Raw genomic sequence first — 274,119 nt, 5'->3', positions numbered from 1 at the left:
TTACTCTGGTCCAAGACTCTCCCACAAGGGGAAATAATACCTTCTCAAGTCCCTTAAGAATGTTGAATAGGCTCGAAACATTAACTCTGCTAGACCTGCTGAGTTTCTCCATTGTTCTCTAGATTTGTTTTAGCTTAATTGTCCCCTTTTTTTCCCAATTCCCTTTCAAATTTTTAATAAATAAAATACTAGTGTGTTTCACTGATGTGAATAATCATTAGAACTCTTTGGGTCACTTAAAGTCACACACAATTTGCAAACTATTATTGTTTTGATAAGCTGTAACTCTGATTTTTTTTAAAGAAGTTCCTGCAGACTACAGTCCAAGAGGACAATGCTTTTTTTTCCCATTGGCTAGATTTATATAGGATATATAAATAAATATTTCCAGATGCTGCTGCTTCCAACCTCAGAAATCATTCAACACTTCACAATCAATGTAAAACTTTGAAATGCAGTAATGGTTTTTCATGGCAAAGATTTCAAGTATTCCCTACAAAAAAAATCTATGACACCAATACTACAGAGGCTGCTGCAGTTCATAAAGGCAGCTAAATGTCATCAATGAATAAAGCTTTACCCACAGCCTCAGTAAGAAAAATAAATAACATTAATATTGAATTTTTTGTAATCGATGTAATCATTTAATACCAATCCCACTGTCCAAACATTTTAAAAAACTGTAAAAATCTAAAGTTTGGAATACAGTATAAACTATATCTTTTCTAATATAAAGATCCAGCTATTCCAATCATATTGGACAAAAAATGCAGACTAAAGTTTTGATCAGTTTTGTCCTCTAATTCTCTAGACAGGAACTTCCCACTATATATCAAGAAAAGCAAGGTCTAATGAAAGCAGGATTAGAGGTCAAGCTTAAATGCCTATTTTTGCTCCCATCAGACATTTCCTGAAATACAATTGAGTTCACAGACATTTTCTTGGCTTAAGTCTTTGTTTTGCTGTTCACCAAAAGTATTGCAGATATTCGGTACAGTGGCTCAGTGATTAGCACTGCTGCCTCACAGTGCCAGGAACCTGGGTTCACGTCCAGCCTTGGGTAATCATCTGTATGGCATTTGCATGCTCTCCCAGTATCAGCCTGGGTTTCCTCTTAGGTGCTCTGGTTTCTTCCTAGAGTCCAAAGATATGCATGTTAGGTGGATTGGCCATTCTAAATTGCCCCATAGTGCAGGCCAGGTATGTTAACCATTGGAAATGTGGAGTTACAGGGGTGGATGGGATGTCTTCAGAGGGTCAGTGCCGACTTAATGGCTGAATGGCTTCTATGATTCTGCATGTATCTTATTGAATAGGCCATCCTAGACTATGTATTGTGTAAGGAGAAAGGAATAATCAGCAAACTACCTGTGTAAGATCCTTGGGGAAAAGTGACTGCAATATAATGGAATTCTTCATTAAGATGACACTTAAATAAAGGAAACTGTGATGGTATGAGGTGCGAGTTGGCTGTGATGAATTAGGAAATGTTACTTAAAGGGTTGATGGTGGATAGGCAATGGCAAGTGTTCAAAGTGTGCAAAGAGGAACCACGATACTTATTAATTCCTGTCTGGCTCAAAACTAAAAGGGGAAAGGTGACCTGATCATAGATAACAAGGGAGATTAGAGATAGCATTAGATCCACAGAAGGGGCATAAAAAATGGCAAAAACAAAAGCAATACGTGTGAGGATTGGGAGCAGTTTATATTTCTGCAAAGGAGCACAAAAGAATTGGTTAAGAGAGGGGAAAATCAAAACTAAGCTGATTGTAAAATATTCTACAGTTGTGAAGAGAAAAAGAGAACATATATAGGACCCTTACCATCAGAAGCATGGGAAGTTATAATGGGAATAAGATGGTGGCAGACCAATCAAATGCATATTTTGGTTCTGTCTTCACAAAGGACACAAATAATGCCCCAAAAATGTTGGGGAACACACGGAAAACGGTCCCTATGGATTAGAAGAAGGCTAATGTAACCCCACTATTTGAAAAAAGGAGGTAAAGAAATTAAAGGAAATTAAAGACCAGTTCAACTAATATCAGTAGTACTGAAAATGCTGGAATCCATTACAAAAAGTTTAATACCAGAGCACTTGGAAAACAGTGGCAGGATTGGATAGTGTCAGTATTGATTTACGAAAGAGATATCATACAAATCTGTAAGAATGTTTCAAGGTTGTAACTAGGGGTGTTGATAAGGGTGAGCCAATGGATGTCATTTACTTGGACTTTCAGAAGGCTCTTAATAAGGTCCTAAAGAAGCGATCAGTGTTTAAAATTAAAGCACATGGGATTAAGGTGTTGTGTACTAACATAGATAGAGAACTGGTTTGTGGACAGGAAACAGAGTAGATGTAAATGGGCCATTTTCTGAATGGCAGGCAGTGACTAGTGGAGTACCACATGGATCAGTGCTTGGACCCCAACTATTCACAATATATATTAATCATTTAGATGAGTGTACTAATTATAATATTAGCAACTTTAAAAACAACAAATGTGTTGTAAGGTAGAGGGGGTGAACTTTGAAGAGAATGTAGAGATGCTTCAGTGTGATTTGGACAAGTTGAGTGGGTGGGCAAATGCATTGTGGATTAAATATAATCTGAAGCTATCCACTTTGGTATCAAAAACATGAAAGCAGATTATTATCTGAATGGAAAGGGGAAGGTGCAACAAGACCTTAGTGTCTTTGTGCACCAGTTACTGAAAGTAACCATGGAGATTTGATTTGATTCATTATTGTCACATGTGCCGAGATACAGTGAAAAGTATTGCTTTGCATGCGAACTTTGTCATTTACATAAGTATATCAAGGTACTAGAACAGAATGCAGAATATAGTGTTTCCTCACAGAAAAGGTACAGAGAAAGATTAACTTTTAATATATGAGAGGTCTGTTCTTAAGTCTAATAACGAGCAGGCAAGAAGCTGTTCTTGAATCTCTTGGTATGTGTCTTCAAACTTTTGTAAGTATCGCCTGGTGGAAGAGCGTATAAATGGGGTGGGAGGAATCTTTGATTATGTTGGCTACTTTCTCGAGGCACCGGGAAGTGTAGATAGAGTCATTGGAAGGAAGGCTGGTCTTGGGCAGAGCAATTGGATGCTGTGTTGCATTTGGATGGGATGCTTTCCATGATGCATCTATAAAAATTGGTAAGAGTCATTGTGGGCATGCATATTTCCTTAGCCTTCTGAGGAATTAGAAGCATTGATGTGCTTTCTTGACTAGCATTGACATGGATGGACCAGGACAGATTATTGGTAATATTTACTCCAAAGAACTTGAAGGTCTTGACCACCTCCACCTCAGCACCATTGATACAGAAAGGGGCGTGTCCTCGACTCTGCTTCCTGAAGTCGGTGAGCAGCTCCTTAGGGTAGCAGGTGGTGAAGAAGCCAAATGGTATGTTTATCTTCACAGCAAGAAGATTTGAGTACAGGAGCAGGGTTGTCTTGCTGTAATTGTACAGGGCATTGATGAGACTACACTTGGAGTATTGTATTCAGCTTTGGTCTCTCTATCTGATGAAAGATGATCTTGCCAAGGAGGAAGTGCAACAAAGCTTTGCCAGACTTTTATGAATGGCATAAAGAGAGACTGGATTAGTTAGGATCACATTGGTTGGAGTTTAAAAAAATTAAAGGGGATCTCATAGAAACATATAAAATTCTAACAGAACTAAACGGGGTAGATGCAGGAAGGATGTTCTCAATGACTTGAGTTCAGAACAAGAGATCACAGTCTTAGGATACTGGATAGGCCATTTAGAACTGATATGAAGAGCAATGTCTTCACCCAGAGAAAAGTGAGCCTGTGGAATTCTTTCACAGAAAGTAGTTGAGGCCAAAACATTGAATGTTTTCAAGAAAGAGTTAGATATAGTTCCTAAAACTAACCAGATCAAAAGGTATGAGGACAAAGCAGGCATGGGGTACTAAGTTGGATAGTCAGCCATGACCATATTGAAGGACTGAATGACCTGCTCCTGCTCCTAATTTCTATGTTTCTGTGTTTGACCTTATGTATTTTTAAAGTGCTCATGAGGCCTTGTGACCTTGGTTTTCAAATGTTGAACTTATTCAACAAAACATAACTGCAGTGAAGCGGCCAGTATTTTACTGGCAGCATGGTTGTATTTGTTCTTAGAATTCTTGAGGAAGAGAATCCAAATGTTTTATCTTTCCATAAAATGTTGATGAGACTGGAAAGACCAACATATTTGTTGCCCATTCCTAACTGCTTTTGAACTAACTGGCATTTCAGAGGGCAGTTAAGAGTCAGGCACCTAGCTGTGGATCAATTGTGTAAACCAGACTAGGTAAAGACAACAGATGTACTTCCCGAAAGGGCTGTAGTGAACCAGATGGGGTTTTTATTACAATTGATGTTTCATGGTCACCATTACTGAGACTTGCTTTATATTCCAGATTTAAGAATTGAACTCAAATTCCACAACTTACGATGGTAAGATTAACACCAATGCCCTGACCATTAATGTGGCTGTCTGGATTATTAGTCCAATGATATTATGAACATGCTACCATTTTCTCTTTTCCCCGCACCTTACAGCAGTGCTGTCACTAACACAGCTAGTTATATTTGCCACAATAGGTCTTCGTGAGAATTTGCTTCCATCTTATTCCTAGACCTGTGGAAATGGATGACTGCACTAACCCATTTACCAAACTTCTCAGCTTCATTGTCAGAATATCATGTCCTACTGTCCTGTCACCTGAAGTGACCTTTCTTACTCCTCCTGTATTGTTATTTGTGTTCTCCACCAATAATCTTTTCTTTACCCCTTGTTTATCATCTACATGTTACTCTTAAGTGATTACGTGAGGCCGAACCAGATTATTTACCACCTCGGTGACCTCAACATAAATTTCTGATCAAATAGTCACACAGCCTCTAAGTTTACCAATTTCACATACAAGATGGAATATAGAACAGTACAGCACAGTATAGGCCTTTCAGCTCTCGATGTCGTGCCGACCTTTGATCCTATTGACCTACACACCCTTCATTTTACTATCATCCATGTGCCTATCCAAGAGTTGCTTAAATGGCCCTAATGTATCTGACTCTACTACCATCACTGGCAGTGCATTCCACACACCCATCAGTTTCTGTGTAAAGAACCTACCTCTAACAAATCCCCTAAATTTTCTTCCAATCATCTTAAAATTTTGCCCCCTTGTGATAGCCATCTCTGCCCCCTCATCATCTTGTACACCTCTATCAAGTCACCTCTCATTCTTCTTCGCTCCAATGAGAAAAGTCCTCGCTCCCTCAGCCTTTCTTCATAAGATATGTCCTCCAGTCCAGGCAGCATTCTGGTAAATCTCCTCTGCACTCTCTCTAAAGCTTCTTATAATGAAGCGACCAAAACTGAACACAATATTCCAAGTATGGTCTAAGCAGGGCTCTATAGAACTGCAGCATAACCTCACAGCTCTTAATCTCAACCCTCCTGCTAATGAAAGCCAACACATCATATGCCTTCTTAACAGTCCTATCAACTTAAATGGCAACATTGAGGGATCTATGGACATGGATCCCAAGATCCCTTTGTTCCTCCTCACTGCTAAGAATTCTGCCTTTAACCCTGTATTCTGTATTCAAATTCGACCTTCCAAAATGAATCACTTCACACTTTTCCAGGTTGAACTCCATCTTCCACTTATCAGCCCAGTTCTGCATCCTGTCAATGTTCCATTGCAACCTACAACAGTCTTCCACGCTATTCACCACTCCACCAACCTTTGTGTCATCGGCAAACTTACTAACCTACCCTTCCACTTCCTCATCCAAGTCATTTATAAAAATCACAAACAGCAGAGGTCCCAGATCAGATCCCTGCATCACCGCGCTCCAGGCTGAATACGTTCCATCTACTACTACCCTCTGTCTTCTATGGGCCAGCTAATTCTGTATCCAGAGTTGAAAATGTGTTGCTGGAAAAGCGCAGCAGGTCAGGCAGCATCCAGGGAACAGGAGAATCGACGTTTCGGGCATAAGCCCTTCTTCAGGAAGGGCTTATGCCCGAAACGTCGATTCTCCTGTTCCCTGGATGCTGCCTGACCTGCTGCGCTTTTCCAGCAACACATTTTCAGCTCTGATCTCCAGCATCTGCAGACCTCACTTTCTCCTCTTAATTCTGTATCCAGACAGCCAAATTTCCCTGTATCCCATGCCTCCTTACTTTCTGAATGAGCCTACTGTGGGGAACCTTATCAAATACCTTGCTAAAATCCACTTACACCACATCCACTGCTCTACCTTCATCAATGTGTTTTGTCACATCCTCAAAGAATTCAGTAAGACCTGTGAGGCATGACCTGCTCCTCACAAAGCCATACAAATCAGTTTCAATAAATGATATTTGCTGAAAACAATTAATATGGATTCTCCTGATTTACATTGATAGGAAATTTAAATACATTGAAGTACATAAAACGTTTGATTTTGAAATTCTCCATAAGAAATCTAAAATAGAAAATATTAGAATTTAATTGGACATTTTAAATTTGAAATGTCCAATCAAATTGACACTGTTTCAACATTTTGGTCTTTCTACTGTTGATGTATCATGGCCACCTAGTGGATGAACAAAACAGCAAATAAACCTGAAGTGGTAATTTCAGTACCTTTTGAATTACGATTCTTTCCTGCAGCTCACTAAAGCTGTCAGCAATTATTTTAATTTTATTACTGTGTAATACCAAATATTATTTACTACAGGTTTTCATAAAGCAGGTACTAATGCCAGGTAGTGAGCTGATAGACCCTTCTCATTGTAGCATGTTTGTCTACCATCACTGTTTTCTCCTGGCCACAGGTCCTAGGAGCAGTAAGCCATTAGTAGATGGAAGGATATGAGCAGTGAGCTAGGAATGAATAGGAGCAAATATCTCCAGTCATAAAACTGATAATGCATAGCAGGGGATGTCTCATTAGCAGTGAGCAGCAGACACCGTGCTGGCATGAGCTTGGAGCTACATAGAACACATATCTTGAGCCCAGTAAGTGTACAGGACAGCCTCCCATCTGAGCAGTGAGCTGGTGATGTATGACAGAGCTTACCCAATAAGCAGCATGCTACACTTGGCCATGATCATAGCCATTAGTTTGCTCTAGGGAGGAGTCAGTTCCAACTGTAAAAACACAAGTATGTAGCTGTTGCTGTAAGATAACGATTACCTCAGCCACTGGGCGTGCTTCAATTTGCAACATAACTGGGTTTGAGGATCTTGTTGTGCAAATAAGTCAACAAATCCTAGTTATGAATATTCATAGCATAACCATTCACAGAATATCCCAATTATAAATATTTACAAGTAACAAAAACAAACTTGTACTCTGTCAGATTCTATTCTTCTGCTTTCCAAAGTTTGTTTTTAACTTCAAGTGTCTCCCAAGGATTTACCCCCACCCAATCACCAACTGCTCTCCTGCTCCTCCAGTACCGCCTCCATGTTTTCATCAAAGGCTGCACTTACAGCCATGATCTGCCTACTTTCTGAAGTCACTTTCTAAATTATTTAAGATTAAGTAAGCCTTCCCAAATTCCATTCCTTCAACCATTACAGCACTGCCCCAGTCCGGTCCTTCTGTTTTCTTCTTGGCCCCTTAAAGTATTATTGAGCATCTTTCTGGACGTGAAGAAAGTGGCAGAGCGTAAATTGTTACTTTTAAGACATAAAGCAGGATTTTTCTGTTCTGACATTAAAAAATAGTGCTGCGCATGTTAAAATTAACCATGTCCATCATGCTCCAGGGTATGTTATTGTGCAATTGTGTGCTTTACACCTTATTGTACACGCAAGATTTTGTGCAAGTTCATTGGCAAATCGTATGGAATAATTGGGTAGGAAGATGTCGACTCTGCTGGGGACTTTCCAAAGTTCAAGGTTCAAGCGTCATATTGAAAGGCAACCTGCAGGTTGTCAGGGACATTACAGGAGCCTGTGAGTTTTGTTCCTAACCAGCTAATAAATGTCACAAAATACACAGAAATTTTCCCAGCAGTTTACTGACACCTCCTTAGAGATTCTGCGGTATGCTGTCTGGGAAAGAAGGGATCTCCCTGCTTAGTAAATGGCACTAGAAGGCCCTCTCATCGTACACATCCAGCTTGGTCACAGGCAATTGCACAGGATAGCTATTGTCATTAGCTCCCATTTCTGCCACCTCCAGCAGGATGCCACTACCAGACACAAATTCCCCTCCCCTCCTTGTCAGCCTTCCTCAGGGATTGTTTCCTTCAGAACACCTTGCTGTACTCCTCCTCCACTTCCAAAACCTCCCCACACCCCCGCAGCACCTTCCCATGCAATCACAGAAGGCGTAATACCAGCCCATTTACTTCCTCCTTCCTCCCTATCCAAGGCCACAAACACATCTTCCAGGTGAAGCAGAGCTTTACTTGCACTTCGTTCAATCTAGTTTACTGTATTTGCTGCTCACCATATGGTCTGTTCTACATTAGGAAGATGAAATGCAAACTGGGCAACTGCTTTGCACAACACCTATGTTGTGTCTGTAGAAATAATTCTGAGCCTCCTGTTGCCTGCCACTTCAACACACCACCATGTTCCCTGGCCAACATTTGTCTCAGGCTGCTCCAGTGAAGGTCAGCACAAACTGGAAGAACAGCATCTCATTTTCCACTTGTGGACCCTGCTATCTTCTGGACTCAGTGTTGAGTTCAATTATTATATGGCCTAAATACCTTCTCCTATGTCCTTATCCCAACCCACAGACAATTGTCTTTGTCACCACATCGACTACTATCACAAATAACCCATTGTCAACTACTTGTGATCCCCATTAGTAGCTACTGATTCTCCCAGGCTGACTTTTAGCCATTCGTTTGTCTGCCCAACTGCTGTTCTCTCTCTCTGGGTTCCTGCCCCTCCCCCAACCCAACGTCAGCATATATGCCAAGCTTTTCCTACCTACAAGCAGTTTGGAAGAAAGGTCAGTGGACGCGAAACAAAATGTAGAGAGAAAATACTACAACTTGATTAAGCAAAATGATAGCAAAGGCATTACACACGCAAACAATACAAGAAAATTAATAGGAATAATTTTACCTTGAAGAAATTCCGGATTTTTATTTAACAATCCATGGTACATGTCAAGAATCAAAATCAGTTCTAGAAATTTATTGTATAGAAACTGCTGAAGAAATTCAGGTCTCGCAGCATCCGGCAGAAGGAATCAGAGTTAACGTTGAGTCTGGTGACTCAGTTCCAAAGAGTCATAGAACATAGAACATAGAACATAGAAGAATACAGCGCAGTACAGGCCCTTCGGCCCTCGATGTTGCGCTGATCCAAGCCCACCTAACCTACACTAGCCCACTATCCTCCATAGGCCTATCCAATGCCCGCTTAAATGCCCATAATGAGGGAGAGTCCACCACTGTTACTGGCAGGGCATTCCATGAACTCACGACTCGCTGAGTAAAGAACCTACCCCTAAAATTCTGTCCTATACCTACCCCCCCCCTTAATTTAAAGCTATGCCCCCTTGTAATAGCTGACTCCATACGTGGAAAAAGATTCTCACTGTCGACCCTATCTAAACCCCTAATCATCTTATACACCTCTATCAAGTCACCCCTAAACCTTCTTTTCTCCAATGAAAACAACCCCAAGTGCCTCAGCCTTTCCTCATACGATCTTTCTACCATACCAGGCAACATCCTGGTAAACCTCCTCTGCACCCGTTCCAGTGCCTCCACATCCTTCCTATAGTATGGCGACCAAAACTGCACACAATACTCCAGATGTGGCCGCACCAGAGTCTTATACAACTGCAACATGACCTCAGTACTCCGGAACTCAATTCCTCTACCAATAAAAGCCAGTACGCCATATGCCTTCTTCACCGCACTATTTACCTGGGTGGCAACTTTCAAAGATTTGTGTACATGGACACCAAGATCCCTCTGCTCATCCACACTACCAAGTATCCGACCGTTAGCCCAGTACCCTATCTTTTTATTACTCTTACCAAAGTGAATCACCTCACACTTAGCTACATTGAACTCCATTTGCCACCTTTCTGCCCAGTTCTGCAGCTTATCTATATCCCGCTGTAACCTGCCACATCCTTCCTCACTGTCTACAACTCCTCCGACTTTCGTATCATCCGCAAACTTGCTCACCCAACCTTCTAACCCCTCCTCCAGGTCATTTATAAAAATGACAAACAGCAATGGTCCCAAAACAGATCCTTGCGGTTCATCTTGGAATGACGGCACTCCAAGATGAACCTTTTCCATCAACTACTACCCTCTGTCTTCTTCCAGCCAGCCAACTCCTAATCCAAACCTCCAACTCACCCTCAATGCCATACCTCCGTATTTTTTGCAGTAGTCTACCATGGGGAACCTTATCAAACGCCTTACTAAAATCCATATGCACCACATCTACTGCTTTCCCCTCGTCCACCTCCTTAGTCACCTTCTCAAAGAATTCAATAAGGTTTGTGAGGCACGACCTGCCCTTCACAAAACCATGCTGACTATCCTTGATCACATTATTCCTATCCAGATGTTCATAAATCCTATCCCTTACAATTCTCTCTAAGATTTTGCCCACAACAGAAGTGAGACTCACCGGCCTATAGTTACTAGGGTTATCCCTACGCCCCTTCTTGAACAAGGGAACCACATTTGCTAGCCTCCAATCTTCTGGCACTACTCCTGTAGACAACGAGGACATAAAGATCAAGGCCAATGGCTCTGCAATCTCCTCCCTGGCTTCCCAGAGAATCCTAGGATAAATGCCATCAGGCCCAGGGGACTTATCTATTTTCACCCTTTCCAGAATTTCCAACACCTCTTCTCTACATACCTCAAAGCCATCCATTCTACTTAATTGTACTCACATTGACAACAATGTCCTGTTCCTGATTGAAATCTGACGAAAAGTATTCATTCAGTGTCTCCCCAATCTCTTCAGCCTCCACACGCAACTTCCCATTACTATCCTTGACTGGACCTATTCCTACCCTAGTCATTCTTTTATTCCTGACATACCTATAGAAAGCCTTAGGGTTTTGCCTAATCCTACCAACTAAGGACCTTTCATGTCCCCTCCTTGCTGCTCTTAGCTCTCTCTTCAGGTCCTTCCTGGCTACCTTATAACTCTCAATCGCCCCAATTGAACCTTCACGCCTCATCTTTACATAGGCCGCCCTCTTCCATTTAACAAGGGATTCCAATTCCTTATTAAACCACGGCTCCCTCACACGACCCTTTCCTCCCTGCCTGACGGGCACATACTTATCAAGGACACTCAATAGTTGCTCCTTGAACAAGCTCCACATATCAATTACACCCTTGCCTTGAAGCTTACTTTTCCAGGCCACACATCCTAAGTCATGCCTCACAGCATCATAATTTCCCTGCCCCCATCTATAACTCTTGCCCTGTAGTGCACACTTATCCCTCTCCATCACTAGAGTAAAGGTCACCGAATTGTGGTCACTGTCCCCAAAGTGCTCACCTACCTCTAATTCTAACACCTGGCCTGGTTCATTACCCAGAACCAAATCCAGTATGGCCTCACCTCTTGTTGGCCTATCTACATATTGTGTCAGGAAACCCTCCTGCACACATTGGGCAAACACTGACCCATCTAACGAACTTGAGCTATAGCTTTCCCAATTAATATCAGGAAAGTTAAAGTCCCCCATAACAACCACCCTATTACTTTCACTCTTCTCTTGAATCATCCTCGCAATCCTTTCTTCTACGTTTCTAGGACTATTAGGAGGCCTGTAAAAAACTCCTAACAGGGTGAGCTCACCTTTCCTATTCCTAACCTCAGCCCAAACTACCTCAGATGGCGAGTCTTCATCCATCGTCCTTTCCACAGCTGTAATACTATCTTTGACAAGCAATGCCACACCTCCCCCTCTTTTACCCCCACCTCTGACCCTACTAAAACATTTAAACCCTGGAACCTGCAACAGCCAATCCTGTCCCTGTTCTACCCATGTCTCCGTAATAGCCACAACATCGAAGTCCCAGGTACCAACCCACGCTGCAAGTCACTGAACTTGAAACATTAACTCTGCTTTCTCTCCACTGATGCTGCCAGACCTGCTGAGTTTTTCCAGTACTTTCTGTTTATGTTTCTAATTTCTAGCATCTGCAATTCATTGGCTTTTTCACCAACTACTTATTTCTCTTCCTTCTGTAGCCACTAGTGCCAGAACAATCAAGCGGGAGGACCTAGAATCAGGGGATGTAGAGTCAGTATGGATAGAGCTCAGAAATTCGAAGGGTAGAAAGACCCTCATGGGAGTTATCTACAGGCTCCCAAACAGTAGTCTGGATGTAGGGTGTAAGTTGAATAAGGAGCTGAAAATGGCCTGTCGCAAAGATATTACTACAGTTGTTATGGGGGATTTCAACATGCAGGTAGACTGGGAGAATCAGGATGGTACTGGACCCCAAGAAAGGGAGTTTGTGGAGTGCCTCCGAGATGGATTCTTAGAACAGCTGGTGCTGGAGCCTACCAGGGAGAAAGCAATTCTGGATCTGGTGTTGTGCAACGAACCGGATTTGATCAGGGACCTCGAAGTGAAGGAGCCATTGGGAGGTAGTGAACATAATACAATAAGCTTTAATCTGCAATTTGAAAGGGAGAGGGTACAATCGGAAGTGACAATATTTCAGTTGAAAAAAGAGAACTATGGAGCAATGAGGGAGGAGCTGGCCAAAGTTCATTGATGCAATGCCCTAGCAGGGATGGCAGTGGAACAACAATGGCAGGTATTTCTGGGTATAATGCAGAAGATGCAGGATCAGTTCATTCCAAAAGGAAAAATGATCCTAAGAGGAGGCAGGGTGGCCGTGGCTGACAAGAGAAGTTAAGAAACAGATAAAGTCAAAAGTATAACATAGCAAAGATGAGTGGGAAAACGGAGGACTGGGAAGCTTTTAAAGAACTACAGAGCAAATACGCAGAGAAAAAATGAGGTACGAAGGTAAGCTGGCCAAAAATATAAAGGATAGTATAAGCTTTTTTTAGGTACGTGAAAGGAAATAAAATGGTTAAGACTAAAATTGGGCCCTTGAAGACAGAAACGGGTGAATATATTACGGGGAACAAAGAAATGGCAGAAGAGTTGAATTGGTAATTCAGATCTGTGTACACTGGGGAAGACACAAGCAATCTCCCAGATGTAATAGTGGCTGAAGGACCTGAACTGAAGGGAATTTATATTAGGCAGGAAATGGTGTTGGAGAGACTGTTAGGTCTGAAGGCTGATAAGTCCCCGGGACCTAATGGTCTGCATCCCAGGGTACTGAAGGAGGTGGCTCTCAAAATCGTGGATCATTGGTGATCATTTTCCTGCTGATTTAAGGGTGGCTAATGTTGTCCCACATTTTAAGAAAGGAGGGAGAGAGAAAGCAGGGAATTATAGACCAATTCGTCTGACCTCAGTGGTGGGAAAGATGCTGGGGTCAATTATAAAGGATGAAATTATGACACATCTGGATAGCAGTAACAGAATAGGTCAGAGTCAGCATGGAGGGGAAATCATGCTTGATTAATCTTCTGGAATTATTTGAGGATGTAACTCTGAAGATGGACAAGGGAGATCCAGTGATGTAGTGTACCTGGACTTTCAGGGAGCCTTTGATAAAGTCCCACATAGGAGGTTCGTGAGCAAAATTAGAGTGCATGGTATTGGGGGCAAAATACTGACTTGGATTGAAAATTGGTTGGCTGACAGGAAACAAAGAGTAGTGATAAACGGCTCCCTTTTGGAATGGCAGGCGGTGACCAGTGACCGCAGGGATCAGTACTGGGACCGCAGCTTTTTACAATATACATTAATGATATAGATGATGGTATTAAAAGTAATATTAGCAAATTTGCTGATGACACAAAGCTGGGTGGCAGGGTGAAATGTGAGGATGATGTTAGGAGATTACAGGGTGACCTGGACAGGCTAGGTGAGTGGACAGATGCATGGCAGATGCAGTTTAATGTGGATAAATGTGTGGTTATCCACTTTGGTGGCAAGAACAGGAAGGCAGTTAGGTAAAGGGGCAGTACAACAAGATCTAGGTGTTCTTGTACATCAGTCAATGAAAGTAAGCATACAGGTACAGCAGGCAGTGAAGAAAGCTAAGGCATGCTGGCCTTCATAACAAGAGGAATTGAGTATAGAAGCAAAGAGGTTCTTCTGCAGCTGTACAGGGCCCTGGTGAGACTGCACCTGGAATATTGTGTGCAGTTCTGGTCTCCAAATGTAAGGAAAGACATTCTGGCTATTGAGGGAGTGCAGCGTAGGTTCATGAGGTCAATTCCTGGAATGGCGGGACTATCTTACGCTGAAAGATTGGATCAACTGGGCTTGTATACCTTTGAGTTTAGAAGGCTGAGAGGGGATCTGATTGAGACGTATAAGATTATTAAAGGATTAGACATTCTGGAGGTAGGAAACATGTTTCCGCTGATGGATGAGTCCCGAACCAGTGGACACAGTTTAAAAATAAGGGGTAGGCCATTTAGAACAGAGTTGAGGAGAAACCTCTTCACCCAGAGAATGGTGGGTGTGTGGAATGCTCTGCCGCAGAAGGCTGTGGAGGCCAAGTCTCTGGATACTTTCAAGAAAGAGTTGGATAGAGCTCTTAAGCATAGTGGAATCAAGGGTTATGGGGATAAGGCAGGAACAGGATACTGATTGAGGATGATCAGCCATGATCATAATGAATGGTGGTGCTGGCTCAAAGGGCAGAATGGCCTACTCCTGCACCTATTGTCTATGACTCCACAGCCTCTCTTCATCAACACCATACCTTTGAGAATGAAAGTTATGGTATTTCGGAGGTTGCACCAGTGAAGTCTGGCACTTTGATCAGAACAAAGCTAATTACCCTGGAACATATATTAGCCAGACCTACATAAACAACCTGGTGATCTGAAGTGATCAACACCAACATAGGGCCATAGTTAGCAGAGGCAGAAACACCCAAAGCCTCAGACACTGAAAGGCCTTAAGTTGTAATTATTGTTGGTGCAAATTTGATAGGCTGGAGGGCCTTGTCTGTGCTGTATGACTCTATGACTGCCAGAAAGCAGGCACCTGCTGAGACCCATGCAGAAGACATGCCACTGTACCTGACCTTACTCTTGACTCTGATCTCCAGCATCTGCAGTCCTCACTTTCTCCTTAAGTGACATGGTCAATCTGCAGATAGGTAGGAAATAATGGAGCTCCTTACTAGAATGAAGTGTAAGACAGTGGAGTCCATTCGGCTCCTGACTAATACAGCAGCTCCAACATGAGTGCATGGCTGTTTCTGTAGTAAAGGGTGACCCAAGTTCAACAGAGCCCTCTGTGGCTGTTGGATGTGCAGTGTAAACTGCATTTCGTTGCTGTTGCCATGAGTACTCTGCATCAATGGCAAGGCGGGAGAGGTCATAGTACTTGGACCTCACTCTGGGTGCCCCTGCATCTTAAGGAGATGGGGAGGTGCCAGCAGCACTCACCAGGAAGTATCGCGCCAGTTAGGCTCCTCAGCAGCTTCACCTCAGGGCACTACAGACTCATCATGGCCCTCCAATTCTTTATACCAGCGAACCTGCTTGTAGCAGCTAAAGCAGTGGAGTTTCTCAGCAGGCCAGGGCCCTTTGGGCACAAAGCTTCCGCAAGATATCTGCTAAAATCTCCAAAGTCACCAGGGTATACTCGCCAGCAGACTGCTTCCATCCCAACTGCAAATGCTGGGACAGCACCTGGACAGACTAAAAACCTTATAAGGGTGTATCGCTAAGCAGTGTATGTTCTCTGCACTTGCACATGAAGCTCAAGGTAATGCCATCAAAGATGTTATCCTTGTGCCTGGCGAAGTCCCCAACCAGCATGTGCTCCATGTGATTCTTCAGTGCAGTGTGGCTTGAGAAGGCTGCTCCTTGTCACTGACATTGCAGATGCATGGAGGCATCTGGTACTGCTGGATTACACAGAACCCCTCCCTATGCACAGTAATCAGCCCGACCAACTTTACGTTGCTGTCCCCACAAAGTACACACATGGAGCATGGACTCCTCAAGGCTGCAAATGACTCAAGTGGCCTGGGAGTCTATGACTGCCTTAGCGTTCTACTGTCTGATATTGCTACATGCAACATCCTCCATATCAAATCTTGGATGGACAAAAGTGGTAGAGAAACCTTACAGGGTCTCCCCTGCCATCACTCAGAGGGCAGGATGATATGAGCTTTGTAGACATGCCTCTTTAGTGGGAATTGAAGGCACCTTCTTAGCTTTGACTAATCACTGGACTCCTGATCATTGGGGTGGCCTTTCAGTTGGTCATACATTCCAGCCATCATCTCCACCCCTTCCAGAAAAAAAATATTAGTTACTCCTCACAATTTGGGTGTGGCCTGCTGGAAATCAAAAGGGCTTTGGTTACAGTTAATTTTAGGATTAAGGTACTGAGGTTCAATATTTTGTTTGTAGCATGGAGTTACAGCTTCCTTCCTCTGACCCATGCTATGCCCTGATTCTATTCCTCTCCATGGTTTCACTGTCTGTGTTTCTCTGACAACCTCATGTTTCCTTGACACCCTCCCCACTTTAAGACTTTTTCTACTCTATCCAATCAGATCCCACATTACCAAATGAGATGACTATCCCATGACTGTAAACATTCCCTTAGCTAGCCAATACAACCAGACAAGTCCCCAGATTCGAGTTACTGGTGAGCCTCAACAATGTCATATAAGGTATAACCCTTGAACTCCCTTGTAATGACATACTGGATTGACTAAGACCTGTCCCCCAGATTGAATTTGTAAGATGCCACCGACTAAATGACCACTCAGATCTGAACTCTATTTTGCTCGATTTTCAATACTGACCATGACCCATTCCTGGACTGAAACGGTGCCAAGCTGCAGACTTGAATTGGACCATCTGCCTGACCAGTGTTCCCTTTAAGCTGATGGCTGTACAGCCATTCTGAAGTTTAACTGAGGTTTCGTACATGCAGATCAGCGTGCTGACACATTGGCTTCTGAAAACCAAAATTACCATCTCAGTATCCATCAGGTTTTGATGCCTACAGAGATCATAATCATTCAAGAATGCTCAAAGGGGCATGTCTGTCCTAATGTTTGGAATATCTGAGTGTTCAATTTTGTACAACGTGCTCCATAGAAATGTCCTGGAACTATTTTTATATTAAAGGCACTTTGCAAATGCAAGTTGTTGATTTATTAAATGTACCTATGCTCTCAGTACAACGTGCTTTGGTTTAATTGTTAGCCACAGCTCAGCTTGTAATACTTGGCTCTGAATCAGAAGATCATGGATTCAGCTCGCACTCTGGGATTTGAGCACAAAAAGAAATCAAGTAAAAATTGTCATTATTTCTTGATGTTCTAGCCAATGTTTTTCCATCAATCAACAACAAAAAAACAAATAATCTGGTCACAGTGAGAGCATGCTGTGCACAAATTGCCTGAAACTATTACAGTAATTACATTTTAAAAATAATTCTTTGGCTTTAAAGCTCATGAAAAACTGTTAAAACATAATTTTTTTTGTTCCAGAGCAAGAAGAATTTAGTGGGCCATCATTCAATAAGCACTATAACAGAAGAAACAACTATTGCCACTCAATGAACAAGGCAGCAACATGAAACATTTGGGAATATGTAACTTGAAGGATATATTATAGCAAGAATCATAAGTCCAAAGTTTTAGCCTTAATAAAAAACATGAATCATTCAGATGAATGAGGTATATTAAATATAAAGGATCTACCTAAAGATAAACTTAAGTTTCATCTAATAATTTTGTCACATATATTAACAATATTAGCATGTTCTTGAGCATTTGTTTTTGCATTAAATACATTGTACTGATTTCGTAGCTCACTTCATCATTTGTCATTTTTGTAAGATTTAACACTAAAATCCAATTAAACTCTTTTAGCCTAATCATAAGCAATTGTCTTTCAGAAAGGATAAGGCAGTGTGGTGGGTCCCTTGTGGTGCAGTGGTAGTGTCTGCATTTTATCTCTGAGCCAGGAGGCCTGGGTTCAAGTACCACCTACTCTGCAGGTGTGTCATAATACATCTGAACAGGTAGATTAAATGTCTAAGATAGCGTGAGAAACTGCAACAGATTCTTAACAGACTGCAGCAAAAGGCTAATCATTCACCAAAATACATACCACAAATGTAACGACATATAATTGAACATGACCAGTACGACTGAGATAAAGGCTTAATTGTGGCAATTCTCCGTTTTGCACCCGTGAAAATGATTCAAATTTACTTGGGCTTCATTGTAAGGAAAAGCATCTCATCTTCAGTATGTTAGTTAAATATTTGCTATCTGTATTTTTAGGCTGAAACTACCAAATGAACTTTTAAAATCTGATCAAAATTTATGAAAGAATATGCATGCACTTTGTTATAAAGCAAATTCATTAGCTTAACCTACTTAATACTTTTTTTCAAGATGGTGACGGAGTGAGGGAACTTTATATCTCTTTTTACTTTTGCTCTTTTTTTTCTTCATTTTCTTTTCGTTAAGCCTGGAAAGTGACGGGTGAAGAAGGAGGTCTCGGATGACAGCAGCAGTAACGCCAGGAAGAACCGGACATGGCACCACTCCAGCCCAGGGTCTCCCAGCGAGCAAAGATCAGGCCTGGGACAGATTTCCCTGACCCAGGGAAGGCCAAGCTCTAGGTCTACAGCAAGGCATGGATGCTCGAAGGAGGAGAAAGGCAGTCTTGGCCGGGAGTGGCGGTCTCCAATTGGGGTGGTCAACTGGTGTGGTGATCTTGTTCTGGTGTTGTGATCTTGTCCCAGCATGGAAGTCTCATCCCGGTGTGCAGATCTTCGTCTTCGGCATGCACATATTCCAGCAGCCTGGCAGGCGGACTTGACCAGGAGTGGTGATCTTGCCCGGCATGGTGGTCTTCTTCAGTGGAGACTTCTGTCCTAGTATCCAGCAGCCCATCGTGGAGGTCTTGTCCCAGCTGCACCTTCAGGGTATACGATCATGCCTTAATTGACTTTCCCCGAGCCCAGGAGCTATTAACTGAACAGTGATGAATTTTACCTTAATCTTAATTTTAATTCTCATAGAGTATGACTTACGCAATTGATGTAGGCATCATGGTGTAGTGACTTTCATGTAAAAGTGGCAGAAATTTTCTATTTAATTAATATATTTTCAAGACATTTGCAAACTAATGAGTGAATCTATTCACTTAAACTACATTATATACATGTATACAAGACAAGTGAGCCTTACACTTCCTTCTATCCACCAGGGACTTCAGTAGTGGTGGCACTTGGACCTCTATTTCAGATTCCATGATACTGGTCACACGAACCCTAACCCAGTGGTGAAAAGTCCAATGAGTGGGGCAAAGTCCTTGACATTAACATGATTCTGAATCTAACATCATGTGCTGAACCTCCACTTCATAACGACTATAGTACTTTTCCAACTTATAAACAGGCTTAAAAACATATCCAGGTGGCCCCATGTAACTACACAGTAGGACAGTTCCCACAGGCAATCCAGTTTTATGTGGTTACCTCCCAGTAAAAATAGGCTGTTTTTGCATTATGTCTGTTTTTTATGTACTTTTCCAGTTTCCTTCAATTGTCATGAGTAATTGACCCTTAATGTTCAACGCTCAGTGGTCTGGTTTGAGGATATTTTTAAGGCCAACACTACACTACCATCTAGAATTCCATATCATGGACTATAGTGGGATTTACATAATGCAATAACAGGAATAAAGCATGAAATGTGTTTAATTCTGGCACTTTACAACTAAATTCTTTTTATTGGTTCATGTAATGTTGGTTGCCCATGCCAAATTGCCCATGAGAAGATGGTGGTGAGCTGCCTTCTTGAACAGCTGCAGTCCATCTAGTGTAGAAGAGAGTTCCAAGTTTCTGACATTGAGACTGAGGGAATAGTGAAGGCATAAGGTAAGCACAGTGAGGAAGAGAGTGAGGATGAGCCAAAGATCTGGTGGGGATCTGTTTAAATATATCCAAGCATTGCCTAAATTTGCCGAGAAAGCTATAAAAGCCCTTTCACCTCATTTAAGAAGGTTGCTAAACAAATGAAGTGGCCAGTGACCATGTGGGTTTTGTTGATCCAAACGAAGCTGGTAGGTAGAGGTAGTGAGATATTTGCATCACCATCAGAGGAAGTATTGGGGCATCTGAGGAGGTCAAGAAAGCCACATAAGTGCATATAAGCTTGTGCCAGAAACCTACAGACAATGTTTCAGGAATCTAAGGAGAGACCCTGGTCAAACATACATTGAGTTTGAAAGGATCAAACAAAGTAATTTTGATAGGTGGATAAGGGCATTCAAAATAGAGCAAATATATGACATCTTAGGCGAGTAGTTTGGAGGAATTCTGAGAACTATGCAGAAGAGTGGAGTTAAATGGTAAAATTCACAGCTAAAATGGCTGATGATTATGAGTTGGTCCATAAATCAAAGTTTGGCTTCCAACATCAATTGCAATCCATAAAGGATAGAAACTGGAGAATCGAGAAATCCTTATGTGGTAAGGGAAAGGTAAATCTCAATGAGGTTCATCAGGATGACTTACTACAGGGTAAAAAGGAAACCCATAAAGGGAAAAGAGAGGTTAGAAAGCTCCGGTATTTTCACTGCAATAAAGTAGTGTTGTTGGGTTAAGAAAAGCACTGGGAAGATGGATGTATGAAAACTGGATAAGCCAGTGAATTTTGTTGAAATGGTAATGGAAAGCACAGTGGAGGCTAAAAAGCCGCACCAGAATGGACAATCTGGTTGGAGGTTGGTTGAGGAGGAAGTGCCAGATCTTCTTAAACCATTTTCCTGCGAAGGTAAAGTTTACTTGCATTGGCCAGGAACAGCAGGTAAGAAGTTACAGTGTTAAGAGATATGGGATCATGTCAATCTTTGATGTTGAGAGATGAGATGTGTAACTCAGAAGGAGTATTACTAGAAAAAGTGCTAGTATATGGAATTCACGGTGAGACAAGAAATGTTCACTTATGTAGAGTGAGGTTAGAGTGTCCAGTGAAAAGTGGAGAAGCGGTGGGAAGAGTACTGGAAAAACTCTTGGCTCCAGATATTAAATTTGATCTTGCTAATGATATAGCTGGTTCACAGGTAACAGTGCTGCCTACTGTGGTTGAAAAACCAGAGGAAAGTCAGGTAACCGAGGTATTATAGGGATTTTTCCTGACTGTGTAGAATCAAGTTCACAAAGTCACCTGTTGAAACAGGAGGAGAGATCAAAGAATACAGATAAGAAAGTTGAAGTTGAATTATCAGAGATCATGTTTGATCAAATGGTTGAGATAAGACAGGAAAAGTGGAGGTTAATGTGGATATCTTTAGCTCAGAGACATTAACTGAGTTACAACAGAAAGACGAAAAACTGAAGCAATTGTATCAAAAAGCATACATAGAAGAGGAATCTGAGTGTATCCCTGAAAGCTACTTTCATAAAAATGATGTTTTAATGAGGAAATGGAGACCATCACATACTCAGGCAAATAAGAGAAGTTCATCAAGTCATAATACCAGTGGTTTATAGAAAGAGGTATTGTGTGTGGCACATGAACTCCCAGTAGGAGGTTATTTAAGAGTAAGAAAAACTCAAGCTAAAATATAAAAACATTCTTTCTGGCTTGGACTACACAAGGATGTAGTTGAATTTTGCCAGATGGGTCATACGTGTCAGGTAATTGGAAAACCACGGGTAGTAATAAAACCTGTACCTTTAATACCCATTCATGCATTTGAGGAACCTTTTACAAGAGTCTTAATTGATTGCATAGGGCCCCTACCTAAAACAAAAAGTGGGAATCAGTATTTATTAACAAAATGAATGGCTACTAGATTTCCAGAGGCCATTCCACTACGCAATATCACAGCTAAAAGGATTGCAGAGAAGTTACGCAAAATTTTCACTAGATATGGACTACCCACAGAGATACAATCAGATGAAGGGTCAAACTTTACATCAAAATTACTCAAAGAAGTTATGGACAGCTCAAGAACAAAACAATTGAAATCCATTGTATATCATCCAGAATTGCAGAGAGTGCTAGAAAGGTAGCATCAGACATTAAAGACCATGTTAAGGCCTAATTGTCAAGTCTATCCAGATGATTGGGATAAAAGAATTCCATTTGTACCTTTTGTCATTGGAGATGCACCAAGTGAATCAACTAAATTCGGTCCATCTGAATTAGTTTTGGGTATGAAGTGAGAGGGCCACTAAAATTAATTACGTAGAAATTGATGAGTCAGGATTCAGAGACCACATATTTGGAATGATTAAATAGAGTGGAGGAGTTGGCCAGTCAGCATTTAAAAATATCACAGTATACGATGAAACAGGAAGTAGACAAGAAATCAGAAAATGGCAATTTTGCTAACAGAGATAAAGTATTAGTATTACTTCCAGTGATAGGTGAACCTTTAAAAGTAAAGTTTAATGGATCTTAACAAGTTGAATGGAGATTGAATGAGGTGAACTATTTGATAAGAACTCTAGACAGAAATAAACCTCACAGTGTGTGTCATGTGTATATGCTCAAAAGATATTTTGATAGGGAAAGGAAAGCAAGAGGAACATGTGTTACTGATTACAACATAGAGTGAAGAACCAAATTCAGAAGATTCTGAGTTGGACATTCCTCAAATTAAATTGAACAATGAGGAAGTTGTCAAAAATTGCGATTAACTGTTGAGTCGCCTTCCAGTGAAAAGTCAAAATGGATCTGAAAGAGTTATTACTATCGCATGGGGAGATGTGTGGAAATAAGCTGGGAAGTACTAACCTAATTATGCATGAAAAAGATATGGGAAATGCAGTTCCAATAAAACAATATTCTTATAAACTTAACAGTCTAAAGTTGGCACAGGTTCAAAAGGAAATTGAACGCATGTTCCAAAATGGCATAATCAAAGTGTTGCAGTGATGGAGCTCACCCATAGTAATGGTGTCAAAACCAAATGGTACCCAACGGTTAACTATCGTAAAGTCAATGCAGTTACAAAGTCTAATTCATATTCAATTCCATATTTGGAAGGTTGTATTGAAAAGTCAACTTCATTAGTTTCCAAAACTCCCCTCCCCTACCTCATCCCAGCTCCAATCCTCTAACTCGGCACTGCCCTCTTGACCTGTCCTACCTGTCCATCTTCCTTTCCACCTATCCACTTCACCCTCCCCACTGACCTATCACAAACACTCACCACCTGTATCCACCTATCACCTTCCCAGCTACCCCCCGCAGCCCCATCCCCACCCACCTATTTATCTCAACCCCCTTCCCACACCACATTCCTGACAAAGGTTTATGACTGAAACATCAACTCTCCTGCTCCTCGGATGCTGCCTGAACTACCGTGCTTTTCCAGTGCCACACTGTTCGACTCTGACTCTCCGGCATCCGCAGTCCTCACTTTCTCTCTGCATTGAAAAGGTGGGGCAAGCAACTTATATTTCTAAGTTGGACTCATTCAGAGGGTACCGGCAAGTAATTTTATCTGAAAGACCGAAGACCAAATTTCAGCTTTTGTAACATCGAATGGACTGTATCAGTTTAAAATCATACCATTTAGTCTGAAAAATGCACTAGCCATATTTCAAAGACTAACCAATAAAGTCATTTCTGGATTAAAATTTGCTATTTCTGTGTCCAAACCTGCAATCTTTCTACATCCTGCTGTATCTTTTGACAATCCTCCTCCTCAATCCATCAATTTTGCTGACATCTGCAAACATAAAAAGGAGATAATTGATCTTGAAAGTATGTTAGCTAGAAATATAAAAGCAAGCAGCAAACGCTTCTACAAGTATGTAAAGAGAGAATAGCTAAATTAAATTTGGGACCCTTAAAAGATGAACTGGGGAATTAATAACAGGAAGTGGGGAAATAGCAAAAAATGTAAGCAAATATTTTACACCCATATTAACTGTGAAAAATATCTTAAATATCCTAAAGATAACTTATAGGCAAAGTACTAATACCTTGAACGATGATGAAAGATTTTGTAACAGTCTCTTTCACAAAGGACCAAATGTTTGATAAACGAATGGGACTAAGGCAGACAAGTCACCAGGACCTGATAGCCTGCATCCTAGGAAATTGAAGGAAGTGTCTACAGAGATAATGGAGCATTGGTCAACATCATCCAGAACTCAATATATTAGAATTCTAGTATGGTTCCAGTAGAAAATAAAAATGTGTCTTCTTCCCTGTTCAAGAAGGGAGGGAGAGAGAGGAAGACAGTGTGGTGTGTGTGTGTGTCCATGCTCTTGAGAGCGATAGAGAGAGAGACAGAGAGAGAGGGAGAGTGTGTGTGTATGTGTGTGTGTGTGCATACACGCTTGAGTGGGAGTGTGTGTGAGTGTAAGGGAGTACATGTGTGCAAGAGCATCTGCATGACTGTGTGCAAGAGTGTGTGTGCTTGAGAGAGTGTGTGCACAAATGTGAGGGAGTATATGCCGGTGAGAGAGTATGCGTGTATGAGAGACAGTCTGTGTTTGTGTAAGAGTGTGAGTGTGTGTGTGAGAGAGAGAGAGAGAGTGTGTGTGTATGTTGTGAGAGAGAGAGACAGTGTGTGTGTATGCCATGTGTATGAGTGTGTTTGTGAGTGTATAGTGTAGTGGGGTGACCTGTAGTGCGACGTGAACCCAAGGTCCCAGTTGAGGCCATATTTGGTCCCCATGGCTGTTCCGTGTGTCTGAATAAAGAACTGGTTGTCGAAGGTGAAGGCATTCTGGTCAAGGATGAAGCAGATAAGTTGACAAATGGTGCTCGGAGATTGACAGTTGTTGGTATTGACTACAGAGACTATTGCAGCAATGCCATCATTGTGGAGGATGTTGGTGTAGAATGCCAAAACATCCATTGTGATGAGGAATGTTCCTGGTCTGATTGGTCCATGGGTGCTGAGTTTCTGTAGGAAATCTGTATATCTTGTGACAGAAGGCAACTTCTTGCTTTCAAACAACCACTAAACCTTAAACAGACGATTGTTCACAGCAAACAACCCAGCCTTCAGGACAACATCGACCACAACACCATACAACCCCATCATGGCAACCACTGCAAGACATGTCAGAGTGTCAACATCGATACCACCATTACACCTGGGGACACCATTCACCATGTGCATGGCAGGTACTCATGTGACTTGGCTAACATTGTACATCTCAGAAGCTGCAGGCAAGGATGCACCAATGCATGGTATATTAGTGAGATCAAGCGATGACAACTGATGAATGGACACCGCATAACAATCGCCAGACAGGAATGTTCCCTCCCATTTGGGGAACACTTCAGCAGTCAAGGATATATGGCTTTGGTTCTTTGGATGACCGTTTTCCAAGGCAGATTTTGGGATACGCTAAAACAGAGTCACCGAGCAGAGGCTGATAGCCAAGTTCAGTACCCATAACAATGGCCTCAATGGGGGTCTTGGGTTTGTGTCACACTACAGGTGACCCCACTACACTATACACTCTCACATATACACACACACTCTTACACACAATCACACTCACACATTTATGCAGACCCTATCTCTCTCTCACACACACATATATACACACACATGCACAGACACACACTGTCTCACTCTCTCTCCCTCACATGCACACACACACATGCACACACACACATACACACACACACACACATATAAGTCCATGGGTGAATTTGCACTTGCAAATTTATATTTGCAGATACACTCTAATTTGTTAAAAAAACACACAATCTGTTGGCAGTCAGCCCATCTGACATTTTATAAACTCACACTTTGGAAATAGAGCCAGTCTGACTCAAGGTTGGAATGCAGACAGTCTCTAACCTCACACCTTTAGTGCATTGTCTGAGCTGAGATGTCACTTTTTCTAAAAAATACCTTAAGTTATCTCATGAATGTGACTTGAAAGAAGTTCTGGGATTTACATGTTAATGAATCAAAACCTGCGACCCCATTCTAAATGATTAAGACTTAACAGCAATCCAGGTTTGTTCAATACATTGCATATTTTGATCTTTTACAATAAATTCTGTGTCCTGTGATCCTGCCCCACTAGCAACCTGGTAAAGGAGCAGTGCTCCGAAACCTTGTACTTCCAAATAAACCTATTGGACTATAACCTGGTTTTGAGTGATTTTTCACTTTGTCTGCCCCAGTTCAACACCAGCACCTCCACCTCATGACCTTTATTCTAATAAAACCTGAAGTTATCTTGGGGCAGGGATTTACACAATTGAAACCTGCACCTCCATTCTAACTGATCAAACATTTAATAGCCATCTAGGTTTGTTCAATACACTCGCATTAGTTGTATGACCCTTTGATCTTTTAATGTAAATTCTACGTCGAACATATTCTCTCTCAATAGCTGCCTGAGGAAGGAGCAGACTCTCCGAAAGCATGCAGTTTCAAATAAACCTGTTGGACTACAACCCGGTGTTGCGTGATTTTTGACAACTCCAGTTCAACATCAGCATTTCCACATATTGTACTATACTCAGAACATTTTTAGTCATTCATTGCTCATTCCTAAATCATACCCAATCTTCTGGCCTACTTCTAGGTTTTGCTATTTTGTATGCCCTAGTATTTGATTGGATCATCTCGTTGATCATCTTTATTAGAAATGGTAGTTCATCCTTCTCATCAAGTTCTTCTTTTCGACTGGAATGAATTTTTGCTCAGCATTATGGAATATCTGCTTAAGTATCTGCCACTGATCTTCCACTGAGTTTTCCCTTTGTCTATTATTTTAGTCGATTTTAGGCAACTCTCTCTTTGTAACTCTTGTAATTGCCCTTATTTAAATTGAGGACATTAGTTTGGCACTTGAACTGTTGCTGCACAAACAGGATTTGAATTTCTACTACTTTGTGATCACTGCCCACTGTAGAATCCTTAACAATGGGATTGTTTAATAATCCTCATTACACATTATCAGGTTTAAAATATACAGTTTCTTGGTAGGTTTTGCCACATGCCATTTGAAAAGAAACAATCCTTTTTAAACTCTGCAAATTCTTCTTCCATATTAGTCTTGACCGTATGATTTGTCCACTCAATACCTGAAACGTTGACTTCTCCACCTCCTGACACTGCCTGGCTTGCTGTGTTCTTCCAGCCCCCTGCCTGTCTACTTTATATACCCATAACAACTGTACTGCCCGTCTTACATAACTCCATTATTTCCAAATTTATACATTGTCCTACAATGAGGCAACTCTTCAAGGAACCTATAGACAACTCCATCTAGAATCCCTACAGTGTAAAAACAGGCTCTTTAGCCCAACAAGTCCACACTGACCCTCCCGCCCTTACCCATTCCCCTATCCTATATATACCACTGATTAATGCACCTAACCTACACATCTTTGAACACTATGGGCAATTTAGCATGGCCAATTCACCTAACCTGCACATCTTTGAACTGTGGGAGGAAACTGGAGCAAACCCACGCAGACAGTCGCCCAAGGTTGGAATTGAACCCGGGTCTCTGGCACTGTGAGGTAGCTGTGCTAACCACTGAGCCACCATGCCACCTTGTGACTTATGGTCCTTAATATTCCTTATGTCCCCCCAAACTGATTTGATGTCATGATCTATTGCGTCTATGCTACTAGATACCACCACACTGATACCTTAATTTATTAACAAAGCTATCTCACCTCATTTGCTACACTTCTGGAAGTTGAATACCTTGAATATTGAGTTCCCAGTTTTGTTCATCGAGTAACCATATGTCCATCTATCAAGTCAGATTTATTTAATTCTCTTTGCGTTGTCAACCGAAACTATCTCATTACAAATGCTGTGTGCATTCAAATAAGGGGGTCAGTTAGCTCAGATGGCTGGACAGCTGGTGTCTGATGCAACAGCCTGGGTTTGATTCCCACACAGACTGAGGGTGCCATAATGGACTTGCCTTCCCACTCTCTGCCTATTCCTGATGTGTAGTGACCCTCAGGTTAAACCGCCACCAGTTACCCTTTTGTAACAAGTAAGTGGGACAACAGCAACTTTACATTTATCCCAATAAAGAGTCTGAAGCATTGATCTTTTGCCATAATTACTGCCTCTGATTCTAATTTCTGCTCCATATATTTTCTACCCGCTTTATGTCACATTTTAATTATCATTTACCTCTTCATTTCTGCTTTCTTGTTTCTTTGTGATTTTCTAAGCTAATGTTCATCAAACCTTTTCCACACTCAACCCACAACTGGTTACTACAATTCGAAATATATGATTTGCCAGCACATTGGTCCTGCCATGGCTCAAATGAAGCCCACCTCAGGAGAAGAGTTCTCTATTTCCTCAGAATTGGAGCCAATGTCCCATAAAGGTCCTAGGGAGTGTTGCTGAACAAATAGACCTTGGAGTGCAGGTTCATAGCTCCTTGAAAGTGGAGTCACAGGTAGATATGATAGTGAAGAAGGCATTTGGTATGCTTTCTTTTATTGGTCAGGTAACTGAGTACAGGAGTTGGGAGGTCCTGTTGCGGCTGTACAGGACATTGGTTACTGGATCAGTGGTGCTGGAAGAGCACAGCAATTCAGGCAGCATCCGAAAAGATGCTGCCTGAACTGCTGTGCTCTTCCAGCACCACTGATCCAGAATCTGGTTTCCAGCATCTGCAGTCATTGTTTTTACCTCAGGACATTGGTTAGCCCACTGTTGGAATATTGCGTGCAATTCTGGTCTCCTTCCTATTGGAACATGTTGTGAAACTTGAAAGGGTTCAGAAAAGATTTACAAGGATGTTGCCAGGGTTGGAGGATTTGAGCTGTGGGAGGAGGCTAGGCGGCTGGGGCTGTTTTCCTTGGAGCGTTGGAGGCTGAGGGGTGACCTTATCGAGGTTTACAAAATTATGAGGGGCATGGATGGGATGAGTGGACGGGGTCTTTTCACTGGGGTCGGGGTGTCCGGGACTAGAGGGCGTGGGTTTGGGATGAGAGGGGAAGGATGTTGGAGGGATCTGAAAGGCAACATTTTCACGTGGGGGGTGGTGCGTGTGTGTGGGGTGGGCTGCTGGAGGATGTGGTGTTGGCTGGTGCAGTTGCGGTATTTGGGAGGCATTTGGATGGGTATGTGAATGGGGGGGTTTTGGGGGGATATGGGCCGGGTGCTGGCAGGTGGGACTAGATTGGGTTTGGAGATCTGGTCGGCATGGACAGGTTGGACTGAAGGGTCTGTTTCCATGCTGTACATCTCTATGACTCTAAATCAGAACCCATTTCCTTGACATCAATTTTTGAGCCACATGTTTACTTCTTTAATCATATTTATCCTGTGCCAATTTGGAAAATACTCAGAGGAGTAATCTAAAGATTATTATCTTTATGGTTCTGCTTTTTAACTTAGTCTGCACAGAAACCCTCAGTAAGATCTCTTTCTTAGTCTTCCATTTGAAGTGGACCATGACAAATTAGTATTTCCCCTCTTACTCTGGCTCAGAAGGGATGTTCTGCACCTTGGCACCAGTTAGACAAAACAGTCTATGGTGTGTCTGTATTGTTTTTTTAACAAGCTTATGATATCATTGATGTTTTTCAAGAGGGTTTGTAAAAGACAGAGGTTCTGATTTGTCTGGGTATTGGGATCTTTGCTAATGGCTAACAGATACTGCCTGAGGGAAGAGGAAGAGGCTTTTAGGTTTTTTTTGAAACAGTTGTACAATGAAAGGGAAGTGGCCAGCCTGGAATTCAATCCAGACATGATGAAGATCAATCCAGACAGATGTTAGGTGATGCATTTAGGCAAGTCTAATTCTAGAGCAAATTATACAATGAATGGAAGAGCCTTGGAAAAAGTTGATGGGCAGAGAGATCTGGGAGTGCAGGTCCATTGTACCCTGAAGGTTGCTGCACAGGTGGATAGAGTGGTCAAGAAGGCATATAGTATGCTTGCCTTCATTGGATGGGGTATTGAGTCTAAGAGCTGGCAAGTCATGCTAAAATTGTACAAGACTTTGGTTCAGCTGCATTTAGAATACTGTGTACAGTTCTGGACGCTTTGGAGAGGGTGCAGAGAAGGTTTACAAGGATGTTGCCTGATATGGAAGATGCTAGCTATGAAGCGAGGTTGAGTAGGTTAGGTTTGTTTTCATTAGAAAAAAGGAGATTGAGGGGGGACCTGATTGAGGTTTACAAAATCATGAAGGGTATAGACAGGGGGATGGAAATAAGCTTTTTCCCAGGGTGAAGGATTCAATAATGAGCGGTCACGCTTTCAAGGTGAGAGATGAAAAGTTTAAGGGGGATACATGCGGCAAGTTCTTCACACAGAGGTGGGGAGGGGAGGTGGTGGTGTTTGGAACATGTTGCCAGCAGAGGTGGTAGAGGCAGGCACGGTAGATTCATTTAAGATGCATCTGGACAGATGTATGAGTAGGTGGGGAGCAGAGGGATACAGATGCTTAGGAATTGAGTGACAGGTTTAGACAGTAGATTTGGATCGGCTCAGGCTTGGAGGGACGAAGGGACTGTTCCTGGGCTGTAAATTTTCTTTGTTCTTTGTTCTTCCAGTTCAGGGACATTTCCAGTTTGGTTTGGTTTTAGCTGGGGACCCAGAGTAACAGCTGCAGTGGAAAGAGGGTCCACGCTTCAGCAAATAATCCCCAGTGGATCCTTTCTCTCTCTCTCTGACAGTTCTCCTGTAAGAACCTGTGCTTGAATTTACTTTTTTGCCAAGGGATGTGCTTATGGGATGTTGCAGGAAATCAGATATCGTGTCAGTCAGGTTTTCAAATTATTGTTTTTCTAAATTGTGTTCTCGTTTGTTTGTGTTTCCTTCACTGGTATGTAAATAAATTCTGTTTTACTTGAAACCAAGTGTTTTGACCAGCTACATCACCCCTGGGATATCCACCATACATCTGTCGGAAACAACCAGAAACGTAGGGTTTTGAGGGAGTCTGGCCTGGTCCATAACAATGAGACTCTTTATCCTTGTGCAAAGAGTAGTATCCATTCCGCTAACTACACTATCCAATACTACTATCGCATTGCTCTTTTCTCCCCCCAGTTCAATGGTGTTCTCTGCCATGATGGTGCTGTGGTCAGTTTGCTCATTTACCCTGTAGTCTGTGCCCTCATTAACATGAGGGTAACAATTAGACAGAAGGATGCTTAAAGCTCCCCCACAGCTGAATTCTGAATCCCTATACCTGCCTCGCTCGCAGTGACACCCTTATGTCTCTGAGCATTGAACAAATTTTATATAATTAATGTAAAGATGAAACTTCCCCCTGAAACATGGTGTCCAGACACCTCTCCCTTAGCCCTGATGTTTTGCAGTATACTCTGCTCAGATTGCAGTTCATTAAAACTGAGCTGAAGCTCCGCAAGGAATAAACTCTGCTACAGGTGTGATCATTATGGATTACAGCAGCATTCATCAGCTCCTACATACTACAGGTACAACTCATCACCTGTCCAGCCATCTGTATTCTATTTAATTAAGTTGGATGTTAAATATTTTAAGGGTGAATTTCCTTACAGTGTTCTTCAACTGCAAATAACGTCTCCTGATTCAAACCAATTGGCCAATTAAAAGAGGTGCAGAAGAGACATCCACTAACCATCTACCTGTTTTACTTCAGTTGTGGCAAGTGGAAACACTTTAAAGGATTCTCTACCACCAGTTTTTATCTCTTTCCTCTGCAGCCCTTCTTATGCAGGACTGCTTTTCTCTTTATGAAGCTTTCACAGATGTTTAGAAGCTGCTGACCCTGGTCTCTCCCCTGCTATTTATGAAGCTGCTGCCTTCTGCTTTTTTGCACTGTTTCAGAACAGTGTCCTCTTCTGCCTTGATCTCATCTAAGTTTCTTCTAAACTCCAATGAATATAGACTCAGCCTATTTCCTCATAAGACAATCCTTCATACCCTGGATCAACGTAGTAACCTTGTCTCCACTATCTCTAATGCAACTGTATAGTCATAGTCATAGAATCATACAGCAGAGAAACAGACCCTTCGGACAAGGAGAACAAAGAGTTCACTGTTTCCCAGGTGTGATCTGACTAGTGACTTATGTAGTTTTAGCAATACTTCCATATTTTTATATTCCTTTCACTTTAAAATAAAGATGACAGTTAATTTGCCTTCCCTATTACCTGCTGAACTTGTATGGCAGCTTATTGTACTTTTTGTATGAGGACCCCCAATTCCCACTGTGCTGAAACTTTTTGCTTTCTTTCACAATTCAAATAATATTCAGATCCTCTATTCTTCCTGCCAAAGTGCATAATCTCACATTTTCCCACATTATATTCCATCTAATAAGTTTTTTATTCACTCACTTGATCTATCTCTATCCTCTATAGACTTTTTGTGTCATCCTCACCATTTGCCTTCCCACCTACTTTTGTGTCACCTACAAATGTGGTGATAATACAGTCACTTTCATCGCCTAAATCATTAATATGCATTGGAAATACTTGTGGTCCCATCAGTAATCCCCTATAGCACTCCACAAGTTACAGTTTGCCATCCTGAAAATAACCCCTAACCCAACCTCCTGTTCTCTGTTGCTTATCCATTTTTAATATACTACACCCAACACCACGGGCTCTACTCTTATTAAGTAGTATTAACCATGGTGCCATATTGAGTGTCTTTTGAAAATCCAAGTATACGATATCCACTGGTTCCCTTTTATTTATCCAGCTTGTAACCTCCTCAAAGAATTCTAATAAATTTGTCAGGTGTGGTTTCACCTCCATTAAGTCATGCTAACTGATTACTTTATGCCTTTCTGAATGCTCTGCTTTGCATCCCTTGTGGTAGATTCTAACAATTTCCTAGCAACAGATGTTAAGCTAGCTTGACTGTAGTCATCTTTTTTTTTAAATAAAGATGTTACATTGGCAGTTTTTCAATCCTCTGGGACTTATCCCATGATACAACTTTTCAGATATAGGGGTCTAAAGAGCCTTTTGCCCTACTACTTGCAGTAATACTTTTTGTCCAGTGTTAGTTATTATACACTCCTCTTTTTACTCCTCGATTATTTAATATTTTTGCAATGCTATTAGTGAAGACTGACGCAAAGTAATTATTCAACTCCTCTGTTATCATTATTTCTCAAGCCTTATTCTCTAAGTAGCTAATGTTCACTTTGGTCACTCTTATCCTTGTTATATATGTAAAGAAATAATATCATTTTGAGAATATCTGCTAGTTTAATCTCAAAGTTGATTTTCTCCATCTTTATGTTTTTTTTATCAGTCAACTATTACAAGTACACTCCAGGAATTCTCTGCAAATTTGATTTTCCAATCTATATGAAGATTAAAGACACCCATGATCAATCTACTACCTTTTTATGTGTTCGCATTATCTCCTGATTTATTCTCTGTCCTACAGTATACCTACTGTTGGGTCTAAAGACTATTCCTGCTTTAATCTTCCTTTCCTTATTAGTTTTTATCTCCACCCATGGGAATCCTACATCTTCTGATCAAAGATCACTTTTTTGATATCACATATTTTCTGTCTCAAACCAAAAAAGACATCCACCACATTTCTTCTTCCTGCTGTCTTTTTGAAAATTCGTATAACTCTGAATATTTATAAACCCCAGGTTGAATCTCCTTATAACCACATTGCTGATATAACCACAAGATTATATGCATGAATCTCTATTTGTGCCATTAATTCAATTATGTTATTCTGGATACTTCATGCATTTAAGTGATGCATCATTAAATTAGCCTTTTGACATTTTTTCCCCTATTTTGACTCTTTCCTGCAGTTTTTCTATGTTCACACATTCTGTCCCTTCCTGTTCCACTTTGGATACCATTATCTGGATTGGTACTCTGTAATGTTGCCATATCCTTTGCTTTGTAAATCTATGTATCCTTTCTCCTGCAACTTCCGCTCCTTTATTTAGCTTAACATCATCACTGCAGTCCTCGTTATTTGATTTGCCGGGCACTAGTCCGAGCACTACTCAAGTGAAGTCTGTCCAACCAGAACTGTTCCCCTCTACTCAGTACTGGTGCCAGTGCCCCCATTAACTAAAACCCATCTCTCCTCCACTATTTTACTGTGTACCAGTTTTTCTGAGATTACTATCTTATAGTTTCTGCTTTTTAATTAGTTCCTAACTGTTCAAGTTCTTTTATTGGACCCCATATCCAATTAATGTTATTTGGAGCAGCATGGACAACAACAATTGGATTTATCCCCTTTCACTTCAAATTTGTCTCCAGTTCCAAGGAGACGTCTTTAACCCTGACACTGAGAAGGCAACACAGCCTTCAGCACTCATGCTCACTGCTGCAGATATAGTATTTATCTCCCTAATTAGACTGTCCCCTGTAACATCTAAGATCCTGTTTCCTCCCACATCTTGAATTGCTCCCTTTACCATGGTGCCATGGTCAATTTGCTCATTCTCCACTACAGTTCCTAGTCCCATACACACAGTTTTCATGGACCTTGAAATTGTTGGACAATTGCAGAGTCCAAAGTTCTCCAATGTTAACCCCGGGTCCTCATATCTACCTCACCTGCAGTCACACCCTCCTGTCCCTGATCACAGACTGAATTTAAAATACTTAATCTGACTGAATTTAAAATACTTAATCCAGGGAACATTTCCCTTCTCTGCTGGGTGCAACATCTGCAGCTCAGATTTGAGATCTTCAAATCAGATCCAAAGTTCTTGAAACTGCAAACACTCACCACAGATGTATCCACTCTGGATCACTTAGTGTCCAGCAGCTCCTACATACTGCAGTAGCAATACATCACCCACCTTGCCATCACTATTGTATCTCATTTAATGTATTAATTAATTCTCTAGAATCCCTGTTCTTTACACTTTATTGTAATTCTTTTTACACCAGTATCTATCTTATACTTAACAAGCTATTCAAAGAAAACGAGAGAAAATCTAGGGGCCTAAACACAAATTAAAGACCTTAAAGGTTAAAGGTTGAAGGTTACAAATATTTGCCAAATACTCCTACTGTGGTAAGCCCACAGCATGGACTCAGGATCTGACTCAGGGGTCTTTGGCTGTGGCAGTGACAGAGCCTGAAGTGTGGACTCAACTGCACACTTGAGTTGTGCCCAAGAGAGGACTTCTGGATGTGGAACCTTGCAGAGACCTTGCAAAAGCCCTGTATTTGTATAAAAGAACCCTTATTCACAGGATGAACTCTATTTATGTAATTTCCTTTTTATCCTTTTGTAGTCTGGAGGTGAGGTGCTGGTGGAAACTGGGGTGGAAGGAGTGTAATTCTGAACTGTTTATTCCTTTATTTTTCTATTTTATTCCTTTTGTTTTATATTTTTCTAAATTATTCCTAAGAATCAGTACTTAAGAATCTGGCTCTAGGTACTTTTATACCTAAGATGCTGCTGTAAGTGACAACTAGTAAACTTTTCACAGTATTGAGGTACATATGACAATAAAGCTTATTTTAATCCTGCACACAATAAACTGCTTTCCCAACACATGCATCCGATTATGGTTCATGATATCACTCCATCACTGGTCTCATTGCAGGTAGACCTGTCAATCCAAGCCTCTTACCCTATCCCAATCACCTCTCTCTCTGGAGATTGACTCTTAGTTAAAGGATTCCCACCTCTGCCCCTCCCCCCCAACGCCATTCAAATTTCTACTTTGAACCAAATTCCCAACTTGGTGTTTGTTTCAGTCAAGTCAAGTCTCTGCAAACATGATAATGCTATGTACTGCAATTATGTTAAAATCATTAGTGCCTGAACCCTTTGTGATGTAACTCTACAGCTATGCAATGTTACACAAACTTATCATTAATGATCTTAACCTAAATCAATTGGCCTCTCATAATCTTTGCTCAACTGCGAATTTGTTTCTCTATGACATTTTGCTTACAACTTTTAAAATTATTTTGCTGAATTTGACAGATATTACCTATCCCAATTTTTCTTACATTCTGTTCCGAAAGAAAAGACCTCACACATTCAGTACTACCCAGATGTGATTGATCTAAGCCTTAAATTTCATTAACATTTAACTGCATCTCAGACTGTTTAATCATATATGTGTGTGTATGAACATTGTGTCTGATATTGTTAGAAGGATATGACATTTCTGTAAATGCCTGAATCATACAGAATGAAGAAACTTTCAATGAGTATTTTGTCAAGTGCAATGAACAAAACAAGCTAATAATCCTGCAGTTGGTTTGAATTTTAAATTTAAACAATGATGTAAGCAAATTGTATAAAAGACCTTGGAGTTGACACAAGCACCCAGGCTAGTTAGATATATCTGCAGATGGACTGAGAACTTCTATTGATAAGGCATTTGAAATGCAGTGTTAGGTAGCTGTCTTTAATCTCATACATGCAGCTTCGTACCCTGTTAATCACTAGTCTAAAGCAGACAATTTAAATGATACAAAATTTCTGATAATGAAGAGTGAGGGCAGCTATTAGCAAACTGAACAACCTTGTGTGAAAAGTTTGGGGAAATCTGACATTTCCCCAATTCTCTGAACTGTTCCTCGACATCTTTATTTTTAATCACTCTCTTCAGCTATTTGTGTTTCTTTGCTGATTTCTCTCTCTATTCACTGTGCACCTCAACCATATACACGATAGCTTCAATCTTGGAAATTGAGTGCTGTTACCTGCAGATGATGAACATGTGGCTGACCTTGCTGCTCCGACTTGTACCCAATAGGGCTATTGTTACAGGGTTAAAAACTTTGACTGTCTCAGCTAACTAACGGTCTCTTACACAACCTGCATATTTGGAGGCTACTTCAAGAAACAGTTACACAACCAGTTTCATGGGATCTACATGTAGACAAATGAGTGTGTGCAATTGTTTCAATATCACTGTTTCTGACCTTTTGATAAAACTGAAAAGAAAATATAGTACAGGTCAGTGGGTTTAAAACCTGTTCCATGCAAATCTGCTGCTTCCTCAATGACCTTGGGCAGTATGGTGGCTCAGTGGTTAACATTGCTGCCTCACAGCACTAGGGTCCCAGGTTTGATTCCAGCCTTGGGTGACTGTGTGGAGGTTACACATTCTCCCCATGTCTGTGTGGGTTTCCTCCCACAATCCAAAGATATGCTGGTCAGGTGAATTGGCCATGCTAAATTGCCTGTAGTGTCAGGTGCATTAGTCAGAGGGAAATGGGTCTGGGTGGGCTACTCTTCGGAGGGTCGGTGTGGACTGGTTGGGCCGAAGGGCCTGTTTCCACACTGTAAGGAATCTAACCATCAAAAAAAAACCTTCCCTGCATTATAGAGTCAGAACACATGGCGGCTGTACAGGCTGACATTGGTTTGGCCACTTTTGAAATACTGCATTCAATTCTGGCCTCCCTGCTATCAGAAAGACGTTGTTCAGCTTGAAAGGGTTCAGAAGAGATTTACAAGGGTGTTGCTGGGACTGGAGGAATTGAGCTATCGGGAGAAGCAATATCAGCTGGGGCTATGTTCCCTGGAGCATCAGAGGCTGAGGGATGACCTTACACAGATTTATAAAATCATGATGGGCATGGATAGGGTGAATTGCCAAGTGTAGGGGAATCCAAAACTAGAGGTCACAGGTTTAAGGTGAAAGGGGTAAGATTTAAAGGGGACCTGAGGGGTAGCTTTTTCATACAGAGGGTGGTGTGCATATGAAATGAACTGCCAGAAGAAGAATCACAACATGAAAAAGGCATTTGGATGAGTGCATGAAAAGGAAGGGTTTAGAGGGAGATGGGCCAAATGCTGGCAAATGGGACTAAATTAACTTAGGATATTCAGCATGGAAGAGTTGGACCAAAGGGTGTGTTTCCATGCTGTACAACGTTATAACTCTGCGAGGGAAGAGAAATGGTTGACTGACAGTAGCAGATCTTGCAGATGCTCCTGAGTTGAGGCTTTCTTGTAGATTTCTTATGTCAGGAGCGTAAGTTAATTTATTTTTTTAAATCATTTTTAAAATGTTTTATTTTGAAATTGTTTTTGAACTTCAAAGAAGAAGCTTTTCTCTTAAATAGAGTTTGAGTGGGAAAGGCCTCCAAGTGTTTGTTGAGTTTCAATCTGGAGAAACTTGATGTTCTAAAACTTTACACCAAAATAAATGTGAAGAAGAAGAGATTGTTTTACATATGAAGCTTATGGAGAGGCCTACACATGGATGGGTTTGGAGAGAAAGGTTTTAAACCTGAGATTGAAAGCTGATAGTTGGAGGACTTGAGGATGAGGCCTTTTTTTATTGTTTCAGCTAAATGCTTGACCTGTTTTAAGATTTATATTATTTTTAATCTTTTGCATGATTAAGGTTAAAATCTGTGGTAAGGAAGGATAGTTTATTTTTATATCTAATGTGCAACTGAAAGCTTCTTCTTTTTAGGCATTCAAGAAACACAGAGTGTGATATCCAGTAGATTTAGAGCAGTGATAACACAGTAGGATCAGTCAAATCATAGTGTCATAGAGTCATAGAGATGTACAGCACGGAAACAGACACTTCGGTCCAACTCATCCATGCTGACCAGGTGTCCCAATCTGACCTAGTCCCACCTGCCAGCACCCGGCCCATATCCCTCCAAACCCTTCCTATTCATATACTCATCCAGATGTCTTTTAAATGTTGCGATTGTACCAGCCTCCACCACTTCCTCTGGCAGCTCATTCCATACACGTACCACCCTCTGTGTGAAAAAGTTGCTCCTTTTATATCTTTCCCCTCTCACCCTAAACCTATGCCCTCTGGTTCTGGAGTCCCCCGCCCCAGAGAAGAGACTTTGTCTATTTATCCTATCCATACTCCTCATGATTTTATAAACCTCCAGGAAAACAGCTCCAGCCTATTCAACCTCCCCCTCTTGCTCAAATCCTCCAACCCTGGCAATATCCTTGTAAATCTTTTCTGAACCCTTTCAAGTTTCACAACATCCTTATGAAAGAAAGGAGACTAGTAGGTGACTATTAGGAAAGGTAAGAATGTACTTCAGAAGTCTCCTCTCTCAAACCAAATATTCTGTTTTGGGTACTGTTGAACAAGATAGTCTCTCAAGGGAAAGTAGAAATGGCAGTCAGATTTTGGGCATTAAGAATGAACCTTATATTGTACAGAAGTTGTCAAGATTTAAAAGAATTATTATTATAGGGGTCTGTCCTGTCAGGGGCACAGACAGGAGATTCTGAGGCAGTAAGCATGAATCTAGGATAGTGTCTTGCATTCCTGGTGCCAGGGTTAAGGATGTCTCAAAATGCTTGAAGCATATTGTCAAAGGGGAAAGTGAGAAGGTAGAACAAAGCTGGGGAAAGGGCTAAGGCTTTGAGGATTGAATGTAAGAGGTTAGATAAAAGGTTAAAAAAACTGAACCTCAAAAGCAGAAACCTCTGATATATTCCTGAAGCCAAGTTCTGATGAGGGAAGGAATATAAGGACAAGGGAGATAAATCAGTGGTTGAAGAGGTGTTGCAATGTGGAGGGATTCAGATTCTTGAATCATTGGGATCTCTTCTAGGGTAGAAAAGATCTGTTCTAAAAGGATGGGTTTTACATGAACTGGAAAGAGACCAATATCCTAACGGGGAGATTGCTACTTTTATATTGCAAGCCTATAAACTGTTAGAGAGGGGGGGATGGGTCCTTCTTAAGTAGCAGTGAAGATATAAAGACAGATAAGGATGGTTCTAAATCAGAAAAAAGCCAGGCAATTAAAAAAGACAGACAAGAAAATTAAGGGAACGAGGTAACTCTGAAGAATTAAAGTGCATTTATTTCAATGGAAAAGATCTTACAGGTAAGATGGATGAACTCGGGGTGTGTATTGGAATGTGGGACTGGACCGTCATAGTTATTACAAAAACTTGGTTGAGAGAAAGACAGGATTGGCAGCTCAATGTTCTGGGTTTTAGATGCTATAGGAAGGCTTGAAAAGAGACAAGAAAGGAGGGCAGTAGTGTTGTTAAATTGGAAAAACATTACTACTGTAATTAGAGAAGGTATTTCAAAGGAAATATCCAATCCAGTGAAAATATATGGGTGGAAATCAGAAATAAGGAAGGATCGATTATCTTGATGGGATTGTACAATAAGCAACCCAATGGTCAGAGGGAAATTAAGGAGCAAATATGTAGAGAATTCTCACATCTATGTAAGAATAATAGGGTTGAAATAGTAATAATCCAAACATTAGCTTAGACTGCCATAGTGGAAAAAGTTTGGATGGTGAGGAATTTGTTAAATGTGTTCAAGAAAAGCTTCTTCATCAAAATGCAAATGATCCCACTAGAGAAGGAGAAAAACTTGACCTTCTCTTGGGAAATAAGACAAGGCAAGGCAATGAAGTGTTAGTAGGGGAACACTTTGGGACTAATGATCATAATACTATTAGTTTTACTATAAGCCTTCCATAAAAGTTAAATTTCTTAACTGGAGTAAGGCAAATTTTAATGGCATGAAACAAGGACTTTCAAAAGTTGATTGGAGTAGACCATTTGCAGTTGGAGAGCTGATGTGTTTAAAAGTGTGATAATGAGAGGTCAGAGCCAGTATATTCCCGCTGGAGCAAAAGCTAAAATTGGGGAACAATGGATGAATAAAGATATTGAGGTTCTAGTCATGAAAAAAAGAATAATAGACACTAGATATAGACAACTGGGATCAAATGACTCTCTTGAAGAGTATAAAATGTTTAGGGACGTTTTTAAGGGGGAATTAAGAAGGCAAAGAATGGACATAATATTGCATTAGAAGGTAAATTTAAGGATAATCCAAGTGCTACAAGAATAAAAACAGCAACTAGATAGAGAGTCGGATCCATTAAAGATCAACTGGTTGTCTTTCTCTTGAACCTCAGGAGAAGGGAGAGATATTAAATGAATATTTCGCATCAGTTTTTACTGTGGGGAAAGAAATGGAGGCTAGAGAACTCAGGATATAAATATTGATGTTTTGAAAACAGGTCACATTATAGAAGAGGAAGTTCAACGTTTTAGTAAACATAAAAGTGGATAAATCATTGGGACTTGATCAAGTGTTTTCCAGGAAATTGCGGGGTCCCTAGTAGAATTATCTATGTCACCTATAATCACAGGCGAGGTGCTGGAGGGCTGGAGGGTGGCTAATATTGTGCCTTTATTTAAGAAAGTCTGAAGGAGAAACTTGTGATTCTGACATTGGCGATGGGTAAGTTGTTAGAGGTGATTCTGAAAGATAGAATTTACATGCATTTGGAGAAGCAAGGAATGATTAGGGATAGTCAACATGGTTTTGTGTGAGAAGAATCACACATCACAAACTTGGTTGAGGATTTTGAGGAAATAACCAACATTGATAAGGGCAGAGCAGTAGATATTGTTTACTTGGACTTTTATGGGCTGAGGAGTGGTGGAAGAGTTTAATTTGGATAAATGTGAAGTATTGCATTTTGGTAAAACAAACAAGGGCAGGGCTTATGCAGTTAATAGTAGGGCCTGGGCAGTGTTGTAAAACAGAGAGACTAAGGGATTCAGACACATAATTCTTTGAAATTACCATCACAGATGGATAAGATGGTTAAGAAGGCATTTAGCACGCTTGCCTTCATTGCTCAGGCCTATGAGCATGTTGAGGTTGTAAAGGACTTTGGTGAGGCCTCTTCTGGAATACTGAGTGCAGTTCTGGTTACCCTGTTGTAGGAGGGATTTTATTAAATTGTGTTCAGAAAATATTTACCAGAACGTTGCTGGGAATAGAGGGTTTGAGTTCTAAAAGATATGCAATTAAGTACATAAATAGGAAAGGTTTGGAGAGATATTGGCCAAACAGAGGCAGGTGGGACTAGTTTAGTTTGGGATCCTGGTTGGTGTGGATTAGTTGGTCTGACGGGTCTGTTTTCATGCTGTATGACTCAATGATTCTATGAGTATTTTTGCACAAAGTTCAGCACCATTCACAACACCTCAGATACTGAATTAGTCTACGTTTAAATGGAACAAGACTTGGACAATATCCAGGCTTGGGCTGACAATGGCAAGTAACATTCACAATTACAACCTCCAATAAGAGACAATCTAACCACCACCTTTCCATTGCTGTTTCCTCCACTATTCTGGGGTTACCATTGACCAGAAACCCAACTGAATTCACCATATAAATATAGTGGCTACAACAGCTAGTCAGATGCTAGGAATGCCACTCACCTCCTGTCTCCCTTTGGCCTGTCCTCCCACCGACAAGACACAAGTCAGGAGTGTGATGGAATATTTGCCACTTGCCTGGATGAGTGCAGCTCCAACAATACTCAAGAAGCTTAACACCATCCTAAACAAACCAGCCTGCTTGATTGGCACCACATCCACAAGCATCCCAGTCTCTCAACCTCAGTAGCAGCACTATCTTCAAGGTGAACTGCAAAAGTTTGCCACTGATCTTTCACCAGCACAAGGGCAGCAGGCATAGGGGAAACACCACAACATGCAAGTTCCCTTCTAAGCCATCCTGACTTAAAACATCTCATCATTCCTCCACTGTCGCTGGGTCGAAATCCTGGAATTCCCTCCCTAAGGGCATTGTAGGTTTACCTACAGCACATGAAAGGTAGTGGTTCAAAATGGCAGCTCATTACCATCATTTCCAGGACAACTATGAGCAGGTGATAAATTCTAGCCAGCTAATGACACCCACGTGCCACAAGCGATTAATAATTTTATATTTTATTGTTTAACTATCATGCACAAATGACTGTCTCCCTTGGTTCATGTTGAGATATGAATTTTCTTTTATTCGTCAGTGACTTTTCTGATAGCACAAGAACCACTTTTTTTCATTTACCACTCTTTCACATGTGGCAACTTTGCCAAGTGATAATTAAGATACTAATTCCACAAATTGTGGAGTTAGAAGTTTGGAGAGTTTTCAACTTCACTCATTTCAGCAACAAAAATACTCTTACTTGAGTCAACTGTTAAAATTATACATATTAGCTGGAAAGTGCTAACTAATGCTTTTAGAGCATAAAACACAGCATTAAGTGGAAAATTTGGACCAAAACTTTATAAACAAAATGTCTTGAGTAGCTATTGTAAAATTTGGGATGTCTTGAATAGACTGCTTAAAAACCAAACAATCTAGTCCAAAGCCAGTTAACATTCCATGATAACGTTAAGTGCAGCTTGTAGCAATAGTTCTCTTTACTGTGGGTGATAATATGGGCAATTCCCACATCTGAATAGCAAAAATATGTTCCAAATGTTAGCAATGGCTCCTGAATAGTATATTGAAAACTAGTCTTTGGTGCTGAAAATGTGTTGCTGGAACAGCACAGCAGGTCAGGCAGCATCCAAGGAGCAGGAGAATCGACGTTTCGGGCATGAGCCCTTCTTCGGGCTCATGCCCGAAACGTCGATTCTCCTGCTCCTTGGATGCTGCCTGACCTGCTGCGCTTTTCCAGCAACACATTTTCAGCTCTGATCTCCAGCATCTGCAGTCCTCACTTTCTCAAAGAGATGTACAGCATGGAAACAGACCCTTCCATCTGACTCGTCTATGTCAACCAGATATTCTAAATTAATCTAGTCCCATGTCTGTCAGCTTGTATTTAAAATTTGATATTGAAAGCTATGTTTAATCTGATATAAACAGATGTGCTTCTTGAAGAGGGAGGTATGCAGACACTAGCCTTGGTATGAAGTTAATGCCATCTTTTCTTGATTTCTATAACACTTGAGATGAATTGATTTAACTCAGGAAGCCTGGCTAAAAAGGGCATCATTTGTTGTTGAACATCAAAATAGAGCTACTACTTAGTGTGCATAGGTTAATCCCAGCCCAGGGCAGACAGCTCTGTAGACTGATCCCTGGGTATGTTTTAGATTTTTTTTACCAAGCTGCTCAGAAATATTTGTGCACACCTCTGGAGCAGTTTGGGACTTGAATGTAGGCATCTTTGCCCAGGAGGCAGGGGGCACTGCTACTGTACCACAAGAATACTCTGGGTGTGCTTAAGAAAGGGCTCAGGTGATGAGTTCTAGCTGGGCAGGCCATTGCCTGTTACCAAAGGAACTCATACTCAATAAGCTCTACAAGGAGATTAATTAGTGATTTCCTTTAGGCCTTTTAGGGGTCATGTCACTCTCACACTGAGAAAATTGAAAATACATACATGCAAATTAACACCAAGAGCAGACCCTTCAGTCCCTCTCACTTACTTTACAATTAAAAAGATTCTGGCTGAAATGATTGCAGTCCCAATTCCATATTCCAGCCTGCCCCCAATAACCATTGACTCCTTTCGTAGTCAAGAATCTATCTAAAATTATTCAATCACCCTACCTTCCCCAGTCTCTGTGAAGGAGACTTCCAAACACCCATGATCCTGTGAGAGAAAACATTTATCTGTACCTTCGTCCTAAATGTGAGGCGCCTTATTTATAAACTCTGACCTGCCCCTTGGTTCTAGACTCGCCCATAAGACACTTCCTTTCAGCATCCATCCTGTCAACTCTCACCAGGATCTTGTATATTTTAATAAAATTACCTCTCAAACTCCTTACTTTCAATGGGTACAGGCCTACTGTTTCCAGTCTTTCCTCATTACACATTCCCCCTCCTACCACACCACCACAGCATCTCCAGTTTTAGCTAAGTGAACCTTCCCTGAACTTTTCTAATGTATCTACATCATTTCTTAAATAATGAGACCAAGACTATACACAGTGCGGTAGATGTAGCATTACCAATGCTCTGTACATTTGTAGCAAAACACCTATACTTTTATAGTTCAAATGCCTTAACAAGATTCCATTTGCCGCCTTAAATTTGATTGTGAAGTGGATATAGGAATCTGCAAATTTAACACAGATTAGTGAGTATACAAAAGAAATTTGACAGATGAAGTATAAATGTGAACATTGACAGGAAAATAGAAAATGCCATCTTAATAACTTGCTGTATCTACATACAAACTTTTTATGATTCATGTAGCAGGATACCCAGATCTTGTTATAGCTCAGGGTTTGCAATTTCTGTCAATTTAAATAGCATACAGTTTTTCTATATGGGCCAGGTGCTGGCAGGTGGGACTAGATTGGGTTGGGATATCTGGTCAGCATGAATGAGTTGGACCGAAGGGTCTGTTTTCATGCTGTACATCTCTATGACTATGACTCTATTTTCCTGTCAATGTTCACATTTATACTTCATCAGCCAAATTTCTTTTGTATACTCACTAATCTGTATTCAATTTGCAGATGCCTGTGCCTGCTTCACAACCAACTTTCCTACCTATCCCTGTATCATCAGGAAATTTAGCAATCACACTTTCAAGACCCTTTATTAAAATTATGGAAATACATTTTAAATAAGAAAAGCCCCAACACCGAACTATGTGGCACACCAGTGTCACATCCAGTCAAACTGAAATCGACCAGTCCATCCCCCTTCATGTTAACGTGTACCACCCTACACCACAAGCTCTAATTTTGCACAGTAATCTTTTTTGGTGGCACTTCATCAAATGCCTTCTGCAAATCTAAGTGCATGACATTCACTAGTTCCTCTTTATCACATTACTCTTTATTCCCTCAACAAATGCTAATAAAGTCGTCAGATCTATGTTTCCTTTCACAAAACCATGTTGACTCTATCTGATTTCATTCAGATTTTCTAAATGCTTTGTTATTTGGTTTGAGTTATTATTGTCACATGTATCTAAGTACAGTGAAAAGATTTGTTTTGCGAGCAGTACATGCAGATTATAACATACAAGGCCATTCGGATCATAGGGTGATTGAACAGAGTGAGGTATACAAGGGTATGGCTGCACAGAAGGTGCACAAAAGCAGATCAACATTAGATTTGTAACCTGAGAGGGTCCATTCAGCAGTCTAATAACAGCGGGGAACAGCTGTTCTTGAAGCTGTTGATACGTGTGTTTAAACTTTTGTAGGCCATCTGTCCCTTCGAGTCTGCTCCGCCATTCAATAAGATCATGGCTGATCTTTTCGTGGACTCAGCTCCACTTACCCACACTCTCACAGGAACCCTTAATTCCTTTGTTGTTCAAAAAAAATCTATCTTAGCTTGAAAAACATTTGCTGAAGTAGTGTCAACCAACTTCACTGGGCAGGGAATTCCATAGATTCACAACCCTCTGGGTAAAGAAGTTCCTTCTCAATTCAGTTCTAAATCTGCTTCCCTTAATTTTGAAGCTATGCCCTCTTCTCCTAGTTTCGCACACCAGTGGAAACATCTCCTCTACATCTATTTTACCTAATTTGATATGTTTCTTTTAGGAACCCCCCCCCCCCTTACTCTTCTAAATTCCAAAGAATATAATCCCAGTCTACTTATTCTCTCCTCATAAGCCAACCCCCTCAAATCCGGAATCAACCTAGTGAACCTCCTTTGCACCCCTGCTAGTGCCAGTACATCCTTTCTCAAGTAAGGAAACTAAAACTGCACACAGTACTCCAGGTATGGCCTCACCAGCATCCTATACAGCTGCAATATAACCTCTCTGCTTTTAAACTCAATCCCTTTAACAATGAAGAACAAAATTCCATATTCCTTCCTAATTACTTGTTGCACCTGCAGACCAACCTTCTTTGATTCATGCACAAGGACACCCAGGTTCCTCTGCATCGCAGCACTTTGCAATTCTTTACCATTCAAGTAATAGTCCTTTTTACTGTTACGCCTACCAAAATGAAGTCTTCGCATTTATCAACATTGTATTCCACCTGCCAGACCTTTGCCCACTCACTTAAAGTATCTATGATCCTCTGCAAAATTTCACAGTCCTCTGCACACTTTGCTCTGCCACTTATCTTTGTGTCATCTGCAAACTTTGACACACTACATGTGTTCCCCAACTCCAAATCATCTATGTAAATTGGGAATAATTGTGGTTCCAATACTTATCTCTGAGGAACATCAGTTACTGATTGCCAACCAGAATAGCACTCATTTATCCCACTCTTTGCTTCCCGTTAGTCAACCAATTCTTTCCCCATGCTAATATTTAACCTGTAATGCCATGCATCTTTCTCTTATGCAGCAGTCTCTTGTGTGGCACCTTGTAGAAGGACGTTTGGAAATCTAGGTCCACCACATCTACAGGGTCCCCGTTGTCCACCATGCTCGGAATATCTTCATAGAATTCCAGAAGATTAGTTAAGCATGACCTGCCCTTCATGACCCCATGCTGCATCTGCCCAACGGGACAGTTTTTACCTAGAAGCCTTACAGTTTTTCCCTTGATAATAGACTTAAACATCTTGCCCACAACAGAAGTTAAGCTATATGGTCTATAATTCCCCATCTTTTGTCTACCTCCCTTTTTAAACAGTGGTGTCACAGTTGCTGTTTTCCAATCTACTAGAAATGTGCCAAAGTCTAGAGAATTTTGGAAAATTATCACAAATATACTTGCTATTTCCCCCACCATCACCTTTAGCACCCTGGGATGCATTTCATCAGGGCCAGGAGACTTGTCAATCCCTAGTTCCATTATTTTGCCAACACTACCTCTTCCGTAATAATGATTGTTTCCAGGTCCTCACCTTTGACTCCTTGTCAGTATCTGGCATATTATTCATGCCCTCCACTGTGAAGACTGACACAAAGTACCTGTTCAATGTCTTGGCCATTTCCTCATGTCCCATAATCAAATGCCCCTCTCATCCTCTAAAGGACCAATGTTTACTTTAGCTACTCTTTCTTGTTTTATATATTTATAGAAACATTTGCTAACTGTCACTATATTCTGTGCTAGTTTTTTCTTACGTTCTATCTTACTTTTCTTTGGATTTTGGATTTCTATTGACCTTTAAAGCTTTCCCAATCATTTAGTTTCCCACTGAGCTTGGCCACTTTGTACATCTTCTCTTTCAATTTGATAGCTTTCCTTATTTCCTTAGACCCCCATAACAGATTACCCCTTTTCTTACAGCCCTTCCTTTTCAATGGAATATTGAAAGTCCTCCACTGCTCCACTGTCCCACCATAAAATCTTTGTTTCCAGTCTACTTTAGCCAACTCCTCCCTCAACCTTTTGTAGTCTCCCTTGTTTAAGCACAAGGCTCTTGTAGTGGATTTTATCTTCACACTCTCCATCTGATTGTAGCAATGAGAAGTATAGATGGATGGGAGGTTGGATTGCATGATGATCTGGGCTTTGTTCACAATTTTCGTAGTTTCTTACAGTCCTGGGCAGAGCAGTTGCCATAACAAGCCCTGATGCATCCAGATAGACTGTTATGATCTTCTTAATAGATTTCAGCATTTTCCCTGTGGTAGATGTCCTTATCTTCCAATCTGATGGGACATTTCCTGGATCAAGGAAATTTTGGAAAATTAACACTAATGCATTGATGAAGAAAGCAGTAACTTCTTTTGACATCCCAGGAAGAAGTACATTGGGGTCCAGCAACTTGTCAGATTTTAGTTATAAACACTTGTTCTACTATCTTGGAATGAGACAGTGTTGAAAAAGTAGTCAATACAGATACCAGAAGTATTCTTATACACAGCAGCTTATATCACCAGGCAGCCAAAATGCTAGAGTGTAACGGTTTGCAGATAATGACAACTTGTACATAACAATTAAGAGGGAGAGAGTGGGCGCAGAAATTCATCTTAGGATCCCTACACTGTGGAATCAGGCCATTCAGCCCAACAAGTCCACACCAACCCTCCAAAGAAAAACCCACCCAGACCCATTTCCCCTATCCTATCTTTGTAACCCTGCATTGTCCCAAAGCTAATGCTCCCAACCTACATATCCCTGGACATTATGAGTAATTTAGCACAGCCAATCCATCTAATCTTTGGACTGTGGGAGGAAATCAGAGCACCCAGCAGAAACCTGTGCAGGCACCGGGAGAACATGCAGCAATGCAAATGACTGTTTCACTGTGCCGCTAGATCAGAGTTAGCCATTGTACGATGAGGTGCCTTCAGGCTTGCTCCCTCTGCTTTCTTTGCACTTATGGCTCTTAGTCTTGTTGATTTCTAATAGACCTTCAACTGATGTATTAGTCTAGTTGGTGTGCTTCAGTGTCTTGAATAGTATTTGATCCTCTGATCTAAGGCTGAAGGAAAATTTGAAAGGTAAGCTTCCAATTAACTTCCACCAAATTCTGAAACCAACAATTCTTAGTAAATATTGTGAGCATTTATGAGCCTATGGTTTTACCACAATATTAGGATCACATTTCAAGTGAATTAACCTGCGAAGATCTTCAGTGTCATGATCCAAGGTTGTCTGAACTGAAGCCTTCAGCCTGAGACAATTAGTTTTCTATAATTTTTTTAACCTAAGGCTAAATATTGGATTTTAGTATCATGAGTGGCAAACAAAACATTTTTCTCTATTGACCATAAGACCATAAGACATAGGAGCAGAAGTAAGGCCATTCGGCCCATCGAGTCCACTCCGCCATTCGATCATGGCTGATGGGCATTTCAACTCCACTTTACCGCATTCTCCCCATAGCTGATGTGTTTTAATATTCTTTGTTTTTCTCTAGGATAATTTGCTGGCTGGAAGAACTTAGAGATGTCCCAGTGAAATAAGATGTCTCCAGTGTGACATGCTACCAGAGCACCTGCCTGGTCTTTGAACTTTGGACGTACTTACCAATTGTTATGGGATCTGTTGATTGGCTGCCAAATTACGACAGTAGGTGCATTGTTATAACTATACAGAAAGATGGTTTAAAGTGATTTGGTCTCAGCTTGAGCTGGGGATATTTTTACAAAAGGTTTGTCAAAACAAAATGCCTATTTGCTTTGCCTACAGTAAGCAATGAGGGCCAAATGACATTGCATATTTGTTATGGTCCTGGACCAGATTGCTGAATTTATGTTACAATCTGCTTAGGAATCAGTAGCCACTTTATACAACTTATATTCTAACTACAAGAATTAGCCTGAGCTAAATATGGAAAACAGACAAACTGAAGCTAACTATTGCATGGAACATATCAAATAGCAAACGTAATCAAGACAGATTCCATGTGTTTCTCAGTAATCTCCACCAAACACTGTGGGTCACCAAATCTCATGAAAACTTCACATAGGATTTCAGTTCTTCACTTTTGATAATCTTGCCTTGAAAAATACCAAAGAGACCCTCTATCATTTGATTGCTCACATTCTGCTTCCTTTCCCTGGGATTCTAACAAAACTTAAACCATTATATTTGCCCAGTGTTTTGTTGTTGAATGAATTCATGTAAAAATTTGATCATACGTAACCATCAACTCTATGATATTTGGCCGTAAGAAACATAATTTTTCATATACCTCTTAAAATTGAAGGAAGCTCTTGTCAGGGATCAAATTGTAATGGATATTAATTACTTAACCAGTGATTGCTTTCATTAATGTGAATCTTAGACAATTCAAGTGAGCATTTCCCAGCCATCAACAAGACTAATGTGAACCACTTGTTCTATCATGACGCAAGTACACCAAGTACACAACTCAATTTAAACTGCAGATGTGGGATAGGGCAGGGGCAAGAGTCTGGGTCAGATGCTTTTCAGAGGGTCAGTATGGACCTGATGGGCTGAAGGACCTGTTCCTGCACTATGTAGGGATTCTATGATTTGATGAAAAAGTGGCTGAATGGGTGAGCAAGTGTTGAGAAAATGGTCAATTAATTATCCATGAAACCATCTGACACGATGACCTCCCTCCTCCTTTGAAGAAATGAAGAAAGATGATATTTCACAACTGAAGGTGAGTTTCAAATGGAACACATGATTCATGAAAAGTCCATCCATTCCAAGAAAGCATTGTTGTCTATGTTCATGAGGAAGTGTGGGTATGTGCAGGCGGTTGCAAAAAATGAATCTAAGAAGTGTGAATTTTGAGACCAGGAGGACTACAGGTATTAAAAAGTTTGCTCATCTGAGGTATGTTTGAATGTAGTCTGTGATGTGAGCTGAGCCCATACAAATGCAACAATTATTCCTGGCCTTCTTATAAATGTTCAGACTTTGGATGTGGGTATGAAGAATACTCTCAAGGACAGTATCCAAAGAATAGTTCAAGGTTGTATGGTGAAGAAACATTCACTCAAAGCAGAAATATGTGAGCACCCTCATTAGCAACAATATGCCAATGGGTCAGAGAAATTCAGAGAACTGAATTTGATCCCAATATTGTCAAAAATCAATTCTAAAATATGGAATAAATTCATTTAATGATTCATAGGACAATTGCTTGTGGAATGTTGATGAAAAATTTGCCAACACTGTCTGTGATTATATTAGTGATGAAGATGAGGATGATCCAAATTTGTCTAGTGGCTTAGATATGTTCAAGCACTTCTGAAAGATTTCAATATGTGGGTTATAATAAAACACATTCAATGTAATATTTTATGTAAGAAAATTCAGACTTCACAATTATCCACACTGTGCCAATGTAAACATTTGGATACAAATTCTCTTCCAATTGATAGGTTTGCAGAGAGATGTTCCTAACATCTGCCAGGAATTAATTCAGGAATCAGAGGAATTAATTTTATACTAATGACCCAAAATATCTGGGAGATGAAGAAAAGAAGAAGATTTTTAAGGCAAAGATAAATAGATTTTTGAACAGTAAAGAAATTAGAAGTTATGGTGAGTGGCGGGTAGTGGAGCTGAGTCCATGAAAAGAAAAGCCATGATCTTATTGAATGGCAGAGCAGGCTCGAAGGGCCAGATAGCCTACTCTTGCTCCTAGTTCTTACGTTCTTATGTAAAAGCATGTCCCTATGGACAGAGAAGAAACCAACCCTTTCAGGTGAGCAACACAGAGACATAAGAAATAGGAGCATGAGGAGGCCTGCTCTGCCTTGCAATAAGATCATGACTGAAATGAATTTGCCTTCAACTCAACTCCCTTTCTGCTCCACAACTTCTTTCAATTGAATAGTTCAAGTATATATCTTAACCTCAACCCTTGGATATATTCAATATCTCAAACTCCATAGGTTTCCGGGGTTAGCAATTCCAGAGATTCACAACTGCCTAAGAGAGAGGAAATTCTCCTCATCTCCATCTTCAATGGGCAAAGCCTTAATCTTTGAGGAGACACCTCATCAAATGCATTTTCTGAAATCCAAACACGACATCTACTGCTCCCTCTTTACCCAGCCAAAGTGTTACAACATCAAAGAACCCAAATAAATTTGTCAAACACAATTTTCATTTCATTCCAACACTTTGTTTCTACCTGACTGAATTATGATTTTCTAAATGTCCTGTCACTCCTTCCTTAATAATGGATTCCAATAAGCACAGAGTGACAAATAAACTTTTCCAAAGTTTGTTGCATTCTGCCTCTTCTTTTCTTCAATAGGGATCACTGGGATTTTTCCACAATCTAGCAAATTTTGAAAAGTTCCAAGCATTGCATCCATTATGCCTGCAGTCACTTCTTTTAAGATCTTAGGATCCAGGCCATCAGATTCAAGTCAGATAACAGAGACTCTGTTCCAAAAAGAATGAAGCTTAGGGGGAATAGATGGTACATGTAGATATTGAAGACAATTCCAGCCATACAACTGAGAGATGGTTAATTATAAGGATGATCTGTAATCCATTATAGGAAATACTCCATGTCCAGCAGAACATACAAGAAACACTGATAAACTTTGACATATTCTCATAGAGTCTGAGAGATTTTAAGACACTTAACTTTCACGGAAGTCTAAAACTTTCTTAACCAAAAGATTCTACTGACCATGTGTGGCTTAATGGTTAGCACTGCTGTCTCACAGCACCAGGGACCTGGGTTCAAATCTAACCTCGGGCAACTGTCTGTGTGGAGTTTGCACATTGTCTGTGTGAGTTACCTCCCACAATCCAAAGATGTGTAGGTTAGGTGAATTGGCCATGTTAAATTTCCCATATTGTTCAAGGATGTGTTGGTTAGGTGCATTAGTCAGGGAGAGTAGTTGGGGAATGGGTCTGGGTGGGTTACTCTTCAGAAGGTTGGTGTGGACTTGTTGGGCCAAATGGCTTGTTTCCACACTGTAGGGATTCTATGATGTGTAGGACAGTGATGCTTGGGCTAGGTTTAGATAGAGTGGGTTATCTCACAATATGTCAAATTAATCGGATTTGTCCTTGTATCTTTAAAAGATTTTGCCTATTGAGTTATTGGAATTGGAAAGTGGAAGTTCCATTGCATTCACCACCTTAAATATTCAGTTCAACCACCAACAACACCAATGGATGCACTGTATATCACTTTCAAGCTGTGCTAATGCAACTCACTAAGGGTCATTCAAAAGCACCCACAAACTAGCAGCCCTACCATTTAAGAAACAAGGGCTGCTGTGGTTCTGTTCGCCAAGCTGGGAATTTGTGTTGCAGACCTTTCGTCCCCTGTCTAGGTGACATCCTCAGTGCTTGGGAGCCTCCTGTGAAGCGCTTCTGTGATGTTTCCTCCAGCATTCAGTGTATGAGAAAGCCACTACTTGCAAGCTCATTTCCAAGTCATTTATCATCCTGGCTTGTAAATATATCACAGTTCTTCCATCATTGCCAGGTAACAATATTGGAACTCCCTACTCAACCAGTACTGGAATATAATTGTGTCACATGAACTGCAGTGGTTCCAGAAGATGGTTCACTGCGATTTTCTGAAAGACAATTCGTGTTGGACAATTTGCCACATTCCACGAATCAATGAGAAACAAATTACGGCTTTGGTGGTCCTGGTGAACCGCCGAACCAACAAAATCTGGGTTTTAATAATAAACAGAGAGAGGTCTGAAAAGGAGGGTGAATGAAATTAAGTGAATTCAATATCCTGAAGAAGGGCTTATGCCCGAAACGTCAATTCTCCTGTTCCCTGGATGCTGCCTGACCTGCTGCGCTGTTCCAGCAACACATTTTCAGCTCTGAATTCAATATTTGTCAATTTAAGTAATGCAATAAAAATAAAGACTGCAATGAGCACAAGAAAAAGCAAAAATGAAAAAGCAAGAAAAAAGCATAAAACTCTTAAATTTGACATTAATCAAAGTTTCTAGAACAATTTGTAATCTGAAAATATGAGACACTACAATTATAATTATTTATTTTCTGGACAGGAGAGGTTAGTTGGGAGTCATTAGGAATCATTGTTGTCTTCACAAGAGAACTTATGTGATTAATTACTGCACAGAACTATGTAATGCTTAATGAGCAATTAATCTATAATTAAAAGAAATTCATTACTGTGATGGGGAGGTGCTATTCTTTTCAAAACTAGCAATAAAGCAGCACAAATCAATCAGTAATTTATGGTGATTTGCAGTTTACTAGCCATCTCAATCTCATTAAAAATTGCTAACTAATTTGTACTTTAATACCAATGAATGTCATACACACACACCATTACTTTCTCAGCAATATCTTGGCTGTTCTATAATATCTGATGCTAAGAGCCTCTTGCAGTACTTGTGTGCAAACATGCTGAGGTGTAACTGGAACTTATGGAAGTTTTAGACATCCTTACTCTGTGCCAGTCAATATAATGAATATGTGACTGCTGCTGGTGTATTTTTCAGAGAATGATGGGGAGTTCCCCCTACTAGCATTAAAGCTAAAATGTTATTTTTTTATAGGAAGTAGTTTTTAAATTGTTTACCACACGCATCATAAAGTGACAAAGCATTTAGGTTGAGGGGACATCTAAGTAAGGGTGGGGATCTTTGACGATGGAAAAGCCTAAAGCTGAAATGTTTAACACAGATAAAGTTGTTTCTAGGTTACTGAAAGAGTTCAGACTCATAATCTGGCCCAGTCAGTGCGTGGAAAGCACTGAGGACACGATGAGAGTTTGAGATTGTGGATATCTCAATAATTCAGACATTTGGCAGAGAACTTCCATGAGTTTGAATTTTGGTCTTCCAGGTTACTTGCTCAGGGTGACATGCTCAATACCCCAAAGGTGCTGTACTCTTAACAGCTGCAAGATCCACAATTAACGGATCTCCTTGCCACTGCAGTGTAATCTTGGAGAAGTGACAGTACTGCTGGATACCTGGACAGGCAGATTCCTTCCGAAAGGTAAGCTTTATTTTGATTGAACTGAAAATATCATTTTCAATTTTTAAGCATTATTGAATACACAGAATAGCAGAAGACATAAATCCAATATTTTTTGTCATTCATTTTACATTTGTTGAGAATGCAGAGCACTGCTTAAAGCAATACAAATTCCAAGGGTAAGAACAGGTTGCACACCCTCCCCACTACTTCAGCTTGAAATTTAAAATGTTGAACTTAAAAATCATGCAACACCAGATTCTAGCCCAAAAGGTTTATTTGGAAGCACTGGCTTTCTGAGCACTGCTCCTTCGCCAGGTAGCTAGTGGGGTAGGATCATGGAACACAGAATTTATAGTAAAATGTCAGACATTTTCCATTTCAGTTTTGAAGTTTAAGACTCAAAGTCCAACTTGTCCACAGGAATACAGCTTTGGATATGGCCAGAAAAGATTCTATAACAATAGGTAAATGAATGCGGAGTCATCCGACCATTAGCTTGGATACATCATGAAACCAAATAACATGGCTCTGTGTACTCAATAACTGTATAGTGGATACCTCCATGCACTGGATAATTCAATGTACCGAATACTTCTGTGGTGTGTGGTTCTGTATACTTGGATAATTATTCGTGTCAAATAGTTTTGTGTCCTCCTGTTCCATTTTCGCTATGAACCAACTGCTCCCTGGTCTCGAGTTAGGGCTTTGAGTTGTACAAGCTGCTCTGGTCCAGGTCTGTGCCTTGCTCAGGTTGGTTACTTGATTTAATATGTTACCGTCTCACCTCTCTTAACTATTTTTTGTAGATCCACTAATTATTTAGACTTGCATGAAGAAACATAGATGGAACAATCATGAAAAATTTAGCCCTTTAATGTTCTCAATAGAAACCCAATAACTGGCTAATTATTTGTTAGAGCAATGTAATAAATAATTTAATAAGTAATAATTGGCATTGAACATACTGGATTCTGGCTAAGAGCCCATGAAATTAGTAAAGGCGTTTGCCAATGCAGATGGTTCTTGATGCTTGCTGTTCGTTCTATTGGACTGTTACTGACTGGGCATGAATGATCCATTTCCTGGGAAACATCCTTGGAGCTTAGATTCCAACCACTCAGCAACACAATCTCAATGTTGTTAAGATCTGTACTGTGGATAGCTTTGGTTGTAGGACAAGAGGATTTTATTTTCGGTGGAGATCCCAATGAGAACACTTTATGATTAATACACACCTCTTGTGTGTTATTTTATATAAACACTAAAACAGTTGAATTGAATGTTAAAAAAGAGCAAAATAGAAATAGTGCCAACAGGAATTTGATGTAAGTGTGCTAGATATTTGTGTCAAAATGTTGTATTTGTTAAGTATCCTGATACAGCCCCGATAAAAATGCCTATAAGTGTAACACCCAGCTGGGTCTTTCTGTCAATAGCTGATCCTTCCGCTCCCAAACTCACTTATTAAAAATAAATTAGATTATAATAAATACACAACTCAATTAAAAGGAAAGGCATTTATTTAGTACCCTGGGTCATCTCAAAATTCTTTATGACCAATTCAATATTTAAATGAAGTCTGACCACTGCGTAATTTTTGCCAATTTGCTGACTACAAGGTTCCACAAATAATAATGGAATAATGATCTGATAATCTGCTTAAGGTGTTGTTTGGGAGACTGAGGTCAGTACACCAGGCTGATTGACTGTAGAGCAGAAAATTACTAAAGTATTACAATCTGCAATGAAACCGTTTCAGACTATGAACTTTACTCAACTATTGAGACATTCATGTTTGTATAAAATAATAATTGGGACCTAACAAAAATACAAACATTGACTTTACACATAACTTAGAATCTAGAATTCAACAATAAATAAATATTAATGTAACACTGAATTTAAAAGTACACTCAATATGATAAATATAGCACTAACATTAAGAAACTCAAAACATCTTCACTTTGCTTTACAACAATGACCATGAGAGCTCTTGGGTTGTTATGTTAAAAAGAACTCATCTAATTTACTAAAGCCGTTTGGGGAGGGACCTGTGACATCTGCCCAGTCTGGCCTATATGTAACTCCATTCTCATACCAAGAGTTGACTCTTAAAAAGCTTGCAACAATTAAAATCGCCAATATGTCTTGTCTTGTCAGTATCACTTACACCTACAGAAAAAAATAAATTAAGTTTTTTAAATTCTGAGACATTTCAGTCATTTACTTCCAGGGGAAATACAATGTGTGAAATTGTCCTGAATCTCTGATTACTAAATATTGTTCTTTAACGGAGGAACCTGTATCGTTGTTTCATCATATGCTATTTACTTTTAAACTGCTGGTCAGTCAAAGTGCAGAAGAGTGTGTGTTTTTTTGTAGGTCTCCCTCTGGTGTGATATAATGAGCAGGTAGGGTTGGCTATAAATGATGTCACAGGGGAACCTCTTTGTCAGATTCCCACTGCAAAAATGCCTGTTCTAAGGCTGTTGCTCTAATACGTGCAAAACATGACACATGTAATGAGAAACATTACTACAATATAGACAATGCCTCTGTATCTGACCCTGTATCCTCTGCCTGACTCCTATGCTTATCCTAATATTATTTCCACAGTGCAATGATTTTGGCACTTGAATTCACTACTATTACCAAGTTGATACATTCAATAGCTTTGCCTACAATCTATACTGACCCCTCAAGCCTAATTCTTCTACAATCTATGAGTTATTTTATCATGAATGCTGGTCAAATTATTGAATCTCTTGCAAAGATTCTTGCAAAGATTCTCCTTGCTGACAAGGTAGATGATATACAATTCCATATCAATCTACTATTTCATCTTAAATTATTCAGCTCTGATCAGTAGCCAACCTTAACTCAGAGCTTCCATTTCATCAGCCATTCAGAAATTATCATGTTCCAAATGCCATTCAATCAGCTCCATCCTGCACATTTGCCTTATAATGTTTTGATCACAACTCGATATTTATAAAGAAATTTTAATTGTTTTTATTATTTTTATTAAAATAAAAGCTTTTAAAGTGATTCTGTGTTAGTGGGGAAGGCAGTGAAGAAATTAATCTTTGCTTGAGGCTGTGTTATATTCAATTGAGATCTTCTAACATTTTCAACCTTCTTTCCTCATGTATTTTCTTAAGATTTAAGAAGTTTTTCACCTAATTTCTTTTTTTTTGTCTGAGAGTACTGAAAATCTGTCTTCTTACCTGAGTTTTACATGTTCTGCTCTCACATTTGTTGTTCTTCTCTGAACACTGTTCAGCATATCAATGTCTTTTCAATGATGACAACCCAAAAATCACAATAAGCTGTGGTCTCATCAATACTACCAGTTCTGTGTTCTGGATTCTGTCCTCTACATTCCTGCAGATAGGATAACTGTGCTCCAGGCCTAAATATTTTCTGGGTAGCAAGAAAGAGTATTATACTGCACAAGCATTCTCCAATAGACGGCACGGTGGCACAGTGGTTAGCACTACTGCCTCACAGCGCCAGAGACCCGGGTTCAATTCCCGCCTCAGGCGACTGACTGTGTGGAGTTTGCACGTTCTCCCCGTGTCTGCGTGGGTTTCCTCCGGGTGCTCCGGTTTCCTCCCACAGTCCAAAGATGTGCAGGTCAGGTGAATTGGCCATGCTAAATTGCCCATAGTGTTAGGTAAGGGGTAAATGTAGGGGAATGGGTGGGTTGCGCTTCGGCAGGGCGGTGTGGACTTGTTGGGCCGAAGGGCCTGTTTCCATACTGTAAGTAAGTAATCTAATCTAATCTAGACACAGGAGCATAACATTAAGTAAAGTCACCTAATGATAGTGGAAAGAAAAGATTTTTATGTGATTATTAATTGATCATTGAAATTATCCAGTAAATATAAAATTCTTACCAATAAAGTGAATTTAGTACCAAAATGTGTGTTGGTGGCACTTGATTCTAAGCCATGTTGTTTCCGGGCCATGTAACCTATCATAGTGAAGATTCATAGAGGAATAAGACTCTCAGTACAAAAAGAAACTTGTAAGATTTAATGTATTCCATTGGAGGAACAATAATTGACTGAGAATGTACTGTATGCACTTAGCATTCTAAAAGGCATGAACAAAACATGTTGAATTCACCTTGGGGCAATAAAAAATGAACTAGAGATTGAGAGGATGTTATATTCTCCCCTAGTAATGGATATTAGCAGCTAGATTTCTATCAAAACTAATTAATACTGTGCTAATTAATCCAGTAAGTGCTGTAACAATTTGTAAATGAGAACAACATCTACATTATCAGATACATCATGGAATGTTAAATGCTGTGTTGCCTGTGTGATCTGTAGGCTGTAACTAGGTATAGTTGATCAATTTAATTGCTCTTTGAAAGCTCGGAGATCTTGCTCAACTATTTTTTGAAAGCTGCAGACAAAAAGTTAGAAATTACACTCTTGAAAGTTCTATCTTTATTCATCTTTCTCTGGAAATGGAATGAAAACTGGATAAAGTTCATTCCAGTGGAAATTATAACCTCGATATTATTGTTAGTGCTATTACCCAAGCACATTCCTTTGATTACTTTTCCTGTAATATTACAGCGCATACAGTTCCAGTGATTAAAGTATATTAGTCCATTTTACACAGTTAGTTATAATCTCAAAAAGGACTGTTTTACATTACGATTTGCATTCTTTGAAAGAACATTCAGAATATTACAAAAAAGCCAGAAGTAACACACAAAAGAAAATTGGATAAATATTTGAAAGAGACAAAGAGCAGGGGAGGGGGAGAACTGAATAGTCATAAAAGCAACACTATATTGAATGGCCTTCCTAGGTGCTGTTCCATTTTAAGATTCTGTGTTTCTATTGTGCCTGTATTTTCCTGTACGTGTCTTATTTGTTTGGTCAGTAATATTGTTATTGATAATTTTGAGCATTGTGTGTGGTTCGTTTGAATAGATCATCTCAGTGAACCAGTTTTTTTCCCCTCTTTTGTGCTCTTTTGAATTAAATTTCTGTTTCCTAATTTAGATGCTACTCATGGGCCTTTCACATCGAAACAAAAGATACGTTTGTTGAGTAATAAAAACAATTAAAATGATAAACCATCATACATTCAATTGCTGTTGTATCTAACTTTGGCAATTGAAGATTTTTAATTACACCTCTCCTTAAACTCTTCATACTACACTGCCCTCTAGTGACGATGACTTGTGACAAAAATACTAATCTATTTATGATAACTTCACACTGTCACTAGGGCTCACTGGGCTCACTGGTCGTGCCCCTAACTCTGAGCCATGAGGCTTGGGTTCAAGTCCCTATCTGTTCCACATGTGAGTAGTAACATAACATCTCTGGTCATGTTGACTTGAAAATACCTACACTGTCACTGGAAAAGTCAGAGTGACATTTAGGTGAATTAGCAACATTGGCACCGCTTACAAATCCATTTAAATGCCTGAATGATTAAGGAATTTGCACTTCAGAAACTGTCATCAACAATTTTTGTTGGGTCATGGGTGGATGCCTATGAGCTTTGCAAGTGTTATTAATCCTTAAATTAAGTTCACAATTAAAATATTTATTAAAAGTCTATGGTGGTTATTGTTGGGAATTTCTTACATGTCAAATAGGATACATTTTTGTAACAATTTTTCATTTTTCTCTCTTTCTGTCCTGAAGATGTGTGTGGTAATCCCGATCAGTTACATTACCAGCAAAGCTCAGGCTGTACACGAGTGACCCTATCTGAGCTTTGGTGCTATATGTTGGCAGATTCTTTGATTTGGATTCTTTCTGGTGTATATGGCTCAAGAGCCATATTGCAAGATGCATTTATTCAGAGAGCTGCTGGAGGTCACAATCATTAATCCAAATGAGTTGCTTATAATAAGCAGCAGTGAGGGAGTTTGTGATAACTGTGAGTTGGACATGTCATTTAATGAGTCAAGATTAGAGTGATGCTTGAAAAGCACAGCAGGTCAGGCAGCATCCAAGGAGCAGGAAAATTGATGTTTCCTGATGAAGGGCATTTGCCCGAAATGTCAATTTTCCTGCTTCTCGGATGCTGCCTGACCTGCTGTGCTTTTCCAGCACCACTCTAATCTTGACTCTAATCTCCAGCATCTTCAGTACCCACTTCTGCCAATGTTATTTAATGACATTGATTCCATTCATGTTGCATCTTTTTTTGAGGGTATTTAGTGCTGAACAAATCATGGCAAGTGTCATGCATGAAAAGGTGTACTGTTAGTGATATGATCGAACTGCAATTCTCTATCAGGAGATTTCTAAAAAGACAACATACTGAATTTTTATTAGAGAAATTATTTGTCAAATCAGGAATTTTTCAAATTTGAGCTCTGGAATGAAGGGACGCAGTGTGAAGCTCGGATAAAGAACATACACAATACATTCACCGTTCAGGCATTCTGTGTTCGGACAAATGGACCTGGAATTGTCAACATCGGAGCACTTGACATAGAGAGATACCTAGACAACTTTTCACATTGTTGAGTAGATACCAGTGTTGCAGCTGCACTAGAGCAGCTTAGCTATGGTTATGGCTACTTCTGGAGGTCAGAAGTTTGTCAACAATTGTGCTGAAGATTTGTGCTGCAAAAGTAGTCACACTTCTATCCAAGATATTGTTGCATAACTCCAACACTGGCATTTGCCTAAAAAGGTAAAAATTGCCTGGATGTGACCTGTGAACAAAAGTATAACAAAGGCAACCCAGCCAATTATCTCCCTGTCAGATCACTTTCAATAACCAACAAAGTGATGGAAGGAGTCATCTACAGTGTATCAAATGGCAAAGATAAAGGAATAACCTATTCATTGACACTCACTTTACGTTCTGCTGGGCCCAATCAGCTCTTTACCTCATCATAGCTTTGGTTCAAGAAGGACAAAATAATTGAATTCCAGAGGTAAGCTGAGAGTAACTGTCATTGACATCAAGGCAACATTTGATTAAGTGTAGCAGTAAGGTGCACCAGCAAAAGACAGAACTGGAGTCAATGGGATTCAGGGTGAAACTCCTCACAGGTGGGAGTCATACCTAGTGCATAGGAAGATATTGGGTTTATTGCAGGTCAATGATTTCAGCCTAAGGACATCTCAGCAGCGATTCCTCAGGGTGGTATTCGAGGCCAAAACCTCTTCAGCTGCTTCATTAATGACTTGGTCTCCATTATGAGGTCAGATGTAGATATGTTTGTTGACTAGAGCGATGTTAACTCTAGTAGCAGGCCTTGCAGAAAGTAATTAAGGTGTCTTTGACAGCACCTCCCAAACATATGAAGTATGCCACTTAGAAGAATAAGGACAGTAACTGCACAAGAACACCATCATGTCCCCATGTCCCCAAAAGATCCCCATCATGTCATGCACCAATCTGATCCATATCATTGTTGTTTCATTGTCACTAAGTCAAGGTCCTGGAACTAACTGTCAAACAATATTGTAAGATAACCTTCAGAACACAAACTGCAGAAAAGAATGACCACCACTATCCTCACAAAGGCAAGAGAATGCCAGCGATCCCCATGTCCCTAGAATGAGTATCTATATGGAATGATTCTGGTGGGAACAGTGATTGATCGTAGTCAGGCTGATTTAGGCTGAGCTCTAGTTCAATTGGTCTATCTTGGATTACTCAAATTAGAATAACACCAACTGGTTAGGTAATTGTACCTAAGGCATCTCTAATGGGTTTATTGATGATACAAACTTCAGTTATTCAAACGAGAATTAACTTAAACTTGGTTGACATCAAATGGACTGGGTATAAATGGAATAATCTTTGGACAGTGAATTCATCTCAGTGGTAGATTGTAGTTCTCACAACCTACTTGTGGAACATTTCGCTCAGCAGTGAAATGATGCTAAAGGAAAGACTTAAATCTGTTTTATTAGATTTGGATGTTGAAATGGATGTTCACATTGACTGATAATCTCTTTCAAATGCAGAACTAGCTCAATGGGTTGAAAATCTTATACTGTGATTTGCTCCACTTCTGGTTGTGGTACATAATGTTAAGAAAGTCTGTTGTTGAAAAATTGATGTATAGACGTAACTTGTTCCAATACATCACTACAAACCTCTAACATAAAAATTTAAAATGCTGGAAATACTCAGCATGTAGGACAGCATCTGTAGAGAAAGAGAGAAGAGTTAACGTTTCAACTTGATGCCCTTTTGACATAACTTCAGTTAATTATTCTAAGTGATAATCAAAACTCTGGAATTGCTTTCATCTCTCTCCTTCCTTTGAGTCTTTCCCTCAAATTACTCCTCACAATCAAGCTTTTATTCACCTGCTCTGAAATTGACTGATGCAGCTTTATCAAATTTTGTTTCCTATGTAGCAGTCTGAGATGCTTTGTGATGTTAATGATGCTTTTTAGTTCAAGATGCTGAAGTTTTAATTATTGATTTAATTTAGTGATTTTTGTATTTTTAGGAATGCTGTCACCAAACTCTGTCTAAGAAAGGAGAAGGATAATATTAATACACTGGGATAAGTGTTTCAAAAGTGAGCAACATGGCAAACAGAGGATCCTATGATCTCCAGAAGGTTAGATATTTACAAAGTCAAGGATTTAACATATTAACTGTTTCACTGACAATAGAAAAGCCCTGTCCTTGAAATGATAAAGGCACAGTCTTTGAAGAAATTTGCTGGAAGCTTTTCATGTATTTTATATTTGTTGAAGAAGCGATGCTCAACAGAATGTTCTATGCATATCACTTTTGTAACAGAGGGGAGGAGGTCTCTCGTATTGATTACTTGCCATATGATCTAGTCATCAATTTTTTTTTGTCCTTGTTGTTGGAGCAGTGTCCTCCCAGTTTGATGGAATTGTGTACTTTTGTCTGAGAACCAAATGTGAATGCCTTAACAAAGTGTTTTGGTCACCAAAGACAAAAAGAGTAATGTGAGACTTAGGTGCAAGTTATGGAAGAGAATAATGACAGAAGGTACAGCTGTGGATGAAGCAGCAGCAGGTATCAACATAATACAGTGATAACACTATAAGTGTGACCATGTTGGAGCATTATGTGAGAAAGGTGTGTCATCAGCACAATGGTGAACATAGTGTGGTGAAGTGCGAGAATGATATGGAACATGAAGAAATGGTTGGTATGGCACAATAGACACCATATCCACTGAGGTGAAGTTTAGCCCAGTGGAACATTCCCACCAGACTATAAGCTCGCACTCATTATTTTACATTCTTCAGTTTTATGTTTCCATGTGTATTCACCTGACATTTATATCAATGAAATCAAGCTTCCTCTCACTCACTTTAACTCGGTCCCTTTGATTAGTCTTCAAATCTGTAATATTCGGTTGGCCACATGATTTGTTTCCGGAGTGAAAGTAACCGTAGATATTGATTACATTTGTAAATGGTACAAATAAGGGGTGTAATCCAAGAGTAGACTTTCTGAGATTCTTGACCTATGAACCCATAAGCAGCTTTGTTTGGGTGCAGTTGGACAATTAAATGCCTGTAAATAGCAGTTCAAGAGTAGTGCAACCAGCTGGGATTTACAGATCTGAGACAACATGTGGGTGGATTAACTCACATCTGATGAGTGGATTGAAATTTGAAGTACATCAACAACGGTAAGAATTCCTCCACCTTTTACTCCCCAAATTCATCCTGCCCACAACATTAGCAGCCACATTAACCCCTTTTCCATATGAACCCACTTCTAGAGTCAAAGAGTCATACAGTACGGAAAAATAACCTTCGATCCAACTCGTCCATGCTGATCAAGTTTCCCAAATGAAACTAGGGGAGAAAGTGAGGTCTGCAGATGCTGGAGATCAGAGCTGAAAATGTGTTGCTGGAAAAGCGCAGCAGGTCAGGCAGCATCCAGGGAACAGGAGAATCGACGTTTCGGGCATAAGCCCTTCTTCAGGATTCCAGCAAATGAAACTAGCCCCATTTGCCTACATTTGGCCCATATCCCTCTAAACCTTTCATATCCAACTCAGGATTAAGGATCCGACACTGTTCACCTACCAACCCACCACACCGGTCAATGATCAGAGCTCTTCACTTCCCTGGGGTAAAGTGATCAGACATCCCCCTTCTTTCTCCCAACCATGCCCAATCCTTTCAATTGGTGCATGAGCCAAACTAGTCCTGTATCACCTTCTCCAGTTCCCCTTGCCCAATGACATCTGAACCTGCCACTCAGACTGAATTCCGACCAAAGAACCTGTCAGTGACACCAGTCGTACTGTGGGCGTTAAAACTTCACCATGTGCTGAGACATTCTGACTTCCAAGTTTCCTGCACTTTCCTGAATCCCCAAACTTCAAATTGGTCAAAAGCTCAAATTGACCTTTAGTGTGTAAGATACTTTAATATTTACAGGATCTAATGGTGTGAGCTGGTCTCCAATAGGATACTTTACCTGATACGTCAATACTTTTGATATCTCCCATACTTAAAAAAACTGGGTGTGGAGATCATGGTATTGAAGAATCCAACAGACATTTATTTCAACTAACTTTTATGTATAAATATTGCATTCCTCAGCCATATAGATGTCTGGGCTACTGTTATACTATGCGGTTACAACAGGGGGCATGTTTCCAGTAGAGTGTTATGCTTCAAGGATCAGAGGTAAGATGGAATCTGGTCACATGCTATGGTATAGTGATGGCATCATGAGCATATCTATTAAAGGCATACTGACATACCTACCATGAGACATAATACAGCATCCAGCTCAGCAACATTTAGGGAACACAAGAGACCATAACTATAGTATCATACTTAGCTAACACGTCAATATAGACTGTCAAATTCTTTTTTTATTAGCGGTGACAGTCATTTATGTTAATTTTGCATTGACGTGCTCAATATATAGATGGTAAATGGAATAGACACCTCAGCAAAAGCAAAAAGAATCAATCACTAGAATCCAATGAAGGTGACAATTAGAATATTTGTTCTCACTAGTACTTTGAGCATTGGAATTTGGAGGACCTTAGAAAATCATATTTCAAAAAGTCTTTAGACTAAGGTTGCATTACTTTGCCAATTTTCTGATATTTGGGAATGTTCAACCTCATCTGATGGAATACAATTGGCTTCCAATATGGAAATTTCAACTCAACACAGCAGGAGTAGTTTCCAATTGTGGAAAGCTAACTCCAGAGCTAATCAACATGAACATGAAATAATGAACCTGGCATTCCAACTGTCAATAGGAGGATTATTGAAGCAAAACAATAAGAAAGGAGATCTAGGTGTACTGTATCACAAACAATTTCCTAGCTTCCTGAGCTCATCTGCAATACACAAAGTATCATACAGTCTGCAGTTCACCTGAAGATATGAACATATGATTTTGGGACAAACTTCTTCACATTCCAATCCTCAAATCCTGATGTCTCACCACCTATGCCTATTTGTACAGTTAAGACAGTTAAGTGATGTTCATTGTTTTGCTTAAGGCCAGAAAGGATCCTTATTCTCCCAGAGCCATTAGAGGATACTTCAGTGATGAAGAGACAGATGACTTGGACAGAACTTTGGAAGTGGCGAGTTTTGAGGATGTTGACTTTGAGCCTACAGAGAATAGATGGAATGGTGATGATGATGATAGTAATTCTGATTGTGAGTAGACCATATATATTCTAACATTCTAAAAACAGGTTCAACTGGTGACTGTATTGCAGATAATTGTTAGTTAATATGAAAATAAAATTTTACAGTTAATTATCACAGAAAGGGAAAACCTGTTAATATATTGAAGTGATAATTTAGCAAATAAGTTACAATGTCTAGCGTATAGATGGGTGCAGGAGTAGCCAATTAGCCTATCAACCTGCTTCACCAATAATTAAGATTTTGGCTGAACCAATTCCACATTATCTCCACAAATCTTAAATCTCTTAGTACACAAAAAACTATCAATCCCTGTCTTGAATATACTCAATGACTAATGAGACTTAATTATCTCGAGCAGAAAATTCTTATGGTTAATGAATCTTGAAAACATTTCTCTCCATTTCAGTTTTGAATGACTGATGCCTTATTCTGTCTGTGACTCCTCCGTATATATATCCCAGCCATCCTCCCATCATCTCGTCTATTAAGCCCCTCATATATTCTACATGTATCAATTAGATCACTTTTCATTCTTTTAAACCACAGGGCATAGAGATCCAGACCACTTATCACTCCCTATAGGACAATCCTTGCAGGCAAGGAATCAGTCTAGTGAATATTCTAAGGTAATTATAACCTTTCTTGGCAAAGGGAGAACAAAACTGTGCACAGTACTCCAAATGTGGTCTCACCAAATTCCTGTAGAATTGTAGTAATGCCTCTTTGTTCTTGTAATACGCAAGCATAATAATTGCTTTCCTAACTGTCTTCACCTATCCACATTATAGTTATCTATGATTTATGTATAAAGATACCCAGGTCCCTCAGAAAAACAACATTTTCTTGTTACTCTCATTTAATAAAATCTTGTTCTTTTTACTTAATGTTTTATCTAATTTATTATAGTCCATCTATCATATTCTTGTCACCCAATCTTGTCTTTATCCCTTTGCAGACACCAGTTATCCTTCTCACAGCTGACTTTGCAGTTTTGTTTTGTTTTATCAGCAATTTCAATATATTGCACACAGTCCCTTCATCTTGCAGATTGTATTAAGGTGAGGGGCAAACATTGTACACGTAACAGCCTTCTAACTAGAAAATGGTCTGTTTGATAGATAGTTCCAAATCTATGCTCATACGTTATCTCCAGTTATGAGTTCTGATTTTGTTTAATATACTTTTGAGTGGCATTTTATCAAATGCTTGTTGAAAATTAAAATAACCTATATCCATTGCTTTACAACCTATCTGCCCTGCTAGTTACAATCTCAAGAACCTCTTAACAGATTTGTCAAATACTATTTCCCCTTCATAAATCTGTTTTGACTACTTATTTTTTAACTGCTTATTGTTATCATAATAATAGATTCCAGCATTTTACCCTATTATTGAGCAACTGCCTTTATTTTTCTGCCTTCTCTCCAGCACCCGCCACTGACCCACCATACCCCACCAATTCCAATGCCTTTCTTAAATAGTGCAGTTTAATGTCCAATCCATGGGAACCGATTTGAAGGCTAAAGAATTCTGAAAGGTCAAGAAGAAATGAGCAGCAATTCAAGTGCTGATGAAACGTCTCCTCTGATCTCCATTAAGAGCAAAAAAAGATGTTGGGCAAATGGTAGTGAAAGTGCTTGCTCATGACCAGCATGTCAATCAGTCACTGGAAGGGCAGATCCAACCAGAAAAATCTGATCAGTTATCAGCCACTTCCACAACCGCATTCGACTCAGGTATCAGACAAACATCCTGTACCACCTGTAACTGAATGAACTTTCAACATTTGAAACCATTTCATTCTTAAAGCTGAAGAGAGCTAGCTCCAGGATTAAAGATTTAGTCAGTTCCTGGACTCCAGGACTACTTCAAAGGTGTTGAAATATAAGGGAAAAGAAGTCTTGCTGCAGTTATGTGAATCTTTGGTGAGACCACCCACCTAAAGCATTGTTTACAGTTCTGGTTGAGCAATAATATATTTATCTTAAAGAGACTGCACTGAAGGTTAACTGGACTGATTCCTGAGATGAGAGAAGAAAAAATAGAATCATGATATTCACTGGAGTTTAGAAAAATGAAGGGTCAGGTGATCTCATTGAAATTCTATGGGGTTTGATAGGGTCAATGTCAAAAAAATAATCTCCTTCACTGGCAAGTCTAGAGCTAGTGAGTAGCATAGTCTTAAAATAAAGGATGTTCCATTTAGAACTGGGATATGAAGACATTTCTGCGCTCAGAGGGTTATGAGCATTTGTAATCCTCACAACCATTGATCTATGAATGCTCAGTCATTCACACATTCAAGATTGATGTTTTAACACTTCGGGGGTCCATGGTTTAAAAGGAAGAGAAGGGGGAAAGAGGTTAAGATAGAAGATTGGTCACGACGTTACTTGAAGAAACTATAAACTGAAGGGCCTATGATCTTTTCATGCCCCTATTTTGTATGCCTTTAGCTGATATTTCTGTGAGTTCAGCCTTCAGGATCTGAGGATTCAACTGATGTAGGAAAGAGTATTATAACATTAAACTCCAGGATAAAAGAATAAGTAAGATCAGGCTAAAAGAGTTAATTGTCAAATTTTCAATCACATTTTTTTCAACAGAACTAATTGTACTTACAAGTGTTTTCCCATTTCCATCCATCTAAATCTGTAAATTACTTTCAAGATATCAAAGAGGATGCTAAGACCAATTTTTAGGAAAATGGAACAAATACTGGCATTGAGCAAAACGATTTTATGGAGTCAAAATATTTTCTTGTTAATATTCCTTTTAACAAATCTCTCACAGACTTTTGCGAGTTATTGTCCTGCAGCCCCAAAGTACGCTCCAATCATAAGCCTGAAAAGAAGACAGCACATGGGGGTCAGGTAAAGTCTTGCTGTGTATATCACACTGTGTTTTCCAATCACTGAACATCTTAGCCATTACCACCTTAGTTTCACTGATCATTAATATGTCCTTGGACACTACATGCTGATTTCACCTGGAACAAAAAAAATCCATTGTCACTCCTGGGACATCCTGCATAACTCATACATCCATTTGTCAAAGTTTGTTGAGTTCTATAAGTCAGCAGATGCAGAGTTCAGGCTGAGATTAGAAGTAATTGAATGGTATTTGTGTACAATGTGCTGAACTTAGGGAGAGCAAGGCTTCTGTCTATATACTACAACTACCTCTGTCCTTCACTGAGGTCCATATCAAGCAAAAGACAAGGACATTTAATTCCAATGTTTTCCATTCCTCTGCAATCCTACCTTATTACAGCACCAATTGTTGCCTTACCTTTAATATAATTTGCTAAATTAGTTGTTAGGAACAAGATTAAAAGCTCTGGGCTAAGCAAATCAAATATTCCTTCAGACGTGACATGCTGTCTAGAGAGTGAGGAATCTGTAGGGGACAGAATGACTCATCAGGAGTGTCATTTAATTGACAGTGGTAAGTATCGCTCTAACCAGTCTCCAGGTAAGGGGCCTATTTCATCATGATTCCAAACAGAACATCACTAACTAGCTCCCATTCCTTATTCAATAATGCCCTACCTCACCTCCGTTAATCACACAATCGTTAACTAAATAAAAGGGATCCTTTTCCTCATGAATAACATTCCCAGTTCCTGGTTTATGTGTTTTAAAGGGAGCCAAATTAACCAGATAATTTTTGGGATGAAACAAAGAATGAATTGACTAATTACAAAATGCGAGGAAGAATAATAGAATGCAACACACATATACATACAGCAGATGAGAAATGCGGAGTGAAGATACACATAGCACTTAAAACTTAAGATGTAAATCAATCTTTGTCTTGTTCCATGAGGAGGAGACAATGAAACACGTGGCTGCTAATTTGTGTGGTTCTGGTAGCATAGATGTCAGCAGCTGAACAGTTGATCTGGAAGTTCCTATTTCTGCAAGTTAGCCAGAAGGATTTATTTTCTTTTTGACAATAGCTTTGCTGAGCTTGTGACTTGGTTCTAGTAATTGTAGAGAGAGAGAGAAAGAGTAAGAGAGAGGGAGAAAGAGTTATTTTCTTTCACTTGCAAGAGCAGAGGTGTCTAGCAAATGTGCTTCAGCTATGACCACTGCAGCACACACCAGGCTAGCACTAGAGCTAGAATACCAGACTATCACATGCAGAACCTGTCTTCAGTGTGTTTTTACGTCCTTCAGTTTCCTTGCAAGGGGGAAGCAAAGACGTCTCTCACCCAGAACTGCTTTCTTTTATCTCACATTGTAGCCATTATCTGGAATATAACTCACGGGATGTGGTTTCTGCTGTGTGGTAATTAGCTTCTAATATTCTGCAACCATAGGGAATTACAGTTTATTTTTTGCATTGATCTCTTCCATTGAAGTGTCTCTGTCGGAGGTTCCTTGACATCCCCCAGGTGTGACATTCCATAATCGCTCTCATTGAGTATAACATGAACAGAAATTTTCCAGTCACTAAAATACATGCACAGAATATATGTTCCACATGATTTTTGGCTTAAATGTCTTTTTGTTTTTATTGCTTAAAAAGAAAAACAGTTTTACTCAAAAGTATAGTATGTAAGTAAGTCAGGGCTATGGTCCACTACAATGAACTTTATTTGGAGAGGATTAATAAGTGAAGTGGAGAGGAAAGAAAGGTTGTGTGCAACTGATAGAAGCAGCAGTCTTGATTGGAAAATGGATTTTTAAATCCTGTGCTATTTTATATTCTTACATCAATTTTAAGTTTTCCTTGTTCTTTTAATGACCAATTCTTTTAAAATGTTCAATTTCTTCTAAACTCCAAGGTTGTACATTGAAATTTCCATGTCTTCTTCATTAACATTGTCATAAACATGCAGCACATTTGCAAAATCATTTCTTCTTAAAGCAATCTTTGAGACCAATAGACTGGGGTTGACACAGTGGCTCAGTGATTAGCATTGCTGTCTCATTTGGACCCGAGTTTATTTCCACCCTTGGGCAACTGTCTTTATGCAGTCTGCACATTCTCCATGTGTCCATTTGAGTGTCCTCTGAGTATTCTGGTTTCCTCTCACAATTCAAAGATGTGCAGGTTAGGTGGATTGGCCATTTTAAATTACCCATAATATCCAGGGATGTGCAGGCTAAGTGGATTAGCCATGTGGGTTAATGTGGGGATAGGGTAGGAGGGTGGGTGTGGCTGTGATGTTCTTCAGAGTTTCAGAGTGGACTTGATGGGCCTAATGGCCTGTTTCCATACTGTAGGGATTATTTTGATTCAGCACAAACAAATTCCCCTCACAGGACTCAGGATGTGATTTGGAAGCTGCTATAAAATAATAAAACCCACTAAATATCAATGTCAAGCTTTGAATGTGGCAAGTCACAGAGAGCAGGTGAGTGACCCATGTTGGGACATTACAAAAGCAATATGGTGGATGATCAATGAGACAGATCACATAGTGCAGGCTCTACCTGTAGCACTGATGGAACCAAGGTTATCTTTGCAATATTGACAAGAGTGGTATCAACAAGCATTCGCTGCAGTTATATTTCCTGATTCCTTCATGATTTCACTATATTTGAATTCAATTCTCCTGGAAATAAATCCCAATGCCTTCTTAGCATACTGGCTGTGCCACCCCTCCTCCGAATTTGGTTTGAATGATTTGTTCACCTGCATCCCGAGATCCCTTTGCTCTTCTAAGAAATTTCCTATTTCATATTCTCAGCTGCAGGTGACATTCCTGTTTTCCTATCAAAGTGCATCAACTCACATTTATCTGTACTTGCCATTTAACAGCCAGTTTTTCAATCAACTGAACCTTACAGGATATCGGCTAAGACTCAGTGTTGACAAATTTCATGAAGGGCTTCTCTTCAAGAGCCTTAGCAGGTTTCCAAACTCTCCTCACTATCTACACACCATTGCTTTCTGGTGCCTTGATAATTGTATTTCCCACTTGCCACAGGCAGAAGTGTTGAGCAGTGCTGAGACCTCCCAGCTTTGCTGGTAACAGTGCCAGCTTTAAAACTTTTTGCCTTGTAGTTGGTCAAGCATTGGCAGTTTGCAGCTGCCCTGTAGGTTGCGGTTTGTTTACCCTGGACATGACACACCCCATTTTGCCAAAGGGGCCCTGGAGGTCCCACTGGACAGTGGTACATGCAGTCTGTGTCCAGGGAGCATGGTGACCAATGGAGGTCTAGAAGAATAAGAGGTGAGCTGGAGTCACCAGGTAACTACTCTGACTTTCAAGTTGGGAATTGTCATTGTCTCATTCCCAACCAGCCGGTAGGAAAATGAGATAAAGCGTACCAACGAGTCAAGATGATGTAATAATTGATTCATGCTAACTTACGAAGGTTTATAAAATCGTGGGAGGCATAGATAAGGTAACTAGCAACTGCCTTCTCCCTAGGGTGGGGAAGCTCAAAACTAGAGGACATACTTTCTTTAAATGAGAGGAGAAAGTTTTAAAAAGTACTTGAGGGGCAACTTTTTTGACACAGAGAGTGGTTCGTGTGTGGAATGAACTTCTAGAGGAAGTGATGGGTGCAGGTACGGTTACAACATTTAAAAGACATTTGTATATGAATAGGAAAGGTTTAGAGGAATATGGGCCAAACGCAGTCAAGTTGGACTTGTTAAGTTTGGGAATTTGGTCAGCATTGACTGGTTGGACCAAAGGTTCTGTTTCCATGCTGTATGACTCTATGACTCTATGTAAATAGACCTCTCACCACTCACTGGAGAGAATGCCATCCTGCTGTACAATTCTTGTTAAAAATGTTGAGAGAAAATGGGACTTACTCTCAATGGTGGGAAGCTCCTCACTCTCAATCTCTTGCAGTTCTCCCAACTTTCGCAACAATTCCCATGTCATTCAGCGACTGGAAAGAATCTGCTCACGCTTATAATGTCATGTTTCAGTTTTCCTCAGTGTTAACTATACCCTTGGTACATTCTGCGAGTTTTGCTATTGAGTTACTCTTTCCTAATGCAACATAAGTTAAAAGTGGCAAGTAACTTTCGTACCACACAAACACCAGAAAATGACCATCTCCAACAAGAAAGAACCTAACCATTGCCCCTTGACTTTCAATGGCATTACCGTCACTGAATTCCTCAAAATTGAAAATCTGGTGGTTATCATCATTCAGAAACTGAACATCTAACTACGTAAATATAGTGGCTGCAAGAGCAGGTCAAAGACTAGGAATCTTGTAACACGTAACTCACCTTCTAACTCTCTAAATCCTGCCCACCTTCTAAAACACACAGGTCAGGAGTGTGATGGCATGCTCCCCATTTGCCTGGATGAGTGTAGCTCAAAGACACTGAAGAAGCTTGACACCATCCAAGATAAAGCAGCCCATCTGATTCTCGCCACATCCACAAACATTTGACTTTTCCACCACTGATGACCAGTAGCAACACCATGTACTATCTGCAAGATACAGTGCAGAACTTCGACAAGACCCTTCAGACAGCATCTTCCAAGCCAACGACTACTACCGTCTAGAAGGATAAGGGCAGCAGATACATGCAAACACTATCCTCCAAGCCAGTCACCATCCTGGCTTGGAAACATGCTACCATTCCTTAAAATCAATTAGGAGAAAGTGAGGACTGCAGATGCTGGGGATCAGAGCTTAAAAATGTGTTGCTGGAAAAGCGCAGCAGGTCAGGCAGCATCAAAGGAGAAGGAGAATCGACGTTTGGCTTAACGTCGATTCTCCTTCTCCTTTGATGCTGCCTGACTTGCTGCGCTTTTCCAGCAACACATTTTTAAGCTACCACTCCGTAAACATTGGTAGGCCAAAATCCTCAAACTCCCTCCCTACCTACGGCAAATGGACTGCAGCAGTTCAAAAGGCAGCTGATCACCACCTTCCCAAGAACAATGAGGAATGGACAAAAATGCTGGCTCATGAATATTAACAATAAAACAGATCTTTATGGAAAACTGTTTTAAACCTTTCTTCAGTTTAAATAACTGTCATTTATACTTAATGTAATGTCACTGGACCATCCATCCAGCAGTCCAGAATAATACTCTGGGGATATGGTTCTTATCTCATTACGGTGTCTAGTGGAATTAAAATTCAATTCATATATTTGGTATATAAATCTAACCTCAATAATGTGACCATGATAACTCTAATCGAGTGTGTAGAAATCCATCTGGTTCACTTATAGGTACAGAAGTAAGCCATTCAGCTTGTCAAACCTGTTTTGCTCTTCAATATAATCATGGCCTATCCTGCTATCCTTACCTGGTCTGCTCCACATGTGACTCCAGACCTACAACAATGTGGTTGACTCTTAATTTCTCCTGAAATTGGCCATTCATTTGAAGGGCAATTAGGGATGGGTAGCAAACATTTCCAGAAATATCCACAACCATGGAAGAATCAAAAGAAAACTCAATATAGCTGACATCTTGATGGTTAATTTTTGGTGAATTGTAACTGACTGATGACTGTTACCAACGATGTGGAAACAGATACTGACTCTCTTTTCTCTGCCTTTACTGTCTCCATGTAGTCATTCGAAGCGGAAGGAAGCCCGAAGCCTCATACCAGGTATAAACCCCGTCCGCCAGGAAGGGGCACTGTTGAATTTGAGTAAGTGATATCTCGGGGCTTGTTTATATCTATATAATTAGAAATCCACTCTAGCAGTCATTGAGAAGCACAAAACTGTGGATCCTGAATTATGAAATCACCACATAAAAATTCTGGAAATACTCAGGGAATGTCTGTAAAAAGGTGTTAATATTTTATATCTGTGACCCGCAACTTTTTTGACAGAACTGGGAAAAGTCAGAAATTAAATATTTTTGAGTAAGGGATAAATACAAGGACAAAATGAAGTTGTGTGACAGGATGGAAGACAGGAGAGATTGTTTTCTGTTTTTATTTGGGATATTCTTGCACCCGATGTAACTTCCTGACATCCCCAACATTCCCTCAATCACTGCAATCTCCTTTTTGTTTCAAATGGTGACTCTAAGTGAGATACCCAGCCTTGGTACCAGCGGGACCTTGTAAATCAGACGACAGGACAGTCACCGGACACTAATAGGCTACAAATTATTATTAATTCTTAGGATTTTAAAATTATAAATGCTATTTCTGCTTCAACATTCCAAGTCCTTGATATTTTCCAACTCCGTTTAGCCCATCAGCTTACTATCACCAGAGAGCATCATTCTCTTCATTATCAAACTTAGATTCAAACCTGATATATTTATAAAAATATGGAAGAACTGGGTATTAAGCTGGTTAGATTCTTGAAGAGACTGTGGGGCATTGGTAGACATGCATTTAAACTGGGCGGGACGGTGGCACAATGGTTAACACTGCTGCCTCACAGTGCCAGAGACCCGGGTTCAATTCCTGCCTCAGGCAACTGTCTGTGTGGAGTTTGCACGTTCTCCCCGTGTCTGCGTGGGTTTTCTCAGGGTGCTCCGGTTTCCTCCCACAGTCCAAAAATGTGCAGGTTAGGTGAATTGGCCATGTTAAATTGCCCGTAGTGATAGGTGAAGGGGTAAGTATAGGAGGTGGGTTGCTCTTTGGAGGGTCGGTGTGGATTTGCTGGGCTGAAGGGCCTGTTTCCACACTGTAAGTAATCTAATCTAATCTGTACAAGGGAATACACTGACTATTTGTTTGTTCTTCTCATCCCTGAGAGCAATGGAATATGTTGCTGGCTGGTTCAGTCTCTCTGCAAGTTTTCCAGAGGGAGCTGAGCTGATTTTAAATTGGTGCAGCGATTGCTTAATATAGAAGATAAATAACTTTACAGATAACACATATTCTGTGGAGGTTTTGATCTGCACAGGTGGCCAGGGAGGATTCCTCCAGAATTTATTTTCTTTTATCGATCCTGAGATTTCCTCAGATTCTATGCCTGTCCCAGGAGATTATGTCATTGTAGTGGGGGTGGTGTGGTGGATGGGTATGAAGTATCTAGCTATGGTGACCAGCCTACATTAGAGTATGGGGCAGGTTTAATAGGCCAACTGGTATTAATGCAGGTGTGGTTTGAATTGAAAGTCACTACAGTGTGGCAATAGATGAGTATCTAAGCCTCATTAGGTTTGAGGAGTTAGATGTCTACATTTAATATGAGTCTTGCATTTCATCATGTTGATTTTTGACTAAAGGATACAAGTGCAGGAAAACTAAAGTTTAGAAGAGCAAGGGTCCAAAATGATATATTCATAAAAATCCAGTCATTCCTAACAAAAAAAAATTAATGGGGGAATTCCCCAATTGTCTAATACAGTAGCGCCTCGACTTATGAACTTAATCCATTCCGGGACCCGGTTCGCGAATCGAAAAGTTTTGCAAACTGAATCAATTTTTCCCATTGTTCAGATAGCATAAGAATGCTTGAACGGCTGTTCACAGCACACGCGCCAGACGAACTGAATGAGATCACGTGGGGCCTGAGACCTTTTGCGTTCAACAAGCGCATAGCAAAGCAGAATAATGAAACCACATGGTCACACACGGGCTTTTTGCGTTCGTACCTTCGTTCGTACCTTGAATTTCGTACGTACGTTGAAGCAAAATTTTACGTACAATCCTGTTCGTAAACCGATTTGTTCGTGAACAGGGTCGTTCATATGTTGAGGCGTTACTGTAGTTACTTTACACCCTGCGCTGGATTCTCATACTATTGTTGTCCTTCGTTTTACAGCAAAGACATAAACCTTCCACAAATAGCCTCTGCAGATGATTCACACACTCAACGTAAGTAACTTGCTTAATACCATTACTCGTCAATCATTTCCAAGTTATTAATACATTAACACACTACTTCCCACTTTCATGGCAAGGCATGTCTTCTACGCAGAAATCACACTTTGTCAATGCCAGTAATTATTGATTAGTCATACAATAACATCCTGTACACAAAAAGTAGATCAAATCCAATCCAACCAGTTACTGCCCAATCAGCCTACTCTCTATCATCAGTAAAGTGATGGAAGGAGTCACCAACAGTGCTATCAAGCAGCACCTGCTCAGCAACAACCTGCTCAGTGACGCCCAGTTTGGGTTTCACCAGGGTCACTCAGCTCCTGATCTCATTACAGCCTTGGTTCAACATGGACAAAAGAGCTGAATTCCAGAGGTGAGGTGAGTGTGGCATCAAGGAGCCCTGGCAAAACTGGAATCAATGAGTATCAGGGGACAAATGATCTGATGGTTAGTCATACCTAGCACAAAGGAAGATGGCTGTCATTGTGGAGGGTCAGTCATCTGAGCTCCAGGACATTTCTGCAGGAAGCCCTCAGGCTGGTGTCCTAGGCCCAACAATCTTCATCTGCTTCATCAATGACCTTCCCTCTGTCATAAGGTCAGAAGTGGGTGACGATTCGCTGACGATTGCACAGTGTTCAGCACCTTTCATGACTCCTCAGATACTGAAGCAGTCTGTGCTCAAATGCCAGAAGATCTGGATGATATCCAGGCTTGGGCTGATAAGAGGCAAATAACATTCGCACCATACAAATGTTAGACTATGACCATCACCAATAAGAGACACTCTGACCACCGCCCCTTGACATTCAATGGTATTCCCATCACTGAATCCCCCATTGTCAACATCCTTGGGGTTACCATTGCCCAGAAACTCAATTGGACTCATCACATAAACACAGTGGCTACAAGGCAGGTCAGAGACTAGAGATAATGCGGCGATTAACCCACCTCCTGACACCCCAAAGTTTGTCCACCATCGACAAGGCACAAGTCAGGAGTCTGGCAGAATACTCCCCACTTGCCTGGATGGGTACAGCTCCAACTACTCTCAAGAAGCTTGATACCATTCAGGACAAAGCAACCCCCTGCTTGATTGGCATCACATCTTCAAACATTCAATCCCTCCAATACTGGAGCTCAGTACCAGCAGTGTGTACTACTTCCAAGATGCACTGCAGAAATTCACCAAAGATCCTTAGACAGCACCTTCCAAACTGACAACCACTTCCATCTAAAAGGACAAGGGCAACAGGTATTTGGGAACTTCACAACCTGCAAGTTCCCTCCAAGTCACTCACCTGACTTGGAAATATACCACCGTCCCTTCACAGTCCTTGGATCAAAATCCTGGAATTCTCTCCCTACCAGTATTGTGGGTCAACCCACAGCAAGTGGACTGCAGCGATTCAAGAAGGCAGCTCACCAACACCTTCTCAAGGGCAAATAGGGATGGGCTATCAGTGCTGGCTAGCCAGCGACGCCCAAGACCCACAAATAAATATTTTTTTAAATGTTAGGATCAAAAACATTGTACATGTATAAATAAGTTTCTGAAATATTCCTTAGGTCCTTAATAACAGTTTGCATAAGGAAGGCTGTTACCTTACAACATTGTTTTCATATGGATTTGTAATAATGGACTCTGTAATTGAAGATCAATAATGTGCTAACCCTGCATGCAGATTGCCTTCTTTGACTGTATGTCTTAGTTAATAAGATTTAGTATAAGATGCACATACAATATAAATCTCCACACATGCCTATGACTAAAAAAAGCTGTGTATAATTAGATTACAATCACATATCAACAGGAAATGTTGCACTTAACAGCTTCATCTGTACCTGTGATTAGAAACTCAAATAAAAGTATTGTGCTAACTAATCCCCAAAATTAATAGTCTCTTTGTTTGATAATATGTAAAGGTTTGGCTGAGCTACTGTTAAGCATCATCGGGAGAATAAGGAAAAGAAAATAGAAAAGAATTGGCATAGTGCCAATGTTCTACAGTTTAATTTACATAAATTATCAGTGTCTGATCATTGTTGGCTATGTGACTATCACACTGTACATTGGATAATCAGAAAAGATCAATAGCCATTCAATGCAGGGTATTATTACCCTCGTTTAATTCATCATTTGAATAAATTTAATATCAAATCTAAATAAAGAGCTTGGGATATCACATTGCCATCTGGGAAAACTCGATGATATACAGTTCAGTATAAACAGGATGCCACATGCTTTAATTATTGGTGTCTTTACTATCAACAAATGACAATGGAAAGACTGAAGTGCTTCAGTTTATGGTAACTACACTAACATTCTAGATAAACTGCAATCACTTACTGTCTTAAATCAAAATGACAGAAGGAAAAAAGCGATGCAGATTGAAATTACCTTTTAGTTATATCAGAAACGGCTACTGGAGGTACTTTGGATACTGCAGGTAAGGCAATTTCTTCACTGGGTCCTGAGAAATATTTGTCTACATTACTATAGGCTGGAAGAATAGACGAGCTGACTAAATAGGCTAAGGAAATAAATCAGAGGATCTATTCGGCATAACATTTATTTTTGGGTAAACTCATGTAAGATAAGATTATATGAATGGGTTTTCCAAAACTTCAATGCCTAGTGGGTTCTGGAACTCTGTGTTGTGTTTTGAGCAATGTAAGGGATTCTGTGCTGTTTAGTTCAAAGAGCTTTTTTTTTTGATATTCACCCAAGTGACTACAGCTCACATGTGGGTTTTGACAGGCCTACGATGAATAGGTTCTCAACTCTGGTACTATTCTAATAAACCTCTCCTGCACTGCTCCTATTGATATCCATGCTGCATTGCGCTATGCAAAACTGAATGCAATTCACCAGTTGAGACCTAACCAGAGTTTTGTCGTCGTTAAGGATAACTCATATTCAAACAATAATTCCAATGACTGTAATTAGTAAGGCATGCCCTGCAATATGTCTTGCAAGGAACTAAATGTAGCCAGGAGCTTGTTACATATTGTAAAATATGACTATGAAGAGAACATTACAAATCTTCATTGGACGTGATGTCATAAGCCCTGGTACAGGGAGGAACAAACAGAAAATGATGATCAATCAGTTTCACAAGTACAACAGACAATGGAGGAAGCAGTGGTAAACCAATTCTTTTCTTGGACTGTCGTTACATATCATTAGGACTCTGAAGAATTATTCAGCAATAGTACAGTTTACTTGAAATATAAAACTAAACAACGTAGTGAATTTCACAATGGTCTGTATCACTGTAAAGATCTCACAGTTAGGACATGTCGGGGAAAATCGCAGGTCCTGTTGTGCAATTTTAATTCCATTTACTTGAATTACCAAAAAAACTACTGCATCGATAATTTTCCAATGTACTCTGAATGGTCTCACAAAATTTACTTCACTGACTAGAAGTTTCAGAATGGTTGTTTGTGTCTCGTTTGAAGAAAATACTGAGATGCAGTGTATGTTTAATCTGATGCTTTGCTGTGTTTATCAGTAGTGGTTTGCCTACTAATAGACAATGGCATTTCTATATCATTACTGCTGTATAACCTACTTTTAAAAGGACAGTGTATAAAATTTTCTGCAAACTCTGCTGTGACATCAATTTATTTTTACCCATTCAGAGAATGTGGCCATCACTGGCAATTTCAGGACTTGTTGCCCACCCTTTCTTGCACTGGAGAAGGTGGTCAGTTGCTTTCGTGAACTGTGGTGTATGTATACACTGTATGTATAGCCACAGTGTTATTAAGGAGAATTGTGTAAGTCATTGATCCAGCAACAGTGAAGGATGATGGTGTATGACTTGGAAGAGAACTTGCAAGTGATGGTTGTTGCAGCTGCTGTTGTCCTTCTTAGTGTTAGAAGTCACAGATTTGGAAGATGCTTATGAAGGAGCCTTGATGAGTTGCTACAGTGCTACTTGTAGATAATACAAACATAGGGAATACTGGAGAAATTCAGCAGTTTCCGATTTACAGTATTTTGTCTTTATTGTAGGTAACACACACTACTCTGCCTGTGCATTGGTGGTGGAAGAGCTGAGTGTTTTAGGTGTGAATCAAGCAATACTTAGGTGTGGTGCTTTTTGAGCATTGTTGGAGTACACCCGTACAAGCAATTGGAAAGCATTCTAGCACAAGCTGACTTGTGCATTATAGATGGCAGACGGTTTTTGAAATAAAAGAAGTTTGTTACTGATCCCAAAATTCCCATTGTTATAGGAACACTTCCTATGTGGCTGGTTCAATTATGTTTTTGCTTAATTGTAAACTCCCCTCCCCTAACCTCTCTTCCTCCAGGCTGGCCTATTCCATCGCCAATCCCTAACCACCTGATGCTTGGAGGAAGAATGCCTCATCTTCCACCTTGGGACCCTGCAACCACACGGGATTAATGAGGAATTAACCAGTTTCCTCATTTCCTCTCCCCACACATTATCCAAGTCCCAAGCCTCTAACCCGGCACTGTCCTCTTGACCTGTCCATCTTCCTTCTCACCTACCCACTCCACCCTCCTCTCTGACCTATCACCTTCCTCCCCCACCTTCATCTACCTATCATAAGACCAACTATCTTCCCCCCCAAAACCCCACCACCCTCCCATTTTTCTCTCAGCCCCCCTGGCCCACAAGCCTCATTCCTGATGAAGGGCTTTTGCCTGAAAAGTCGATTCTCCTGCTTTTCGGATGCTCCCTGACTTGCTGTGCTTTTCCAGCACCACACTCTTGATTCTGATCTCCAGCATCTGCCTTCCTCACTTTCTCCTACTTAGTAGCCCTGGAATGATGCAAGAATGTTATAGGTGATCGAGTTCACAAAGAATAAGCTAAGACCAATGAATGTACCATTGAGGACAGCTATAGAACCAGGAGAATCTCCAGGATACTCAATTAAACTCTGTCAAGTGTTTTTCAACATCTGAGCCAAACAAATTGACCCATATTAACATGCCCATTAGGAGCAGGAGTAGGCCACTTGATGCTTGAGTAAGCGCTGCTATCTATAAGATGGAGCAGGATTGGATTGCTCTACATTTCCATTGACCATCAAATAAACTTTCATCCCATTACTCATCAAGAGTTTCCTTACATCTGTCTTTAAAATATCCAAATACACTCCTCTTTGAGGAAGACAGTTCCAAACACTCCCAATGACATCTGAGAAACAAAATTGTCTCATATCTGTTATAAATGAACAAACAGTGACCTCTAGTTCTAGATTTTCACACATGAGTAAACATGCTTTCAACATGCACCTTGTCAAGACCCCTCAGGATCTTATTTGTTTCATTCAAATCATCTAAATCTTTTGAATTCCAGCTGACACAAACCTAGCCTGTTCCACTTTTCCTCAGAAGCCAACCAGCCCATTCCAGGCATTTAATCTAGTAAACCTTCGCTGAACTACTTCCAGTGCACGTACACCTTTCCCTAAAAAGTGACCAATACTGTATACAGTACTCCGGATGTGATCTCACCAGTACCCTCTATAATTTGAAAGATAACATCCTTACTTTTGTATTCAATTCCCCTTGCAATAAATACCAACGTTCTCTTAGCTTCCCTAATTATTTTCTGTACCGCAGACTCTTCATTCCAACTCATCCATGCTAACCAGATATCTTAAATAAATCTTGTCCCATTTGCCAGCATTTGGCCCATATCCTTCTAAACCAGAAATCTAAATATGGTACATCTGCTGAGTTTCCCTTATCCACATCATGTGTCATTTAAACAAAGAACTTTAATAAGTAGTTGAACAAGCCATATTGATTCTGTGATTATCTAAAACTTTCTAACAATCCCCTTATAAGATCTTGAATAATAGCTTTTAATATCTTCTCTAAGATAGGTATTAATCTAACAAGCCTTTAGTTATCTGCTTTCTGTCTCCCTCTGTTTTTGAACAAAGGAGTTACATTTGCTATCTGCCAATGTAACAGAACCTTTCCTGAATCTAGGGAATTTTTGAAAATTAAAACCAACTCATCAACTATCTCACTAGCGCTTTCTTTTATGATCCTAGGGTGAAATATTTCAGGTATGGGAACTTAACAGCCTGCAGCTATTATAATTTGCTCAGTATCACTCCCCCTCCTTTCCATTTTCTGACTATTTCTGGGATATTATTTACATTCTTTATAGTAAAGGCTAATAAAAAAATACTTATTCAATTCAGCTGTCATATGCTTATTTTTCATGATTAGTTCTGCGGACTCATTTTGTATGTGACTAACACTGACCTTGTTAAATCTTTTCTTTCTAAAATGTCTCTAGAAATTCTTACTATCTCTACATATTTTAGCTAGCTTTCTCTCATACTCAAATGTTTCCCTCCTCCTTAACCTTTTAGTCATTCTTTTCTACTTTTGTATTCTTGCCCACTCTGCTGACCTGCCTTCATCTCTGCACAACTACAGAGGAACCTCAATTATCCAGCATTTGATTAACCGAATTTCGGATTATCCGATCGCAAGGTCCCAGTGTTTGGCTAACTATGTTATCCAGCATTCGGTTATCCGGCATTTGATTAACCGAATGATATATTCCCTGACCGTGTCCTTCTGATAATCAAGGTTTCTCTGTATATGCTTTTCTTTAAATTTGATATTACATTTAACTTCCTTAGTTAACTACAGATGATTCACCCTCCCTTGGAAATTTGGAGGATTTGATCTATAGGGAGGGGCTGAACAGGCTGGGGCTATTTTCCCTGGAGCGTCAGAGGCTGAGGGGTGACCTTATAGAGGTTTACCAAATTATGAGGGGCACGGATAGGGTAAATAGACTCTCTGGGGTCGGGGAGTCCAGAACTAGAGGGCATACGTTTAGGGTGAGAGGGGAAGAGACCTAAGGGGCAACTTTTTCACACAGAGGTTGGTACCAGTATGGAATGAGCTGCCAGAGGAAGTGGTGGAGGCTGGTACAATTGCAACATTTAAGAGGCATTTGGATGGGTATATGAATAGGAAGGGTTTTGGAGGGATATGGGCTGGGTGCTGGCAAGTGGGACTAGATTGGCTTGAGATATCTGGTCGGCATGGACGAGTTGGACTGAAGGGCCTGTTTCCATCTGTACGTCTCTATGACTCTATAAAATGTATTTATTATTTTGAAATAACACTTTAAATAGCTGCCATTGCATCTGTATTGCCCTATCCCTTGCCCTAAATTACCACTTCACTTTATCATGAAATTTCTAATCATATAATGAAGCTTTTCAGTAAGCATCTCAGACAAAATGTCACAAATTGACTTTCTTTAACTAGTTTCTGTCATTGAATTGTTTTTATGGAAACATAGATCCTATTTACAGGAAATAGATAAAGGAGCAAATTTCCTCTATGCAGCAGTCATAATTTCTTTTGGCTATTTTTCTGACCTCACTACACATGCTTCACTGAAGAAAATTTCTCCCTCTGTCAGTACCTATTTATCTGAAGTTACCAGTGATTATGGAGAAACAAGGCAAAACAAGGAAAAACAGGAATGAAGAGTAAACTATGAGAATGGCATTAGCAACAGTGTTGGTTGCGACAGTGATCTAGGAATTCTTAGAACTGGCGGTAACAATGCAGCTGCAGCAGCAGCAGCAAAGAACAGGCAATAACAACAGCTCAAGACCATAGGCTGGCCAGGGTGATGCAGCAGGACCAGCTTGAATGGAGTTGGTCAGTATTCCTGTACAGATTGATTTCCAAGCATGTCTCTAGTCCAGGCTATCCAATAAAGTCATCAATATCAGGAATCCTAGTTGTAAAGAGACATACAGTTTTGGAATATGATTTCCTTTGTCCTCAAACTGAATCTCTTGAAATACATATGAACTTCCCATGATGCAGTCTGAATTATTAGCTCCTCTGTCTCAGCTCAGTTCTGATAGTGATGGCATTTCTTGTTTGAAATCATCTTACAATGAATCGTAGGAGATTTGTTGAAAAACAAATCTTAAATGTCCCTAATCTAATTGGCATGCATTTACTTTGTGTTATGTTCAGTTAGACTGAGGAAAACAGACCAGATGTGAAAAGACACATTTTTACTTTATCAATTTTAAGCAAAGTATCAGTGAAAAAAATTACATAAATCTGAAAGCTATCATTGAATGATTAACTAAAATATTCTAATCATGACACTCAAGAATTTGTTTCCTGATTAACAATTTATTCTATAAATTGGGCTGCTCCTTGTCGAAATATCATGACTAACAGTGTCCTCCATCATGATGCTATACATAGCCATCATTTATTCCATAGAGTTTAATCACATTCTACATTTTTCTATTCTAAATACTTGGACACTGTTTGGTGAAAGTTTACTGAAAGTCCAATCAATGATAGTAAGCTCCATAAAGATAGGCAAAAGTAATGCAAAATGAAGAAATTACACCCAGTATGTTTAACTGTGTATCAACACAGAAATTATCTTTTAGAAATTTCAGCTATTCAGATTTCACTGTCCATTATTTTAGAAGAAGGAATTAAAATAAATGGGTGAACATCAAAATAGTGGACAAAGGAGTGACTTGTGAATGAGTTAAACTCTCACCCACTAATACTGGCAACAAATAGTGTGAAGCTGCAAAAATCTCTCACTCAACATTCTAGTTTGAGGCGAGAGGTAATAATTAGTATGGAAAAGGACAGAGAATTTAAGGCAAATAATATTCTGCTGAAGCGGTCAGTGTCTTCACCCCTGCATCCCACTCTGGGGCAGATGTTCATGGAAGGTACCACTACAACATAGCCGAACCTGTAAATCCTTCCAATGCGCTAATAGCAGACAGTAAGAGCAGAAGGGTCTTCTGCTCAGTCATGCTTGATGTGGCATGGCATCCCTTCAGTTGTAGCCGTTGGCAACAGGCCAGTTATCTGTTCTAGGACAACCTAGCTATGGATACTGACAAATGTGCATTATTTCTGCATATGAATCATGAGACTCAAAAGGTCCCTCTAAATCTAATCCAAGAGAAGGGGAGAAAAGGAAAGTAATCAGAAATTATATCCAGTATTTGATATATATGTTTAGCTAGTTAGTTAATACAGTGTAAGAAAAGACATAAAATAAAACAAAAATTGAAATGTTTGAAGTTTAGTCAAAAGTCTGATGTTCCCTCAAATGGAAAACATTAAAACATTTTGTCTGTTTTTTTAAAATTGTTCATCTGATGTTGATTCTGTTTTTGATTAGGTCCTAGAAGGAGTCAAGATAAAGCTGGCAGAGAGCCTACAGGTCACAGAGAATACAATTACAAGCAGGTATAGTTTTACTAGTGCCAGAACGGATAAAGGCACATCCCATCTCCACCAAACCTGTAAGGTCATCCTTATTAACATCTGAGGTCTTGTGCCAAAACAGTCAGGGCTGTCCTGCAGACCTTTGAAGCAGCATGTTGACATTGCCATACTGACCAAATTATACCTTTAGCCAATGTCCCAGATGGCTTCATCAATATCCCTGAATAAGTCACGTCCCACAAGCAGGATAGATCCAGCAGTGGTGGTGCCTCAATGGTGTACAGTCAGGATGAAATGACCCAGTGAATCCTCAAAACTGGCTCTGAACTGCATGAATTCTCATTGCATCAAATCAAGCATGGCTAATGAAATTTCTGACTTGGCCTCCTCCAAACTGTTGTAACACTCAGAAGAAACACAGAAGGTGATCTGTGTTGTGGTCTTTGATGTTCATCACTAAACACCAATGTTTGCCAACCTAGCAGAATCCTGAAGGACACAGCTGTCAGACTGCACTATGGCTCATGAGAATACCCTCAAGTCAGAAAAGCTCAATTGACATTATGCTCAGCAAACCACTTGTCCAAATTTGTCCATCAATAACACTATTGGTAGGGGTGACTACTGTGCAGTCTTTCAGGCATGATCCTATCTTCACATAGAGATGTCCTCTTTGTGTGAGATAATACAATCACCACTGAGTTAAATGGAATAGATGCAGAATAAAACTAGTTGCTAAAAACTAAATGGTGATGAGGTTGCGAACTATGTGCAACAGTAGCCAAATTGTATTTCACAAAACTAACCTCATGTCCCAGTATATCCCTCATTCTGCTATTACCATCAATGAAGGGGACCACCTTTGTACAATGGTTAATGTTTTGATTCTGATGTGACTCCTCAATCAATGAGTCACACTGGGAAATGCATTCTACAGTTCTGTCAAATTCCTCACTGAATTTAGAAACTATTAGCATTTAACATCACTTACTGGTCATTGCATGTATACAATGTGGAGTTTCATTACCAATGAAAACTTGAAAAACTAAGAAAGTGCATTATCAAGCACATGTACAAACACAGGCAGTTAGCTTACAAAGAAGGGAAAAGGGAGTGATGTCCAGAACAGACAGGCAGCTAAAAGCAGTTGCAGCTTAAATTTCTTGAAGCCCTTAAGCAGTGAGAGGGAAGGCTGACTAACTGCTTAAAGCTGTTTAACTGCTGACCTATTTCCACAGCAGTAAAAAAGTTTTCAGATATTCTTGAGGTCTGCATGAACAACTGTTCTTTCACTCGGAATTGATACTTTAAGTTGATGAGAGAAACAGGCAGAGAGAGTTTCTTCCAGTTTTTCCTGACAAATCCATCTTTCCTCATCTTCGCCCTCTACAGGGCAGAAAAAGCTATACACAAAGATTAACTTGCATATTCCTCAGTGCGCCCATTTTTTGCCCAAGTTGAATTGTCCATAGACATCCCCAAATCTAAGGAGGGATGTACTGGCCTTGGAAGGCGTCCAGAGGAGGCCCCTCATGAGTGATCCTGGGAGTGAAATGCTTGCCATATGAGGAGCAGTTGAGGATTTTGGGTCTGTACATAATGGAGTTTAGAAGTATGAGGGTGGTCTTTCATTGAAATTTATCGAATACTGAGAGGCCCGGACATGAAGAAGATGTTTCCTTTGGTAGGGAGATTATGTCCCGAAGGCATAGCCTCAAAGTGAAGGAACTTTAGAACTGAGATGAGGTGAAATTTCTTCAGCCGGAGGGTAGTTAATCTGTGGAATTCATTGCCGCACAAGGCTGTGGAAGCCAAGTCACCAAGTGTATTTAAGACAGAGATAGACATTCTTGATTGGTAAGGGGATCAAGGATTACAGGGTGAAGGCAGGAGAATGAGGTTGAGAAATATATCAGCCATGATTGAATGACAGAGCAAGCTTGATGGGCCAAATGACTAATTCTATTCCTATATATTATGATCTTTCATCACAACGTGTAACTTCCAGAAACATTTGGAATAATTGGAAGCTACAGATTTTAGTTTCATTGACTTTTTTGACGATACCAATTTTGGCTCAGACTAGATCCTTGTTTATTGAGCATTTCAATGACCTTAGCCTGGTCAGGCAATCATAGCAACCATTTTAGGTGAACATTTGTCCTTTTTAATGCTATGTTTTAGTCCCTGAGAGACTTAAGTATTAAAGCCAAATGATAGAAGTTAAATATTTATCATCCATTTTCCTGACAATCATAACAGTGTTTAAATTTTCCTCAATGAAGATATTCTCCTGTTCTTTCATTGCAGGAATCCTGTTATCTCCCAATTAGCAAGGCTCCTTTAATTATTTATTATTTGTACCATTATTCACCATTATCTCCAAAAAGCAGCATTTTCCTGTTTCTCCATTTAATTGTTTATCTCATTGAAGGAGTTGCCTTGTATATTTCTGTCTCCCAGTGAGGAGAGTTCCTGAATCCATTATTACGATGAATTTCTGGTCTCTGAATTTGCAAAGTATATCTGCGCAAGAGGATAAGACAGTTTTCACTGAGATTAATCATGGTGACTCGAAAGTACTCTGCTCACCTCCACCTGTGAAAACTTGTACAATTTATGATGACAATCACTTATACCCCTGCTTTTAAATTGCCCAAATTCGACAACCTTAATGGTAGAAAAAATGTAAAGCACATCCGTGTTGTATACTATTCCAAGCAACGATAGCAGCATCACTGGGAGAGATTTGGAGTATAAAGTTTTGAGAACCAACCTGAATCTGATGGATGTTACTATATCCAGTAGACTGAGGGCATTAATTAGAATGCTGTACCTTCAGCAAAGAGAATGATGATGCTCACCGTTCTGTGTCATTTCAATCCCTATTACGGTGTCTCAGATACCTCAGGTATTTGTTGAATTTGATGAACTGAAAATGGATGAAGCCGAACATCAATACTGGCAAGAGACTGGACGATGGATAAAGTATGAAGAGGATCTGGACAAGGATACAGACCGATGGGGTAAAGCGCATGTCCCTTCTCTCACCTTCAGGAGTCTCCTGGAACTCAAAAGGGGCATCAGCAAAGGTAGGTATATCTGCCAATGTAATCACCTAGTCCAATGCTAATCTGATTAATTTCTGCTCTACTTTACAAGATATGTTTGCAAAAGCCAGTCATAAACTGTGTTTGTTTTCATTCATAGGTGCTGTTCTACTAGACCTGAAGGAAACCACATTTATTGGTATTAGTGTTAACATAGTCGAAGAGTTGATTGCCAAGGATCAGATGAGGGCAGAAAATAAAGTCAGTGTGCTGAATGTGTTGCTGCAGAAACTTAGGTAAGTTGACCACATTTCCATACGATTCCTAATACTCAGGGTGAGCTGTCTGCAGCTACCTATAGGTTCATTATGGGGGGTAACTGTGAAAGTAAAAAATAATTACTATAAAGGTAAAAAGCTTAGTTTTAAGCCCTCCAATCTATTGAGTAACATTTCTGACTGACATCTTAATCTAAAGAATTGTATTGTTTAAACTGAGAGTCCTCATTACTGCTTAGAGACATTAGTAGGCTTCACCAACTCTATTTAGTTTATTTGCAATAAACATTAGAAAAGGGGTTTTGCACAATATACACTGATAATTTGCCCTCTTTGTGCCGTTAACCCCTTCAAGCCATTAAGCTAATGAGACCTACAGAACGAACAAGGCACAAACATCTGAAACCTTGTTAAATGACATTTCCGAATAAGTCAATGGCAGGCGTATTGATTAGCCTTTTGGTAATTTCTGACACAGTTCATCCCCAGCCTTGACCAGCATTGAGCTCTATTTTTATCCTTCTCACAGCAAATCCAGGCATCACTAAGGTACAATGGGCTATCAGCAGCAATAGAATTGTTTTCAAACACAAAAAGCAACCTCATGGCCTGGTATATCCCCTTCTCTGTAATGACCATCAAGCCAGGGGATCAACCATGCTATGCACAGGCAAGCATGCCTGGACCAGCACCAGGTATACATAAAAAATGAGGTTTCAACCTGGTGAAACTACAGCACAGGATTTCTTGAATGCCAACTAACAGAAGCAGCATACAATAGACAGAACTAAGTGATCTCACAATCAACAGATCGTATCCAAGCTCTGCAGTCCTGCTGTACCCAGTTATGGACGATTAAACAACTCACTGGAGGAGGAGGCCCCACAGATAACCTCAATGATGGGGGAGCCTGGCACATCAGTGGATCAGAGAAGATAAAAGATTTTACATGCATATTCAGTTAGAAGCACTGAGTGGATAATCCATCTCAGCTTCCCCCGAGGCCTCCAGTATCACAGTTAGCCAGCATTCAGGCAATTTGATTCATGCCATGTGATATCATGGAAAGGCAGAGGACATTGGTCATGGAAAACACTCCTGCAATAGAACTGAAGACTTATGTTGTACTCCCATCTAAACTGTTCCAACACAGCTACAATACTGACATATATCCAACAATGTGCAAGATTTTCCAGGGACGTCCAGAAACACAAAGCAGGACATATCCAGGTCCACCAGTTACCGCTCCATTACCCTGCCCACAATCATCAGCAAAGTGATGAAAAATGTTGTTGACTGTGCAATCAAGTGGGACTTGCTTGTCAATAACTTACTCATTGATACTCAATTTGAGTTCTGCTAGGGTCAGCTCCTGACCTCAGTACATGACAAAAGACGGGAACTCTAGAGGTGAGATGAGAGTGACATTAAGGTGGCCCTTAACCTATTGTGGCATCAAGGAGCCCTGTCAAGTCAGGAATCAATGGAAATTCAGGTAAATGCTACACTGGGGTTGGAGTCATGCATAGTCTAAAGGCTTTTGGAGGCCAATCATATCAGTCAGGAGACGTCACTGCTCTGCAACTGAGTTTCTTATGGCAGTGCCCTAGGTCAAACACATTTAACTGTTTCATCGTTGACGTTCCCTGCATCAAAAATTCAGAAGTGACGTTGGGTCCTAATGAACGCATAATCTTTAGCACATTTCAAGTATGGACAAAAGAGCTGGATTCCAAAGGTAAGGTAATGGTGACTGCCCTTGACATCAAGGCAGCATTGACTGAGTGTGGCATTGAGGAACCTGAACAAAACTAGAGTCAATGGGGATCAGGGATAAAGCTCCGCTGGTTTGAATCATACCCAGCACATGTGAAGATGTCTGTGATTGTTGAAAGTCAGTCCTTTCATTTCCAGGACATCTCTGCACGAACTTCTCAGGATGGTCTCTGAAGCCTATCCAACGTCAGCTTTCTCAATGATCGTCACCCCATCATAAGATCAGGGATATTTGCTGATGATTGCACAATGTTCAAGACAAATTGTAACTCCTCAGATTGGGATGCAGAAATATCCATGTGCAGAAAGCCCTGGACAATATTCAGGTTTGGGCTAATAAGTGTAAGTAACATTCACATGACACAAGTGCCAGGCAATGGCTATCTCCAACAGGAGAAAAAAATAACCATTTCTTTGAGATTCAATAACACCACTGAATTTCCCATGAGCAAGGTCCTGAGAATTACCAAGGACAAGAAACTGATAAATATTGCAACAGGAAGCCAACAGAAATTCTGCAGTGATTAACTCACCACCTGGCTTGCGAAGCCTTGTCCACCATCCTCAAGTTGCAAGTCAGGAGTGTGATGGAATGCTCTCTCCACTTGTCTGGAGCTTAATGCTATCCAGCACAGTGCAGCCCAATTGGTAGGCACCCCAACCACCATTTGCAACATTCACTCTACACACATGGTCAGCTCTGTACCATCTACAAGATGCACTGCCACAACGTAGAGGATTCTGAACAACACCTCTTCAAAATCCATGTGCTCCACAACATAGAAAAACAAGAGCTGAAGAAGCATGGGAACATCACGCTCTAAGCTAAGTACCAACCTGGCTTGGAACCATATGATTGCTGGATCAAATTTTGGATATCCCTTCTCAACAATGTTTTGGGTGTGCCTGCATCACGTGTACCTCAGGAAGTTATATCAATATCATCAAGGGCAATTAGGGATGGCAAAAAAGTCAACAATACATCCCACAAAAAAATCAAATAAACAAATAAATGAAAGTTGAGATCCTTATTTCTGTCAGAGGGAAGCAGGTGAGAATCACAATTGATTAGATTAGATTAGATTAGATTAGATTAGATTAGATTACCTACAGTAAACTGGCCAAAAATATAAAGGAGGATAGTAAAGGTTTTTTTAGTATGTGAAAAGAAAAAAAATGGTTAAGACTAAAATTGGGCCCTTGAAGACAGAAATGGGTGAATTTATTACGGGGAACAAAGCAATGACAGAAGAGTTGAATTGGTACTTTAGATCTGTCTTCACTGGGGAAGACACGAGCAATCTCCCAGATGTAATAGTGGCTGAAGGACCTTAACTGAAGGGAATTTATATTAGGCAGGAAATGGTGTTGGAGAGACTGTTAGGTCTGAAGGCTGATAAGTCCCCGGGACATGATGTTCTACATCCCAGGGTACTGAAGGAGGTGGCTCTAGAAATCGTGGATGCATTGGTGATCATTTTCCAATGTTCTATAGATTCAGGATCAGTTCCTGAGGATTGGAGGCTGGCTAATGTTGTCCCACCTTTTAAGAAAGGAGGGAGGGTGAAAACAGAGAATTATAGACCAGTTAGTCTGACCTCAGTGGTGGGAAAAATGCTGGAGTCAATGATAAAGGATGAAATTACTACACATCTGGATAGCAGTAACAGGATAGGTCAGAGTCAGCATGGATTTATGAAGGGGAAATCATGCTTGACTAATCTTCTGGAATTTTTTGAGGATGTAACTCTGAAGATGGACAAGGGGGATCCTATGGATGTAGTATACCTGGACTTTCAGAAAGCCTTTGATAAAGTCCCACATAGGAGGTTAGTGAGCAAAATTAGGGCACATGGTATTACAGACAAAATACTGACATGGATTGAAAATTGGTTGCTGACAGGAAACAAAGAGTAGTGATAAATGGCTCCCTTTCGGAATGGCAGGCGGTGACCAGTGGTGTGCTGCAGGGATCAGTGCTGGGACCGCAGCTTTTTACAATGTACATTAATGATATAGATTAAGGTGTTAAAAGTAATATTAGCAAATTTGCTGATGACACACAGCTGGGTGACAGGGTAAAATGTGAGGAGGATGTTAGGAGAATATAGGGTGACCTGGACAGGCTAGGTGAGTGGACAGATGCATGGCAGATGCAGTTTAATGTGGATAAATGTGTGATTATCCACTTTGGTGGCAAGAACAGGAAGGCAGATTACTACCTAAATGGAGTCAAGTTAGATAAAGGGGCAGTACAACGAGATCTAGGTGTTCTTGTACATCAATCAATGAAAGCAAACATGCAGGTACAGCAGGCAGTGAAGAAAGCTAATAGCATGCTGGCCTTCATAACAAGAGGAATTGAGTATAGAAGCAAAGAGGTCCTTCTGCAGCTGTACAGGTCCCTGGTGAGACTGCACCTGGAATATTGTCCGCAGTCTTGGTCTCCAAATGTGAGGAAAGACATTCTGGCTATTGAGGGAGTGCAGCATAGGTTCATGAGGTCAATTCCCAGAATGGCGGAACTATCTTACGCTAAAAGATTGGGGCGACTGAGCTTGTATACGCTTGAGTTTAGAAGGCTGAGAGGGGATCTGATTGAGACGTATAAGATTATTAAAGGATTGGACACTCTGGAGGCAGGATGCATGTTTCCGCTGATGGATGAGTCCCGAACCAGAGGACACAGCTTAAAAATAAGGGGTAGACCACTTAGAACAGAGTTGAGGAGAAACTTCTTCACCCAGAGAGTGGTGGGTGTATGGAATGCTCTGCCCCAGAAGGCTGTGGAGGCCAAGTCTCTGGATACTTTCAAGAAAGAGTTGGATAGAGCTCTTAAGGATAGTGGAATCAAGGGTTATGGGGATAAGGCAGGTACAGGATACTGATTGAGGATGATCAACCATGATCATAATGAATGGTGGTGCTGGCTCAAAGGGCAGAATGGCATACTCTTGCACCTATTGTCTATTGTCTACTGTGTGGAAACAGGCCCTTCGGCCCAACCAGTCCATACCGACCCTCCGAAGAATAACCCACCCAGCCCTGCTTCCCTCTGATTAATGTACCTAACACTATGGGCAATTTAACATGGCCAATTCACCTGACCAGCACATCTTTGCATTGTGCACCTGGAGGAAACCCATGCAGACACGAGGAGAATGTGCAAACTCCACACAGTCGCCCGAGACCGGAATCGAACCCGGGACCCTGGCGCTGTGACGCAGCCGTAATTAAACCTCTGTTCTCCAGTTCATAAAATAATCTTGATTGTGCACAGACATCATTTGGAAATGCAGTTGCTCAGCCTGTACGTAGTATGGTGGATTCCTTTCCTGTCCTCCCCATCCACGCACTCCCCTCCTTGACGCACAATGATTCCTTCTCTCTCCAGTAAAATCAGCAGTCACCACACTCCCCCGTGTGTTACTAATATTGACCAAACTGCACCTAGACTGAGTATCTGATCCCCAACTGTATTGTCTCATCTGATTTCAGATTGTGTATCAGTAAGTGCCAAAAAGAAAATGTGAAGTGAAACATTATACATTTCAGAGAAATAAATAATCTTTTTCACCACCCTAAGGCTGGTGTAAGAGTTTTGAAATTTTAAACTGATGTGTTTTCCCCATTTCAATATATACTTAAACATGCATTAAAATTATGAAGAACATGCCAGATAGATATCTTGAGGTAATCAAAATTAATAAATTAATTTTATTGTTAATTTATTCAGTAAAAGATACAAGTATTATTAAAAAGGTAAAATCCATCCTGAATTATGAGCATGTAGGCAAATAGCTTAAGCTAATTGTGAAGTGAAATTGGAAACCAATTACAGTTCTTAGATGGGGGGAGTTACAAATTTATGCATTTGTTATATTTTACACATTCGGATGTTAATCTGGAAGTTCTGGGATTGGAGCGTGGAGGATGGGCATTCTGTCTGAACTAATTTACTTGTTCTCTTTGGCATTGTTGCATGAAGCAAATATCCACATTTCACAGTTGTTTTGTTTTCCTCAAAGCTGATCATTTTTGCAAACCCAGGCACAGCACTTTTAAAGAGACAGAGAGAATATTGGATTGAAGTCATAAGACAGATAGTGTTATTCCAAAAAGAGAAAAATATAATATGTTAGAAAAGGAAAACTAAAGGAAGTTGGACAGGTAGAACAATGGTTAAAAAAAAAACAAATATTCAAATTTATAATAAGTGTAATAATAATGTAAATCAGCTCTTACCAAGTGCTTTGTTGCAGCTTTCTCTGTTTAACACATGGATTGTGTGTGATACCTGATGCTCTGGGGAGACAGGGGAGATCAGCAAATGAGAAAAAGTAGCAGAACCAATTAATGTATCAGGGTCTTGAAATGTTTACCAGGGATTAGTGAAAATCTTATGCTGACAATTGAATTGCTTTCGCCCTAAAAGTAGGACAAATACGGGTGAACAACTTTAAGTTAGTTTAGATTTGTTAAAAATTGTGTTAGTCTAACTTGTTTTGATGAAGTACTCAAGGTTGGAGGAATAATGTTTGGTCAGGACTCCTACACTTCTTCAAAACATTGGCATGGAACCTTTTAAATCCACCTAAGAAAGCAAACAAGATCTCATTTTAATGTACTGCATCTGACTGTCAGCCAAGACTTTTATGTTCCACCCTTTGAAGTGGTTGGAACCCATCACCTTTTGACTCAGAATTAACAGTGCTACTGACAGTCACACAAATAAAGGAGTGGAGGAAAGCAAGAAAATTATTTTAAATCATTGAATATGTTGGTTAATCCTCAACTGGACTGTTATGTTCAATTCTAGCCATTATAGTTTAGGGAGGATCTCTAGGCCTTAGAGGTGGTGCAGAAGAGATTGACTGGAATGGGACCTGAGTTGAAGGATTAGAATTACATGGAGAGAGTGGAAAAACTGGGGGTTGTCCTTTATGGCAAAGAAAATTGAGTAGACATTTGATAGAGGCATTCCAAATAATGAGTAGCTTTGATGGAGTAAGAAAAGAGAAACTTTTCCTCAAATGAAAGAAGAGCCAATATTCAAAGTTAAGATGAATGACAAAATGACTAGAGGTGACATAATAAAAGCGACTTTGATACCGTGGAGCGTTGTGATGCACGATCTGAAAAAATGGTACAAACAATTTCAACAGTAACATTTAAAAAGTGGCTAAATACTCGAAGAGAAGAGATTTATAAGGTAATGGGGAAACAGAAGAAAGGTAGGATTAAAGTGAAAGAATGTACGCATATGCTGAAGATCCGAAACAAAAACAGAAAGTGCTAGAGGAACTCAGCAGATCTGGCTGCATCCGTAAAGAGAAAACTAGAGTTAACCATTTGAGTCCATTGACCCTCATTGGACATCTCTATCACAGAGACAACATAGGCATTGTAGGCTGAATGCCCTTTTCTGATGCATCTTCTGTAATTCAATAGGTATAAATAGCAGACAATGGAAAACAATTTCACAAAATAAATATACTGCCAGTTTTTTCTCGAAAAGTGTGTAACGTTTTATATCAACATACAATAAATGATTTGAATGTTTTATAGTCATAGGCACCAAATGATTGAAGATGATGGAGCCCAGCTTACTTCAAGTGAACACGATGTTGAAACCCAACTCCATTCCCCAAGGAAAGAGGCAAGTCAGCATTTCAATTCCAAATTTGGTTGATAATGTTCACTACCAGGGAGCTCGTTTTAAAGGATTTTATTAGGATCTATGAGCAAAACATTCAGAGATGTTTATCAGTGGTGAAAATGAATAGTCCAACAAGTTCAACATAGAAATACAGATCACAATCTAAAAAAGACTCTTAAGTGTAGTGTTTCTTTCATAATAAGAGTTATTTGTAAAATGAGTTTGGATTTTGCACTATTGCACCCAGGAGCACTAGTGTAGTCTAGTTGGGAAAGCACTATGGAATGTTGTTAGAGAATGTACTAACTTGCTATTAACACATTTTTCATTTTAGCTAGATGTGCAACAAGATTATGCTATAACTGAAAAGTCCAATTCTGCCACTGAGCATCAGCAGTTTCCAAGGTTGAGATTACTCAGATTGTTAAGAATAAATCTCAGCAAATCTTGAAATTAGTTAAACTCACTTATCAACTTTGTGTTGATCATCCAACACAACCACAGACATTCATTGGCAAACTAAATCCCGAAGAACATCACACAGGAATGAAGCCAGCAGGATGTCAGAGTTACTCCCTGAATAAATACTCCTGTAGCTATTGTCTAACTACTTGCCCACTTACCCACTTCCATGAAACATAGTCAGTTTTACAAAATGCACGACCTAAGAAACTTCAAAGGCAATGATGAATCTACAGTTTAACCAAAAGAAACTTTACATTCAATGATTACAGGACCTGGTGATCTTGCCATTGCTTGTCTATTAGAGAATTGGCTTACATAGCTATTAGAAAAGAAAGACTCCTAACTCCATGCAGTAGGGTCATTCTAGGTTTTACCAATGAGGCTAGCTTCACCAAAGACATTAACCCAACCCCAGAATATGATAAAATTGCATGGTATTGTCAATGGATAACTTATTACTATAGTCATTCCCTCAAAAATGTGATAGTTTCATTCCTGTGCTACTCTGCGCTATACAAAAATCACGCAGTACAAATAACACTTAAAGTGTTGGCAATCTAATCATGTTATAGCCAACACACATTTTACATGTTCACGTTTTAGGACCAGCGTTCCCAATTCACCAATCACATTACGGCCAATTCACATTAAACAAAAGACATATTATCGCAGAACTGACTGTACTTATTGACATAGCACACTGTAAATTGAGCCCCACTATTTTCAGGGTCAAAGCAAATGTTAATTCTTTTAAAAAGTACAGTCTAATTTACCTGACTTTTGGCCCAAAGTGAATAGAGACCACATTTCTGTACAAACTAAAAATTAATATTTATTGCAAGTAGTTAAACTATAGCTACAGGTGGCTAGATATAAACCATTGACATATACCATGACTAACAAAGCTCTCATTCCTTTATAACTCTCCTGACACACAAACAAATCTTTCATCTACTGTTTAGACCCTTTGGTGTTGAGTTACCTTCTCTGGATGCTCCCACTGGTTTGTAAATAATAAGAGTGGCTTATTCCCTTGCAAAATGACTCTGATTTATCAATTTAGAAGTCAAAACTCATAGCAACCACTGCAGGAAAAGTAAGTGATTTGTGAAATGACTCCACAGAAGCCGATATCCCATCACCAAGCCATCCTTTATTTACATGTGCAAGTCGCTGACACTGATCCAGCTCCCTCAGAGCCAGCCCTGAGAGTGAACAGGATATCTGACACTCCTGTTCTTTTTTTTTTAAGTGCTAGTTTTTTTTCCCCAGCACCCATGGTGTGTGTGTGCAGGTGTGAGATACAGTGAGAGACACAAAGTGCACGAATCTTTATTCAATTTCCACCACCACGAAGAAAGGAAAACACCCGCGTGGCCAGTGACAAGCAGTGCCCTTCACAAAAGGCAATGCTGTGTGATCAAACAGTGAAGGGGAGGGCAGGGATTAAATCAAAATAGAGTTGGAGGGGGAAATAATGCACTCCACTCCCTGCGGCGCCTACCCCTCCCTAGACAGTCCTGTTCTTATCAGTCAGTCAGGGCTCCCTGATTGGACCAGATTAACAGCCCATATCATGGAAGTCAGATTCCATGAGGTCCACCTTGCTGAACTCATTATAATCACTAATGTTTGCTTCAGTTTAAACTGAGTTTTTGACTGCAGAGAACAGAAAGCTTATGGGCTGCCTTTCCTCTCTCTCTTTGCCTCCCCCTCCCCTCTCCTCTCTCTCTCTCCCTGTCTTTGTAACTTGTTTCCAGCTCCAATCTGCTCAGCCAGTTGAGAACCAACCATACAGATGTTAGTCAGCAAAGAGTCTCTCTCATTGTTGTGGTCCACATCTGAACAAAAAACAAACAACAGAGGCAAGACTAGGAAAGAGGACCTGTTCAGGGAGTATCAGGGGCTAGGAACCAAAGTAAAGAACAGGTCCTCAAGGGTTATAATCTCTGCATTACTCTCTGCATCATGTGCAAATTGGCATAGGGACTCAAGAATAAGGGAAATACATATGTGGCTAAAAGAGTGGTGCAGAAAATGGGTTACTTTTCTTAGGGCACTGGCATCAGCTTTTGGAACAGGAGGGATCTGTACTGTTAGGACAGACTCTACCTGAATGAGCAAAAAGGGTAGATAGGGTGGTCAACAGGACTTCAAACTAGAAAGGGTGGAGCAGGCAGGGAAGGGAAGGGTAACATTCCAAAAAGTATAATGACCAATAGGAAGCAAAGTTGCAAGTGAACAACTATGGGGGTGGATTCAAGTCCATTGAAAAATATGAAAAAAAATGAAAAGAAAGGAGAACTCAGGAGAGGATATTAAAGTCTCCAGCACACTAAATAGGACAGAGTGTTTGGAAAAGGTTCTGAATCAAACTTCAAACACACCAGATAAATGAGTAACACTGAGAAGAGGGACGGTTAATACAGAACTGAAGGTATTGTAAAAATCGAAATTGGCAGGAGTGATGTGGTCAGCATCACATAGATGTGGCTGCAATGGGATCGGGACTGGGAGCTAAATATCTATGGATTATAAAACCCATTGAAAAGACAGGCAGATGGGCAGAGGGGGTGGGGTTGCCTTGTTAGTAAAAACTAAAATTAATCAAAGTAGGGTCAGATGATGTAGAATCAGTGTAGGTAGAGTTGAGAAACCGCAAAGGTCATAGTGTCATAGAGTCATAGAGATGTGCAGCATGGAAACAGACCCTTCGGTCTAACCTGTCCACGCCAACCAGATATCCCAACCCAATCTAGTCCCACCTGCCAGCACCCAGCCCATATCCCTCCAAACCCTTCCTATTCATATACCCATCCAAATGCCTCTAAAATGTTGCAATTGTACCAACCTTCACCACATCCTCTGGCAGCTCATTCCAAACACGTACCACCCTCTGCATGAAAAAGTTGCCCCTTAGGTCTCTTTTATATCTTTCCCCTCTCACACTGAACCTATGCCCTCTAGTTCTGTGCTCCCCCACCCCAGGTAAAAGACTTTGTCTATTTATCCTATCCATGTCCCTCATAATTTTGTAAACCTCTATAAGGTCACCCCTCAGCCTCCGACACTCAAGGGAAAACAGCCCCAGCCTGTTCAGCCTCTCTCTGTAGCTCAGATCCTCCAACCCTGGCAACATCCTTGTAAATCTTTTCTGAACCCTTTCAAGTTTCACAACATCTTTCAGATAGGAAGGAGACCAGAATTGCACGCAATATTCCAAAAGTGGCCTAACCAATGTACTGTACAGCTGCAACATGACCTCCCAACTTCTGTACTCAATACTCTGACCAATAAAGGAAAGCATACCAAATGCCTTCTTCACTATCCTATCTACCTGCGACTCCACTTTCAATGAGCTATGAACTTGCACTCCAAGGTCTCTTTGTTCAACAACACTCCCTAGGACCTTACCATTAAGTGTATAAGTCCTGCTAAGATTTGCTTTCCCAAAATGCAGCACCTTGCATTTATCTGAATTAAACTCCATCTGCCACTTCTCAGCCCATCGGCCCATCTGGTCAAAATCCTGTTGTAATCTGAGGTAACCCTCTTCACTGTCCGCTACACCTCCAATTTTGGTGTCATCTGCAAACTTACTAACTGTACCTCTTATGCTCGCATCCAAATCATTTATGTAAATTACAAAAAGTAGAGACCCAGCATCAATCCTTGTGGCACTCCACTGTTCACAGACCTCCAGTCTGAAAAACAACCCTCCACCACCACCCTCTGTCTTCTACCTTTGAGCCAGTTCTGTATCCAAATGGCTAGTTCTCCCTGTATTCTATGAGATCTAACCTTGCTAATCAGTCTCCCACGGGGAATCTTGTCGAACGCCTAACTGAAGTCCATATAGATCACATCTACTGCTCTGCCCTCATCAATCTTCTTTGTTACTTCTTCAAAAAACTCAATCAAGTTTGTGAGACATAATTTCCCACACACAAAGCCATGTTGACTATCCCTGAATCAGTCCTTGCCTTTCCAAATACATGAACATCCTGTCCCTCAGGATTCCCTCCAACAACTTGCCTACCACCGAGGTTAGGCTCACTGGTCTATAGTTCTCTGGCTTGTCTTTACCGACCTTCTTAAACAGTGGCACCACGTTTGCCAACCTCCAGTCTTCCAGCACCTCACCTGTGACTATCGATGATTCAAATATCTCAGCAAGAGGCCCAGCAATCACTTCTCTAGCTTCCCGCAGAGTCCTCGGGTACACCTGATCAGGTCCTGGGGATTTATCCACTTTTAACCATTTCAAGACATCCAGCACATTCCCCTCTGTAATCTGGACATTTTGCAAGATGTCACCATCTATGTCCCTACAGTCTTCCATATCCTTTTCCACAGTAAATACTGATGCAAAATATTCATTAAGTATCTCCCCCATTTTCTGTGGCTCCACACAAAGGCCGCCTTGTGGGCCTCCAAATAATAGTTAGGATTTGGGGCATAAGAGATAGAAAAGGCGTGTAAGAAAGGTATGGTTACAGTGATCATGGGGGCTTTGAGTAAGCAGGTGGACTGGGAAAATCAGGTTGGTAGTAGATTTCAAGAAAAGAAATTTGTGGAATGTTTATAGATTTTTTTTGGAGCAGCTTGTGGTGGAGCCCATTAGGGAGCAGGAAATTCTGGATTTAGTGCTGTGCAATGAGGAGCTTGATGAGGAGCTTAAGGTGAAGGAACCCTTCGGAGGCAGTGACCATTATATGATAGAATTTACTCTCCAGTTTGAGAGGGAGTGGGTGGAATTAGAGGTATCTGTATTGCAGTTGAATAAAGGCAACTACAAAGTGATGAGGGAGGAGCTGGATAGAATTGACTGGGAGAGGAGCCTAGCAGGAAAGGCAGTGGAACAGCAATGGCAGGAGTTTCTGTGAGTAATTCAGGAAACACAGCAGAAATTCATCCCGAGAAAAAGGAAGCATACCAAAGGGAGGATGAGGCAACCATGCCTGACCAGGGAAGTCAGGCACAGCATAAAAACAAAAGAGAAAGCATATAATGTGGCAAAGGGCAGAGGATTGAGAAGGCCACAAAGACCAACAGAGGACAATGAAGAAAGAAATAAGGAAGGAGAAGATTAAATATGAGGTAAACTAGCTAGTAATATTAGGGAAGATCGCAAGAGTTTCTTTAGATATATAAAGGGCAAAAGGGAGGCAAAAATAGACATTAGGCTGCTGGAAAATGATGCTGGATAACTGGTAATAGAGAACAAAGAAATAGCTGAGGAACTGAATGAGTACTTTGCATAAGTCTTCATGGACTAACTTCCAAAAATTCATGAGAGTTGGGGAGGGGCAGAAATGAGTACAGTGGCCATTACCAAGGAAAAGGTGCGAGAAAAACTGAAAGGTCTGAAAGTGGACAAATAACCTGGACCAGATGGACTACACCTGAGAGTTCTGAAGGAGATAGCTGAAGAGATAGTGCAAGCTTTAGTAGCGATTTTTTGGTATCACTGGAGTCAGGGAGGGTCCCAGAGGACTGGAAAATCACTAATGTAACCCTCCTGTTTAAGATAAGAGTCAGGCAAAAGATGGGAAATTATAGGCCGACTAGTATGACCTTACTTGTATGTAAGATTTTGGAGTCCATTGTGAAGGATGAGATTTCTGAATACTTGGAAGTGCATGATAAAATAGGCAAAGTCTGCATGGTTTTATCAAGGGACATCATGTCTGACAGATCTGTTAGAATTCTTTGAGGAGGTAATGAACAGGTGAGACCAAAGAGAGTCAATGGAGGTTATCTATCTGGATTTCCCAAAGGCCTTTGATAAGGTGCCGCACAGGAGGCTGCTGAGTAAGATAAGGCCCCATGGTGTTAGAGGCAAGGTACAGGCATGGACAGAAGATTGGCTGTCAGGCAGAAAGCAGAGAGTGGAGATAAAAGGGTCCTTCTCAGGATAGAAGCCGGTGAGTAATGGTGTTTGACAAGGCTCAGTGTTATAACTACAACTTTTCACTTTATACATTAATGATCTGGATGAAAGAACTGAGGGCATTCTGGCTAAGTTTGCATGTGATACAAAGATAGGTGGAGGGGCAGGTAGTAATGAGGAGGTAGGAAGACTGCAGAAAAATTGAGACAGGTGAGGAGAGTGGGCAAAGAAGTGGCAGGTGGAATACAATGTGGGAAAGTGTGATGTCATGCACTTTGGTAGGAAGAATAGAGGCATGGACTATTTTCTAAATGGGGATAAAATTCAGAAATCTGGTGTACAAAGGAACTTGGGAGTTCTACTCCAGGATTCTCTCAAAGTAAACTTGCAGGTTGGGTCAGTAATTGGGAAGGCAAATACAATGTTGTCAGTCATCTCGAGAGGACTAGAATATAAAAGCAGCGATATACGTCTGAGGCTTTATAAGGTTCTGGTCAGACCACATTGTGAGCAATTTTAGGCCCCATACCTCAGGAAGGATGTATTTGCGCTGGAGCAGGTCCAAAGGAGGTTCACGAGAATGATCCCAGCAATGAAAGATTTAACATATGAGGAACAGAAAGGACTGTGGGACTATACTCGATGGAGTTTAGAAGGATGAGGGGGGGATCTAATTGAAACTTACAGAATACTGAATGGCCTGGACAGAGTAGACATTGGGAAGATGTTTCTAATGGCAGGAGAGACTAGGACCCAAAGGCCCAGCCTTGGAAGAACTTTTAGAATGGAGATAAGGAGAAATTTCTTCAGCCAGAGAGTGGTCAATCTGTGAAATTTATTGTCATAGGGGGTTGTGAAGGCCAGGTTATTGAGTATATTTAAGACGGAGAGAGATAAGTTCTTGGTTGCCAAGGGGATCGAAGATTACGGGGAGAAAGTGGAAAAATGGGGTTGATAAACCTATCAGCCATGATTGAATAGCAGAGCAAACTTGATGGGTCAAATGGCCTAATTTCTACCACTATGGTCTTATGGTCTCATTGAAAACTGCCATTTGCCCACAGTCCAATCAATTTCTTTTTGCCAATAAGAACAGCATCAATACATGCTCTCGGCTCCAGATTGTCTGCAATCTGAACTTCAGTTCGTACATGTTCAAAACATTGTGTACAATGCCAGGTTAGTTGCTTTTCAAGCTGTAGCTATTCTTTCAAACACTGGTTTTTAAAACAATGCTTATTTCAGACCATTTTTTTAAAAGCAAAAAATGAAATACACAGTCCTTACAAACTACGTCTACTATAGAGGATTGACTTAATTACAATATTTCTTTATTATGCATGCAATCTTGAACACCTCTCAACAATAAACGTTGGATTTGCTCTTTATCAAACACTTAAACTGATTACTTATGTCTTAATAAGGAGGACCCACAAAAAGGCTGGCACTCTCACCAAGGTTCTTTAATACATTGATACAGCCAAAACTCTACCATTTCCTCATATTTTTCCAAAAACCATCTTGGATCTCAGACATTGCCTGAAGGAAAATATTCTGCTGTATGCCAATCCTATTTAGCATTCCAGATTTGATTGCAGTTTGACAAATGAGGGTGAGTGTATTAAAATTACTCTTAAAATGTCCAGACTAATGATAATCACAGATCGAGATTATAACAATTAGGCTTGAAATGAAATGGAGAACTGTGATGGGCAGAATTAAGTTAATCTGTTAGCGTATTTAGGAAAGTACAATAAAATAAGATAGGACATAGGAGCATGAGTAGATTCGGCCCATCGAGTCTGATCTACCATTCAATGAGATAATGGCTGATCTGATAATCTTCAACTCCACTTTTCTGTCTTCTTCCCAAAATCCTTGATTATGTTACCAATTAAGAAATTGTCTAACACATGATTGAATGTACTTAGTGACACATCCTCCAAAACCGTTGATGGTATTGAATTCCATAGATTCATTACCCTCTAACAGAAGAAATTTCTCCTCGTTTGTCTTAATTGGGCGTCCCCTTATTCTGAGATTATGTCATTTCATTCTAGACAACTCACCAGGGAAAGCAACCTCTCCACATCTACTCTGTCAAGCCCCTGAAGATTCTTATTTGTTTCGATAAGGTTGCCTTTATTCTTCTGAATCCCAATGAGTGCAGCCCAAACTACTCAACCACTCGTTGAAAGAAAGTCCTTCCATGCCCAGTATCAACCAAGTGAATCTTCTCTGGACTGCCTTCAATGCCAATGTATCTTTTCATAGATAAGGGGACCAAAACTGTTCACAGCATTCCAGCTTTAGCAAGACCTCCTTCTTTTTATACCTTATTCCCTTTTAAATAAAGGCAAACATTCCATTTGCCTTTCATAATACTTGCTGATCTTGGGTGCCAGCTCTTTGTGATTCGTAAGCAAGGATTAGGCTGCGGCTATTTTCCCTGGCATGTCAAAGGCTGAGGGGTGACATTATAGAGGTTTACAAAATCATGAAAGGCATGGATAGGGTGACTAGCAAGGTCTTTTTCCTAGGTTATGGGAGTCCAAAGATTAGAGGGCATAGGTTCAAGGTAAGAGGAAAAAGATTTAAAAGGGACCTGAGGGGCAACTTTTGCAAGCAGAGGGTGGTGTGTATATGGAATGAGCTGCCAGAGGAAGTAGTGGAGATTGGTACGATTACAACATGCAGAAGATATCTGGATGGATACATTGGTAGGAAGGGTTTAGAGGGATATGGGCCAAGTGTTGGCAAATGGGATTAGATTAGTTTAGGCTATCTGGTTGGCATGAATGAGTGGGACCGAAGCTTCTGTTTCTGTATTGTACATCTCTATGACTCAATGCTTTCCAAATCTCTCCAAGTTTCTGTATTGTACATCTCTATGACTCAATGCTTTCCAAGTTTTGTCTTGTCTTTCTCCATCAACAAAATATTCAGCCCCACTATTCATCCTGCCAAAGTGCATAACCTCACAATGTCCAAAATTATGTTCCATCTGCCAGACATTTACTGAACCTATCAGTAGCTCTCTATAGCTTTTTTGTGTCATCTTCATCACTTGCCTTCCTGCCTAATTTTGTGTTACCCTCCAAACTTGGTGATGGTACTTTCACTTTCATCTTCCAGTCATTAGTAAATAATATAAACAATGTGTAACGTGTCTTCAATCCTGTTTGAAAACCAGCAAGTGATGTTCTTACCTTAATAATTTTGCAGACCTTTCTGTGATTATGAAAATGTATATTCATGAGTGTTTTCTTCTGGCTCCAAGAAATGTTTTTAAAAAAGGTTTGTCACTACATAAGCTTTAATACTTTGTGATGTGATGCAGGTACGCCATGAAAAGAAGATTCATTCAGAAATAATGGATAAAATAACCGAAAACACAGAAGCCACTATTGTTCTTGTTGGTGAGTGTGGTGATGGCCTTCCATGTAACAATATTGTTGTAATAAAAATAATTGTTTGAATTAAATCACAAAACGTTCATGTAAACTGCTGTCTTCCCTCCTTCTGGGAGTGAGAAGGGGCGATGTGTGATAGAAGTAAGTGGGACTACAAAAGTTGAGCGAATGCATTCCAACCAAAATTACAAACATTTCGATAAGCTTATAAAATTGCAGCACCACATGAGAGTGATCTGACTGGGCAGCGGGCAAGTCTCATGTTGTGCCATAGAATGAAGCTGGAGTTGCATTGCCATGCATTGGTTGTCCAATTTCTACCAAATATGATTTAAGCCATAACTATTCCTGCTGCAATTTCCTTCTACTTTGAGATATCCCTTGAGTCTATCTCTGCCAACCATTTATAGAAATGGAGTTCATAATCTAGGCTGACACGCAAGTGAAATATTGATCAACACTCTTTAGACAAAATCTTGGGGGGGGTGGGGCAAGGTTCAATCTGTTTGTGCCCTTCAAAAGAAACCACAGAATTCTTTTAAGAGTCTTGGTCAATATTTAAACCATGCTAAAGCCACCAAAACAACTTGACTTGTCATTCATTTTATTGCTATTTGTGGTGTGTGACGATGCAAACAAATAACTGTATGTGATATTATAGGAAAGTATTTTTCTAATTTATTTATCTCCTGCTCAAAGCCATTTTTCTAATATGTTCGATTTTCAAGTTGTTTATGATCTTGATTCTAATATGACTTCTAATACTCAACATTCAAAGTTTTTAATCGTGCATTCCAACTCCTTATGTGTGGGACTTTGCTGCTTTTAAGTATTGTTCTTGACTCTAAGCAGTTATATTTAGATTAGATTACATTACATTACTGTGTGGAAACAGGCCCTTCGGCCCAACAAGTCCACACTGACCCACCAAAGCCCAACCCACCCATACCCCTACATTTACCCCTTACCTAACACTACGGGCAATTTAGCATGGCCAATTCACCTGACCTGCACATCTTTGGACTGTGGGAGGAAACCAGAGCACCCGGAGGAAACCCACGCAGACACGGGGAGAACGTGCAAACTCCACAGTCAGTCGCCTGAGGCGGGAATTGAACCCTGTGAGGCAGCAGTGCTAACCACTGTGCCCAAGCCTTACAGCCATCACTGTCAATATGATCATTTCCATTTACCAAATTTATTTAAAGTGATTCAATTTTGATGTTTTAAACCTTTACCTTATATCACTATCTGCCTGTACTTATTTCTTTCCAGTGAATTCAAATTCAACACTGAATTTATTGTCATGTGTACCAAGGCACAGTGAAAAGCTTTGTCTTGCAAGCAATACAGGCAGATCACAGAGTTAACTAACATAGATAAGTAAATAATAGGTAAACAGTGGCAAAAACAAAAACACTGGTACAGTCAAATGTTAAGGGTTTGTGAGTCCATTCAGTATTCTAACAATACTAGGGTAGAAACTGTCTCGAAACTGGCTTGTGCATGTGTTCAGGCTTCTGTACCTTCTCGCCGATGGTAAAGAAACATTGCCAGGGTGGGATGGATCTTTGGGAATGCTGGCGACCTTTCTTTGGCAATGGACCTGTAAATGGAGTCTATAGATGGGAGTTGGCCTTTGTGATTGTCCGGAGCGAGTTCACCACGTCTCTGATCTTGAATGTAAGATCAAGAAAATGCGATTGTCACAGCAATGCAAATGGTGTTGAAATATTTGCAACAAAATGATATGCCATTAAATTTTTTTCATTAAATTCTGATGGTCTAGCAGTACAGATGAAAGATAAAATGCCCACTGTTGAAGCTGGAACCTAGTTTGTTACCAAGATTTAGCTTAGTTATGTATACAAATGAGACAATAAGAAATAGTCTAAGTAACCTCAATGTTTTCCCTTTCACAGGATGCGTTGAATCTCTGAAGTCCCCGACTATGGCCTTTGTGCGGCTGGCAACAGCTGTTCAACTGGAGTCAATTTTAGAAATCTCCATCCCTATCCGATTTATTTATGTGCTCCTGGGACCCAGCACTTCCAGGATGAACTACCATGAAGTTGGGCGTTCAATTTCAACATTAATGTCAGATCAGGTACAATAACTTCCCAAGGTTTTGAGACTTTCAACACATGCAATTTGCACCGTATTGTTCTGAGCTCCATGAACCGAACCAAATATTTCTTACCAAGACTGGAGCCCAATTACTGGCCATTGTCTAGTTTCTATTGGATTAAGTGAGTCTTTTACAATGTTATGATGCAGCAATAGCATCCTTACATCTGGTTCGGAGGCCATGTATTCAATATTAGATATTAGATTAGATTACTTACAGTGTGGAAACAGGCCCAACAAGTCCACACTGATCCTCCAAAGAGCAACCCACCCAGACCCATTCCCCTACATTTACCCCTTCACCTAACACTACGGGCAATTTATCATGGCCAATTCACCTAACCTGCACATTTTTGGACCGTGGGAGGAAACCGGAGCACCCGGAGGAAACCCACGCAGACACAGGGAGAATGTGCAAACTCCACACAGACAGTTGCCTGAGGTGGGAATTGAACCCGGGTCTCTGGCACTGTGAGGCAGCAGTGCTAACCACTGTGCCACCGTGCCTTATATGCACAGCAGAATTTGTTAGCCGTGGAAGGAACATTCATGACAAGGTTCAACAGGCTGATAATTATCCTGGAAACGTTTCCGCTACTTTTACACTACTTCCCAAAGGGAGAAAACACGAATGAAAACACGCAAAAACAAAAGTGAACTTGTTGCACAAAGAAATTTGTAAAAATGAAATATTATGTTTATCTGTATGAAAGAAGACACTACGAAAATGAACATCTCTTAACTTAGGTAAACTTATGATTTGGAGGAGCCAGTGTTGGACTGGGGTGTACAAAGTTAAAATCACACAACACTAGGCTATAGTCCAACAGGTTTATTTGGAGGCACCAGCTTTCGGAGTGTTGCTGCTTCTTCAGGTGGTTGTAAAGCAGGATCATAAGACACAGAATTTATAGCAAAAGATTACAGTGTCATGCAGCTGGAATAATATATTGAACAAACCTAGATTAAGTCTTTCATCTTTTAGAATGGGTTTGTTAGTTTCAGTTCTTTAATATGTAAATACCAGAAGTTCTTTCAAGTCACATTCTCAAGGTAGCTTAAGGTTTTACAACAAAACGTGCCATCTCAGCTCAGACAATGTATTAAAGGTGTGAGGTTAAAGTCTGTCTGTGTCCTAATCTTGAGTCAGACTGGCTCTATTTCTAAAGTGGATTTACAAGATATTACACGGATTGACTGCCTGTAGGTTATGTATTTTTTGAGCAAACTTTTGACTTAAAAGAAGTTCTGTGATTTACATATTAAATAACCAAAACTAACAAACCCATTCTAAAAGATGAAAGACTTAATCTAGGTTTGTTCAATATATCATTCCAGATTCATGACACTGTAATCTTTTGCTATAAATTCTGTGTCTTATGATCCTGCTTCACAACCACCTGATGAAGAAGCAGCGCTTCGAATGCTAGTGCCTTCAAATAAACCTGTGGGACTATAACCTAGTGTTGTGTGATTTTTAACTAGGTCAACTTAGGCAGAATGAAGAACTATTCCACTCATTGAAAGTTTTAACTGCTTTATAGGCTTAGACATTAAATGGTTTTGCATGTACTGTAACATTACAAGATTTTAATAGTCAGGGTGCCATCTCATCTTCTGACACTTAGGTAGATGTGAATAAGGCACCAGGGTTAGCAGATTATCATGAAAAAGTCAAGTATGGCTGTACTACAGTATCCTGGAATAATTTCAGTTATTGGATTTGTATTTTGTTTTGATGGAATTTTCAGTCTTTAAAATAATCATACAGCAGTCTCCGTATATACAGTACATAGCTATAACTACAGATTTTAAATACATCATGAACACAGCCCGATGTTTAGTGATTCAAGACAGACCGGGAAACAACCATTGACTGATTAATAGATTTTTTGTCAACTGACATAAAACTCCTCCCTGTTAGCAGAAATAATACAACCAACATCACTCAGATGCAACTTTGAGTTGATGTAATCAGACTGCACACTGTGTAACATTAGTTTTATGGATAAATGTTTTAGTAGTAAGTCAATCCCCATTGGAATTTCGTTGGTCATGTTCTAATACACAATATTGTATCGAAGGTTAGCTGTTCTATTTGACTTGGAGGTGCTGGTGTTGGACTGGGGTGGACAATGTTAAAAATAATACAAGACGAGGTCATAGTCTAACAGGCTTATTTGGAAACACTAGCTTTCGGAGCGCTGCTCCTTCATCAGGTGGTTGTGGAGGTTAAGATTATTCTCACAGAATTTATAGCCGAAGGAGTCCAGTGTCATAGAGATGTGACACAGGAAACAATCTTAGATTAAACTTTTTTGTAATGGGATTTACTGGTTTCTGTTCTTTGATATGTAAATCCCAGAATTTCTTTTAAATTACATCCTCAAGATAGCTCCGGTTTTTAAACAATTGGTGTGAAGTCTGTCTGTGTCCCAATGCTATGTCAGACTGACAAACACTTTCTGTATAGGTGAAAGTGAGGACTGCAGATGCTGGAGATCAGAGTCTAGATTAGAGTGGCACTGGAAAAGCACAGCAGGTCAGGCAGTATCTGAGGAGCAGGAAAATCGACATTTCGGACAAAAGCCCCTTATCACAAATGAGGCAGGGAGCCTCCGGGTGGAGAGATAGGTGGGAGGGGTTAGGGGCTGGGGAGAAGGTAGCCAAGAGTACAATAGGTGAATGGAGGTGGGAATGAAGGTAATAGGTTGGAGAGGAGGTGGAGAGCTTTAGGGAACATCTCCGGGACACCCGCACCAATCAACCCCACCACTCCGTGGCCAAACATTTCAACTCCCCCTCCCACTCTGCCAATGACATGCAGATCCTGGGCCACCTCCACCGCCACTCCCTCACCACCAGACGCGTGGAGGAAGAACGCCTCATCTTCTGCCTCAGAGCACTTCAACCCCAGGGCATCAATGTGGACTTCACCAGTTTCCTCATTTCTCCTCCCCCCACCTTACCCCAGATCCAACCTGTCAGCTCAGCACCATCCTCATGACCTGTCCTACCTGCCAATCTCCCTTCCTACCTATACACGCCACCCTCCTCTCCGACCTATCACCTTCATCCCCACCCCCATCCACCCATTGTACTCTTTGCTACCTTCCTCCCAGCCCCAACCCCTCCCATTTACCTCTCCATCCCGGAGAATCCTTGCCTCGTTCCTTATGAAGGGCTTTTGCCTGAAACATTGATTTTCCTGCTCCTTGGATGCTGCCAACCCCTCTGTATAGTTTTACAGAGTTTAACATGGATTCATGCAATTTTTGAGCACCCCCTGCACTCACACCAACACACGCACGCTCTCACACATACATCATCACACTCACACACACTTAACCAAGCTTACACACACATATATATACACACACACTCTATCACGTGCAATCACACCCACATGCACACTCTCAATCTGTCACTCTGACACGTGCATACATATAACCTTATGGGGTGAATTTGTTTTTGCAGAATTACGTTTTATTTTACTCAACAGCTGCATGAATCCATGTAAAACTATACGTGATTTGGAGACACCGGTGTTGGACTGGGGTGTACAAAGTTAAAAATCACACAACATCAGGTTATAGTCCAACAGGTTTATTTGGAAGCAATAGCTTTTGGAGCACTGTTCCTTCATCAGGTGGTTGTGGAGAATAAGATTGTAAGACACAGAATTTATAACAAAAGTTAATAGTGTGATGTCTCTGAAATTATATATTGAAAAAGACCTGGATTGTTTGTTTCGTATCTCATCTTTTAGAATGACCATGTTGGTTTCAGTTCTTTCATATGTAAATGGCAAAATGTTTTTTAAAAGTTACACCCTCAGGTGAACTTTAACAATTGGTGTCATGTCCGCCCAGATAATATATTGAAGGTGTGAGCTTCCCTATGTGAGGCTGTCTCTGCCGCAATAGTCAGACTGATTCTAATCTAAAAAACAGATTTACAGAATCTAAATGGATTCATGTAGTTTTTGAGCAAAGTAAAATGTAATACTGAAAGTACAAATTCACCCCACAAATTTATGTGTATGTGCGTGTCTGCGCGTGTGTGTGTGCGCATTTTGGGGGAGGGGGTTATGAGTGTCTGTGAGAGAGTCTGTGTATGTGTGTGAGTGTAAAGCGGTATAAGACTGTGAGAGGGTGTGTGTGGGAGTGTATGTGTGACCATATAAGAGATGATCTGAGTGAGTGTGTATGTCTGTAGGAGAGTCTGTGTCTAGGAGTATGTGTGTGTTTATGTGTGTAGGTGTAGGTGTGTCTGTCTGTCAGTGTGTGTCCGTCTGTGAGTGTGTGTGTGTATAGTGCAATGGGGTCACCTGTAGTGCGACAGGAACCCAAGTCCCGGATGGCCTCAACCAGGATTTTGGGTTCGTGTCACACTACAGGTGACCCCATTGCATTATACACACACGTACATAGACAGATGGACACACACGCGTGCACACACACACACACACTCCTATAGACCTTCTCTAATATGCTCACACATACACTCCCACACATACCCTCTCACAGACTTATATCTCTTTACACTCACACTCACATACATACAACACTCTCTCACAGACACTCATAAACCCCCATGCACACACACATACAAACACACACACATGCATTTATACACATATAGGTTTGTGGGGTGAATTTGTACTTGCAGAATTACATTTTACTTTGCTCAAAAACTGCATGAATCCATGTAAGATTCTGTAAATCTGTTTTTTTAGAGTAGAATCAGTCTGACCATTGTGGCAGACACAGCCTCACACAGGGAAGCTCATACCTTCAATACATTATCTGGGCAGACATGACACCGATTGTTCACTTGAGAATGTAACTTTTAAAAGAAGTTTTGTGATTTACATATGAAAGAACTGAAACCAACATGGTCATTCTAAAAGATAAGATACGAAACAAACAATCCAGTCTTTTTCAATATATAATTTCAGAGACATCACACTATAAACTTTTGTTATAAATTCTGTGTCTTACAATCTTATTCTCCACAACCACCTGATGAAGGAGCAGTGCTCTGAAAGCTAGTGATTCCAAATAAATCTGTTGGACTGTAGCCTGATGTTGTGTGATTTTTATCTTAAACCTATACAGAGTGTTTGTCAGTCTGACATAACATTGGGACACAGACAGACTTCACACCTATTGTTTAAAAAGCTGAACTATCTTGAGAATGTAATTTAAAAGAAGTTCTGGGAATTACATATCAAAGAACAGAGACCAGCATATCCCATTTATAAAAGATGAAAGTTTTAATCTAAGATTGTTTACTGTATCACATCTCCATGACACTGGACTCCTTTGGCTATAAATTCTGTGAGCATAATCTTAACCTTCACAACCACCTAATGAAAGAGCAGAGCTCCAAAAGCTAGTGCTTCCAAATAAACCTGTTGGACTATAACTCGGTGTTGTGTGGTTTTCAACACTATTCTATATGATTGCATTTCTGAAGGGGTTTATGTTCATCTTACACCTGTTCTACCCTTCCTACTGATGTCATACACAGTCTTTAGGATTTCTACTCCAGCTTTTGGAGGGAACAGAAGAAACTGAACCAGCTCCTTATGGCCTTATTAATTATGCCTGATTAACTGTAGTTGTACTTATTACTAACATGCAAAAAAAAAATTGTTGCTATCTGAGAACACTGCTTTTTCTACAGATACTAAAAGGATTGTGTCTTCTCCCACTAATCAGTAGACATGTCCAAGACAAAGGAGGAATTGGTACTTACCCAATATCACATATTAATAGAAGTGATAAATGTCTCATAGTGCCAGCAGAGATCATTTAGAAAACTAACATATTGCAATCACCATCACCGTGAAAATGAGAGAGGTGAAGGGCAAGGTTTTTTTATAACTGTTGATGGCTAATGACAGTGCAACCTTCATGTCAATCCCTGCAGGCAATTGCCAAACAAGACTGAAAGAAAAATCATAGAATACTGAAGATGCACAGTACAATGTCCAAATTAAATTATCTGCAGCTTCTCAAAGGAAACAAATTGTGAAAATCCTTCATTTCTTGTTTACAGCTCAATGTAAACCATATTGTCGTACAGTTCAGATCATCGAGTGGGCATAGAACTGAGGTTCAAAAACCATATAGGATCTATCAGGTCACTTAAACAAGTGCAAAGAGACAGCTTTCTAATGGATAGTGGTATGGATAGTGGAAATCATTGCAATGACATTTAAGGACATTTTAGATTAATTCTCATGTTTCTCCAGACATTCCACAAAGTGGCGTATGAAGCAAAGGATTGCAATGATTTGCTGAATGGTATCAGTGAGTTCCTGGACTGCAGTATTGTCATTCCCCCAACAGAAGTTCAAGATGAGGAGCTACTAAGATCTGTCATACCCTTTCAGCGTGAGATGCTGAAGAAGAGGCAGAACCAGCTGGAAGACACATTGGCCGAAAGAGCTGATCAATCTGGTAAGAGGCAGAACCAGCTGGAAGACACATTGGCCGAAAGAGCTGATCAATAAAAGTTGTATGGTAAAAGGAGCTTAATCTCTGCAGAGAAACATATCTTGCATATTTTACAAATTCAAGGAACAGAATCCTAAGTAAATTCCCCATCACCACATCTAAAGATCCAGAAATAAAAATCATTGAATCTTACAGCACAAAGGAGACCATTCTGCCCATACTAACACTTTGAAAAAGCTATCCAATTGGTCTCAATCCCCTGTTCTTTCCCTTCAACCTTATTTTCTTTCCCCTTTTTAGGTTTATCTTTAATCTTCATTTGGGTGATGCTGTTGAATTTGCTTCACCATCTTTTTAGACAGTGCATTCCAGCTAGAATAACAATCTTCATCTCCCCTTTTGATACATTAGCCAATTATCATAAATTTGTGTCCTCTGGATTGTTACACTTTTAATAGAGAAAGCAGCTTCCTCTTACTCTAACCAATGATCTTTTTTTATATGTTTGTATTGCACTTTAATCTTCTCTCTTGTAAAAACAGCACATAATTGAGAGCCCTTATTCCCTGATAACATGGAACACCATCATGCAGTGTCTGCATTTCCAAGATTTCTGGATCATAAATCATCTCATGTAGTGTCCTTATATAAACTAAAATTGATTGTAGGTAAGATGTCTTACCATTGGATATTCCTCCTGAAAGAAAAATCTTTGCTCAGAATTCTGGACATTTATGTCTTCCTCCTCTCCAACTCTATAGATTTGATTGAATATTGGTAAACAGTGAGAGAGTCAATATATCAACAAAGTTATTGTTGGAAAGAATTATGGTTCCTGATGGAATCGATTGAAATCAGATTGGGGTGTCACTGCTGCCTCGTCGTGTGACGGTCCTGGGTTCGATTCATCCTTGAGCGATTATCTGCATGGAGCTTGCATATTCCCCTCCACGTCTGGGTGGGTTTCCTTCCACAGTCCAAAAGTGTGCACGTTAGGTGGATTGGCCATATTTAAATTGTCCATAGTGTCCAGGGATGTGCAGACTAGGTGGATTAGCCATGGAAAATGCAGAGTTACAGGGATGGGATGGGTCTGGGTGGGATGCTCTGCAGAGGGTCAGTGTGGACTCGAAGGGCTGAACGTCCTGCTTTCACACTGTAGGAATTCTATGAGATGGTGGATTTTACTGTGATAAGGTACAAAATGTATTCTGAAGATAGCAGTTACATTTTGGATATACCTATATTTTGCATTGCATCATGAGTGAAAACCTCCATACAAGTAGATGAGAAATAAACCAGTGACTGAAGACATGGTAACTTCACTGGAAGATGGTTAGATTAAGATGCACAAGGTATTGCAGTTGTTTGGGTCAGGCTGTATTTCCAGTGGGTCTTTTACTGTTTGCTGTTATTTGCATGCTCTGTGTGATTGCGTGGTGATTCAGAACAAATTTCAGTTTTAAATTTGGCTGAGATTGTGGCCAATACTTACTCACTTTGAACAGCACTATTTTAGAATACAGCTTTGCCATTCTGATTACATGAAATCACTTTTTAGCACTTTGAAAGAGATGTTTAATCTCTATATTACTGTTTCCAGACAGATTAAGTCTTTTTTTTTATTTCTCTCTTTCTTTCTTTAAATACCCCGACACTACCGACTACTCATAGTCCCCAGCATCCATGTTATGTGTGTGTAGGTGCAAGACACAGTGAAAACATCAAGTGTAAAGAACTTTAGTAATATTCCACCATCAGGAAAGACATCTGCCTGGCCAAGGAACCAATGATGAACAAAACCCGAAGTGAGCAATGTTTACTTGAAAAAAGTGAAGGGGATGGTAGGGACTAAATACAAACAGAATTGGAGGGAGAAATAAAGCAGTCCATTCCCACAGTGTCCACCCTTCCCTAAAGGGGTCAAGGTTATTGGGGGACATCATGTGCTCCTTCTCCAGCGACACGTGGGCCCAAACATAACTGCGGAAGAGGGGCAGGCAGTCGGCTATAATGACCATCTCCACAGCCCGCTGCCTGGACTGGTTAATGGCCAGCCTGGCCAGGCCCAGGAGCAGACCCATGAGGAGATCAGGTTAAGGATCAATGCAGTAGTATAAAATCAGCGCTGGAGCTCAAAGCAGCTTTATGCATGAGAACAGAAGTTGCATGAAATGACTTCCAGGATTAGAGACCACAGTTCAATGCTATCATCAGAGTGGTGTGGATGGTTGGTACAGCTGTGAAGACAGTGTAAGTGAGTTTGGTCAGCAGTCATTGTGGATATCAGACAATGTGAGTAATAGTCAATGCAGATCCCAAACAACATGAACATCAAATGCTGTGGATATTGAGCAGCATGGCGAGTGAATTATGAAAATTAAAATGGCAGTAAACAATGTAGAAAAATATGAGCTTGAATGGATTGAGCTCAGTCTGAGATGTACAAGATTCTGTCAGTGCCACAAAGTGCGGAAAACAATGTGGAGCAGTTAGCAGTCAGTGCCAGAAACTGCAGATGGTGAGGGAGACAGAACAGCAATCACTATTGGAGAGATATGTGTAGTAAATTGTGTGAAATGCTATTGAATGGTGAAGCAAAGTGGAGTATGTGGTCAACAACATCAGATGGCATAGACAGAATTAAAGATCTTATTAAATATATTGCAGGATAATATGAACAATTATCCAAGAAACATTCACCCAAAGACCTTGTGAAAATGGCTAATGGGAAGCAGGTTGATTTTGGAATTACGTCCAACCTTTTTAACATAAACATATCTGTCATTACAGCTGCAAGACCAAAGCCAAGTGATGACGATGATCCTCTCAGAAGAACTAGGAAACCGTTTGGAGGAGTAATCCGGGATATCAAGCGACGCTATCCCAAATACCTGAGTGACATCAGGGATGCCCTGAATGCTCAGTGTCTGGCTGCCATTATTTTCATTTATTTTGCAGCTTTGACCCCTGCAATCACCTTTGGTGGTCTTCTTGGTATGAAATCATTGAGAGAATTAATCTCTGTCCCTTCAGGAATTCTGCAAATAAATATTAAATCATAGAAGAAATGTATGTTTATTGAAAGTGTCTTGCCTAAAGAATCTGATGGGGATGTCTTCAACTGGTAACTGCTTTAATGATGAAGGATTGAGTAACTATGCACATCAGCCACTGTCATCAATACTTGTCAGAATGATGATGATGAATGCAGCCTAGGTTTAAACAGAGCAGAAGAGCCAAACACAGCAGAGATCAGAGCCTCAAATTGAGGAATGAATGCCCAGAATCTCTTGAAGCAAAGGAGTATAGCATTGCAGAATAGAATACAATTTAAAGCATTACTAAATGTTAAAATATCTGTCCTGGATTACTCTAAGGACTGTAACTCTGATGCTAAATGTGAATGCAACAATATCTCATTCTTCTAAGATGCAAGATTTCATGTTTTTTTTGTTTTTCCCTTAACCTATTTTACTTCTCTATAATATCCAAATGTGTCAAGGACTTGAATTCTGTATCAATGAAGCTCTTTTGCAGGTCCCTCTCAAATTCTCAGTCCTGAAAATGATTGTATGATAAGCTATCTCCTTTTCTTCATCATTAACCTCAATCCTTCCTGACTCCATTACAACATGACATCAACACATTACTACCCATTGATGTATATGACTTCACAAGACTTTGTTTCCATGTCTCTGCATTATGGACTTCAGCTGTTTACCTTGGTTTCTCAATTTATTGAAGCACTTGACAAAACCTGTCACAGTCTTAAGTGAAACATAGACAGATGGAGCATATCTAAATATGTCCAGAAGCTCAAACTCTCATGAAATAGTGTGAATTTGTAGTTTTATTTTTTCACCAATTATTTGTTCAAGTTAATCGAGATATGACCACAGGTGCTATAAATTAACTATTTAAATTGATCAACTTCTTACTAAAAATGCAAGAATTATTGTCCAAATCTTATAGTCTGAAATCTGAATAAGATGAATCGGACTTACTGTTCCATCTTTAGGTCAAAAATTATACATTAGACTTAACTGCATGGTGGCTCAGTGGTCAGCACTGTTGCCTCACAGCACCACAGACCCAGGTGATTGAGTGCGGAGTTTGCATGTTCTGCCTGTCTCTGCATGGGTTTCCTTTCGGTGCTCCGGTTTACTCCCACAGTCCAAATATATGCAGGTTAGGTGAATTGTCCATGCAGAAATTGTCTGCAGTGTTTAAAGATGTGCAGGCTAGGTGGATTAGCCATGAGAAATGTAGGGTTACAGGATATGGTAGGGGTCTGGGTCTGGGTGGGTTGCTCTTCAGAAGATTGATGTGGACTTGGGTTGAATGGCCTCCTTCCCAGCTGTAGGCACTTTATGATTCTATGATAGATAGAGTCCTACAGCATGGAAACAAACTGTTTGATCCAACCAATCCATGCTGACTATAATCCCCAACTAATCTTGCCTGCGCTTGGCCCATATCTCTCCAAACATTTCCTATTCATGTACTTACCTAAATTTCTTTTAAGTGTTGTAACTGTATCCCCATCCATCACTTCCTCTGGAATTTCTTTCCATACATGGACCACTTCCTGGATAAAAAAATTGCCCCTCATGTGTTTTTTAAAGCTTTCTCCTCTCATCTTCAAAATATGCCTCACTAATATTAAATCCTCCCCAAAGGGAAAAAAAAACACTTGCCATTCACCTTATCCACACCCCTCATGATTTTATAAACATCTATATGGTTACCCCTCAACCTCCTGCACTCCAGTGAAAAATGTCCCAGCCTATCCAGCCTCTCCTTATAACTCAAACCTTCCATTCCCAGCAAACAACCTGGTAAATCTTTTCTGAACCCCTCCAGTTTAATAATATCCTTCCTATAACAGCTTGACCAAAATTAGACACAGTACTCCAGAAGAGATCTCACCAACGTCCTGTACAATCTTAATATGACGTTCCAACTCATATACTCAAAGGTCTGAGCAATGAAGACAGGTGCACCAAATGTCTTCTTAACCATTCTGTCCAAAAGTCATGCAAAATTCAAAGAATTATGTTGCTGAATAGCTCGGTCTCTCTGTTCTACAAAACCGCCCAGGCCCCTACTTATAATTGTATTAGTCCTGTCCTTGTTTATTTTACCAAAATGCAATACCTTGCATTTATCCAAATTAAACTCCATCTGCAACTCCTCAGCCCATTTCTCTTCTCTTTGTAATCTTAGATAACCTTTCTCACCGTCCACTATAATACCAATTTTGGTGCTATGTGCAAACTTACTAAACATGCCTTCCATATTCTCATCGAAATCATTTATATAAATGACAAACAAAAGTGGACCCAGCATCGATCCATGTGGAACACCGCTGGTAACAGGCCTCCAATCTGAAAAATAACTTATTACCATCACCCGCTATCTCTTGACCTTAAGCCAATTTTGTATCCAATTGGCAAGCTCACTCTGAATCCCATATTTTCTAACTTCATATGATATGGATGTCAAACTTGTGTTGTTTCTTGCTGGCTGATTCATTGTCTCAATGTTGCTGTGCCTAACTGTTCTTACTCTTGTTACCAGAGGAGAAGACAAATGGTAGCATGGGTGTTTCTGAGCTGATCATCTCAACAGCCATTCAAGGAGTTATTTTCTGTCTAATTGGTGCTCAACCCTTACTTGTATTGGGTTTCTCAGGTCCTCTCTTAGTGTTTGAAGAAGCTTATTATCGTGTAAGTCTCAAGTTTCTTATCTTTGTAAAGTTAGGAGCAAATTTTTAATCATGTTGCAGCTATGTTGAACCAACACACCAGCTGATTGGAAAGCATGCAGTGCACAATCATGCCCATTAACTACTTATAAACTGAATTGATTAGATAACCATCAGAAGTGCTTTACTCGCTTGACAGCATTAGAAATGTGGATGAACCAAATAAAAAGAATTCTCTTTGGCCTGCAGATAGATTACCCTTATGCAAAAGTCCAATGTTTGTATCTGGACACAGACTCCAAGAATATATATTCTTAAAATTCCAACTGTTCACCTTAAGCTTTAAGTCTTATTCTGAGCCGCACACTTGCACAATCAGGGGTTTACACACTGGGTGTGCCTGAAGGTTAAAATGGAAACTCGCCATCTTTCATACAGTTGCTATGCCTTGTATGCAAATAAGCATGTCAATTAAAACAGGGAGGGGAGTGGGACCCAGAGCTTAAATCATGATTTCCACAAGAGGCTTTGGAGAACCTGGTTAACCATTTGAGAAGCATGATTGATGTGGAACTGCCTCTCCAAACTAATGCCAACCCACAAGCAAGCAGGGCTACAGGTCCTAGGATGGTGAGGGTAGGCATTTGGGGTGGTGTTTGAGGCAACAACATGCGTGCATTAATCCGCTTCCATACAGTGGAGCCTGGTCTCTGATCATCTTGATCATCCCTGCCAATGTACTGAGACCTTGCACCATCAGGACTGTGTAGCAGTTGGTGTATAATGGCCACTCCATGTTAAAAGAATGCACGCACATGCTTCTTCCAAACGCTCATTCGTATCAAGTCCCAACTATTCAAGTGGATAATGTAAGTCTCCAACCATCAGAATGTGGATAAATATGAAGATGGTTCACAGCCAAATGATGAGTACAGTTGTACCTTAACTCTTAAACTGAGCAAATGGTATTAAAATGAATGATGCTTAATCACAAAGCTTTTGTGTCACAAGTAGTTGTTATTTTGTCAGAGAATGTATTACACTCAGATCTTCACTCTACATGCTTGTCTTCTAGTTTTCTACGACGATGAACTATAGTTATCTGACTGGTCGAGTGTGGATTGGATTCTGGCTGATTCTCATCGTGTTACTTCTTGTTGCCTTTGAAGGCAGTTTCCTGGTACGATTCATCTCCCGATTCACACAGGAAATTTTCTCCATCTTAATCTCCCTCATTTTCATCTATGAAACATTCAACAAATTATTCAAGGTATGTATAAACTAATCAAACTATGAAAGGGGAAGGAACTGAGTAAATGAGTCTGCACTCTGGTAAGTGGTCATTCTGGAGGCAGAATGACCAATTAATCCTGTGGGGTTATGAAACCCGAACTCTGATACCTTCTCAGCTCCACCATTTCAGTTTGAGTTCAGAGGGTCCATAGTCAAGCTTCTTACCCCACTGCCACTTGAGACACTTTAATTGTCAATCAGGGACCTTAACCCACTGCTCTGAAGTTAACATGGGACATGTGTCACCATACAGTCTGCCCAGTTAGCAAACCCATGCTTGCAGCTTATTAGCTATAGGGGGAGGGTATCCATTTTACCACAGGCACTTTTTGCTTGATTAAGAGACTGCAACTATCTAAATACTGCAACTACAAGAGGAGGACAAAGGGTGGGAAGTCTGTGGTAAATAATTCACTTCCTAATTCCCCAAAACATATTCCAGAAGGCACTAGTCTGGAAAGTGGTGGAAAAATCTCCACTTGCCTGGATAAGTACACCTCCTACAAAACAGATAGCAATCTCATGAATGAGTAGAATCAATTAAGGATAATCTGACTAAATAAGAATAGAGATATGATGAAGAAAAAGAGCAATTCATCTTTCTTTCATTTTTAATACATTATACACTTTGGCAGGAAGATAGAGGCATAGATTGTTTTCTAAATAGGGATAGGCTTTGGAATTCTGAAACACAAAGGGACTTGGGAGTCCTAGTTCAGGATTCTCTTAAGGTTAATATGCAGGTTTAATTGGCAATTAGGAAGGCAAATGCAGTGTTAGCATTCATTTTAAGAGGGGTGAAATACAAGACTAAGATGTATTGCTGAGGTTGTATAAGGGTCTATTCAGACCAAATTTGAATATTGTGAGTAGTTTTGGGTCCCAAATCTAAGGAAGGATGTGCTAGCATTGATGGGGATCCAGAGGAGGCTTATAAGTATGATCGGGAGAAAGTGAGGACTGCAGATGCTGGAGATCAGAGCTGAAAATGTGTTGCTGGAAAAGCGCAGCAGGTCAGGCAGCATCCAAGGAGCAGGAGAATCGACGTTTCGGGCATGAGCCCTTCTTCAGGAATCGCATTTCCAACGCCCCTCCCCCAAGTCCCTCCTCCCTACCTTTTATCTTAGCCTGCTTGGCACACTCTCCTCATTCCTAAAGATGGGCTCATGCCCGAAACGTTGATTCTCCTGCTCCTTGGATACTGCCTGACCTGCTGCGCTTTTCCAGCAACACACTTTCAGCTTATAAGTATGATCCCTGAGATGGAGAGCTTGTCATATAAGGAGCAGTTGGTGTCTCTGGGTCTATACTTGATGGAGTTTGGAAAGATGAGGGGTACTTTATTGAAACTTACAGAATACTGAAAGGCCAGGCGACAGTGGATGTGGAGAAGATGTTTTCACTAGAAGGAGAGACTAGAACTCGAGGGTAGAGTCTCAAAGTGAGGGATGACCCTTTAGAACTGAGATGAGGAGGAATTTCTCCCACCAGAGGGTGGTTAAACTGTGGAACTCAATTCTGCAGAAGGCTGCGGAGGTCAAACAACTGAATATACTTAAAACAGAGATAGTTAGGTTCTTGATTGGTAAGGGGATCAAGGATTATGGGGAGAAAGCAGGGGAATGAGTTTGAGAGATATATCAACCATGGTGGAGCAAACTTGATGGGCCAAATTTCTTAATTCTGTTCCAATATCTTATGGTGGTAGTGTCCAATAGTCTTAATAAGTTTTCATATTGTTTTATAAAATATTTCGGGATGAATTTAACTTTGCCTGTCTGGCAGTAGCTGGTCGTTGTCAGAACTACCCATGGCAACTCACTTGGCCACACCTTTACAAATCCCAGAGATTAGAATTTGAACCTGCTCTTCTGAGTAGCTAAGAAACATCGTGTTTTAAATACATGTAGATTCACCTTCAATTACCTCATCAAGGCTCAGCTGGTATTTGCCTCTCCTGTTGAGCCAAGCTAGTGGGCAGAACAGTCAGGACACTAAGAGACTCTGAAATGTGTATAATACTGCTCTATATTACTCTCCTTGTGGCTGATATTGAAAGTTAAAATTAAAATCTCATAGTACCAATGGCATGGCAGTTAATCACTCTCCTCTGCCCCTAACCATCCAATTCCCATCCAGTCAATATTGAGATTCAGTTTCTAATCATTGAAGACTGGTAAACCAAAGTTTGTGCGAAGATTTGTAGTTCGGGTGCTCGTTGTTGTGGTTCTGTTCGCCGAGCTGGAAGTTTTTGTTGCAAACGTTTCGTCCCCTGGCTAGGCGACATCATCGATGATGTCGCCTAGCCAGGGGACGAAACGTTTGCAACAAAAACTTCCAGCTCGGCGAACAGGACCACAACAACTGGTAAACCAAATCTGTACAAAACATTTTTCATTGTTACATATGAATTAGCCATTGAAATGCTGGAGAAGTCTGGTAGAATTACTTGCGCAAGCCATGTCACTTTAATGGATGTCCTTGCACTCTTATTCTACACAGAATGTGATGGCATTGCTGTGTAGGCCATGTGAGGAGTAAAAAAAAACAACTGATTTTTGGTTTTGATTGTCTCTCTTAATGTCAGTCTAGGCTTCTATTTAAAGGAATGAGATAGTAAGTTGCAATGATCATTAAAACTCTCCCAGCTGACTTACGCACATGAAAAGTTCCTGAAAAATGTCATATTTTTTATTCAGAAAAAAAGGATACATTTAATGGCAAGAAGTTTTCTTCACTCATTGCGGTTTTATTATTAAACAGATTTTTAAGGCGCACCCTTTGCTTCGTACTTACAATACGACCCCAGTGAATGACACACAAATTGGGAAGGTACCCGAGCCCAACACAGCTCTGCTGTCCCTTGTTCTCATGTTCGGAACCTTCTTCATAGCCATTTCCTTAAGAAAGTTGAAAACCAGTCAATTTTTTCCAGGAACCGTAAGTAATGTCACTAAAAATTTAACTTTTCATTATTTGACCAGAATAAACATTTTTAAGGAAATGCTTAGTTAACTCTATTTATATGGTCAAGATCAGTCTGAATGATCAGATAAATTGGACAGATTATGCTTTCAAAAATTAAATGTTTTAAGGTTATCTTTTTACAGATAAACTGATAAATGTTTTATACTGTACAGTTAATGTCTTAAGTACCTCACATGGAACCCACCTCCACCAGTTTCCTCTATATTTTATAAAATAGTGATTTATGAAAGTGGATTGTTTTATCCTAACACAGAATGTATTTTTTGTTTTAACTCCCACTGATTGTAGCTGTATCTCACATTAGTTAGGCTCCAGCTACAGTACTGTGTGCAGTTCTAGTCATTACCCTATGGAAAGGGCATAATTGCATGAGAGAGGAAGCAGAGGAAATGCACCAGGATTCACCTATAAAGAGGTGGTTTTCCTCAGAGCAGACAAAGCTGAGGGAGGGAATCTGATTGAGGTGTACGGTAGATAGATAAAAACATTTCCACTTAGTAAAGGAGTCAACACCAGGAGGCACAGTTTTAAGGTTTAGAAAGGATTTAAGGAAAAAATATTTTCACCCAGAGAGTTTTGGCTACCTAGAACCCACTGCATAAATAGGTGAGAGAGGTGGAAACCCTCAAGACACTTAAGAACAATTTAGAGAAACACGTGAAATGCCACTGCGTACAAGGTAATGGTCCAAGTATTGGTAAATGGGATTAGAATAGATGGATGTTTGATGACCAGCATGGACTTGATAGGCTGAAAGGCCTCTTCCCATGCTGGAAAAATTCTATGACTCTAATCTCTCTAGGCTATGTCACCTACATCAAATGATTAGGCCTCCATACAAACTCAATTCTAAATTCTGCTGATCTCAACTAATCCTTCAGGCCTTGCTGAGCCAATCTAATTCTACAAATCAAATCAGAATGTCCAAATACTCTTAAACTAATCAACTTCTGAGGCATACCAAACTACCCCACACTGGCTGAAGTTACCATGAAATATCTGCTTTCTTAACATTTCCTCTTACCTTTGCTGTGATGACCCTTAGGTTAAACCACCAGCAATCATATCTCTCTAATGAGACAGCAGCCATAAGGTCTGGTTAGATGATGAGTTTACCTTCTTATTGAATTTGACAATATGCATTTCCTTAGTATTGTCACATTGGTGTCTGTCATCTGTCATGACTGCTTTGCACAACTCTCATAATGAACAGAAAGAAAAAGAGAGGGAAAGGAAAAGAGAAAGAGAGAGAAAGGAAGGCTAATTAACTCCTATAAGCAGTAATGTGATAATGACCAGGTATTCTTTTTCTGTCATTTTACTCCATGGTCATCCAAATAGCAACAGAGCATAGCACTCATTCAGTATGGTACTGAGAGTCAATCTTAACTTTTAGGTTCTAATCCACGAACCACATGGTTCAGAACAAGAGTGCAACTAACTCGGCCCTGCCTGACAGCCAAATCAGAAATCCTTGTCCATGGGGCACTATAACTTCAGCAAGGATTGGTGGTAATTGAATTTTATGAACGCTTTGTTTGTATCCTCTCAGTCATATTTGACTCCCTATCTGTCTGTTGGATGAACTAACTGCTCCAGTAGCAAGGTTGTGAACTCTGTGATGTGGTATATCTACCTTGCAATGAATTGAGACCTATCTCACCTGTAACCACCCATAGCCTCACCACCAAATATATGAACTTTGCTATTCAAGAAGCATCCCCGATAATACAATAGAAAACTTTCACAGAAAAATCTCTCATTTGCACCTCAAAGCAATTTCATTGTTCCATCCAGTTAATCAAATGGGCAATGGGTTTTTGATCATTTATAGTAAACTTTACAATGGATTTCCTCCTCTTTTTAGGTCCGTCGCATTGTTGGTGATTTTGGTGTTCCTATTGCCATCTTTGTCATGGTGCTGGTGGATTTCTTTATTAAAGACACTTACACACAGGTCAGTATGGTTAGTCATGACTGTCTGGTCAATTAAGACTCTTCCTTAGCTGGGAAGGTAAGCAAAATTTCTTTGGGCATCGAGTTGGCTTTGAGATGACGTGGCTTACAGTGAGAGTCTGAACTGGGCGAAAGTGAGGACTGCAGATGCTGGAAATCAGAGTCTAGATTAGAGTGGTGCTGGAAAAGCACATCGGGTCAGGCAGCATCCGAGGAGCAAGGCAAAAGCCCTTCATCAGGAATGATTCAGCTGCCTGACCTGCTGTGCTTTTCTAGCACCACTCTAATCTAGAGTGAGAGATTGAAACTGAATTTGCCTTTAGTGGCAGATTCAAAATTCACTTCCAGATAGCAGACTGGTCCGTGGTATTTTATGAAGTTATTGCCAAGTGTGCAGAAGCTTTTTGATAGGATTAGGATGGGTGGGTTTTCTACAGTTAGCTTACATTCCTTTCACTGGACCCCTGGTTCAAATATCGAATTATTCCAGCTGAACTAGCAGATGGATGACCAGCAGTGCTCTATTGTAACAACAGAAACAGAAAGCCCTGGACATTCTCTGCAAGTCTAGCAGCATTTGTGAAGAGAACAAAACAGAACCAATGTTTCAAGCCATCAGAACTGTCAAATTTTATAGTCGTAACAAGCTTTAAGAATTACAGAGGCAGTGAATGTAGGGGTGGAGTGATTCTGGGATGGGCATGGGTAGAAAAGTTAAATTGTGAAAAGGCTGATGGTGAAGACCAAAAGGAGATGGATATGGAACAAATAAAGGAACAAATGTTGGGATTGGGGAAGTTTAAATGAGGAACATGGAATCATCACCAACAAATTCCACTCAAAAATACCCAAACACATGAAGAGGCTTCAAAGGTATTGTCTGAAATAATTTAAGTCAATGTTGTATCGGGAAAGCCATTATGTGCCTAAACAAAAGATAAGGATCTTCTTCTCGAGTTACTGTTCAGTTTCCCAAAGTGTGACCCTGAGTTTCAGATCATTTTAATTCTCTTATTGCTCCCACTTTGACCTGTCTGTCCTTGGTTTCTATACTGTTCCAATGAAACTCACGAAACTTAAAAAACTGGACCTGTCTTTCCCAATAGTAAATTTTACAGCCTTACAGTATTGATATTGAGATCAATGTTTGCAGGTTATAACCGTTGCCCTGCTTTTAATTTCTCTTTATACAGCAGCCATTGCTGATAATTCTATTTTTCCTGTTTAAATCTCCTTGAGATCCATCTTCTGTTTCTTTACTTGTTCCATTCCCACCACCTTTTGCCATCACACCTTTGACCTTTAATTGTAGAATTCCACCCTATTACCCACATTACCTTTTAAACTTTTGTTTTGCCTACTTTCAGCACTTCTGTACTTGATCAAAATGTGTTACGTCTTTAATTGCTTTTTGTTCTGACAAAAAGCTCATTGACCTGAAATGCTAACTCCACACTATCTCCACAGATACTGCTAGACCTGCTGCATATCTCCCACATTCCCTGTTGTTATTGGATATTTCTAGCTTTTACACCCGTGTGGCTGTGTTATATATTCCTGGTTAGTTGCGCTCCAGAGTACAAATGTGCATATTTTGGCAATCCTAAACTTTGGTTAAAATTGTAGAGGTCTACAGCAATGAAACAGGCCCTTTGGCCCAACTTGTCCATGCCGTGCAGTTTTCATAATTAAATTAGTGCCATCTGCCCATGTTTAGTCCATATCCTTCCATACCTATCCCATCTATGTACCTGTCTGAATGTTTCTTAAACGACAAGATTGTACTTGCTTCGACCACTACCTCTGGCAACCCATTTCAGAGACTCACCTCCTTCTGTGTGAAACAAATTGTCCTTCTAGACCCTTTTATATCTCTCCACTCTCACCTTTAACCTATGCCCTCTAGTTTTAGACTCCCCTACCATGGGAATAAGGCAGTCAGCCATCTACATTATCTATTCCATTTATGATTTTATAGGCCTCTATAAGGTCAACCCCTCAGTCTCCCACTTTCCAGGGAAAAATAATCACAGCCAATCCAACCTCTACTTATAACTCAAGCACCTGATCAACATTTGCTGAAATGGGATAAATGTGGAAAGGCTCTCTAGAGTGAGGAAATGAACATCATACGCTGTGAAGTGAAGCTGCCTTTATGTGGATTAATCAGTAATTTGGTTCTCAGTAGTTAAACATGAGATTGGCTTGTGAACAGGTCTGATATTGAGCTCACAAAAAAATTTGTCTCACTCAATGATGTTGGTTATCATATACATGACTGTTTATTTTACAAATCTACTTACTCAATTTAATTCTTCTCATTGTAGAAACTCAATGTTCCAGATGGTCTTCAGGTGACAAATGCCTCCCAGAGAGGTTGGCTCATCAGCCTGACTAACCGATTTCCTTGGTGGATGATGATATGTGCAGCTCTTCCAGCCATGTTAGTTTTTATCCTTGTCTTCATGGAATCTCAAATCACAACGTAAGTGCTTTGAAGGCAGTCTCTATGTCCTGAAGTATTGATAAATGTATATTTATAGAGTCATTGAATCACACAGCATAGAAACAGACCCTTCAGTGCAACTAGTCCATGGTGACCATAATCCCAAACTAAATTAGTTCCTCCAGCCTGCGCTTGGCCCTTATGCCTCCAAATATTTCTTATTCATGTACTTACCCAAATCTCTTTAAAATATATGGCTGTACCTGTATCCACTACTTCCTTTTGAAGTTCATTCCACACACAAACCACTCTCTCTGTAAAATGTTGCCCCACATGTATTTTTTATACCTTTCACCTCTCACCTTAAACATATTCCTGTGGATCTTCCTCCACCCAAGGCACCTACAATTCACCTTATCTATACTCCCCATTATTTTACAAACCTCTACAAGGTTACCCCTCTACCTCCTACACTCCAGTGAAAAAGTCTCAAACTATCAAAGCCTCTCCAAATAACTCAAACCCTCCTGGCAACATCTTGGTAAATATCCTTCCTATAACATGGCAATCAGAACTGGACACAGGATTCCAGAAGAGGCTTCATCAATGTCCTATATAACCTCAACCTTTTATCCCACCTCATATACTCAAAGGTCTGAGCAATAAGGAGAAGTGTGCCAAATGTCTTCTTAACCACTTTGTCCAAATGTGATGCAAACTTCAAAGAATTGTGTACTTGAACCAGTAGGTTTCTCTGTTCTACAATATTGCCCAGGGCTCTACTTTTAATTGTATAAGTCCTCCCCTTGTTTGTTTGACCAAAATGCAATACCTCACATTTATCCAAATTAAACTTCACCTACCACTCCATTGACCCAATTGATCAAGATATCATTGTTATCTTCCTCACTGTCCATTATACCACCAATTGTGGCGTCATCTACAAACTTACTAAACATGCCTTCTACATTCTCATCTAAATCATTTATATAAGTGACAAACAAAAGTGAACCCAGCACCGATCCATGTGGAACACCACTGGTCACAGCCCTGTATTCCAAGAAACACCATCATTCTCTGTCTCCTGCCATTAAGCCAATTTTGTATCTAAATTGGCAAGCTTACCCCAAATCCCATGTGATCTAACTTTACTGATTAGTCTACCATGCAGACCCTTATCAAAGGCTTTAGTAAAATCCAAGTAAACAAAGTCTACCAGTCTGCCCTCATCAATCTTCTTTGTTATTTTCTCAAAAAACTCATTCAAGTTTGTGAGACATGATTTCCCTTGCACAAAACCAGGCTGACTATCCCTAATCATTCCTTGCCTCTCTAATGCATATAAATCCGATCTTTCAAATCATCTCCAACAGCTTACCCACTACCGATGTCAGACTCACAGGTCTCTCATTCCCAGATTTCTCCTTACACCCTTTCTTAAACAAAGCCACTCCTCAGTCATCTGGCCCCTCTTCCATGTTTATAGATGATACAAATATTTCTGCAAGGGGCCTCGCAATTTCCTCACTAAATTCCCACAACCTCTTGGTATACCCAGATCAGGTCCCAGAGATTTATCCACCTTTATATTTTCTAATACCTCCAGCAATTCCTCTTCTGTAATGTGACCTGTATTCAAAATATCAATATTTATTTCACTGATTTCTCTAGCCTCTATTTCTTCCTTCACAGTAAAAACTGAGTTCAAAAGCCAACGTCATGTTCAATCCCTCGCTCATTCATGTTGAATGAGCTATGACTGAAAATAGAACCTGCAAAGTTCTTTGAAGGACTACAGCTGAAAGTCAGGATGAGAAATGGCATTATCCACTGTCCATTATCGTTTTCTTTCAAATTCCTTTGTACTACAAAATCATTGATGCGCAAGTTAAGTGGATTGGCCATGCTAAATTGTCCCAACGTGTCCAAGGAAGTGCAGGTTAGGTGAATTAACCATGGAAAATGCAGGTTTTAGGAATAGGGTGGGATGCTCCTTGAAGGGTCAGTGTAGACTCAATGAGCTGAATGGCCTCTTTCCACACTGTAAGGATTTTATGATTCTACAAAGGGATGTATCTTTGAATCTAAAATTATCAGAAAAATATTAGATTATGATGAGATCATTAGGTTTATTTATTGATTATTTTAATAATTGTTTGGAACAATTGAAAACACTGGCATTATTTACCAATTCTTCACTTTCTGTCACACTTCTGGTTTATGTTCTCTCATCTATACATCTGCTACCTCCAGATTCAACCATTCCCATGCTCAGCAGGCCAGTCTCCCATAGATTTCAATTTATCCAAAGCCCTTCTACTTGTATCCTAGTCCACACCAATTCAACATTAGCACAAAAGCAAAATGGGTAAGAGGGCTAATCCATGGATTACAAAGAGATAGTATATACACTGGTCAAGAAAAACAATAGGTCTAAGGATTGGGAACAGTTTAAAATTCAACAAAAATTCAACCAAGGAACTGATTAAAAAGGGGAAAATACAGTACTAAAGTAAGCTTGCAGGGAATATAAAGACTGACACTAAGAGTTTCTATAGGTACATGAAGAGAAAGAGATTAGTGAAAACAAACTTAGGTCCCCTACAGACAGAAATGGGGAAATGTGTAACAGGGGACAAAAAAATGGCTGAGCACCTGAATACATACTTTGGCTCTGTCTTCACAAAAGAGGACACAAATCATACCAGAAATGTTGGAGAGTGCAAGATTTAGTGGGAGGGAAGAACTGAGGAAGATCAATATTAGTAGAGAAATGGTGCTGGGAAAATTGAGGGGATTGAAGGCAAATAAATCCCTAAGGCCTGATAATCTACATCCCAGAGTACTTAAGGAAGTGGCTATAGAAATAATGGATGTATTGGTGGTCATCTTCCAGGATTCTATAGACTCTGGAAGAATCCCTGCAAATTGGAGGGTAGCTAATGTTACTTCAATATTCAAAAAGGGAGGTAAAGGAAAACCAGAGGATTAAAAACCAGTAAGCCTAATATTGGTAGTGAGGAAAATTCTCTAATCCATTATCAAGGAATTTATAGTGGAGTATTTAGAAGACAGTGGCAGAATCAAACAGAGTCAGCATGGATTTATGAAAGGGAAATTATGCTTGACAAATCTGTTGGAATTCTATGAAGATGTAACTAGTAGAATTCACAAGGGGGAGCCAGTCGATGTGGTATATTTGGACTTTCAGAAAGTGTTTGACAAAGTCCCAAATAAGTGATTTTTGTGCAAGATTAAAGTGCATGGGATTTGTGGAAGTGTATTGAGATGGATAGGAGACTGGTTGGCAGAGGGGGAACAACGAGTAGGAATTAATGGGTCCTTTCCAAATTGGCAGGCAGTAACTAGTGGGGTGCCGCAGGGATGGGTGCTAGGATCCCAGCTTTTCACAATATATGTTAATCATTTGGATGAGGGAACAAAATGTAACATCTCAAAGTTTGCAGTTGATAGCAAGTTGGGTAGGAGGGTGAACTGTGACGAGAACACAGAGATCCTTCAGCATGATCTGAACAGGTTGGGTGAGTGGGCAAATCAATGACAGATATAGTATAAGTTGGATAAATATGAGGTTATTTACTTTGGAAGCAAAAGCAAGAAGGCAGATTACTACCTGTATGGTTGTAAATCGGGAGAGGGGAGTGTGCAATTGGACCTGGGTGTCCTTGTGCACCAGTCGCTGAAGGTAAGCATGCAGGTGCAACAAATGGTAAAGAAGGAAAATGGTATGTTGGCCTTCATTGCGAGAGGTTTCAAGTACAGGGATGTCTCGTTGTAGTTATACAGAACCTTGGTGAGGAGGAGAAAGTGACGATGCTGGAGATCTGAGTTCAAAAGTGTGGTGTTGGAAAAACACAGCAGGTCAGACAGAACCGACGAGCAGGAGAATCAACGTTTCGGGCATTAGCCCTTCATCAGGAATGTGGGCAAGGGGGAAGGTGGGGAAGGGGGCTGAGAGATAAATAGGAAGGTGAGGATGGGGGCAGGGCAAGATAGCTGGGAAGGAGTTAGGCAGATGCAGGTGGGGATTGATAGTGATAGGTCTGAGGGGAGAGTGGAATGGATAGGTGGGAAGGAAGATGGACAGGTCGAACAGTGCAAGAGGATGATGCTGAGTTGGACAGTTGTATCTGGGTGAGGTAGGGTGAGGGGAGATAACGAAACTAGTGAAATCAATGTTGATGACATCTGGTTGGAGAGTCCCAAGGTGGAAGATGAGGCATTCTTTCTCCAGTTGTTGGCTGGCTTGGATTTGGTGGTGGAGGAGACCCAGGACTTGCATGTCCTTGGGAGACTGGGAGAGAGAGTTGAAGTGGTCAACCACAGGGCGATGGGATTGGTTGGTGCGTGTTCCCAGAAATATTCTGTGAGTTGGAGTCCTGGTCTCCCCAATGTAGAGGAGATTGCATCAAGAATAACAGACACAGAAGATGAGGTGTTTGGATGTGCAGGTAAACCTCTGCTGGATGTGAAAAGATCCTTCAGGGCCTTGGACAGAGGTGAAGGAGGGAGGTCTGGGCACAGGTTTTACACTTCTTTCAGTGGCAAGAGAAGGTGGTGGGTGTGGAGGGTGGTTGGTGGGTGGTGGGATCTGATTGTATGTGGCAGAAATGGTGGAGGATAATGTGCTGTACCTGAAAATTAGTGGGGTGGAAGGTGAGGACCAGTGGGGTTCTGTCTTTGTTGTGGTTGGAAGGGTTCAAGGGCAGAGCTGTGGGAAATGGAGGAAATGTGCTGGAGGGCGTTTTTGACCACATGGGAGGGGAAATTGTGGTCCTTGAAATAGGAGGCCATCTGGGATGTCCTGGAGTGGAATTGTTCCTCCTGGGAGCAGATACTGCAGAGGCGTAGGAATTGGGAGTAAGAGATCGTGTTTTTACAGGGGGAGGTGTGGGAGTCAGTGGGTTTGAAATAAGCATTCATCTTACATCAGCCTTGGTGAGGCCACACCTAGAATATTCTTCAGGCTCATTCCTGAAGAAGGGCCTGTGCCCGAAACGTCGAATCTCCTGTTCCCTGGATGCTGCCTGACCTGCTGTGCTGTTCCAGCAATAAAGTTTCAACTTTGATCTCCAGCATCTGCAGACCTCACTTTCTCCACACCTAGAATATTGTGTGCAGCTTTGGTCTCCTTTTCTGAGGAAGGATACTGTTGCTCTTGAGGGAGTCAGTGAATTTTTACCAGGCTGATTCTGGGGATGGCGGGACTGATGTATGAGGAGAGATTGATCAGGTTAGGATTCTTTTCACTGGAATTCAGATGAGTACAAGGCGGTCTCATAGAGACTTATAAATTTCTAACAGGACTAGACAGGGTAAATGCAGTGAGGATGTTCATGATAGTGGGTGTGGCTAGAACCAGGGGTCAGCGTGGACCATTTAGGATGGAGATGAGGAGACATTTCTTCACCCAAAGAGTGGTGAGTCTGTGGAATTCATTACCTCAGGAAGTAGTCGATGCCTAAACATTGGATGTCTTCAAGAGGCATCTAGAAGTAGCACTTGGGGCAAATGGGACCAAAGGTTATAGGGAGAAAGCAGGATTAGGATATTGAGTTGGATGATCAGCCATGATTGTGATGAATGGCAGAGCAGGCTCAAAGGACTGAATGCCCTCCTCGTGCTCCTATCTTCTATGTTTCTATGTTCCTGTCCCTTCATTATTGATCTAGTTTCAATCCCTCCAAATTCAAATTTAAAATGCTTATCCTTATGTTTAAATTCCTTTATATTTGTTAGTCCTTTGTACATTTCCATCTCTGTAAACCCCACTGCCCCATAACCATGCATCACACAGACCTCCATTTGTTTCATTCTGATCTACCGTGTTATTTATTTCTCTTTAATGGTAGCCTTTGGTGGCCTTTCAACCAGCCGGGATAATGCTGTGGAAATCCATCCCTAAGTCTTTTGACCTTCCTCTCTTCTTTATAAAACCTACTAATTTGTCTAAGTTTGAAGACCCTCCCTACTATCTTCTTGTATGGTCACACTACATTGTCCTTTCATAAATAATATGAGCAGATTCGAGGAGCCTTAGACAGGCATAAATTGGACACCAAACTACTGCACACTAATAAACATTGACTAGTTCAGTAGGTCTTCATTTATAACCTTCTTTACTCAGGTTCCAATTCCATGTGATCTGATATCAGTTATAATGTACTCTCACATCTAATGTACAGACATTAACCCCATATGTTACAAAGTAAGGTAGCCATTTCAGAATGATTATCTCTGGTTATAATCACTAAATAAATGGTTCCTTGTGTGAATAGTGATTCCAAATTGCTCTTAAAATGCAACCATCTAACTGGTTTGTTTCTCTTTCAGACTTATCATTAGTAAAGCAGATCGGAAGCTGGTGAAAGGCTCTGGATTCCATGTGGACTTGCTGTTGATTGTGGTAATGGGAGGAATTAGTGCCATTTTTGGAGTCCCTTGGCTCAGTGCTGCCACCGTGAGGACAGTTACTCATGCTAATGCCTTAACTGTGATGAGCAAATCTGTTGCACCAGGTGATAAACCCCAGATTCAAGAAGTAAAGGAACAGAGAATAACTGGACTTATGGTTGCTATTCTAGTGGGTGAGTAAGAACAAATTAGTCAGTGTACATTGTGATATGAGGAGCTGGTATTGGACTAGGGTGGACCAAGTTAAACCCGAGGTTATCATCCAACAGGTTTATTTGGATGCTGTTGGACTATAACCTGCTGTTGAGTGATTTTTAACTCAGTGCATGTTGTACAGCTGCATTCTTGATAATTCTTCAAAGGATTTTTTTTAGATCTTTACTGCAGCAAGCCTATCTTTCAGATGCATTACTCAGTAAGTTGTTTTGCAGGTTGACATCGCTTAGAAGCACTTATGACCTGAGAGATCAGTCACAGGGTCATTGATAATAATTTATATTCTAAGACAAATAACAGTATAAGGTTAATAATTTTTGGAATACATGCATTAAACATTTGTTGTGCATGCTTACATTTGTTGTTCATGAGTGAGTGGATGTTGTTTTGTTTCATTTTTAGATCTGTACAGGTTGTAGCTCTTCATAAAAATAAGAACTGTGGATGCTGGAGTTCTGAAACAAAAGCAGAAACGATCTAGCAAGATCCAAGGGTAGAAAGCAGAGTAAACATTTTGAAACCGGGGACTTTTCATTCAAATTCTTTAGTTTGTGATAGCTTGGATCAGTATAGCTATTCTCTACCTTTCTTTATCTACCTGTTGAGAAGCTGTGGTTATTTCTTTCATAATAAATTCTCCTCAGAATGTCTACTTAGAGCCAGATTTCTTAATGAGTTCCAAACTTAAAAATGCCCAAGCTATTGTATCATGCTTCCGCATTAGGTATTGGTTTAGCCTAGATCTGGAGTGGAGTCCCACTCATTATCTTTTATTCAAGATAATTAGCCATTTAACTGTTTCAGTTATTAGTACAGAGGGAGCTCAATCTTTCAGACTTTTTGTGATGTACTCACACCTCCAGGGAAACCATTATCGTGAATTTTCATTCACTCTTGGATATGTTCATTGAATTTGCAATGTGTCCAGAGATTTTTCTAGAGATAAGTATACTTTGTTCCAATGTCTATTGAATCCATAAGGGAAGGTAAATGGGCTACTGGAAGCCATTCCTAAGATTTGTTGCATCCATATTAACTTCCTTTACAAAATATGTACTATTATACCTCCAATTCATGACAATTGCAGTACGAGCAGAGGTTTTGTCAGGTAGCTGTGAGCAAACCGAAAATTTATTGTGTTGTGCAATTGGAACTATGATAATTGCACATTGTACAACAGTACCTCATCTAATCACAGAGTCACCTAAGGTACTTCCCAAAAATTAACTGCTTTAGCATGCAGTTATGTAGGTGAAAATAGTGGCCATTTTGCACTTAGCGACAGCATCAAAATCAGAAACAAGATATTGGGTCAAGGTCACATGTTGTTTGAAGCACCAGAGAAACGTTATGCTTTTTTTTAATTGTGCAACAAATATAAAGTCTTGCATTCCTTTTATAATTTTCACAAACTTAAGAGGTCCCAAGCAATTTACAGTATGAAGAAGTTACTCTGAAGTGTAGTTATTGTTGCAATGTACTTTGTTTTAGCTGATTTGCACACAGCAACATGTCACAAACAGCACTGTACATTCACTTGTAACCCCTTCAAGTTTCTAAAAAGGTCAATTAATAGTTTTCTGAAAATGGAAAAGTTGTCAGTGTTCAGACATCAATGAGCTGACAATGTGTATAAGACCAAGTACTGAATAACAAAGACTTTATTTTGACTGGCAGAGCAGTAAGAAACCAATAGTATCCATCACTTTGCACCAATAGCTCTCTCATCTGACCACTCCCTGCAAATTGTGAATCAATTATTTAGGCAAACAAGTATAAAACTTGGTTGTAAATCAATCCATTAAATGTTCTCTCAATATGTTGAATGGTTTAATTTTGCAGGTTTGTCTATTTTGATCGGACCTGTTTTGCGTATGATCCCACTTGCTGTTCTGTTTGGAATCTTTTTGTACATGGGAGTGACATCTTTGAATGGAATTCAGCTATTTGATCGAATACTCCTGTTCCTGGTCCCACCTAAGTACCACCCAGACTGCGTCTATGTCCGCAAGGTTAGTTCTTGCATTCAACGAGTATGATCTACCAAAGAGGCGAAAGTGAGGACTGCAGATGCTGGGGTTTAGAGTTGAGAGTGTGGTGCTGGAAAAGCACAGCAGCATCTGAGGAGCAGGAGAATCGATGTTTCAGGCAAAATTCATTCAGCTTCCTGATGAAGGTTTTTGCCTGAAACATCGATTCTCCTGATCCTGGGATGCTGCCTGACCTGCCGTGCTTTTCCAGCATCACACGTGATCTGCTGAAGAGGCAGATATTGATCACAATGGATCAGAATTATTTTAGATATAACAGTAAGGCTTACTGCCAAGTGTAAAGTAGATAGAAACTTTGTGCAAACACCAATGTGCAGTTAAGATCCAAAGTCAGTAAATAGTTGTTTAATTTGGCCTAATTCTCTAGTCATTATGCTGGTATCGCAATAAGAGACTTGGTATTGAAATACTTTGAACAGCTTGAAGCTGCAGTTCTTATGGGTAGATACCACTAAATTCATCAGAATTAATGAGGACTTGTCTATTCCACTAATTTTTAGCAGTGTGGAAAAGGCCTTAATTCATTTCCTACAAACTTTTTGATACTGAAAATTAATTGTTACAAATAGAAAGCTTCATTCCTTCAGATTTTAATTATTGAGATCTCTAAAAATTAACATAAATAAATTTGTTTTTACTTTTCCTATCTGTCACTTTTATCACACTGTTTCTGTTCATCCTATCTTCCTTTCACTCTTTATTTTGATTTCTGTACATGCTTGGGCATAGATTAAACATTCTAACTTGTTTCTGGTTCAAAATGAATGCCCTTCCTGAAGCACTTGATTAAAAAAATGCTTGCCTTTTTCACATAGATCTCAGAACTCCTCTGAGGCTTTTGCTTCAAGATCACTCTCTTAATTACAGGATATTCAGCACAAACTCACTTAGAACTTTCAATGACAAGTGCAGTGAATGGCTGGCCCCATCTATTGCTTACAAAATAGGACATTATGAGTATCGCACTTTCTTTCCAGGCTACCAGCAAAGTCAATGACAATCTGATCTAGAATAACTTGCAAAAAAGGAAAGGAACTTATTTTTTAACAAGATCATTTCTCACAGACTGAATGTTAAAGGCTTTGGATTCTTCCTGAAATGACTTCAAAATTTCAATGTTTGTTCTCTAGGTTCGAACCAGGCGTATGCACCTGTTTACTTTCATTCAGATCCTATGCATTGCAATTCTGTGGGCAATCAACAAGTCTGTTGCAGCCTTGGCTTTCCCCTTCGTGCTCATCCTGACCGTTCCCTTCAGGATGTTTGTACTCAACAAGATCTTCACGAAAGTAGAGATGAAAAGTGTAAGTATTTAAATACCTAAGTAAGAAAGCCTTCTGAACTTTCCTCCTGCAAGGTGGTATTAGCCTCGAGTGCCAAAATCCACAGGAACAATAGTTTGGCATCTGATGAAGAATTAAATGTTAATCTTCTCGACACCATTACAACTAAAAGAGAGAAGAATCACTTTGAAAATATTAGTTTTAAAAATAATGTGTTTGATCAATTTTGTTTGCTAGCTGTAATAATATGAACTGACAATTCATCTAATTGAGTAACAGAGTTTATGTACCTTTCAATTACCCTGGGCAGGCAGCACACTTTGATTCATAGGTGTGTTGGTCCATCAGTGAAGGTGGACAATTGGAAATGAATGGTCAGGTGATGAAACTTCCAGGAATACGTCCAACAGAATGGCAATTGAATAGCTGAGGCTATTTTCCCTGGAGCGTGAGAGGCTGACACTGACCTTATAGTGGTTTATAAAATCTCAAGGGGCATGGATAGGGTGAGTAGTCAAGATCTTTTCCCCAGGTTAGTGCAGTCCAAAGCTAGAGGACATAGATTTAAGGTGAGAGGGGAAAGATTTAAAAGGGCAACATTTTCATGCAGAAGTTGGTGCATGTGTGGAATAAGCTGCCAGTGGACGTGATGGATGCTGCCTGAATTGCTGTGCTCTTCCAGCACCACTGATCCAGAACCAGGTGATGGAGACTGGTACAACATTGAAAAGGCATCTGGGGGTGGGTACATGAATAGGAAGGGTCTAGAGGGGAATGGGCCAAGTACTGACAAATGGATAATTTTGGATATCTGGTCAGCATAGTTGAGTTGAACCAAAGTGTTTGTTTATGAACTATAGAAGACAGGTTTCTCCTGTCCATTCTTTATGAACCAGGCATACGTTGACTCTTTTTATCTGCTTGAGGGAACTTTTATGTATTTTGATGGAGAAAAAGTTTCAACCTCCTCTTGTTTGTTCTCATTGAGACATCTGCTCAATATTAGGGTTACATACTTAAAATGGAAGCAATTTTACATTGGAAAAGTCTCCTTCTCCTTGTTAAATCCTTTCTGCCATGTCCTGGAACTCAGAAAAGGTAGTGGATAATTAGGTTTAGGTTTTTCTGTTGTTGAGACCCATAAAGGTCATTTTTAAATTAAATTATGTTGATTTGTCATTGTACTTTATGAATATCAATTTTTATGAGAAAAATTTGCTTCAGTATTAGCAATTAATTGGCAAACCTAAAAACAAAATGTTCCATTGACATTACTAAAACTGAAACAAGACCCAAAATCAGAAACAACAAAATTTTGGCTAAATATTTGAATAAACTTTCCCTTCCAGTGGTGATCTGCAATACTCCCTTTAAGAACCATTGGTATACTCCCATTTCTAATTATCAATCCACAGTTGACTTTAGCTAACTCTATCCTCATTTCATTGAAATTCCCCTTATTTAAGTTTCCAACCCAGGTTTCTCACTCTTGAACTGAATATTAAATTATATCATGTAATGATGACTACTTCCCAAGGGATCTTTTATTTTAAAGTCATTTATTAAACCTGTCTCATTAACCATTATCAGATAAAGATAGCCTGCTTCCATGCTCTACAGAATTATTTCCAAAGCATTCTATGAATTTATTTCTGTATATGAAATAGTATGGAGCCTTTCCAATTTGATTAACCCCAATCAATATAAGATTAAAGTCACCCACATTTATTGCTTTTTTTAATGACATCCTGAGATACTTATTCATATCCTCATCATGTGCTTCCTTTTAACACAGGGGTAAACAAACCATGACTAGATTATGGCTTTGTTGAGCATTTTCATTCTGTTCATATTCCCACACATTCCAAGTTCCCTGTTGACTTACCATTTAAATTCTCCATCCCTCTCATTGTCTGACTCCTCTATCCTTGCAGTTTTACACTGTTAAAATGAAGCTCTGTATAAGTTCATGAACTTGTTACCTTTCTAGCCTCTGTCAGCATTATTTACATTGATTCTCTCAGACCCTAATTATTGCTCTTATATTTCCTCTAGCAATAGGTGCTAATAATAGGGAAAGGGGTGACAGTGTTTCTAAAGATAGGTAGACAGCATACTGATGCTTAGTTTGGGACCTTATTGGAACATCACAGATACTGTGGTCACAGCCTTGTAAGAACCTGCTTTCCTTCCTCCACCGAATTATCTTTCTTTCCTTTCTGCCTAAACTCCTTTAACTCGCACATTCCTTGTATTTTGTATGTGTCATTTTGTTTTTGATTTCTCTCATTATGCCTTCTTTGCCCCCAGTTAATATAACTGCTGCCTTTTCAAGATTTCTGCTTGTCACCCAATGACTTAAAATTATATTTCTTTGGCTAATTTTCTGATAGTATATTTTCATTTTACTACAAATGCATTTTTCTTCCCTATTTTTGCATTCTTTTTAAAAAGCTCTTCATTTATAGTAGCTTCCAAAATTGACATCAGGTCGAACACTTGAGATGTCAATTCCTGTTTGATGCTGTCTGATTTTGAGCTTTTATGTTTTCAATGTGGATAGCAAGTTGATAACGTGCCTTTCAATAAAATGGTGGGACCCACAGGTGCATCAAGATGGCAGAATATATATCCAACTTGGAATTCAATGAAGTAACAATGCTTTGATTTGTTTGATTTGCAGTTGGATAGTGATGAAGCAGAACCTACCTTTGATGAGAAGGAAGGAAAGGACGTTTATGATGAGACAATGATGCCAAATTGAGGATGTCAGGCCCTTACAAGGACAGAACTTTGCAAATGGCGGCTTACAAGACAACAGAAACACTCACCTTCGTCTTACTTATTCTTCTTTGTTAGTTAAGGAAAATCTGCTTAATAGCCAAAGATGATGACGAATGACTCTAGTCTAATTTTCTAATTACATAATCAATGCTTATTTTAGTCTTAGCTTTAAAGATGTACAAAGATCAAATTACAAGATAAAAACCAAAAGAAGTGCTCAGATTGCTGAGAAAGGGTCACCAGACCTGAAATGTTAACTCTGATTTCTCTTCAAGATGCTGCCAGACCTGCTGCACCTTTCCAGCAAATTCTGTTTTTGTATCAAATTACAAGACCAGCAGGTAGTTGGGGCTAAATGAAAACACATTATGATCATGGCAAACTGATTCCGAAATCTGATCACTCTTTCCCCAAATTTAAAAGACAACTTCAGAGACTCATTGACAAGAAATAAAAATTTATACCACTTGCTCAAAGACTCTGCAGTTTTCTCTGTTTAAACCAGGGCACAAATGGAATTTTAAATATTAATTGTTGGTTCCATTTGAACCCAACTTACTAATGCCATTGCCCATTTTGATTCCAGTTGCATCCCAAATAATGTAAAACAAAGAACTGCAGATGCTGAAGACCAGGAACAAAAAACAGAAATTGTTGGAGACATTCAGCAGGTCTGGCAGCATCAGTGGGGAGAAAGCAGAGTTAACCTTTCAAGTGTGGTGACCCTTCATCAGATCCTTCATCTGATAAATGGTCACTGGACTGAAAATGTTAACTCTGATTTCTCCTCACAGATGCTGCCACTCCTGCTGAGTTTCTCTGGCAACTTCTGTTTTTGTTCAATCATAAATAATGTTACTGTGGCTCTAGATAATGATATTGAAGAGTTATTGCTGTCAATTACATTATATTCCAAATGTGCAATTGTAAATCCAATAGAATGTTATTTTTTAAATATGTTCTCCTATCATTTTACAGGGTAAGCTCAGAACATTTAAATTTTCACTCTATTGTACATTTTGGGTTATTGAGTTTCTATAAAGCAATCAAATATTCCTTGTAAAGTAAGTTATTTTATTCCTAATTATTTTATCAATTCAACTTTCGAGAAATCAGATGAAATTTACAGTTTTGAATCAAGCGTATGATGGAAAATGTCCTTTTAAGCATTTTGTAGACTGGAGATTTACATTGGGGAGTTCATGGAGTGGTAGCAAGCATGGAGGGCACAATCACCAACTTGTCTCTTCAATGTGCGTTACTTAGATGTCCCCCAAATCCATTGCTTTTAACATAGATGCAGGCAAGTTCATGAAAGGTTGGGGTCGGAGTTTGTAAATTTGCCAACCCTCTCGTGTCTATTGTGGTTTGTGAAAGAGGGTTAAGCATCCATCCAAGCCCTCCCCTAAATCTCTCAGGGTATCATGTGATGCTCTGGAACAGTTCAGTGACTAATTTGTTCCTCAATCCATTTAAAAAAGGAAAGTTCATACTTTAAAAAAAATTCATTCAACAGATTATAAATGCTCTTTTTTTTTTAAATGAATGGCTCATCTCCAAACAAAAGCAGTTTATATTCTCTGTCGAATATTTTAATCAAGTGAGATGCTTTTTTCTAAAATGCAGTTAGCTTCAGTCAAGTTCCAGATAGGTTGCCTGATTCCTTTGCGTGCTGTTTTTATTTTGGTGTTTACTTACTGACACATTTTACTCTTGATCCCTTTGACAAATGTACTTTGTTGATTCATCCCTCACTTCTCATTAATGAATCCTACTTCCCAACACAGTGGAGGTTGATGCCTGACTGAAATAGCAGTTTCCTGTATTGGACTCTACACAACAGAGAAACTCCTTGCGTTTAACTGGGCTTCATTTTCTGATTTGAGTTTGGATGTTCATGTACAGGTTAACTGCATGATATCTCAGAGAAAGGAAAAGCAAGCCATAAAAACACAAACATTGCATCACTTTCTAAAAATGCAATTTAAGATTATTCAACTTTTACTTAGGCATCATTGAAAAGGATTTCCTGCATCATATTAAATAGTGAACATTTGTGAAAATATATTGTGATTCTGAGAGATGAAGGGATGGAGATGAAAACATCTTTCTGATAAATTCATAGTCCTTTGATTACTAAGTGGTGTACTTCTTTCAGTTTGTATTGACTTTTTTAAAAATAAAGATTATATATGTTTAAACAGTCTTTAACTGTCTTCTTTTTTGCCTTTCATTGTCATTTCTTTATCCTTCACTGTCATTTGGTGAAAATCCTGGGACTCCCTCCAAAATGGCACTGTGGGTGTACCCAACCAACACAACCACAGCAGCTCAATAAGACAGTTCAGTCTTTTTTTTTCAAGAGCAAATAGAGAAGGCACCAAGTGCTGGCCTAGCCAGTGATGCCCATATCCCATGAACAAATAAAAAGGACAATGAATCCCAGTCACCCAATATCTCTAAAAATAACAAATAATCTTCAGATTCTTGCTTACTTTCTCTAGCTTCAATTTATTACCTAATCATTATTGACTTATTCAATGTACCCCGATATATTTAAAATGTTTTGTTTTAAATAGTTCCCTACTTACAGATTTACAATATATTTTATAAAACTTTTTTTTGTTACTAAGAGTTAAGAACATCACCGCATTTGTTCAAAACAACCAAAACACCACATGAGGGCACTGTTGACTGGTTCTTCACTACCTGCGATGCTGAAGGTGGGCCAAACATAGTATTTTCACCCATCCATCTGTTTGTTTGTAAACAATATAACTCAAGAACTAGTGGCCAAATTTCGAGGATACTTGGTAGATACGTAAGGTATAGCTAAAGAAGGAAGTGTTTAGTTTTTTGGAGGGAAAGATGCAGTCCAAGGATCTTTTAACACTGGAAAACCGAGCAAATGACTTCTTTTATAATAACGTTGTGAATTGACCGAGCTGTTTTGTTGTGAGTTGTCACGGCTGTTAACACGTGAGCAGGGTTTTCAGAGCAGGTTACTGAATGTAGCTTGGCCTTAACCTCTTCAATGAGTTAGAAGCTCTCAATGAAACCATTTCTTTTTTTCAGCTTTGTAGCTACAGTGCATCAACCAGAAGGCAGACTTGAGACCGAATTAAGACAATGTGGTTGAATATTGGGCTCTACCAAATAGAATCATCCAGATTTAATGATCACTTTATTAGTGTTTTCCAAACATGGAGGCACATTTGGTCATTAGGACACTATGTGGCATTCAATTTTACATGTATAGGTATTGTTGGTAGAGAGGCGATTTCTTCCTCAGATAGAAAAGCAATATCTTGATCAAAACACATAATACGCAAATAGTCTGTAACTGTGAATCAAGTGGATCTTTTTAGACTATGGGAATGGAGAAATGGATACTTACTGTTCCCTCACCTTGTTTCATTCTGCCTTTAGTGAATGGTTGGGAAAGCTAAGTGCATTTAAAAATCCTGGCCTGGATATTTAAATAATCTAGGGATTAGTTACATAACCTTTCAAGCTATTTTACTGCAACCAAGAAATGTAGTTGGGTTTATTGCACATCACTAACCAAAGCTGGATTGATCAATAGCTGCTGCAAGTGCAAACCAACAGCTTTGCACTTGGTTTCCTGGAAAATTCAGATCACCATATAACAGGATTTGGTCTTTCACCTTTTCACTCCCTAGATTCCTGGAGTCCAGGTTGGCTGAAAAGGTCACAGCAGTTTGCTTGGCAACCTTCATCTCAATGATCTCCTCAATAGTACCTTAAAAACTCCCTTATATGGCACCGAGATAAATAACCAACTGCCACATTCCATCTCTGATCTTTGTTTTGAAATTGCCAGCCGTGTGTTACAGGTGTTTATAGAAGGAAGGAAAGAAGGAACAGGCACTGCTTTGACAAATATTACAAAATACAGAAGTTGAATCATGAAAAAAAATAAAGTCACCATAATCCTACAAGGCCTTAGAGCTACTTTGTCATTAGAGAGAAAGGACTGCTGCTGAGGGTCACCATATTTCAGGCAAGGGGAGAAGTTGAGAAGCAGAGTCCTTCATGGTAATCACAGCTGGTATGGAACTTTAACCTGCATTATTGGCATCACTCTGTATCACAAACTAACCATCCAGTCAACTGAGCGAAACTCCCAGTCACAGCTCATTGAAAAATACGAACCAGAGGGAAGTATGATTTAGATTAAACTAGGAGAGGCTCAAGGCACTGGTATTAAACCCTCGGAGTGTGTTTGGATGTGCTCAGTTCTTTACGGTTGTTCTGAGGTCTGCAATGACCTCAATTTAATTTGTATATTCACTCTGCCATGTGGTTTATTTCAACTTCAAGAGAAAACTGGATCCCAGAATTTGTAATTCAAAAATGTCAAAGTATCTCCAAGGATCACTTTCAACATTTTAAACATTTGCAATATGATTGGTGGGACTATCCATCTTTGAAAGCAAAGCAACATTGAAAGGGGCTAAAGCGTCTTCTTGTTTTGAGGTCAAATGCCCGCAGAAATGAGTCAACATAAAATCTTTAAAAGACAGCACACTTAACCTACATTAAAATAATGTACTTCCTCTTACATTCCATATAAGAACCACACTCTGTTAAAAAGAAATTGCCCCTCAGGTCCTTTTTAAATCTTTCTCTTATCTCCTTAAATATATGCCCCTTAGTATTGAATGCCCCTACCATAGGGGAAAGATCCTTGCTATTCAGCGCATCCACAGTCCTCATGATTTTATAGACCTCCAATGCTCCAATGAAAAAGTCCCAGTCTATCTAACCTAAATCTCTTCTGAACCTTCTCCAATTTAATAATATTCTTCCAAAGCAGAGTGACCGGAACTGTATGCAGTACTCCAGAGGAGACCTCACCAAAGTCCTGTACAACCTCAACGTGACATCCCAACTTCTATATTCAAAGATCTGAGCAATGAAGGCAAGCAGGCTAAATGCCTTCTTAACCATCTTGTCTCATATGATGCAAATTTCAAAGAATTATGTACCTGAACCCTGGGACTTTCAGTTCTACAACACCACCTCCGACCTTGTATAAGTCTTGCCCTTGTTTGTTTCACCAAAATGCAATATCTTGGACTTACCCAAAATATACTCCGTCTTTTTAATCTTAGATAACCTTCTTCACTGTCCACTATACCATGAATTTCCATGTCATTAACAAACTTACTTAGCCTATCTCCCAAATTCTCATCCAAATCATTTATATAAATAACAAACAAAAGTGGATCCAGCACTGATTGCTACGGAACACTGCTGGACACAGCCCTCCAATCCAAAAACAACTCTCCACCACTACTCTCTGTCTCCAACCATCAAACCAATTTTGTATTCAATTGGCAAGCTCACCCTGAATCCCATGTGATCTAACTTTCCTAATTAGTCTATTGGAACCTTGTCAAAGGCTTTCCAAATCCCACGTAAACAACATATACTCTGCTGCCCTCATCAATATTTTTGAACTACCTCAAAAACCTTAACCAAGTTTGTGAGACACGATTTCCCTCACGCAAAGCCATGCTGACTATCTTTAATCCATCTTTGCCTCTCCAAATGCATGTAAATCCTATCTTGCAGAATCACCTCACCTTACACACCACCAATGTCAGAATCACAGGTCCCCATACGTGCATGCAAGGTCTCTTGCAGCTCAAACACAAGAATCAGGTCTTGATTGATATGATGATGCTGTTATTTTGTCCTTGGATAGTTTTTTAAGAGAGGTCGTAAAAGCAGAGGTGCTAAAATATCTGGGAAGACCCTAGTTTAACAATGGCAGGGGAGCGGCCAGTTCAGGTTTCTCTAGTTTGGTTTAGTTGTAGCAGAGAAGCTGCTTGCAGTGGAAAAAGGTTCCAAGCTTTAGTAGATGATTTCTGACTGTCTTCTCTCTCTGAAATCTCTCCTGCCTGTAAGAACGTGAGCTTGAATTACCTTTTGCCAAGGGGTGTATCTATGGGATGTTACCGGAATTTGAACAGCTCCTTAGTTAAGTTGCTACATTGAGTCAGTTGCATTTTCAAACAATTAAGTTATTCTAAATTCTGTTTTCTTTTAGATTAGGTTAGATTCAGTTCGATTCGTCAGGGACCCAGGTTCGATTCCAGCCTTGGGCTACCCTCTGTGTGGAGTTTGCACATTCTCCCCGTGTCTGCATGGGTTTCCTCCGGGTGCTCCGGTTTTCTCCCACAGTCCAAAGATGTGCAGGTCAGGTGATTTGGCCATGATAAATTGCCTATAGCATAAGTGGTGAATGTAGGGGAATGGGTCCAGGTGGGTTACTCTTCGGAGGGTCGGTGTGGACTTGTTGGGCCGAATGGCCTGTTTCCACTCTGTAGGGAATTGAATCATTCACGTTTCATCTGCAGTGTTTGAATAAATTCTGTTTGCTTAAAGTGGAGGGGTTTGACCAGATGCATCACTCCTGGAACACCCACTTACCATCTTTAAAATAAGAAAAAGTTAGGGTCTGGGCTACCTTCTTAAAAGATTTTGAGGGGATCTAGCCTGGTCCATAAAAACTGGAAAATGAAGCTTTACATTCTTGATGTCAAGAATCTCCACATTAACCCTCTCACACAATTTTCCCAACTTTGTTGCAAATGTCCATGTCGTTCCCCCATGTCCTGGTCCCGAATCACATTCTGCTTCCTGGCTGCCTGTTCAAGCTCATGAGCTTCAAATCCCACTCAGTCTAGTATCCAGCTTCCCACTTTACAACCATCACCAAATAAGGGAGGCATTGGCCTTGTGTTATTATCACTGGACTGATATCTCAGAGACCAAGGTAACGTTCTGGGGATTGTTGTGGACCAGGCCAGACCTTTCAAAACATTTCAAGGTAGCCCAAACCCGAACTTTGCTAGTTGCCAGGAGAGATTCCACTGATCAAACCACAAAACACTTATTTACAAAATTACCGATTGGACACAAACAAAAGAAAACAGAATACAGAATAACTTAACCTATCCAAAAACCCAACAGGTTATCCCAACTTAATGATGCTGTTCCAAATATTTGCAACAATCCCCATAAACACTGCTTAGCGCAAAAGGTAAAACCAAACATTGGGTCTTACAGGAGAGACTTCAAAGAGAGAGTACCAGCATGGTCCTTCTTCTTTGGGTCCAGCAGCTTTCTCTACTACTTTAAAAACCAAACCAAACCAGAGCAAAGCCAAGCTGGGAGAACTGGCCACTCCCCTTTCACTGTACAAGTGTTTATTTTAAAATTTGAAGACCTTCTGCCTGACACTGTATCTGTTAGCTAATATCAAATTGGCCTTAAAATCCTTCAACCCCACACTTTTTGGAGTCTGTGTCATTTACGACCTCTCTGAAAACAAAGCCAAGAACAGCATAACATTATTAAAAGAGCAGCTTCATCACAGGATCCAGGTTCGAATCTTGCTACAGCAGGTGGTGGAACCCGAATCCTATGAACATCTGGAATTAAAAATCTAACAATGACTATGAGTTGATTGTTGGAAATATGCATCCTGTTCACTCATGCCCTTTAGGGAAGGAAACTATTGTCCTTACCTGTTCTGTCCTACATATGACTCCTGATACACAGCAATGTGGTTGACTCTCAAATTACCGTCTGGTTAGTTAGGGATGGGTAATAAATGCTGGGCTAAACAGTAACGCACTGTGAATAAAAAAAACTCTAAAATATTTGACTTTTGTTGGCGGAATGAATCAGACATGATTGCTCACTCTCTGCAACCACTACCAATGAGTGAAGCCGAACCCGTTACATTTTGCCTTTGATTATGAGAAAGGTGGTCAGTTGTTGCTTTACCTGAAATTGGATGAATGAGTGCAAGAACGATTGGCTTAACAGCGCTGCCCTATTACTCTTCACCCCCTCCCTATGGGGTGGCATTGATTGTTGAATGAACCACCGAAATGCTTCCATTTTATGTATTTAGCAATTCATTTTGTTTGCAGTTTTTCAACATTATAGCAATATTGTAAGATGAGTGTTAGATTAAATTGAGGGATGGTAGATATAGGACAGATGTCAGAGGTAAGTTCTTTACTCAGAACAATAAGGGCGTAGAATGCCCTGTCTGCAACAGTAGTGGACTCGCCAGCATTAAGGGCATTTAAACGGTCACTGAATAAACATATGGATGATAATGGAATAGTGTAGGTTAGATGGGCTTTAGATTGGTTTCACAGGTCGGAGCAACATCAAGGGCCAAAGGGCCTGTACTGCATGTAATGTTCTATTCCTAATTAATTTCACCATCTGAAATCCTCATTCACAGTTGTCAACACCAGACTCAATGGGCAAGAAATGGGAATAGCTTTGTCCATCTTAAACTTGTACGGTTGGGTCATTATCTTTTGTATTTGATTGTTGTCTGAGTGCATTGACACTCACATCCCCAGGGTTTCTGCCTGAAACTGACAGGTTTAGTTATTTAAATCCAGGGGTTCTGTGGATTGGAGCATCTCAGTGTGTAAATGAAGTCCTGTCAGCTCTATCTAGTTATTTTGGATCAAGAGCCGGCTGAGCAGTAATATCTAACTGGAGGCCACTGAAAATAGGCTGAGAAAGTTATTGACAGCAAATAAAGTGCAGGCTGCTGTCACTCCTGGCTCCTACCTTCCCCGCTGATTTCAACATTGCCACTTTGATGATTAGAAGCTTTATCTGAGGGTCTCTGCTGGCACTAACTAAATTGCTACCATTGGTGTAAGTGTTGGTATTGGGGGAGGCAAGGGCCTTATAGTATTATTGCTGGACTGCTTATCGAGAGACCCAGATAATGTTCTGGGGACCTGGATTTGAATCCCGCCATAGCAGTTGGTGCAATTTAATTCAGTTTTTTAAAATTTGGGATTAAGACTCGATTGTTGACCATGAATCCATTGCTGACCATGAATCCATTGTTGACCAAGAATCCATTGCTGACCATGAATCCATTGTTGACCAAGAATCCATTGCTGATTGTCAGAAAAACCCATCTGGTTCACTAATGTCCTTTAGCGAAGGAAACTGCCATCCTTACCTGGCCTGGCTCGCATGTGACTCCAGACCCACACCAATGTGCTTGACTCTTAACTGCCCTCTGGGCAATTAGGAAAGGACAATAAATGCCGCCCCTGCCAACAACATCCTCATCCCATGTATGAATAATAAAAAAAACTGGGGAGTTTCTGAATGCCCCCTCGTTGTCTGTACCTTCCTGTTTGAATGTAGTTAAGGCCAATGCCAAATTCAGCCTAAACCCTGCTCAGGCACAAAGACTGCACTGACTTACCACCCATTTTGGGTGTAAATCCAGTTTCTCCCCAATGTTTCCAAAGATCATAAACCTCCATCTCCCAGGACAAAGTCCAGTTGAGCAGCACTTTAAACACTCACTCTATCCACAACCAGTCATATATGTTGCAAATTGCCAAGGCTCCTTTGACAGTACCATACATGCCCTGACCTCTACAACATTGAATAACCATGGCAGCAGACTCATGGGGACACCATCACCCGCAAGTTCTCCTCCAGATCCATTCCTTGGAAAGGTTCTGCTATTTCTTCACCAGTACTGTGTCAAAATGTTGGAACTTCTTCAATTAAGATTCACTTGCTAAATTTCTTCTTCCTGTTCCCGGCACTGAATTTGCCCTCAGGTTCCCATTCCCTACCAGTTTACCTCCCCAGGCATCCCCAACAGCACTCACAAATCTCTCAGCTCTGATGTTTATCTCAGTCCTGCTCAGCCTACACCACATAGACTGAAGCTGTTCAGGAAGGTGGCTCATCACCACCTTCTCAAGGGCAATGAATAGAGGGTAATAAGTGCTGGCCCTGACACTGATGTCCACATCCCTGAAAAATTAAAAATAACTGCATTAACTTCAACTGATTGTGGACTCCATTGCACCACATTCTATTCCATATTAAGCACCATCCATCAGTTGACACTGCCCATGAATATATTGATTATCTGTAATTCCTCCTCTATGGAACATGTGGTATGTACATTCACAAAGGTTTTGTTTGCACAAAACGATGCCATTACATGTTGTGTGGTCTTCCCCGCTTCACTCAGTAGCAAACTAGCTAAATGTTCTGGTATATAATAAAATACTTTATTTCCTGTCAATATGAACATGTTAATAATGGTTAGGTCCTGGAGAGTGTTGCTGAACAAAGACACTTTGGAGTGCAGGTTCAGACTTCCTTGAAAGTAGCGTCACAGGTAGACAGGGTAGTGAAGAAAGTATTTGGTATGCTTGTGCTTATTAGTCAGTGCTGGGACATCATGTTGCAACTCCACAAGACATTGGTTCGGCCACTATTGGGATACTGCATTCAATTCTGGTACCCATTATATAGGGAGGATGTTGTGAAACTTGAAAGGGTTCAGAAAAGATTTGCAAGGATGTTGGAGGGGTTGAATTGTAAGGAGAGGCTGAATTGGCTGGGGCTATTTTCCCTGGAGCGTCAGAGGCTGAGGGGTGACATTATAGAGTTTTATAAAATCATGAGGGGCATAGATAGAGTGAATAGCCAAGGTCTTTTCCCAAGGGTAGAGGAGTCCAAAACTAGAGGGCATAGGTTTAAGGTTGAGGGAAACAATTTAAAAGAGACCTAAAGAGCAATGTTTTCATGCAGAGGGTGGTGTGTGTACAGAATGAACTGCCAGAGGAAGTGATGGAGGCTGGTACAATTACAACATTTAAAAGATAGCTGGATGGATACATGAATAGGAAGGGTTTAGAGGAATATGGGCCAAATGCTGGCAAATGGAACTTGATTAATTTAGGATATCTCGTCGACATGGGCAAGTTGCACCGAAGGTTGTTTTTCCATACTATACAGCTCTATAAGTATGCCAAAAGTGAAGCATCATCAAGAATGTCACATCAAGTGCCTTTTTTTTCATAGTGTCCTTCTCCTTGAATCCAAAACTTAGGCCAAACAGCAATAGCACTCCTACACACAACGTTTTTTTTTCTTTCCAACTTCAAATGCCAAGTCCATTTTAACAAGAGACTGGCATCTTTTTCACATTTACATATCACTGCACCTACCTGAAGAGCCAATTAATTTGTCTCTGTATTACAATGATTTATGATTCTCAAGTTCTTGTAGGTTGCCCTGTACAAAAGCTGTAAGGATGCCACTGGCGGGTTTGAAGCATCCTCTTGTGAAGTGGATACTGTCTGTTGCAATGAGTTGGCATCGGGACTCAACACAAAAACAAACTACTTCTGAGTACCTTGAGTATAGGTCTCTATCCCCTCTTCGACTAACTCTAAACCTTTACATTCATAATTTATTACTGCAGCAAATTCGTCATCAGATTGCTGAGGCACTGAGACCCATTCTGGGGTATAAGCTGAATGGACGACAACTGTACAAGACCAAGATAAATATCCTTGCAGAGAGATTTGGGGATGGGGACGTGAGAGTAAATTCAGAGCACGGAGCAGGAAGCAGAAATTTTGCAAATGACCTATCGGAAAGATGTTGTGAAACTTGAAAGGGTTCAGAAAAGATTTACAAGGATGTTGCCAGGGTTGGAGGATCTGAGCTACAGGGAGAGGCTTAACAGACTGGGGCTGTTTTCCTTAGAGTGTTGGAGGCTGAGGGGTGACATTATAGAGGTTTACAAAATTATGAGGGGCTTGGATAGGATAAATAGACAAAGTCTTTCCCCTGGGGTCGGGGAGTCCATAACTAGAGGGCATAGGTTTAGGATGAGAGGGGAAAGATATAAAAGAGACCTAAGGGGCAACTTTTTCACGCAGAGGGTGGTACGATTATGGAACAAGCTGCCAGAGGATGTGGTGGAGGCTGGTACAATTGCAACATTTAAGAGGCATTTGGATGGGTATATGAATAGGATGGGTTTGGAGGGATATGGTCCGGGTGCTGGCAGGTGGGACTAGATTGGGTTGGGTTGTCTGGTCGGCATGGACGGGTTGGACCAAAGGGTCTGTTTCCATGCTGTACATCTCTATGACTATAACTCTTAACAAAAGAGGAAGCAGGAATTTAAAAATGTAATATGCAGGAATATGGAAGGATAAAGGATATAATATTTAAATACATGGAGAACATCAAATAAAGCTGAGGTCACAGATTGGTACATGGAAGCATGATGTCATGCTTGGGGTGGCACGATGGCTCAGTAGTTAGCACTTCTGCCTAACAGCACCAGGAACCTGGGTTTGATTTCGTTTTGGGTGACTGCCTGTGTGGAGTTTACACATTCTCCCCATGTCTGTGTGGGTTTCCTATGGGTGCTCTGGTTTCCTCCCACAATCCAAAGATGTGTAGGTTAGGTGCATTAGTCAGGAGTAAATGTGAGGGAACGGGTCTGGGTGGGTTACTCTTCGGAGGGTCGGTGTGGACTTGTTGGACTAAAGGGCCTGTTTCCACACTGTAGGGATTCTAAGAAAATCATTGTTCCAACAAAAACTTGGCTTGAAAAGGGGCAAGATGGCAGCTCAACATTCCTGCATATAGAGTTTTCTGGCAGGATGGAAAAGGGGATAAAGAAAATGGAAATGTAGCATTGTTGATCAAAGAATTCAGAAGAGTTATGAAGAGAGGAGAGACCATATAAGTTTGAGTTCATAACCACGAATAGGGCAGCTACACTTTGAGCAAATACATAAGACCTACAAATAGTGGGAAAGAGTCAGAGGAGAAAAATAGGTAAGTAAATGCCTGAGTGCATAAACAATAGGCAATAATATCTGAGGATTTCAACTGCCCAACTATTACAGATTCACAGAATTATTACAGTACAGAATGAAGCCATCGACCCACAGTGCCTGCACCAGCACTTTGAGCAAGCATCATAATCTGGTGCCAATCTCCTACATTTTCCCCATCACCTTGTGAACTGAGATACAAACAGCGTAAAAGATACAGAGAGCACAATTATTCTTGTCCTGCATTCAAGGCACTTTTCTCGACAGCACATAACAAAGCAATTTTAAAATCTAAATATAGTTCTAGAAATTAAAGTTGATCAGATTTGTGTGACCATTTTGGAGACAGTAATTATAACTGCTTGTTCAGAATCATAATGGAAAGAATCGAAGATAGAACTGGACAGTTACTTGAACAAAGTTAGCGGCAAGTTAATGGGAAGCATTTTTTTCTGAACAAGACTTAAATGTTGGAGAAATAGGAACTGAAGTTGACTATTCATGCCCTCAAGCCTGTTCTGCCATTCAATGAGATCAGGGCTCATCTTCATACTTTGGCTTAATAATTTTGCCTAACATTGACATTTTGGCAGCGTAGAATTTGAACCTGTGCACCAGAGCATTAGCTACCACTTTTGGTTTCTAGACCAGTCACATCACTATTACACCATTACTTCTTTTGAGGCATGATTGGGAAATTTGCAGATAATCTACTCATCAAACAGCTTTCTGACTTTCACTGTGTAATTTTAAATGTCATGGTACACAAGCAGATGAAATGTTAATTCTTTTCATTGTTTTAATTTTTCGACTGGGAGTGCAACCCAGCTCCAGTTCATCCATTTTCAAACTTAACAGAATCATTATGGGCGGCACGGTGGCACAGTGGTTAGCACTGCTGCCTCACAGCGCCAGAGACCCGGGTTCAATTCCCGCCTCAGATGACTGTCTGTGTGGGTTTCTCCCCGTGTCTGCGTGGGTTTCCTCCGGGTGCTCCGGTTTCCTCCCACAGTCCAAAGGTGTGCAGGTCAGGTGAATTGGCCATGCTAAGTTGCCTGTAGTGTTAGGTAAAAGGGGTAAATGTAGGGGTATGGGTGGGTTGCGCTTCAGAGGGGCGGTGTGGACTTGTTGGGCCGAAGGGCCTGTTTCCACACTGTAAGTAATCTAATCTAATCTAATTAGTGATAAGAAATCCAGATATTTGTTTAATGATGCATGTGACAGGTTCCATCACTGCAGGAATGCCATAATCAAGCCACTGGAATGTTGAAGGTGCACTTAGATAGGCTGGTGACTTCTTAGAAGAGGCCTGCTGAATTAACAGCAGTGTGCATCAAGCTAATGATTGCATGGTAGAAAGAAATGCAAGTGGATGAAGGCAAAGGAGTTCATTATCAAATGGAAGAGAACTTAAAAGAGGAGGATGAAGCTGGGCCAACCTCTCAGAATCAGTCTGGTCCATTTTGACTCAGAATACACTAATACCATGGAAGCATAACAAATTAAGTCCTTTAGTCCACCCCCATCGCAAGGACAATAACCCAAAACCCAACTTCATGTTGCATTAAACAGTCATGCAACTACTCAATGACAAATTACATATTTGCTCAATGAATCCCATCATGTGTTGACATTCATCAATAAGCAAATGAAAGAATTCAGAACATTGTAATAATGGGCAAGATGTGCCAATGCCACTATAGAATCACAGAGTCATGGAGATATACAGCACAGAAACAGACCCTTCAGTCCAACTTGTCCATGCCAACCAGATATCCTAAATTAATCTAGTCCAATTGCCAGCATTTGGCCCATATCCTATTCATAAACCCATCCAGATATTTTTAAATGTTGTAGTTGTACTAGCCTCTACCACTTCTTCTGGCAGCTCATTCCACACACACACACCATCCTCTGTGTGAAAACATTGCGCCTTACATCCCTTTTATAAAATGTTTCCCTTCTCACGCTAAAACTATGCCCTCTATTTTTGAACTCCCCCACCCCAGGGAAAAGACCTTCTCTATTCACCCTATCCATGCCCTTCATGATTTTATAATCCTCTATAAGGTCTCTGATGTTCCAGGGAAAACAGCCCCAGCCTATTCAGCCTCTCCCTATAGCTCAAACACTCCAACCTTGGCAACATCCTTGTAAACCTTTTTTGAATCCTTTCAAGTTTTACAACATCCTTCCTATAGCAGGAAGACCAGAACTGCACATGGAATTCCAACAGTGGCCTAACTAACGTCCTGTACAGCCGCAACATGACCTCCCAACTCCTATACTCAACACACTGGCCAATAAAGGAAAGCATATTAAACACCTTCTTCACTATCCTATCTATCTGCGACTCCACTTTCAAGGAACTATGAACCTGCACTCCCAAGGTCTCTTCGTTCAGCAACATTCCCCAGGACCTTACCAATACATGTATGAAATTAATTCACATGGCATAACAAAAATAGGAAACTTAACATTTTTACCAAACGCTCACATGCAGACACTTGGTGCATTATAATTTCTTGAACTTAAACATTTGACAATTTCTATATAGTGCAGTCCAAGTCACATCAGCAGACAATGTCCCTGCCCTGTCAGCTGAGATATACCCACCTGGCCTGTGGATTTGAGAGTTCCTGAGGCGGCTGCCAAATCATGCAGATCTGGTCATGAGAAAGAAATGGCGTGTGAGGTTCTGGCTTGTACAACTACAACACTGTCACCAACCCAACAAAGTTGGAAGTTGCACATTTATCTCCTGTCCAAAAAGAGAGCAAGACAAATTCAAGCTTGTAAATTATTGATCCATTGGTCTATTCTCAATCATCACTAAAGTGATGGAATGCGCTATAAAAATGCAATTGACAGCATTTAGCCACCTATACTATACTTAATAGTTCTTAGTTTGAGCTCGTCCAGGGTCATTCAGCTTGACCCCATTATAGCCTGGCTTGCACAAGGGATGATAGAGAAGGCTGGACGTTCAGAGGAAAATGAAAATACTTTGAGTGGTGTCCCCACTTTCCTCTTCCTTTCACCATCATTGCTTTCCCAGGCCAGCACCATATCACTCATAATAGCCAATTGGCACGTTGTAAAATCTTTGCCATTTTTTAAAGTGATATTCAATTTGCAATTCAAAATCTGAATTGAGAGCATTTCCTGTAAATTCAAGCAAATGGTCCCACATCCCAAGATGGAAATTCTCACAGTTCCATACCACCACCAGGTTACAAATTATCAAACCAAACTCTTTCATCCATTGTGGAGATAGCACCCTACATATCCACCAGTATACTGAACTATCCAAGATTGGCACCCATACGAGAGAGACAGTACCAGCTATCGTATTAGAAAGGTCATCAGGCTATATCCCATTAAGGCCCTTTGTGAGAAACCCAATCAGCACTTGGTGGGAGTCGTGGCAGCAGTCCCACATTTGCAAGACAAGGAGGCTCAACTATTGTCCCAAATACAGAATAGTGGGATACAACAATGAATGGGTACAGTATGCTCCTTTGGTCAAGTACACAATCCAGAGGGGAAATCAGACATATGCAGTAGACCTAATAGGATAGTCTCAGGCCTATGGATGGTAGTGTTATCCTATTCCTGCTTTGACAATTGGATATTAATGTGGATTTGAGCTCAAACATGAATGTGAAGTAAAGACTGGCCTGTAGGCCAACCCTGAGCAATGACCTGAACAATAAGGGCCAAGGATAATATTGTGTAACAAGAGGCACTGCTTACCAGGATGGGCACTAGCAATGAAATATTACCCAATTGATTTTCCACTTCGTATTTAATTGACAGACACAAATCAATGGGGGCAACATCATAGCCTGTAATGGTCCAGAAGGAAGAAGAATTGGAAATAATAACAGAACGCTCAGATCTGGAAAAATATGTGAAAAAAGAGGATGTACCCATTCCCACTACAAGGGAGTATCAGTTAGAATGTGAAAGAAAGTTATAAACAAGGTTAAAGACATTGTGAAGAATCTTATAATAAAACAGACCTGGTGGGAGAGGATTTAGTACAAGGGAATGAATTCACATATTCACCAAAACATAAGGACAGTGTCTCATAGCTCAGTGATCCTTCAGGTATTATTTCTCTATTGTGTACAGTAATAAACTGTTGGAGAAGGGAAATCACCAATAGAAGGGAAGCCACAAATTACCTATGTAGCTCCTCTGCTAGCAAAAAGAAATACATACACAGAGAGAGTGTGAAGCAGGCATGGCAATCCAGCCAGGAAGTCTGACCAAACTACTGCATGGTCACCAGCCATAAAATGGCCATTCCAAAATCAGGGATTTCATTGAACATTTGGGCATCAGTACACCCACAATGCTTGACTTGGAAGGGAGTTCCAGGATTTTGTCCCAGTGACAGTGAAGGAACAGAGATGTATTTCCAATTCAGTTTGATGGGTCATTTGTAGAGGAAGTTGAATGTGGCACAGTTCTGCTGTCCTTGCCCTTCTAGCTGGTAGAATGAGATAGATTTAAGGATTATCTTAGAGGAGGAAGGCAAAGTAGAGACGTTAAGGGAAAATACTCCAGTACTTGGATCCTGAGCAATTGAAGGCATGATCACCAATAGTGAGGCAACTAAAATCAGTGATGTTATAGAGAACAGAATTGGGCGGCACGGTGGTTAGCACTGCTGCCTCACAGCACCAGAGACTCGGGTTAATTCCCGCCTCAGGCGACTGTGTGGCGTTTGCACATTCTCCCCCTGTCTGCGTGGGTTTCCTTCCACAGTCCAAAAATGTGCAGGTTAGGTAAATTGGCTATGCTAAATTGCCCGTAGTGTTAGGTGCAAGAGTAAATGTAGGGGTCTGGGTGGGTGCACTTTGGCAGATCGGTGTGGATTTATTGGGCCGAAGAGCCTGTTTCCACACTGTAAGTAATCTAATCTAATCTAAACACAGGTAGCTTGGAGATCTGTAGGTGGTTATCAAAGTTATACATGGTTAAGACTAGCACGGGATTTGAAAATAAAGGGTGTGAATTTTAAAATGATGTTGCTTGACCAGCAGCCAGTGTAGCTCAGCAAGCAGAGGGTGATAGCACTTAGTATGAATAAGGATAGGTCAGAATTTTCAGCAACCTTAAATATACAAGGAGCAGAATTGCACAGGGATACTCTAGATGTAACCAAAACGCGGCAATATTAATAAGATGGAAATAAGCGGTCTTAGTAATCGTGTAACTATGAGGTCGGAAGGTCATCGGAGCCAATGTGAGACCAAGGTCCCGAACTGAAAACAGAATGGTTTTAACACAAGGTTGTGTAGCTCAGAATGGTTTTATTTCCCAGTGTTAACAGGGAACGGCAATGAAGGCCGTGGTTAGTTTAGATTGGAGCACGGAAAACAATGGTTTTACTCTGCACAACTTTGATTGGAACAAATTGATTGGTACAACGTCATTGGCGATGTATCCTATTAAAGACTATCAAGATGTGTACGGATTAGAGGATATTGTGTGAGTGACACTTATAACAATTCTCCAAAGATCTCAACACAGGAAACAGACATATAGTGAATAGGAGCGTACGATAGTGAAGGTTGATTCGTTTCGAAATAGAAATTGGTACACATAACTTTAACATTTGTGTTTCCATTCGAAACGATGTGATAGAGGTAAAAGGCCGTGTCAGGAGCTGTTGAAGAAATCACATAAATTCATCGTTTGTACGTTCTAAGGCTCCATTCTATTTGTATTTCTATCAGGCTCAAATCTCATTGAATACAGTAGAGAGAATTCATAACTGTTGTAGGATGGCCTCTGGATCATAAACGCTTGTTGGACGGGACTGGGTGTTAGTTTTCGGCAGAGGAAAGCCAAAGCGACGGAGAAGCACTATCGGTCCGATTTAAGAGAACTCGGCCTTTAGTCCTACTTTTTAACCAGCGAGAGCTGAGCTGAGGCGGGGAGGGAAGTAATGCAATCCGTAGGTGGGGCCACTATGTGCTGTTCTTTTGCAACTCTCAGCAGCTGGTAGTAACCCCGGGAGCAAGTGGGGCATCTTCTTTCCAGAGGGCCAGGTAGAACGGAAGGGGGAAAATAAGCTAATTTTTAAAAAAAAAATACAGAACAAAGCTACATTGAGCCATTGATTCACTCCTTTTATGGAATAAAATAGTAACCATTCAATCCAGCCTACACTTTAATGGTTGCTGACTCCAAATCTATGGCAACTGCAAGAATTCCGCACGTCGGAAAATCGCAGGCGGAAATTGCTGACGACATGGAAAGTGCGAAATTATCAATAAATAATTAGGTCTCTTTTTCACTCGAGCGCTGTAAATTTGCCCCGGTTGTAACTCATGAGTGAGACTTGGCTATTACTCGTTGCTTAAAACGCTTTTATCAAATGTATGCAAAATATCAGCTTCTAAAGGGGCAAGGCTTAGTGGAAACCTCCCCATTAAATCGTCACGACAGGAGGCACCAACGCTGTGATGGACAGGTGCGCGGAAACTCCTCCATTCCCAACCAAGCCTTGTTTCATATTTCCCTTGGTCTGGGCTCTCTCTCTCCCCCCCCCCCCATCACTCTTGCGACATAACTTATGTCGATGTAGTTACAATGTGACACAGCGTTCAGTGCACTCGCCCAAGACTGAAGATTGCCCCAACTTTTACGCTGAAGCAGGAAGATTTCGCCGGGGACTCCTGCAACGCGATTGGGATTTGATCCGCTGTTTCCCCCCTCACCCCCGGTCGTCGGAAAATGTCCACACAAGGCAACCGTTTTGGGGTTACCACAACCGAGTCTGGCTTGGAGGTGCAAACTCCCCCCCCCCCCCGAGCCCTGGTTCAGAGCTCCTGGATAACTCGAGCGTACCCTTCCCATTTCAACGAACTGACAATACCTTGGTGAGCAGAACAGAAAGGGTAACTTCCAATTTAATTTTTCCTTTTTCCCTCTTCCCCCCCCCCAAAAAAAAAACCTTTCCCTTTAAAATTCCCGCCCCATACTGTGGAAATTCATTAATTTATTTCAGGCAATTTTCATCTCCATTGGCTGGGCTGGGGATGACGCGCGAGACAACAAAAGGTGGAGTTGGAAATTAAATAAAAATGTAGCAAAGAAAGCTCGGGCTCAATGTTCTATGTGTAAGCGCCGCACTTCACTGCAACTAACTATTTAACACTAGCAATTAGTCCGGGGAACAAACAACACTCTCTGCTGTCGCTCTTGGTGCAAGAGAAGTGGCTTTTTTCGATTCAGTTTAACCACAATTCTCACCCCCGCTAACTCAAAGTAGCAGCAAACTTCACCTCCACCCTTAAAAAAAACTTCGCGTCTTGTTGGAGAAGATATTCTGCTGCCTTGAAAGACAGGGGTGGGGGGGGGACATGAGGGAGGAGAAGATGGTGTTTCTCTTCCTCCGCTGGACATCTATATGGTTTCGCCAAAACACCCACTCTCAGTGGGACACCTCTTCTGCTTCGAGAGACGGGCTGAATGTAAGGCGGCTTACAACAGCAGAGCAAGTCGGTGGAGAGCAGGGGGATGGGGGAAGGAGCTGATCCGGAAAAAGGCGATTGGAGAGGTCGGAAGTATCGCGAAGCATGCCGGCTCTCAACGGGGACTAGAAAGCGTCCACGCCCGGGGCCAGTGCCGCGGATCTGGCGAGAGTTCAGAGACAGCTTCCCTTGTGTTTTTTTCCGCAAGACGGAGCGGTAAGGGCTCTTTTTTTTCCGATTAAAGCATTTCATTGTATTTTTTAACCTCCTTTCAAACCTTTTATTAAAGGGAAATGGCTGGTAGTGGAGAATTTTTTTTTCTTTTTAAAAATGCATTATAAAAGAGTACGTGAGCTCCTGCCAGTAGAGCACAGTCTGAGGGTGAGCGAAGGGGATCTGCAACTGGGCTGCACCGACACATACACAGGGCGAAGGGGATCTGCTACTGGGCTGCACCGACACATACACAGGGCGAAGGGGATCTGCTACTGGGCTGCACCGACACATACACAGGGCGAAGGGGATCTGCTACTGGGCTGCACCGACACATACACAGGGCGAAGGGGATCTGCTACTGGGCTGCACCGACACATACACAGGGCGAAGGGGATCTGCTACTGGGCTGCACCGACACATACACAGGGCGAAGGGGATCTGCTACTGGGCTGCACCGACACATACACAGGGCGAAGGGGATCTGCTACTGGGCTGCACCGACACATACACAGGGCGAAAGGGATCTGCATTGGGCTACACCGACTAGGGGAGGGAAGAATCCACGCTGGGGCTCTGGCGAGACAGTGGACTCAGCGCTGGGCTCTGTCCTGACAGAGATCCTCGTATTCTGCCCAGCCCCACACACACAGAGGGAACTCGGCGCTGGGCTGCGCCTACAGAGCAAGAGAGAAATACACGACGTTGGGCTCTGCCCAGACAGAGTGAGGGCTCGGCACTGGGGCTGTGCCTACACAGCGAGAGACGGCGCTGGGCTGTACTCAAGATACAGCGAGAGAGGGAGGGGGGAGGACATTCGGCGCTGGGCTGTATCCAGACAGTGAGCGCTCGGTGCTGGGCTGCCCTCGGACACGCAGTGAGTGAGAGGAGGGCTTGGGGCTGTGCTCAGACACAGAGAGAGAGTGAGGGCTCGGCGCTGGGGCTGTGTTCAGACACAGAGTGAGGGCTCGGCGCTGGGCTCAGACACAGAGAGAGAGTGAGGGCTCGGCGCTGTGCTCAGACAGAGAGAGAGAGTGAGGGCTTGGGGCTGGGGCTGTGTTCAGACACACTGTGCGAGGGCTCGGCGCTGGGGCTGTGTTCAGACACAGACTGTGCGAGGGCTCGGCGCTGGGGCTGTGCCGACACGGTCACGCCGTGGAGCCGCCTCTTGTCGCCAGCAGCAGGAAGCTGGTTGGTTCGAGTGGCCGCGCCAGGGCAAAGCTGTCTCGGATTCACTCTGCCTCTCGGTTCCGGCCCCTTTTGTCTCTGGCGGCTTCTCTATCCCCCCCTCCCCTCCTCCTCCACCACCCCCCTTCCCAACCCACTCCCCCCTTCGCTCGCCTCCCATTTTCCATCCGCTCTCCCTCCCGAGCGGAGTGCGAGGTTCCCGGGCTGCCCCCACCGACTCGGACCGCTCATCAATCGGCGTTGGCTCGCTGGATCTCTCTCTCTCTCTCTCTCTCTTTCTTTCCAACCCTCCCTTCCTTCTCCACCTCCTCCTCCTTTCTCTCTGCGGATCCTCCCGCTGCAGTCGCTTCTCCTTTTGGCTCGCCCAGATTTTTGTTTGAAAATCTCTTTCCTCCCTTTCTTTAACAAATAAGATCTTCGGAAGAGAAGGACGGTGAGTGCTGGGGTTTTTTTTTTCTCCCTCCTACCCACCCCTCGTGCGGTGGAATTTTTTTTTTCGGGGAAAAATAAGCCTTTTCTAAAAGGTGAGGTTGGGTTTGCATTTTTGTTTGGTTGGGGTGGGGGAAGGGTTGTATTTTTGTGGCGGGGTTTGTGCCGCGCTCTAAGCCGGGCTACAGCACTCACATGGCGGATCGGAATCCGAACACGACTGCATCGCACCCCCCCTCCCCAAAGGCTGGAGACAGAGTCCATTGGGAGCACGCACAAAATCCTCAACGTTATATATGTTTCAAATCTTGAGTTTTTACTAGTGCTGGAATTTTTTTAAAAAATCATTTTATCAAATGCAATATGTTTTTTAAAAACAAATTCCCCCCTCCCGGCATTTTCCGCTCTGGTTGCACCGGCTTGGTCTTAATTTTTTTTAAAAAAAGATTATTATAAAAAAAGGATGATGTTTTGTATTCTGTAACATGGCCGTGCCCGAGCTCGCTGGAGCCGGAACTGGGGCGCCATGTCTGGGAGCAGGCTGCAGCCGCGCTCCGGTGTCACGGCAGCGGGAAGGGGAAGGGAGCCTCCGGGAGGGATCGGGGGACTCGCTCCCCCCGGGGGTTGGGGGGGGTGGTGGTGGGGGAAAGGAGGTAGGGAGTCGCCGCTGACCTTGGGAGCCTCCAGCCTGGTGCATTGAAGCAGGGAGGGAGGGAGTTGTTTTTCTTTGCAGAGCAGAACTGGGCTGGGGCGGTGGAGGACACACGCGGAGAGAGAGGGGGGGGGGGGGAGGGTTGTCGCTCTTGCCTGCCGTCTGCGGCTCTCTCAGCCCCCTCCCTCCTCCGTGCCTTTCCTGGAGGTGGTGCTCCTGCTTCAGGCGCTGCAGTAATGGCGCTACGTCCTCGGTTCGCTCTTCTCTTTCCACCCCTCGGCTCCTTGTTCGCTCAGCCAGCTCCCCGCCCTCTCCTCCTCTCCCTTCCCCTTTCTCTCCTCCTCTCCCTTCCCCTTTCTCTCCTCCCTGTCCCTCCCTCTCCCTGTTTCCCCTCTGTTTCTCCCCTCCCCCCCTCTGTTTCTCCCCTCCCCCCCTCTGTTTCTCCCCTCCCCCCCTCTGTTTCTCCCCTCCCCCCCTCTGTTTCTCCCCTCCCCCCCTCTGTTTCTCCCCTCCCCCCCTCTGTTTCTCCCCTCCCCCCCTCTGTTTCTCCCCTCCCCCCCTCTGTTTCTCCCCTCCCCCCCTCTGTTTCTCCCTCCCCCCCTCTGTTTCTCCCCTCCCCCCCTCTGTTTCTCCCCTCCCCCCCCTCTGTTTCTCCCCTCCCCCCCCTCTGTTTCTCCCCTCCCCCCCCTCTGTTTCTCCCCTCCCCCCCCTCTGTTTCTCCCCTCCCCCCCCTCTGTTTCTCCCCTCCCCCCCCTCTGTTTCTCCCCTCCCCCCCCTCTGTTTCTCCCCTCCCCCCCCTCTGTTTCTCCCTCCCCCCCCTCTGATTCTCCCCTCCCCCCCCTCTGATTCTCCCCTCCCCCCCCCTCTGTTTCTCCCCTCCCCCCCCCTCTGTTTCTCCCCTCCCCCCCCCTCTGTTTCTCCCCTCCCCCCCCTCTGTTTCTCCCCTCCCCCCCCTCTGTTTCTCCCCTCCCCCCCTCTGTTTCTCCCCTCCCCCCCCTCTGTTTCTCCCCTCCCCCCCCTCTGTTTCTCCCCTCCCCCCCCTCTGTTTCTCCCCTCCCCCCCCTCTGTTTCTCCCCTCCCCCCCCTCTGTTTCTCCCCTCCCCCCCCTCTGTTTCTCCCCTCCCCCCCCTCTGTTTCTCCCCTCCCCCCCCTCTGTTTCTCCCCTCCCCCCCCCTCTGTTTCTCCCCTCCCCCCCCCTCTGTTTCTCCCCTCCCCCCCCTCTGTTTCTCCCCTCCCCCCCCTCTGTTCCTCCCCTCCCCCCCCTCTGTTCCTCCCCTCCCCCCCCTCTGTTCCTCCCCTCCCCCCCCTCTGTTTCTCCCCTCCCCCCCCTCTGTTTCTCCCCTCCCCCCCCTCTGTTTCTCCCCTCCCCCCCCTCTGTTTCTCCCCTCCCCCCCCTCTGTTTCTCCCCTCCCCCCCTCTGTTTCTCCCCTCCCCCCCTCTGTTTCTCCCCTCCCCCCCTCTGTTTCTCCCCTCCCCCCCTCTGTTTCTCCCCTCCCCCCCCTCTGTTTCTCCCCTCCCCCCCTCTGTTTCTCCCCTCCCCCCCCGTTTCTCCCCTCCCCCCCTCTGTTTCTCCCCTCCCCCCCTCTGTTTCTCCCTTCTCCCCTCCCCCCCTCTGTTTCTCCCCTCCCCCCCTCTGTTTCTCCCTTCTCCCCTCCCCCCTCTGTTTCTCCCCTCCCCCCACCCCGTTTCTCCCCTCCCCCCACCCCCGTTTCTCCCCTCCCCCACCCCCGTTTCTCCCCTCCCCCACCCCCGTTTCTCCCCTCCCCCACCCCCGTTTCTCCCCTCCCCCACCCCCGTTTCTCCCCTCCCCCCACCCCCGTTTCTCCCCTCCCCCCACCCCCGTTTCTCCCCTCCCCCACCCCCGTTTCTCCCCTCCCCCCACCCCCGTTTCTCCCCTCCCCCCACCCCCGTTTCTCCCCTCCCCCCCTCTGTTTCTCCCCTCCCCCCCGTTTCTCCCCTCCCCCCACCCCCGTTTCTCCCCTCCCCCCACCCCCGTTTCTCCCCTCCCCCACCCCCGTTTCTCCCCTCCCCCCCCCCTGTTTCTCCCCTCCCCCCCCTCTGTTTCTCCCCTCCCCCCCTCTGTTTCTCCCCTCCCCCCCTCTGTTTCTCCCCTCCCCCCCCTCTGTTTCTCCCCTCCCCCCCTCTGTTTCTCCCCTCCCCCCCTCTGTTTCTCCCCTCCCCCCCTCTGTTTCTCCCCTCCCCCCCTCTGTTTCTCCCCTCCCCCGGTTCTCCCCTCCCCCGGTTCTCCCCTCCCCGGTTCTCCCCTCCCCCGGTTCTCCCCTCCCCCGGTTCTCCCCTCCCCCGGTTCTCCCCTCCCCGTTCTCCCCTCCCCCGGTTCTCCCCTCCCCCGCTCCCCCGGTTCTCCCCTCCCCGCTCCCCCCGGTTCTCCCCTCCCCGGTTCTCCCCTCCCCGGTTCTCCCCTCCCCTGCTCCCCCGGTTCTCCCCCGCTCCCCCCCCCGCTCCCCCGGTTCTCCCCTCCCCCGCTCCCCCGGTTCTCCCCTCCCCCGCTCCCCCCGGTTCTCCCCTCCCCCGCTCCCCCGGTTCTCCCCTCCCCCGCACCCCCCGGTTCTCCCCTCCCCCGCTCCCCCCGGTTCTCCCCTCCCCCGCTCCCCCGGTTCTCCCCTCCCCCGCTCCCCCCCTCCCCCCGGTTCTCCCCTCCCCCGCTCCCCCCGGTTCTCCCCTCCCCCGCTCCCCCCTCTGTTTCGCCCCTCCCCCCTCTGTTTCGCCCCTCCCCCCTCTGTTTCGCCCCTCCCACCTCTGTTTCGCCCCTCCCCCCTCTGTTTCGCCCCTCCCCCCTCTGTTTCGCCCCTCCCCCTCTGTTTCGCCCCTCCCCCCTCTGTTTCGCCCCTCCTCCCCTGTTTCTCACTTCCCCCCCCCTCTGTTTCTCCCCTCCTCCCCAGTTTCTCACTTCCCCCTCCCCCCACTCTTTCACCCTTCCCCCCTCCCCCGACTGTTTCTCCCTTTCCCCCCGTGACGTCCCCTCCCCCCGTGACGTCCCCTCCCCCCCCCCGACTTCCCCCCCCCCCCCCGACTTCCCCTTCTCCCTCCCCCCCCCCCGACTTCCCCTCCCCCCCCCCCGCCCGACTTCCCTCCCCCCCCCCCGCCCGACTTCCCCTCCCCCCCCCCCGCCCGACTTCCCCTCCCCCCCCCCCGGTGACTTCCCCTCCCCCCCCCCCCCGGTGACTTCCCCTCCCCCCCCCCGGTGACTCCCCCCCCCCCCCCCCCCCCCCCCCGGTGACTTCCCCTCCCCCCCCCGGTGACTTCCCCTCCTCCCCCCCCCCGGTGACTTCCCCTCCCCCCCCCCCGGTGACTTCCCCTCCCCCCCCCCCCGTGACTACCCCTCCCCCCCCTCGTGACTTCCCCTCCACCCCCTCGTGACTTCCCCTCCCCCCCCCTCGTGACTTCCCCTCCCCCCCTCTGTTTCTCCCCTCCCCCCCCTCTGTTTCTCCCCTCCCCCCCCCTCTGTTTCTCCCCTCCCCCCCCTCTGTTTCTCCCCTCCCCCCCCTCTGTTTCTCCCCTCCCCCCCCTCTGTTTCTCCCCTCCCCCCCCTCTGTTTCTCCCCTCCCCCCCCTCTGTTTCTCCCCTCCCCCCCCTCTGTTTCTCCCCTCCCCCCCCTCTGTTTCTCCCCTCCCCCCCTCTGTTTCTCCCCTCCCCCCCTCTGTTTCTCCCCTCCCCCCCTCTGTTTCTCCCCTCCCCCCCTCTGTTTCTCCCCTCCCCCCCTCTGTTTCTCCCCTCCCCCCCCCTCTGTTTCTCCCCTCCCCCCTCTGTTTCTCCCCTCCCCCCCTCTGTTTCTCCCCTCCCCCCCCGTTTCTCCCCTCCCCCCCTCTGTTTCTCCCCTCCCCCCCTCTGTTTCTCCCTTCTCCCCTCCCCCCTCTGTTTCTCCCCTCCCCCCACCCCCGTTTCTCCCCTCCCCCACCCCCGTTTCTCCCCTCCCCCACCCCCGTTTCTCCCCTCCCCCACCCCCGTTTCTCCCCTCCCCCCCTCTGTTTCTCCCTTCCCCCCCTCTGTTTCTCCCTTCCCCCCCTCTGTTTCTCCCTTCTCCCCTCCCCCCTCTGTTTCTCCCCTCCCCCCACCCCCGTTTCTCCCCTCCCCCACCCCCGTTTCTCCCCTCCCCCACCCCCGTTTCTCCCCTCCCCCACCCCCGTTTCTCCCCTCCCCCACCCCCGTTTCTCCCCTCCCCCCACCCCCATTTCTCCCCTCCCCCCACCCCCGTTTCTCCCCCCACCCCCGTTTCTCCCCTCCCCCCCCTCTGTTTCTCCCCCTCCCCCCCGTTTCTCCCCTCCCCCCACCCCCGTTTCTCCCCTCCCCCCACCCCCGTTTCTCCCCTCCCCCCACCCCCGTTTCTCCCCTCCCCCCACCCCCGTTTCTCCCCTCCCCCCCCCTCTGTTTCTCCCCTCCCCCCCCTCTGTTTCTCCCCCTCCCCCCCCTCTGTTTCTCCCCTCCCCCCCTCTGTTTCTCCCCTCCCCCCCTCTGTTTCTCCCCTCCCCCCTCTGTTTCTCCCCTCCCCCCCTCTGTTTCTCCCCTCCCCCCCTCTGTTTCTCCCTCCCCCCCCGTTTCTCCCTCTCCCCCCCCCGTTTCTCCCTCCCACTGGTTCTTCGTTCTCCCCTCCCCCGCTCCCCCCGGTTCTCCCCTCCCCCGCTCCCCCCGGTTCTCCCCTCCCCCGCTCCCCCCGGTTCTCCCCTCCCCGGTTCTCCCCTCCCCCGCTCCCCCCGGTTCTCCCCTCCCCCGCTCCCCCCCGGTTCTCCCCTCCCCCGCTCCCCCCCCCCGCTCCCCCCGGTTCTCCCCTCCCCCGGTTCTCCCCTCCCCCGGTTCTCCCCTCCCCCGGTTCTCCCCTCCCCCGGTTCTCCCCTCCCCGGTTCTCCCCTCCCCCGGTTCTCCCCTCCCCCGGTTCTCCCCTCCCCCGGTTCTCCCCTCCCCCGGTTCTCCCCTCCCCCGTTCTCCCCTCCCCCCGTTCTCCCCTCCCCCGGTTCTCCCCTCCCCCGGTTCTCCCCTCCCCCGCTCCCCCCGGTTCTCCCCTCCCCCGCTCCCCCCGGTTCTCCCCTCCCCGGTTCTCCCCTCCCCGGTTCTCCCCTCCCCTGCTCCCCCCGGTTCTCCCCCGCTCCCCCCCCCCGCTCCCCCCGGTTCTCCCCTCCCCCGCTCCCCCCGGTTCTCCCCTCCCCCGCTCCCCCCGGTTCTCCCCTCCCCCGCTCCCCCCGGTTCTCCCCTCCCCCGCTCCCCCCGGTTCTCCCCTCCCCCGCTCCCCCCGGTTCTCCCCTCCCCCGCTCCCCCCCTCCCCCCGGTTCTCCCCTCCCCCGCTCCCCCCGGTTCTCCCCTCCCCCGCTCCCCCCTCTGTTTCGCCCCTCCCCCCTCTGTTTCGCCCCTCCCCCCTCTGTTTCGCCCCTCCCCCCTCTGTTTCGCCCCTCCCCCCTCTGTTTCGCCCCTCCCCCCTCTGTTTCGCCCCTCCTCCCCTGTTTCTCACTTCCCCCCCCCTCTGTTTCTCCCCTCCTCCCCAGTTTCTCACTTCCCCCTCCCCCCACTCTTTCACCCTTCCCCCCCTCCCCCGACTGTTTCTCCCTTTCCCCCCGTGACGTCCCCTCCCCCCGTGACGTCCCCTCCCCCCCCCCGACTTCCCCCCCCCCCCCCGACTTCCCCTTCTCCCTCCCCCCCCCCCGACTTCCCCTCCCCCCCCCCGCCCGACTTCCCCTCCCCCCCCCCCGCCCGACTTCCCCTCTCCCCCCCCCCCGCCCGACTTCCCCTCCCCCCCCCCGGTGACTTCCCCTCCCCCCCCCCCGGTGACTTCCCCTCCCCCCCCCCGGTGACTTCCCCCCCCCCCCCCCCCCCCCGGTGACTTCCCCTCCCCCCCCCGGTGACTTCCCCTCCTCCCCCCCCCCCGGTGACTTCCCCTCCCCCCCCCCCCGGTGACTTCCCCTCCCCCCCCCCGTGACTACCCCTCCCCCCCCCTCGTGACTTCCCCTCCACCCCCTCGTGACTTCCCCTCCCCCCCCCTCGTGACTTCCCCTCCCCCCCTCGTGACTTCCCCTCCCCCCCTCGTGACTTCCCCTCCCCCCCTCGTGACTTCCCCTCCCCCCCTCGTGACTTCCCCTCCCCCCCTCGTGACTTCCCCTCCCCCCCCGTGACTTCCCCCCCCCCGTGACTTCCACTCCCCCCCCGTGACTTCCCCTCCCCCCCCGTGACTTCCCCTCTCCCCCCCGTGACTTCCCCTCCCCTCCCCCCCCCCCGTGACTTCCCCTCCCCTCCCCCCCGTGACTTCCCCTCCCCCCCCGTGACTTCCCCTCCCCCCCGTGACTTCCCCTCCCCCCCCGTGACTTCCCCTCCCCCCCCGTGACTTCCCCTCCCCCCCCCGTGACTTCCCCTCCCCCCCCGTGACTTCCCCTCCCCCCCGTGACTTCCCCTCCCCCCCCGTGACTTCCCCTCCCCCCCCGTGACTTCCCCTCCCCCCCCGTGACTTCCCCTCCCCCCCCGTGACTTCCCCTCCCCCACCCGTGACTTCCCCCCCCCCCGTGACTTCCCCCCCCCCCGTGACTTCCCCCCCCCCGTGACTTCCCCCCCCCGTGACTTCCCCCCCCGTGACTTCCCCCCCCCGTGACTTTCCCCCCCCCCGTGACTTCCCCTTCCCGTGACTTCCCCTTCCCGTGACTTCCCCTTCCCGTGACTTCCCCTTCCCGTGACTTCCCCCCCCGTGACTTCCCCCCCCCCGTGACTTCCCCCCCCCCCGTGACTTCCCCCCCCCCCCGTGACTTCTCCCCCCCCCGTGACTTCCCCCCCCACCGTGACTTCCCCCCCCCCCACCGTGACTTCCCCCCCCCCCGTGACTTCCCCCCCCCCGTGACTTCCCCCCCCCGTGACTTCCCCCCCCCCCGTGACTTCCCCCCCCCCGTGACTTCCTCCCCCCCCGTGACTTCCTCCCCCCCGTGACTTCCCCCCCCGTGACTTCCCCTCCCCCCCCCGTGACTTCCCCTCCCCCCCGTGACTTCCCCTCCCCCCCCCGTGACTTCCCCTCCCCCCCCGTGACTTCCCCTCCCCCCCCGTGACTTCCCCTCCCCCCCCGTGACTTCCCCTCCCCTCCCCCCCCGTGACTTCCCCTCCCCTCCCCCCCCGTGACTTCCCCCTCCCCTCCCCCCCCGTGACTTCCCCTCCCCTCCCCCCCCGTGACTTCCCCTCCCCCCCCCCCCGTGACTTCCCCTCCCCTCCCCTCCCCTCCCCCCCGTGACTTCCCCTCCCCTCCCCTCCCCCCCGTGACTTCCCCTCCCCTCCCCCCCGTGATTTCCCCTCCCCTCCCCCCCCCGTGACTTCACCTCCCCTCCCCCCCCCCGTGACTTCCCCTCCCCTCCCCCCGTGACTTCCCCTCCCCTCCCCCCGTGACTTCCCCTCCCCCCCCGTGACTTCCCCTCCCCTCCCCCCCCGTGACTTCCCCTCCCCTCCCCCCCGTGACTTCCCCTCCCCTCCCCCCCCGTGACTTCCCCTCCCCTCCCCCCCCGTGACTTCCCCTCCCCTCCCCCCCCGTGACTTCCCCTCCCCTCCCCCCCCCGTGACTTCCCCTCCCCTCCCCCCCCCGTGACTTCCCCTCCCCTCCCCCCCGTGACTTCCCCTCCCCTCCCCGTGACTTCCCCTCCCCTCCCCGTGACTTCCCCTCCCCTCCCCCCCCCCGTGACTTCCCCTCCCCTCCCCCCCCGTGACTTCCCCTCCCCTCCCCGTGACTTCCCCTCCCCTCCCCCCCCGTGACTTCCCCTCCCCTCCCCCCCCCGTGACTTCCCCTCCCCTCCCCCCCCGTGACTTCCCCTCCCCCCCCCGTGACTTCCCCTCCCCCCCCGTGACTTCCCCTCCCCCCCCGTGACTTCCCCTCCCCCCCCGTGACTTCCCCTCCCCCCCCGTGACTTCCCCTCCCCCCCCGTGACTTCCCCTCCCCTCCCCCCCCGTGACTTCCCCTCCCCTCCCCCCCCGTGACTTCCCCTCCCCTCCCCCCCCGTGACTTCCCCTCCCCTCCCCCCCCGTGACTTCCCCTCCCCCCCCCCGTGACTTCCCCTCCCCTCCCCTCCCCCCGTGACTTCCCCTCCCCTCCCCTCCCCCCGTGACTTCCCCTCCCCTCCCCTCCCCCCGTGACTTCCCCTCCCCTCCCCCCGTGACTTCCCCTCCCCTCCCCCCGTGACTTCCCCTCCCCTCCCCCCCGTGACTTCCCCTCCCCTCCCCCCCCGTGACTTCCCCTCCCCTCCCCCCCGTGACTTCCCCTCCCCTCCCCCCCGTGACTTCCCCTCCCCTCCCCCCCGTGACTTCCCCTCCCCTCCCCCCCCGTGACTTCCCCTCCCCTCCCCCCCCGTGACTTCCCCTCCCCCTCCCCCCCCGTGACTTCCCCTCCCCTCCCCCCCCCGTGACTTCCCCTCCCCTCCCCCCCCGTGACTTCCCCTCCCCTCCCCCCCCGTGACTTCCCCTCCCCTCCCCTCCCCCGTGACTTCCCCTCCCCTCCCCCCCCCCGTGACTTCCCCTCCCCTCCCCCCCCCGTGACTTCCCCTCCCCTCCCCCCCCCGTGACTTCCCCTCCCCTCCCCCCCCCCCGTGACTTCCCCTCCCCTCCCCCCCCCGTGACTTCCCCTCCCCTCCCCCCCCGTGACTTCCCCTCCCCTCCCCCCCCCGTGACTTCCCCTCCCCTCCCCCCCCCCGTGACTTCCCCTCCCCTCCCCCCCCGTGACTTCCCCTCCCCCTCCCCCGTGACTTCCCCTCCCCCTCCCCCGTGACTTCCCCTCCCCCGTGACTTCCCCTCCCCCTCCCCCGTGACTTCCCCTCCCCCTCCCCCGTGACTTCCCCTCCCCCTCCCCCGTGACTTCCCCTCCCCCTCCCCCGTGACTTCCCCTCCCCCTCCCCCGTGACTTCCCCTCCCCCTCCCCCGTGACTTCCCCTCCCCCTCCCCCGTGACTTCCCCTCCCCCTCCCCCGTGACTTCCCCTCCCCCTCCCCCGTGACTTCCCCTCCCCCTCCCCCGTGACTTCCCCTCCCCCTCCCCCGTGACTTCCCCTCCCCCTCCCCCGTGACTTCCCCTCCCCCTCCCCCGTGACTTCCCCTCCCCCTCCCCCGTGACTTCCCCTCCCCCGTGACTTCCCCTCCCCCCCCCCGTGACTTCCCCTCCCCCCCCCGTGACTTCCCCTCCCCCCCCCGTGACTTCCCCTCCCCCCCCGTGACTTCCCCTCCCCCCCGTGACTTCCCCTCCCCCCCCGTGACTTCCCCTCCCCCCCCGTGACTTCCCCTCCCCCCCCGTGACTTCCCCTCCCCCCCCGTGACTTCCCCTCCCCCCCCCCCGTGACTTCCCCTCCCCCCCCCGTGACTTCCCCTCCCCCCCCCCGTGACTTCCCCTCCCCCCCCCCGTGACTTCCCCTCCCCCCCCGTGACTTCCCCTCCCCCCCCCGTGACTTCCCCTCCCCCCCCCGTGACTTCCCCTCCCCCCCGTGACTTCCCCTCCCCCCCCCCGTGACTTCCCCTCCCCTCCCCTCCCCCCCCCGTGACTTCCCCTCCCCTCCCCTCCCCCCCGTGACTTCCCCTCCCCTCCCCCTCCCCCCCGTGACTTCCCCTCCCCTCCCCCCCCGTGACTTCCCCTCCCCTCCCCCCCGTGACTTCCCCTCCCCTCCCCCCCCGTGACTTCCCCTCCCCTCCCCCCCCGTGACTTCCCCTCCCCTCCCCCCCCGTGACTTCCCCTCCCCTCCCCCCCCGTGACTTCCCCTCCCCTCCCCCCCCGTGACTTCCCCTCCCCTCCCCCCCCGTGAATGCCCCTCCCCTCCCCCCCCGTGACTTCCCCTCCCCTCCCCCCCCGTGACTTACCCTCCCCCCCCCGTGACTTCCCCTCCCCCCCCCGTGACTTCCCCTCCCCCCCCGTGACTTCCCCTCCCCCCCCCGTGACTTCCCCTCCCCCCCCCCGTGACTTCCCCTCTCCCCCCCCCCCGTGACTTCCCCTCCCCCCCCCGTGACTTCCCCTCCCCCCCCCCCCCGTGACTTCCCCTCCCCCCCCCGTGACTTCCCCTCCCCCCCCCCGTGACTTCCCCTCCCCCCCCCCCGTGACTTCCCCTCCCCCCCCCCCCGTGACTTCCCCTCCCCCCCCCCCCGTGACTTCCCCTCCCCCCCCCCCCCGTGACTTCCCCTCCCCCCCCCCGTGACTTCCCCTCCCCCCCCCGTGACTTCCCCTCCCCCCCCCCGTGACTTCCCCTCCCCCCCCCGTGACTTCCCCTCCCCCCCCCCGTGACTTCCCCTCCCCCCCCCGTGACTTCCCCTCCCCCCCCCGTGACTTCCCCTCCCCCCCCCGTGACTTCCCCTCCCCCCCCCCGTGACTTCCCCTCCCCCCCCGTGACTTCCCCTCCCCTCCCCCCCCCTCCCCCCCGTGACTTCCCCTCCTCTCCCCCCCCTCCCCCCCGTGACTTCCCCTCCTCTCCCCCCCCCTCCCCCCCGTGACTTCCCCTCCCCCCCCCGTGACTTCCCCTCCCCTCCCCCCCCGTGACTTCCCCTCCTCTCCCCCCCCCTCCCCCCCGTGACTTCCCCTCCTCTCCCCCCCCCTCCCCCCCGTGACTTCCCCTCCTCTCCCCCCCCCTCCCCCCCGTGACTTCCCCTCCTCCCCCCCGTGACTTCCCCTCCTCCCCCCCGTGACTTCCCCTCCCCTCCCCCCCGTGACTTCCCCTCCCCTCCCCCCCGTGACTTCCCCTCCCCTCCCCCCCGTGACTTCCCCTCCCCTCCCCCCCGTGACTTCCCCTCCCCTCCCCCCCGTGACTTCCCCTCCCCTCCCCCCCGTGACTTCCCCTCCCCTCCCCCCCGTGACTTCCCCTCCCCTCCCCCCCGTGACTTCCCCTCCCCTCCCCCCCGTGACTTCCCTTCCCCTCCCCCCCGTGACTTCCCCTCCCCCCCGTGACCCCGTGACTTCCCCTCCCCCCCGTGACTTCCCCTCCCCCCCCTTGACTTCCCCTCCCCCCCCCTTGACTTCCCCTCCCCCCCCCTTGACTTCCCCTCCCCCCCCCTTGACTTCCCCTCCCCCCCCCTTGACTTCCCCTCCCCCCCCCTTGACTTCCCCTCCCCCCCCCTTGACTTCCCCTCCCCCCCCTTGACTTCCCCTCCCCCCCCCTTGACTTCCCCTCCCCCCCCCCTTGACTTCCACTCCCCCCCCCTTGACTTCCCCTCCCCCCCCCTTGACTTCCCCTCCCCCCCCCCCTTGACTTCCCCTCCCCCCCCCTTGACTTCCCCTCCCCCCCCCTTGACTTCCCCTCCCCCCCCCCCGTGACTTCCCCTCCCCCCCCCGTGACTTCCCCTCCCCCCCCCCGTGACTTCCCCTCCCCCCCCCGTGACTTCCCCTCCCCCCCCGTGACTTCCCCTCCCCCCCCCCGTGACTTCCCCTCCCCCCCCCGTGACTTCCCCTCCCCCCCCCCGTGACTTCCCCCCCCCCCCCCCGTGACTTCCCCCCCCCCCCGTGACTTCCCCTCCCCCCCCCGTGTGACTTCCCCTCCCCCCCCGCGTGACTTCCCCTCCCCCCCCCCGTGACTTCCCCTCCCCCCCCCGTGACTTCCCCTCCCCTCCCCCCCGTGACTTCCCCTCCCCTCCCCCCCGTGACTTCCCCTCCCCTCCCCCCCGTGACTTCCCCTCCCCTCCCCCCCGTGACTTCCCTTCCCCTCCCCCCCGTGACTTCCCCTCCCCTCCCCCCCCGTGACTTCCCCTCCCCTCCCCCCCCCGTGACTTCCCCTCCCCTCCCCCCCCGTGACTTCCCCTCCCCTCCCCCCCGTGACTTCCCCTCCCCTCCCCCCCCGTGACTTCCCCTCCCCTCCCCCCCGTGACTTCCCCTCCCCTCCCCCCCCCCCGTGACTTCCCCTCCCCTCCCCCCCCCGTGACTTCCCCTCCCCCTCCCCCCCGTGACTTCCCCTCCCCCTCCCCCCCGTGACTTCCCCTCCCCCTCCCCCCCCGTGACTTCCCCTCCCCCTCCCCCCCGTGACTTCCCCTCCCCTTCCCCCCCCCGTGACTTCCCCTCCCCCTCCCCCCCCCCCCCCCCCCCCCCCCCCGTGACTTCCCCTCCCCCTCCCCCCCCGTGGCTTCCCCTCCCCCTCCCCCCCCGTGACTTCCCCTCCCCCTCCCCCCACGTGACTTCCCCTCCCCCTCCCCCTCCCCCCCCGTGACTTCCCCTCCCCCTCCCCCCCCCCGTGACTTCCCCTCCCCCTCCCCCCCCGTGACTTCCCCTCCCCCTCCCCCCCCCGTGACTTCCCCTCCCCCTCCCCCCCCCGTGACTTCCCCTCCCCCTCCCCCCCCCGTGACTTCCCCTCCCCCTCCCCCCCCGTGACTTCCCCTCCCCCTCCCCCCCCCGTGACTTCCCCTCCCCCTCCCCCCCCCGTGACTTCCCCTCCCCCTCCCCCCCGTGACTTCCCCTCCCCCTCCCCCCCCCCCGTGACTTCCCCTCCCCCTCCCCCCCCCCCCCCCGTGACTTCCCCTCCCCCTCCCCCCCGTGACTTCCCCTCCCCCTCCCCCCCCGTGACTTCCCCTCCCCCTCCCCCCCGTGACTTCCCCTCCCCCTCCCCCCCGTGACTTCCCCTCCCCCTCCCCCCCGTGACTTCCCCTCCCCCTCCCCCCCGTGACTTCCCCTCCCCCTCCCCCCCCCGTGACTTCCCCTCCCCCTCCCCCCCCGTGACTTCCCCTCCCCCTCCCCCCCCGTGACTTCCCCTCCCCCTCCCCCCCGTGACTTCCCCTCCCCCTCCCCCCCGTGACTTCCCCTCCCCCTCCCCCCCGTGACTTCCCCTCCCCCTCCCCCCCGCGACTTCCCCTCCCCCTCCCCCCCGTGACTTCCCCTCCCCCTCCCCCCCGTGACTTCCCCTCCCCCTCCCCCCCGTGACTTCCCCTCCCCCTCCCCGTGACTTCCCCTCCCCCTCCCTCTCCCCCTCCCCCTCCCCGTGACTTCCCCTTCCCCTCCCCCTCCCCGTGACTTCCCCTTCCCCTCCCCCTCCCCGTGACTTCCCCTCCCCCTTCCCCTCCCCGTGACTTCCCCTCCCCCTCCCCCTCCCCGTGACTTCCCCTCCCCCTCCCCCTCCCCGTGACTTCCCCTCCCCCTCCCCCTCCCCGTGACTTCCCCTCCCCCTCCCCCTCCCCGTGACTTCCCCTCCCCCTCCCCCTCCCCGTGACTTCCCCTCCCCCTCCCCCTCCCCGTGACTTCCCCTCCCCCTCCCCGTGACTTCCCCTCCCCCTCCCCGTGACTTCCCCTCCCCCTCCCCGTGACTTCCCCTCCCCCTCCCCGTGACTTCCCCTCCCCCTCCCCCTCCCCGTGACTTCCCCTCCCCCTCCCCCTCCCCGTGACTTCCCCTCCCCCTCCCCGTGACTTCCCCTCCCCCTCCCCCTCCCCGTGACTTCCCCTCCCCGTGACTTCCCCTCCCCCTCCCCCTCCCCGTGACTTCCCCTCCCCCTCTCCCTCCCCGTGACTTCCCCTCCCCCTCTCCCTCCCCCTCCCCGTGACTTCCCCTCCCCCTCCCCCTCCCCGTGACTTCCCCTCCCCCTCCCCCTCCCCGTGACTTCCCCTCCCCCTCCCCCTCCCCGTGACTTCCCCTCCCCCTCCCCGTGACTTCCCCTCCCCCTCCCCCGTGACTTCCCCTCCCCCTCCCCCGTGACTTCCCCTCCCCCTCCCCCGTGACTTCCCCTCCCCCTCCCCCGTGACTTCCCCTCCCCCTCCCCCGTGACTTCCCCTCCCCCTCCCCCGTGACTTCCCCTCCCCCTCCCCCGTGACTTCCCCTCCCCCTCCCCCGTGACTTCCCCTCCCCCTCCCCCGTGACTTCCCCTCCCCCTCCCCCGTGACTTCCCCTCCCCCTCCCCCGTGACTTCCCCTCCCCCTCCCCCGTGACTTCCCCTCCCCCTCCCCCGTGACTTCCCCTCCCCCTCCCCCGTGACTTCCCCTCCCCCTCCCCCGTGACTTCCCCTCCCCCTCCCCCGTGACTTCCCCTCCCCCTCCCCCGTGACTTCCCCTCCCCCTCCCCCGTGACTTCCCCTCCCCCTCCCCCGTGACTTCCCCTCCCCCTCCCCCGTGACTTCCCCTCCCCCTCCCCCGTGACTTCCCCTCCCCCTCCCCCGTGACTTCCCCTCCCCCTCCCCCGTGACTTCCCCTCCCCCTCCCCCGTGACTTCCCCTCCCCCTCCCCCGTGACTTCCCCTCCCCCTCCCCCGTGACTTCCCCTCCCCCTCCCCCGTGACTTCCCCTCCCCCTCCCCCGTGACTTCCCCTCCCCCTCCCCGTGACTTCCCCTCCCCCTCCCCCGTGACTTCCCCTCCCCCTCCCCCGTGACTTCCCCTCCCCCTCCCCCGTGACTTCCCCTCCCCCCCCGTGACTTCCCCTCCCCCCCCCGTGACTTCCCCTCCCCCTCCCCCGTGACTTCCCCTCCCCCTCCCCCGTGACTTCCCCTCCCCCTCCCCCGTGACTTCCCCTCCCCCTCCCCCTCCCCCGTGACTTCCCCTCCCCCTCCCCCTCCCCCGTGACTTCCCCTCCCCCTCCCCCTCCCCCGTGACTTCCCCTCCCCCTCCCCCGTGACTTCCCCTCCCCCTCCCCCGTGACTTCCCCTCCCCCTCCCCCGTGACTTCCCCTCCCCCTCCCCCGTGACTCCCCCCCCCCCCCCCCCCCCGTGACCCCCCCCCCCCCCGTGACTCCCCCCCCCCCCCCCCCCCCCCCCCCGTGACTCCCCCCCCCCCCCCCCCCCGGAAGGAAGGGGTCGGGGACGGTGTTAGACTCGAGTGGCATGCCGCAGAGAGACATAACTTGTAAGGGGGGTGGGGGCGAGTGCATGTTTACTTCAGCTCAGCTCCTCTGTCTGACCTTGGTCTCATCTGCTCCATCAGGTAGTTGAGTTGAACCTGTGAAGAGTGTGGAGCAGCATGAACGGGGAGACAACCATGTCTGCCACTGTCGAGCTGAGTGATGCAAAAGAAGGTGAGCACACAGGAGTGTATGTTATGATCTGAAGACCCCAGGGAATCTTTATTTTCTCCCAATAAATTCTTAGCTGCATACAAATTAAATGGTACTGATGTCTGCCACTGCCTATTTCATACACAGAATGGTAGTATTTGGACAATTCATGTGAAATTTATCTTTGCACACCAAATCACCAAGTCATCAATAAAGCAATATTCATAAATGTAATGAGCTGAAAGTACCTGTGTATAGCAGCTGCATTTTGTGGCCTTGGCAAAGACTTGATTTGCAATATCAAGTGGAAATATTTACAGAATTGGTCAAAAATGGCATTAACAGCTGTGATCTTTATATCTAAAATGATGGAAGGAATTTATTAATCATTTTGTATTTAGCTAGGACAATAGGAATTATATCAAGCACTATTTATGTTCCAGATATTTGTTAAATTGGCTGCAGTCCTATTACTAATACTACTAGTAACACTTTGTGCTATGTTATTACATAGTTAAAGCACAAGTGATTCTCTAATGACATACTGGGTGCTGGAAACCTGAAAAAGAAAGAGTGCAAGTTGTCCTGATGAAAGTTTAGAGCTGAAATGGTGACTGTCTTCTCTTTCCCCCAGAAATACCATCTGACCGTAGCACCTGCAGCAATTTATAAAATTACTGCTCATCCAGATGCTAACTGGTTATCCTTACAAGGAACATTTTGAGATTTTGTAAGCCTTTAAACATTTTTGTTGATTTCTGCTTCAAAGATTTTCAAGGGTTCTTTTGGGGGGGGGGGGGTGACCTTTTGGTCAGACCGCCTCCAATTTCATCATTCTCCAAGTTTAATCAGCTTACACCCTATTTCAAAAGGGCCTGTAGTAGTTGGTTCCTAACTGATAAGCATAATTGTTCATATTTTATTTAACAGCTTTTTTCAATATATGAATTGTATTCCAAAATGTGCTACATATTTCATTATAGGCATTTGGGCAAAAAAAATTTACAACATCCCACAATTAGTGCTTGTATCCCAAGTCCTCCTTTCACAAGATAGTACTGTTCAGGTCAAGTAAGGAATAGAATACAAGGAATATGTTACTTCTGGAATGGATAGAGTACAAAGCACATTTTTAGCTATACTTTACATTGACCGATGAGATTGAGAACATTCTGTTTTACTATCCATGAATTAAAAAGCACTTTTTTGCCTATGAGCCTCAAGCCAAGCTCGTGAGGAATCCATATATTAGATATCCTGTTTAGTTGAATCGGACTCCACTTTCTCTATGTTGAGACACATTAGCTTATTTGGATTGAGTTTAGACATAGATTTTCTTAAGCCAAGAGTCATGGGCCATAAATATGTAGGCCATTAACTAATTCAAATCCAGAAGTGTCCCAGCACACTGATTTCTGCTGGGTTGCATTGATTCCAGTGTTCCAGTGGTGGCCATGGTATCTTGAAACTATGTTAATTCCAAAGGTAATAATTCCCAATCTTTTTGATCCTGAGGAAGAAAGCAGCAAGCTGGAAGTTTGAGCCTCCAGTAAGAAGACAGGTATTATGAGCTTCTCATGATTTAGTGTTGATCTTGTGCGTCAAGTTCATTTATATCATCCTGATTGCAGCGCAGATGTTTTCTACATAACATCACCATCAACACACCAGTTAAGTGAAAATGAGAGGTGTTAAGTCATGCACAAAATATTAGCTCAGAGTTTGCAGATAAAGTAACAGTAATATTGCTAGTGTTTGGCAAGGCAGCTTCAAACGAAGCATATCAGGCAATTAAATATGGAAGTTGCTGAGTGAATTTTCCTGCTCCTTGTGGAGGCTTCTCCATATTGTATCTTCCCTGTCTTCGAACCACCAAGTGCGTAAAGTCTCCCTACTTGCACACTAAGTATAAATGCTCCCTCTAAACTGCCCGTGTACATGGCTATGTGCTTTTCTGAACTGAAGTGCACAATGAAGAAAACTTCAATTTTTCGAATAATATGGTAAGTCTTGACTGAGCAACCTCTCGCTCTGAAAATTCTACTGATGTGATGTCTCATTTCTTCAGGTTTTAGAAAAGTATAAAACACTTTTATTGTCTTATTCTTTTCTTTGTTCTTTCATTTTGTGCAGGATTTGGTGTTGAATTAAATACTGTAAGTTCCACTTTTGATTCAGGTTGTACGTCTCGGTAAAATTCTCGAATTGTGACTGAGAGATGAAACGTTGCTTGAACTATTCGGTCCAGATTCTGGGCGTGTTTTTTTGGATGTCTGATCAGCGCAAAGTCCACAAAGTGTGTGAACAAGTACAGTGAATGATGCCCACTGGCAAAATCTGAACGATTGTAATGTAAGCTCTCCATTGCTTGTTTTCAGTCATGCTCAGTGCTGTCTCATTTGATATCGCTATGAGGGAATGTTGCAGGTCAGCATACCTTGCTCAATGATCATGTCTAAATGATGATTTGATGGTTTCCACATGTTCCCCAAAGATCCCACAAGTTCCAGCCATGCTGGAGATGTTTGAAATCACACAAGGTAACTTCTTCCTGATATATATACAATGCATCAGTTTTAACTGCACAAAACACAAGGTAGTAGGTAAATTAATGATTTTGAGCATTATGCAAATCGTGCAGATTTCTTCAGAATAGTTGAGGAGAAAGTGAGGGCTGCAGATGCTGGAGATCAGAGCTGAAAATGTGTTGCTGGAAAAGCGCAGCAGGTCAGGCAGCATCCAAGGAGCAGGAGAATCGACGTTTCGGGCATGATTCCTGAAGAAGGGCTCATGCCCGAAACGTTGATTCTCCTGCTCCTTGGATGCTGCCTGACCTGCTGCGCTTTTCCAGCAACACATTTTCAACTCTTCAGAATAGTTACCTACGTTGCAGCAATGTTTGATTGGCCTGGGAATGTCAATAATGACAGGATGAAAATCAAATGTTTTTGAATTAGGATCACGGTGCATTGAATTGCTAAGGTAGTCAAGACAGTTATTGATCTAATAAGTCCAGGACATCATTGCAGGAATTCCATGGTAGTGTCTAGCTATTTTTGGCTACTTCACGAATGATCTTCCCTCTGTGCTAAGGTGATAAGTGGGGAATGTCTGCTGATGATGGTACATGTTCTGCAACATTCAGGTACTGACGTAGTCCGTAGTCGTCTGCAGCAATACGTTGATGACGTTCTGGCTTGAGCTGATGAGTGCAAATAACATTCACGTCTCACAAGAATCAGACAATGGCCATCTCCAGCAATAGAGAACCTAACCATAGTTGGAAGACATTCAATGGTTTTGCCATCACCGAATTTCCGCACTATGAGCATCCTGGGGTTACAATTGATCAGAAACTGAAGTGAACTAGCTACATCTGTACTGTAGCGTCAAGACAGACCAGAATTTAAAGTTCTGCAGTGAGTGGTTCCTTTCCTATCTCCCCAGTCTCCGTGCTTCATCTATAAGACGCAAGTCAGGGGATGTGAAGGAGTGCTCCCTACTTGCCTGAATGGGTGCACTTCCAATGACTGGAAGTTTGATGGCGTCCAAGGCCCACTAGACTGACATTCCATCTACCACCTTCAATCATTAACTCCCTTCATCAATGTTTAGTGGCAGCAATGTGTAGCATCTACAGGATGGAGGACATTACTAAAACCTGCAACCTCATAGATGGGCAGATTCAGCCAATACATGGGAAGACCACCACCTGAAGTTTCCCATTTAGCCACGTACCATCCTGACTTGAGAATATATCGCTGTTCCTTCAATATTGTTGCATCAAAATCCTACTCCTAGTGGCACTGATCACGACTCAGGAGGGCAGCTCACCTACCAGCTTCTGCAGGGCCATTAGGATGGGCAAGAAATGTTTGTCGAGACAGTGACATCCACATCCCATGAAGAAATTCAAAAGAAATGAAGAATAAGCATGCAAGATAGCACACCGGGTCAGGGATCCATTCCACGGTGTACACCTGGACCATACAAGTTGCAGTGGTTCAAGTGACTGCATACTCCTATCTTCAAAAGGGCAATTAGGGATGGCCATCATTGCTGGGCTTGCCAGTGATGATCATTCTTATGAAAAAGAATCTGTCTCATGCTGCTTTGTCACATGTTAGATAAGACTTAAGTTTTAGAGAATGCATGTGGATTGGAAAAAGTGAGGAAGGGAAATACATCAATTATTAGATGTTATGAGCCATCAAGTAATATGTCAGTGGTGGAGCATGGAAGATAGTTCAGGAAAATAAGCAAAGGAGCAGAACAATAATGGGTGAATTTGAGGACCAACTGAGATAAGCCTAACCCATAACTTCAAAGTGCAGAAGACGTTGCAGTGCATTCAGAAAAAGTTTCTTGGATCAACCTTCAGTTGAACAATAAGTATGGAGAAAATTAATCATGGCATTATAACCTTTATGGGAACCAACCGTCACAAAAGACCATGTAACGTAGGGCATTTGGTTCCGATTAACAAAACAACGTTAGCAATGAGCAATAATATCCAGAAATGGTAGATATTAATACAGTTAGGTGCAAACCGGATTCACCATTGTAGTGAATCATGGATAAACAGACTAAAACTGAACTGAAAGTTAAAGACTTGTGTGAATTACTTCTGATGAGATAATTAAGCAATTAAAAATACGTTTTGGAAGCTCAGAAGGGAGTATGATTATCTGGTAATAGAAGAAAATAGTAAACTTTGTGTTTCCAATGGTTGGGCCAGAGTGCTATTACCATACTATCCATGTATTCTACTCCATATTTCAGGGCCTGTTGGTTAGCAGTGATAAAGAATGAGCCATTTTAAGTCTTAACAAGCATGGGTACTTGTCTTAATAACATTATGTACTTTTATTGCATGGCAACAATAGTTACAAATTACATCAGCTAGTTAGATTTTGCACTCTGCCAGTCATGAGCCAGGATAACCCATTGGATGCTATTGTGGTCGAGAGCTTGGGACTCTTTAATTTTCCACCTGAGACTGAAATGACATCAGTCCATGCGAAGCCGAATGCAATCTCCAGCATTGACACTTTCTGAATCATTGCCTTAAACAGGGCTTTTAGAAATTGGTAAAATAATGGAGGTTGGGCCCACTGGGATAAGGCAAGGTATCTGGTGCAAATGGTGATCATGTATCATAACTGATAATTGACATGTTGCATCCTCAGCTATAACGAATAATGCAGATAAATAAAGTTTCTGGTGTAGTGATGTTTCCCCGTCATTTGTGTTGTTGACAGGTGTTTCTGCCTTTAAGAGGGTGAGGGAGCAACTCCTCCAGTTCTGCAGTCACAAATCCATCTCCTCTACTCTGCTAAAGCAGTTTTCTGAGATGTTGATTGTACTTTACTGTGTTTCTATGCTTTATAATTACAGGTGATGTCTTTCATCTCTGACATGTGAAACCTACTGTACAGGTGTAAATAAAAATAGATTGGGGTTTTTCACACCTGACTGAGTCTTGTGGTAAAAATGTCAAAATCTCCTACACTTGGAGTTATACGGGACAGAAACAGACTCTTTGGTCCGATCAGTTGATGCCGACCAAAATCCCGAACTAATCTAGTCCCACCTGCCTGTGCTTGGCCCATATCCCTGCCAATATTTATTATTCATGTACTCATTTAAATACCTTTTTAAAGGTAACTGTACACACATCCATCATTTCTGGCAGTTTGTTCCACGCACAAACCAGTCTGCGTGTTTTTAAAAGAAACATTGCCTCCATCATGTCCTTTCTTAAAACATTTCTCCCCTGGTGGGCGGCACGGTGGCACAGTGGTTAGCACTGCTGCCTCACAGCGCCAGAGACCCGGGTTCAATTCCCGACTCAGGCGACTGACTGTGTGGAGTTTGCACATTCTCCCCGTGTCTGCGTGGGTTTCCTCCGGGTGCTCCAGTTTCCTCCCACAGTCACAAAGATGTGCGGGTCAGGTGAATTGGCTATGCTAAATTGCCCATAGTGTTAGGTTAAAGGGGTAAATGTAGGGGTATGGGTGGGTTGCGCTTCGGTGGGTCGGTGTGGACTTGTTGGGCTGAAGGGCCTGTTTCCACACTGTAAGTAATCTAATCTAATCTTTCCTTAAAAAATATGCCCCGTAGTCTCGGAATCCCTCTGAAAAAGACACCTGCCACTCACCTTGTCTATACCTGTCGTGATTTTATAAACCTTTCTAAGGTCACCCCATAACCTCCAACGGTTCATGGAAATTGCCTCAGTCTTTTCCTGTCTATTTTTATATCTCAAACACTCCATTCTCAGCAACATCCTTAATTTTTTTCTGAACCCTTTCGAACTTAATAATGTCCTTCCTATAACAGGTCGATTAGAACTAGACAGTACTCCAGAAGAAGCCACACCAACATCCTATATAATCTCAACACTGCATCCCAACTTCTATACTCAAAGGCCTTAGCAATGAAGTCAAGTGTGCCAAATGCTGCCTTATCCACCCTGTCCAAATGTGACGCAAACTTCAAAGAATCTTGTGCCTAACTCCCTAGGTTTGTCTTTTAATTGTATAAGTCTTGCCTTTGCATTTCGGTAAAACTGAAAATGTGTTGCTGGAAAAGCGCAGCAGGTCAGGCAGCATCCAGGGAACAGGAGAATCGACGTTTCGGGCATAAGCCCTTCTTCCCTGGATGCTGCCTGACCTGCTGCGCTTTTCTAGCAACACATTTTCAGCTCTGATCTCCAGCATCTGCAGTCCTCACTTTCTTCCCATTTTGGTAAAACAACCGATACCTCACATTTTCCAAATTAAATGCCATCTGCCACTCCTCAACCCATTGACACAATTGATTAAATTTCTTTGTAATCTGAGGTAACCTTCATTGTCCACGATACCACCAATTTTGGACATATCTCTGTTAACCATGCTTTCTATGTTTTCATCTAAGTAATTTATGTAAATGACAAAAGTGGACCCAGCACTGATTGTTGTGAAACACTGCTGGTCACAGGCCTCCAGTCTGAAAAATTTTATCGCTATCACAGCAAAAAGGACTGTATCATTTAACCTGGTTCAGTCCCTTGGTCCTGCATGCATTAACCATGTAATGTTGATGTGGAGAGGTTTCAGGTTGGAGATGGTTCAGAGGTTTCAAAGAGAGAAATGCACTACAAATTGAACTCTACCTCCTGTGTATTGTGGATGAGAACATGATAGTTTAGTAAAACTGGCACACTGGGCCAGAGATGCATTTGCCCCTCCAGTATTACACAGGGGCAAGAGGTATAAGTGAACCTCAACCATGATCTGTGTGTGTTAGTGACTTGACCGCCTAGAGTGTGGACTAGTGATCTCTGAGAGTTATAGCTTTGAGAACAGCAGTTAAACATTTCTGCCCTGCTGGTAAATAAAGTGAAAAAAAACTGAGTATTGACAGCCATCTCACTTTGAAAGAAACCAGAACAAAGGAATTTCAATCAACTGGAAGGTCAAGATGCTGACTTAACTGCCAACATCAATGCTATCAATAGTATCTATTGTGTGACAACTACTGTATTCAATCTTTGTTGTTCAAACTGATCTATTTTTTTGTTTGGACTTTTCTAATTGTGTTGCTTTAATTCTCATTTTAGTAACTAATAAGTTAATTCTTTTGTTGAGAGAGCCTGGTTAAATTGGTTCCTTTCAAAAAAAATCATTTGACCTGGGAGAAAAGCATTCATGGAGAGGGATTTCTTTGCAAGTTAACCTTGTGACCAACCACAGGGGCAAGTGAATAAAGTAGAAGAGCTAATTCATCTCTCCTCACCTGGGAGCTGCTCAATTTGGCATATTTCATCTGGAGCCATAATAACTTGAACCTCACCTTGAGGTCTGGTAATGGCAGCAGAAACACAGCATTGACGTGCTATATCATTGTTAAGTGAAAGTGCAGCAGCTGCCTGCCTCAAAGATGCCAGTTCCCATGAATTGACAGGATAGGACAATCAAGACCAGTCAATTATTCCTTCACTTGCAGTAGGCACACTAAATTTAAATTCAAATTGACAATCCCTTCTTTTCTTTTCCTCCTCCCCACCCATCCCAATGAACCATCCCCAATCCAACTTTTTATTAAATGCATTTTTAGATGTGTACTAGTGTACACATGGGCACTGACTATCTTTAGGTTACCATCTTTAGGTACACAAACCACAGATTTTTTTCTTAGAGTCAAGCGTACTGTATAAAATAACTTGCTTGACCCACATCTAAATTTTGGATAAATAGATGTTGGTCCATCCTGGGCCCTAATTTTTATTTTCTAATTTGATATAAATGCTTTGAACTCTAGTATCAGGATCACAATCTTGAAATATGCCAACAGATGGTAATAAATAAAATGCTATAGGAAGATTGAGCAGGTTAGCAAAATGGGAGTTAAGAGTGTACTTAGGGTGAAGTAGATTTTTTTGTAAAAGAAGCAGTGGATTATTTAACAGAAAAAAGCTGAAAGATCCTGGGTATAAAGTGGGAGGGGAGGGAAATTGAGTATCAGTTGCATAATTAATTGGGTAGGTAGCACATTTTGGGCATTATAATTGAGGCAGTAAATTTTAAAAATGCTTTCGTTCCATAATATGCCCATTCTAGCAAAGTCATTAAAGATCACATCACAGATTTACCCAGATAACATCAGGGATGGGTGAAGCTACATTGACTATTTTCATTGGTGTCCAGAAGACTTAATTAAATTGATAAGCTTTTAATAAGAGATTTGACTAGTGTGAGTAGCAAAATACAGGTTTCCTCTGGTCAAGAAGTCAGTGGATAGTGGCCATTAATTTAATATTACGGGGGGGGGGAAAATATGTGAGAAATGAGAGCAAAATAATTCCCTGAAGTAGCCTTTTCGCTTGAAATAACCATCAGATTTATTGACTTTTTCAAGGAAGGTGAAATTGTCATACCACTTTGATCTTTCCAAACATAAAAATAGCCATGACGCTGATCTTAAAAGATCTTGAAGTAAATACATTGTGCACATTGTGCTTGTTTCCTCTGGTGACATCTTCCTCCCTTTTACGTACTTGTCTTGCGTTTGTGCAGTTGTAAAGTAAGTGGGAACAGCAGCAGAGATAAAAAACCACAATAAAATATTTTGTAAAGATGAGCTACCTTAAAGCCAGAAAAGACTTGGTTGGTGATCCTAGAATGTTATCCTTTCTTGTCAGCAACTTGCCAAGGTACATAGGAATGTTTTTTTTCTCACAAAAGGAAGAGGTGTGAGCCTAATTTGGATGGTTCTGGATGGGTGGGATTATCAACATTGGGGATTATCAACATTGGGGCTCTTGACTAAATTCAACAGAGAACAAAGCAATGTGTGAACTTTCAAGACTATGCTTATTAGAAGGAAAGTAGGTTTTATGCCATTCTAATTTCCAGGATAACTTGCAAGATGTGGTGGAAAAGGCAATTCCTGCAACTCAAACATTTGCTGCAGTATACTCTAGTAAATATGTATAAAGTTCTAATTAGTTTTGTCTAACCACTTCCTAATGTATTGAATGTTCCCATTTTCACACTTCCCTCAAAGTGTCTACTCGGGTTATGTTTGACAGAGTTTGTTCTTAAGAACTGTTTTCTTCATCAGTTACAGGTCTGATTTAGGTTCACAAAAATTCCATTTAGAAAAGTTACAGTAGAAAGTAGGTGCAGTATTTTGAGAAGAGACCTTAATGAAACAAAACATTAAACTTGTATTTGAAAAATAAAATGTTTGTAGAAATCTCAGTTGAAATTTTATTTATTTTGGATACTTTTCCCAGAGCATTACATTTTTGATAGAGATTGTGCAAAGAAATCACTATGTTTGAAAACCTGAGGAGTATTTTTCATGGTTTGATTTTTCTTTTGACTTCAACTCTTGCTATTGCCCAGTGCTCCTACTGAAGCATGCGGGGCTGAGGTATTATTAGCTTGACTAAGATGGAAAGACTTGCCACAGAATGGTGCTTGACATTGGCACCTTTTCCCTATTAAGTTCTTCACAATTTCAAGTAAGTTGGATCTGACTGGGGTATATTAATTCTCTTTTTAAACCTGTTAACAAATATTTTTCAAATTCAGTGTAAGTTTGGGCGGCACGGTGGCTCAGTGGTTAGCACTGCTGCCTCACAGTGCCAGGTACCCGGTTTCAATTCCCGCCTCAGGCAACTGTCTGTGTGGAGTTTGCACATTCTCCCCGTGTCTGTGTGGGTTTCCTCCGGGTACTCTGGTTTTATCCCAAAGATGTGCAGGTTTGGTGAATTGGCTGTGCTAAATTGCCCGTAGTGTTAGGTGCAGGGTAAATGTAGGGGAATGGGTCTGGCTGGGTTGCTCTTCGGAGGGTCAGTGTGGACTTGTTGGGCTGAAGGGCCTGTTTCCACACTGTAGCTAATTTAATCTTTGCAGTGTGGTTTTCTTGATTCTCGTAAGACTTGTCAAACTGAGCCACTGGTGACTGAGATTTATGATTTTTCTTGCATTTGTGAATGACAGACACAGTTAAGTCACATTTGCTGCAGGGTTACATTGACCCACCAAGCCAAGGGTTTCTCTTTAATGTGTAAAAGACAAATTAAACAATTTGGGCTTTTGATCATGATCTGTTTGGTATCCATCTAACTGTCATCACATTACAGCGTAAAAATGATCTTTTGCATGATATTTTAGATAAATGGAAGCTATCCATCCAAATGGGTTTGGTGCTGATGAGTTCATCTTGGGGATCTTTGCTAATTCAAATTTTGGAGGGAACGGGTCTGCGAACTACATTGTTGTTGAGCTTCAGTAGCATTTAACAACAACCATTTATTGACATTTTAAATTCAGTGCATCTGGCTTTTCTACCTACTATCTTTTATTCAATTTAAAGCTGTATTGTTCAGTCTCTTTGACGGGTGTCATTTGTTTAATTTAAAGGTATTTCTGAAATTGTGACATTAATGTTCATCCCAGTGCAGCTGATTTCTTTCGTTGTTCCACAGATTGGCCAAAAGAGGACATCCTTGGCCTACTGGATAGCATGAGGAGCATTGTCCCTTCTAATGATGTGATGAAATTCAAAACAACAGAGTCTCACATGGATTGGAATAAGGTGACTTTTGCCCATTACACAGCAGAGATGTGCAAACAGAAGTGGACAGAAATCTCACATGAAGTAAGCACGAATGTCGTTAGTGTTTATAGCTAAGAGTATGACTTTCCTTTTAAACTACTCAGTATTCCAAACAACTGTACTTCAGCCTTCGACATGTTGAATTTTAGTTCAATTATTTGCAATCCGTTGTCTGAATAGAGCCCACGTGACAGTTCATCAGGAATGTAAATCCTCAGAACTTTTCAGCATTGTTTGGGGTGACAGTTTGATTTATTGCTCAATGAGTTGGGAGATTTTTTTTCTTGGTGTTCCCTTCGGTGAATGTCAGGAAACTCTGCAATACCTGAGGTTTATTTTCTGCCCAAATTTGGGGTGTGGAAGTTCGGAAATTGAACAATATATTTCCAGCACCTGTCAGAAAAGTAGAAATAGCAAGTTTAGAGATCCTTTGGTCCAGTTAATAGATCATCCATTGGTTGCCATTTATCTTCATTTCCAAATGATTAAAGTTCGTTTACAAATTATTAGAAACAAGATCTCAGAATAAGCAGGTAGAAATATGGCTGAAAAGGACATGATTGCTAATATTTAGTGAGCACCAATAAGATCAGATTACAACTAGTGTTCAATAAAATCAGAACAGTCTAATGGATGGTTTGAACAATAGGTTTTTAAGATTTGATATTAGCAAATGAATGGCAGAAGCTATTCAGTATAGATAAGAATGGTGCTGCGCATGTAGGATTGGGAAATTCCAGATGCAGCTTTACCAGGCAGTGAAAGTCATTTAATGGAGCTAATGTAGCAAACAATGCACCAGAAGTGAGATGGATATAAGTAAAGTAAATTAGACTTTCGGGATGGTTCTTCTCGGGTCATGGAATACAAAATTAATACTATGCTCGGACATAGCCGATGCACAAGACATTCAGTTTTAGTAAGGAAAAGATATTCTGAACACCTTGGGAGATTATACCAACTCTTAATTATGAAGATGTACTCCAATAACTGGGTGATTTTAGTTTGGAAATAAGGTATTGGAGGGGGGATATGTTTAGGTGGTGTTTAAGTATGTCTCTGTGACAATGATGGCAGGGTGACAATGATATCTATAAAATCCATACGCAGAATTAGGTTAGATGGATATAGACTTAGAGACTCATTGCACTTGTTAATAGTGCAGTGAAAGTAGTACTTTGGGACATTCTCTTATTACAGTACTAAAGTATTATAGATAATTCAGGTTGGCTGACTTTACTTTAGTAGGGGAGTTTTTCATGAAAAACTTATTATTTTCCCTAATATGTGGGACACTGAAATTGCACTGCCTATTAGATTGGATGACTTTGGACTTCACTATATTATTTCCCCTTTTTGATCTTGTTGAACTGAGTCCCTCTGGCATCCTCCCAATAACCTCTGAGATGCTGTTTCAGGATGAGCACTTGTATGTGAATGGCTGGGTGGAAATCACATGGCTAATGTGTCTAATGGGTTGTTAACTCTTCAGTGGATAAGTGACCAATGTCGTCTTGTATTTTTTGAGTATGGAACTTGAAAATGGCTGCTTTTTTTCCTGGAATTTTTAAACTTCGTTATTCAACCTGTGTTTTAGGTGAGAAAGTTCCGTACTTTATCAGAACTCATTATAGATGCGCAAGAACATGTGAAGAATCCTTATAAAGGGAAAAAACTCAAGGTGAGCGTTTGACCTGCAGAAACAAGCCTGAACGTTTATCATTATTTCTTGTTGCAAAAAGAAAATGTGATCATAAAACAACATTTTAAAATTTATTTTTATCCATAATATTTTGGAAGCAGGTGAAACATTCACTGTCAAGTGGCACAGTGGCTGGGTGGTTAGCACTTCTTCCTCACAGCACCAGGGACCCGGGTTCAATTCCAGCCTGTGGTGACTATTTGGAGTTTGCACATTTTCCTGGCGTCTGCGTGGGTTTCCTCTGGATGCTCCGGTTTCCTCCCACAGTGCAAAGATGTGCAGGCTAGGTGAATTGGCCATAGTTTTCAGGGATGTGTAGGTTAGGTGCATTAATCAGGGGTAAATGTAGTGTGAAAGAGTAGGGGAACTGGTTCAGAGGATCAGTGTGGACTTGTTGGGCCGAAGGACTTGTTTCCACACTCTAGGAATTATGTGATTCTAAGTAATTAGTATTGCAGCCACTAATTCCAAACAATTCCTGAGGTTTTGCACTGAGCAGTTCACCCTGATTAAAACTGCAGTCTTGTAACAATATATTTGGATATTGTAATTTGATACATTTCCACGACTAGTAGCCTGACCTTTTGAACTTTCATTTGACTTACTGTGTACTTGTAGAAGCTACTAATTAGGAGCATTGGAAGAACTGGCTTCTGGATCATTATGGGTGGGGTTAGGAGCGTATTGAGTAAATAGAAGCATTGGTGATGCACCTTGAGTCCTCCAATTTGTTTCCAGAATCTTGTTTGTTTCTGGAAATCTGCCAAGGTAAAGTACACTCAATTTTCTTAAGAAAACCTGAAAAAATAAAGGAATCAAATCATGACTCAAACTTAATGGAAGCACCTGAAAAAATTGCATTTTCTTAGCATTTATAATTGCGGATAATTGACTGCTTTTCATGTTGCAGAAGGGCTTATCATCTCGTTGCGAATTTCTTGTATTGTGTTGGGGATAGAAAACTCAGCTGGAAAAAAATTTCATGCACCTTCTTTGGGCATGTTTGCAGTTCAGATGATGTAGGGCTTCTATCTATTCTACATGACATCCCCATTACTAATAACCTGGGGATCACTGACCAGAAATTGAACGGGACTTGCCATATAAATAGTGACTACAAGAGTAGGCCAGAGGCTAGGAATACTGCACTGAGCAAGTCGCCACCACACTCCACGAAGCCTATTCATGATTTACAAGACGCAAGTCGGCAATGTGATAGAGTATTTCCCATTTCCTTGGGTGGATGCAGCTCCAACAATGCTCAGAAACCTTAATACCATCTAGTACAAAGCAGTCCGCTTGATTGGCACCACATCTACTCCCTGCACCACTGTTGCTCAGTAGCAACCGTGTGTACTACTGACAAAATGCACTGACAAAATTCATAAAAGATCCTTGGATAGCACCTTACAAACCCTAAGGCACTACAAGTTAGAAAGAATGAGAGCAACAGATACATGGGAGCACCACAATTTGCAAGTTCCCCCCACGCCACTCTCAATCCTGACTTGGAAACATGTCACTTCTTCAGTGTCGCTGGGTCAAAATCCTGGAATTCCGTCCATACTGGCGTCATGGGTCTACAGTCAGCAAATGGACTGCAGCAGTTCAAGAAGGCAGCTCACTACAACCTTCTCTTGGGCAATGAGGGATGGAAAATAAATGCTGACCCAGACAGCAATGCTCACATCCCATGAGTGAATTTTAAAAACATCTGTTCTGTGTGCTCATTGTGTCATGTTTCACAGAATTTTGAAGAATGCTTAGAGCAGTTGAATTAGTTTATACTATAGTATAATATATCTGTGTAATTAAATCTATTGCCTTATTCCCTTCTGAACCTTGGATTGGAGGTATTGGTTTTTTGGCTTTACAGATACCATATCAAGATCTATGGATCAACTGCAGATGGTATTAAGTAAGAATTTCGCATTCTGTAACAATATATATTTATCTCCTGCTGAAATTTGTCACTCTCCTACTCTGTCAGGCAGTTTGCTTGGAGCAATCAAGCTGTCCCATTCAAATGCAAACACACTTTGCAATTGTTTCAGATACATGTACCAAAACTTGCGAGTGGAACAGAAAGCTTCTTAAAATCTACCTTTCTCGAGTGCTATTTTAGCCTGAAGAGGAGGTTTGCTTTCGGGCCTTTTGGAGGAAGGTTCTTGGTAATAGTTAGGGGACACATGTTTGTAGGTATATGCTGCTAGTGCCATCAGAGATTAAATCTTTTTGTAAAACAAAATGTTTCCTCACTGCCATTAGTCACTTGCATTCGTATTATTATGTGAATTCAAGACTACAAGAGGTCTACTGTTGTGCTCTGCATTTGAAGCAATCAGTGACTAAAGTAATCTAAAAGTAAGAGCTGTCTGCTCCTAGTATATAATACTATTTTAATTTTAATTGGGTATATGTTACTTCCCTTTCATCATTACTAGGTCAAAATGCTGAACTTTCTAATATACCACTGTGGATTTCAGTGGTTCAAGGAGCTAGTGGTAGGGCATTTGGGGGTGGGCAATAAATGCTGCTTGCCAGCAGTCCCTTGATTAAAAGAAGTATGATATGGTTATCACTATTTTAGATTTGTGAACTGGGATTTCTTTCACCAGTTAGTCCTTTAAGCATTGCTGGTGCCCCCCTAAATCCTAGTGTGCCTTGGACAGCACCTTACAAACCCACAGGCACTAACATCTAGAAAGGATGAGGGCAACGGATACATGGGGACACCACTATTTGCAAGTTCCCCACCACACCAATCTCAGTCCTGACATGGAAACGTTTCACTGTTCCTTCAGTGTCGCTGGGTCAAAACCCTGGAATTCCCTCCATAATGGATTTAATGACAGCACATGGACCCCAGCATTTCTGTGTCAAGATAAATGCTAAGAACCTCCACAGGCTATTTGGCCCAACAAGTCCACACTGACCCTATGAAGAGTATCCCACCCAGACCCATTCCCCTACCTTATTACTCTACATTTACCCCCAACTAGTGCACCTCCCATTCCTGAACACCGCGGGCAATTTAGCATAGCAATTCACCTAACCTGCATATCTTTGGATTGTGGGAGGAAACTGGAGCACCCGGAGGAAACCCACTCAGACGTGGGGAGAATGTGCAAACTCCACACAGACCGAGGGTGGAATCAAACCCGGGTCCCTGGCACTGTGAGACAGCCATGCAAACCACCGTGCCACTTGAATTATGGAGCCCTTACTCTATAGGCAAGCCTCTAGAAGTGACTTGTGGATTGCCAACAGGTCTGTCATCTGAAATTCTGTCAAATAAAAACCATAAACTCTTGAAAGAATTAATGTTATTTGTATATCAGGCAAGCTGTATAGCATGATATACATATTTCTGTAGTAGGTTTTTAAATAATTTTGCTTTGTAAGCATAAATTTTAAAATGGAAGCCCATTTCGTGTTTTGTGGTATTGATTTACTGAAATCTAGCTCAGCTACATGGAGGCTTACTCTAATTTTTTTTTTAGAAAGCTGTAAAGATAGTTTGTCACTGAGCTGAACGAATGATGGGATTGTATGCGCACTCAACGGAGTGAAATTGTAACATTCATATTCAGCTATTATTCTTGTAGTTTTATCTCTGGTTGTCAGGCTACAAATTTGTAATGATACAATCAATAATCTGGAAATGACCCACTCACAAATGAGATCAGTGACATTAGATGTCTGGCGTACTGAGGCTAGATGTAAATTATAACGTTTTATTACCTTGAAAAGCATTGGGATTCAAATCGATCTACTTAAGATAATTGGACAAATGTTTTTGTGTAAGAATCTCCAAACTGCAACAGAGGACCTGATACTGATCTAAGCTGTCCAGTTGCAGTCTTGAGTACCTCAGTGGCCAAATGGTGATGAGAACGAGTTTAGCATAATGTTCTGTGTAAAGTAACAGCTGTGGCTACTATATTGTATTAATTTGTTCAGGGGATTTAAATGGTGCTAGCTGTCCCATTGTTTATTTCCCATCCTTAATTGTTCTTGGAAAGGTGGTGGTGAGCTGGGCTTTAGGCCGACTGCAATATATTTCATCTCTGAACTCCTGCAGCGATACCTTGATGATAAGTGACATCCAATAACCACAACCATTTTGTTTTGTGCCAGCTAATGCTCCCAACTAACACACTATTTTCCCTCAATTCCTGTTGTCTCAAGTTTTGCCAGTGCTGTTCGACGCCACACTCCGACAAATGTGTTTCCTCATTCTGGAATTCACCTCTTTTGTGCATTAAGAGCTAAGGCTGTAATGAGGTCACGAGATGACTAGCCACAGGGAACCCAACTGAGCAGCCACAAGCAGGTTATTTGGTAGCATTGTTGATGATCCCTTCCTTCACTTGCTGTTTTAAAAGTAGATTGATGGAGCATTGATTGGCTAGGTTGGACTTTTGTCTTGCTTTTTTGTGTACAGGACACAGGCAATTCTCTCCAGACTGGATAGATGCCTGTGTTGCAGCTTTACTGGTACTCAATGGCTAGGGGTGTCCCCAGTCCTGGAATATGAGTCTCAAGTGCTATTGACGGAATATTGTCATGGTCTGTAGTCTTTCAATGTTTAGTGCCTTAACAGCCATTTTCTTTTAACAATGTGGAGTGAATTGAAATTGGCTGAAGATTGACCTCTGAAATAGTGGGGAATCTGGAGAAGGCCAAAGTGGATTGCTTGACACTTTTCTGGCTGAAGACTATTGTAAATTCTTCAGCCTTTTCTGATGTACTGGGCTCCCCTGATGTTTAGGTTAAGGATTTTGTAGAGCCTTCTCCAGTAATAGTCCACCACAGTTCACAACTAATTGTGGCACAACTGCAGAACTTAAGTTGGTTGTGGAACTGTTTGGTTCTCTCTGTCACTTGCTGCTTATCATATTGGTATGCCAGTAGTCCTGTGTTGTAACTTTGCCAGGTTGGTCCTCTGGTTTTAAGGGTGCCTGGTGCTGCTCCCAGTGGCATGTACCTCTGCACTCTTCCTTGGACCAGGGTTGATATGAGTTTGCAGAACGTGGTAGAGTGCAATTCTGCTGATGTCCAGGCTTGAGTCACTAGATCTGTTTGAAGTCTCTCCATTTTGCACAGCAGTAGTTCCACAGCATGAGGATGGGTAACTTCAATGTAAAAACAGAACTTTGTCTTCAGAGGAACTGTGGGATGGTCACTTTGACCAATAATCTCTTGGTCAGATGCACCTGCGGCAGGTAGGTTGATGAGAATGAGAGCAATCATGTTTCGCCAACCATGACAGACTCAGTCTAACAGCTCTGCCCTTTAGGCTGGTGTTGCCTCCTCCCCAGCCTACATCTATGACTCTTCTGATGTCCTCCACCACTTTAAAAGTTGCCTATGTCATGTCCACAAATTCCATCTTTTTACCATGGATGTCCAATCTCTATATCTCTTGATGCCTGCCACAGTGACCAGGGAGGGCTGTCCTCTTCATTGGGTGGAGATCTGTTTCCATTGACCACTCTCTCCTGCTTTTCTGAGCTTGCTCTCTTATTGAACCATTTCTCTTTGAATTCACCTTACTTCGTGCAAGTGTTCTTGTGGGTGCCCTTATGAGTCCTAGCTATACCTGTCTTTTAATGGGCTATGTGGAACATCTAGTTCTATTTGGTCCTCTTCTCTCAGTTCTTGCTCTTCGGCACATTCCTGACTGCATCACTGTCATATTCTGAACTTGCCTTGAATTGGAAAATTTGCTTCAAATTACACCCTCCCTTCGCTTCTCATGGGCCATCTGCACCTCTCCTTAGCATCTCTGAATCCTTTTCTCATGATGCAGGTATCACTAATTAATTATGTAGCCTATTGACTCCCATGGTGAGTTCCTCCATCTCCTTGGCAACTATTCTTATGATGCAGCCCTCCACACAGTTTCTGAGAATGCCGTCTTTTATCTTCAGCCAAGGGTTCTAACCTCCCTCTAACCACTGAAGTTGTAATGTTCCTCAATCGTGTCCACCACATTTCCTGCATCTTTGCTCCCATCTCTTCTCTCCTACAGCCATAATGTGGTTTCCTATTCCTTCCATTCCATCCATCAGCCTCCATATCAGCAGGTCAGTTTCCAACCTCCAGCATGATACAACCATCACGTACAACCTCCTTCTACCTTCCATTTTCAGAACTTCATAGGGGCTTTTCTCTTTGTGCTGATCTCTTCTTCAGTCAGTTCTTCCTGCAGCATCTTTATATGCAAATCAGGGGATGCAGCACCTGCCCTTTACTTGCACCATCCAAAGTCCCCAGTACTCCTTCCAAATGAAGCAGGGATTTACTTGTATTTTCAATCTAATCTCTTGAACCCACTGCTTACAATGTGATCTCTTCTAAGTTAGAGATCCAGAATGCCAGCTGGCTCCTTCTTCTTGTGAACTGTGGATCACTCAACGTACTGAACCTCTAGCGGCCTGATCTTCCAGTTCTCCATCTTGTTCTCATACTGACATCTCTGTGCTCAACTGTTTCAGTGAAGCCCCCAGTACACTTGAGCCACAGCGCCCTCTCTTTCGACTGGGGTTTTTACAACTTCCTGGACTCCAATTTCAGAATATAAATTGTTTTCCTTGATTTGATTTGTATCCCTTTTGCATATTTCTCTTTTTAGTTTCAAATACAATGCTCCTGCTCAGTGCACATCTCTTGTTTCTTCTCTTATCCATCAAAGTTCCCTTTAGCCTTGTCATTGACTGTTTTATCCTCCATCTTATCACAGGCCTTCCTTTGACATTGTGATGCCCACTCCTGGCTGAAAACCTACTATGTAGGTAACTTTTTGGAGTTCTGATGCAAGGAAGGTCATTGACCCAAAGTGGCTATTTGTTTCTCCCATTGATGACGATCTTCTGATTATTTCAGTATTTCCTTGTTTTATTTCAGAATTCCAGCTTCTACAGTAATCTGCTTTTCAATTAAGTCTATTTGAATTAATTCCAAGCTGAAAACACTTCAAATTGGAATTGTTGATGTAAGGTTTAATAATATTACGATGGTGGGTGTGGGGAATGATGAGTTGCGTTAGTGCAGTCAGTGGATGCTTCTGATGGCTGGGGCGTTCACAAATGTAATATGGAAAAGTTAGGTTGCATGCTTTACTCTGCTTCTAAATGTTAAATCTGAACTGGCAGCGCACTAAGCACTTTTCCACTTTTTTTAGACTTTCTTTGCTGTAGTAATCGCAAGGAGGTTCCATCCATCTCTGAGCCACCACTGCCAAATCACAGTAGAGTAACCTTGAAATTGTAGATATTCTTTAACTGTGGTAATTACAATACAGTCAAAATGAATTTGGATTATCTTGTAGATTCTATCAATTTGTAGCAGCCATTTTATTTCAGACCTCTATAGAACTTAGAAAATAAATGTTTACTTCTAAGTTTCCTCTCATCCCAGAACTCGTAAGATAAAATGAATAATGCACATAAACACTGAATGGAATGAGTGGGGATAAATAGACATAGAGCGGTTGGAGATGCAAATGTTTAATGACTTGAAAAATCAAGAGGAGATAAAATGAAAATACCTGGTAGAACATTTGGACTTCGGGAAGTAGAGTGCTAACACTACCAAATTTTTCAACTGTAGTCCACTCAAGACATTAAATGAAGGGTATCTCGGACCTTTGAAATGTGTTTTAATCAAACCAACCTAGTAGAGAAGGAGGAAGAATAATTAAGGAATATATTTAACATCTGCTGACCATGTTTGATATTTGTGACATTCTGCTTGAACCATTTAAAAATCTTGAACTAATTTTTTTATTTATTCATGAGATGTGGGTGTCACTGGTAAGATTAGCATCTCTAATGGAAGTCTAATTGCCTTGAAGATGGTACTAAGCTGCAGCTTTGAACTGCTGCAGCCGAACCTTTCTGTAACAGTTGGTAAAACTGGCTTACTAGGCCATTTCAGAGAGCTTGGAGAATGTTTGGAGTCTCAAGTGGATAAGCAGATTTCATTCCATAAAGAACATTGATGAATCAGAAGGGTTTTTACAACGCTTGATGGTTTTATGGTTACCATGACTGAGGTTAACTTTCAGTTACTTTTATTTAAATTCAATTTATTCATTAAAGCATTTCCAACTGCTGTGGTGGAATTTGAGTTCATGTCCCAAAAGCATTAACAGGATCTCTGGGCCATTAAAACATCAATATTACCTTTTTGCTGCCACCATCTCCTCTTTGCAACTTTGGTGGCATCTTTGAGCGTGAAAGCATTCTGTAAATTTGATGTTGCAGTGGGTACGTAGGTGGTGATGCAGTGCTGGCATGAAGTGATTATCTCTTCCATTTTTTTTACAGAAACATCCTGATTTTCCCAAGAAGCCCCTCACGCCTTATTTTCGATTCTTTATGGAGAAAAGGGCAAAATATGCAAAGCTTCATCCTGAAATGAGCAACTTGGATCTGACTAAAATTCTCTCCAAGAAATATAAGGAGCTGCCAGAAAAGAAGAAGGTTAGTGCATCTCACTGTGCCAACACTGGTGCTTACGTTGCAAGAGGAACTTCAGATATGTTCATGATTCGGAGATGCCGGTGTTGGACTGGGGTGTACAAAGTTAAAAATCACACAACACCATGTTATAGTCCAACAGGTTTAATTGGAAGCACACTAGCTTTCGGAGCAACGCTCCTTCATCAGGATTGTCACAATCACCTGATGAAGGAGCGTCGCTCCGAAAGCTAGTGTGCTTCCAATTAAACCTGTTGGACTATAACCTGGTGTTGTGTGATTTTTAACTTCAGATATGTTGATATTAAGAATAGGAATGCAAGCCAAAATATATTTGAACACAGTAGCCTCCTTGAATGCAAATACTAATTTTTTTTGTTGCTGTAGATGAAATATATTCAGGAGTTTCAGAAGGAAAAAGAAGACTTTGAACGTAATATGGTCAGATTCAGGTAACTTTCAAATAATTGAATTTGCATCCCTCCCTTAAAATTTTTTTTAAAAATTGCAAAGCTTAATATTTCGCTATGAATTCATTTGCTGTTACAGTAGGCTCAACTCTGTATGTGATTGGTTATATGCATGTTTTATAAGATATTAAATGGAGATGGAAGATGGGCAAGACATTAAAATCCATGCCTGAAGGATGGATATTGAATGGGGAGGTGGCAAGGGTAGGAAAGAACACCGGATAGAGCTGAACTGAGCCATTTACTATATATTTGGATAACCACGTTGCTGTCTAGTTAATAGATGGGATGAAGCAATGGCTCCTGGAACTGGTTAATCAAAATTAATTCACCACCTGCCCCTGAGTAATGGAAAGAGATTTGCCTTGATATGCACATGTGTAGTTTCAGCTCATCAAATAATGCGGTGTAGTGTCAGCTAAATTTGCAAATGTATTTTTGTTTGTTTTTCCAAAGAGAGGACCATCCTGAACTGTTAGAGAATGTGAAGAGAACAGATGTTCCAGAGAAACCTAAAACACCCCAGCAACTCTGGTACCTTCATGAGAAGAAGGCTTTCATGAAGCTGCATCCACAGGTAATGGACTTGATTACAGGTCGGTCTGCAATGACACGATAGTTGGGTTCATCTGTAACCTTGCACTGTAGATTATCACACTATGGAAAACTGCCATAGAAAATCATGCAATAGAAGCTCGCTACAGAAAATTGCTATACTTATTCAGTATACCATTTGCGTTATCTGAACAATGTCCACAATTGATCAATTGCATTATCGCCAATTTGCATTGATGAAATGCGAGTTATACCAGAACAATCTGATTTGTCTTTGCAACCCACTAGTTGGAGATGAATAATTAGATACATTTTCTATGTTCCAATCTTGCTTCCTCTGGTGGTTCTGTGATCATGATTTTGTTAGTCTTGCCATCAGCTGTCATCTCTCTGTAATGAGACAGCAGCCCTGTAGTCTGGTAGACTATAGAGATTTTACTTTTAATATATTTAATTGTTATCAATTCAATTAAATATCAATTTTTTTCAAGTGTCTTCTGTGGACATTCATTTAATTCCCATTTTTAAAATTCTCATACACAACTTCACTTAAAAGACTTGGGCATCTGTGATTCTCACATGAAAACTCTTCTTGCTCATCAATGCCAACCAAATATTAAGGCTCTCCCGTATCTCCAGGAAATGTGATGGGATGGGTGCAATGTAATATCGGATTATCTGATTTAGTGCAATGTAAATTGTTGGCTTGCTGCTTATCCCTCACACTTGTTCATCTCCACCCCTGTTTGCGTTTCATTATTCCTGCTGAAGTATTGTTGCACACACACTGTATCTCATGTTTAACTACAATTTTTGGCAAATTCAAGAATACTGTCGCAGAAGATCCAATTCCAATAAGGGAGATGACCTCCCACCCAGTTCTCTGTCCAGCCTCCCTTGATTTTGCTTCATGATGTACAAATATTACTAGTTTGCAGTTTTATTATTCTCTTTGTGTCTGTCATTGCTACTGAGTTGATTGTTTTTAAAATGATCACTTTTTATCATCTTGTGTCCATGCATCTGATGAGGAGCTTGAAATCCTTGCACCAGAGACACTTTTGGGTCATTTGGAGGATGCAGGGTTTTGATGGTGCTCATTAATCTATGGCTGTTGAGCCTTGTTTGTAATAAAGGTCCGACACCAGCCCTGCTGATTTAAGGGGAGGCAATTGGGGTGTTCAAAAGTTTGTAATTTCTTGAGCTAACCGTTGATGTCAGCTAAGCTGAAGAAACATCTGGTTCAAATTCTCATAATGTCACTTACTCAGATGTGTGGAGATACTCAGTCTATATTTTAGCTCTGATTAATATTATACTCAATATCCAACATTCAGTTAATATGCCCCTTCCGTTTACAATGAGTCAAACTGAATAAATCCTAGGGCCACTTTATACCTTCTAGGGAGGTTTAAGTTGTATCAACAATTTTTGAGGATATTTCATCTCATACTGCAGCAGATTAGTTCAACTAATCTGATCCATGCTCTTTGGCTTTTATCTAGACTCTTAATTGTTTTCATAGCATTGTTTCTTATTAGCATCACTTAGCTCCTATAGCAATACATCCTTGAAGCCAACTATATATTTTGATTATACGAACTGAAAATTGTGGTCAGACAACAGCTCCTGAGAGGGAAACATATTTAATGATTCAGGATTTTGTTGATCAGAAGACCTATTATGTTTATCTCTTAACAGGGGGAAAAAATTGTGCCTGAATACTTAGCAAATGGCACATTTAATGTGAGCATATTTGAAGATTAATGAATGACAGCTTATGTCAACATTTGAACAAATGGCCACATCGATTTAAAAAGTTTGAAGCATGCCCCTGGTATGTGACTTGCTGCGGGGGAACATTAGTTATGATTCAGCCTTGTATTATTTGACCACAGCAACAAGACTAACAACCAGTCCTAAGTTATATTTGCTAAAAGTGAAGTTGTGTTGTGACTGTTTGTCAAAAGATGCATCTCTGAGGTTAGAAACCCTGTATCAGTAAAACTGGTTTGTTTCCCCAGGCAACTATGAAGGATGTTAAAGAGGCACTGGGGAAGCAGTGGTCCCAGCTATCTGACAAGAAACGACTCAAATGGATTGGCAAAAGTTTGGAGCAGCGTGAGCTCTATGAGGTAAGTAGATACTGGCAAAAGTGGTATTGCTTCGCTTGTAAACCTACAGGCCTCATTGTGTAAGGCGGTCCAATGAGGATGGAGCTGTTTAGATGATCTTTTTGCAATTTCCACTGAGGGGTTGTTCTTGTGGTTTGATATGGAGGAGGCAGTCTAGCTGCAACATCATTTGTGTGAGAAATGCAGAGGTCCAAGCTCATGGTGGGGGAAGAAGGTTGCAAGGCCCCAACGCCCATGTTGGAATCTGAATTGCTTAATTTAATCTGCCCTTTAGTCCTTGCCTGCCGGACCTATATGTGGGTCCCCACTACGTGAGACTTTTCCTGATGTAATGCTTAAGTATCTCTGAATGGTCTGGCAAAATCATTCTGTTCAAGAGCACTCGAGATGAAGTCAGATACGGGCCATGCCAGTGTCAGCCACATCCTGTGAAATAAATAAAGGAAGGAAGGATAAGAATTCAAATGTAATTGTTGAATGTCCAAATACCCACAATTTAGTATGCGTTGTGTCTAAGATTTATGGTTCTGCTGTTCAGTCTAATTGGAGTAGAATGTACCAAGCTTCGGCATGGTGTTTTGGGAAGGTAAAAAGGCAGATGATCATTCTGGGCCACTGCTTTAATGATTAGCAGTCCATCAATACCTGTTTGTGTTTCCCTTTTAAGTTGTAGAATTGTCCAAGCAGTATGGCCTAAACTGGCTATCTAGCATGGGGTTGCGTGTTGATGTATCAAATTCAGAGTAATGTTAGAAACACACGCTAGATCTCATCTATTGAATACAAACTAAAATTGTGCAAAATCAATCATGTATTATGCTCCTTTATTGCTACTCCGAAAGCCCTGCTATGGTCAGGAGAAAGAATGATCCAAGTTCAACTTTATTGTTAAAGAAAAGAGAGAGAATCTGAGGAATTGGTAGAGGCAGGTGCAGTTACAACATTTAAAAGACTTGGACAGGCACATGAATAGGAAAGATTTCGAAGGATGTAAGCCAAGTATATGCAAATGTGACTAGTTCAGTTTAAGATCTGTGTCCAGCATGGACAAGTTGGACAGAAAGATCTGTTTTTTTTTGTGCTGTACAACTCTCTGACTCAGTGGGTAACCTGTGAGAGAACTCTTGAGCCTTTTGTAAACAGCTAATAAAATGGAAGATGGAATTGGTTAAGGATTTAAGAAGAAATCCTCTTGTACAGAATGGGCAGCTTTGCTACGTCCTAATGTGTAATGGCAAAGCACTGCAATGCTGAAAATCTGGGGGGGGGAAAGAAGTATTGGAAGAACTCGGTAAGTCTGTCAGCATTGTACTGAAGAAGAGTCATATTGAACTCAAAGTTAACTCTTTATTTCTCCACAGATGCTGCAGGTGAGTTGGCCTAATATTGTTACAGAAATGTAGAGACCATTATCCATGTCACTTGGATGAAAGTAGCTTAATGACAGTCTACATGGGTTTGTTAAAGGCAAATTGTATCTGATTAGCTTTATTTGATGCCTTTAGTTAAATACTGAAGAGGCTTGATGCAGGTTGTGCTGTTGTATCTGTGGTTTTCCAAATGATATTTGATTAAAGTGCCACAGTTTTGATGTGTCAGCAAAGCTTAATGGATTAAAGAAAAGGGTAATGGGAAACAGGGCGTGTAACAAAACAGAAGAGTTTTAGTGAATTAAGAACTGGGAAAAGGCTGGAAATATTCAAATCAGGCAGTATCTGTGGAGAGTGAAATAGTTGACATTTCAGTTCATTATAGGTGATACAATTTTGCAAATTACCAACAGTGAGGAAATTAGCAAACTTCAGGAATAAGTAAATTACATTTTGTGGAGTGAAGTGCAAAGTTCTGTAAACGCTTTATGTGGGAAAGTCAGTAACCAGAGGGGTGAGATTAAAATGATTGACAAAGATGTCCAAGGAGAGACAAGATTTTTTTGCTTCACTTGGAAGAATTATCATTTGAAAAAATGGGAGGAGCAGGTTCAATTGACAGAAACTAGATCTTTGCTTAAAAAGGAAATCTTTGCAGGCCTGTGGGGGGAAGCAGTGCAGTTGGGCTGATGATCTCCTTCATGAGCCTGGCAAAGGCAGCCTATAGTGTATGGTGGAATGAAACCCTCATTGCCTCAGCAAATGTATAGTGAATAGCCATTTGGGCAGATTGCAGGAAGGCTATGGAAACCTGCCATAGAAGAATGAATCTGAAGCAGAGCCACAATGTTACAATGCCATTTGGCCCGTTGTATCTGCACCAGCTCTTTGAAAATGTAATCTCTTAAAAGGACTGGAAATCCATTTTGTAAATAACACTAATTTTGGACAGGTACATGCTTGTGATAGATCTGGAGGGACAAGGAGCAGACACAGGCAAATGGGACTAATTCAGTTGTGAAAACTGGGCGGCATGAACAGATTGGCCAAAGGGTCTGTTTCTGAGTTGCAAACCTCTGACTGTGACTAATACTGAAGAGTTACAGGCAGTACTTAAGATCTAATTTAGGACTGGAAAAGAAGACGTGGAATTAATGAATAAATTTCAACATGGATTACCTTCTGCTTGCAGGAAGCAATGAGAGATTATGTTATACGTCACCCAGAACAAAGCATCAATCTGGATGACTTGACCAAAAATACTCTGACTAAAGCTGAGCGACAGCTCAAGGACAGGTTTGATGGTCGACCCACAAAGCCACCACCGTAAGTGTCCACCTTAAATGTGTGTGAAGGGAGAATCTTGAAAGTTGTAGGATTTGAACCTAGACTTGCAGGTGGCTCAAAAAGGGGGTTGAAGTCATAATTGATTTTGAAGTAATTTATTCAGCAGTTTGGATATGGTGCATGCACTAAAGTAAAGAAGCACACAACTGTTAAAAATTGAGAACAGTTTAATAGTTTTGGATTTGATGAAAGGATTGGAGATGCAGATCCATGTGGCTATCTCTTTAAGGGGAGGGTATCCTCTTTGAGCAGAAGAATGGATGATGGTGGTCTCTATAACTGGGAGTAGCTATCTTTCAGCTTACCAAAGTGGGGCAACATTTCTTCTTGGGCCACCTCCAATCCAAACAGGACAGAAGAATTCCCTCCCATGCATTCATTTTCTAATTTATTTCTGGAAGTTGTTGGGCTACAGAATCCTAAAAGCTTCAATGAAACCTCCATGTTCCATGGCATTCAAGTCTGGCTGATTTAAAGTCTCTAGTGTCAGCTGTGCTTCAGCTGAATCAATGTTCTAGGTTGAAATCCCACTCCAGGACATGAACACAAAAATTACGGCTGATGCACACACACTGTGTTTCACAGTATCAAGGGAATGCAGAACTTTTGGAACTGCTGTCTTTGGGGTGAATTGTTAAATGAAGGCCACATTTCTCCAATCAAGTGGAAATAAAAGATCCCATGGCATCATTTTGATGCTCAGCAGGAGAATTCTCCCACATGTACGGTTAAACGTTTATCCCTCGATTAACATGCACAAACACATTTGTCGAGTCATAACCACATAACTGTTTGCCACTTTTTCCGAATTACAACAATGACTACACTTCAGAAGCTCTTCGTTGTCCGCAAAATACTTTGTGAAGTTTGATCATGAAGATGTCTATATTTACCTCTTACTTCATGGACTCCTTAGCACTCTTGTATATCTGCACTGTGTGCTTCCTGAAGCCAAAATAAACTTTCTAAGGTTTGGGTGCTCAGGTGTAAACAGAACACTCCAGATGCACTCGAACCAGGGCTTCATACAACTGTAGTAAAGTCTGACTCTTATAACCGCAAACATTCCGTTAGCCTCTTTTGATTTCTTTTCTATGTGACCACATTTTCCAGATCTGTAGATGGAAGCCTCCAGCTCGAAATCCCTCTGGGAGGAGCTCCACTTTTCCTAATGGGCTCTGTTGCCTTGTGGTTTAAAATGACCATCCCCTTGCTGTGTCTGCACTGAAATGTATCAGCCACAGTTTTGCTTACTTGCTTCATCTATCAATGTATCTCTGCTGTTTTATGCTCCTGTCTACACTGCTCATCATACAACTAGTTGTTCTGGTATCGGCAAACTTGTGGATAAACCTCTTTTGTGTTTTAACATGGCAAATTAATATGTTGAGTATTTGAGGCCCTGACTCAGGTCTTTTTGGAACATTGATAGTCACTTCTTCCCAATTTATTATTCCATTAAGTCTGCATTTGACTGACTGTGACATTCCGGAATCCTTGCAAAACTGAAGTCAGTGCGACTCTGAGGGAAAACTCTACTGGTTGGAGTCATAGCCGGCACAAAAGATGGTTATGGTTGTTGGGGGTCAGTCACCTCAGCTCCAAACATCTCTCGTAGTTTTTCAGGGTATTGTCTTGGGCTCAACCATCTTCTGCTGCTTCAATAACCTTGCCTCTATCATAAGGTCAGAAGCGAAGTGTTGAGCTTGGTTAGTGAGTCAGAAATTGAAGCAGTTAATGTCCAGGATTGGACTAACAAGTGACAAATAATATGCATGCCACGCAAATGCCAGCAAATGGCTATTTACAAGAGAGAATCCAACTGCTGCCCTTTGCCATTCAGTGGCATTACCAACTATGAGTCCATCACCACCAACATCCTTGAGGTTCCCATTAACCAGAAACTCAACTGGACCAGCCAAAGACATACAATGGCTGCAAGAGCAGGTCAGAGGTTAGGAATCGGGCAGCAACTCACCACCTCACTCCACAAAGTCTATCCACCATCTAGAAGGCACAAGCCAGGGGTGTGATGGAATGCTCCCCAGTTACCTGGATGAGTACAGCTCCAGCAACACTTCAAGCTTGACACAATCCAGGACAAAGCAGCCTGCTTGATTGGCACCACATCTACAAATGTTCAGTCCCTCCACCAATGATCAGTTGCAGCAGTTTGTACCATTGACAAGATACACTGCAGATATTCATCAATACTCCTTAAACAGCACCTTGCAAATCTACAACCAGTACTATCTAGAAGGATAAGAGTGTCAGATATGTGCGGACATCGTGAGGTACAAGTTCTCCTCCAAGCCACTCACATCCTACTTGGAAATATATTGTTGTTACTTCAATGTTATCTGGTCAAAATGCTGGAGCTCCCTCCCTAACAGTATCAAGACTGTAACTACACCAAATGAACTGTAGTGTGTCAAAATGGCAGCTCACATCCAACCATCAACTCAAGGGCAAGGTGGACCAGCCAGCAATGCTTGAGTCCCAAGAATGATTTGTAAAATCCCTATGTCTTCTGTTGCCTAACTGCTCTTCAAACTGGTTTGATAACTTGCCTTCAGTTTGATGAATTTCACCATCGTTATCAAGGCCCTGTCACATTTCCTGTACTTTACTGTCACCTTTCCCTTGAGCCATGATAAGGTTCCCACATCTTCAGCAGCCATCAGCCAATCTTCTTAACCGAGGAATCAATTTCTCTCCTTTGCCTTGCAGCTACCATCCCCTCCTTTCCCTTTTCAGTAGTATGTAATGGATATTTTCCTCTGTGATGCTTTGATCTATTCCTGTTGACCCCAGCACCCTGTCTCTTTCCCATGGTATCATTCCATTAGAAACTTGAGATGTAATGGTAGCCTTTTTAGATCCTCACTCCTTGCCATCAAAGCTGCAAACACTGGTCCAGATGATGTCATCTTTTACTACTTACACTCTCGTGCACTATTTGTTGCTTCATGAGAATATTGGAGAGGTTTGGGTGACTACCTTGCATCAATCCATGAAGATGACCCTCAGCTTCTGGGAGCACGTCCTTTTAATTCTCCACCACATGGTTTGTGATGAAATCTCTCTTCTTGGGCTACTGCGTTGTTCCAGTGAAACTCAACTTAGTGTTGAGCACCAGCCTTTCTGTTCACCTTTGCAGCGTTCACAAATTGAGATCAACCATTTTGAGATCATAAATGGTGACCCTCACTGTTTCCTTATCCTTGTTTTGATGCTTCTCTTGCTCTCGCTCAGCAGTCCACACATTTTAAGCACATTCATTTGTTTCTTTTCTTGCCCCATCATTGCTCCCTTTGCCTTTGCAAGTCTAATTCTTCTGACATACAATCTCTACTGTCTGTCACAGACTTCCCTTTCTTCTCGTCCCACCCACCCTTATCCAAAACCCTTTTAACTTTTAACAGTTCTGACAAAAGATCACAAACCTTAATAGTGTGTGTAGCCGCAGATGCTGCCAAGGTTTTTTTCTCGCACTTACTGATCTTTATTTTCAGATTTCCAGGGTGTGTAGTATTCTACTTTTCCATAAAATGTTCTCCTGTTTACAACTTCAATTGTTTTCTCAAAAACCTACTTTTTACAATTCTGCATTGGCTTTCTCTATGGCTTTCTCAGGCGTAAAGGGGAAATCCTTAGTGCCTCAGTGATTGGTTTATTCTAAGTTCCCATTCTTAGGCATGTCATCTCAAATGCTTGACTCCGAAACATTTGAGTTTATGGGTATAACCTCCAATACCATTACAGGGATGGGAATGTTCTAAACAGTGGGAGAAAACAATACCACATCACGCTCTCCGTTTCTGTTTCAGGAATGGCTATTCTCTCTATTGTGCTGAGCTAATGTCCAACATGAAAGATATTCCCAGCACTGAGCGTATGGTACTGTGCAGCAAGCAGTGGAAGATGTTGTCTCAGAAAGAGAAGGATGCATATCAGAAACGATGTGAACAAGTAAGAAATTTGGCAACTTCTTTTCCAAGTGTTCAAAACTTTTAACCCTTTTAAATCAAATGTGATCAACGATGAGTAATGCTTCATTTTCAGTCTTGTTTTGATTTGCTTCCCATTCGTATCGACTCACTGTTCTAGTGAAATTGGCTTTTGTGGTGAAAGGAATAATTAAACAAATTTTATAGCTCTGTCTGTTGGTTCCACTCTGTTCAAAGAGTTATCTGTGCTTGTTGGGAGAGGGCTTGTTTCAAAATTGATTGTTTAATGCTGTCTTAACTTGGATTAGAACAGTTGAGACCATGAAATTATCAGATGTTGATACTTAGACTTGTTTTGTTACCTTCCCACAGAAAAAGAAGGAGTACGAAATTAATCTTCATCGGTTTTTACTGGTAGGTACCATTCTCTTATCTTGTCATATGACTGTGGCAGGTGCCAGGAATGGATTCTAGATCCTAATCTGTTCTCTTTCAGTGGTGTATCTTTCACTTACTGTTAGCAAATGGTAGATGGTGGGCTTGCCCCCCCCCCCCCCCCCCCCCCCCCCTTTCTGTACTGAGTTATGATTTCCATGATGGAAAAACATTAAGACTTTTATCCTGTCCGATGGCAGAGCCTCCCTGAGCATGAGCAACAAAGAGTCCTTTCTGAAGAAAAGATGATTGGAATAAACAAAAGAGCTTCGAGCACCTTGAAACAAGGGGGAGTTAAAGGCATCCCATCGCCACCTTCAGATGCCTCAAAGGTGTGTGTTCAATAATTTCCTTTTGTTAATAAGTTGGTTTGTGTCTGAGTTGAGTATGTGAATTTTTTTCAGAGCAATGCAGGCAACCTTGCACACAACAATGTATCAGTCCATACGTGAACAATTTACGTGTACTCTTTTGCACTTTTCATGAGTTAACTGATTCTAAAGGTGCAGTCATAAAGGCTGTTTCTTTTGATGGCAGGGAAAAATTAACTTTGGTGATTTGAGTGGCACATGCTATAGCAGTACTGACAACACTGAGTCAATCATTACTCCCATCACATCCAAAGTACCAATGCTGGGTTGAACTCCTGCAAATCCCCCCACTCCCACATTATTGACTGTCAGCAACCTATGGTGTAAGGAATTGACCATCAAATCCGAACACACCCTTAACACCATTTGTACACATTGCACTCAGCCTGCAAGCGCCTAGATGTTTAGTTTCACTTGTGACACTATTGCTGGTTTTTTTTTCTCTGTGGAGCGTTGAAGCTGGCCTGATCTTGGCTTGTGATTAAGTGGTCCCACGCCATCAAATGATGCAAATTGTTACAGAACCAGTGAGTCACAGTAAGGATGTTTGTCTAAAATTTTAGTGAATAATCTTTGTGTGTGGTTTTGTTTAATTTGGGCTGGAATTGCACTGTCGTTTTAACACTTTTTTTTTGGTGGCACTCCCTGGAATTTATACTGATTTAATGTGGTTATCAGCATTTAAAAAGCAAAGGGTTTGATTTGTTTGATCCGTTAGATCACGTTGTTTCTGCTGACATTTTCCATTGCAGTAAGTAGATAAAGTTTCACAAACTGCCTCCTGTATCATTAGGTCTTGTATTTGTTATTGAATTGTCAGCTAATTCCAATGGTCATGCCTGGAGTTTAGAAATTTTTTTGGGGAAGCAGGGGAGCGTCAAGAATAGATAGAGGAGGAGGGAAAGAATCTGTTGTTATAGATCTTTTATTTTCTCCAGGCTTTAATGAGTTGGCTTGTGAAAATGCTGTTATTCTGCATTTATGTTTCTTCCTATTTTTTCAGTCGATTACTTCTTGTGCTTAAGATTCTTTACCCTGTGAAATCGCTCACTAAATGTCTTTTCCTGTCTCTCACAATTTATCTGAATCAACAGCTGACTGCATTTAGGATGTTTTCAGTGGTTTTGCTCTTGGGGGAGTTTTCTGGATATGGCCTGAATTGATGATGGGAGGTCACTGGCAGTTGTGGGTGATGCTGCATTGCTGTGTTAGTATTTAAACTGGATGACACGCTGCATTAGCTCCTGTGTGTTCCTCACCGAAAGGAAATGTTTATGGCAAGAATGTGAGTCTTGTAAAGTTTAACACTGATATAGAAATTATTATAGCTAAATAGATGGTGATCTTATGTGCGCTGTGGTGCAAAGGCTGATTGTTGTGCCCTGCATGTGTGTTGGGATCTTTTAGTGTGCTTACTATCAGACTCCCACACTTTTTTTCGAAAGCGTTGAAATGTGAAAATGCTCCAAATGATTGTCTGTCGCTGATACTTGGCTGAATTTGCCTTAATTATCTGATTGAAAATCTGTGCTTGCACCCTTTTTTAAATGTTTTGAAATAGCATTTTTTATTATTGGCTTTAATAATGTGTATTGAATAGCATCTGGATTGCACTGGCTTCTTTTTCAGGTTTTCTGTATTTGGGGTGACGCTCCAGATTCTCCGATCTGTGTTGTCATAATGGAGCTGATCACTCCCACAGAATTCTGTTCAGTGGCTTTTACCTCACCAACCGTTCCTGCACCATCATACATTCCTTCCTTTGATGTTTCTGTAGATCTGTCATAACCTGCTTATTGCCACTGCTCTTCTGATATTTGCCCCAAATTCATGTTCTGATTATTTGAGTAACAGATTGAGCTGCTGTTTTCTGTCTGAGTCATTTGACCCATGAGTGTTCATTTTGTCAACTTACTCACTTGGTCTCCTTTCTGACTGAACTAGTTTGGAGCCTTTAAGTGACAACTTTACATGCAGTTCTTTAAGCTCAAAATATATCTGTGCATATATATCATTAATATACAATCAGCAAAATAAAAAAACAACAAAAAGCCATTCATTCGTAATGCAATTTCAAGGAAAGGCAATGAATTTGCAATTTCAATTCCAAGGTATTGATGCCTGAGAGCATATAGTTGTACATCACTGTTGAGCTTAGAACAAATGTTAGAGAAATTAGCATTCCTGGCAACATGTGTAAAGCGAATTTTTTTTATTGATGTTCTCTTTACAGGTATGTTGCCAGACCTGCTGAGTTTCTCCAGCATTTTCTGGATTTGTTTCAGGTTTCCAACATACTCAGGGTTTTGCTTTTATTGAAAGAAAATGCTTGCCTGACGTCCAAAGAGTTTTCAGTACAGAGGCTTTTCTTTGGTGTTGGCAAATCTCTTCTTCTTATTGTGGACCTCTTGCTGGCAGTGTGCTGCTTGTACTTTGGCCTAACATGCTTTCCAGCAGCAAGCTCTGCAATGCTTAGGGAGCATGGAAATTAGGAGCCGTGTGGAACTGAAGTTTAAATATGATGTTTCAACATTACTACAGATGCTCTCTTTAGTTTGGGGATGATACCTTCATCTTTAGGTTTGACCATTTCTGGGACCTGTTGTCCTTGTCTGGTGACCTACACAAAGTTCTTTTGGCAATTGTATGTCTTTGACTTGGGGCTACTGAACAGAATCTTTATGCTCTTTGATCAGGATACTCCAGGAATTCTGATTTTAAAACTGCTTTAAAGGTATTTCACAGAGGTTCATCCATACATTACATTCTTGTCTGTCTCTCGTAGCTCATAGTGTGATGATCTTGGTTATGTAATCATCAAATGATTTGAAAATTAATTTCAAAATGGTTGTTATTGATACATTTTTAATACTCTTCTAGATGCTTTCGATGCTTTATGGTGCGTATTTATGAACATTGGTATATATCTATACATATATCTCAAGATCTGGTGTGTGCTGTAGACTGACGATAATCTGGTTCATTTTCCATTCCTAAACCGTGCTTTAGGTATTCTGCAGTCTGTATATTTAATTCTTACTTATGCTGTCTTCATTGTCAAATGAAGTGCTTAAAGCTAGGGCATCAGGAGTGGGAGAAATGGGAAGTAATAAGTTTGCAGACTCTTGAGTGGTAACATGGTAATTCCTATACCAACCAAATGTCAGTGGATGAGACTTGCACCCATTGCTGTTTTCCTAAAAAAAAAGGCCATTGGGTGGGATAGCATTCAAGTCCAGTTATGTTTTGTCGGCTTACTGTAAACTGCTACCTTTCATTTTTCTGCTGTATTTTTCTGATCATGATTTTTTTTGTTTTCCTCACTGCCTTCAATGGTGTTAATTCCAGATAATTGAGATGATGTATCATGGTTCAGAATGTCTTTTCACTGGCACATCTCCAAGCAGAAGGGAGTGCTTCATTAACAAGTGGCTAGAAAAAGATGTTTAATAATATCAAACTACTGTAATGGCTGAGAAGTTGCACGTAATTAGAATGAACCGAGCACTTCTCAGGTCACCAAGAGGCCACTACCTCTCTTGTACTATGGTTCAATGTTCAGCTGAATAAATATCTGAAGAGCCTTAATAAATAAGTACCCAAACAGTTTGGTAAATGTGTGACTTCTTTCTGTGGTGTGGTCTCTAATTTACTGAACAATCTTGTCCTTGCCCCAACAGTTTGTGTGCTGAAGTATTGGCTGGGCATTATTATCTTCAAGTGGGAAGATGACATGCAAGCATTATTCCAAAGCCACAGTTGTATATGTTGACAGTTTGACACGGTGCACTCAGTTGTGATCATGAATCTGCCTCTTGCTGCAGAGTTGTGGCTTTACAGGATTTAGTTAAGATTTCCACACCCAATGCACCTATTATTTTGCAGGGAATTCTTTTGTGTCCAAAGCTTCATGATGTCGCTTGATGTAGAACTTCTATGCATTATCTGTTTATTATTTTTGAAAGGTCACTAGGCAATCTAAGGGAGAGAATGAAAGTGGTTTTGCGTAATGCTGTCCCTTCCTACAGTCAACTGAGTGGAATTGGAAAGGGGACAAGTGACAACAGGAAATCTTGAAGCTGAATCGAAAGTTACTTTTAGACACTTGGGGCGGGTCTTAACGCATTCTTATTGTGCATCAGAAGTGGTGGTAAACTTTTTACAACATGGGACCCTTTGCAGAGAAAGGGGTTTCAGGTGCAAGGATTATAAGGCCTGGCAGCTTGAAGGTAGAATGGGAAAGGAAGTGGAAGACCAGCTGCCAGAATGAGCACATGGTTAAAGGGTCTCTTCTCACATTTATTATCAGACTACTTCTGACAAACCAAAGCGTCCGATCTCTGCCATGTTCATTTTCTCGGAAGAGAAGCGCAAGAAGTTGCAGGAGGAGGAGCCAGAGCTGTCGGAGAGTGAACTGACAAGAAAATTGGCCAGGATGTGGACAGAGCTGTCTGAGAAGAAAAAGGTAAAAATTATTTGGCTGATAGATACAATATGAAGATCTAGGCAAGGGCAGGTTACAGTATAATATTTACCAGTCTAATATTTGTGTTCAGACTGGAGTACAGCGCATTATATACTTGGTGAAAGAGTTTAGTCAGTAATGAATAAAATGTTTTTGAGTTGTGTGTGTTAGTTATTTCTAGATCTTGAAATTCATGGCCCAGGTTTTAAAAGGCAATGGGTGCAGGTTGGCCTTTTGGAAGGCAGAATCCACTGGTATTTTAGATGCACTGCTTGAATGGATTGAAGCAGCACAGTTGCGCTTGAAGCCCTTGAAATGGTGATTGCAGCAAACGTTCTGTATGTCACTGTGGAATTGGTTAATTCCATAATGTATGCACCCCATTCCAAAACTAAAGCTTTACATTTGTGATCTGTAGCTCATACCTAAATTTGAGATATCAGCAAATGGTACTGTGGTCCAAAGTTAACAGTTGGTAGAACTAACAGCAAGTAGGCAATCGGTGTGAACTGAAAATCGTCATCCCCTATTTTAATCAAAATCTGAATCTTAGCTCTGGAATGAAGGAACTATCTCTTGCATTTGTGTTCCATTCTTTCTGGCCATCTTTAAAAGGAAGACAAATTCCGATGGATATTTGTCCCTTATGGAGCTCCTATATATTTTCCGTGTTTTTAGATTAGATTTCTTACAGTGTGGAAACAGGCCCTTCGGCCCAACAAGTCCACACCGACCCGCCGAAGCGTAACCCACCCATTCCCCTACATTTACCCCTTACATAACACTACGGGCAATTTAGCATGGTCAATTCACCTGACGTGCACATCTTTGGATTGTGGGAGGAAACCGGAGGACCCGGAGGAAACCCACGCAGACACGGGGAGAATGTGCAAACTCCACACAGTCAGTCACCTGAGGTGGGAACTGAACCCGGGTCTCTGGCGCTGTGAGGCAGCAGTGCTAACCACTGTGCCCAGACTTTATTTTTACTACTTATGACTGCAGCTTTTATCTCAACAATAATCTGGTGCATAGGCATGTAACTATGTCAGAGGGTCATTTTCAGTGAATTATTTCCTCTGTATGGACAGTTTCCATATCCTTCCTTAGGAAGGATAAGTTTTTCAATGCATCTGTCTTGTGGAGGACAGCAGTTGTACTCCTGTATGGGAATTTAAGTGCTGTGATGCTTTGTTTTTCCTCCTTTTATATCCAGTCTATCCATAAGTTTCCCTGAGCATCCTTTTGTGCTGCTCTTCACACTACAATGTGTTCAGACTTCACCTGAGAAGTTGTCATGCCCAAACAATGGGAATTGTATGTTCCTCTCTCATTTAAAAGGTCTAGTCATTGGAGCACCTTTTTATTCCTGCTTGTTATGTAATATTGCATAGTGTATGTTGTGAAATGACTGATTTGAATTGGTTTACATTTTTTGACATATACAATTGTTACCAATTGTATCATCCAAGTGTTCAGTGTTTTTATTTAGGGAAATAGTATTTTTTACTTCATCCTAGCTGATATCAGCCAGTGCCATAATCAACCTTGGAGGAATTCTCCACCTTGCTGCTTACAGTGCAAGGTTCCTGCAGTTGGTCAGTGAGTGAGTGTGTTGTGTGCTAAGGTTTGACTGATTTCGATAAGATACTGTATTAGCTAATGTGAGGTGTTGCACTGCACTCAGTGTCTCTGGCATGGAGCAGGTTATTTAAATTTTGGTTTCTGATATATTTCCAGTTGGCCCTTCTGTAGGCTGCTTGTATAGAAACTGAAATGCTCGGGTGCTTCAAAGGCCATCTTACAGTCTTATGACATATCTGACACAATCTATCAACCAACACTCCCTACTTCTAATGTTTGCAAGAACTATGAGAGGCTAATTTTCTTGTTGGTTGCTGGCCTTTCCCTATATGATGGGGAAGTGAAAGATTTGCTGCTTTGAACCAGGGTGATGAGCAAAATTCCTGTTAAGTGCCATGTATGGCTGTCTTCATTTTCGTTATAATCCCATCTGTATAGATTAAGGTTACGACCACAGTCAATGCAAGCCATTAACTGAAGTCCGTCATCAAACTTCTGAATCAATACCTGGAATAGAAAATCATTCAGCCAGCGGTTTGTGGTTTGAATCTTGCTTTTTGAAATGTTTGTTTGCATTTGATTTTTCTGCTGACTAGATGATTCTTACTCCTGAGGCTATTACACCGGTTCATTTCTTGTGAAAGTGAGAGGGGTTTCTGATATGGGTTCCATGCTGTATGTGCCTCTGTAATTAGACAGCCGTGTATTAGATGAGCATGTGCCTCATGGGTTACAGGTTATACTTGAGTGGATTCTGCTCCAGTAAGGAGCATTCAGTCTTGCACTTGTAATGTGGCTAAAGAGTAGCTCATGCAAAAATCTCATATGGCACGCAGCAGCCCTGAGGAGGTTCAGTTTGCCCCATGTGTTGGGTGTGTAGGTGCTCTTATGCTTGAAGCTGGCATTAAAATTAATCCTGCATATCTTTTTCCTCCCACTTCTCTCCTTTTATTGTGTCAGGAGATGTTGGATCATGATTTTAGTTGTGATATTGTTTACTTGGATCTTTAGCATGGTAATTCTCAATGCTGTCTGCTTACCCTGCATGGCTGTTTTGGTGGTTCAGTTTGACATGAAATCAAGAATTCAATGATTCAACCAGGTCTCATTACTGAGTCATACCTTTTCAAGTCTTGTTTCTAGTCTTCAAGCAACTTGAAAGGGTTCAGAAAAGATTTACAAGCATGTTGCCAGGGTTGGAGGATTTGAGCTATAGCGAGAGGCTGAACAGGCTGGGGCTATTTTTCCTGGAGCATAGAGGCTGAGGGCTGACCTTATAGAGGTTTACAAAATTATGAGGGGCATGGATAGGGTAAATAGACAAAGTATTTTCCTTGGGCTGGGGGAGTCCAGAACTAGAGGACATAAGCTTAGGGTGAGAGGGGAAAGATATAAAAGAGATCTAAAAGGCAACTTTTTCATGCAGAGGGTGGTATGTGTATGGAATGAGCTGCCAGAGGATGTGATTGTACAATTGCAACATCTAAAAGGCATTTGGATGGGTATATGAATTGGAAGGGTTTGGAGGGATATGGGCCAGGTGCTGGTAAGTGGGACTAGATTGGGTTGGGATATCTGGATGGGTTGGACCGAAGGGTCTGTTTCCATGCTGTATATCTCTATGACTCTGTCTAAATCTTGCAATGATGACCATACTTAGCTTTTGAAGGACATGTTAAACGTTTCTACTTCTGTTTATTTGAGTCTGTTTGAGGCTGTATTTGCGTATTCTGGAAAGAGTTGGTGCAATGTGGGAAATAAGCTTCTATATACAGGGTGTTCTTTTGATTGCCAAAAGCATTGTAGGAATGTAGAATTATTCGTTAGAAGGACTACCTGATCATTTATTTGTGGAGACTGAATGTTGTCTGAAGATATAGGATCATATTGCAGTCACTGCTTTAACCTCCCAGCAGATGGTAGCTCTGATCTAACCGTAGATTGCGTTGTATTCGGTGGCCTGGTTGGGTTGTTTAATGGAAGGCGTTGTATTTTGAAGGATCTAAAATGATGTTTTTGCTGCAACAGGAGAAGTATCGGCGCATGGAAGCAGCGGCAAAGGCCGAATCGGAACAGAAAAAACAGAGCTATGGAAAAGATGGAAAAGGCTCTGCTATGCGAGGGAAGCTGCCTGAGCCACCCAAGACTGCAGAAGAGATCTGGCAGCAGAATGTGATTGGAGATTATTTGGCCAAGTACAGGGTATGCACTGGGGTAGTTGAAAGAGAGGAAATGAGCACTTGGAATGGAGGAGATGGGATAGGATAAGAATTAAGCTGCCTGCCAAGCTCCACAAGGACAGGATTGCGAGAATGGCAGATACCCTCCCGATCGTATGAGATAATCCAAGTGCAAGCTTTTCAGATGGTTCAGTTTTTGGCTGCACATTTGTTTTCCATCTTGTAAGAATTTTTTTTTGCTTTTGTGAATGCTGACTTGAAATATTATAGAGTGGCTACATTAGCTCTGCTTGATATGTTCCATATGTTTTTCATACCCCAGAGGAGATCTATCCACAGCAGTGTACTCTATCGTGTGGATTTTTTTTTTGGCTTCCTCCTCCTCCTCCTCCTTTCCTGCACCAAGCAGCACATGTTTTGCTGAATTGTTCTGAAATCCACGCTGTAGTGCTTCAGCTTTTTGTTACTCGTTAAAACTGATTTCTGCAGCTTCACACAATACCTAAGGATCTATGCTATGTGGTTTATACCCTTCGATTACAGTAACTTTGTTTATTCTTGCTTTCTTCGCTGTATGTCAGTTTTCATTTGAAAACGTTTAAGTTTGCTTTTTAAGGTCTGGCAGCTGACAAGCAAAGTTTTTGTTTTCATTTCTGAAACTACCTTGTTCAACCCATCACATGTATAAATCTCCATCAACAAATGGGGGAAAACCATTTTAGATTAGATTACTTACAGTGTGGAAACAGGCCCTTCGGCCCAACAAGTCCACACTGACCCTCCGAAGAGCAACCCACCCAGACCCATTCCCCTACACCTAAAACTAACACTAACACTAACAATTTGGACTGTGGGAGGAAACCAGAGCACCCGGAGGAAATCCACGCAGACACAGGGAGAATGTGCAATCTCCACACAGACAGTTGCCTGAGGCGGGAATTGAACCCGGGTCTCTGGCGCTGCGAGGCAGCAGTGCTAACCACAGTGCCACCGTGCCGCCCAAATCTGAGCACGTCGTTTTTGTTAGGCCAGTGTGACCTTTGCTGTTTATCCACATTCCTCCTCAACACCAGAATACACTCCGACCTTGCTCATTTCCTGTTGTCTGCAGAAGTTCTCATGATCAAAGTGTTTCCTGGCTATTAAGGCAATTAATTTGGACTGGGAAAGAGTGTATATTGAATACATGTCCATTAATCAGCATTGCGGGATATTTTCTGTTTTTAAAACGTTTCAGCGAGTCTTGAATTCTTCAGCAACCAATCAATATGATGAAACACCTTCCCAAACCCAGCAATGCGACGGACCAATTTGTCACGTGGAGATTTTTATGGTCGCAATGTCCAGCTTTGGTGTCTGTGTAAAGTGCCTTCTGATTCTGGTTCTTAGGGTGTTGTCAATAGCTAGCTCTAGATCTGCAACGACCCAGGAAAGTGGAAACCATGGTTGCAATTCTGCATCTGTTCAAAATGCACCTCAGACCCAAAAAAATCTTCTGGTTAAAAGATTGCTCCTGGTTAGCCATACTGATCCACGGACTAGTTTAATTAAAAGGCTGAAGATTGTTTCATTGTAGTTATGTTCTGCCATGAATTGATTCTGGAGCAGCCACTGCCAGGAATTGGCTGACAGTTTTGCCTTTAATATAAAAGCACCTGCAGGGCTCCTGCGAGTTTGAGGGGACACAAGCACTCGCCATAGTTTTCTTAAAATAATCTGTTTCAAGTTGCTTAGACTCTATTATTTACCTCCAGGCTTGTAAGTTGTAGCCTGCTGAACTGCTAACACAATGTGTTTTTTAGTTAACCGAGCTCAGCGTATGATTATATTGGAACATAGCTCTAGCAAGTACCTCAGTCATCTTCTGCAGTGCCAGTATTTTGTAAAGCCTGTATTATTTCCCTGAAGGTTGATCTGAGGAATTATTAAATTAATTTCCATTTCCAGCTTTGCTATGATATTTGCAAGAAAGTTTCACCTGGACAAGTCGGATTCCAAAGTGAAACCTGTCTTGATAGACTATAATTTTGTTTTTGCATTTAATTACTATGGTTGTCAGTCAATGAATATATTTGCAAACGACTGCTTTTAAGACAATTTTGAAAGATTTTATCATAAATTGCAAATGAAAAGTCCAGCCCTTCCTCAGAAATGTTCTTTAGAGACACAGCCCCAGTGAATTGCCACTCCTGCCTTCACTTTAAAATACCTTGGTTGACTGAAAGAGATCACAAGTGTTCGATTTCAGCAACTTTCTGCACTTTCATCAGATGTGATTCTCTTTGTCTCTAAAGACATATAGACAGGGTAATTTTCTGCCTTTGAATATTTTGAAGCTGCTAAAATGGATTAAGGTATCTCTACAGCTCTGTTGATCTGGAGACTGTCAAAAACTGAACTGCCGTTCTGGTGTAGGCCTTGTCTGCCAAACTCAATCTGTAGGTCCTTTTAAACAAAAACTCAAGTTAACAATAAGCAGCAGTTATCTGACCAAGTAGATTTATTGAGTCATGTAACTTAAGTTATATGACGCTGCTTTGATATATATTGCATTTTGGTTTTTTTTTACCAAAGGTGGTTAATCATAAAACAAACTGTAGCAAACCCAATCTCTGCCTACGTTTTTTGTGCTGCTCTGGTCATGCTCATCTGCAAACGAAACACATGGGTTACAGTATCTGTTTGTGATGTCTCTAATTTTAGATTCTTGGCTACATACCAGGTTTCTGCCCTACATCCGGATCTACTTAAATATTCAAAGGTGAATAATCACAGCCTAGCCTGAAACTGATCTCTTGATTTTAACATTCCATATACTGTCACAATGAGCTAAACCTGGGGAATTCGTATCAACGGCCTACACACTGATGAACATTGTTTGGCAGCAGCCATAGCTATCATCCTTCCTCAAATCTGTTTTTTCATTCCGATAAACTATTCAATCTGATGAATAATACTTCAGATTGGATGCACAAGTTTGTAACATATTGTTGCTTACAGACGAGGTTACACGTTCCATGAACGTTTTTCACCGCGATCACCAGCTGAGCCAGCGTTCTGGAAGACTTGTGACCAGAGACTGAAAACGATTGGTTTCTTTTCTAGTGTATCAGATGCTTAAGTCTGATTTCTTGTTTTCCTCTACAACTGTTCTTGCATTTGGAACTGTTCAGCCTGCAAACCAGGACATTGGATGTCATCAATATGACGTGCATGATCGCACATCTTTGTGTCCAACCTACTCAGCATTTGTACAATCTACAGTGCTGTCTTCTACGCACTTTGCATAGTGCAATCCCTTCCAGCCTCAGCCAATGTTCTGGAGGGTTAATATCCCACCCTCCCTTTTTGATAGACACACCAGTTATGCCCAATAAATTCTTTTGGGATTTGTTTAATCTATACTCCAGTGAATTGATGGAGGTGGAGCATTGCAGACACATTTAGTAGCGCATGCTATCAGATTGATTGTAATCTGAATGAGTCTTGACGTTGCAAAGAATGCTGGGCTTCACGGTGTGTTTTTTTTTTGTTTTTTTTAGAATGACCGCACTAAAGCTGTCAGAACGATGGAGGCTACTTGGAGTGCAATGGAGAAAAAGGAGAAGTTAATGTGGATTAAAAAAGCAGCTGAGGATCAAAAGCGATATGAGGTACTTTCCTCTCTGTTCGTCTTAACAGCAAGTTCAGTACCAAGAAGACTTACTCTTGACTGACCTAAGAATCGAACTACTTGCTGTTCATCATCAACCAGTTTAGTAGCAAGTTTCTAACTTCAATACTTGTGTTTCTGCAAATGTGTGTTGCAGTTATTGTGTTGTGTTCAGTGAAGCAAATATGAAGTGTCCGTGCTTTACAACAACATCACCTCTTGTATACTTAGTTCAAAAAAGCATCTCTTCATAAGCTGAAAGTTTAACATTGAGCTCTTAAGCATCATGTGGAATCAGATGGAGCTGCCTCAGTCCAGTAGCTTAGGCCTTAACATGTGCAGTCTCCAGCCACATGGATGCCAACGTATATGTGCAGTGGATGGATGCTGAAGTCAATAGCTAGCTCTAGTCTTAATTTGTTGGATCATGAGTTTTATTCTGCATCTGATTGACAACCTCACTTAACTCAAATGCTTGATGCAGTAGTAAGGAAATGCTGTGGATGTTTTGGTAATAGTTTTACCAAGAAAAACTAGCTGATCAATGTTTATAGTATAAGAAACATTTCAGTTCTGGTATTGTACATCGGTAAGGAGAATAAGAACACTCTTTTAATTGAGTTCATTTATTAACTGAAGTTAAGGCAAGTACAAGGTGAGAAAATAAATAATAATCAAAAAAGTTGTTCTCATGAAATGTGCAACAGAGTAAAAGTCTGTTTGACTGAGGACCTTCAAGTAACTATTTGAGAGATGAGACACCATCAGCATAAGTAGACATCAAAGCAGAAGATTGGGAATGCCATTCATATTCAAGATGTTGGACTGGGGTGGGCAAAGTTAAAAATCACACAACAGGTTATAGTCCAACAGGTTTATTTGGAAATAAGCTTTTGGAGTGCTACTCCTTTGTCAGGCTCCTCCTTACGAAGGAGCAGCGCTCCAAAAAGTTTATATTTCCAAATAAACCTGTTGGACTACAACCTGGTGTTGTGTGATTTTTAACTTTCTTCATATTCGATGTCAAGTGACAACGTTTACTTAGCAGTTGCATTTCATTTGGCTCATTAAGGTAATATTGACTTGGAACTATTCACATTTTTTCATGATTACGGTTTCGACTTGCCTGTGTATTTTTGTGCCTATTTTAAATATAATTTGTGCAGTTCTTGTCCATTTATTTCCAATTTATTGGAAAAATCAAGTAGGGAGAAAATGTCAAATAATGCAATAGAAGCCTGGTCCTATTTTTCTGCGTTGGCTTCATCCCAGAGCAGTACTGGCAGCATTTGGTTGGTTCCATAAAGCAGTCCTGTCAGTCAAAGGAGCCATATACTCTGTATCAGTCTTAGTATAGAGATTACAGGGACAGATTGTAGTTCAGTGCTTTCTCTTTGAAGCAACCTGATGCTATTGCAATACTGTAATATGGAGAAGTGGAGCATTCTATAAGGAAATCATGTGTTAAAAATATTTTTGACTGAATTGCCAATAATACTGTCTTAGTTTATACTGCTGTCAATCAAAATAATAGCCAACATCTCAGAAATGCCAGTGCTTGGTTCAGTGATGTTGGACCAGCCAATGAGGACTGGGAGAGATGGACTCTTTGTGATTTCACATGAGGTGGAATCTAATTGGCTGTTAGAATTGCCTTGCTGCTTTGTGAAAGAAAATGAGATCGCACAATACATTTCTTAAAATCTTGATATTGCTATTAATCTAAAAAATGCATTTCTCCTTATAATTAACTTAAGGTTTTAGCAGATTTGTATTAGTGTCTTACAAGTTTAGTGGTATCAGTAATATGTTCACTGATGTCAAGAGCATTCCTGGTTAAAGGTGTATTTGAGCAAGATTAATCCATATGACAAAATAGATGGTAATAGACTGTCGAAAGTCAGTAGTGGCCATCATGCCACTATATTTTGGATACAAAACCTAATTGTCCTACTGGTTTCTCACTAGTATTCATTCCATACATATTTCAATAACAATCTGCATACCTCTATCACTCATAACATTATAACACCAAAACATTAATTGGAGCAGCATCCCGAAGTATTTGTCTGTCTTACTCAAGCAGCATGTTTGACTGGTCTGGGCAGCTGGTGTGTTGTACAAGAGAGGTGTCCTTTGGCTTAAGCCTCATTAACTAAGTAAAGGTACATTTCCTGTAGGTGCTGCTGAATGGCATTATGAGGAAATTTCCTCCATACTGCTTCTCTAGGGATCACTATTGATTAAAAATACAAGTACATTTTTTAGCTGATTTTGTTTTCCCCCACAAAGTCTAAGTTGTACTCAAAATATAGTAGCACCAAACCATTAAGACTTCCGGTCTTCCAGTGTTAGGAAGGATACTATTAAGTTGGAGATGGTTCAGGAGAGATTTACTAGGATGTTGCTGGATGTAGAAGGTTTAAGTTATAAAGAAAGGCGGGGCTTTTTTCACTGGAGCAAAGGAAGTTCATAAAACCACGAGGGGTATAGGTAGGTGTCCTATCCCTAGGGTGGGGGATTTCAAGACAGGGGGCACATTATAAAGGTGAAAGAGAGATTTTAAAAAAAGACATGGGCAATTTTTTGTTTACCACAGTGTGGTTCATGTTTGGATTGAATTTCACGAGGAAGTGGTGGATGTGGGCACAATTACAATGTTTAAAGGGTACTTGGATAAGTACATAAATAGGTGGTGTTTGAAGGGATATGGGTCAAGAACAGGTAGGGACTAGCTTAGTTTGGGACTTTATTCATCATGGACTGGTTCGACCGAAGCTTCTGTTTCTGTGCTGTGTGACTCCATGTGCAAACTGGATTAGAACAGGATTGGCTCCATAAGAAGCTCTCTGTGGTGGAAAGACTATTTATCTACCATCTACATCCCAGCATATGGTTGGATGGCAAATTAAAAGTGGCTGCAAGAACTATCACATCTATGCCTAAGTTCCTGTTTTTGCCCAGATGATGCACACTTTCGGAGGCTCTCATTTGATAATCAGCAGCAGCAAACGCACTTGGTCGTATTTCCCATTTCTTCCCTATCCCTTACCCATACTTGGGCCAAATGTTTCAGAATTGCTACTGTGCCATTTCTTTTACTGCACCCAGACATCATTGTGCACTGGGAAAAGATGATTTTTTTGATCAACGGTCAAAGCATGAAAAAGATTGAAGTATTCACTGCCTCACTTTTTATTACTTTTATTACTGACACTTTCTATTTTATAAATATCATTTTGTATTTCAGAAAGAATTAAGTGAAATCCGAACACCAGCAGCCAACACAAACAAGAAAATGAAATTTGAAGGGGAACCAAAAAAGCCACCCATGTATGTATCTTCATTTAGTATTCTGTCATTGGGTGTGAATTAGACTTAAACCCTGAAATACTTCGCAAATTCTTGCAGGATGCCTATAATTAACTCAATCACAATGATAAATTATGAACTTTGTTTGATACCTGTATTCTTTACAAATAAACATTGTAATCGAGTAGAATCAGAAGTGACATATGGGAAGATTGTTTTATGGTCAGAACCAGAGTAAACAAAGGATTAAGGGGCATTGCTGAAGGTAGTGTGATGTAGCAAATTATTTTCCTGCATCACTTGGGAGTCTTGTGAAGCTTTGACTACCTTACCAGTTCTGCTTTAAATGCTGATGGATTTAAATAAAATTTCAGAGAAAACTGTATAGAATATTTTGCAGAAATTCTCATGTGTGGTAACTGATTTATCAAGGGGAAAAAAATAACAAAGGTTTCACAACACCCTTCTGCTTTCCAAGATACAATTTATCTAAAATATTCGCTCTTATGAGTTTATATTGGCCAGTTGTGCTGAGAAGGGTTAATAATGACTGCTATTTCAGGAATGGTTACCAGAAATTTTCCCAGGAACTCCTCACAGGCGGTGAGTTGAACCATCTGAATCTGAAGGACCGGATGGTAGAGATTGGTAAAAGATGGCGGAAAGTCACCCAGGCTCAGAAGGACCGTTATAAGAAAATGGCAGAAGAACAGCAAAGCCAATACAAAATCAATCTAGAAGCCTGGCTTAAGGTAGGTAGCCTGCACTATAGACTAAAATAGGAGGGATTTTAGTTAGAGAGTTTGGATCCATTACCAGTTGAAGATTTATCTTTCACCAGTCTGTGAATGGGCTTCTGACTGAATAGATTTAAGAGTAACTAGCTTCTACATCCAATCATTGACCTGATAGCAGGCTTTGCTGGTTTCTATTTAGCCAGCCTTTGGTTATCTTCCTTTACCTCCAGCCTTATTAACCCAATACCATACAGAATTCAAACTAAAAACTGCTCAAAATACTCAATAGGTCTGGCAGCATCTGAAATAAGAGAAACAGAGTGAATGTTAGTCCAACAGAGTTCATCTTGTCTTTGCTACTGCCGTGCCATGCCTAACTGAGGCTGTCCGTCACTAACCTTTCCTAATGCACTTTCAGTATCTTTTTCTTATTTGGGAGATCATTCCTATAAGCAATTTCCGTGTATTTTCCAAAGTATGCACGTATCTAGTCTTTAGGAGACCAGTATTGGACCACATCCCAATATGAGATGATCAGTGTATCATCAAGCCTGACATCACCTCTTGTGGATTTGCACTCCACTGTTCTAATTAAACATTCGAATTGTTTTCATTCATTCTTTAGCTGCTTTTTTTTCCACAATGAAAGAAATGTATCATCACAATCATTCATTTTCACTAGTTTATCTCTGCTGTTTTCATTTTTTAAATATACAATACTTTAAAGTTCAGTGGTGAGAAATGTATTTGCCATTTAGTTGTCCAAGTGCATAACCGTTCTAAATCTTTCTGCCAAATCTTAACTGTGGTGTCCATCCCTAGCTCACTGTCCCATGCCATCTGTAAAAGTGTTGAGCTCTCAGTTGGTGTCTGCATTTTACAGTCTGAAATCTAATCACTTATCCTAGTGATGACCTTGTCAACGCATCATCACAAACCCAGAATCCAAGCTGAGCTTCTAATTATTCTGTTCTTAAGTCCAAATTGTTATCATCTTCCTATTGTATCCTAATTCTTGTGGATTTGAATGAATTTTCCATGTTGTAATCTTTCCTCTAAAGCTGAAAAGTTTTTTGTTTTTCTTTAACAAGCAAATACAAAAGTTTTTTTTGCCATCTCATAACTGCTTGCTGATTATAATCAGCCCCATTGCATATTGCTTAAAAAGGAACTGTTAATGGGGGCTATGTGGTCCGAGCTAATGATAACTTTGTCATTGTAATTGCTTTTTATTTGAAGTGGAGAAGTGCAATATTTAATTATGCATATTACTTTATTTTCATAGAGCTTATCGCCCCAGGAGAGAGCCATGTACAAGGAATACACTACAAATGTAAGTTGATAGATTGACTACATTTTGGCAATCATTGTATTCAAAGCTCAGTAAGAAGTGTACTTTTGTAGGCTCTCTACTTTGACTTCACTTTATGTTGGAAGAAAAATATTGTTTTCTATTGACTAATTATTATATCCAGGGTTATACCACCCGAATGGCCTGCATACAAATGCCTGATCCAAATCTTGGCTTAATGATTAATTTAAAGTTGAAAATTAGAGTCATAGAGATGTACAGCATGGAAACAGACCCTTCGGTCCAACCTGTCCATGCTGACCAGATATCCCAACCCAATCTAGTCCCACCTGCCAGCACCTGGCCCATATCTCTCCAAACCCTTCCTATTCATATACCCATCCAAATGCCTTTCAATTGTTGCAATTGTACCAGCCTCCACCACTTCCTCTGGCAGCTCATTCCATACATGTACCACTCTGTGTGAAAACGTTGCCCTGCAGTTCTCTTTTATATCTTTCCCCTCTCACTTAGACTTATGCCCTCTAGTTCTGGTCTCCCTGACCCCAGGGAAAAGACTTTGCCTATTTACCCTATCCATGCCCCTCATAATTGTGTAAACCTCTATAAGGTCACCCCTCAAAAGTCTGATATTTGAAATGTAGCTTTTGTGTTCCTGGGTAGTGGTAGTGAATGTGATGGGGTGGGGGTTTCAAGACAATTATAATGATTGCAGATTTTTAATATTTTGATATTTTTAATGTTTCTGTAATGCCTTTGACAGAAACGCAAAAGTTCTGCAAAAGCAGCTAGTCCAAATCCCAAAATGAAAATTGCATTACAAGCACAGAGCGCAAGTGTAAGTATCTATGGAGTTACTGCAGCTTTGGTTTGATAAAAGCGCCTCATGTATTCTTGTGGCTGAGCTAATTTGTAAGAGATGCAAGCTAGATAATGTGGCAAACTGGTGAAGTGCAGTGCTGTTATTTTTAAAATGGTTACCATTTGCAACGGAGTTTACATCATGAGTGTTGAGGGTGATCTAATTCCCAGCTTTTTTTTAATTGAATTCAAATTCCACCATCTGGCTTGGCAGGATTTGAACCCAGGTCCCCAGAATATTAGCTGAATTTCTGGGTTAATAGTCAAGTGATAATACGACTAAGGCATCACCTCCCCATGCAGTTTGAAATATGCTTGTCTTATAAATTTCATGCATAGAGAAAAGCAGTTGCCTATGTAATATATAATTTACTCTGAACAGCCTAATTATAAATTGTTGTTGTGTACCCTTGTTCTGGGTTGCTTCATCAGTGGGAAAAACCTTCTCTGTATCTACATGATCTTTTTATAACCTTAAAACCCTTAAATCATGCATCGACTTTTTAAATCCAAGGGGAAGCACCCTGTGATTATATAATCTATCCTTATGACTTAATTTTTTTTGTCTTAATAATTGTCTACTGCCTCCAAAGCTCCAAAGTAATCCTTCCTGATATACTATGTCCAAAACAGATAGGGTCTGACAACCTAAAGCATAACTGAGCTACAGCAAACACTCAGAAGAACTTTGCACTAGGATGTTTGAGCCTATGCATAAGTGTTTTAGTGGATTGTGTACCTGGGCATTTAAACTCCTTTTGTTCCAGTTTGTTTTTCTTTAATCCAAAATGAATGTCCTTGCACTTCCTGCATCAAACTCTGTTACAGTTTTGCCCATTCACTTAGTCTTCCCATGTCAAATTTTATAACTTCTAGTATTCATCTGCACAGCTTCTACACCTTTTCAGTTTGGGGTTAGTTGTAAGTTTGAAAAAGACATCTCCTCCATCTAAGTCAATGTTAGGTTCATGGAAGAGATCCACTATGGGAGATTCAGTGAATCACATTCTGCCAATCAGAGTACAGCGCAGATAATGCCCTTTCCAGTGAAGGGTAGCTGTTGTATGCTTACATTTTACTCGTACTACAGCTCTACATTTGACTGAACGTGTACTATAGAATGAGCCACAGGAAATATTGGCAAGATTCTACAGATGAGTTGAAGCCTTGATGGTTAAATGCACCATCTGCAAGGGTATTGTTAATCAAAGAAGAAAAAGTGGCACATTTAGTTGGCACATTTAGTTGCTAGTCACTGAATTTGTTGAAATATGCAAAAGGGTCCTACAGTTAGACTTGCCCTGATTGAACATTTTGTTCATTCACGGATTGGGTGCCAGCACTGGTTGAGCCAGCAGTTGTCACTTAACTGCCCTCGGGGCAATTAGGGATAAGAGTCAAAAACATTGCTGTACCTCACATGTAGGCCAGGTCAGGTAAGGGTGGTAATTACTTTCTCTAAAGGACATTTGTGAACCAGATAGTTTTTTCTCCACAGTTGACAACAGTTAGACTAATGGTTATTTGACTCATGTTGAATTCAAATACCACCATCTGACATGGCAAACCTAGGCCCCCAGAGCATTACCAGAAATCACCAGAATCTCAGTCTCTGGTTTGCTAGTCCAGTGACAGTATCTTTTGTAAGAACATGTAGATCATTGCCACATTGTTTGGACAGATTCATACATGGGATATATCAGCAAGCAGTCTTTTTTAAAATTCCTCTCTGGCAAAGTGAACATATTGACAAAGACAACAATTTTGCTTCGACTTGAGCCAGTGGCAGTTAACCTTCATGATTTAGTAGCATATTAGGTTCAAAGTTTGTAGCAATAATTTTGTATTCTTTAGTATTTGGACTGGAGTGATCATTTCTGAATTTCTTTTTGGGAGCTGTAATAAAACTTATGATTTTTTGAGCATGGAAATCTGAACCATTCAAAAATGATGAAGTTAACATATTCAACTGTTTGATCTTTAGTCTTCAACATGGATTTTATGAACCGTATCTTGTTAAAGGAGAAATTAACTCGAGTACAAGTATTCAGAGTTCCTACTGATTTCTGCAGGAAACTGAGGATTCTGATGAAGAGGATGATGAAGAAGATGACGACGATGATGATGACGATGATGATGAAGAAAAGGCCAATTCTTCAGATTCTGATGACTCCTCAGGTTCAGACAGTGATGAAGAAAGTGAGGAAGAGGATGATGCAGATGAGGTAAAATAAATTGCTTTACTTCTGCAATGTGCTGTTTAGGGGTATTGAATGGACTATTCAAGAAAATTAAGAACAATGTTTTCTGCCTTAGTACTTCCTCCACCCCTTAGTACTTCCTCCAGTCTTTGCCAGGCTGAAAGTTTCCTTCCTTCATCCTAATGGTTTACCTGTCTGAAATCTAATTTCCTAAACAAATAAAATGATGTCCAGAACTTAACATGGAATAGTTATTTAATTCAGAAATAAGAGGTTGACTGATAATTTATGCCTTCTCTCTGAATATTACATTTAAGTGAAAGAAGACAGGCTGGAAATAATTTTATCAGAGTAAATATATTTGATGGAATTTTTGAACAATTTCAATATTCCTTGTAATATTTCTTTTAACTATTAAGAGTTGGCAGTTGAGTTTAGCCACTTTTTTTAAATAAGACAGAGAAAAGAGAAGTTAAGACCTAAGGGTCACAATTCAAATTACCTTGGGTTGATACCTTGTTTCATCTCTCCTTTCCGTTTATGGTCTATTTAGAATATGTAGGATGTTTCCATTTCAAACTGCTTTGACCTAGGTATGTTAAAATTTATCAAATGTGGCTAGATGCCGTGGAGATCTTTTTCACTGTGTCTTGCCGCCTAATATGTCAATCAGATTGAAGCCATCTCACCAATTGAACATTTTCTCAATGAGTGGCTAATGTGAAGTCTTAAAATCAGGAAAGACAGCCGTTGTCCATTCAGTCTGTTGAACCTGCTCTACCATTCAGTAAGATAATGACTGGTTCTGAGCTTCAACTCCACTTGCCCTTTCACTGCCCATTTCCTTTGATTTGTTGAATCTCAAGAGTGACAGTTAGAAAGGTGACCAAAAATCTATCAATTTTAGCTGTAAATAGATTCACTGAGCACCACAAAGTTTCTGGGGCACAGAATTCCATAGATTCGCATCCTTTTGAGTAAATAAATTTCTTCTCCGTCCAACATGGTCAGCCTTTATCCAACAGCTGTTGCTCCATGTTCTAGATTCTTCAGTCAGTGGAAACAACCTGTGTCCACCCTATCAGGCTCCTTCTGAATCCTGTACTTTTCATGAGATCACCCCCTTATTCTCCACTCCAAAGAATACAGACCTAACTTATTCGGCCTCTTATCGTTGGACAACCTTCTCATCCCAGAGTCTAATTAATGAACCAATATTGCCTCTAGTGCGAGCTTATCCTTCCTTAAATATGAAAACCAAAACTGCACACATTATTTAAGATGTGGTCTCAATAAAGCCTGGTACAATTGAAGGTTATTAGACACCTGGACTGGGACAGAGATCTCTTTAGACAGCATTGTCTATGACTTGAAGGTAGCCTCTGCTCAACTCGAGTGGGGAAAGGCCTCTATGTCCTAAAAAATAAGCTGTCCCACTTTCTTCTGGCTGGAGAGGCAGATGTGATGGGATCACCATCTTTTGTGGCCTGAGAGAGAGGAAAATCTGAATTTTGCAACCTAGAATGTTGGAAAACAGAAGGATAATCTCAACAATCTTGGAAGAAGAACTGCAATTGCATCCTGTGGACTGTCAAGATTCCAAATTGACATTGTTGCCCTGATTAAGACCATCTTCCTGGTGCAGGGCAGCTGAAGAAGCAAGCGGCAGATACATTATCTATTGGCAAGGCAGCAAGTCTCCAAGAAGTCATCATTACATTAACTGATCTGACTCAAGCACCACATTCTTCAGATTCGATGAGATTACCATTAAACAAATGCTAGTGTCCTCCTTGAAGCCAGCCCTGCAAACTTGCAGGCAAAGCTCCTGCAAACATTAACTACACCGGACTGAAAAATATTTCCCCAGCATACACCTATTTGCTTGATGCTCAAATGGCCATTATTCCAGGTGAGGACAAAGTAAACACTCTAAATACACTCTCTGAAGCTGTCTTTGAAGCACCGCAACATCAAGTTGTATCTTGCTTTGAGTCCAAATACCTAAAAGATGTGGCAGAACAGCAAGGAAAGAAAGAAAAAGAAGCCAATCCTACTGTCTGGTTCCACTGCTTCAGGTTGACTTGCTGTACATGCCCAAAGATTTGCGGGTCAAGAATTGGGTGTCTGAGATCCCACCGGGCTTGTTGGGATGGCGGAAATTAAATATGCAGCACATTCCCTTGGATTCCTTCACAAATATGGTGCACCACACAGCAGACCTTTTTTTTATAAGACATGGCAGCCCTTTTTGAGTTATTTGGACAAAGATCTGTCTGCTATCTTAACTAGGGTGTTCGTTTAACCAGGATGGTTAGGTTTGCTGAGCCCTGGAGGGGGGACTCTTAAGTTAATCCAGTATATATACGCTCCTGTTGTTTTTTTTTTCGTCTGGGAGCTTTGCATTGAGTGTAGCTGTTTAGTGTTCTTGTGTGTTTTTTTAATATTTTATTAGTCATTTATTGGTGTTGTTTTGCACAGGGTTTGGATTTGTTTTGTATTATAGGGTAAGTTATTAGATAGTTGTATTGTAATTTGCGTTTTTTATTATACTGGTATTTGTATATTTTCAATAACTTTATATTTCTGTAAAGTCAAAGTTTTTTTTTGACTATTACAAAAAAAAGGAATCTCCCTTAACGCCCACAGCAGAAACATCAGCACCTCAATAAATGTATACATGAATGAAGTGACAGTCAACCAGAGTTGCTTGTATTTATGTAGTTAACTCCTCAATCCCACTTTAACTGGCAGAAAAACCTTGATCTACAGATAGATCTGTAGAGTTCTGAGGGAGGTGGCTGAGGAAATAGCAGAGGCGTTGGTTGAGATCTTTCAAAAGTCACTGGAGTCAGGGAAAGTCGCTGGAAGATCGCTGATTGGAAGATCGCTGTTGTAACCCCCTTGTTCAAGAAAGGATCAAGAAAGGATCAAGGCAAAAGATGGAAAATTATAGGCCAAATTAGCCTAACCTCAGTTGTTGGTAAAATTCTAGAATCCATCATTAAGGATGAGGTTTCTAAATTCTTGGAAGAGCAGGGTCAGATTAGAACAAGTCAACATGGATTTAGTAAGGGGAGGTCATGCCTGACAAACCTGTTGGAGTTCTTTGAAGAGGTGACCAGTAGGTTAGACCAGGGAAACCCAGTGGATGTTATCTACCTAGACTTCCAAAAGGCCTTTGATAAGGTGCCACACGGGAGGCTGCTGAGCAAGGTGAGGGCCCATGGTGTTCGAGGTGAGCTGCTGGGATGGATTGAGGATGGGCTGTCTGACAGAAGGCAGAGAGTTGGGATAAAAGGTTCTTTTTCGGAATGGCAGCCGTGACAAGCGGTGTCCCGCAGGGTTCAGTGTTGGGGCCGCAGCTGTTCACATTATATATTAATGATCTGGATGAAGGGACTGGAGGCATTCTAGCGAAGTTTGTCGATGATACAAAGTTAGGTGGACAGGCAGGTAGTACTGAGGAAGTGGGGAAGCTGCAGAAGGATCTAGACAGTTTGGTAGAGTGGTCCAGGAAATGGCTGATGGAATTCAATGTGAGCAAATGTGAGGTCTTGCACTTTGGAAAAAATAATACAAGCATGGACTACTTTCTAAACGGTGAGAAAATTCGTAATGCCAAAGTACAGAGGGATCTGGGAGTGCTAGATGAGGATTCTCTAAAGGTAAACATGCAGGTTGAGTCCGTGATTAAGAAAGCGTATGCAATGTTGTCAATTATCTCAAGAGGTTTGGAATATAAAAGCATTGTTGGGCTACTGAGACTTTTTAAAGCTCTGGTTTGGCCCCATTTGGAGTACTGTGTCCAGTTTTGGTCCCCACACCTCAGGAAGGACATACTGGCACTGGAGCGTGTCCAGCGGAGATTCACACGGATGATCCCTGGAATGGTAGGTCTAACATATGAGGAACGGCTGAGGATCCTGGGATTGTATTCATTGGAGTTTAGAAGATTAAGGGGAGATCTAATAGAAACTTACAAGATAATACATGGCTTGGAGAGGGTGGATGCTAGGAAATTGTTTCCATTAGGCAAGGAGACTAGGACCCGTGGTCACAGCCTTAGAATTAGAGTGGGTAAATTCAGAACAGAAATGCGGAGACATTTCTTCAGCCAAAGTGTGGTGGGCCTGTGGAATTCATTGCCGCAGAGTGCAGTGGAGGCTGGAACGCTAAATGTCTTCAAGGCAGAAATTGATAAATTCTTGATGTCACAAGGAATTAAGGGCTACGGGGAGAATGCGGGTAAGTGGAGTTGAAATGCCCATCAGCCATGATTGAATGGCGGAGTGGACTCGATGGGCCGAATGGCCTTACTTCCGCTCCTATGTCTTATGGTAATGGTCTCTGCCTGGATCTGTAAGTGATTCTCCAACTAAATGAGCTTTGTTTCTGCTCAACTTCACTTAGAAATTGCAGTGACTTTTCATTTTTCATTTGAAACCCATATTCTTACCAGGTTTCCCCTCTTTGATTATTTTTAATAATAAAAATGTGTAGTGCTAATAACTCTTTATTACTAAGCATCGTCTGATTTTTCTTTCTAGAATGCAGATGATGATGATGACGATGACGAGGGTGAAGATGATGAAGAAAATCAGTCTGACAGCAGCAGCAGTTCTTCATCAGAAGAGTCCTCTGACTCAGACTCTGACTGAAGTGCTCTGCTTTGATCTTCCAGGCAGTACTAAAACTATCAGCATAAAGAGCCCTCATGCCCGCTACCAGGACTGTTTGAGACAATTGGCAGAAGCAGACGTTCTAAAATCTGATGTGATCCAGCCATCATTGTCCAGTCAGTTCCACGGACAAATTAACTGGGCTTTCCTGAGTTGTTTTCAACTCATTGAAAACCACTAGTGATGCAAGTAAGAATGGACCAAATGGAGAATTTGTAAACAGTTTTGTTTCTACTAGAAAATTCCTGTTACAATCATTCTGAAATGACTCTCCATCCATGTACTGCTGAGTGATATTCAGGGCTCAACTTTTTAAAAACTGACATACTGATTCTCTGGTATGGTTTGGAGTACATCTTACGTAATCAGAAATATAGGCACACAAGATCAAGGCATTTGTGTGTTTGAGTGTGAATTCACTTACTGCATTCAAAGTTGGTGTTGGGTTTATCAGGTCATTCATACTTGCATTGCAATGCTTTGAATTTTTAATTGTTTTAAACAAAAATATGGTCACTAAAGTTGGATCCTGCCTCGTTTACCTGCTACCAGTTCTGGTCCACTGTTGAGTTTGTTTTGCATTTAAGCAGAACCGAAATATCGGGGTGGTTAGATAGCAAGTATCGAAGCCATGAATTCTTTAGTATTTCCATAAGCGGGGTATCCTGATCTTTTACTTTGGGAAGGGCAGGGCATGCTTTTCAAGGGCAAGGGTTGGGCTCCTCAGTGGGAATGACCAGGATCAGATCTTGTGTATAAGCACAGGCTGATCTGATTCAGTGAAGGGTATTTTGTGATGTTGCAGTTTGTAAATATGACATGTTTTTTGAAGGAGATTTCAGATTCCCTATTTTGTGAATTACATCTCTCCTTCGTAATATGAACAAAGTCATTCAGTGGTCTGCACCAAAGCAAGTGCTCGTTTGTTTTAACAGCAGAGGATAGAACTAAGCTCCTGTCGCCCAGTGCCCTTCAAAATTGCAAAGGAATCTGTTGTCCTTACAAGCCACTTTGTTCTGGTTACTTAAAACTTTGTTTTTCTGCATGTGTAGTCTTTCCTTAATGTGTTTCCTTATGGAGGATGTGACTGCATTACTGCAGAGAAGCCCAAGTATTTTGTATCATTTTAGTCTGTCAATCTGATTTTGAAGAGTCATAATATTGGTGCGAGTTGATCTTGATGTTCTAGATGCAGTTTAAAGCTTGCAGCGTAAACTGCAAATAGCATTTTTGTATTTTTCAAATTCTGTTTTGTCACTTCTGAATGGAATGTACATTAGCTCTCTGGTCATCAAACCAAATGCAAAGCATATTGTGAGAAGTTTTAATGAACAGTTTCATCCTCCTTTGAATTGTAGAGTTGAAAGATTGTACTGCCGGAGTCCTTTTTCACAAGAGACTGCACAGAGCTGCTGGGGTCGGGTCCTGTATATAACTCCCTTGAGTTTGGAACACTACAGTACTGACATCTCTTTTACAGACAAGCTCAGCACTTTCTTTTGCATAACTCATAATGAGACTATGTTGTGTTTGTCATTTCTTTGCACACCAGAATTAAGGAGTAATTACAAATTCAGGGATTGAAAAAGAATCTCTCTCTTCCTAGCATGGGAAGTGATGTGAATAAGTTTCTAAGTCCCAGCTCATTAAGAAAGAGGCACAATCAGAATCTGAAGTCTCAACAGCTAAACCGTGCCCTCCATTATTTTCTCATCATTGTTAACCTGTGAGAGATTAGCATGAGAGCAGAGGGAAAGGAGGGGAGAACCCAAAGTAACTGAGCCTTTTACTGACTGCAGCTTTGCTTAAACTCCGGATCATGATTTGAATACCTTGTCAGCTTGTGCCCATTTCAGAGTGGGGTGGATGTCTTTTAAAGGGTACTGAAAGAGGCACTTTGTTGTACTTGTGTTGGGTTTGAATGAGGATGTATGGTATCTGTATATAATGTCGTTTGTATTTTGCAGCTTTACTTTTCCATTTTATTTTCTGATTCTTACAGTAAGGTCAGGAGCACTGGGCGTGTGTACTGTAAGAGGTGAAATGAGTGCATTTTTGCACTCAATGTGAAATTGTGCTAGTAACCCATACGTACCATGTTACTTTTAGCTTCTGTGATCTTCTGGGAATTTTTCTAATATTTAAAGATTGTTTTGTAGAGAGAATGCCTCACTGATTTGTATTTGCTGATTCTTGTAATTTGATGTTGGAACATCTGAAACATTTTATAGGGAAAGCGTTCCTTTTGTTCAAGTGGTTATAAGCAACCATTAAAAATATGAAAACACGGTTGCTTTATGAATACCATTATTTAATACATAGGATAATTTCATAGGATTTTGGCCATTGTAATGAAGTGTAGCAGTAAAATGCAAATATGCTTCATTTCCAGCTGCCACATTTTCTTCAGTAATCGCCACAAATGGAGACTGATGTTCAAATTCCCAAAACATACTGTACATTTTCTCTTAATGAGAATTTGTAAGGGAGAACTTAGGAATGGTATCCTTTATGGATGGATTCCTTGTAAAGGCTAAGTGTTTATTTCAATTATACATTAACAGGGTACATTTCAATAAAATACTGCAATACGTTGCAACACTTTCGGAGTGATGGAACACCATTTCGAAAAGATGACTATTCATCAAATAACAAAGTTGTACATGTGGGCACCTTTTTCATGGCTTACAAACATCGCAAAACAATTCAAAAATTACATTGCCACTGCAATTACACTTCAAATGTAAAGAAATGATGAAGCCACTTGATATATAGTCTGTCAAAGTGCAATAAATGATCAAATGGGTAGTTTGAAGTGTATTGAGGCTAAATATTGGTTATAAAACACAACTGATCTCTTCAAGTAGTGCAATATCCACCTAAGGGTACAATAGGGACATTCAACAACTCCTTTCAAAAACAGTTGTCTGTCCAGATTATGTACTCAAGTCTCAAGTACAACTTCAATCATGACCTCCTGACTCAGACAAGAGTACTACCAAGTGCCAAAGCTGACATCTGGTAGCTCATTATATATTACAGTGCTATCCATTGAGCTGTTGCTGTTGAATTATGGTAAGCTACTGTGAGGAAGAGGGGAATCTATCCCTGTTAATGATTCAGACAGCAAAAACAAAATCAAGTATGTTGAATCATTTTTCGTCTGGCACAAAACCCACATCAATGGCAGCAACACCATAGAGCAGAACATGGATTCAGGTTCAGAGCACGATGAATTTATAATTACCATTAGAGGTGAGACATGGAGGGAAGAGAATGAAAACTAGTCAAAGAGCACCATGAATATTGCATTGGTCCACATGCTCAAATAAGAGAATTGAAACAGTTGAGCATTTTTTCCCTAATTTGCAGGAATAAGCAATCTTGAGGATATAACAATATTGTCAATAAAAAAAAAACTAAATACAAGGTTTGATTTTTAATTCTTACTGCTGGGTGAGAGATCTTAACTCTTGAACAATTTGAAAAATCAGAAGGGCAATACTTTAGAATATTTTGTGTGCACAAATATGGAATTATAGACAAGCAAAAATTGATCTTACACCAAAAATGACTACTGTTTGTTGATGTTCACAGATATTGTGATTATTGTTGGGATGTGAATCTGAATAGGAATCTGGTTTTCCTTGTTATGAGACAACCTATTGCTCCTCCTTTTCTTATATGCATCTGGTTGTATTCTGGGACAACTGAGTGGAAATATATGGTCAGAGCTCCAATTGTCTATCTAAGCTATATGTCATCAAACATTGCAGACTGGTGAAAACAGCAAGAGTTGAGCTTTCTGATATTGTGCAGGAAATTAACACTTGGATCACATTTGTGATATTCCACAAAATGGACTGCAATTTGGAAAATGTTCTTGCCTGCCTTATTAGAAAAACTGTTAAATTAAGGATGAGACCTAATGAATTACTAGATACATTAACTCTGCGTTTTCCCCATAGAGCTGCCAGTCTTCAGTTTCACCAGCAACTTCTGTTTTAGTTTCCATTCTCCAGCATCTGCCATTTTTTGTTTTATATTAAATTGCAGATTGGATTCATAAACCTTATTGTGATGAGTATGGAAGATTGAGGGGGGTGAGCTCTATTATCTGAAATGTAAGGATTTGATGTAGCAGGAAAATGTCCCCCCCAGGAGAGAAGCTAAAACTGAGGGGATATTGAGAGGATCTAGGATTCCTGAGGGAGATCAGGCACCATTCACACCAGAATAATAGAAATCATGAATTTTGTTTCCCCTTAAAGCTAAGGATGTTGTGACAATTGGTCTTTGGTTTTTGTTAGGTAAGATTATTGAAACATGAAGAAACGGGAGGGCTTAGGTTAAGACTTAAAACATCCACTATCTCAATGAATGGTGAAGCAGAGGTGAGAGTTGTTCCTGTTCCTATAACGAGAATGTACTTAAGAGTCATACAAAACAGAAACGGGCACTTCAGTCCAATTCATCTGTGCTGACCTGACCTAGTTGCGTTTGCTAGCATTTGGCCCACATCCTTCGAAATCCCTCTTGCTCATGTACCCATCCAGATTCCTTTTAAACGTTGTAATTGTACCAACCTTCACCACTTGCTCTGCCAGCTAGTTCCATACATGCACCACCCTCTGCATGAAAATATTACCCCTCAGATCCTCTTTAAATCTCTCCCCTACCCTCTGGAAAAAGACCTTGGCTTTTCATTTTATTTATGCTTCTTATGATTTTATAAACTCCTGTAAGGTCACTCTGGGGGGAGAAAAGTCCCAGGCTCTCCCAAGAAACCCTCCAACCCCAGCAACATCCTTGTGAATCTTTTCTGCACCCTCTCCGGTTTAACACTGAGGGGAAAAAAGAGATGGTGTTTTCTCTGCATTTTGCCAAGTGAGCCATGAGGATACAAATGCTACAGGAAGGACAGAAAGGGAGGTAAGAGAGGAGGGGGAATGATATTTTTGATAAGGGATAGCATTACAGCTGTACTGAGGGAGGATATTCCCAGAAATACATCCAGGGGAGTTAGTTGGGTGGAACTGAGAAATAAGAAAGGGATGGTCACCTTATTAGGATTGTATTATAGACCTCCTAATAGCGAAAAATTGAGAAACAAACTTGTAAAGAGATCTCAGCTATCTGTAAGAATAATAGGGTGGTTATGGCAGGGGATTTTAACTTTCCAAACATAGACTGGGACAGCCATAGTGTTAAGGGTTTAGATGGGGAGGAATTTGTCAAGAATGTACAAGAAAAGTTTGAACCAGTAGGTATCTACTACAGAAGGTGCAAAAGACCTATTCTTGGGAAATAATGCAGGGCAGGTGACTGAGGTGTCAGTGGGGGAGCACTTTGGGGCCAGCAACCATAATTCTATCAGTTTTAAAATACTGATGGAAAAGGATACATCAGATCTAACAGTTAAAGTTCTAAATTGGAGGAAGACTAATTTTGACAGTATTAGGCAAGAACATTCAGACGTTGATTGGATGCAGATGTTTGCAGGCAAAGGGACAGCTGGAAAATGGGAAGCTTTCAGAAATTAGAGTCAGAGATGTACAGCATGGAAACAGACCCTTCGGTCCAACCCGTCCAGGCCGACCACATATCCCTACCCAATCTCGTCCCACCTGCCAGCACTTGGCCCATATCCCTCCAAACCCTTCCTATTCATATACCCATCCAACTGCCTGTTAAATGTTGCAATTCTGCCAGCCTCCACCACTTCCTCTGGCAGCTCATTCCATACACGTACCACCCTCTGTGTGAAAACGTTTCCCCGTAGGTCTCTTTTATATCTTTTCCCCTCTCACCCTAAACCTATGCCCTCTCGTTCTGGACTTTACCCTATCCATGCCCCTCATAATTTTGAAAACCTCTATAAGGTCAGCCCTCAGCTTCTGATGCTCCAGGGAAAACAGCCCCAGCCTGTTCAGCCTCTCCCTATAGCTCAAATCCTCCAACCCTGGCAATACCCTTGTAAATCTTTTCTAAGCCCTTTCAAGTTTCAAAATATCTTTCCGATAGGAAGGAGACCAGAATTGCATGCAATATTCCAACAGTGGCCTAACCAATGTCCTGTACAGCCACAACATGACCTCCCAATATGAACTCTGTGGGAAGCTAGAGAAGTGATTGCTGGGCCCCTTGCTGAGATATTTGTATCATCAATAGTCACAGGTGAGGAGTCAGAAGACCGGAGATTGGCTAACGTGGTACCATTATTTAAAAAAAGGTGGTAAGGACAAGCCAGGGAACTATGGACTGGTGAGCCTGACATCGGTCGTGGGCCCATTATTTGAGGGAATCCTGAGGGACAGGATTACACTTATTTGGAAAGGCAAGGACTGATTAGGGATAGTCAACATGGCTTTGTGCATAGGAAGTTATGTCTCACAAACTTGTTTTTTTTTTGAAGAAGTAACAAAGAGGGCAGAGTAGTGGAAGTGATCTATATGGATTTCAATAAGGCATTTGACAAGGTTACCCATGGGAGACTGATTAGCAAGGTTAGATCTCACCGAATACAGGGAGAACTAGCCATTTGGATACAGAACTGGCTCAAAGATAGAAGACAGGGGGTGGTAGTGGAGGGGTTTTTCAGACCAGTGGAGTGCCACAAGGATTGGTGCTGTGTCCACTATGGTTCTTCATTTATATAAATGATTTGGATATGAACATGGAAGGTATAGTTAGTAAGTTTGCAGATTACACTAAAATTGGAGGTGTAGTGGACAGCGAAGAAGGTTACCTCAGATTACAACGGGATCTTGATCAGGTGGGCCAATGGGCTGAGTGGCAGATGGAGTTTAATTCAGATAAATGCTACATTTTGGGAAAGCAAATCTTAGCAAGATTTATACACTTAATGGTAAGATCCTATGGAGTGTTGCTGAACAAAGAGACCTTGGAGTGCAGATTCATAGCTCCTTGAAAGTGGAGTTACAGGTAGATAGGATGGTGAAGAAGGCGTTTGGTATGCTTTCCTTTATTGATCAGAGTATTGAGTACAAGAGTTGGGAGGTCATGTTGCAGCTGTACTGGACATTAATTAGGCCACTTTTGGAATATTGCGTGTTATTCTGGTCTCCTTCCTATTGGAAGGATGTTGTTCAGAAGGGTTCAGAAAAGATTTACCATGATGTTGCCAGGGTTGGAAGATTTGAGATTTCGGGAGAGGCTGAATAGGCTTGGCTGTTTTACCTGGAGCGTTGGAGGCTGAGGGGTGACCTTATAGAGGTTTATAAAATCGTGATGGGCATGGATAGGATAAATAGACAAGGTCTATTCCCTCGGGTGAGGGAGTCCAGAACTAGAGGGCATAGGTTTAGGGTGAGAGGGAAAAGATATAAAAGGGACCTAAGAGGCAACTTTTTCACACAGAAGGTGCATGTATGGAATGAGCTGCCAGAGGAAGTGGTGGAGGCTGGTACAATTGCAACATTTAAAAGGCATTTGGATGGGTATATGAATAGGGAAGGTTTACAGGGATAGGGGCCAAGTGCTGGCAAATGGGACGAGATTAGGTTAGAATATCTGGTAAGCATGAACGAGTTGAACCAAAGGGTCTGTTTCCGTGCTGAACATCTCTATGAACATCAAATAAACATAAATATTAAATCTGTTGATAAACTCTAAAATCATTGAGACATTTGAATGACAACTTTTTATTTTCTCCCCAGAAGACTAAAAAGCAGCCCTAAGTTCCTATAGCTATATTTCCTATTCCTTTTCTTATTGGAAAGGCAGTTAAATTAAGAATTAGTTTGAATGAGTTACTGGATACCTTAGCTCTGTAGGGTGATAGCAGAGTTGCCAGGCCTACTCAGTTTCATCAGTAATTTTTTGTTTCTGTTCTCCAGCATCAGCAGTTCTTTGTTTTATATTAAGTTGTAGATCAGTTGCATAAAGCTTATCATTGAGAGTATGGAAGATTGATGGGGTGAGCGCCATTGTCTGAAATGTGAAAAGATTTGATGTTGTAGGAAACCCTCCCTTTAGGTGGGAAGCTAAAGCTAAGAGCATATTAGAGTCTAGGATTTCAGAGGGAGACCAGGCAGAACTTACAAACCAGCGTAGTAGAAATTTCACTTTTCCAGCCACATTCAGGTATTTGAGTAATCTGAATCCAGGCAAACAAAAGTTTAGTATCTTCACATCAGAGTCACTTTTAATATTAGTTTCGATTTGGCTTCTTTAGTACTGGAGATAACCAGGCTTCATCCAAGTACTATCTTCCAGTTGAGCTCAGTCTTTACAGACCAGTGCTAGGATAAAGTTCAACAATTACAAACACTAAACTGTTAGTGAAGATGAAGGTGAGGTCTGAGACCAGTCTCTGACTGACTTGTATGTAGCTTTGTGCTTTACACAGCAAGGCCCTAGAAGTTATACCTAAGTTGGTTTGCATCCAGCTCCAAGAACAGTCTGAAAATTAACAGATACCATTAATAGATGTCTATGAAAATACTGTATTTGGGATCAGAATCTCACCTTGTATTTGCTCGATAATCATACTGGAGTATAACATGTCATTCGACCTTCATATGATGGTTCTCTGAGCTTATAGCAGCGTTACCAAGTTATCCAGGCTCCTTTTCAACACAATTCGGCCTTGGCCCATTGTGCTCCTTACAGCAAGGGTCCACTGCAGGTGACAAGTTATATCAGGCTCGGTTTCTTTCGAAGATCTAATGTGGTATTTGACTTCTGGGGCAGCATATATAACCCAATGCACGAATCTTTCGATTTATATTCGGCTACCCTGCTCAATCACTGTTCTAATTAATCGCCAACTTCACAAAAAGATTGAGGCAAATGTGCTTTCTGGCAGAAAGAAATATAAGGAAAAGTTACAGCTTTATTCCATTCAATGCTTCCCTGGGATTTGGAACATTTCTTCACAATATGATATTCATTGCATTTGAAGAAAATACTTTGTATAAGTTGCATATCAGCCAAGTAAGTTTAAATGCATGAAGTAGCGAAGTTACTGTGGACAGTTGTTAGTATCATTTACAAGAGCTGCATAATAGATACTAAAACGACTGGAATATTTTACTTTACCGGGAGAACGTAGATGGGAATACCCTCAAGAAAACGCGAATGAAACCTGGAATTCTAATTGTTTGCTGGAGTCACGAGAACGCAGAAAATCCTACTTCATAGGGCACTGTTCTTTGTTCAGATATGAACGATGTGTTGGATCTCTTAGGACGACACGAGACATGCCACGTTCTGAATTAAAGCGATGGTACCAGTATTGTATTACACCGAGGATGGAATAGTGTGTCTTGCATTAGCGACAAATACGCACATTTTAAACGCCTTCAAGATGCAGTGTTTGGATGGGGGCTGGAATTGGAACACTTTCCCGCTGCAGGATCCAACTTGCATTAATTGCAGTTAAGTGTTTCAATTGCTCCTGCTCCGTCTGGGAGGTGGTCACTATGCAGCGAGAGACATTCCCATGGAGCGGGGGGGATGCCACTTTTCTTTCCAAAGTTAAAAATCACACAACACCAGGTTATAGTCCAACATGTTTAATTGGAAGCGTCGCTCCGAAAGCTAGTGTACTTCCAATTAAACTTGGTGTTGTGTGATTTTTAACTTTGTACACCCCAGTCCAACACCGGCATCTCAAAATCATTTATTTCTAAAAGCAGGTTGCACTTTGTTAACGGTTCAATGTTCGAATGCAAGTGCAGTCTGTTTCTAGTAAAGAACTCTCCTGGCCAAGTGAGGGCTGTTGGGACCCCGGGAACTGGGTGCAGAGCTTGTGGCCGTTTTTCTGTAACCTGCCTCTTGAAGCAGCATTACTCGCATAGCCAAGGGAGGAGTCTCTCTGCAGCCTACCTGGAGCAGTGAGCGACAAAGGACCCTCTACGTGGCCTGCCCTGGAAGCAGCATTGTTCCCTTAGCTCGGGGTCAGTGAGAGAGAGGGGGGTCTCTGCAGCCCGCCCTGGGAGATGAGGTATAGACGGTTGTCTCTACAATCCGCCCTGGAGGCAGCATTGCTCCCCTAGCCCGGGGTCAGTGAGGGATACAGGGGTCTCTGTGCAGCCTGCCCTGGTAGAGTGAGGGATAGAGAGGTCTCTCTCCAGCCTGTCCTGGGGGATTGAGGGCTCTCTCTGCAACCTACCCTGGGACAGTGAGGGATAGAGGGCTCTCTCTGCAGCCTGCCCTGGGACAGTGAGGGATAGAGGGCTCTTTCTGCAGCCTGCCCTGGGACAGCGAGGGATAGAGGGCTCTCTCTGCAGCCTGCCCTGGGACAGTGAGGGATAGAGGGCTCTCTCTGCAGCCTGCCCTGCGACAGTGAGGGATAGAGGGCTCTCTCTTTCTGCAGCCTGCCCTGGGACAGTGAGGGATAGAGGGCTCTCTCTTTCTGCAGCCTGCCCTGGGACAGTGAGGGATAGAGGGCTCTCTCTTTCTGCAGCCTGCCCTGGGACAGTGAGGGATAGAGGGCTCTCTCTTTCTGCAGCCTGCCCTGGGACAGTGAGGGATAGAGGGCTCTCTCTTTCTGCAGCCTGCCCTGGGACAGTGAGCTCTCTCTTTCTGCAGCCTGCCCTGGGACAGTGAGGGATAGAGGGCTCTCTCTTTCTGCAGCCTGCCCTGGGACAGTGAGGGATAGAGGGCTCTCTCTTTCTGCAGCCTGCCCTGCAACAGTGAGGGATAGAGGGCTCTCTCTTTCTGCAGCCTGCCCTGGGACAGTGAGGGATAGAGGGCTCTCTCTTTCTGCAGCCTGCCCTGCAACAGTGAGGGATAGAGGGCTCTCTCTTTCTGCAGCCTGCCATGGAGGCAACATGCCTCCCCTAGCCCGGGGGGTGTCAATCAGGGTATTAATCACTCCACAGCCGTGCAACCAAACGTGAAACGGGCTCTCTTCCGCCCTCTCCCAGGGATGCGGCAGGCACCGCCCATCCTCCAGGCGATTGGTCTGACGGTGGAGAAAGCTGCTTTCCATTGGAGAATGTGGCTATCAATCTCCGGGCCGGGTGGGCGACACACTTCCGCTCACAGGTTTGGCTGCACGCGGCCTTGGGCCGGAGTGAGAGGAGCTGGGGGGCGGGGGAAGGTGGGTGAGAGCCCGCTGGGCCCGGCCCTGGGGAGGAGAAAGCGGGCGGTAGCCGCCATTGCAACGCCTCCAGCGGCGGCACCGTGACGTCTCGGTATTGGAGGGGGCGCGAGGGGTGGGAGCCGGAGTCGTCGCTCTGCAAAATGGCAGCTGGGGCTTGAAGTGCGCGTGCGCCCCGAGCCCCCGCGAGCGACAGCAGCAGCAGGAGGAGGAGGAGGAGGGGCCGCGTCCGGCGCCGATTCGGAAAGAGCTCAGTTCAGGCACCGAGGGAAATGCAGCGCGGCCTTGCGGTCGGGGGCGCTGCCGGGCTTCGGAGCTGCACCGTCCGGGATTAATCACTCCGGAAGCGGCCGCGCTAGAGATGCATCTGCGGGTAAGAGCCCGACCCCCCCCCCCCCCCCCGGGGTGGGGGGAGGTTTGCAGAGAGGTGACTCCCTCCCTTGGAGGAGGGGGTTTAAGGGTTAACCTCGATCCCCCACCCTGGGGCGTGTAGTTTTAACCCCACACCCTAGTGGGTGTAGGGTTAACACCTCCCCCGGGATTGTAGAGAGGTAACCCCCCCCACCCTAGGGGGTGTAGTGTTAACTTACCCCCACCCAGGGGATGTAATGTTAACTCTCTTCCCCCCCCGCCACCTCCCCGATTGCAGAGGTATCCCCCCCAACCTCTGGGTGTTGTGTTAACCTACCTTCCCCCCCCCCCCCCAGCCTGTGTTGTGTAGGGTTAACTCCCACCACACCACCTCCCCAGGGACTTGGAGAGAGGCAACAAACACTGGGTGCTGTAGAGGGGGTGGGGTGCAGAGTGGTAACCCCAGGGACTGTGGTCAGGAGGAGTAACCCCAAATACCACCTCCCCACCACGACAGCTTTATGGGCAAAGGGGCCCTAGGTCGGAGATGACATACTCTTTTCTTCCCCCTGTCATGCCCAAAGATCTGGGACTGATGGGACACCAGCCTTGCTTTCTCCTCCCCACGCCCCCAGGGGAAAAAAAAATCTTGCCCCCAGGGCAGAGCAACCCCTTGTATCTAGCACTGGGACATCCTGGAGAGGCAGGAGAGCACCCTGGGAATTGTAGTCAGAGAGAGTCTTTATATATTGTTTGGGTTGCTTCCTGGGAAGTATCTGTTGGAATGGTTTGAAAGTTGGATCTGGGGTCATAGTTTAAGAAAGAAGACCATCAAACCAAGCGAAAAAAAATTCCGATCCAATAAGAAAAATTTCATTAAGCCCGGAAAGAGAGCATGGCAGTTCCTTTCTAAAGAAATGGTTTGTGAATAGTGCATTATAAATGAGGGGTGACAGAAAAACTCTTGTTTCTTTACAATGTAATGTGAATTGGCCTGTTTTGTATTCCACAGAATATTCAATTCTGAAGATCTTTACTGTTTACATAATGTGCATGAAAAGCACTAGGTCCAAGCTGAGCTGTTGGGATTTCTGTTGTGGCACAAGCCATTACTTTGGGGCCTTGTATTCAACAACTAGGATGCTGCTGATACATTTTCCACATCTTTTGTATTTAGGATCATTTTTTCACCATTCTGCTACTTTCCCCACCCACTCTCTTTATCTGTAGCTTCCCCTACCCCCGCGTTTCGTCCTGAAGAAGGGTTAATACCCAAAAAGTTGACCTCCACCTCGTGATGCTGGTTGGCTTGGAAGGAGGTTCTTCCATCCTCCTGTTTGTCTACTTTGGATTCCAGCATCTGCAGGTTTTTTTTGTCTCTAACCACTTAATGGTGATACAGTTCTCTTGTGACGAATGTGTAATAACCACATTTATGCCAAGGCCACTACAATGTGTTCAACATAGATTTTATGGAATAATTACTAAATTAATACTTGCATGCATCTCAGATCTGATTGCTGATACATTTAAAGCAAAATGTTGTCAGCATCATTTCAAACATAAATACTGTCATTTTATTAAGTAATTGTAATTAATATCAGTGCAAAATATTAGCAGCCAATGGAATTTTTAATAATGCCTTTGAGAAGACAACTAGTGGTTTAACTTCCTATCAGATTCCTAACAGATTATTATTTTTTTTCCCCTCAGTGATCACCTTGTTACTATGTATAAAGAAAATACTGCAGAATATTAATTGCCAATGAAAATGGAGGAAATGTCATTACCTGGCCCGGAGAACAGCAAATCTGAGGTAAGGAGTTGGAGGTCTGGGAGTTGACTTTTTTTGATAACTGTTGCGGTGTGTTCTGGTTGTACATAGTTGCTTGACTTTAATGGGGCATGGATATAAGGTAAATCCAGTGATTGATGTTGCATGTGCTGAGAGAGGGAATATGCACTTGTTGGGATTGAATGTTGTGAAAAGATGTACAGCTATGTTCTGTGAGCGAGTATATGTTGCATATGATGTGTGCTTATTACACAACAGTACGTTCAAAGTAATGAATGTATGGGTTACCTTAGCATCTCTTAAGCCACAGCCATTGCTTTGTGTTGCCTATTATAGAATTGAGTCTGGTGATTTCTTAGTGATCATCTTGTGTTTTATTTCTGTTCCGGGTTTGGCGTGTGTTTTGGGCTTTTCTTATGACTGTAATCTTCTCCCAAATTCTTGTCATTGTACCCCTCTTTGATGCCCCTTGGTTTTATTACAGTCTTTGAACACACTTCCAGCCATTTCTTCTCTTCCTGTATGTCTGTTTTTTCTTAGTTTGAGTCTGTCTGCCACTCTTCAGTGTCTACAATTGACTCCATTTCTCTCTGTGCTTTTCATGCACTCATAGATGACCTCCCTTTATCTGGTCATGTGTTTCTAAGGATTTATTAAAAGTATTGGTTTCATGTCTGAGGCAGTAATCAAATGAAATTGGTCAGTCAGATGTAGCTGAATTTCCTGCTGGGAAGCTGAGCTTCTTCACCAGGGTGCCAATTTTACAGGTTCCATTGGTACCTATAAATATGGTGCTCCTGCTGTTGGTTAACTACAATAGTGAAATAACCATTTTCTCCTGCTACAGAATCCATTTTAATCTTTGACTATGTTGCCACTCTCATTCTGATGCCTGATGTGGAAAGTACAGCAGGAGTATGCTGTTTTTAAATGTTCATCCTATTGGCTGATTACTCTTGGATATTTCTCAGTTTCTTCTTATTTCCTAATCTCAACATATGCTTCTTCATATGGAAAGCTCTTAATGTGCTGTGGTCTTCTGACCCATGCTATCAAGCAAAAAGCTTGAATTGATGCTATGACTGCCATGATATGGAGAAGAAACAAGCAAGACATCCACTACTTTTGTCTAAGGAGCACTTTTTCTTCATCTTTTAAACCTCGGTGTCCTGAGAAGCAGCCATGGATAACTGTTTGGATTTGCTCTGCGAGATGCAATCAGAATTCATTTTGTCCATTTATTTCCAACTTTCTATGCATGAAAACTCATAACTACAGGTTTGTCCAACGTTTAATCTTGCGATGATACCATTTTCTGCTATTAATTTAGGGATACATTGAACTCTTTCACCTGACCAGCCATCTTTGTTCAGTCCCAGGCATTTGATCTTCTCCTGTGAAGCTCACTCACAGATGTCTGATGTTCTCTGTAACGGAGTGTACAGATTCTTGGTCTCTGCAACTTGAACATATTATCCGTCATCATTGGAGACTTTCAAAGTGAGTTTGTACCCTGCCAATCCACTGGTAGGAGATCAATGGGACAGCACCATCTTTTTATGTTTTAGAGCATTCTAGAGTCAAAGGAAAGAATACTTTGAGCAGATCTTGAACTTTGAAGGAGGTTTTTCTTTGGCTACAAGTGAAGGTTGTCATCCAGAGACCTGACAGCTCCTCAGATATGGAAAGTGAATAAAGTGGCTCCAGACTGGCTGGTGAGTACGCTAACTGATTCCAACTTTTACTTTTAGTCAGTGTTTCCAAAATGTGTGCCAGTCACTGGGTGCATGCCAGTCACTGGGAATTGAATCTGCCCATGTGGACCACTCGCACTGACTAAACTTGGAACAATTTTGCTCAGCTTCTCGGCATCATTTAGATGGGCCTAAATTTCTGCTCTCTAACCTAACAGAACAGATGACGAGCGAAGTCAATTCATAGGAAGGTCGTTTTGTGCAAACTCTGCAGCCATGCCCAAACTGAAGAGGGTATCGTCAGAGAAGAAACAGAAATACTGGCGGCAGCTAAAACGAGACCAGAGGCAGATGAGCAGAGAGCACAGTGACCAGGCCATGGATTTTGACGCTACCCCTGAAAGTTCCACAGAGCAGGCCAGTACCACAGCATCCTCTTCTGTTCTTATCACCAGGTTACATAGCTCATTGTCCCAGTGTTGAATTCTTTTGATGTTTATCACACGCTTCTTTTATGTTGAGGATGCATTTTTGGTTTGTTGACTTAATAAACATTCTGTCTTCAATGCTGGATATCTGTGTATTCTGTTGCTTCATCTTTTTGCAGTTTTATTTTAAATGGTAACACCCGATTGTTCACCAAGAGATTGCTACTAAGTTAAGCCCCTTCAGAGGCGTTGCCACCATTATTACAAGGGGGCATTGTCTCAGGATAAGGGGTCAGAAATGGGGAAAACTCTCTTTCTTTTTACTCTTGCATATCTTTTGAATTTCTACTCCAGATGGCTATGGTTGCTCAGTCATTGAGTATATTCCATACTCTGATCAATAGCACCTAGGCAACTAAGGGAATCAAGAGATATGGGGATGAATTTTTAAAAAAAGAGCTTAATGTAGAAGTTCAGCCATGATTTTATTGAATAGTGGAGCAGGCTCAGGGGAGCATGTAGCTTTCTCCTTATATCTTTCTTTTGTTCTCATCATTCCATCTTTTCTGGCTTCCAATTTCCAGGCACCAAGAGCCTCAGGTTCATAAATGTATCCTGCATGGGCATTGCCTGTGTTTATTGGTGCTTGGTCTCTCCTTGTGGCATTTCCATTGGGTCTCAGAATTGTTCTGCTGAATAATGAGGAATAAACCACAGTTTGTTTCACAGAAAGTTGCTCTCGTTGATCAGTTTCCCCATGTACTTGTCTTTATTGTCGAAATGGGGAAGGTGGGTAAACAATGGCTGCCATCACCCAGGCATTTAAACGCATGATCTGGATATAATCGACAGGGCTTTGAAAAGTGTAATCAGTAAATATATGGTTTAATTAGAAGGACATTTGGCAGCAAATTTACACCTTTGGGTCATGCATGTCATTAGCCTGACTGCCATCTGTTGTTATCCTGAGTATATTAGCATATTCAAGAGCAAAATGGTAAACCTATATATGTGTCATTAACTTTCACCTCACCATTCATGCTTGTGTGACATCATGATATTTCTGTGTCCAACTTGTGGTTTGCTGCTCTTTTCTGCAGAAGACCTGTTGGAATATGTTTGGGATTTAATTTGGGATTAAGAGGTCAGTATAAGCTTGAAAGTGGTTAAACGCCAAGAGGACCCTGTTTAAGGCTGCTGGCGTGGTGTTTCCCTGAAACCTACTCTCCTTGTCAGGCCAACTTAACATTGATAATTCTTTAAATTTAAACAGCTTATTATTTTTCTGAAAGTTGCTTCTTTTGTGGTGACTATTGATAAAATTTAAGAACTGTTTAAAACCTAGTTTCCTCAGTAAAGAAGCATACGTGAAGCAAGATTAGTAGCTTCCTTTGTGTCTGCGGCCAAATTAGTTAATGGCCTCAGTGTGTTTTACTGAATCTCTTTCCATTTACCTGTGAGCTTTGTGTTTCAGGCCGTAGCTCATGAGATCTATTCTGATCTCGTAGATGATGCGTGTCTGGGACTTTGTTTTGAGGTGCACCGAGCTGTAAAGTGTGGTTATTTCTTTTTGGATGAGACGGACCCAGACAGCATGAAGGATTTTGGTAAGTGTATTTAGAATGGGTGCTTTCCTTGATTAATCAATGAGGGGTTATTTTGTGTTTATCATTCTTCGGCAACAGCTTGGAGCAAAACTAGCGAATAGTTAATGTGTAGGCTTAGCGAAGAAAGGCAGTGCCCCAATCTGGTGCCAAGCCAGAAGTATCAGGGACCTTAGGTTCAAATTTTGGTCAGGGTGGCAGATTGGATAATGTAATTAGTTGTAGATCCCTTGAGGGCAGGATGAAGAAAAGCCAACTAATGGTCCCAAAGTGACGCATGCTTGAAAGATTGTGTTTGGGTTGAGCTATGACAGAATGGCAGGCCAACACTCAAACTAGTAAACTTTAAAATTGACGGATGGCTGCCCTTAAATTAGCATCTATCAAATTGAGCTGGTGTGACCGAGCTTCAGGAGAGGGAGAAAATCAGGTCAGTGACTCGTTAAGTAAATACTGCATTTTGCTCAGTAACATCTTGCCCTGCAGTTCCTATGAATGTTTGTGCAATTTTAATTGAGCAATAGCTAGTAGTTTTGGCTAAGAATTGCCAATGCCTATATTAAATGATCAATTTATCTTGGTACTGTTATTTATAATCTTAAATGAAGGTAATTTTAGGTTCTTCATTGTTATCATCCATGTGCTGTGTTATCAAGAAGACTTTTGGAAGAAATTATTTTGAATTGAATTTTTAAAAATTGAATAATCAAATGTGCCCCTTTCTCCACAGTATGTTTCATCATCCTGGGTTTCACTTCTTTGTCCTCTTTGTTAATTTCATTCCCAGCCATCTAAAACTCTCCGCAAACTTTTTGTTCTGATTGTTTGTTTCTTTTACCTTTTGAGAAAAGTTAAAACACTAACTTTGGTTAGAATCCATATGTGGGGGGTTCTGTCAGAGTCGTAATCTAAACTGAATATTTGATCTGCAACATTGCAAAATCTTGTCCACTTAGAAAAATGTAAAGGTTTGTGAGGAAATCCATGTTTAGAAAATTGCAATATGTGAACTGCAAAATCCTGAAATTATTTTTAAAACTTTTACCAAAGGAATAAGACAGATGTTCTATTTATAAAATGATGTTACCCAAAACTATACTCAGGAGACCCTGCCTGAATTGAATAAATGATGGAGGAATTAATCCTCGACTGTGATTACTAGCTGTTTGCTTATATGATGAGTGGTTAGTTAACAGTGCAAAAGATTATCGCTTTGGTCCATTAGGAGCAGTTTACGAAAATCTGTCTTTACAGGATTTTGTTTTATTCTAATACTAACTTGGAGCCATTTTTGCAAAATCCTTTGGGTTTGTAGCTGAAAATAAGTTGAGAGCAATTATTGAGGAGCACAGTTAAATATCCATTTTCTCAACCTGTGCTTTCCTTAATCTTGAAGAGAGACCAACATTTTTGGTCTGATGACAGGACCTCATGCCTGAATGCCAAATCCTCAGGTTTGAACTATACATTAGAGAGGATAGAGTAGTTCCCTCCAGGCACTATACTCCATCTTTAAACACTTTCATACAGAACAGGTTAATGTGTTTCCTATGTCCTGCACACACATGGAGTTCTTTTGCTGAAATTATCCAAGGCTCTATCTTGTTGCGATTTCATAACTTGGAATCCCTAGAACAATGAGATGATTTGATGTTTTCAGAGGAGTATGATAAATTAGTAGGTTGAGCTTTTCAGAGTTTCAAGGCTTCATCGAAGGAACAATGCATTAGATTCACGGGTTATCTGGCATTATATTACAATATATTCTAAAAGCAAACTGGGTATACTACTTTGTAAAAGAATTTTGGGGTTTCGTCCGAACCCTCACAGCATTTGCCCTGTCTTTCCTTTTTAAGCAGCGGTGAATCTTGTAAGAGGAGGAAACATGTGACTGTCTTTGAGCCATATCCAAGATTCAATTCATCCGTCCTAGGATGAGGCTGTAATTTTTATCCATCCACTGTTTCTTTGGTAGTGGATCATATGTATATTAAAATACCTCATTTGCTATAGGCGTGCCAATAAATCAAGCAGTCAGTGAGTCCAGCTGGAGTGGACAGAATGTGAAGCCTACCTGAAAGGAAATGGTGTATATTTCTGATCTCCGTTCTTGTCTGGACCCTGTAAACACACGGATTAGGAATTATATTTGAGGGCAAGGGAATAGGACATTCATAGGTTTGAAGAGTGCTTTTTAAAGGGTGGATTGGAGAAAGGTCTTTGGAGTAAAAGGACTGTTGTTCAGATTCTGTATCAAGATTTACTAGCACAAATACAGCACTGATTTTGAGTGACTTGTGAATTTCAGCAGAGCAAAGGAAGTATAACCATGTTGACAGCATTTTTTAATAAACTAAATGGTGACATACTCGTTTGTATTTCAGAAATCGTGGACCAGCCAGGTGTGGACATTTTCGGTCAAGTCTATAACCAGTGGAAGAACAAGGAGTGTGAATGCCCAAACTGTAGTCGAAGTATTGCTGCATCCCGATTTGCTCCCCACCTGGAAAAGTGTTTGGGAATGGGTCGCAACAGCAGTCGGATTGCAAACAGGAGGTCAGATAACTGTCTGAATGAAGGCAAAATGCTGTGGTGTTGGAAATCTGAAACAAATGCAAAGAATGCTAGAAAGATTCAGCAGGTCTGGCAGCATCTGTGGAGAGAGAAATAGAGTTAACACTTTGAATCTGGTATGACTCATCTTTAGAACTGAAGGCGAGTCATATTCAACTTGAAACATCAGCTGTTTCTCTCTCCACAGTTTCTGTCAATCCTGCGAAGTTTCTCTGCGTTTGTGTCTGAGCCAAAGTTCTCTTGAGAGTCAGAGTTGTACAGCACGGAAACAGACCCTTTGATCCAACTTGTCCATGCCGACCTGATATCCTAAATTAATCTAATCCCATTTGCCAGCTTTTGACCCGTATCCCTCTATTCCTTTTCTGTTCATGTATTCATCCAGATGGTCTCAAGTGTTGTCATTATACCGGCCTCCACCACTTCCTCTGGCAGCTCATTACATGCACGCACCAACTTCTGTGTGAAGAAGTTGCCCCTTAGACCCCTTTTGTATCTTTCCCCTCTCGCTTTAAACCTATGCCCTCCGGTTTTGAACTCCCCTACCCTGGGAAACAAAACCTTCACTATTCACCCTACCCACCCCCATCATGATTTTATAAACCTCTATAAGGTCACCCCTCAGCCTCCGCTCCAAGGAAAATAACCCAACCTACTCAGCCTCTCCCTATAGCTCAAATCCTCCAATCCTGACAACATCGTTGTGAATCTTTTCTGAACCCTTTCAAGTTTAACAACATCCTTCCTATACCAAGGAGACCAGAACTGAACGCAGTATTCCAAAAGTAGCCTGACCAATGTACTGTACAGCCACAACATGATATCCCAAGTCCTATACTTGATGCACTGACCAATAAAGGAAAGTGTGCCGCATGTCGCCTTCACTACCCTGTCTACCTGTGACTCTGCCTTCAAGAATTTGCAACCCAAGGCCATTTGTTTGACAACACTCCCCTGGACCCTATCATAAATTATACAAGTCCACTCTGATTTGCTTTAACAAAATGCAACACCTCGCTTTTCTAAATTAAACTCCATCTGCCATTCCTTGGACCAACTCATCAAGTCCTCATTGTACTCTTAAATTACTACCGTGACTGTCCATTACACTACCAATTTTGGTGTCATCTGCAAACTTACTAACCTTCCTGTTGTGATCACATCCAAATCGTTTATATAAATGATAAAGAGCAGTGGATCCAGCACAATTCCTTGTGACATAAATAAAGCCCTTGAGGCATGCATTAAAAAAAAGTTTTTATTTACAGAGTCAGGTGGTACTATGTATTTTCAAATTTAGTAGGCATAGATTTAGTCTACTGGTTATTTTAATCAATCAGTTCGACATATTATTGCACATACACCTAGGGCAATTGGGACTTGAACCTGGGTCTTAAGGTCAGTCTACTTCTAGATACTTTTAATGAATCACTTCAGACATGTGACACATCTTTGGAGCAGCTGTAACTTCAATGCGAGGTATGAATGCTACCACTAAATTACATGACCCTTGGTAAATGTTTGTTTTTAATCAACCTGTTTGGATGTGTTCTGACGCACCTCTATGGCCATCCCATTCTAAGGTGGATTTCAACAAGAAATCAAGGTGTGGAACCTATCATTGCACCAAAGACGCTTCAGTCTGCTTCTTGCTATTTTAAATCAATCTGCTTAGATATGCATAATACTCTTCTGGGTAGTGAGAATGCTAACCCAGGTCTACTGGTCCAAACCGAGACACTACCACTATACCAAAAGATCTTTCAATCTACTCCCATGCATAGGAAAACATGTGAATTGCTGGCTGATATCCTTCACCTGAATACAGTTAACAATTTCCATAGTCTGGTAGATGGAAGCATTTAGTTGCTGTCTTGTCAAACTTTCCAGTAACTTTACCTTTGATAATGATTGCTAGGTGTCCTCACTCCAAGAACTGTGTATTTCACCACCACCTTCTGTACAGTATAATATACATGTTTGTGAATAGGTGCAATAACAACACCACTGGCATTATTTCAGCTATGGAGTTTCATTGTAATACAGCCTGCGGTGATGTCTGTTTTGTTTTATGTTGTAGAATAGCCAGTAGCAACAATCTCAGCAAATCTGAAAGTGACCAAGAGGATAATGATGATATCAATGATAATGACTGGTCATATGGATCTGAAAAAAAAGGTAAATGTTAATATTATCCTTGGCACTAGACTCCAAATATATTCAATGCAGTCTAGTACTGTAAGTTCTGTTTTTGTCTTAAATGCTTGCTAGATTGGTTTGTTGTATGCCAAAGCAAAAATTTCTTTCAGTGCAACTCAAAATAAGTTTTTAGTTGGTTATATTCATCTATGTCCCTTAGGAGCACTAGATTTTAGAAACTATTTTTGCTGCTAGCTAACTTTTTTTTTCATTCTTTTACTTTATCCAGCAAAGAAAAGAAAATCTGATAAGGTATGTACCTACCTAGAGTTACTTGTATTTCTGGAGAAAGAAGGCTCCTGTTTTTTGCTTCAGTGGTACAACCAGCCAGTGCTGCTGCTTAAAGAGTTGCTTCTGTCTTTCAGAATCCCAATTCACCACGGAGATCCAAATCTCTCAAACATAAAAATGGTGAGTTTGTTTTGCAGATCTGAATCATAACATCCCTACAGAGTGGAAACAGGTCATTCGGCCCAACAAGTCCATACCAACTCTCCAAAGAGCATCCCACCCAAATTCACCCCCCTGCCACCATATCCCTGTAACACTGAATTTCCCATGGCTAATTGACCTAATCTGCGCATCCTTGCGTATTGTGGGCTATTTAGCATGGCCAGTCCACCTACCCTGCACATCTATGGACTGTGTGAGGAAACCGGAGCATCCCGAGGAAACACAGTGAGAATGTGCAAACTCCACACTGTCACCCAAGGCAGGAATTGAACTCAGGTCCTGGTGCTGAGGCAGCAGTGCTAACCACTGCTTCTGTTACTTCATGAAGTGCATACTAATCCAACTCTGGTGTCTTTTTTTTCCACTTAAAGCCTCGAGGTAGAGTTAATTCTACCAGTGATTCAGCAGCTTAATTCTGTCTGTACCTAGAATGTATTATTCATGGTTTATTCCTGGTTTAATTTCTATTCCCTGCTTTGCAACACATAGTTGGATGGAATACAATGCTGTATTAAGAAAATCAATTGGGTTGCTTTTATGTTTGTTTGTTTATTGTCTAAATAATGAAACACCAGAGGCATAAAAAAACTAGAACGCAAAGCATCAACCACATACATGAACTTAGCAAAAAAATGCAAACCATTCATCAAAGTACATTTCCTGAAGTTCAAATTTTGTGAAGAATTCATATTTTCAACATTTAGCAACATCCAACTTATGTCATGTTTTCTTTGAACTTTTGTTACTTTAACGGATACAAGTGATAGCTGGACATGTTTTTAATTTCTGTCACAGAATGCAAAAATTGAAATAGCAATCCAATTCGAAAGTCAGCCAGTCCTACTTGCTGAGGGTAAAGTTCAAGCAACATAAATTTCAGAAACTGTAACCAGCAGAGGCAGTTGAACAGTATCAAATGAGGAAGGAAATCATCAATATTGAAAATATTTTGTATTTACTTGGATTACTTAGTGTGGAAACAGGCCCAACAAGTCTACACCGACCTGCCGAAGTGCAACCCACCCAGACCCATTCCCCTACATTTACCCCTTCGCCTAACACTGCGGGCAATTTAGCATGGTCAATTCACTCAACCCGCACATTTTTGGATTGTGGGAGGAAACCCACGCAGACACGGGGAGATTGTGCAAACTCCGCAGAGTAGTTGCCTGAGGTGGGAATTGAACCCAGGTCTCTGGCGCTGTGAGGCAGCAGTGCTAACCACTGTGCCACCGTGCTGCCCATAAATGTGCAGTGGGTAATGATTCTCTGCTTAATGGCATCATTGTGGCTTTGCAGGCATGCACTATGAGCTCCAGATAACCTAATTAATAAATTTACTGGAGTATGTCACTGAGGCATAGGCTTCATGTTTGATACCTGATTAGTGCTGACTTGCGTAATTTCAGTAGAGTGGCAGGTGGAGATCTTTAATTGGTTTTATGCCAGTGGGCACATTAGGAAAATTTGACCATGGTTTCTATTCCTGAGTGCTGTGACTCTGACTGCTGAATGTGTCTGTGGATAACAGCAAGTTCTAGTTGCGTCAGCAGCAACCACACAAAGAAAGTATCAGATAGCTGCTTTTACTTTGAGAAATCATGGGGAAGCAGAAAAATAAAATCTTTGTTTTTAAAAACTGTGAAACTGAGGTACATTTTCCAATCAGGAATGAAACTGTCCTTGCTTTTTAGGTAAGATCTTGAAGTGGATGAGAGAGCTTTGTATTAAATTATTTATGCCTTTTGTTTTGCAGGAGAACTCAGTGGTAACTCTGATCCATATAAGGTGATAATACTCATTCTGTGTTGCCTATTTGTTTGTGTGAATGGTCCACAGTTTGTTTTGGTTATTTGATTGCAAAGTAGTTTATAGGACTGAGAAACAGCCCATTAGATGACCCAACCAGCAAATATAAAATACAGCCTTTCTAATTAAAAGCCTATCATTGTGATTAGGTTTCTGTATTGTCAAAATAATTATACATTCCTTAGTTTGCCACTGTTTTACTTTGTACTAAATGTTTGAGTACTCCCTACTAACAACGTTCACGAGGCAATTGGATTTTGTTACTAATTTTCATCCTTTTTCAGTTTTTGCGATTACCTTTCCCCTCCCTGTCCCGATCATGTCCCCCAACTTTCCAAGCTATCTGTGGTCCTCTAATTCTAGCTTATTAAACCATCTGGTAGCAATGGCTACCCCATTAGTGACTGCCTATGCCCTGAGCTCTTGTGTAATCTCCTTGTGTTTCTTCACTAATCCTGTCTCACTTTCCTCTTTTTGTGATACTACTTAAAATCTACCTCTGTCATCTGACTGGATATCTGCTTGTGTAGCTCAGTGTGATGTTATGGTTTATACTGAAGCACTGTGGGATTTAATGATAAAAGAGCTATAGAAGTACAAGATGTTGCTATTGAATGGTCTCTGCTTACTTATCAAATGTATTAGCAGTTCTGTTCGAGGGTACCTAATGTTTTATTTGTGTAGCATGTGCTTATCTGTGTGTATCATTGTCACTTATTAAGGGACATTTGCATTTGAAGTGTCTTCCATTATGACTTGACAAAGTGACATTGATGTTTTCCCTGAAATGGGAATTTTTTTTTTAATGTTACCCATAGTTAGAAAGACATCTGCAAGTCAAAGCTTGTCACCTGGAAATAAATCCTTTAAAAACCTGTGTAGTTCAACACAGCTTGGATACTAGCAAAATTGCTTAAAATACATATTCCCAAATGCTTTCTTTCATCAGAGCCAGCCTAGAGGTAGTAATTAACATTCTGTGGTAATATGTTGAGAATTTTGACTCAATCCAGTTTCAGTTCAGGAAAAATGCTGTAATTAAGGTTATCAAATGAAACTTGTTTAATAAACAATTTGTAGAGGCTAATCCTCAAGTCCTGAGAATTAGTCAAATCTAGATTACCTATATGTTGGCAAACTGGGAAATTCTATTTGCTTTCTGAGACATTGTTTTCCCCTGATAGTTCAGCCACATCCATTATAGTCTTACCTTGTTCCAGAAATGAAATCATGATCTCTTGGTTTCGGTCAGTTTAAGACAGGTAACCATTTGCTAAGAGGCATTTTTGATCAGAGAATATGGCATTAAGAGGTGAAAGTCTTTGATATTGAAATGTGGAATTCTAAAGTAGTAGGGGACAGTTTGGCTCAGAGTTCTTTGAAAAAAATGATCCAATTTATGATAACTAGATCTTTCTTTTCTGATGAGAATAGTAGAATCAGTGGTTTGCTGTGTCCTAATAGGTTGTGGAATCAATATAACCTGGATCAACACTAATTCTCTTGAGCTACAAACACTATTTTTATAGCTATCTATTCCATCCTCACCAAGTTTAACCAGAATGTTAGAAACTTGGTGTTCTATTTAATCCTGAGGTGGGCTTCCAACCACTAGTTCACAAAATTAGCTTATTTCCATCTCCATAAATTTACCTGATTTCTAAGCCTGCTTCCAGACCTGAAAGGGAAATTAATTTGATTTTTGATCTTCTAGTTTTGTTTTTCAATCATCCGCATAGAAAGGGGCCAGGTAAAAGCCCAAAAGTGTACTCATTTTAGGGAACCATCTCAAAATGAGTACACTTTTTTATAGGTGGTAGAAAATAACGCAGTAAGATTAGTGACATTTTTGCCATGTTACTGCCTGTCTGCTCTTGTTTTTACTTTTACTCCCATTGTAATCTCTCCTCCCCACTCCTTCACCTCCAGCAGAAATCCTTGAATAACAAGCTGACATCCACTCAGTTGTCAAGCTGTGTATTTCTTAGATGCATTGAACAGGACAATGGGTAATTGGTACAGGAAAAGACTGAAATAAACGCTTGGTCTTGACAGTGATGCTTATTTCTTTTTTTTAACACAGTACAATAATAATTCTGGCATCAACTATGAAAGTCTGGGACCTGAGGAGTTGCGCTCGTTGCTTACAACGGTGAGTGTTGAATGACCGAGAAAGGAACAAAATATCTTGGAAAACTGGGCAGCCCTTCAAATACCGCAAAGATTTCAACCTCACAGCTAGTTGTGAGTTGTTTGTTTTTAGCCAGATTTCTTCAGACATTCTCAGTAAACTTGCCTTTTCTTTTTCCAGCAATGTGGAGTTATTTCAGAACACACCAAGAAAATGTGCACAAGGTATGAGCCCTACAAAATAGCTGATCTGGAAACAAGATATCATGCTGTTGGAGTCTCTGCAATGAACTATAACCGCTGCATATCACATTTTCTTAACCTATCTCTTGAAAATCCTCTTAACAAAGGTTCATAAACTGTCACGGCTTGATTCAATGGCAAATTTTGGACTTGGTAATGAAGCAAGTAGGGCTGTAAAGATAAGCCATGTAACAAAGGACGTGAAGAAACTAGCAATAGAATAACAGTGTGTTTTCCTCACACCAGGTGGGAGCAAGCCCTAATATGGCTGCCATGATTCATCCGTATATGTGCAGTCATACTAATGACATCATTCGTTTAGTGAAACGGTGCCTATAGTGAAACTGTAACAAAGCATTTGATGCAGTTTTAAACATTACAAGCAATGCTATTCCCATTATCTCTCAAATGCTTGTATATGTTAATGCTAATGATAAAAGTATAGTAAACCCAATTTCAGCACAATTAAAATTAATCTTTTGCCAGAACATTGGAAGAAAGTGTTGAGATTGTGAATGTACAGAACAAAAATCGCACCTCGTAATGATGCTGGATCCTTTGGCCTTGGTGACTTTATATGCATTTATTTATAATATACTTAAACCCTCATTGAGTAGCAACATTAAGAGCCACACTCTGATCTTGCTCATGCATGGCCACAATGGATCTATAAAATAATTTAGAAATGCAAGGGATCAGGCAGGAGCAGGGATATGTGAAGCAGCCTAAAATGGATTTTGTAGTGCATGTACATAAATGCAGCACAAATAAAGATTGTGCGTTGTCGGAACTAATAACTGTACGGGAATATTGTATAGTGCCAGTAACAAAGATCAGGCTGAAAGAAGGGGAAAATCAGTAACTTAATGTTCCTGGCTGCAGTTCGTTCAGTAAATATAATAGTGTGACCATGCTGTTCAAATAAAGTAGTATAAGTCTGGAAAGAACTGATGTATGAATGAAACAGTAGAAGCTTATGAGAGAAAGTATAGAATTGAACAACTGAAAAAGAGGGTATTCACCCCATCAAGTCTACTATGACTTTATGCAGAATAATTCAGCTAGTCTTAATCCTCTGATCTTCCCCATATTTCATGCAAGCCTTTATTCAATTTCCTTTCACAAGCTTCCAATGAATCGGAATTTGCTACCTATCAGGCATTATATTCTAAATCCTAACCAGTCATTGTACCAAAAAAAGGCTGAATTTGATGCAGTTGGCAGATATTTTGCTCCTGCATAAGTAGTAGGATCCTACTTCAGTGGAGCAGGGGGAGACATGGCTGGTAAAAGCCAGTTAAATAGTCACTGTCAAGGTTGCTATAACAGGGAAAGGGCACCTCAGTAGCCTCATGCCCTTAAAGACCAGATAAGTGTAATGCAGGGTGCTAGGCAAGGGAGACCCTATTGGAATATGGATTTGAGGATTAATGATTATACTATTATCTGTTTGAGAATAGTTGCACTTAATTGTTTCTTGTTGCTGTAAATATGCCTATCTGGAGGAGAGTTGACTTCAGTGAGTATAAATGGAATTTGGCTCACATGAAATAGAATCAAAAGATTGTTAGCAAAATGTATGTTGAACAGAGGGAAGCCTTCAGAATTGATATGTAGAGAGGGAGAAAGGAGAGAAGCCTGCACTGAATAAAGGTACAGGAGGCGAATTCCAACCCGCAGATGTAGACTTTCTGGAGTTGGTGAGCCATGTGGTGTATTCTGCATTCTTCACATCATTGAAGCAGTTTTATGTGAATGAAAGCTTTCCCCAAAGAAATGAAAATGAAACAGGAAAAGAAAACTTATGAAAATGTTAAGATTCATAATGCAATAGAAAACTGAGTTGAGTACAGTAAGTATGTGGATATCTAAAAGAGGAACAAGTGGGGCAAACAAAGTGAAAGAATTGATTTGCAACTAATGTAAAAGGAAAACCGAAATCTTTTCGAAGCATCCAATATAAAGAGGGAAGTCCATGGAAGGATGGATTAGAGAACAGGAAGGAGATTTTATGGAAGCGAAGCTGGTGCTCCACTTCAAATGTGTACTTTGCATCTCTACTTAGAGGCGCAGAGGTTTCCAGTGTCACAGCAAAGAAGGAGGTGATATTAGATAGGATAGAAGGAGTACTTAAAATGCTAGCAATATTCAAATAGAAAATCCCATATGTCCAGAAGCTGGTGGGATAAATGGGCGAGTGGCATCATTGATGAGAAATTGGCTACAGTACAGACACTCAGATATTGTGGTGAAGAACCATTTTTCAGACTGATGTGAAGTATAACGTAGTCTTTCCTATGGATTGACATTGGGCCGTATGTTAGTCATGCAGACTTGAATAAACAGCATATAATTTCAAAGCTTGCAGATAATGTAAAAGTTTGAAATGAATTCAACAAGAAGGAAGATTTCGGGGATATAGACTGATGAATTGGACAAATATTTTTCATCGAATCCTTACAGCTTGGAAGCAGGCCATTTGATCCATTAAGTCTGCACTGACCCTCTGAAGAGCATCCCACCCAGACCCACCCCTTTACCCAATAACCCTACATATCCCATATCCAACCCACCTAGCCTGCACATCTTTTCACTGAGGGCAAAACCCATGCAGACACAAGGCAAATGTGCAAACTCGAAACAGACAATCGACCAAGAGTGGACTCAAACTTGGGTCCCTAGAGTTGAGGTAGCAGGGCTAACCGCTGAGCCACTGTGCTGCTCCATGTGGCAGATGGCATTTAATACGGAGAAGTGCAAAGGGATATATTTTGGTAGGAAGAATGAAAACGGCAATATGAGCAATATGCAATTTTAGAGATGCAAGGGGAGAGAGAGAGGCCAAGTTGAAAGGACTATTGAAAACAGAATATAGATTCCTTTGCTTTATTATGTAAAGGTGTAAGCATATAAAAGCGGGAAGTTATTCTAAACTTTTCTGAAACACTGGTCAGACCTCCACTGCAGTATTTTTAGTTTTGGGAATGACTGGCTAAAAGGGCATCCAGGTTACAAAGAAGTTACGGAATAGCTTCATTGAAATGGTACCTGGAATCAGAGACCTTAGTTGTGTGGAGAAGCTTGGGTTGTCCTTCTTTGAGCTGGGATGCTTGTGAGATTTGATAGTGGGAGCAAGTGTCAGAAAGATTCGTAACCAAAGGATGTCCCATGGCTACACCTGAGGTGAATGGCTTTGGAGCAGAGGGTGATGTGAAGTGCATAGTTAAGAAATGGGTTGTTGGGATCAGGAATGCACTGCCTGAAATAATGGTGGAACCAGATTCAGTTGTTCCTTTGTAAAGAAAAATAGGTAAATCCTTCAAGGGGAAGATATATTGAGGTTACAGGCAAAGAAGCTGTGGAGTTGGTCATGATGGGCTATGTGCTACATTACCTTATGTTACTTTGATTCGTGGAATTATGAATGAGTAGCTGTGCCTTCGATCCAGTGATGTATTTGAAAATGTATTTATTTCTAACGTAGCAAAATCTGAGGGGATAAAACATTATTTGAAGCTTTGAGATACAAACACACTGACAGACAAAATAATGTTTGGCTTATTAATGCATGTAGCACAATGTCAGTTGTTGCAAATGCAGTTCAAAGCAATGGGATGTTTTGACGTCCGACTGAGAATTGCAGATTATCATAATCCTTGTAGCTCACTTGTATTAATACTTGTTTGTATGGGGCATAAGCACCACTATGGACCTGTTAGGCCGAATGGCTAGTATCCCTCAGGTAATGTTTATACTAAATGCTTACCCTCAATGCAGGCACACTCTGTACACTGTGTACAGGACTGGGTGGTATTTTCTGTTTAACTACTGCTCACTGTTGGCTTTCAGATCATTGCGGTGCCCTCAACACACAGATGAGCAGCGGCGGTCTGTACGGGTCTATCTCCTGGGATCTTCAGTGTAAGTTGGTTAAGTGAGGAAGTGAAGTTAATTCATTCCAGCGAGTTTGAAAGAGGCATGTTTAGGCTTTTTCTTTTGAATACCTAGAATCACGCAGTGAGATGACTTCAGTGAGCTCCCTAAATTAAACCTGTGAATTTTCTATTCAAGTATGATGTTATAATCTGAACTATTTAACATGCATCAACTTTGATATCTAGTAGTTCCTCAGATCTCTCACTTGTCCTAATTAAAACTTGATATTATCTATTTTCTCCCACCCATCAATGAAAATAGTGATAAAAAACTCATTTTTGCAGTTAAAAATGTATATCTTGTTAAGTTTCCTCTGAAATATTCACTTATGATTAACTGTTTAGCAACTTCACATGGACAATAACCCTTTATGAAATTGTCTGTAGTTCTCTTTCTGTGCTAAGGTTGGACCATGTCCTCCTCTGTCGTGAATAAGAGCACTGAAATATAAAGCATTAAACCAGGACAGATTTGAGAGAGAGATTATTGTTCAAATGGGAAAGCCATTGAGACAGGCAATGAAAAAATGTTCACGTGACACCTTTGTCCAAAGAAAGCAGAGATTGAGGAATGTGGTAAGGAGGGGGTTAAGTGGGTAGACCTATTAATGGTGCAGTCTGACAAATAAGAAAATGTCATTCAATATGTCTGTTTTTTTTCAGTCAAGTAATCGCAAGCCCTACTGGATCAATAAGTCAAAATAATCTGATCTCAAATCAGGACAGGAGAAAGTAAAGAAATTAACTCCTTGTTCCTGTATGATTTAATTCATTGCAGCCACCAGTTTCCTTTGCTGTATCACTGCTTATGAATCAGCCTAAAGAGTACAGTAGTAATTGCAACATGATTGCAGGATGCTGTGTTTGCTTAGACTTCCTTTTGCCTCATTTCAGATCCCTTCCGGAATCGGAAGTAAGTGTAGAAAATGAGAGTTATGATCCCTCTGAGAGTCAGGGTTTTATGAGCCGACTGCAATGGGATGGCACGTCAGATATTTCGCCTTCTGACTCAGCATCTTCCAAAGCAAGTGAGTGTATGTTTGTTTAATGGTTGATAATGCTAGACTAGTGAAAAGAACCAGCAGGACCAATATAATTTCCAAGGCCACAGTTGTGCTTCCATTGCAGCCTTACTGCAGCATGTTTGCTGAGGAATTGGGATTTTTTTTAGTATAGTGGAAATTGGCACTTCTTCTTCTATTTCCTGAGTCTTACTGCTTTGGGGGAAGAAACATTAACTTTTTGTTTTCTCCCATTATGTTATTAGGATTCTGATCCATGATGTTGGATGTGAGTTCATTGGTGCTGACAGCCCCTCTGGTATATTGCTCAAGTGGTCATTTTTGACCTCTGAACCTAAACAGTGAGTGCCGGTAGCATAGCTTGACATGTAAACCCTATTCTGCCCACACTTGCATTTGAAACTTCATAACAGTGCTTTCATTGTAAAGTGCTGCCTCGTCTCCTGCTGTGTCTTGTATCTTCACAGCGGAGCGGTGTTCCCTCGTAAGTTGTGTGGCCGTGAAGCAAACTGAATGCCCACTCAGGTCACGTGCACATCAGTCATTTTTCAAGCAGAGATGCTCCAACATGATAAATGATTGATATATGGTACACTGTATTATGTATTACTATTCCTTGTGTGGCGTTACTGTTGGAAGACTCTGTTAGCTTTGTAATTTGACTAAACTGCCTGGGATGATAGTGTCTTAAATAACTAGTAACAAATTTAAGATTTTATTTCCAGTAGTGAACCTTTGTGGTTGGTATTGGGTATCATTTCATTTTGATACTCAGCTGGTTTAACCTGAAGTAGGGTAGATGGGGATCTGCATGTTTTGTCTCTGAAAATGTGTAAAATGTCCTTCAGTATGCCGGCGTCTGTTGCTAACACATTTTATTGATCCATTTGAAGGTACCAACAATTCTGACTCCAAGAAGAGTAAAAAAAAGAAGCCTCACCTTGGGCTCCCTAATGCGCCTGGAATGAGCTCCAGTAAAAAGAAGAAACTGAAAGCACCAGCTCCACCCACTCCCAGCATATACGATGACATCAACTGAAGGAAGTAGTACTACTCTTATTTCTTCTCCTGTTCTGTCTCGGCAAGTTTCACTATCGTGATTCCTGTGAAGAGGTGGACACTTGCAAAGTGGATTAGCTTCAAGACTGTTACTTGACCTTTGGATGCTGAAGGCTTCATTCCACGATGGTTGCCGTTATTTTTTCCTATTTATTATTCAAAGAATGAGGGATTTTGCTGGGTATACAAAGCTGATGAAATGTTGCAGTTGATTGCATTAATTGTATCTGGGTCATCTATGATGAATATTCATGCCTGGAGCTGCTGCTCATTTTGGACTTTCACCCAGATCAATCTCATTATCCCTTTTTTTTTGCCAGACTTGGCTGGAAGTTTACAACCTTTTTTAAATTCCCACCCCCTCCCCGGCATTGTGCGGAGTTTTGTCATGCCTCATTGCTGGTCATAATATTTGTGTGCCAACCATATGAAGTTTGCCTTTTCAGCAGGGCACAGGTTATTCACTGTGGAACTTTGTGGAGTTACTGTGTGTTTATCACAGGTTAGGGTTTCTGATCAAAGTGTTCTTCACAAAAGCTGGGGAGCGCAGAGGAGCAGTCAGGATATGTGCAGCGCATAGAATTCAAAGTTTAGTAAGTTTTGAAAGACGCATTCCCAGAGATGGATTTGATCTGATCATTCCAGTAACCAAGGTCAGGCTCGAAAACAAACATTTTACTGGCTGACCCAGACTGTACTTCAATGTTTGTTCAATGCACCTTTTTGGAAGTTCCAGCCTACTCCAAATTTTCTGCAAGATTAATTGAAATGTACATGTACTTATCGGGTATTTCTCTCTTATCTTGCAATAACTCCCATGACCTGTATTGTTTATATCTCCAAAGGATTGACCACTCTGAACTGTGGTGCAGTATTTCACATTTTGAATGATGTAATGATGATATGGACCTGAAGAACAGAGATTGATTTCTTAATGAAGCCAACATTTTGAAGCCCTTTGTGCTGATTATGATTGCTTGTGGGTTTGAAATTCAGTCTGGCAGTACCAGTATCCATTTCTTTCCACTGTGGTCAGTTGTAATTGAGACATATGGCTGCCATTTTTTTGTCTGCTTTAAGTAAAGCAGCACAGAAGATGGATGGACAGTATCAAATCTTGAAGTCCCTTTTTGTTAACACCAGATACATCCATGTGGTCAAGACAGGAACTCTTTACAGCATGTTTGTTATATAGTGATCACTGTGACATAGCCTAACACCCTGGTCACAAATACCTGTGCTAATGGATGGACTACGATGACTGCAAATGGATGCACTTCAGACTAGAAAGCCTTTGTCAGCAAACTCTCATGAAACTGCCTTTTTCCCCATTCTTTCAGATATCATAACATTGTTTAACCCAAATTGGGTACCCAGGTTGGAACGAGGGGTACTTGGAGAAAGAGACATTCAAAACAATAGCATCTGCATGTGGGACCAAATTGGAGTAGGCGTTTCATTGTGTTTACATCTGAGAAGCTGGAAATTTAGTCTTTTTCAAAGTTTATACATTAGCAAACCTAAGATGGGTGGGTCTGGATTGCTTCCCGACATAATTGTTGGGAGAAGTGGTCTATGCGTTGCTTCCTGCCAGGCAGCATGATGTTGCCCAACACTAAAAAAAACACCATTGCACTTTACGTCTGATTGTGTGTGTGCTGAACTCAAAGGTTCTTCTGGACTTGATATGGCCCTTTCTCAGGGCCCTGAGAAAAGAACCAATGCAACTGCTGTGAAATGCTTTGCAGTTGAAACTGACTGTCGCAGATTTTGAAGCAAGGAAAACAAAGAAAATCATGAATGAATTCAGCAAATGCCTTGCATTTGTATTTTATGTTGTAGCCAGCTGTCCTGCATAGCATATGGAGCGTGTTCTTTTTGAATTATTATGTAATATGACTAAAACTTGTGCTTCCAGTTTTGTTGCATCTTGACTATAAAACAGTGTAAATCAAGGAATGACAGCAATGGAACAAATCATTGCTGTGCAAAGATGCTGCAGTCTATTTTTGATAGACAAATTTAATCTATTCTGGGGCCCTTGCAGAGCATGGATAAAAACGTCCTATGATCAGGCTTAAATGGCCATAAATATATTGGCTTTAATGTTTTGCTTCTTTAAAATTGTGTGCTATGTGAATAAGGTAAGAGTAATGTTAAGTAATACTGTAGCTGCCAAATATGAGCTAGGTCATTGCTTTTCCTAGTAGCAATTTTATTTTATAGTGTAAATTTTAAATATACATTTCAGTCAACCAGATAATGTTTGAAGCTTTTATTTCTTAGTCTTTGTAAGTTTCCCTTTGATTCCTTCTGCAATTTGCAACTTCTTTCTTGGGTTAGGCAGTCAGGGCAGACAGAACCAGTCAAGACATGCAGAAGAGCTCTTCAACCCTTGAGTAAACTGGCCTTCCTAGGGACATGTGAATGCTCGTCAGATTGGGATATAAGATCCTTTTTTAGTTGTATATGTGGTTATTTCCCTTTTCTGTGTACTTGTATTGTAACAGGCTGGAGTACCACCTGCTGGTCAGAGGACACTAGCCACCTATTGTATTCTCAGTTGAGATTATAGCTGCGTACCTTTTTGTGTTCATAAAACTCCTTGCTCCAGTTTTCCACTTATCCGTTCGATAGTTTATGCAACCAGGTGAGTGTTGTGCATTTCTAGTGCAATACTTAGATGTTGTTCAGAAGTTAAAAATCTCAACACAAGGTTATAGTCCAACAGGTTTATTTGGAAGCACTAGCGGAGTGCTGCTCCTTCATCAGGTAGCTGTGAAACAGGATCATAAGATACAGCAATTAAAGCAATGGATTATAGTGTCATGCAAGTAACATAAGTTTGTTCCATCTATCATTTTACTTGCATGACACTGTAATCGTTTGCTGTGTCTTATGGTCCTGCTTCACAACCACTTAATGGAATGGTGCTCCAAAAGTTAGTGCTTCCAAATAAACCTGTTGGATAATAAGATGGCATTGTGTGATTTTTAACTTTGTCTACCCCAGTCCACCACTGGCTCCTCCATATTATGGCTTAATCAGAACTGTATGTGTTGCAATGCAGGGTCTGTTGTCATTGAGTCTGATCAGTTTCCAGCTAGGAATACAATATAAAAGAGGGTTCAGTGTTGAATGCAAGTAATTGTGTCTTCAGATGAAAAAGCAGGTATCGAGCAGCATAGCTTGATCAGAATGAATTAAGTCAATGTCCCAAGACAGTTTGCCTCTTGCTCTCAGGAACTGTATTGACAACTAGTATAGCCAGTCAGCTCTGTAGGGTATATAATGGCTTGCTGTGATGTGCAGCATTATAATGTTATGAAATATTTCAGATAGAAATGGTTGCCACTGGAATCCTCTTACTGAGGGCTATACTGTAATATGGCAGTTGATAGTTTTAAATATTTTTATTATCAAATGTATGTTTTGATGTGAGTCTATAATGAAACTATAAGGCTAATGCACATCACACTGGTGTTTGTATGTAAACACATGCCCATAAACATACTGTGCTTGAAAGTGGAATTGTTACCTCAATGTAAAAAGGTATTTCCATTAATGATACTTAACAACTCATCAAGCTCCTTTTTTTGATGTTACTAATGCATCATCGTGACGGACAGTAAGTAAAAGATCATTTGTTGTAAATATTTATAATGATCTCTCACCATGCTGACTTGGGAGCCTCGTACACACTCTCCATTTTTAACATCAAGCTCACTTTTATGTAGAATACTACAGATATTTGGCACTGGAGCAGTATTTATTATTCTTCTCTTTAGCAGCGTGTGTTATTACATTGCTGAAGTTCCATTGGGGTGTTAAAGGATAACTCATGTCAGTATTTTAATATACTGAGATTGGCTTTTCTGTAGTCAAGATTAGAGTGGTGCTGGAAAAGTACAGCAGGTCAGGCAGCATCCGAGGACCAGGAAAATTGACGTTTTGGGCAGGAGCCCTTCCTAATGAAGGGCTCCTGCCCGAAACGTCAATTTTCCTGCTCCTCAAATGCTGCCTGAGCTGCTGTACTTTTCTAGCACCACTCTAATCTTGACTCTGATCTCCAGCATCTGCAGTCCTCACTTTTGCCTAGTTGATTTTAACTTTTCTGTAGTTATTTTGGTATTATTAGTGACACTGCCAGGCATATCTATACTATCTTGTACAGATGGTTTGCCTAATATTTCATAACAGCACTGTTATGTCTGTATTTGCATTACATTGTTAACTATGTCC

The 274,119-nt window shown here is 42.3% G+C and overlaps 3 protein-coding genes and 1 long non-coding RNA gene across 19 annotated transcripts; 3 read left to right on the top strand and 1 right to left on the bottom strand.

Annotated features, from left to right (window-relative positions):
• Positions 1-54,796: 54,796 nt before the first annotated feature.
• Positions 54,797-145,232, top strand: LOC122539953 (anion exchange protein 2-like). 4 transcript variants are annotated; one of them, XM_043675174.2, is made up of 23 exons: positions 54,797-55,108; positions 63,558-63,671; positions 66,576-66,738; positions 69,526-69,605; positions 75,250-75,287; positions 77,413-77,465; positions 86,690-86,757; positions 89,639-89,828; positions 89,947-90,082; positions 97,409-97,499; positions 107,198-107,276; positions 109,193-109,377; positions 115,660-115,867; positions 118,658-118,861; positions 121,448-121,596; positions 122,650-122,844; positions 125,631-125,807; positions 127,723-127,812; positions 130,139-130,296; positions 136,612-136,865; positions 138,751-138,920; positions 140,090-140,263; positions 142,926-145,232. In XM_043675174.2, exons 2-23 carry the CDS (start codon positions 63,639-63,641, stop codon positions 143,004-143,006), a joined length of 2,976 nt encoding a protein of 991 aa, XP_043531109.2. In that variant the 5' UTR covers positions 54,797-55,108; positions 63,558-63,638; the 3' UTR covers positions 143,007-145,232. The 4 variants fall into 4 exon arrangements, with proteins under 4 accessions (XP_043531109.2, XP_043531108.2, XP_043531113.2 ...); XM_043675173.2 differs by having other exon boundaries at positions 75,250-75,329; XM_043675178.2 differs by lacking the exons at positions 66,576-66,738; positions 69,526-69,605 and having other exon boundaries at positions 54,801-55,108.
• On the bottom strand, positions 125,632-165,941 carry LOC122539956 (uncharacterized). Of its 3 annotated transcripts, none has more exons than XR_015752506.1 (5): positions 165,858-165,941; positions 158,344-158,488; positions 137,265-137,363; positions 130,115-130,325; positions 125,632-125,767 (listed from the first exon to the last, which is right to left on the bottom strand). It is a non-coding gene; the product is annotated as an uncharacterized LOC122539956 (long non-coding RNA). The 3 variants fall into 3 exon arrangements; XR_006309216.2 differs by lacking the exon at positions 165,858-165,941 and adding an exon at positions 165,723-165,805; XR_006309218.2 differs by lacking the exon at positions 165,858-165,941 and adding an exon at positions 161,302-161,344.
• ubtf (upstream binding transcription factor) lies at positions 162,345-239,797 on the top strand. 8 transcript variants are annotated; one of them, XM_043675181.2, is made up of 21 exons: positions 162,345-163,436; positions 180,516-180,606; positions 191,570-191,742; positions 193,298-193,381; positions 201,739-201,894; positions 202,279-202,343; positions 202,818-202,938; positions 204,941-205,051; positions 207,614-207,747; positions 211,599-211,740; positions 212,091-212,132; positions 212,354-212,485; positions 216,834-216,989; positions 220,602-220,775; positions 224,296-224,406; positions 227,656-227,738; positions 228,280-228,469; positions 229,740-229,787; positions 230,530-230,604; positions 232,700-232,852; positions 237,379-239,797. In XM_043675181.2, exons 2-21 carry the CDS (start codon positions 180,552-180,554, stop codon positions 237,487-237,489), a joined length of 2,316 nt encoding a protein of 771 aa, XP_043531116.1. In that variant the 5' UTR covers positions 162,345-163,436; positions 180,516-180,551; the 3' UTR covers positions 237,490-239,797. The 8 variants fall into 8 exon arrangements, with proteins under 8 accessions (XP_043531116.1, XP_043531118.1, XP_087834009.1 ...); XM_087977883.1 differs by lacking the exon at positions 162,345-163,436 and adding an exon at positions 164,596-165,145; XM_043675180.2 differs by lacking the exon at positions 162,345-163,436 and adding an exon at positions 164,598-165,054.
• Positions 239,798-248,648: 8,851 nt separating this feature from the next.
• On the top strand, positions 248,649-273,797 carry atxn7l3a (ataxin 7 like 3a). 4 transcript variants are annotated; one of them, XR_015752505.1, is made up of 15 exons: positions 248,649-248,954; positions 250,646-250,748; positions 252,640-252,838; positions 254,324-254,456; positions 256,838-257,009; positions 259,108-259,205; positions 259,456-259,478; positions 259,592-259,637; positions 261,436-261,467; positions 263,572-263,640; positions 263,800-263,843; positions 267,711-267,782; positions 268,691-268,824; positions 269,064-269,159; positions 269,712-269,841. XR_015752505.1 is itself a non-coding variant. In XM_087977880.1 (14 exons), exons 3-14 carry the CDS (start codon positions 252,698-252,700, stop codon positions 269,855-269,857), a joined length of 1,110 nt encoding a protein of 369 aa, XP_087834006.1. In that variant the 5' UTR covers positions 248,649-248,954; positions 250,646-250,748; positions 252,640-252,697; the 3' UTR covers positions 269,858-273,797. The 4 variants fall into 4 exon arrangements, 3 of the variants coding, with proteins under 3 accessions (XP_087834006.1, XP_043531107.1, XP_087834007.1); XM_087977880.1 differs by lacking the exon at positions 269,064-269,159 and having other exon boundaries at positions 269,712-273,797; XM_043675172.2 differs by lacking the exons at positions 252,640-252,838; positions 269,064-269,159 and having other exon boundaries at positions 269,712-273,797.
• Positions 273,798-274,119: the final 322 nt, after the last annotated feature.

This window comes from Chiloscyllium plagiosum, unplaced genomic scaffold (genome assembly GCF_037043375.1).
Source record: "Chiloscyllium plagiosum isolate Xiang-an unplaced genomic scaffold, Cpla_swu_hap1 HiC_scaffold_32, whole genome shotgun sequence".
Lineage (NCBI taxonomy): Eukaryota > Metazoa > Chordata > Chondrichthyes > Orectolobiformes > Hemiscylliidae > Chiloscyllium > Chiloscyllium plagiosum.
This window is presented reverse-complemented; position numbering and strand designations above follow the sequence as displayed.

What these genes read in the sequence shown, in the direction of transcription:
- LOC122539953 (XM_043675173.2), top strand. Translation starts at nt 63,639, where the DNA reads ATGGCAAACAGAGGATCCTATGATCTCCAGAAG. An exon ending in TGATGATAGTAATTCTGATT is followed by an intron (nt 66,739 to 69,525) that starts GTGAGTAGACCA and finishes AATCTCTCACAG; the next exon opens with ACTTTTGCGAGTTATTGTCC. An exon ending in ACTGCGTCTATGTCCGCAAG is followed by an intron (nt 138,921 to 140,089) that starts GTTAGTTCTTGC and finishes TTTGTTCTCTAG; the next exon opens with GTTCGAACCAGGCGTATGCA.
- ubtf (XM_043675181.2), top strand. Translation starts at nt 180,552, where the DNA reads ATGAACGGGGAGACAACCATGTCTGCCACTGTCGAGCTGAGTGATGCA. An exon ending in GCTGAGTGATGCAAAAGAAG is followed by an intron (nt 180,607 to 191,569) that starts GTGAGCACACAG and finishes GTTGTTCCACAG; the next exon opens with ATTGGCCAAAAGAGGACATC. An exon ending in GGACAGAAATCTCACATGAA is followed by an intron (nt 191,743 to 193,297) that starts GTAAGCACGAAT and finishes CCTGTGTTTTAG; the next exon opens with GTGAGAAAGTTCCGTACTTT.
- atxn7l3a (XM_087977880.1), top strand. Translation starts at nt 252,698, where the DNA reads ATGCCCAAACTGAAGAGGGTATCGTCAGAGAAGAAACAGAAATACTGG. An exon ending in CTGAAAGTTCCACAGAGCAG is followed by an intron (nt 252,839 to 254,323) that starts GCCAGTACCACA and finishes TTTGTGTTTCAG; the next exon opens with GCCGTAGCTCATGAGATCTA. An exon ending in AGACAGCATGAAGGATTTTG is followed by an intron (nt 254,457 to 256,837) that starts GTAAGTGTATTT and finishes TTTGTATTTCAG; the next exon opens with AAATCGTGGACCAGCCAGGT.